Source organism: Nipponia nippon, unplaced genomic scaffold, assembly GCF_047370975.1.
Source record: "Nipponia nippon isolate SJK-2023a ecotype South Korea unplaced genomic scaffold, ASM4737097v1 scaffold_2, whole genome shotgun sequence".
In the NCBI taxonomy this organism is placed as follows: Eukaryota; Metazoa; Chordata; class Aves; order Pelecaniformes; family Threskiornithidae; genus Nipponia; species Nipponia nippon.
The window spans coordinates 110452108-110740465 of NW_028262336.1; the positions used below are offsets into that span (position 1 = coordinate 110452108).

Consider the following 288358-nt stretch of genomic DNA (forward strand, 5'->3'; position numbering starts at 1 on the left):
CTCACTCATTATTTATATTCAAATTTTACACTATATAATATGATGTGCAAGATAAACCTCCAACCTAAAATCAGCCAATGCCCTTAAGGCCGTGATACAAATGCTTCTATTTGTATAGTAATCGATTAGCTATTATATTCATCTTGTTTCATAGTTTAGATTTCTGTAATGAAAATGAGTGGCTGTACTGGCAATTAACAATACAGAAACTAGTGAGGAAAAAAAGGATTAGTGTAGTTGCAAATACAGCGAAACAGAGGCAAATTATTAGTACAGACTGTTTTATATTTGCCATTTGGATTCCTGTTCCTTTTTGTTTATTTGAGGATATTTTTGTGCATGAACAGAATTAATGTTTTCTACACAGATGCAACTATTTAAGGAGATACATATTTAATTGCATAAAGATGGATTTGTCTTAATTATTATTTTCATTTTTATTTTTGGAGACAATTGTGTCACCTTGTATGACAATGATTTTTTACTTGAAAGTTGTAACGCTTTGTGGAAAAAATCATTACATAGTGATGTAGCAATCATGATATTCTACTTCTCCGCTGCTGTTTGAAGAATGTAATTTATTATACTTTTGGGCAAAACTGATATTAATTTCAAAGTATTTAGATATGTATATACTTATTTTTGCCAGACTTACTAGTTGAAGGCACATTCATCAGCCATAAATTAGGGACTTTAGCATAATATAGATGCTGTATGTTAGCTGAAGGAAATAACTATGGTCTGTTCATTTAGTGAAAGACGAAAAATTGTCACATGCCTTTGTGCATGTACGTGTGTGTGTGTGCACATATGTGTATGGTAACCTGGTACCCGTTGTTTGCATCTTCTTTTATAAGTGCCTCATTGCTTCAGTTGTAATAAAGCCTTTCTGAATGCAGAGCCAAATGGGCTTTATTAGGGTAGCAGACAAGGTGTTTCCCAAAGTTAAAGACTCTAATGCTGTATTTTGTATGTATTCCAGATCTTCATTTATCATCATGAAAGGAACTCATGCCCTGTATGCCCTTTACATATGGTAAGTGATCACGGAGGTTTCATCTGACCCTGGCCAGCACAGACTTCACTTCTTGTTTGCTTGCTGAGAAAACAAATGACATATTGAGTATACGCTACACAAGCCACCAAGTCAGACCATTCGCGGGTAGAAAAGACTTTATACTTTAGATGGCCACAGAGTCCTTCTATTTACAGCATTAAAACGCACCGTGTTTTGTCCTCTTTCTTTCTGGCCTAGTAAGTATTACGCTTTGAAAGCAATACTCACATATTAACTGGGAGGCTACTACCAGTTGAAACAGTCAGGGCTCCTGTATTCAAAAGGGTGCTGAGATGTATTGTCTAAATGAATAAACATCAGTTCGCATTGTGGAATGGGTGGTAGGCCAAGTCAATCAATAATTTAATTACCAGTGACCCATTTTGCTTACTTCCAGCTGAAGGGGAATTTCTGCATTCTTGCATAAGTTATAATTTATTCAACTTCTCACAGTCAGATGATGCTTTTCCTGCCTTGAGGATGAGATGAACTTAATCCAATATTATAAATGAAAAACAGGTGTCCAGATAGACATTCTTTTCCTCAGAGCTTGCATTGTATTTATTTACCTAAAATAATTTCTAACTCAAAATTTGCTGCCAAAAGTTTAACTTACCTTCTCTTAAGGTGAGTGTGGCTGTGGATGCGATCGCTGCAGCAACAGAAAATGACTGTCAGCAATGTTTTTTTAAAGCTGCAAGCCCTTGTGAGAAGGCCAATGTTCACATGTTGTAGTTATTATTATTATTCATTTTTATTGGGAAGGCTGCTGGCTGAAGCTCCAGAAATAGAACAGGTTTAAAGTGAAGCAGAAATTCTCATTTGTCTCTAAAACCAGGTCATCTTCCAGTATGGAATTTGAAACTGCCAGTTTTTATGCTTTTGAATTCCCAAGTTATTCCTGTTGGATTTGTCTTCATACAATTTTAATATGAACCCTTTGAAATAGGATGCTGGCTGAAGTGTTTCTTTGGCTTGAAAGTCTGCATTTCACTTGCAATTGTTTTAGTTAAAAAAAGAAAAGAAGCTGGATGAGAACAGGTGGTGCGACATACTTTTTTTTATAAGTATTCTGGATTTATGTGGTGTGTGGCATTGTAGTCATCACCACAGTCAGGTGTGTAGCAGAGAAGCATGCATTACATATTCTTGAGAGATTAAACTTCTATTTTATCTGCTCTTTTGATTTCTGATAGTATGATATGCTCCATATAGATGCCCTAACACTTTGCAACAAATTATTGTGCATATATTAATTATAATACTGGCTAGAGATCTAAACAGAAATCAGAATATTCATGTCTTAACTCTCAACAAGGAAGTCAGGAGACCATTCTTACTCCAAACTGATAGCAAGCAACATGGACAGCACAATGGCAGCATTAATACCTCCACCATGCAGATGAGAAACCTATGTGCAGGAAAACGTAAATTATTGTACCAGAAGCACTAAGCCTATGTCTAGACACCATAACCTGGGAAACATCTGAGTTTCTGACTTGGGATGTGCACAAAGGCCATGTCTGGATCACATTTTGGGGTGAAACCCATGTGCATGCCAGCCATCCCTCCCCAGATCCCTGGTTTCCAGAGGAAGGCCGCCTGGGGATGTGAGCTAGGCTGGAGCTACAGTGAACCCCAAGAGATGTCCAGCCTGGCCAGTCAGGGAGCTGGATGTAGATGATGGAGCACCTTGGCAGTCAGGTGTGCTTCAGGCAGAGCCACAAAAAATAAAAATAAAAATAAAAAACTCCAACCTTTACAATGCTAACTCCAGTGCTTAGGTGCAGATCTGTCCTCTATGGGCCCAAATATTTAGCAGGATTAAAATGTTCAAATCATTCTCAATGTGCGGGAACAGTTTTTAAATAGGGTGATGGGGAAATGGTTGGAATAGTTCCACTATTGTCCAGAGCCATTTGCTGGATCCTGGGAACAGCACTTCTGTGCAGCCCCCCTTTTCAATATGCAGAGGCACAGAATAGATTCATTAGGCATTTTGGAATGTGCGATGCTTATTTTAAAAAATAAAATGTCTGCTACATCATGGTGGGTTACTGATGAACTGCTAGATGTTTTAAAACTTCTTGAGTGTATTAAAGAAGAAAATGAAGGGACACTTCAAACTGAGAATCCTGCCTGTAAGCAATGTCTTCCTTTAGTGCTACAGTAGCAGTCACCATTTAAGGACATAAGCAAGATAAAGTTTATGAATAGAGATAATATGGCCTATATTATCCAAATATGGTCTTTATTACCTCTTCCTACAAATACTGTCTTTATGTATTTATTTCTCGTCTGTACTACTTTTAGCATAATGGTCTGTAGCTTTTCCTAAAAGTTTTTATGATAAAGCTACTGCCTGATGTAGAATATTTTATGAAAAGTCTCGTGAGCATTTGAAGCCAAAGCTTTACTGTTATTTGCACCTCAGACTTCAGTATAGCTGTAGGATTTATGCCTACTCAACTAATCACATCTTCAGAGAGCACATTACTTTAATTTAAAAATGTGCCTTGAAATGCATAAATTCACAGATGTTAATGATTACGCACATGTTTTCCCTTATTGCTTCAAAGCCAGCAAAGGCCAAATTCTGCTGTAATTTGTACTGCAGTGATGAGATTTGGATTAATATCAACAGAATGAAAAAAACATATTCAGGGACTTGTTGCTTTTTGCAGATAATGGGGCATTTCTGGACACATCTGTTTTGGAGAAGGAAGTCCTACACTTGAGGCGATAAGGCAGCAGGAGGGTCACTCCCAAATGTAAAGTCAAAGGTGTGCAGAAGGTGAAGAGAGAGGACAGAAGGTACCTTCTGTGCCCCGTGGCAGCACCTGGGTGTTAGCACACTGTCTACGTGTTATGGAAGAGAAGGAAAAAAAGAGCAAATAAAGTGGCGGGTGAAAAACACATTGATACCCAAACGCAACAGCAGTGGTGATGTTTGTATACTACACACATTCTGCTACTGAGACTTCAGCCGTGCTCTCTGTATCTATTTACATCGTTTCATGTGTTTCCATGCATGAATTTTTGCTGTTATATACATTCTAAACAATACAGTTTCCCCATTTCTATAGTAATTCTGGTACCAACCATCATAAGGTAAGACACTGAAATGTGAAAAAAATATGAAAAAGCCCCTCTACACAAATATGTGTGATCATAAATAGTTTAATAACAAGTAGAAATGTGTGCCCTATGAAGAAAGTTTTCATATGCTTTTCTGTCTTCGAAGCTGATGTAAACATATGGGTTTGTTCAAGTTATTTCCTGAACATTTGAAATTGAAACAATTGAAATTGAAAATTGCTAAGATTTTTTGAAAAGGCTGGGCTTCAGAACCCCAATTTGTGGTTGAATATAAGGCCTCTGCTGCACTTTTCATTCACATTAGAAAGACCACTAGACACTAACAATTTTCAAAACTTTAAATTAAGTGTTTAATTACAAAGCAGCCAGATTCAAGGCATCTGCTTCTGAAATTTTTGCTCTAATCTCTGCAATAGCTCTTTTTAAGGGTCAGTTTCTATTTTCTATAAGTGGAATTTAATGTGTGTAGGAATACACATGCACACAAATATTTTTTCTGTCTCTTGGACATCAAAACAAAAAGCCGGTGCCATGGTTAAAGGAACTACTCTAAGGCATCAAGCTGGCACTTCATACAGTCTATAAATTACTGCGTGACTGAGCTCCAACATGAGTCCATGCAACCGGCATGCTAGTGCCGTTTGGGAAGGGCACTCCTCACCCACTCCTCCGTGGTGACAGTTACGCGACGAGCAGGACTCCTGGCTCACCACACCGTAGTTTTGCAGTGATGGCCACAGTCCAAATGCCTGATATACTTAGCATCAGAAAGTAATTCAAATTCTTTTAGTTCATGTCTTTGGTCTGGAAATTTATTCCCCTCTTCAGTCGCTCTTTAATGACAGGATAACATTTTTCCCTTCTAATCAGCCACTTACAAGGTTACTTCATTTCCCCCCTAGGTCATCTAGTGCTAAAGCAGAAGCGTTTATGACTAGCTGCATGCAAATACATGCACTCTGCTTTGTGTATTGCAGTACATCGCTGAGGTACGTTACTGAGGCATCGTACATTCATATTCAGGCTAATTCAGCAGTTTCACTTGGTAACAACGCTATATAGTTACAGAACATTTTCTACCTGGGAATTAAGCAAGATTTTTAAGAAGCTTAGGAAAACAAACATTTAAGTCTACTGACTGTATTTCTCACAGTGTCCTAACCAGAAGTCACTTTACAGAATTTCGGAGGCTGTAAGTAAATAGGGCATTTTGTCACGACAAGGCACCATGTAAGTTTTATGCAAGCTGAAGCTGTTCCCCTGATGCAGCAATGATCTTGAATTAACAGGCTGAAGTTGTTTTGCCATAGTTTGAGACTCAGTTTGATGGGGGAAGAATGCAACAGGAGCCCGGATTCATCCCTGCCGTTGGTGCAAACAGGCTTTAGGAGGCTTGGGCTACAGAGACTCTCTACAGCTTTGACATCTGCCTAAGTGGAGCTCACAGCAGGACTGGGCCCAAAATGACCTGCTTTTCACATTATGCAGTATCACTGCAGGCAAAGGAAGCTGAGGAACCAGATTTTCAGACACTACAAAGGGCACTATTGTGTGAACACTCCAAGGGTATTGAAGGGAGAGGTCCGATCCTGTACGGCATTTTTACAGGTGCTTAATTTCAAACATGAGAATAACCATACTGATGTCAATGAATTGCTTATGAACTTAAAATTAAACACATGCTTTGTTGGATTAAGGCTAGGGCACAGTCTTGCCAAATTTAGCCCCTGGTTCTTTCTAACTGTACAACTAGGCCAACCTGTTCCTCGCCGTTCCCTTCTCCAATGGTGATTAATGTGCAGCGAGTTGGCCTCTCACATGACTTTTAAAATGTAAAAAAAAAAGATGTGTGACAACTGTTGAGATGCTGCATTGCCCAAAACTAACAGGGAGGCTAATATGCTGCCACCTGCACCGTCCTTTCACGTTGATGAATATTGCACAGATACGTGTCGCTTTCACTGCCGTGAATCATTATTCATATTAATAAATTGGCTGGAGCACACCCATGCCTGAAGTCATCTGGATGCCGACCAAAATGCAGCTCACAATATGCTTCAGTGAAAGCACGTGGCAAGCACTGCGTGCAGAGAAGGTATAATGCGTGTCTCTTTGCTCGGGGCTCCCGCTGGCACCCAGAAATTTGCACTTCCATTATAATTCTAAAAGTTACTTTGGAGGGAAGTGACAGTAATTGGGTTTATTTGAGGTCTCATCAGAGAAGGATATTTTTTCTGAATTATTCTGAATATTTGGTCAATGCCATTTTTTCTAGTTCTGGTTTTGTTATTTTTTTTAACTTACTCTCTATTAAAAGAACAACATTCATAACTTCAGTCTTTGAGACGCAGGGACATATAAGCACACACATGAGACAAGAAGGCAGGACTTTGCAAATACCATTATTTTAAATACCTTCTCACATAAAGGAACTCCAAACACAATCACACACTTTGGTGGACAAGCTATGAGCAGACTCTGCTCTCTGCTGGATGTTACCCTGCAGCCTGTTCTTATTCCCGACGGAATTCATTTCAGGGGAAAAAAAAAAAAAAAAAAAAATCAAGTCTCATAGTTAGGTGCTTAATTTTAGACACCCAGGTTTGACTAAGTGGCGTGCTGAAGATGAGACGGGCTGCTGTGGCTGGTGTGCTGCCAGGCTCCAGCGGCAGCCCTGCCGTGCGGGGCTGGGGGGACCTCTCCTGGTGGAAATCGAGGGAGCAACCCTGGGTCCTGCTCGCCCTGGCACCGGCAGCAACGCTCTGCCCGCTGGTGAAGCCGAGTGGAAATGGAAAAAGCGAAGACAAGTGCGAATGAACGAGAAGAAATTAAACGATGCCGTGACTATTAGTTGATGTCGGTGCTGGTTTAAACTCGGGTACCTGGCTGTATTTTAAAAACATATTGCGTGAGAATCCATACTTTTCTGAGTAATTGGTGTCTCTATTCATCATATACATATAATTTTCAGTCCTTCTGGTGACGCTGGAACAGGTTGCCCAGCAAGGTGGTAGATGCCCCATCCTTGGAAACATTCAAGGCCAGGCTGGATGGGGCTCTGAGCAACCTAATCTGGTTGAAGATGCCCCTGCCAATTGCAGGGGGGTTGGACTAGATGGCCTTTAAAGGTGCCTTCCATCCCAGGGCATTCTGTGTGACTGTGTGTGTGACACACACAGTCCCAACAGAAGAGATTTTCCATCTCTGTTTGAGGGACTTGCTCTTTCATCCTTCCTCAGGCAGTAATGCTGCAATTCTGTATCTCTTCCTGTAACACTAGTTTTGTGGAGTTAAAAAAATAATGTGGTTTTATGCTTATATAATTTAACATTTCTTGGTTTCTTTGCTGCATTCTGGATGTTTTTTTCCCTCAAAAATACCTAAACTATGAGTTTGAAGAACAACACCTGAAGTACTTAGAAACGAATAGGTCAGTTGGAAGGGACCTACAATGATCATCTAGTCCAACTGCCAATGACTTGATTCTAGTTTTTTAAAAAATTATGAACAATGCATTTGGTCTGGGAATAAAACTCTTTAGCCATGACAGAACTATCCTTGAGGCAATCTGAGAACAATATCACATACAAATGTACATTCACATACTACTCATAGAGTTTGTTATTATCTTCTAGGATATCTTATGGAAAAGTGAGTCTTCAAGGCAGATAGCCCAGATTCCCATTTGAGCTTCCCAATGGAGAGATAAAGGGGCTCTCATCATTCTTTTTTGGCCTGTTTGTTTATGCGAAAGTAAGATAAAGGAGCAGTGGTTTTGATTGTTTTTAATCAAGAACTACTCATAATGAGGGACGAAGAAGCTTCTCCTACTCAGCTTCCAAAGAAATCTGTTTCAGCCATCTTGCCCAAGCACAGCTGCAATGCTAAGGCTGGACCGCAGGCGGGTACAAGGTACAGCAGGAGGTGGCTCTGCATGCATGGCGGGAGGGAAATGAAGCCATTGCTGTGATGTCTGCCCAGAATTTTAATGGACTGGAGGGACACATTTTCAAGAGGATGGACATGGAGGATCATGGGATCTCAGGACTGCAGGGGCAGGCTGCAGGAGGCCTCTGGTCCAACTTCTTCTCACAGCAGGGTCAGCTCTGAGGTCAGACCAGGCTGATCAGGGCTTCATCCAGTCAGGGCTTGAAAACCTCCAACAACAGAAAGTGCATCACCTGCGTGGGCAACCTGTGCCTCTGCTTGGGTGTTCTCATGGGGAAAGAACTTCTATCTAGTTGTCGTGATTTAACCTTGGCTGGCAACTAAGCACCACACAGTCGCTCGCTCATTCCTCCCCAGTGGGATGGGGGGAAGAATCTGAAGGGTAAAAGTGAGAAAGAAACTCGTGGGTTGAGATAAAAGCAGTTTAATAATTAAAAAGAAATAAAAAAAAAATGTAAGGAAAAAACCCCATCAAAACAACAAAGAGAGAGGAAAATAAAATCCAAGTAAAAAAACAAGTGATGCAAATGAAAACAATTATTCACCACCAACCGACTGATGCCCAGCCAGTCCCCGAGCAGTGGACCCCGCTTCAACCTCCATCCTCGGCTTTATTGCTGAGCATGGCATTATATGGTGTGGAACATCCCTTTGGTCAGTTGGGGTCAGCTGTCCTAGCTGTGCCCCCTCCCAACTTCTTGTGCACCCCCAGCACACTCGCTGGTGGGGTGGGGTGAGAAGCAGAAAAGGCCTTGACTCTGTGTAAGCACTGCTCAGCAATAATGAAAACATCCCTGTGTTATCAACACTGCTTTCAGTACAAATCCAAAACATAGCCCCATACTAGCTACTATGAATAAATTTAGCTCTATCCCAGTCAAAACCAGTACAACAGTATTAACCTCTCTTGTTTCAATGTATACCTGCTGTCTGTCATCCTCCTGTCCTGCACTGTTGTGAAAAGCCTGGCTCTTTCTCCTCAAGCGATCTCCCTGCCGGCACTGGGAGTTGCTGTTATGTCCCCTGAAGCTATCTCTGCCCAGGCTGAACAAGCCCACTCCCCCAGCCTCTCCTCATAGGGCCAGTGCTCCAGCCCCCACCACCTTGGTGGCCTCTGCTGAACTTGATCCAGTTAGTCAATATTTCTCCTGTATTTGGGGCCCCAAATTTGGATGCAGTAATCTAGATGTGGTCTAATGAGTGCTGAGTAGAGGGGGATAATCAACTCCCTTGGTCGCTGGCTCTGCCCCTGTTCACACAGCCCAATATACTGTTGGCCTTTGTTGCTGGCAGGGTCACTGTTGGCTCATGCTCAGCTTGCTGCCCACCAGCCCACAGGGCCTTCTCCATAGAGCTGCCCAGCCAGGCAGAATCAGCCTGTGCTGGTGCCAGAGGCTCTTCTGTTCCAGGAGCAGGACTTTGCATTTGTCCTTGAATTTTATAAGGTTGGACTGTTCCTCCAGCCTGTCTAGGCCTCTCTGAATGGCCTGCTCTCAAGTGTATTCACTAATCCCCCCAAATTGGTGTCATCTGCAAAATTTAATTAGAAATAGATCCATGCATGTAGGCAATGGATATGGCTACAAGATTTTTTAAAGACCAACATGAGCTCACTCTTTCCCTGCTCCAAGTGTTTATGTGGCATCCAGCCTAAGTTAATATACTTTGCCTCTCAGCAAAGCTTAATAGCTTGGGATCAGGACTGTGCTAATCGCAGCTAAATAGCTTTTGGTTCAGAGCACAGGAAAATTGAGCTGTGTCTGCTCCAATGTCCCGTGTGAGTGTAATACATAAGTCCCCCAAAATGCATGTTCCATTAGCTCTGGCAGAGCTCCTGAATGAGGAACTGGAAAGCCTGAAAGATGCGGTGTTGTGATAAAGTGGATCAAACCCAGTGATGGCGAGAAAACTGAAAGTGAGTGTATTAATTAATCTGAATTCACTTACAAGAACGCTGAAAAGAAGTCATTATCTATCACCAAAACTGAGGACATGTTATCCTAGTTGTCTGATAGAACAGCATCACTGTTTGTGATTTCCAGCATGATTTCTGCCATATTGAATAATACACCTCCAAGCCACTCAGCAACAACTCCCCTAGCTTTTGGCAGGCTTTGGGCTGTGTGAGTGCTTATGGGCATCGACAGAGCTGTGCACGGAAGACCTTCCAAGTGCGCTGGCATTGCAGCTGATGGCAGCCCTGCTTCAGGAAGGAATATGCCAAGGAAAGGCCTGTCAGGCTCCTGATACCAGCCTGCAGTAACCTAAACAGATGTTGCAAGTGCAATGTTGGGAGTCAGATGTTACTCAGGGCGGAGAGAATCTGAGGCTTAGGTGAATTGATACTCCCTGAAGAGATGCCTGGTGGCTTCCAGAGGACTCCAGTTAGACCCAGAAAAGTAGGGTGGCTAACAAAATGCACAGACATGAAGGGAATCCATATACATAGGGATGACCAGGTTAACGATATAACTTCTGCTCACCCTTACCTTGCAACCACAGCAGTTTATAATAAAGAGTGGGCATTATCAAAAAGTCAGTAGCTTATGTTGTAAACAGTCAAAAATCTAAACAAATAAAGCAAGCATCAGCCTTAAAGTTTCATGTTATTATGGAGTAGCTAGAAACACAGTGCAGTGCTGCTAGACGAGACCTAGAAACAAGTCTGGTACAAACCCATCAGGCAATCACTGCCTGAGAGACACAGGAGTGAGAAGTACTTTTGAAGGAAAGAAAATATCAGAGCACCTCTTAGAGATGGTGACCCATGAAATCAGTTTTTTCTTGTACACCTGTCTTAGGAAACTAACAGAGAGGAAGATTTTGGGTCTGATGTTTTTGGTGGGATGGGTCTGCTAGGCTCACTTTGGGTCAAATCACAGGCTGTTAGGAAACATCATGAAGCAGCTGTAGAGTGCACCTGAGTACAGTGCTACCATTGAGCCTGAGGGCTGTGACAGCATCAGAGGTAGGTGTGCCACTATGGTCATTATGTTGTTTATCGTTTTATTTATTATGGTATTATTTATTTATTTTATTTGAGAACTCCATCTAACATCTAATCCTTTAAGAGAGTCCACACTTCCTGGTAAATAAAAATATTCCTTGACAATGAAAAGAAGACAGATAGCATCACTATAAGATCATCATGGAAAATTGTTCCCTAATCAGAATCCTCCCCTTACATCTGTGAATGTTTTGACATGCGCTGCAGCCGGTTCCTGCCTGTTTGTGGGTACGTGCCTGGGTGGCAGACTGAACGCCGTGTAGGTGCAGAGGCACCTGGGGCAGCTCCGTTTCGGGAGCAGCAATACCATGGCCAGGCTGGGCTCTGTGTACTCCTGGCAGAGGTCAGCACGACTTCAGGGCTCTCTGTGGCCCATGGCCATTGTGGCCATTGACCGTTTCTTTCTGTTTTGCCTCCTACTTTTTTATGCAGCCAGATGATAGGTAGAAGAAGAGAAAAATCAAGGCCACTTAGCAGCGAAATCCTAAGAGAAATCCTGCTTAGGGCTGAGACATTTCGGCAGATCATGGAGAAATCTGGTCTTCACCCACCTTGGGAACGACCTCCTGAAATGATTGCTTTGGACCCTTTAACTGATTTCAGGGGAAGGGAGAAGGGAAGATGGAGGAGGAAAGGTGGGAGAAGAGCTCCATTTATACTTAACTAGTATGAAACACTAGAGGTCAGAAATAAAAGGCCACTGAGTTGTAGGCAGAGACTAAACACAATAAAACATGAGAGAAACTAAAAAATGACAGGGAGTAGCTCTTGAGCCAGACAAAAAGCAGATAAGGGAAGATGAACAAGATTTTCCCCATGAGTGAGTTGTCTGATAGCAAGACCAATACACTGGTGCATGACAGAGATGAAACAGGAGGTAAAAGGCAAAGCTGGTTATCAAGAAGGTTGTGAAAACTGATTTAGGAAGGTTGTTTGAGAAGGAAATACTTCTTAACTTTATGCTCAAGGATCAATTTCTGCTGAAAAATGTGAAAATGAAATGTGGAATAGCCACACTAAAAAGGAAAAAATGCATGAAAAAAAATGAGTAGAGCATTTCCGAACAAGAAATTAATACTGTCCAGTAGCTTAAAAATATCTTCTGCTTCATGGCTATCCATAGGTATTGCTGATGATCAGTCATATTTTTTCTTCACCTTCCTTTGATAAACAAATCAAGCAGGTTTAATCTCTTCTTTAAAGGTGAATGTCGTTTTTCTAACTGTATTGCTAGGGATTCTCTGAATCTGTTCTCTGCATCTTCTTGGCATCCTGCTTAACTAGGATTAAATCAAAATCACATAGAATCTTGCAAATAGCTCTCACTAATAACTTCCCATTTTCTGTCTCCTGTAGATCACACTTTCCTTCTTCATGGCTCTACCACACCATCAGATAATGGTTATCAACAACCTTTATGATAATGGTTATGATTATCGAATTATTTTATAGCTTTTTGAAAGAAACATATTTATAAATAAAATATATAAAATTACATTCTATATGTTTAGATATAGAATATATACATAATAAATATGCATGGTTTAGATGTGATTTTATTCTTATTTATTATAATAATTAATAATATTTTCTCTGACTGCAGGATGGAGGCAGGGGGCAGGCTTGTTGACACTGCAGTCTGACTCATGCTACCCGTCTGTCTTAAAACCCCAGTTTAACACCCCTCATTTCACACAGCCGCTCTTCTGTTCTGTCACGTTCCCTGGTAAGCAGGTACAAGAGAGAAAGATGAGAGATCCCTGAAATGTTTTCCATACCTTTACTTATATCTGTTGAGGTGTCTGGAAATTGTTACATATGGGTCTTTTCATCTTTCTCTCCTGAGCGTATTTCTTTGGCATGTAAATCATGGCAAATAATGTGTTAAACATGACTCTGTTGAACATAATGATTAATGCTAGCTTATGCCTATCTTACACTCCGTGCAATATCATGTTTAAGAAGGTATTAGCTACCATTGCTTAGGTGAAATATCTTCTCACGTAGGAAAATATCCTTTCATAAATAAACCAAGACTGGAAGTCACACAGGTCTGAGCTGATTACTGAGGAACAACCTGCAAAAGCACAAAACTAATTCTACATAGTTTTTCAAACACTTCCCATAAAGCCCTTCCATGGTAAACAAAGAAAATAAGTCCATAGCAGGAAAAGCTGAATCAGTTATTTGCATCTGTGTTCACCACAACAGAGCGCAGGGAAAGCTCAATACTGGCATCCTTCCAGATGGAAACTACACAGAGTAGCTGCCTTGAAGTGAAGTATGTGTAGAACAGTAGATAAAATGAAGAGTAACAAATTACCAGGGCCAGATGTTTCACCTAGACATTTTAAAAAAGAAGTTCATTTAAGAACTCAGGAATGAAATACCTGAATGACTGTCCATGCTTGTAATTTTTGCTTCAAACACCTTCGGTTCCCACAGGGCTGGAAAGCGACTGACGAGACCATTTTTCAGAAAGGGCTCCAAGAGGGAGCTGCGGAACTACAGATTGGTACGTTCAATATCTGTATAGGACAATTTCACAAGATTTCTAATAAAGAATAAAATTAGAGGACACATGAATAACTACGACATTGGGCAAAAGTCAACAGGACTTTTGTAAGTGCAAATTATACTTCACATACCTACTTGAATTGAGAGAATGAGCATATAGGGATATTGGAAATCCTGTCTACCTAGATTTCCAAAGGCATTTGAGTTCACTGCCGAAGGTTTTTAAGGCATTTTAAGTGGTCACGGGATAAGACCGCATGGCTATCTGTATAGTTGGTTAAAAGACAAGAAATAAAAAGTAGCAGTAAATGGTCAATATGCATATATGAATATATATATGGTACATAGTGTATATATATGTATATATATGAACCCTATACTGTTCCTAAGAAGCAGCGTACATGCAATTCTGAGTTTTACACCGTCGGTCTGAGCACTACAGCCCAACTACCTGCTATGACATGGCTTCAGCCTCCTGTAAGTATCTGCTTCTACAAAGCTGGTTCTTCACGGTCCCACCTCGCTGGGGAGCCTGAGTTGTGGTCTCTGCCAGTGCATCTTCCGTGGCCTTTTTGCCCCTAATGTAGAGTTCTGCCCTTCCATCGGTGTTGACAGAATTAATCATAGAAAAAGCCCATCTCCTGAATTTGAACCCTTGGTGTCAAAGCCAGCTCTTCACATCAGCTGTTCCCCACCTGCCTCAAGGAAGCAGAGAGGGCTGCAGTGCACCACAGTAGTTAATACATCTACTGCCCTGGCCAAATGGGGTCAGTCAGGCTGCACAGCTCTGGCCGGGCTGCATGCCATGGACTGGCAGAGCTGGCATTTACATTGTAGTTAGAGGGTGAATACATCTCATCATTGTTTTTATTTCCCTGCTTGGAATTCTTACTTGATAATTCAGTCCTTTCATGACTCCTCCTACCCAGACGATATGGTAAATTTTGCATTATCACGACAGTACAAATGCACCAAAACATATTTTTCTTATGATTCCATGAATATTTGAAATATGCATATATATGTTTCAATGATGAAAAGTGTAGTTAATCAAAAAGCAGCATGTCAAGCTAATCTGAGCCTAAATTAAATTCTCAAAGGACTACAAAATTCCACACCATTGGTGGTTTTAACACTAATAGCCTAGGCTGGCAACATACTAATCACTCTGGCTCTAGAAGACCAGGCTGGTATTTTAATCACCCGGACACTAATAGCCTGGCCTTGCTGGCATTATAATTGTTATGGCACTAATAGCCTGGCCAAGATGGTATTTTAATCATCCTGGATCACAGCCTAGAAATGTTAATTTTTACCATTTCTGTCTTTTTATCAAGGTTAACAAGAGGTCTATCGCAGATATGATCAATTACAAAATCACTTTTTAACTTTAAAAAGAACCAAACTTAGGAGTCTTGGCACTCACAGTACTGGACACTTTTCAGTTAGATCACCTCTTTCGCGTCTTTCTTCTTTTTTTTAAACTTCTTTTTCCTGCAGCGCCTTTAAACCACATGTGAGTCACTCGGGACAGCTGAAGCGGGCTGTTCTAAGTATTACAATGATCTTACCACAATATCCAACTAAGGCAGTCCCAGATATTTAACCTCATACCTCTCACTATTGTTGATATTTTAAGAGATTAATTCAGATTGTCAACTATTCGGCTTATCTTTAAATGTCACTAATTAGTTATCTGTTGAACATTCATTGACTTCAAAGGGCCCTCTTAATCTTTGCTCTTACATAGTCCAGGTCACTAACAGATGGATTTTGCAGGAAGGTTTTATGGCCAAGCTTCATTTTTATCCCCTTTAATTTGAGGTTGGGAATGCCGGGGGCTGGGGAGAGTGATTAAACAGGAAATTGCTGGTTTTCCTCCAACAGCTGAGGAGTGCGACCTTGCAATGCCTGCAAAAATTTAATCAAATTGTTGAGGACTTAGAGCTCTCTCTGCGAAAATTAACTGTGGTTAAGATTTTGAATTTTGTTTTATATTTCTCATAATGGCTGGGTCACCTTTTCTGAGATTTTCCACAAAGTTAAAGCAGTCAAAGCTCCCTTATAATTTCTGAACTGGGTCCATTACCTAAATGCAATACATTGACATTTGAGGAAGATTTCAGCTCCCCTCATTATCATAGAATTGTTAAGGTTGGAAAAGACCCTTAAGATCATCGAGTCCAACCATTAACTTATCACTACCAAGTCCACCACTATACCATGTCCTCGATTATGGTGATGGCTGTGGGCTGCATGTGGATGATGAAACCATTTGCTTGGCCTGGAGCGCTGCAGTGGCATGGGGTTGCAGGGGTGAGTGATGGCGCGTGTTTTTGGCTGCCCCCAGCCTGGCACTGCCTGGTGGGAGCCCAGCTCTCCCCATCCTGCCACATCCACTGCACTGCATGGTGGTGATCGCCCGAGGGGCGGCTGGGGATGTGTTTTTGTGCCTCTCCCTCTGTGGGCATCGTGCAGAGGCTGCTGACACCGGGAGTGTTGTGTGAGAAGAGGGGTCCCATCTGGGGAGGAGGGAGGTGAAATAAAAGAGGCAGAGAAGTGAAAAGAAAGGTTCTGGCTGAGGGAGTGGGCGGGTCAACTTTATAAGGCATCAGCCTTGGGGGTGACCCATTTGAGTAGCTGGCTGCACTTCACCCATTGCAGAGCCAATAAAAGTCATACCAAACTCAGCAGCAGCGATGAGCCTTCTAATTTTACTTGATTTTTCACAGATGGGATGGTGAATTCATCAATCAAATACTTATTTTTGCCTTTGTTTTAAAATGTCCCTGGAGGGGAAATTTGCCCTTCACCTGCTTCCCACACGGGAAGCCCAGCTGCTCTTTCAGGCTCAGTTTCCAGATACAGGGCTCCCCTCAGCTGACAGTCTTCCATAAGAAGATTGCTAATAATGCTAGCAGTTCCCAATCTATTTTTTCACTCTAGGAAGGGAATTTCAAAGGAGGACTCTTCATGCCTGCTACTTAAAAAGGATTTGAGCACTTTCTGAGAGAATACTTTTAAAGTATTTAAAAGACTCTTTTCAATGTCCTGTCCCCCATTGCCTCCTATTGTTGCGATGCTTCCTGTGTCATCTGTGGCTTCATTCCCAGCCCCCTATATGGATTTTTTTCTGCTTTCAGGGTCTGACAGTGATAAGCAGGGCTGATGCCACCCTGCTGACCTATGTGGCCAGCATGGCCCCGGGCAGTTGCAGCAGACACGTGTGCCCTGCTTGGGAAGTGAGGTGTCGTTCTCAGCATGCCACCCTGTTGGAGGCAATGCTTTCTGCAGCTAAACTTAGGAGCAACACGACAGCTGTGTGAGATCATTGTGCTGCAGGAGCTTATCCAGTGGGGCAATGTTTTGGAGACTGGCACTGCATGTTTTCCTGGCTAAACAGTCTGCTCTGCCTGGTTACAATGTCCTTTTGTTTACTTGAACTCAGAGAGGATTTCTCACTGTGACCACGGTGAACTTTGGTAAAGCTGAGATGCGATGACCAGGAAAATGTGTTTTCCCTGATCTCTGTGCTACAAAAAGCAATACTGTAGGGCCAGTTTTGTTGCTTACTTATGCTCAGTACCTCTTGACCTTTCATGATCAGGACTCTAAATATAAGGATGTTGGCCTCCTCCAGTAAACTGCTTGTGATAACAAAAATAATTTCACTTCCTATCAGATGTACTTTAACATGAAACAGGCTTCTTTTCCTTGCAAGATTAATATATCCTTTTATACAATGCTGCAGATGCCTCTTAGTGTTTGCAGTTGTCATGGTTTAACCCCAGCCGGCAACTGAGCACCACACAGCCACTTGCTCACTCTGCCCTACTGGGATGGGGGAGAGAATCAGAAGAGTAGAAGTGAAAAAAAACCTCATGGATTGAGATAAGAACAGTTTAATAATTGAAATAAAATAATAATAAAAAAATAACAGTAATAAAGAATATACAAAGCAAGCTATGCACAATGCAATTGCTCACTACCCGCTGACCAATGCCCAGCCAGTACCCAAGCAGTGGCCCTCCAGCCATCTTTCCCCTAGTTTATATACTGAACATGACGCCATATGGTATGGAATATCCCTTTGGCCAGTTTGGGACAGTTGTCCTGGCTGTGCCCCCTCCCAGCTTCTTGTGCATCTCCAGCTTTCTCAGTTGGCAGAGCATGAGAAGCTGAAAAGTCCTTGACCAGTGTAAACACTGCTTAGCAACAACTAAAGCATCAGTGTGTTATCAACATTATTCTCATCCTAAATCCAAAACACAGCAGTATACCAGCTACTAGGAAGAAAATTAACTCTATCCCAGCCAAAACCAGGACAGTATCCACGCCTTATTCTATACCATCTACATCATGCCCAGGTCCCACGCTTTCCAATACATTCCAGTTAATCACCACCACTTTTCCTGTCTTTTGATATATACACACAGATACCATTCCCTTAGTCTATGAGCCATCCCTATAAAATGTTCATTGTGTTAATTTAGTCCATGACTTTGGGCTCCATCTCTCATAACAGTCCTTCAGGGCAGGAGAGATGGTGTGCGGTGTTGGATTGTTGCATGCTGAAGCCAGTTCTGGTTCTGTTATCACTGTGCTTTGCACTATTTTCAACAAAGTTTCTTCTTCATTAATCTGAGTGATTCTTACTGTAATACGATTGATATGGCATATAGCCACCGCAGAAGTAATGATATATAATGTTATATCGCAATTAACATCATACAATTTAATTTATTGGCTATTCTCACCCAAAATAAAATCCCCTTGAGGTACATACACATTGGACTTCCTCACCCTCCCGCATTACCTATCAAGTGCATCCAGGTCCTTGAGCAAAAGCAATCCCATGAATGGGTTCACCTTTGCCTGAAGCAGCAATAACCCAGATTGTCTTCACCAGCATATTTTATATGTGCACTACAGGGACTTTATCTCCTTCTACAGTACGTAAGTTTTGATGGGGCGGGGCCAGCCCGATTGGCTGATATCCTGGTGTTGACTAACCAGCTGGCTTTTGCTAAATGTGTATCCCAATGTTTAAATGTCCCACCACCCATTGCTCTCAGTGTAGTCTTGAACAGTTCATTGTATTGTTCTATTTTCCCAGAGGCTGGTGCATGATAGGGGATGTGATATACCCACTCAATGCCATGCTCTTTGGACCAGGTGTCTATGAGGTTGTTTCAGAAGTGAGTTCCGTTATCTGACTCAATTCTTTCTGGCGTGCCATGTTGCCATAAGACTTGCTTTTCAAGCCACAGGATAGTGTTCTGGGCAGTGGCATGGGACACGGGATATGTTTCCAGCCATCCGGTGGTTGCTTCCACCCTTGTAAGCACGTGGAGCTTGCCTTGGCGGGTTTGTGGGAGTGTGATATAATCAATCTGCCAGGCCTCCCCGTATTTATATTTCAGTCATTGTCCTCCATACCAGAGAGGCTTTAACTGCTTGGCCTGTTTGACTGCAGTGCATTTTTCACATTCATGGATAACCTGTGCAATAGTGTTCATGGTCAAGTCCATACCTTGATCATGAGCCCATCTATATGTTGCATCTCTTCTTTGATGGCCTGAAGTTGTCATGGGCCCACCAAGCTATAAGTAATTCACCCTTATGTTGCCAGTCCAAATCCACCTGAGTTGCTTCAATCTTAGCAGCCTTATCCACCTGCTGGTTATTTTGATGTTCTTCAGTGGCCTGACTCTTTGGTACATGAGTTGCAAGGAAAAACAATCACAAAAGGGGTTCTTCCAGAAAAATTGATGCTCCAGTTTCCAGTGGGCAGTTCCCCAGACAGAGTAGAAGGGCTGATCTTACTTCTCATCTTAATGAAGCGACTTCTGACTCGTATTTACAAGAAGTGAGTAATGAATACTATGACCAGGACTATATGGGCCCTGCCTCCAGCCAGGTGGAGGAAAGGGACAACCGGGTTTACTGGACTGTGTGGATTTGATGGCCTGGCACATCAGACCCACAGGAGTATAAGGCTCTAGTGGACACTGGTGCACAGTGTACCCTAATGCCATGAAGCTATACAGAGGCAGAACCCATCTGTATTTCTGGAGTGACAGGGGGATCCCAACAGCTGACTGTATTGGAGGCTGAAGTGAGCCTAACTGGGAATGAGTGGCAAAAGGACCCCATTATGACTGGCCCAGAGGCCCTGTGCGTCCTTGGCATAGAGTACCTCAGGAGAGGGTATTTCAAGGACCCAAAAGGTAGGTGGGCTTTTGGAATAGCTGCCTTGGAGATGGAGGAAATTAAACAGCTGTCCACCTTGCCTGGTCTCTCGGAGGACCCTTCTGTTGTGGGGCTGCTGAGGGTTGAAGAACAACAGGTGCCGATTGCCACCACAACGGTGCTCCGGCAGCAATATCGCACCAACAGAGACTCCCTGATTCCCATCCATAAGCTGATTCATCAACTGGACAGCCAAGGAGTGATCAGCAAGACTCGCTCACCCTTTAACAGTGCCATATGGTCAGTGTGAAAGTCCCGTGCTGGATATGCTAGAACTTCAATATGAACTGGAGTCAAGGGCAGCCAAATGGTATGCCACAATTGATACTGCTAATGTGTTTTTCTCAATCCCTTTGGTGGCAGAGTGCAGACCACAGTTTTCTTTCACTTGGAGGGGCATCCAGTACACCTGGAATTGACTGCCCCAGGGGTGGAAACACAGCCCTACCATTTGCCATGGACTGATCCAGACTACACTGGAACAGGGTGAAGCTCTGGAACACCCGCAGTACATTGATATCATCATCCTATGGGGCAACACAGCAGAAGAAGTTTTCGAGAAAGGGAAGAAAATACTCTAAATCCTTCTGAAGGCCGGTTTTGCCATAAACCAAAGTAAGGTCAAGGGACCTACATGGGAGACCCAGTTTTTAGGAATAACATGGCAAGATGGATGTCGTCAGATCCCAATGGATGTGATCAACCACGTAACAGCTATGTCCCCACCAACTAGCAAAAAGGAAACACAAGCTTTCTTAGGCGTTGTGGTTTTTTGGAGAATGCATATTCCAAACTACAGTCTGATTGTAAGCCCTCTCTATCAAGTGACCTGATTTCAAATGGGGCCCTGAGCAACAACAAGCCTTTGAACAAATTAAACAGGAGATAGTTCATGCAGTAGCCCTTGGGCCAGTCCGGGCAGGACAAGATGCTCTGCACCGCAGCTGGGGAGAATGGAGGGCTCCACCACTACCTGGAGCCTCTGGCAGAAAGCACCAGGGGAGACACGAGGTCAACCCTTAGGGTTTTGGAGTTGGAGATACAGAGGATCTGAGGACCGCTATACTCCAACTGAAAAAAGAGATATTGGCAGCATATGAAGGGGTTCAAGCTGCTTCGGAAGTGGTTGGTACTGAAGCACAGCTCCTCCTGGCACCCTGACTGCCAGCGCTGGGCTGGACGTTCAAAGGGAAGATCCCCTGTACACATCATGCAACTGATGCTACATGGAGTAAGTGGGTTGCACTGATCACACAATGGGCTCAAATAGGAAGCCCCAGTTGCCCAGGAGTCTTGGAAGTGATCATGGACTGGCCAGAAGGCAAAGATTTCGGAATATCGCCAGAGGAGGAGGTGACGCATGCTGAAGAGGCCCCACTGTATAATAAACTACCAGAAAATGAGAGAAGTCAGCCTCAGCTCCTTGGCAGGAAAACACGGATTTTTTTAACCAAAAGCAGCAGAGTCATAGCAAAGTCCAGGAGTTCTCTAAGGAGGCGTCCTCTGTACAAAGCTGCAATACTACTGTGTTTTCTTCCTAACAGTATTTGTTTTCTCTGCCTCTGCAGGTGTAACCCTGTAGACAAGCTATTTCTAGTGCATCTTCTGTGCAGCCAAGGACTGCAGAGGGAAAAGAGAGCTCCAGACTCCCTAGAAATCCCTAATCTCACACTTTCAGCCATTCCTGAAGCTCTCGTGAAGCGCTATGTTAGTATAGCATTTTAAATGAAGACTGACGGGGGTTGGAAGGACATGTTTCTGGCTGTGGGTTGCCGGACCATGGGGAGGGACGGCACTCTGCACTGACACGTGGAATTCAAAGCAGCAGGACTGGCAAGATTAGAAGAGTTTTCAAAGGAAAGTTTCTTGGTTTTCCTTTGAGGACAACCTGATAGGTTAACATGGGTGACTAAGGTGAGAGAATTAAAAATCTTAGAAACGCGTTAAATGGTCCAGTCTTTGTTTCTGTTAAAGGCTGTATCTGAGATCCCCGATTCTTCTGAGGTCTGCTTTATGCAGAGTTGATCACATGAATAGGAATATGAATGTGAAGTACATAAGAAGCTAAATTTTAAAATGTGTCAGTGCTAACAGCTACCCGTGCCAACTTGGAAAAGAAACCAAACTCAGGATACTACTGGTAGCACATGGACTTCTGAGTCTTGATGTAATCAGCACTGACAAAATTAATACAAGGCAGTCCTAAAGAGCGCGAGCATAGCACACTGTTGGTAAAGGAGAGAGGCAGAAGCAGAACAGTAAGGGTATTTACTAAAGCTGCTATACAGACAGAAGTTTTCAGAGGGGACTTCTTCAAATAATGAACATTTAAAATGTAAACATTATTTGACACAACAGGATAGCTCAAGCATGAAATAAATAGGTAGAAAATCTATTTCTATTGTATAAGCTGAAAGAAATGCAAAAAGTGAAGAAATAATGCAGCAAAATGTCAGGAAGTAAATTTGAATTATACAGAACAAACCACAAAATTGGATCTGTTACAGGAAATACTTAGTTTAAATACATGTTATGCCTTGAGTAGCATCTCTTAAAAATGTGTTATTTTGGCCTTCTCTCTTGGTATCCTTCTCTGTCCAATGACTACGCTGCGCCTGCAGTTTGTATTGTGCTCCTGAAACCTAGGGTTAGTCAGGACCATATCTCTTTAAAAAAAAAACACACACAAAGAAAGAAAAAACCCACGCTGAGAAGGGGGAGCTAAAGCCTCTGCTGCATTGGGCTGTCTGGATACATCGGGCTGCAGCAGTGGTCACGCAGCCCTCTGCAGCCTGCTGATTTTGCAAAAGAGGAGGAAGAGGATCGTTTTGCGGTCCAGATGCTGTCAAACACAAGCAACCAATGGAAGAAATGGCACAATGAGCAGACAAGCATGTGGAAGCAGTTTATGAAGAAATAGTTAAATACCGAGCTTTGTCCCGCCGATGCTGTAAGTATGAGCTCAATAGCAGATCCCTTGGTCGCTGCAGTTGTTTGTGGGAGATGTTTTACGGGTATCCCGATGCTTTTAGCAGTTGTAGGTGGGGAAAACATTGACTGTGACACATTTAATAGTGTATTTAGGCAAATAACTGTATTATCTGTGTCTCTACAGGGTTTTTGGGGGACTCGGGAGCTGCAGTGCGCTGGCAGGGTGGGTGAAGCATAGGACTTTGCACATGAGCTTGTTCTCCTTCCCTGATGGCTTGTCTGGGCTCCGCTCTATAGATGTGCTAGCAGATTGCTGCAGTACCACCCTCCCTGTGAGAAGGCCTCTCTCTGAATTTCAGCGCTGCCTTCCAGCACTGGGATACACAATACATTTTTTCATGCTACAATGGCTGACTTTAGTTTAAAAAAATCCTAGGATTATTTGTTACACAAACTTACTTCATGCTCTATTCTTAATTTTTCTTATGTATGCAATTGTAGAAAGCTTATGAAATTCCAAAAGCTTTGTGTGTTACCATTGGGAGATTGGTTCTTAACATAGCTCTCCCAAAGAGAGTGCCAAGTATGATTTATTACTCAAAGGAATGAACGTTTTCCTATCTTTGGTCTGTTTCTAGCTGAAGTAGATGTATGTATTTTTAAATGTAAACATTTGTTCTTATGGAAATCCAATGTCTTGTTCTTTGGCAAATGATTTGATGCTTTTTATTCTGCTTATGACCTAATGATCTAGTACAGCTTTAAAAACAAGTAAAAAAGCAGAGCTAGAGCAAGTTTACTGCACTGTGTTTCTTGGCAAATTTTTTTGGTAATCAGGCAAAATGTTTTATTGTAGCTAAAACTATGCATGTCAGCAGAGTAAAAAACTAAGTAATGAGTATTTTCCTTGTTATTTTATGAGAATATTAATTTTGCTTTCATCTGTCTAAGTACTGCATAAGGCCACGGTGATTTGCTCTAAACCAAAGAATATCATCTATTTGATGGCCTCTGCGGTTGTACCTTGGTACTTACCCAGCTGCTGCAGAAACCGCTGGGAGATCTCACTCCAGTAGCAGGGGAAGTAACAGCGGAGTAGCTGTGATGAGCAGCCTGTGCTGGCGTGTTAAGGAGGATGAGTAGTTGATGCAAGGAGGAGTCTTCTTTTGTGCATCTCCTTTGGGACCTGGCAGAACTGCAGCTCCTGATGCTGATGGCTGCAAGTAACTACACACTTCTGCCCCCATCACGCCGATCACCTCAGTGGGGACGTAAGGCAGAGCCTCCCTTACGCTGAGGAACCCACAGGGAAGTTTTCCCATCATTGATTCTGGAATTGCCCTCACCTTGTATTCTCAGAGGTATTACAGCTCCGTCAGCTGTTTATTTGCACAACGACTTATTATTGTTTGCTACCAGCAACTGAATTATAAGAGGCCCAATTTAGCCCTTAATGAGCTTATAACAAAGTACTGTTACCTAGGGAGTGCTCCAGCAGTGAATGTGAAGGCTGAGGCTGTGGTATTGTCAGTGTTCATTCATGTCCCTTCCTGTCCTGTGTCAGGACTGTCACCCTCCCAACACCAAGCAGCATCTCTGGTTGGAAACAGGATTTCCAAAGACTGAGAGAGTAATCATTTACATTGTCATGTGAGCATTATAAGAATACAAAAAGAATACAAAACCTCAATCCCACACAGAGAATTTCTGTTCCCATGCTGAAAATGTGCAGGACCATCACATAATTTAATTAGATAAAATTGTTTTATAGGCTGCTTACTGTCGTGTGAAGACAGTGGGAAAAGTTCAGCTCCTGTGTACTTCCATTGTTTTCAGCAGCATTACACTGGGGTGAATTTGGCATTTTTGGGGCCAACTCAAAAACCTTTTCTTTCTCCATCCCTCTTTGTTAATTGTTTTCCTGTTTCTCAGACATGATTTTTTATGGCCTCCAGGGCAACCGGCCCAGATTCATAAAAAAATAATATGGAGGATCTAAGATGCCCAAGTTAGGACCATGCTTGCCTAAGGCTCCCTGTAAAGTCAATGGAAGCACAGGAGCACTTTGGGGAAAACTTATATACCACACACCTAAAATTAGCCAGTTGTCATTGTGCTTCACGATGTTTGGGGCTGCTTGGACCCTACTCTCAAAAGCACAGTTTCTAAAATACTGGATGAGTTTTTATGTTAAAATATACAAAAGTGTAGGTTTTTATAATCCAAAAGAGCATTTTAAGAGTTTAAATGGTCTCTAGCTGCCCAGTTTGTATGAACACTTGGAATTGAAAAAATGCATGTCAGATTTTGAAGTATTTGATCTTTTGGAAGATTTAATCTTTTTAGAAATAAGTGTTAATTTGTTCAGCAATATTTTTTGTTATACACACAATTATTCAGCAATTGTTTCTGCCTCAGCTAAGAAATATAACAAGTCACACATCAGTTTGGTACAGTAGATTTTCTCTGTAGATCCTATTCAGATTTTTCTTGTTTAATGTATTTAATCGATATATTTGCATTTTAGCAGTCTTGAATTAAATCTTTAAATGGGGTCATCTAGTTTATTAACATTTTTCATCTTCTTTTTGATCAGCTCAACAGAAGACGGTCATTGTTTGGAATTTTTAGCAACTATGTTGTTGGTTGTGATGGAGGTAGACCAGAGCTGTGTGCGAAGGAAGGTTTCACACTGCCCGTGAAGACCTACACGTGTTTACGCACAAAGAAATGTGCAGCCGTGAAGGTCACACTAGAAATAAATGAGGTTTAGTTGTCTTCCCTAAACTTACCAGTAGAAATTTTCTCCACCCAGGTGAAACGAAAATAAGGCAGCATTTCTGTACAGGCGATGATTACACTCAGGACACGATGGGGCAGGTGTTTTGAGCACCTCTGGTGACCTCTCAGGAGGGCATGAATGTGCCCCAGGCTCCTCTCAGTGGTAAGGTTTGGCTTCTTTTTTCTTACAGGAGAATGATACAGCTGGTTACATATCCCAGTCACCACCTATTTGAGATAAGACAGCTGGTGGAAAATAGTAAAGGTCAGAGCTTTAACGCTCTGGTCTCCCATGAAGAAGGAAATAACAATGTTAGTATTTAAATTATCAGTTTTAGTTAAAGCTTCAGTGAAGGAAAAGGAACAGCTTGTACCTTGTTTTAGGACAGGCTAATTTACCTGGCTGTCTCTTCGTTAGTTGTATATGGTGCACTGTGGAGCTCTCCAGCATTAACAGAAAAAATATTGTCAGGATTTAACTAATGTAAGCTGAGATCCTAGAGAACATGATAGTAGCTTCAGAGTGGCCTGATGTGCTTTACAGGCAGGCACCAGCTGTCACCGAGTCCTGTTCCATAAAATCATTTGCACTATGAAAGATATTGCTAATGTCAGGAGATGTCTGGAGACCTGTTGGGAGAGAAGGTGAATTGCAGTACTGTGCTCTCAGTCCTTGCTTATGCTACCTGCGCTTTCTCCATAAACTGCCCCCTGTAAATCTTCCCTTCTCAAATTTCTCCATCCATATTGTTCTTTTTCTTCATCCCAGGCCAATTCCTACATGAATTACCACTTCTGATCAACTCTCATGAGGTTTTTTGTAACAGCAGTGTCCCCATTCTGCCCCAATCCTCCAGCAGCATCTCACATTTCTCCTACTCCCCAAGGGTGAATTTGGAGGCCCTGGCCATATCTCTGCTGGTAAGTAAGAGAGCTAGGGCAGAAAAATCTGCTCAGGTCCCTAGCTCTCTCCTTTGTGCTCAGAGGTGCAGCCAAGCTCATGCCTGCATGGGACCAGCACAAGCATGTGCTGAGCCAGGCTCTCTGTCTAGAGCAGTCCACGGATGAGACATGGAGCAAGCTGTGCACTGGAGGGTGATTTTTGCACTGTAGAGTGATGTGGAGTCTCTTTCCAGGCACTAACAAGTAATTTTCACCTCAGTACCTTCAAATTCATATTGGACTGGCATTGAAAACACTTCCCTGGCTGTTGGCATAGGCTCGTGTTACCCCAGCAGTCCTGTGCCATGCAGTATCTCAGCCTAACAGTGTTAATCCACCACAGCAAATTAGATTTAAGAGCTGAAGAACTTAAAGTGCTTTCTGGTTTGCTTTGGTTACTTCTGCAAATGCCAAACACATCTCTCTAAATCACACTGGTTGGTTGATGTTTATACAATGTACGTATATGTACATGGGGACTTCCCTCAAACAGCAGTAGTGGTGTGGAAAGCTCATCACTTTGGGACATATACAATTATATACAATAAATTATTTTGTTGTATATGTTAGAGAGCACTCCTCTACTGCAGAAAAACGGATCATTAGACCTGAAAGAGCTTTTTCATCTCTTCTGTGATGCCACAAAAACGGATTTATTTCAGTTTCTCATTAGCTGTGACAAGGATGACGTCAGACCAGTTGTGCATGCCCTGTCTTATAAATAATAAATTAGAAGGATCATGTCTCCACTTTCTCTAATGAATCAATGTTACAGCTGGATGGAAAAGGCTTGCTTTATGGAACATAATGGAGTAACAAAATTGCTCAGACTCTGTTGAGTGTATTGATCCCAGGCGCTCCTGCTTGCCCCTTTATCTTGACCTCTGGCATCTCTCTCATCATGTTGTAAAATACTACTTTGATTAAGAGGAATAACAATAAGCTCTTAAAGTTTCATAAAAAACCTAGAAATAATAGAACAAAGTGCATGTTCTTTTTGGTCAGCCTAAACTCTATGATATAAAAATCTTCCAAATACCCTTTCAGCAGAGCTTCAATTATTAATTATTAATTTAGCAACTCCAATCTGAAATATGCTTCTCATTTCTTTCTTTCTATTGCAGTGCTTGCAGAGAGAGCTTTGTTGTTATAAGCTTCTCATTAATCATAATTTTCACTAATAAGGTGCTGTTTAATCAAGTAGTTCAAAACACTCTGCAAACACTCATGAATGCAGCTTTATGATACCCCTGTTGCTTAGTATAGTTGTTTGTGAATAATGTTATTTCTGTTTCACATGCTGAAATGCCCATATTCAGTCCCTTGGTCATTTTCTTTCACTGTTAGGCCACCTTTTTAGCATTTTTAATTAGGAAAAAAAGAGCATTAAAATATCTGTGTAGAAAGTAATACCCAGAATTCGGTATGTTGTGAAGCAATAGAAGAAAAGGAAGAGATGTCAAATCACGGGCACACAAAAGCTTGTCAGACTTCTTCTAAGAATATTTTTTCAACAACAGTTGCTGTCGTGAGTGGCACCTGCTAAATAAACAGGCTACCTTTCAGTGCTTTCACACTGGTTTTCAGCATCAGCAAAGGAGTTAAGTATTCTCAGCTTTTAAAAGATTTTCTCCCCTCTGTCTTGGTGTGCTGTATCGAGCCAAATCTCTGTGTTAATCTCCTTGCTTCTGCAACATTTGGCATTCCTAGATGAAAATTTTCAGCATAGTGTGTCCCAATTTAGAGACAAGCCCTCCTACTTATGAAGAAGAAATTGATACAGATAAATTCCCTGCTTAAAAGCATACTAGACATAGACAGAAAATGCCATACCATTTGTCATCAATTTTGGCTGACAAATGGCATAGAGATGAAAATACTTCTGGTCACGTCTGTCAAACTCTATCCATACTTGTATAAGTATGTAGTGATCATAAGAGCCTCTTCCTGCTGCTTTTATAAAAAAACTAGGCTTGGAGGAACAGAAGATAAAAAGAAAAAAATTTTTTTAATTAATATCAGTAACTGAAAATAAAATTTGGCCTTGCAACAAACACTTCAGAAGTATTTATCTGTTGGTCTGAACAACATCCTTTGCCAGGTAGACAAACAGCACTCGTCAGAGATCATCTCACTTTTGACTCTGTTTCTGAAACAGCTCCCTATACTTTGCAGGAAAATTTGACTGGCTGCTATGTGGAATTGTTCTGGAGGAAGAAGATAGCCTGCAAGATATTCCCCACTTCTTGCTCATGGACCTGCCTCTCTCCTTGACATGAGTTATGGAGGCACGCAGGATTAAGCCTGTGATAGTAAATTTATGCTATAAAAGTATTATTTTTACACAACCTAACCATCATTACTTCAGGCCCTTTGACCTAAAACGAATCCTACTGTTTCCTCAAAACTCCCGCAAATCTGCCAAGATCACAGGGATGTCACATGGGGCACAGAGACCTAGGAGCAGGGGTACACACTGGGTGTGTGGCCCAGATCAAGCCTGGTTCTGACCTTGAGCATATGTGAGTCACTACGTATCCAAAATGCCGGATTTTGCTAGGACGGAGTAATGCCGGGCATGAGTATAAATTGGGAGTGGAGAAGCTGGAGAGCAGCACTGCAGAAAGGGACCTGGGGGTGCTGGTCAGCAGCAGGCTCAATAGGAATCAGCAGTGTGCCCTGGCAGCCAAGAGGGCAAACCGCATCCTGGGGTGCATCAAACACAGCGTCACCAGCCGCTCAAAAGAGGTGGTTGTGCCGCTGTATTCAGCGTTGGTGCGGCCTCGCCTTGAGTACTGTGTGCAGCTCTGGGCCCCACAAGTTAAGAAGGACGCGAAGGTCCTTGAATGTGTCCAGAGGGCAACAAAGCTGGTGAAAGGGCTGGAAGGCATGTCCTATCAGGAGCGGCTAAGGACTTTGGGCTTGTCAAGTTTGGAGAAAAGGAGGCTGAGGGGCGACCTCATTGCTCTCTGCAGCTTCCTGTGGAGGGGAAGTGGAAAAGGAGGTGCTGAGCTCTTCTCCCTGGTATCCAGTGATAGGACATGTGGGAATGGTTCAAGCTGTGCCAGGGGAGGTTTAGACTGGACATTAGGAAGCATTTCTTTACAAGAGGGTGATCAAACATTGGAACAGGCTTCCTAGAGAGGTGGTCGATGCCCCAAGCCTGTCAGTGTTTAAGAGGCATTTGGACAATGCCCTTAAAAACATGCTTTAAGTTTTGGTCAGCCCTGAATTGGCCAGGCAGTTGGACTAGATGGTTGTTGTAGGTCCCTTCCAATGGAAATAGTCTATTCTATTCTATTCTATTCTATTCTATTCTATTCTATTCTATTCTATTCTATTCTATTCTATTCTATTCTATTCTATTTAGACTGGGGACCAAGTTCTGGTTTTGGGGCAGAGGGCTGTGGTAGCGCAGACACAGTCTAAGCGCTGTATATGTTTCCAAGATGGAAAGACAGACAGCATCCAGCTGGTCTAAAGGCTATATACATTTCTGTAAGTGTAAATGGTCTTTTATGGGCAGGATTGGAACTCTTCTTAACCCTTCTGCTCTGCCATATGGCTGCCTCTGACTTTATCTTTTTGCATAAAGTGAATTTTCTGTCTATCCTGGATCTTAAATATTGCGGCCTCCTCTTCTGTGCTTTTGTAGTTACAGTCTTGCCCTGCTGATACTGACCCAGATGCTGCTGTGCAAATGATTTTCCTGACTTGCCACTAGAGTAAGGCTGCCCTGCTCTATGCTTTTCTTGATTCCTCTCTTTTCCTAAGCATCAACCATGAGCTACCTGTCTTTGCTTTCAAAGCCTTTGCAGCCCTCATGCATGCTCTTCTCCAGTACTGTGAAGCTGATGTCCCTTTTTGGTTGGCTAATAATGACAGTCTCTAATGTTCCCATGTTATTTTTTCAACTGAACCTCTCAGTATTTTCTCCCACCAAAGTTCAGAGGTTGCCACATGCTCAATCAAGTGAGGATGATGAGGAGGCACCGTGCAGCTTGTGTCTGAAACCACATCACATAACGCGGCCATATGTCCCTACTAGCTGGTGCTAATGGGAAGGAAGGAAATTGTAGTTGCCTTTATCTCCTCCCTGCCTTTCATTACTGTCCTCTTCCAAAAATAACTTAAAGAACTCTAGTTTGGTAATGAAATATTAAAAATGGACAATCTTTCAGCTACTTCAGTCTTATGGCAACACCATGTCCTGCTAACAGGTACTGAGGCTCTGTTTCTAGGACTGTGATTCTGGGATTGGTACTGGGGTGTTGCGACTGTCATTATTAGGGGACTGGGAACTGCTGTGAAGAGAATTTTCTGAGACACCAGGCAAGTCTCCACACTTCAAGAAAGCCATTTTTATTCAAGTACTGTAACAACTAAACATCAAGTATTAATCACACATGCCAATCAAGCCCTAGGTATAAGATACTGTAAATCTGATGCTGCCTGGTTGACCCTGATGGCCACAATCTTTGATGGTTTAACCTCTGAGGCTGAGATGACTGGACTCGAGAGCTCTTCAAAGACAGAAGCCGGAACTGAAGAGGGCTTCTTCTGTCTTCCCAAATGCCACTGGGTATTGCTGGAGTTTATATACACTTTTCCATAGGTCAGGACCAGTCTGGTTCAAAGTCATACTTCCTCTTCTCTCCTCTCCTCGCAGGTCTGGTCTCTTCGTTCAGGTGGCTGTTATGTATCTGCAGGCTGGTTCCTGATTATGTGATTCCTTCTAATAGTTGCAGATTGAGTACCTTTATTCTAGATTTGATACTATTATGCAACTATACCAAACAAATAGCTATTACAAAATATTTTGCTCCCTGCCCTAAATCAGATAGTCCTGTGGTAAGTCTGGGTGCAAGGCAAAATGAATGTGTTTCGCTTTTCTACGTCACATTGGGCAGTCTTGTGGTATGCCTGGGTGCAAGCAAACAGAACAAAATCATCAACATCAACACTGAAATTCCCTCTGGGCTGACTGAACAACAGAGTGAGCTTCTGTTTTAGGAGACTACACTAAAATAATTTTTGACTTAACATATCCATTCATTTTTGGTTTAGACCCATACATTTAGCAAATCTGAGATGCATGAGTGAGCTTTCTTTAAAATAAAGCTTTGTTGACACTATGTTGACAACAGAAAAGTATTCCCAAACCATACATACATGATCATTTCATTCTATCCAGTACCGTTGGAGAAATTAGGAGTGAATACAGTGATCTGGTAACATGCCCCACAGGCCCGTGAACTCAGTTGCTCTCAGGTAAGAGGGTAGATGTGAATTTCAGAGTTGAGAGCTTCTCCCCACCCCTCCCCAGCTGCCATTTTCCAGGTACACAAATTTAGACACTGTCAGCTTAGATGTCCCAAGTGATTCCCAGGGCTTGGCTGTGCACAGAGGAGCTCTGTGGGGTTGGAAGGGATCTCCTGGAAGAGAGCAGTGCTCTGATGTCATAGGCTGTGAGAGCCTTTTTTGGAAGAAAGCCGATCAGTCTCCAAAGCTGACAGTTTTCTCTGCTTGCATCTTCTGTTGGAGGCCTGCCTGAGAACCTCATTGCTTTTATGATTAATTTTTCCCCAAGCTAGGCTCAATTTATTCCGGGATAATTTAAACCTTTCTATTTTTGTGCCCATAGGATCTAATACGTTAAATAGGACTTCTTTTCCTCTGCTCACTCATCTAATAGATTTACAAAGAATAATCTCACCTTTTCTTTGCTATCTTTTCTTTTATTCTCCTTGGCTAAAGAGGCCAGTTTCTCTTAGTCTCTGGTTAGAGGACAGGCTGTTGATTCCCTTGGCTGTCCCTGTGGTTTCAAGCCATGTCTTTGGGGAACTCTCATTAGCTTCTTACTATCATCTGCCATAGAGCTGGTTCTGTATCTACCATTATTGTAATATTTTCCATCTTTTCTTGCTTAACTGACAGTTTTCAATGTGGTCAATATTTCTAAATTTCATGAGATGAGATTTATGCCATTTCCTTTCTCTGGAAGATAATTTTTCAATGGAAGATATTAGGTTGACTGCATATTTTGTTGTATTTTAACTAATTTTGCATTTGCTTTCACGTCTTTAATTAGTCCTTCCTTTCTGAAGCCTTGCACACTACTGATGTTGCACAAAGGATCTGTAGTTGCCCAGATCACTTTTTCCCAGTCATATAGTACTAACATCTGTTTGATTTATTAAAAATATTTCCTACTAAAACTGCAATTTTGTGTTCCAGAGTTCTTGGACAGAGGTAATCTAGTTTCTTCCAGCTAGAGTGAGTTAACTTTAACTCCTACCTCAGTTATGGAATTTCAGTTTCTGCATGTATTTTTCTACTAGCCATGTCATCTTGGTCCCCATATTGAATGCTAAAAATAAATGGGAATGCTACTTGCCTCTGTTACGTTATCTCTGTTATAAGTTGGGCATGAGGCTTTCTAAGTAAAAAGGCCATATCTCAAATTGTGCCCAGAAATCATTTGGAAGCTGTTGCAGAGTAGGAGATACATCATTCGGTGAAGTGGTACACTGAATACAATCTGCAGTCCACAACTGCTGTGAAGGTCCTTGACATGGTGAATCGGAGCACAGTTTTGTCAGATGCGGTTACGTGAACAATACACCTTGTCTCACCTGGAGATCCCTCAAACCAGGGCTGCCTGCATATCTCATACCTCCTGAAGGAGAGAATGACTTGGCAGGCTCACGATGTTATCAAAATTATCTCATCATAAGCTTTCCAGGAATACAACATGAAAAAAGGTTCTTTGCAATAGTAATTGAGGACAGGATAAGTATTAGGAGAAGTACTGGCTTCTTGAATGCTCCTTTGAGAGCTGCTAATACCTTCCCCTCCATGAAAGTATTGGGAATATTCTGTAACTGTAGACTTGAAATTTCCTTGTCAGGCTTTTGTCAGTCAAATGCAGATTTCTGAGTTGTAGGTCTGAGAATTTCAATCTACCTCAAACCTTAAAGAAGGAGATACTGCAAAACACATTCATATAATAAATAAATAAATAAATAAATCACATTTATGTAGATCTGATACAGGTTAGTGTTTTGTGGCTATCAATCTTGCCTGAATCCAAATATGTGTAAACAAAAGGGGGCACTTCCATATAATAATAAATACTCATTTAATGAGAGAAAAGAAATGAATTCAGCACTTGAAACAGCTTTGCTTCTCAGGACCTTCCAACTACTGTGATAAGCAATTCTTTCCAATCTTCATTGCAATCATAAGAATAATAATGAAGATGACCCTTGAGCTGTCCTTAGAAGACAGAAAGTCCAACTAAGAACACAACTGCTCCTAACAGCAGGCTAGCATCCTTCCTTCCTGGCCATCTGTGCTGCAAGGTGACCAAAGAGGGAGATGCTAGGCTGGAGAATGCAGCGAGGCCAGCTATCATATTGATAGCTGAAGTTACACAGTGTTCAGGGAATGGTAATGCCTAAACCAAACATCTATTCATTTTACTGATTGAAGACAATTTTTTTAAAGATCTGAACCCATCTGCTCTTAATTTAAATGTTGAAGTATGATCAGTAGGAAGATTTATATAGCCAAGCCCTCCACTTGAAGGTAAAATACCAATTATTTTAAAAACATCGTGTGAAAGGGTAACTTTCCATGTATATTTATTACTTATGATAATTATTTGGAGTTTGATTTAATTAATAGGTAAGAAATTTTCCTAAGTATATTTTTTTTTTGCTTTAGACATTTGAAGTAGACAAAGACTTAATTATTTGTGATCACCTAAAACAAATAACACAAGTTGTATTCTGATTCAGTATACTTAAGCCTGAACTGCCTGTTAGTAGTTTACAAGGTAGGAGGCAAAACAGATAAAGAATAAAGCTGGCTGCACACGGCTTGGATGGGTGCACTCTATGCTGGGTTAAAAACTGGCTGGACGGCTGAGCCCACAGAGTGGTGGTGAATGGAGTCAAATCCAGTTGGCGGCCGGTCATGAGTGGTGTTCCCCAGGGCTCAGTACTGGGGCCGGTCCTGTTCAACATCTTCATTGATGATCTGGATGAGGGGATTGAGTGCACCCTCAGTAAGTTTGCAGATGACACCAAGTTGGGTGGAAGCGTCAATCTGCTGGAGGGTAGGAAGGCCTGGACAGGCTGGATTGTTGGGCCGGGGCCAACTGCATGAGATTCAACAAGGCTCAGTGCCAGGTCCTGCACTTGGGTCACAACAACCCCATGCAACGCTACAGGTTTGGGGAAGAGTGGCTGGAGAGCTGTCTGGCGGAAAAGGACCTGGGGGTGTTGGTTGACAGCCGCCTGAACATGAGCCAGCAGTGTGCTCAGGTGGCCAAGAAGGCCAATGGGATCCTGGCTTGTATCAGAAATAGTGTGGCCAGCAGGAGCAGGGAGGTGACAGTGCCCCTGTACTCGGCACTGGTGAGGCCGCACCTCGAGTACTGTGTTAAGTTTTGGGCCCCCCACTACAAGAAGGACATTGAGGTGCTGGAGCGTGTCCAGAGGAGGGCAACGAAGCTGGTGAAGGGTCTGGAGCACAAGTCTTATGAGGAGCGGCTGAGGGAACTGGGGTTGTTTAGCCTGGAGAAGAGGAGACTGAGGGGAGACCTTATTGCTCTCTACAGCTACCAGAAAGGAGGTTGTAGCCAGGTGGGGGTTGGCCTCTTCTCCCTAGTAACGAGTGATAGGACGAGAGGAAACGGCCTCAAGCTGCGCCAGGGAAGGTTTAGGTTAGACATTAGGAAAAACTTCTTCACCGAAAGGATGGTCAAGCATTGGACCAGGCTGCCCAGGGAAGTGGTTGAGTCTCCATCCCTGGAGGTATTTAAAGGACGGATAGATGTGGTGCTCGAGGACATGGTATAGATGGACTTGGCAGTGACAGGTTAACGGTTGGACTCGATGATCTTAAGGGTCTTTTCCAACCTTGACGATTCTATGATTCCATGATTCTATGAATTCAGATACCAAGATTAGGTATTCAGAATTTAGAGCATAACTGACTTTATGGTAAATAAATATTCTTCCTAAGTTAATCTTTAAAATAAGTTCATTTACTGTTTCATCTTAAGTGCATCTCTGCAAAGTGCACTTCAGGTGCACTCTTAGACTTTGTGTATCTGTTATACTGGTCTTCTGCACTGTAAAATGCCTTTATGTAACCACGAAGGGTATTTGGTTTCCCTTGTATTTCAGCCACTAGTAATGTTGCAAAACAATAATCAAGGTGTGAGTTTTTGATGTTACTCTTGAAGAAAAGTGCTAGAGGGAGATATTTTTGTAGCTAAAAGAATCATTTTAGCAATCCAAACAAAGTCTAATTAAAACAAAAACAAAGAGAAGGAAATCTGTAAAAGTACTCACACACACACCCCCCCAGGGCATCGTATTTTCAGAACACTTGACCAACTACTTTTCCTTCCAGCTGTGTATCACTTACAGAGACTGACTTCAACAAAAACTACTGCTGGCATAATTATTCTGAAATTTTAGTATTTTCTGTACAAGTGCTCAGATTCTCTCCTGTCCTTCATCTGGTTTCTCATCAGGGACTCATGAGACTAACATCCCACTGTTAGATAATTCATAAACTCTTGTATTGGCAAGTCTGCACAGAACAGTGTGTTGCTATGGATGGTCCAGACTAGCTCAGATACTAGAAATTATATAGCTGCATTAGTGTTCGGCTCAGACTTAGTGTACCCTGCTTTAGAGCAAGCAGAGCTTATCAATTAAGCTGGGTATCTCTAAATGGCATTGTACTGTGCAGTCAAGTCATAACCCATATTCCTGCTATATTTTTCTCTGCTTAATAGCCCCGTTGTTCATATACTTGTGACTGCAGAGCTCTTTAGGTTTCTGTATTGTGGTTCATAGACAGCCTCAATTTCCCGTTTCATTGGAAAACCCATTAAATGCTTCAGAACCAACTCTAAGTACAAATGGTTCTCCTTCTGCTTGTCTTTTTGTGTGACACTCACTGCTTTCGGTTTCAGAAGAGAGGTCTTAAAATGTCCAAGTTTCTGGAGAACAGCAGTGAGGTTTTAACCACATGGCTCTTTCCCTCAGTTTTGGAGTTTTTTTAAGCCTTTTTCTCCAGCTGCTATGTATTGTTGAGAAATCACTTTGAGACCTTTTCACTGGGTATCTAAGTTTACTTCATCAGTATTTGATGAAAGGATTCTTTATGCATAATTCAACCATGCAGTCCCAGATGGTTTAATCATTTGAGTACCACAGAATCAAACTGCTCATTAGTCATATTATTACAAATAATTTTTAGAGCTTTCATACTGTTGCATGTAGTCATACTTCCAGAGTCACCTTTTCCATAAGTGAAGTATTGCAAATTTTGTGTTAAGCACATTTACTTGTTGAGAATCGCGTTTCCTTTGTTCCTTTGAGAAAGAAACAGATGAGGTTGGCACAGGACCTATTTTTTGGTTTCAATTAACTTAGTCTTAATTCTTGAGAATAAGTATTGTACTTTTTTTGGCCCCTGAGACAGATTTCCTCTACTCCATGGCTCAGGGTAGCAGTCATCTTAGCTGATATATCCTTGCAGCATTGAGCTGCAAGGAGGTACTGGCTTCATCTTGAGAACCATAGGGCTGTCAGCTCTGCCTACTGCGGCGCTGGATTGTTACTGCTCCGCTGTTTCTTGTTTTAGGGCTAGCAGCTGCTCTGTTTGCTCAGGTAACTCTGAACTCTTTTCCAGCATGTGCCACAGATGTATCCATACCAAATCTACCACTTACCATTATCGTCTAACTTCACTGTCTGCTGCTGGAGGCTGTCATCTCTCTTTTAATAATAAAGAAGTTTTCACAATTAATACATTTCAGTGACTGTCAGATGACCTCCACACTGTGAGGCAAAGAGCAGGAGAGGGGGTTCGCTCAGCTTGAGGGAACTACGTAACCTTGCTGCAGATAACAGACCTTATCATTGCTTTGAACTTGCCCTGGACTCTGGTGTGTGTTTTGATGAGCAATGTGTCTGTGCTCTCGCCCACACTCTTGCTGGTGCAGCTTTTTTCTCTTCTAAATCTTGTGGTTTGAGTAGGTGTTATAACTGCGTAAAGGTAAACCAATTGCAATTAATTCCTAGAACACCTTCATAAATCAGACTTTTCTCAAATACCTGGTCGGGCACCTGGTTCGTGCAGTCAAGGTTAAATACATTCCCAGATTTGTGATTAGCTTGGCAATCGTCTGTGGTTTTTGCCCCCCTCACTCACCACGTGGCATATAGTCATCAGCTCAGGTTTAGCTGGGAATTTTCTTTGTTTATCAAACTTCCTGCTATGCTAGGCATCTAGGGCAATTACGGAGTTGCTGGTCAGTGATTATACTACTCTATGGGATCTAAGAGGGGTAATTGCTGGTGTAGCCTTGGAAGGGGTAGGCACAAACAACAACATTTGGTCCAAAAAACCCAATAACTACAAAATTTGTCCCATTTTTCATCTGTTAAATATTTTTATCCTTGTACATATATTTGTGGTGTTTCATCAAAAAGCAACAATGCCTACCATGCCAAATGCATCAAAATCATCACACTCTAGGAAAGAATCACTTTTGTACAGCTACTATCAATCTGTCCTCTCTATATAAATCAACAAGAGTGCAGCATTTTTATTCATCATAATATTAATAGAATTAATAATATAGTATTCATAGTATTGATACTAGCAATAGTATAAATAGTATTAAAGTGTTGGCATTTTTGAAAGCTTTTAGTTTACTTTTAATCTTAAAATTGTACGGGATAAAGCATGAAAGCTCATGTAGTGCATAACAGTATAAATGCAGAGCCATATACTTCGCTGATGACAGTGATTTATATTTGCTGATGGCTTGGACTACTCATTTCAGTTGAATTTGCTACACCAAAACTGTCTAGACAATAAACATATTAAGGACATATCTGCTTTACTTCTAGCATTTCTAGCTCGCTGGCACGTTATTATATTATATGGTATCAGGTTCATCTCAAATTTCTGCAGCACAACTATCTCTGATAAGCAACTCTGTACACTTGTGTGGTACCTGCAGTTGTGTGATGGCCTTGAATTTAATTTAACCTTTGACAGAAATGCATTTTGAACCCAGCTAGTATATGTGTGCATTGACAGGAACAATTTGTACTTAAGAAGTGTCTGTCTTCTCAAAATGTTGATACCTGGATGGCCTTTTTTTCAAGGTTTAGCTGCTTCCTCTGGACTGTGCACCAGTCCTTGTTATATTTGTAGTGAGTGTGGTCTAGGCTCATTCAGAGCTACTGCTGCTATTGCATGGAGTGTGATTTTAACTATGAGAATTAAACCTGTCATATGCTCCTGCCCAATAAATCCAGCAGAAAGCAGAATTTAGTGTAACAGCGGGGCCATTCTGTATTTATAATGGTATACAGGAGATTACAAATTAGCCCTGAGATGACCCCATGCTTCTTGAGATCAGAGATTACACCTTGGGCACATTTGGTTTCCAGCTTGTTCTGCCTGTCTTGGCACTCATTAGTCAGCCTTCAGTTTTGCCAGGTATCCTTGCTTTTTGCCCTTGAAAGGGATGTTTCTCTCACACTAACAGGTTTAGAAGAATGCAAGTTTTTAGTTTGTGTCACAAGGCGCATCTACCTGTATTTGCTGGTAAAACCATTATTGTCAAAACCAAAATGACGTCATATGCATGAGATACGAGTTGTACATTTTCATCCAATTTACACTTTAATGAGAAAGCATTCTGGGGGAAGAGTGAAATGTCCTAAACCAAAAAGTGTTTTTCCCCCATCCCATTTACACTTGGATTGTATCTGTGATACTGAAAGGAGCCATGATTAGCGTGAGGTGATTGTGCATGAAGATAAATGCTAAGTACAGCCAAGGTTACACACGAATGCAGCAGATAGATGGGGTACCTTTGGCTGTGCACATCCCACTAGTGACCCAGCCACGCTGCAGCTCTGGTCAGCTCAGCTTGCTCTCATGCAATGCTGCTCACAACTGCTCTCCTGCTTGAGGATATATACCTCCTGTTGTTGTGGTCTTGTTTATTCCAGCAGAAGTCAGCATAAACAATAATGAATTTGTGACCAAATTTTGCTTTTAAACTGTATAAAACATAAATTGAGAATTAGCTACTGCTGTGCTTTGTTCACAAATTTTCTCCTCTAAGCTTTGGACTGTGTTCAGTAATTCAGATGGTTCTTGCATGCTTCCCGTGCTGCTGGATGGAGTATTAAGAGTTCTGATTTAGTTGTTGTTATTGTTGAGGAAAGAAACTCAGCGTATGCGTAGTTTAGACTGTATGTAGTAGAATGTGAAGTTTAGACTGATCCCAGTATTAAAAGGATGGTTGAGGAGTGACCAGATAGATAGTCAGATAACCACTAATGGTTTTCACACCAGAAATTTCTGCAACGGGATCAATATATTCAGACTGGATATAAGGAAGAATTTTTTTACAATGAGAATGGTGAAACACTGGAATAGGTTGCCCAGAGAGGTGGTAGATGCCCCATCCTTGGAAATATTCAAGGCCAGGCTGGATGGGGCTCTGAGCAATGTGATCTAGTTGTAGGTGTCCCTGCCCATTGCAGGGGGGATGGACTAGATGGCCTTTAAAGGTCCCTTCCATCCCAAAGAATTCTATGATTCTATTCTATGATTCTATATATGTACCTACCTGATTTGCAGGCAAAATTAGGTATTTGCCTAGCTATGCCTATGGCTTCATACCTACAACTAATCACAAGCATCTACAAAACTGATGATTGCTTTTACAGATTGACTACTAAACCTCCTCCACCAAAATTCAGTTAGACAGACATAAAATCTTCCAACAAAGGTGTTTCCTTTTAAAAATGAATAAATCCCACAGTAGAAAGTTGGCATAGGCAATGGTTGTAGCTGTTTTTTTCCCAGGAGAGATTTATGGTTATGTCTATACTAATAAATTCAATGACAGAATGTTCTCAGACACTGCAGCTCAATATCATATAAAGCTGTAAGGTAACCTGTATGGCCAACTCAGGCACTGAAGAAGTGTAAGGTCAGGAAGTGAGTGTGCCAGGGTCAGTCTGTATCTGGTATCTGGCAGCCAAGTTCGCTCTCTTTCTTACCATGGGAGACAACATAGAGATGACCGTGTCAAAATCTTTCTAGGATTGCAATGTGATCTGGTAGCAAACTGACAACACCATTTGGTCACACCCATGCTGGCAAGACGAAGCTCCTTCGAGGACTATCAGAATGATTTGCCAGTGTAGAGATGTCACTTCTTGCTGTGATATAACTTGCTCTTCTGCTAAGCAAACTATGTATTGAATTAATAATTTTTAGGCTGCTTTCAGGTACTTTGGACCTATCCATTTTCTGGACAAGGTGTCATTGTCAAAAATCCTAGAAGTTATTTTTATTTTCCTAGGGTGTGCCAGTACCAAGAGCAAGTAACATATCAATTTTTTTGAGACAAGGAACTTTTCAGTGTCCTGGGAGATATACAGCAATTACCGACTTACTAAGATAATGGATTTAGCTAGACTTGTCAGCGTGCAAGCCATGCACAGTCCTATGTGCGAAATCATGCACAAAATTGCACTGAGTTAAAAAGCTTCCCCGCAGCAACATAATAAAGGACAATCTTTGAAAGGCCAAACCTAGAAATAGAATGCAGTCTGAGAAAGTATGTCACTCACTAATTATGGAGAGGCTGTCTCTTAAAGTCATAATTAGCTTTCTATTATAAATTAATTTTTTCTTTTTCCTTCCCCAAGACAATTGAAGCTACTCAAATAACTTCAAACATTTTTCATGTGTGATTTTACTAATGATGTTTCAGGGGAAACAGTATAAGCTGTCCTGGTCTTCCAACTATAGCTGCACCATGGAGTGCCAGCACCCACTTGAGCCTGGCTTTCCACTGCAGCCAAAATGCCTTTCCTTGGTGCTCCCCTCCCAACTGCAACCCATTACGCAGCAGGGCTACAACGGTTTTACTCTCTATGGAATCATTCATACCTGGGCAAATGAGTCTGGATTTGCATAGCTGTTTGCTTAAGTCTGTATTACTTAAGTATGACTTAAGTGTGGAACTTTTCTTTGTATTACATGCTAGATATACATCTCAGCATCTGTAGAAAGAAAAAATTATATTGAAGCCATTTTGTAACACACTATGCTAAGTTAAATTCTCCGTGATGCTTTTAATGGTAAACGTGCATTCAGAATTCATCTTCAGTCTATATACTTTGATATTTTATTTGCTAACTGAGTAGGTAAATTCCTAAGTATTAAAAAAAAAAAGTATTCATGCCACAAATTCTACCCTCCTTTCTTTCATACCATTTGTATTTCAATATCATACTTACATAGTAAACTAATTCACCTTTTGCAATTTAGCCACAGTTGTTTCTCTTTCTGGGTCAGGAAAGAATGTCTCTGCATTACTGTTTGAAGAGGGACATAGGCAACTGCACATTATGAAAAGACTTGCCAACACTGTCAGAGGCTCAGACAAGGATTTACGTTTGCACAGATGCAGAACAATAATGGAATACCACTGTCGTCCTCCCAGCTCTCTCAAACATATCTTCCTTGGGTAATAATATGTATATTGAATGAAAAGTTTTCTGCTGCTTGACAGCTTGCCTCATTTATACACTATTCTGGTGCTACAAAAATTCTGTGTGTCAGCTTGAAGGAAATAGTTCCCAAAGGTATGTGCAGCATAGGGTAGATGTTGACCTATATAGCTGGGAGTGGGGATTTGCTGGGAAGACTTTGAATCCTCCCTATGGAAAGTCATTGCAAGCTAGTTAATCTCTTCCCCTAGCTGCAAGCCATTTGAATAGAAGGGCAAAATCCTTCTCCATAAATGTTCTGCCCAGCCCGTTATTTTCTTTGATGGCATAATTTTATGTCAAGGCTGTAATATATATCCTATAGCCTTTTTTTTTAAGCAAATACTGATGCAAAGGAAGAAACTGAAAACGTGCACATTTATTCAGCATACTAACAGCTACATGTATTCGTTATTGTCCTGATTGTATGATACTGTACTGCGGGAGAAGCAGGAAACCTCACTGCTCTTTTTCAGTTCTCTATGTGCTTACAAGTACTGTAATGCACAAGGCAGTTTATAATTAGTATCATGACTCACTTAATACTAGCAACTGCAACTATGCCCTCAGAGGAAATGACTTTTCCATACCCTTCAGTTCAATTCTGTTTTGTATTAACAGCCCACCCCTTTTCTCTTGTGTCTCTTCTTCCAGAACTCCTGAACTGATGTTAAGAAGTGTCTTCTAGGAGGTGTGAGGGAGAAGACAAGTCAGACTTTGGCCCTCACAAATACTCTTCCAGCTGTGCCTGCTCCCAGAAAAAAGGAAGACAAAGCAGAAACAGCAGCTTCCAGAATTCCTCTCCTTCTCCAGAAGATAAATATAAATCAATTGCACAAGAACATAGCCTGAATTCAGTTAAAGAAACTAAACAAGACCTCCTTGCTTTCTGAGACCTGTCCTATTAAGTCTGTTCCTGATTATAAGAGAATGAACTTCTGTGAACAATTACGCAAGTGGCTTTAAAAGAAAACTGGAGAAGTAGCAGATGGTGAGGCACACAGACATCTTTGGGAGTTCAGGGATGGAGTGAACACTGAGTTGAGTTTCACATGCTTGGGCTTTCTAGTGTGATGAAGAGATGATAAGCCACTAAGCAAAGAAGATTAAAAAATAATTTGCTAATTTATAAATCCAATATCTGCTTCATGTTCCCATCGGGAAGATATCAAAGAAAAAGAGACAATGGAGATCGAGGATAAGAACAGGTAAAAAAAAATTAACTAACTCCTGAAAGAATCTTCTGTTAGGCTGACATGTTCTTGCTCAGACCCCCATGGTCAGTAAGTTAAAGACCAAGTCTGAAACTTGGCTAGTGTTTGTGCAAAATTGATACTTTTAAAGGTGAAATTAATTTCTTAAGTTACAAAATCATACGTAGGTGCCAGGTTCTGCTGCATTTAATTACGAATTGTCTCTGTGAAATTAATGGGAAGTGCTTGAAAAAATTAATCACTCCTGTGAGTAATGGATTCATAGTCTAACTTTCAATTTATGTGTAGTCTACATTCACTACAGCATTTTTTGAAAACAAGTGAAAGTTTTCTTCCTGCACTTGCCTAACTTTGAATTCAACATATTGTTTTACTGGGAAGAATGTATAATCTCGGTAACAGCTAAAAAGCAAAGCAAGTTCCTTGTGTGAACAGTGTCTAAACAAATCTTTTGAGATAAATGCTTCTTTGGTTGTTAAGCTGTAATTAGAATTGCTCTTATTTGCTATCAATGGGCCTGCAGGAAGACGACAGCCTCCACCCTCAGCCTTGCAATCTGCAGAATCCCCACTGATGTGCAAGTCTATAACGTACAGCCTCTGCTTTTTCCTGTGTGTTAAGAAGGTGGGCTTTGTGTTGTGTTAGAAAGTTGTTGTTAGCAACAGCTGACTATTATTTCAGGGCCTCTTCCACTGGCTTCCTGCGTAATCTTGTGAAAATTCGTGAAATCTACGTATTTCTATTGCAAGGTGACAGTGGGATAGAAAATTTGGGGGTTTGAATATCTTTTTTTTCTGGATTAGTTAACTAGGCCCTTCTGATGAAAATTTTGTACATCTGAAAATCTTGGAGGTTTAGACATTGCACAAATTATCCGTGCAGCAAGCTCTTCTATAATCCGGTAAGACATGAAGGTCTCTTGTAAAGACCTAGTCTGATGGCCAATTTGGTTGGCATGAAGGACTGAAATGGGACCAGAGATGAAACTACAGAACTGCCAGGGACAAGAGCTGGAAAGTATGGATTGTCCTAGATTGAGCTGCAGGGACGATATTCAAGCTGGAGACTTTGCATTGGACAGAGCTGGGACTGAATAAATCAGGCTTCAGAGTTGTAGCCAGGGAGAGGCAAGCAGACTTGACTTGACACACACTTGACTTTTACATGTGAATGGCTCAATCTGTTCTGCTAAAAGCGGATTTCTTGCAGTGAGCATTATTCATGCTGCCAACAATTTAAAATTCTATATTTCAATATTGACATTCTTGGATACTATTAAATGATGGGCTTTGTTCCACCAAGATCATAAATGACAAATATGCTGTCACGTCAGTTACGTAGTGATTTTTTGCTCATTTGGTTCCATGCAGTTTATGGTTTTTATGCAAGTCTTTTAGTTAAATTGAGTTTCCATTAGACTATGTAGTGATATTTCAGAATCCCCACTGGATTTTTTTTATTTCATTATCAGTCAATTATAAAAAATTACAGATCTCAAAGATTTTGGTACAGTATTTTACCTGAAATTCAACTTTAATATTGATATCGTACCTAGCTATTTTTAATGGTAGTCAAGTGTCAGTTTTCAAATCAATGTGCAAAATTAGGGCTTTAGATGCCTAATTTGAAGCTTAGCTTTAGCAGACCCTTGTGCCCTTGTGATGTTGCATGAAATTAGTTTGCTGCTCAAATTTTTGTGTATGCCCTTCCTCCAGCATATCTTTAGTCCACTGCAAATAGATGCTTTTTGGGGCAGAGCCAAGCTTTTGTGCTTTTTATTTCTTTGTACAGTGTCTATAATAACAAGACTGTGCTCCCAGTTGGAGCTTCATGGAATTTGTGCAATATATATAAAGACAGTAGGTAAAATACAGATGTCCAGTCCAGGTTTTGCTTTGAAGTTTTAGAACTTTTCATTATATATATTTGGTACTATTACGTTAATTAATGGTAATAGGGGTGCAATTCCCTTAACTTCCTATTCTCATTCTTTTTTCTATCAACACACAGATGCACTACAAATATTCAAAAAAAGCTTTTCTAGCTAATTAAAAAAACCCTTCTTTTCCAGGAAGGCTTCACTGATTATTTTGTAGATGGATTTTGCTGCAATGTTAGTTTGTGTTAAGCACATGTTGCCATTAATCTGGTTACGATGCATCCACAAAAATCTTTGGGTACTGAAGTGCTTTAAACTGGTCCAAGACCGGAGAGAGGGAGCGAGTGCACTGCAGCTCTTGCAATGCTGATGCTGAGGTGGGATACAGTCACACTACAGCTTTTGTTACCACAACCCATCAGCTGCTAATCCAGTCTTCACTGACTGTGAAACCCTTTACTGCTGCCATTTTTTTTTCAGTGTGGCTACTTCTGTTCAAGATAGGCACGAGCAGGCTAATTGAACAGAATTTAACACAGGCTTAGTCAACTTTGCACTTAAAGTCATACCCATATTTCAATAGAGATTTTACATAGATTATAATAATAATTGTATCTAATCAACTCTTTCCATAAGTGTGTATGTGTATATATGAATACATATGCATAATAAATAAGCATACAGTCTGTTGTACATTTAAAAATCTGCTCTGTAGCCTCTGTAAGTGTCCTGTTCCCCACCTCACTTTCTTTAACCTTTGTAGAAAACTCCCTTGACTTCTACATTTCCTGCTTCTCTTGTGTCCAAATATACAGCGGTATGCCAAGAGGCATACTGTATCTGTTTGGTCACACTGACAGAGATGTAAACAAGAATGATGACATTTTCAAAAGTACCCTGCCCCCAAGTAGTGGAAGTTTTACCATCCACTTCACTGCAAGTAGTTAGGATGTCTTTATGTCTTATCCTTGCTGAAGCTACAGGCTAGCACACCCTCCATGCTGCAGATATCATAGCTGCCTTGTGCTTTGTGTCTCAGCTCCGTCAAAATGAGTCAAATTAGCTCAAACAATTCAAATAGTGAGAATTTGTTAAATTGGGTAATACTAGGGCAAGCGGCAGTTATATAAGAAGTTCCACCAGTAAACTGGAAAGAAGAGTGAAACACAGTGGGGGTGTAGGAGGCTGGAAGTACTTGATGTCTTACCCCATGCTACTTTATGTAGGACAGGACATGGAAACACGGCCTCTGATTCCCAGTGAACGATCCTGCAACTCTTGTGTATGAGCTAGTGTTTGGAGCAGTATTTACTTGCAGCTATTACAGTTGTGTGACTGGGCTTGTCACGCAACCCAGGAATCCCTTTCACTTCTTCTCTGTGCTTTCCCAGAAGAGGATGCCCTGTGTTGTTTCTTCCTGTTTTCCTCCCTTCCTCTCACTAGGCCTTACATATGGCTCATGGTTCTTCCTCTGTGCCGCTCATCCTTCTGTTGTCTGAAGGATAAATTGTTGCTTGCATTTCTGTATGAAACCCTGCTATGAAGGAGACAGAACTGATACAGAGCTGGTAAAGAGCTAGCATTGTCTGAAAGGATATTACTAGGTATCATCTACTATCTGATGTACAGATACTTGCAGAGGTGTTTGAAGTTGTGGCTTTTCATCATTTAAGAAAATTACAGACCTTGTATTTCCTTCTGTTTGATATTCTAATTTTCTTCATATACATAGGGCTCTGTTTACTGATGTCTACAAAATATTATGAAACTGTGGAGCTTGATTACATGCAGTATTCAGAAGCAATAGGGATGGAGAAATACTTCTTAAAATGTTTAATGTATGTGTAATCTGGGGCCGCTGATCTCATTTTAGTTATTGAGTGGACTTTCCTCATGTATGGAGAAAGACAGTAGCTTCATTAAGTATTCTGGAATGAAAATAAGAAAAATGTCTTAAGACAGTGTGGAAAAAAATACCTTTGATAAGCTGATTACCGTGTGTCCTAAATGGAGGCAAAAAACCTAGGCCTGGATTCATTATGGTATTTAGGAACCTACATTAGGGACTGAAATAAATTTGAAAATACAGGCTCTGCTTTTTTGATGTTTCAAGGTTAAAGTGGGTGTTCTAAATCTGGCCCTTTTATTGGCACCAAAGGCTGTAAGAAAACACCACCAGTAATATAACATATTGCTTATGAAAAAATGTATGCCAACAGCAGTTCTTGCAACACTGTAGTCCCTCCTAATGCAATTCTCTAACGAGCAATTAAGGTGTTTATTTTTATCACTATTTTGGTTTAATCTTTTGCATAGTTTGAAATGCCAAGCATTTTGTACTGGTATTTTGTTATTTGTACCATCTGGAATAGAAAACCCTGTGACTCTCAGTGATTCAAATTTGTGGAGTAATGGTTAATGTACTATACTTAAGAGTAAGGTTAGGTCCTCTCTTTGAGGACTTCATTTAAAGTAGTCTTTTCCCAGAAGTAGATCTAAAAGGAAATTTTACTTTGGTATTTGAGAAGATTTTGAAATTTTATCATTTATTTATGCCTTCTTGCTGTGCTTTTTATTTGCAAAGAATAAACTGAAACAAGTTTTATAGGTCTTTTAAGTACTTTCCATTAGCATTTGTTTAGTGCCATCAAGGAACTGGCCTGAACATTAAAGCAAATAGCTGAGAGATCAAAATCTTAGATGGAAATAAATGGCTGTTCCTGGCCTCTATGCCCCTAAATCTTTTGTTTGTTTTTAGCAGTTGTCAGTTTAACCTCAGCTGGCAACTAAGCACCACCCAGCCGCTCGCTCACTCCCCTCCAGTGGCCGACGGGAGAGAGAATAGGAAGGGTAAAAGTGAGAAAACTTGTGGGTTGAGACAAAGACAGTTTAACAGGTAAAGCAAAAGCTGGGCATGCAAGCAAAGCAAAACAAGGAATTCATTCATCACTTCCCATCATCGGGCAGGTGTTCAGCCATCTGCAGGAAAGCAGGGCTCCATCACACTTAACGGTGACTTGGGAAGACAAACGCCATAACTTCAAACGTCCCCCCCCTTCCTTCTTCTTCCCCCAGCTTTATACGCTGTGCATCATGTCATATGGTATGGAACATCCCTTTGGTCAGTTGGGGTCAGCTGTCCCAGCTGTGTCCCCTCCCAACTTCTTGTGCACCCCCAGCACACTCGCTGGTGGGGTGGGATGGGGTGAGAAGCAGAAAAGGCCTTGACTCTGTGTAAGCACTGCTCAGCAATAACGAAAACATCTCTGTATTATCAACACTGTTTTCAGCACAAATTCAAAACATAGCCTCATACTAGCTACTATGAAGAAAATTAACTGTAGCCCAGCCAAAACCAGCACAGCAGTATTTCAAAAGTATCCTGTTCTTTTGATATTTGACACTTAGAAACACATCAGTTTGCACAAGGAATAAGATAATACTTTCCTCCAGTTCATTAATATTTCACTAAGCCACAATTATATAGATATTTTGCTTAGAAGCTGCCTATAATGGTTTCACATGAGGAGTGCAGGGTAGGAGAATTGATTTAAACTCACTGCACCAATCTATAATAAAATAGTTTCAGCAAATTACTTAAGTTGTGTAACAGATTTTAGGGCAAAACTAGATATTTTGTTTGAATCAAATGCTTCACAGGCCAGAGGGGTTTTTTAGTCATTTGTACTAGATAGGACTATAGCCATTTCAGTGATTTGTTTTAAGAAAAAAATTACTTGTTTTCTGTTAATGGAGCTATTCAAATAACATAGAAACTTTCCAGTAAGGGGTGGCTTTCCAATGAGCAGCACATGTGTCATCAGCAAATGGTAGGTTTATTCTCATACTTCTTGCAAAGGCATTAGTAAGCAAGGATAAAGCAAGCTCCTGGCAGTGACTACAGACCAATGCAAGCTGTCATCTCCGGCTAATGCGAAATATATACAATGTAATGTTTAAAACATCTGTTAGAAACACTTAAGGAGTTGATTTAAGAATGAAGGTAAGTGCTTACTGTGTCGTAGAAAGTTTTGGGTTTATGTTTGGTGTGCACTGTCTCAAATCTAGATGTAGTTGTTGAGTCACTGCTACTTGCCTGCCAGCACTGCAGAATGTCATTTGCTGCACTGGAAGCTACTGTACTGCAGTGGGTTTCCTCGTGCATTAGTGACCTAATTGTGTTTGTTTCTTATCACACCACACACTCCTTTTACAGACTCCATTCCTTCTTTCTAAGCACAGTGATAAGGAAGGAAGGGGCTTGCATCCATCTCTTTCTGCTCCTGCACACTGATTTTAAATTATTGGAAATATGAGGTCATTCCACAACACAGAATTTTCTGTTTTCAAGGAAATGTCACTATGAAAACGATTTTCATTTCATTTTATAAAAATACTTTAATGTTGCAGAGACTCTTTCCATTTTTTTTTTATTGCATGTCCCTTCTTGTAGGGGTTATATGACCTCATTCTGAACCAAACAGAACTCTTGTTTATAGCCACAGGAGAATTTTCTGTATGTATTTTTAAATCTAAATGCTGTTCTGCTTGGAAAAGCGGTTATGAAAATGTTATCATAGGAATTTCTATATGTAGTATTTAAAAATTCTCAAATCAGTCCCAATCATTTCAGATTTAAAAGATACTTTTTTCTAACTGCCGTGGCTACAAAATTCCCACCTGGTCGGGTCAAATGGATTTTTTTACATTCTCATGTACAATCATTAACAGTAGTTCTGCATAACAAATATGTATGTGATACCTTTAATTTCACTACGGTTACACAGCTTCCATAGTTCTGTTTTCCAAAGGGATAAGCAAGACTAAAAATAAAAAAAGGTTGGGTTTTTTTGTTGCAAAAATCTGCAGACTGGAACATGTACTCCCTGTCGGTCAGACAGTATAACTTCTACATAGTCACTTTTCTAGGATATTTTTATTTGGATATCAGGAAAAAAGAATAAGGTTTACAAACGTCACTGTCATAAGTTGTAAAAAAGAGTTTGATGATGGATAACAGGATATGTATAAATCACTTTGTAATAAAAAGGAGATTTATATTCTACATTCCTTGCCAGATGAATGGCCAGGATGTTGCTGAGTGAAATCAGCATTATAATTTATGCTGTAGGAGTGACTTTAAATTCCAATTAAGTTTTTGCAAATAGGTTTCTACTGAAACTGTACTTGGAATACTTCTACTCTTTGCTTTTTTTGTAGAGTTTGAGAAGAGCTCATTTTTCCCCATTCTTTGGATCTGCTGTCAGAATCAGTGTTCATTTTTCCTTGTCTTTGTTACTTAAATCAGTGCCTTCTCTTGTTAGGAGCCTATGCCAAAAAATCAGTAATTTGAAATTTTGGCATCACTGAAATTGGTGGGAGTCTTGCTTATTAGCATCAATAGCAACATCTATCCAATAAACAAACAGGGACAGTGCCCTTGGGAAGGGGCCAGAACTCTAAGGGTAAGTGGCACAGCACACCTTGGATTTAAAAAACTCAACAGTCTTTGGCCCTAAAACCAAATGTCCTTGTCCCTTCTGCCTGTGTTTAGTTGTCCTTAGTTTATGAATTGTGCCTGATCATCATTCTGAAGACTGGTGATGGCTATGGGTTAAAATTGTGCTAAGAAGCATGCCAACAGTTAAACAGTGTGGATGATCAAAGGGCTACGCTGGAACACATGCCCTAGCCATCTATTAATACAGATGTACTAAGAGGATGAACATCTTGCTTCTATCCGGATGGACAGAAAAAAGAATCCAAAGGCAGAAATTATGAAAAGGGAAAAACATAGTAGAAAATACATGATAAAGGAGAAGCAAATGAAAGGTGTCCCACAGTAAATAGAAATGGAGAGAAAAGTGTCCTGCCAGTATGAAAAAGTCTCCCCTGTGACAAGAAGATCAGATTTATGAGGGGAACAGGTATGGCTAATTTCAAGGAGCTCAGGATTCCTACTTCTTTGTCCAGAACTTTGCACCCTTCCAGTTCTGTATCACCGGTTCTTCCCAACTCCTCCCCCTCTACTGCAGAGGTCACATACTAGAGAGAATCTGTGGTACCTGGAGATTTTTCCTCCAGTACTAACACTGAATCATCACGGGACATAATTTGGGAGTGTTGTCTTGTCATGTGATGTGACATGGGTTGGGGAACTTCAGCCAGTTATCAACAGGAGGATTGTTTGTGCCCCTGAATGAGCCCTACCATTTGAGATGGTCATCACGAAGAGGTGGCTGTGAGTTGAGATAGCTCTGTTTCTCTCCAGGGTCCTGTTCAAACAATCGTGCATGCTTCATAAAACGCTAAATCACTCCTGTGATCCCAGCTGGAGAAGAAGAATTAGATTTTGCCAATGTGGCTTGGTGGTTCAACTGGTCTGGAGACTTTTTAGTAGCTGATATGGATGGGACTGCATCAGGTTTCCCTCCCTCCATCTTGTCCAGTCATTCGCATTTGTGACCCCTCATGCCACACCCTTCTGCAGGTAGTATATTCCCTTGGTATTAAGACATAAAAAGATAAACATAAGAGACTGGAAGGCAGCCTTCTCATTCCTTTGGACATATTATGAAAAATATCACGATGACAGAAACTGTGAAACGGGTGAAACAAAGTGGAAAATTAAAAAGATGAAAGGATAGAAAAATGAACAAAGACCTAAACTAAAAGCAAAGGGTTAGATTAATCTTGTTTAAGTTGAAATAGATTTTTCTAAATTTTTTTTATAGTTATTTATAGTGTGAAATCAGGATCAGACCCACAAAGTTTCTAACATTTTTCTATATAATCCTGTAGTATTCAATATACAAACATTGCTGATGAATGAAATAAGATGTTGCAGCACTGGGAAAGCTCTGTCTACCTAGATACTGGGTGGGATCCTGATCCCCCTGACCTCTGTGGTTTTTAGGCTTCCTTCCATTTTACTGGCCTTATCTTTTCTTAGCTTGATATATTTTCTGGAAAAGGGTTCATTGTGTCTTTTCCCCCTTTCACAGAAACTCTGCTATGTGTTGCTCCCAAGTTGCAGTTTTAATTCCCTGTCACTGAGTAAAGTTATTAATATTTTAGTTTATAGTTGAGGACTGGAATTGAGGACCTGTTGGAATAAAATGGAATTGTTGGCTGGAGATCTCTAGTCCATTTTCCTGCTCAAAGCAGGAGGATCACCAATACTGGATCAGGTCAGTCATGGCTAAGCCTTGGTCAGATCAGTCTGGCTAAGCCTTGAGAATACTCCAATATGAAGCATGCCTCTTGACAACCCATGCCACTACTGCACTACTCTCCTAGTGACAGTTTTTTCCCACTGTCCAGTGTCAACCTCCCAGGCTGCAGTTTGCGGCCACTGCCCCTTGTTACAGTCTTGCATACTAAGAAGAGCTCAGTTCCAGCCCCTTTGTAACTGCCCTTCAGGTAGTTGCAGGATGTTACTATATTGCACCTTAGTCTCCTCTTCATCAGACTAAACAAGTCCAGCTCCCCATCTTCTCCTTGTAGATGACATGCTTGGGGCCTCTGAATGTGTTAGTAGTCCTCTGCTGGGATGTGGAAGTGAGGAAACTCAAAACATCATGTTCTGGACACAATATCCGAAATCCAGCTTCATCAGCACTGAGCAGAGACTCACTTCCCCTAATCTACTGGTCATCCTCCTTCTAGAGTGAGCATGCTGGTGCCTCGTATTCAGCCTGGCATCCCCCAGCTCCTTTGAAGTAGGGCTGCTATTCAGCCTGTCACTTTCCAGGCTATGCTGATGCATGGCCCATGGTCCCAGGCGCAGAACTTTGCACACAATGAACCTTGGGGGGTTTCTGTTGGCCACCTCCACAAGTTTCTTAAGGTCCCCTTAGCTCATTGGGATCACAGATAGGCTAAAGCCCTGGAGCTTGAAGACTGATTTGCCCAGCCTGCCCGTTTAATTGACTGATGAGAACCACAGGGATCATTGATCTTCACTACCCTTTACTGCATAAAAAACTATTCCAACTAGTTATTGGTAATCTTATTGCTAATGTTATGGTTATATGCAAACAATATCTAACCTAATAATTACAACAATATACACGTTCATACAAACACACACCAACCTGGCTCGCTCATACACTAATTGAGCCACTGTTGCAGTACTGCCACCTTACTAGCCACCAGCAGCTCAACATGGCTATAGCAGAGAAGCCGTGCTCCCACGTGCCACCCAGCTGGTGACTGAGGGAGGGTACCCACACTGATGATGGGGGGCAGCTATCACTGATCTATGGGTGCTACCACCAACCTGGACCAGCATTCACATGTGAGGCTTCTCTGCCTCAGGCATGCAGCAAAGGCAAGGTCCTCCTCCTCTCTGATCAGCAGCTATGTCCCCAAATGGGATCTACTCTGAGGTTTCAGAACAGCTTTCCCAAGCTTGATTTGTCACAGCTTTTGCTTATGTTGGTGATCTCTCAGATAGGCATCACATGCGTCACCCAATCAGATACTTCCTGATTTATCTTGCCATGATATTATCCAATCATCATAAATCTTTAGCAGACTGTACCTTTCTACTGTTAGTTTTGACAAATCACCTTCAAGGACAATTAATTTACTGTTTTATTTTATCAGTCACCTTACAACATAACAGTTACTTCATTTCTGTACCAGCCATATTAAAGCCTGTCTCTGATAGACTTCAGGCATCAACAGAAAGCTCTTAACACTTGTACACAAGTGCCTTCTGCAAATTTGCTTCGAGTGCTTTGTCATCATCTAGGTCGCTGATGAAGATGTTGAACAGTACGAGGCCTACCCAACGCGTGTGCTTAGAGTACTCTGTTTTTTGCCAGCTCAGTGTTGAACTACTTAATGCAACTTCTTGATCTCAGTGGTGCAATAAACTTTCAACCCACCTAACTTCCAGCCCATACTTCCTCACCTTCTGAATGTAATGATCTAGGAGAAAGCATCAAAAGCCATACTAAAAGTCAAGGTGTATTTCATCCAGTACTTTTCATTAATCTACATACGTGGTCATCTCAGTACAGAAGACGATTAAGTTGATTAAACCCTTGTCAATTCACATTTACTTTTCCTGATCATCTTTTTGTCCTTCAAGTATTTGGAAGTGGATTCCAAGTGGATGTTCTCCATGATACCTCTTGGGACCAACGTGAGATTTACTGGCCTTTAGTTTCTTTCCGCTTCTGTTTAGCTTTTCATGATGATGGGCTTTTTTCTAGCCACGAAACTATCCCAATCATTGTTCTTGATGGCAGATTTCCTAGATGACCTTGTGGTCACGTTGGCCTGCATTTTGAACACCCTCAGTGGAATCCCATCTGGTCATATAGACCTGAATACATACGACTTCTCTATGTAGCTCTTAATTGTTGCTCAGTTCTCATCCTTGGTTGCTCCTCTGCTTTTCAAAATGTGCCAGAGAGTGGGAGCAGGCCTTGCCTTTGAAGACTAATGCACCAAGTACTTCAATATTTTCCATATTGATGGTCATTAAGTTGTTTCCTCCATCCGTCAGCATCCATCTCAATTTTACAGAACTTCCTTTGCAACTAGCCCATCGGAAATCACTAAGCTTTTGCAGAGGCTGGGTTAGAACAATTGCAACCACTATGTGCTTTGCCTCTGACTAAACCTTGGGAGACGGGAATAAGTTTTTCTTGCCTATTTTCAGGAGAGGGAGCACTTTCTGTAAGTCTTGAATGGCATGAGGACTTACCATATGTGAGATAAAGTAGAAGATCAACACTAATAAATACTCATGATCAATGGAATGACCCTCAAAGAGCACAAAAATGAGGTTTCCTTCTGCGTTGTGAATCCTTGAGAAACATGCAGTTCATCAGCCGTAACCTTGTGTGCTCCATGTGGTGGTGCCTGAATGCTGGGAATGATGTGAAACGCCAGGCTGCCTCCCTGTCCTGCCGAAGAAGGAATTTGCATGCGGTAACGTCTCTGGAGCTCAGCGTTAGTCACGGCTCTGGCAGCCTCCTGTCACACATGCTCCGCTGGCCAGGCGAGGCTACCTCCTTCCCCTCGCCCGAGGCGACCGGGCTCGCTCACCCGAGGGCCCCGGCAGGCAGCGGGAGCGACGAGCCCCACACACCGGGCACAGGGCCGCGGGAAGCCTCCCCCAGCGCCGCGGAGCCGCGAAACCCCATCCGCGGGGCCGCCCTGCGCGAAGGCAGAGCTGGCGACGGCAGACGGCCCAGGCCGCCACCCGCCGCGGGGACTCACTGAGGGGTCGGGCCGAGCCGGGCGCGCCTCACCCCCACAGCCGCTGCTGCTGCTTTTAGGGCGCCTTCTTCACCCGCTTCCCTCCTCCCTCTTCCTCCACGGCGCAGACCTCAGGGCGAGCCCCTCCCGCTCGCCGCCGTGCGCAGCCCCGCCCCTTCCCCGTGCGGGGAGCGGCCGCGGCGGCCGCGGCAGCAGCAGCAGCAGCTAACGGTCCTTTGTGTGCAGCGGCGGGCATGTGAGTGGCGGCGGGGCGGGACGGGACGGGAGGGGAGGCCGCGGGCGTGCGTTGCTGCGGTGGCTCCGCTCGCAGGCCTGGTGGCTCCTTCCCCCGCCGGAGAGGGGGGGGCAGGCAACCGCCTGCCCATCCCTGTACTCTAGCGGGCTCCGGCGCCCGTCCCGGGCCTCGGGGGTGCCCGAGGGGGAGGGCGGGCAAGCGGCGGGTGGGCGCCGGGGCAGGGCGCCGCGCGTCTCTCCTCAGCTGGTGTCTGTCGTGTTGTCGCAGGCTGGCCCGGGTGACCGTCCTCCATGACTGCCTGGGCTGCAGGACCTTCGAGCTGCCGCCTTCCGCGGCTGTGGGGGACGTGAAGGCGCGGATTGACGCGGAAGCCGGCTTCCCCCCCGCCGAGCAGCGGCTGTGGCACGGCGGGAGAGAGGTGAGGGGGCGCGGCGGGGCGGGCGGAGGGGGCGGCGGGGGCACCTGCGTTCTCTGGTGACCTCTCACACCGCCCTGGAGCTGGAAGTCCCCACCAGGCTGCTTTTTGCATCTTGTCAGGTCTTCTGGTGCGTGGGCAGCACAGTGTGTGCCTGTCCTTACGCCTGGGTCTCTCACGGGAAGCAAGGAGGTCGCTTGGACAAGCATCTGACCCTCATACTCCTCTTGGTGGTGCCAGCTTTTATCATTCGAGTGTTTGTGTCTTTTTCTGACATAATCCACGCGCTTTATCCTTATTTCTTTGGGGGGGATGACGACACAGAAGGCTCACCTGAGAGTGCTGGTGAGTTTGTTCTGGCTTCCTTTGGATCTTTAATTGGTTTTCTACTTGCTTGCCAGCAGAGTTGACATCACCATGACAAGAAGCTCTTACAAGTTAAAAATTGAGGTCTGGGTACAGGAGAGAGAATCGAATGAATGACCTTGTTCTGTTGAAGGCATCAGCGTGGGGTCACCGTTTCAGTACTGCTTGGCATGCTTCTAGCCATGCTCTTGGGAAGTGGGAACCTGGAGATATTGGTGGGATGGGATGAGTAGAGGCAAGAAGGGGAGAGAAAAAAGATTGGAAATTAGGGTTAAATAGGGCAAGGAGACTTGCAAATGCATAAAGGAGAAGAGAAGGCTCTGGGGAGACCTTATTGCAGCCTTTCAGTGTATAAAGGGGACTTACAAGAAAGATGGAGGGAGACTGTGTACCAAGGCATGTAGTGATAGGAGAAGGGGCAATGGTTTTAATCTGAATGAGGGTAGGTTTAGATTGGACATAAGGAAGAAATATTTTATGATTAGGATGGTGAGACACTGGAACAGGTTGCCCAGAGAAGCTGTGGGTGCCCCATCTTTGGAAGTGTTCAAGGTCAGGTCAGATGGAGCTTTCAGCAGCCTGATGTAGTGAAAGATGTCCCTGCCAGTGGCAGGGGTGTTGGACTAGCTGATCTTTAAAGGTCCCTTCTAACCCAAACCATTCTATGATGCTAGGAAAGAACTAGATGTTAGTAGTTGTATTGCTCAAGAAGCTTTTAAAACCTAGATGGGGAACACAAGTAATCTTTGAGCGCTCAGGTTTGAAACAAACTACCTGCGTAGTTTATCTTTTGTTTTCTTGCCTGGTTTTGTGCGTCCTTGATTTTGTTCTCTCCAGGCCTTCCTGTTTTGGGAGGAAGGAGATCTGTATATCACTTTCTAAAATTCATCTGGAAGCGAAGATCTGAGCAGAGCTCTGTCTGGCACAGAAAACTATCTTTTGGCAGGGAACAGTCAGTAAGCAGACTGTAATAGCTATTCTTATTTTTTTTTTTAATATTAAACTAAAATACATATGGGAATATTTGTATTGTAGCAATTTTGAAAATCCTTTATAAACTTTTGAACTCCTTTTTACTGGGATCAAATTATTTTTTAATTTACTGAGGTAGTAGAATATTCATCAGTAAGTCTTTTTTACCATTAAAGCTGCTATGTGCAATTTACAGATGTTAAGTAAAATGCAATATCTCTTTCTCTCATCGTTCCTTACAGTGTTAAACTATTAATTTAAATCTGTTCATTTTCCAAGTTTCTGCTGGTGTTTTGCTACAAAAATCCTACCTGAGAAAATTTGGTTATTCTATCCCTTTAATACTTGGTGACAGGTTACAGCATTCTGTGGATTCTTTTTTATTTTAGTGAGTCCTGAGTGGGTGGTATACCCAATTTAAGCTATTTTACATTTTGAGACAAGATCATCTCATGTATTACATTTCTGTAGGAACTTAGAATAAACGCAGTGTTGTTGTAAGTACTATTTAAAATTGGTTTAACTAAAAAGGAATACAGTTTTTTTTATTAATGTTTTTAAATTATGACTACATACTGTGGACTAGGACTGTCTTTTGCTTATTAAATGTAGTTAGATTGTAAGCATCTACATCTGTGTAAGCACCAGCTTCTTTCTAGTGATTTGTTTTTACCCATCAAAGTGAGGAAGTAGTCCTGAACTTTGCTATAAACTGAGACTAATATAATAATATAATTTCTCATAATACAATTTTAATATAGTTTACTATAAATGGAAACTCATTTGAATTGGTTAAGTTTCTAATTAGCACAGTGCAACTTCTAATTCTACATTTGTTATCATGGTATGCAGGATAACATCACATCATATGTGACTATTTTAGCATCACATTGTATATGACTGGGACACGCATATAATACAAAACTAGAATTGCAACAAAACCATTGTGTCCTATGATTACTAAATAGTTTTCCCAACGGCTGCTAAGGAATTTATCGCTTAGTTTGCCCTGGTTTCTCTGTGATGTTCCCAGTGAGTCTGCATGTAGAGGTAATGGGGAGATGAGGCTGTTGAATTCTTCAGGGGTGTTTCTGTGACATACTTTTGTCTCTACACATTCTGTATTACAAGCTTTGAGCTGATAACTGCTTAGTTTAAAACTCCTATGAAATTGCATAGCTATATGTACTTTCTACAGTACATAGACCATGTACTTCCTGTGTATGTTTTTTTTTTTTTTATGGGCATGCACCTTAGAACAATAACTGCTTTAGTTGTATGCTTCCAGAAGTTCCCAGAACATGGAACTTTTCAAACCTAAAAGCAGGAGGCCATGGCTTGCTCTTAGTATGCTTCTGTAGGCATTTTTTCCACCTGATTTGTTTGCAGCCATTTTTTTGGTCGTGTTACTAACAAACTGGTGCTTCATCTGAGGGGTATCATTGGGCAAAGGAGGCCATCCTAGACCTTAGGGACTGAAAGTGCTGCTCAAACTGAATACTGGATGTTTCAGAGTATTTGTGTACTTTTAGGTAAAACCAGACTTCATAGAATAAATATGTAGGAAATGAAGCTACAGTAAATTATTTATACTGCAGAATGTTCTGATCAAGATCTGTCTTATTTTTTATTTCAGGTATCTGATGGTATCAAGATTGTGGATCTTCAGAAGTCTCAAAATCAAGTTTTTCTGAAGCTTCAGTCAAAAGGATTGAAAGGAGGAGGTACGAAAAATACTTGTCTCTGTTTATAAACTGCAAGACCAAAGCATTTCCTAATGCAATCTGAAGTTAGTTGAAATTATTCTTTTCTTTAAATAGGAAGCGATTATTTTCCCTTCGCTTGTTTTTTTCATTCTACACGAAGAAAATTAAACTTCTCTTTTTAAGTGCCTTGGTGTTTAATTTTTCTTTGTAATTTCATGTGTAAAAATTAGAATATTTCTGTCCTTTGGAATCAATAAAACTTGCCTTGCAGTAGTGTTAATAGCTGCCTTGTCTCATATAAAATAAACTGAATACTTGTAAGCAATTCAGATACTGAAAGGGTATCTTTTCAGTAACCACTGTAGAAAACTATACCACTTGTAAAAAGCTTTTGATTTCTTCTTTTTTTTATTATTTGTTTGTTTTTCTTTTGATTCTGTATGTTTAGTTACATTTTTATTACAAACATTGCAGGTATATCTGTTTGTATGGTATCTTGAATTAGCTTGTGATACCTGAATATCTTCAGAAATGCTTTAATTAAAACCCATGATGATTATGTTACTTGGTTGCTAGCATTAATATTCTTTCAGCAATAACTTTATTGTAAGGGAATGGAGTACACGCTAATGGGATGGTAGGATGAAAAAGGAAACCCTTCTTTTCATGCAGATATTTTATTTGGTGTCACAAAATGTTGTATTTCTTAGCCTATGTAAGCCATGAGTGTACTGGATTATGGTTTTCTAGTGACAGAGGGAAGTGAAACATTTGTATATTAGCCAGAAGTTAATGTTCACATTCTCGAGAACCTGCAATGGATAGAAATGAAAATGGACCCCATGGTTCTGTGGCATCAAATTTTTTTTTTTTTTTCTCATTGTTGACTGTTTGCTCTGATAATTTTTTGCTGTATGTAGGCTGTGATAGACTAAATACAAAGAGTTTTTTTTTCTTCTCCGAGCGTTTTTTTTTGCCATGCAAGTATATGGTGAAGATAGTGTAGTAGCCCTAAGAAATCTTTCATGGGAAAGAAAAACTGTTGCTGTTTTTTGTGCCCAGGGATAGAATACTTGGCTGTGAGATTCTCTAGAGATACCGCTCTAAGCAGTCCATGTCTAAATAAAGCACTTCAGTTTTTCTGGCCCACAACTCTGATGTAAGTCAATCTAAAAGATCTGAAGGCTTTAGTACCAGCCTTTTGTGTTGCTTCTGGAGTCTTTCAGTTGTGAGATTTTTTTCCTTACAGCAGATGAATCAAGGAAGGCCCTGAATTTCTAACTTTGGGAAGTGATGGTCAATAGAACCAAGCACATTGGTTGCTGAAGTACTCTGAAGATCACCCATGTCACCTCTGTGTTGATTCATCACTCGTGTCTATCAAATAATGCATAACCCTTTCATGCGATCACAGAATAAATTCATGTTGGAAGGGACATCAGGAGGTCTCTACTCCAACCTTCTGCTCGAAGCAAGGTCAGCTCTGAGGTCAGACCAGGTTGCTCAAGGGTTGATCTGGTTGAGTTTGGAAAGCCTTCAAAGATGGAGACTGCACAGGCTCTCTGGGCTCCTGTACCAATGCTTGACTGTCCTTATTGTGGAAAAAGTTTCTCCTTCAGATTTGTGGAACCAGTTTTGTGTTAAATATGACCAGCTCTAATACTCAAGAAAAATCAGTTCAGCCTTTGACAGGATGCTGTAAGTCATGATCTCAAGATAGAGTAATTTTTGTGACATACATAGAGCAGCTCTGCTCTTAGATGTAAAGAGTTAGAATAATGTCTATCTTCAGTCCTATCACTTAAAAGTTACTTGTCTGTTTTTGTGGTTCCCATAGTGAAATGTGTTGTTTAAACACCTCCGCCTGCCTGCCCGAATTAGAGATCGGTTTCTTGATTTTAGAGAATTTTTCCTAAGAAAAGGAAACACCCAAACTTTCCTGCTGTCGATCAGTTCACCTTGTTTTGGAAGTTTGCATATTGCATGTTGACTTTCATATACTTATGTATACTGTAAAAATAATGAGAGAAGTTATAAAATACTTTCCACACTTTCAGCTGTGAGTTGTAATTTCTTGGTTTTTGTTTTTTTTTTTTTTTTATTGATGCTATTAAGTTACCTTAAATAAAGAGTCATACAAACATTTCCTAAAGTCAAGAAGATGTTTGATGTTTTTACTTGATGTTTTCTCAGCAAATCGATCTCTCTTATCTATCCCACTTTTCCCCCATTGCTGAGGATTCTGTAGTTTGGTTTTTTTGTCTAATGTTTTGTTCTGTAGTGTATATAATGTGTGTGTGTTTGAATCTGTGCTTCAAAAATACACATATATGCAGATGGGGGAGAGAGAATAATTACTTTATTAATAACTTTAAAGGGAAGTGATAAATGGGGCATCAGTAGAGACTGTTTTCCTTGTGGAGACTGCATCATTAATATTTGCTTGAACCGTATGTTTTAGAAGTTTGGATTTAGGGAGCTGCTCTTTAGTCTCAGACTGGAGTTTGAATTGAAGAGTATCGATCCTTTCATTCTGTGATAGACTCTCTTAGAGCAGGGGCTGACCTTGAGGTTAGTGGAGTCTATATCCACCAGAACTTCATAACGCTTAGTCGTACCTTTCTGAGACTCTTTTCCTTGCTGTGCTAAGGCCAGGTAACACCAAAGCTAGCACTAGGCCCAGCACCACGATATGCCAGAATGGGAAGTGTGCACTAGAGTCAAAGTGCATTGTACCTGTGTGAGGCTGTCAGTAGAGTTCATCACTGGCTATAAAAAACGTTAGAGCCACTGCTGCCCTAGGATTCTGTCCTGCTGCTTAAAAAGTAGTAGTCCTTCAGAAGTTGCTATATTTGAACATCCAGTCATTGGAGTTGAGGTATAACTGATGCAAAGACTTAGCCCCCAAATTTGTTTTATCCAGATATGAAACAGCATGCTGACATTAAGACTGCTACTTTAATTTTTTTAATAAAAATATTTATAATGTAGTATTTTTACGGTTGATTTTGGAAATATGAGATTTTTACAGTATCAGGCCTTGAGCTAATTTAAACGTTGTTTCAAAATTCCCAGTAATTGTTTAGTGAGTATTTTTTTTACTTGAAATTAAGTGTATGGTAGCATAATACACAGATTCTTTTTTGTTTGTTTGTTTTTTAGGTCGTTTTGGACAAACAACTCCACCACTTGTTGATTTTCTTAAGGATATTTTAAGAAGATACCCAGAAGGAGGACAGATTCTTAAGGTATACAACAAATGGTATTTTTAGCAGTCATGTAATATGTGTGACATAATACCATTAGGTTAACACTTTCCAGTGAATCTTGCAGTTGTCATCCCTCATTAGATATTCATTCTAGTACAGGAGATACATGTTTCCATTTCTGTGGACAAGGCAAAGTGAGTTATGTGGCTTTTTTTTTTTTTTGGTGTTTAACATCTCTGAGTTTGCTTGTCAAAGATGCCATTGTAATTTATAAAAAAATAGAGATAAAATGCAGTTGTTACAATTAAATCAGAGACTTCAGATGTACTTTATGTGAGTAAGCTAAAATGTTTATTTTGCTTGTTACTTTATTGTTCACCCCTCCTATAAGGTATGGAAAAACCACATAATAGTATATACAATTTTTTGGAAGGGGTTTTCTTAGTATAAGATTGGGATAAGATGGAGACTTTAAGACAAGATTTTGCTGTGGAATTTCTTGGTAGCTAAATATATTTTCTTCAGTGAACTTTGACAGTGTCACAAAGTTTCATCCTTAGATTAAGAGCACTTTTATAATCTTTAAGTGGCTTTTGGGAGACTTGCTGTAGGGTGGTAAGAATAACAAACCCACCAGTTTTGTGTGGGCTGAAAAACATTTTTAGTCTAGATGGTGGTTCTCGGAACAGAAGAATGTCACAGGATTTTCTGAACTGAGGTTAGTGTTTTTTATGATGTTTTATCATTGGTCCAGGAGACTTCAAAGTATGCAACAGTAGGGTGTGTTATGTTGTGATGCTCCACATTTGAATGTTGAATGTTACGAGTACAAGCCTGACAATGGAAATGACAACATTGATTTAAGCACTAAAAACTTTTTCAGTAACTAGGATGGTGAACTGTTAGAGTGGAATTTACCTCGCTTTACTTTAGATATGGCTGGAACACCTCTCCTGTGAAGAAAGGCTGAGAGAGGTGGGGTGGTTCAGCCTGGAGAAAAGATGGCTCTGGGGAGATCTTATTGCAGCCTTTCAGTACTTAAAGGGGGCTTATAAGAAAGATGGAGAGAGACTTTATACTAAGGCATGTAGAGACAGAAGGGGCAACAGTTTTAAATTGAAAGAGGGTAGGTTTAGACTGGACATAAGGAAGAAATATTTTATGATTAGGATGGTGAGACACTGGAACAGGTTGCCCAGAGAAGCTGTGCATGTCCCATCATTGGAAGTGTTCAAGGTCAGGTCAGATGGAGCTTTGAGCAACCTGATGTAGTGAAGGATGTCCCTGCCCATGGCAGGGGTGTTGGACTAGCTGATCTTTAAAGGTCCCTTCCAACTCAAACCATTCAATGATTCTTTGATCTGAAAAAATACGGATCATTCTGAATTCATCAAGTCCTGCAAGAGGAAAGACAGGTACTTGTAGAAGATGATTTGTCTGATTTATTGCAGCTTCCTATGCTAACGTCTGGAAGTGCCAGTTCGATTTTTTTTTTTTTTTTTTTTTTTTTGAAGAGCATCTGGGGTCATTAGTTCATATTTGGATGTTAAACTTCTCATCCAGAATGCTTCATCACATGGATGTTAGGAGATTAATTTCCTTAGTATAGGAATAGGAAATACTATTATAGGGAATACTAGGTTCTAATTAATGGGATTTGGTACAGAGATATAATATATATATATATATATATATATATATATATATATATGTAAATAAAACACACACATATATATATAAATATATATATAATAAATAAATAAATAAATAAATATAAAAAACCACGCAAATACAAATGGTGATAGAGGATGACAGTTCCTGCAGTCTCTTGGAAGGTTTTCTTTGCAACTCTGTAACTACAAGTTGATTTTTTTTAGTGTGAACGCTTAAGATAAGCATATCTTAAATTCTTTTGGCAAGCTGCATCCTGGATATGTTCTGAGCAGTGTCCATTCATAGATGGATGCTTACATTTTTACTGTTTCCCAGTACTAGTTGGATCTGTAAGATGCATTTGAATCATGAGGGGTTCAGACCTTCTTAACATTTTAAACCCAATTTCTCATTCCAACATGACAAAATAAGATAATGTCCTTAGAAATCAGATAGGTAAATCTAAAAGTAGAAATGTTCCTCTCTCCATGGTTTACAATTTAGAGTTAACAGACTGTTAGGGAGGGATTACTACCAGGAATTTTGCTGATGGGTTAAAATTGATTGCAGTGTTTGGATTCTTCAAATACAAGGCTGTTACAGCTGAATGTAGCAGATGCCCTGTGTACCACAGCATGAATGCAAGTCTCTGACTACATGGTGGTTTCCATACTTATTATTTAATATTTCTAGAGGCTTTGGCTATCTTTCTGTATCTTCTTGAATGACTGCTGTAGTTATTCTTTTAGAAGAAGAATTGCATGTTTTTTGTAATTAAATACCTCATGGAGATTCTTTAAAAATGTATTATTTATGCTGAACTGTGGGTATATTTCTTGCTACCTCATCTTGCTTCAAAGTTTTGTAGAAGTAACAATATAAAAAATATATTTTGGTTACTTGTGTGATATGCCTTATAGACTGAACATACTGTCACAAAGTGAAAAATCGAGGGGTTATAGTTTTGAAACCAGATATTAGATAACAATGAGCTTATTTTACTGTCAACAGTGTATTAGAAGGCAACGTAATCTGAGATATCTGCTGCTAGTTGATGCATTTTTTTAAGTGAAAGTTCATCTTGCTATCAAGTCTTTTATTTTTATGCATAACTGAATGAAATTTATGTCGTATGAATACATTGGATGCAATGTGATGTACCTACATAGCTTTTCAATTCAGCTGAGATACTTCCTTATGCCAAACTTAGATATACCCACGCAGACATACACACGTGTGTACGTGTGTGTATATGATGTATGAGTGTGTATCTTTGGAGCCCTGATACACTTTGATTCAGTGTAAACAGAACATTGTGTGAAGCTCTAATCCTGTAGGTATTTATAATCATGCTTATGTGTCTGCAGTGTATAATGCTATTGATGTAAATGGGACTGGATAGGCATATTTTATTAATGGTAGTGTTCACAGAACTAGTTTATTGACATTTTAGTTATTAGAGTTTTCCATAGCTCTCACCACTACTAATACTAATTAACAAATACTAAATATAAGCTTCTTTCTAGTCTATGGGCTTTGTTCAACAGGTGAGCTCTGTTGGCTCATGATTTACAGAGCTCCTGGTCATAACTGTTTTGCAGCACTTTGCTGAAAGGGTGTTAGGAGTGAGCACTGTGGCTCTTGAACAGTTGGTTCATACTGTGAAATGTTAAGAGGAATTCAGTTGATGTAAAGAAGAGTTCTGCGTATTGCCCTTTTTGACTTGTTGCCTCACTGTTGTCTTACAGCTGTTGTGTGGGCTAAACAGTTAACTTAATTTTTTTTTTTTTTTCTTCTGCCATCTTGCATTATTTTGAGACTTGTACAACTCTGATTTCGGATAATACAGTAGTAACAGTTTAGCAGCTTTAGGGTCTAGAGCACAAGTCTTAAGAGCAGCTGAAGGAACTGGTGTTGTTTAGCATGGAGAAAAGGAGGCTCAGGAGAGACAACTACCTGAAAGGAGGTTGTAGCGAGGTGGGGGTCAGTCTCTTCTCCCTAGTGACAAGCGATAGGACGAGAGGAAATTGCCTCAAGCTGCGCCAGGGGAGGTTTAGGTTGGATATTAGGGAAATTTCTTCAGTGAAAGAGTTGTCAAGCACTGGACCAGGCTGCCCAGGGAAGTGGTTAAGTCCCCATCCCTGGAGGTATTTAAAAGCCGGGTAGATGTGGTGCTTAGGGACATGGTTTAGTGGTGGACTTGGCAGTGCTGGGTTAACAGTTGGACTTTATGATCTTAAAGGTCTTTTCCAATGTAAATGATTCTATGATTCTATTCTATGATTTATTTCTAAACTTTATAATTACTGCTTGCGTGTGGTGTTTGAGCTCCGAATTCAAATCACTTTTATAGTATTTGTCTGAATATTTCTTCTATAATGATGTCTCTTTCCATTCAAGTAAACTGGATAAAATTATTTTGGTTGAAAAGTATGAAAACAATTACACTTGAGACAATTGCTTATTATTTTCTACTGTTTAAGTTGGAAAGCCATTGCCAGAATATGTACATTACTGCATTATACTTTGGTTTTGTGTGTTTTTTTGCTGTCTCAGGAACTGATACAGAATGCAGAAGATGCTGGTGCCACAGAGGTTAGGTTCTTATATGATGAAACTCAGTATGGAACAGAAACTCTATGGTCAAAGGACATGGCACAGTATCAGGGTAAATATAATTTTTATTAGTTTTGGCTATTATTCTGGTTCTGTGTTTTTCTCCTTGCTGTACGGAGATGACCATATAGGGATGGCTCTATTGCTGCTTCTACCTGACCAGGTGCATATTTCGTCTATGTTCTAATGTTGTTAATTCTTTTCCAAAGCCAGTGTTTGGTATTGAAGGCCTTACACTGTCTTCTTCCAGTTTATCAGTAGCAGCTTTCCAGCTGCTTCCAGTTAATGTTGTTTGAGAAAGTCTTTATGTTCTGCTTTATTCCAAGTTACTTCTCCCAGGATGACTGTGTATCCTCTGGTTTATTTCCCTGTGTTCACTTGGTATCCCAAAATACAAGAAAGGATTTTTAGTAGAGCAAGTAAACAATATTTAATAAGTAAGACGTAGGATAAAAGAGTGCTTGGGGTATTGGACAATCATTTTCAGATTTTTACATATTAACCTCTACCTTTTGACAGCTGTCTCCAGTTCGTAATGTAAAGATGACCCTAGGCCCTCACACTTCAACACCCTTCAGGCAGTTCTGTTTTCTTCCCCATCTCTTATTCTCTCACCCTTACACCAAACTTTGCTCCATGCTGCCTGTATATTGCAAATGTAGTTTCTTGTAACTTTAAGGTTTTTACATCATCTAATACAGCTTTGTGTGACAGAGGTCAGTTATGTATTTATCAAACAAATTAGTATGCATAATCATCCCAAAAGGCATTCAGTCGTGATTTGAAGATTTCAATGATGAATGATCCAGTACTTCTTGTTTCTAGCTTTTTTCAGTTGTTAATCAGCCTCATTATGATTTCTAATTTGAATTTGTCTGTCTTATTTTCTAGACACAGGTTACTGTTCTATCTTGCCATGTATTCCCTTCCAGTGGAGGTATTAATAGACTGTGATTAGTACATCTTTCAAACGTCTTTTTGATAGACTGAACAGATTGAGTTTAAGCCTTGCACCACAGGACACTTCTTTCAGAAGTTTTGTTGTTTTCTGCTTTCTATTCAGTTTTTCAGAATCATTCTTTTAAAATGTGGACACCAGAACTAGGTACCACATCAGACTATAAATCTCTTAAGTATCATATAAAGAGGTAAATCCATCTTCTTGCTTCTGTTTTTGCTGCTACTCTATACCGCCCTTTTGTCACCAAGCATAATTTGATGTCAGCTTGAGTCATAGCTTCCCCATTAAATTTGCACATGCATACTTTAAAGAAATACTCTCTCAGTTCTGTAAGTTCATTTCTGAGAAATTTTTAACAGTAAATAGTTTTATTCTGTCATCTTTTTAACACTTGCCTATCTATTACAGGGCCAGCATTTTACGCATACAATGATGCAATTTTCACCCCTGAGGACTGGCACGGTATACAGGAAATAGCAAGAAGCAGGAAGAAAGATGATCCCCTGAAAGTTGGAAGATTTGGAATTGGCTTTAATTCAGTTTATCATATAACAGGTACTTTCAGTAGACATTTTAAAATGAAAATGTTGAATTTTTAAATTGTTTAATTATTTTAGATATTAGGGAAAATTTCTTCAGTGAAAGGGTAGTCAGGCATTGGAACAGGCTGCCCAGGGAGGTGTTGGAGTCCCCATCCCTGGAGGTATTTAAAAGCTGGGTAGATGTGGTGCTTAGGAACATGGTTTAGTGGTGGACTTGGCAGTGCTAGGTTAATGGTTGGACTCGATGTCAAAGGTCCTTTCCAATCTAAATGATTCTATGGTTCTATGATCCTAAGCATATAATGTCAGTACTGCTTACTGTCTACATAGTAGTTATAATAGTACAGAGTAAGAGGCAAATTTTTGCTGAAATAACATTTTTAACTGGTAAAGTGAGTTTGTAAGACACAGCATGTTTTTTCACAATATTTTACCTAGTAGAGCATGAATAAAAGCCTAGTTCAGCGGTTTGATAATTCTGGGAATTTATGCTTTTAAATGTACAAGATTACTATTTGCAAGCCTTCAAGATCTGCAAAGTATGATTGTAATAGAATACATCTTCATTAAATTAAATTGGTTTTTTTCTGAAAATATTGGAAAGAAAAAAGTATAAAATTGAAAAAAAATTACACTCTTTGTTGCTCACTGTTTGCTAAAATTCAAGTAGTTGCATGAATATTTATATATTTAATTGCAGAATAGAGGTGTGCTTGTTTCTTCCTGTCAATAAGCACTGAATTATATGTTATCAGAATTACACCAGGTTCATTGCAGTTTTATAACATTTGTTTTTCTTGCTCTTTTAAAATTTGTTCCTTAAGACTGTGTTTGAAAAGTATGTTTTTTAGGCTTATTAATAGTTGTTTTTTATGTATACAGATGTCCCTAGTATTTTCAGTGGTGACCAGATTGGAATGCTTGATCCCCATCAAACCCTTTTTGGTCCTCATGAATCAGGCCAGTGTTGGAATCTAAAAGAAGATAGCAAGGAAATCAATGAACTTACAGACCAGTTTGCACCATTCATTGGTGTATTTGGCAGCACTAAGGAAACCTTTAAGAATGGAAACTTTCCTGGTACCTTTTTCCGTTTCCCACTTCGTCTGCAACCTTCCCAACTGAGCAGCAATGTTTATGACAAACAAAAGGTTTTGGAGCTGTTTGAATCCTTCAGAGCAGATGCAGACACAGTATTGCTCTTCTTGAAGAGCGTTCAAGATGTTTCAGTGCATGTTAGGGAAGCTGATGGAACGGAGAGGCTGATTTTTAGAGTGACTGCTAGTGAGAACAAGGCCTTGAAACATGAAAGACCCAATTCTATCAAAATCTTAGGAACTGCAATAAATCAGTATTGTAAGGGAGTTCCAAGCAATAGTGTAACATGTGTGACATACCATGTAAATATAGTTGTAGAAGATGAGAGTGTTAAGGACGCACAGAAAACATCTTGGTTAGTATGTAATTGTGTAGGTGGACGAGGAATGTGTACTGAACTGGATTGTTTAGCTGATGACTTGAAATTTGTTCCTACTATTGGAATAGCCATGTCTTTATCAGCTAATGGGGAGGAAAAAGGAGCTGTAGCAGATTTTTCAGGAAGAGCGTTTTGTTTTCTGCCTTTGCCTCCAGGTGAAGAAAGCAAAACTGGACTCCCAGTTCATGTTAGTGGTTTCTTTGGTCTTACAGACAATAGGAGGAGTATCAAATGGCGAGAGCTGGATCAATGGAGAGATCCAGCAGCTTTGTGGAATGATCTTCTTGTGGTAAATATAGTGCCAAAGGCATATACCACCCTTATTTTGGAAGCTATCAAACGAATGGAGACTGAGAAGAATTCGGATTTTCCGTTGTCAGTTGAAAGAATTTATAGGTTATGGCCTGATGAGAACAAAATCAGGGTACCCTGGAAACCAATTGTAGTACCACTCTTTAAAGAGCTGTTCCAGCATACAGTTATTTACTCAGTGAGTAATCAGTGGATAAAAGTGGAACAGGTGCACTTTTCTGAAATGGATGAGAGTTTGGAATACACACAGTCTGTTCTCAGCTACCTCCAGAATTCAGGGAAGCAGATTGCCAAGGTACCAGCAAATATTGCTAGTGCAGTGCATCTTACTATTTCTGCTGCTAAAGCTGTGAAAAAAGTGACTCCTGCTGTAGTACGGCAAGTACTAAGGAAATCTGGACACAGTGGACCTGCTGAAGAAAAGCTTCATCTTTTAGAATTTGTGCTTTCTGATGGAGTCTACAGTGAACTGATTGGATTGGAGCTCTTGCCATTACAGAATGGAAATTTTATTCCTTTTTCCTCATCTGTGTCAGAACAGGATGTAGTTTACATAACCTCAGAAGAATATCCCAGGTATACTTAATATTTTAAATACTGTTTTTTTTAAATTTAAATGTAAACAGAGCTTCAGACTGTTACTTGCTTATTGGCAAACAAGATGATACGCAGCAGCCTGTAACGTAATGAAATAATGCGTAGATTGAACTGTTTTCTGTATATCTGTACATGTTTGTGTGCGTATGTCTCATTTGAAAAGTTTGACAGCTACTTACCATTATAACTTTAAAAAGAATCACGTGATCTGGGCTTTAGGGGAATACCTCAGGATATATTTCAAATTAGCTTTCTTCTGAGAATTATAAATAGAAGGAGGTTAGAAACGTGCATACTAGGAAGTCCATTAAATTAGGTAGTGATAAAAACTTTTTTTTTAAACGTAAAGCTTAAGATTACTTCAGGCTTTTTTTCACACAACACTCTTACTTTCAGTGAAGCGCTTAGTACTGAACACTTACTGGTTTCAGGAAGTAAGCAGATACTACTATGGAAAGAAGTGGGTTTGTCTTCTACATCTGTTCTCCCTTTGTTCTTTCCAGTCCCTCTCCAATTAATTTTTTTTCCTTGCACATTTCCCAGCTCCATCAATGTTCCAATTTAGTTCACATTTCATCTACCAAAAAAGCTTGGACTGACACTGGGGATAGGAAAGAGCAGGCTAGCTGGAATGGGAGGGAAAGGATGACCACTGCTTTTTATGTCTGTACTGGAGTATGCATATATAAAAAATTTGTTAAATCTGGACCCTTCTCCAAGTAACCTCTTAAGAGGTACTGCTTGAAGTTGCTCAGACACACCAGATGTCTTACCTGTAGCTGTTCCTCCTTACAACGTGTTACCCGTATGTATGTTCACAACCACCCCTCCTTCTCCTTTCCTTCAGAGTTCCACTAATTTTCAGATCCTTAGCTTGAGAGTATGTGACATTTGACCTGTGCTTTGCTGTTTTTACTGCCCTATGAGTGTGCCAATATAGATATTATTAAGGTAAAAAGTGCTTCAAGTAAGGTCGTTATGTAAATTGTGGTTTGAATATATGTATAGACAACACATCTTCAAGAAAAGCCGTTGGATGCAGGTAACTGGTCACCCCATGTTGCTTGAGGGGAGTTAGCTTTTTTCAAGTCTACTGCTGTTCTTTTTCTATTAAATTCTAAACCCAGGATCTTTCTTGTTCTAGACAATTCAGGTTATTTACTAGGGGATTAACACTGCTCAGAGCCTGTGATTCTAGTGTCTTTTTTAAAAAAAATTATCTTAGCATCTGTTGTGAGATGATTTATCTTTTGCTATTCTTTCACTTTGTTTCTCCTTTGAGAAGTTAATCCAGTATACTAATACAGAAAACATGCCCATGATGACACTAACAAATTTTCCTTACAGCCCTGCTTCAGACTAGTCATAAGATACTTTTTTGGGAACTTAAAGATATCACTATATCTTATTCAGTTAATGTTCTGTTGTTAATGGACTTAGTTTGGTTAGTCTTGTAAAACTGATACAAAAGCATTTTATACCAGGCATAAATCTACTTGCTAGCTATGATAATACAGAAATTTGAAATAGTGGTGCTTTATTTTCCTCTATTCTTGCTTACAGTAATTATTTTTAATTCTGATGTTATAAATATGATAATTGACTTATGCTAGGTGTTTTAACACTTTCAACTTAAGAGTTTGGCTCTTTGTGTATTCAAATTTGGAGCCTGCTTAAAAAGCTGAAATAAGCTCTTATAAATTTCTTTCTGTTAGCACCTGTGGAAGAGCAAGAAAGATTCTTTGTTGGTTTACATGTAATTGACATACCTGCTGTCAGAATTAAACAGGATAGTTATTTTTTTATTTCAGGAAGACCAAAGCCCTAAAAAACTATTCTGTTTTATGTGCTAACATAAAGGAAGGGGAGAGAAGGGCAGGATGAGCCTGACTCTTGGCTACAATAGTCTTAACAACTGTCTGCAGATCTTTTAGAATCCAGAGATCTGTGTGAAGTCCTAGAATTACATGTTTGTATTTTTTTTTTTTTTGTATGCTTTCAAACAGAATCTTTAAGAGACAGAATAGTAGGTACTGTTTTACCCTTTTTTTGGTTAGAATACAAATAGATGAAAATAATTTTCCAATCCTGGTTTTTCTATCAAGAGAAAAATTGCTTAGACTCTTCTTTGAAAAGAAGAATAGTTGGAAAAATTAGTTTCTTGCTACTCTCTGCTTCTAAATATATGATTTTCTCATTTATAAGAAAATGCCCATTGAACGCCCAATTCTGCATATGTGAGCAATTGCTTTGCATGCGACTGTCTTACCATGCTGGTAATTTCTGTGCAGCAACATAAATCAATTAGATGCTTTGCTAAAGTGTGTGGGTGTGGTGTGTTTTGTGTTTTTTTTTTTTTTTTTTTTTTTTTATGGTGTGCTTAGATCACTCTTTCCTGGCCTGGAAGGAAGGTTACTTTCTGATCACCTGAAGCCTGAGGTTCTAGCTGCTTTGAAAGAAGCTGCCAAAAGCAGAGGTAATATGTCTTTTGTATTCTCATATAGTGAAACAGATTGCTAATGGTTGAACAGACTAGTTCTAAACCCAAGTTTAAAGCAATGCCTTTTTTTGAAATGGAGTTCACATAAATAAGTTGGTCATCTAAAAAAATATTTAAGATATGATAGACTATGTTGTTTGAATTAGAAATGACACAAATGAAAATTATAGATGAACAAGAAGGCAAAGGCAAGGGAAGAAGGATGAAAATTTACAATAAAGGAATAGATATTCCCATAGTAAAGCATGTATTCAAGGTCCAGTAATTCTGTGCAAATAGTATTCCTATACTTAAGAGTCTGAATTCTATTTTGCGTTTGTAGTATCTGCATATGCAATAGTTATGTCATGGTTTTGGTATTGTGGATCATCTCTTATCTCACAATTGCAAGTGATCACATCAGTGCGTTTTTTTTAAAACCATCTGAAACTAGCTTAAACATGTAGCTTCAAGCATACTGTAGACCGTATAATTTCATCAGTTATTCCCTGAGTCTTAATTCATAGCTTATGGTTGCGTCTGTGTGAACCTACTGAAATACTTCCAGTCTTGATCAAAAGAGTTGGTAAAGAAGTTTGCTTCATCTGTAGATAAGATGCTTCTATGTTTAACTGCCTTCACAATTAAATTTTTAGCCTCTTTTTCTACTCAAGATTGTTTGTCTATATTTACCTTTCCACTCTTGTGTTTCATTATGCATTTGATTGGTAAATTTGACGTCTGAGTCTCAGAAGTCATTTCATGTAAACACAAATTGCAAGTCACTCTTCAGCTTATTTTTAAATAGTGTAAGTATGTTGTGAGCTATTTTACTCGTCAATGTGTAGAAAATGTGCTTTTCAGAAAAAGATCCTTGTCTCTCTTCTCTCTTTTTTTTTTTTTTTTTTTAAATTGCTCAATCTATTAGAATTATAAATTTCTATTAGAATTAGAAAAGTCTGTCTAGTCTTTTTAGACTTTTAGATTATCCTTTGCAAGATTGTAGTGCTTACTTTTCTCTACATTCTACCTCCTCCTAAATTATTCTTCATTCTAAGATTCTGCATAATTGTAATGTACAACTGCAGTACCATAAAAGTTGTATGTTATTATTTATAATAAGTATTAGAGCAGGTTTTGGCAGGTTTTGAAACCTTATCTTTCATGAAATTTACTTATATATCTGTAGAAATAATATCAGAGAGGTTCCTGATACAATTACAGGAATAGAAACTTTCTTGTATTATTTCTTTGAGAAAATGGGATGCAATTTTTTTTTGTTGTGTTGTACAAAGACAACTAGGTCTTATTTTTTCTCTCCTAAAATGTATACTGTATTTTTCTAGTTAATAACTGTTTCTGTATTTAGTGTGTTAATGTGTGACTCACGAGCTGTTTTCTAAAAATGGATTTGATTATATTCTAGCCCAACAGCTTCTCTGGGGATTTTCAGGTACGATTATTAACTGAAGATCTACTGGTTTGGATTGAAGGTTGATATTTGTGTGAATTTGGTGATTAGCTATTCTCATTACCCCAGCTTTCTTGTAAACAAAACTTGCCAAATAGAGCTGCCAAAAGATAGCTACCAAAGATAATTATGAAAAGAGTTCTAAATACAGTTGAGGGGAACTGCATATTGATGAAGAAAACCTTGTAGTAACTACGTTACACAGAAGTGACCAATATTTTCATTGGTGTATTTATGCATTTTTTTTAATAAATTCCCATGCAGGAAGATTTCCAGTATTTTAAGATCACATGTATAGATTTTAAAATGGTATTTCTAAAGATCTGTGCTCAAATAATGGGATTTACCCTTAGCTTTTAAGTAGATTCTTATCTTGCTGGCCCATTGCTGCAAGTATTTCTCACTTTCACAAGGCTGCTGTGTTTACCTGTGTTTTCTGTTCAATAGAACTAACAGAATGTATAGTTCTGCAGGCATGAAGCGAAAGGAAAAAAAATTTTTCTAAAGGGTGTCTTACTACTGATTTCCAGCAGAGCAGGGACAGTATCTTTAATTGGATTGTTGCTTTTAAGGAAATGGCAGTGCTGTCTAGATGGAAGAAAGATCTGAAGTTCAAATAGATGCCTTGCTTCCATTTCTGTCATTCTTTTTGATGTCGGTGGGAATTGTAGTGGTAGTTTTATATTCTGTACTATTTTCTTACCCTCAGACATTCTGTAGTTTTTAAGTATAAGCTGTCTTAATGATAATTAAGGTATGAGCATTAACATGTATTTCTGTTAGTGAGGGCTTTGATAATAAGAATAAAAGCATATACATCTAAACTTAGTTTTAGCACTCCTTGCACAACTAAGTTTTGTTGCTTGTCTGTTTTAGTGTAAGATCATCTGCACCTGAACTGCTCTTTGCTATATCTAATAAATAATCTTTCAAATCTATTTGAATCTTCGCAGTTATAGACAAACAAATAATGGATTAGATTCTTATTTACTGCTAGTCAAATAAGTAGTGTAAAGAATCAACCAAACAAAAGGATATGTTTGAAGCTTCTGCTTTGATTATAAATCCGTAGTAGCTGTGTATGCCTGAGAACTCTTGTGTCAAACTAACAAATGCAGTAACATATTGATCATTGTGAATTTGTTTTTATCTTTATACTAATATGGAATGTATTCGCTTTTAATTAACTCCTAAAAACAAGGGGAGATGGTGTCTGCAGTTCTATTTAACAAACAGTTTTTTCCACAAAATGAAAAGGTAGGGCATGAGTTAGATGTGTTTATTTTTATATTTTCTTCCCCACCCCACCCCCCCCCCCACCCAAAAGTACTTTGTTATGTAACTGTGATTTTCACGGCTTTGCTCTTTTGCTATAATTTCAGGAAGGCCATGCACTCAGCTGCAGCTTCTGAACCCAGAAAGATTTGCCCGGCTCATTAAAGAAGTTATGAATAGCGTGTGGCCTGGCAGAGACATGGTGGTACAGTGGTATCCAGGTTTGGAAGACAAAAATCACCCATCAATTTCCTGGCTTAAGATGGTCTGGAAGAACCTATATATACATTTTTCTGATGACTTGAGTGTGTTTGATGACATGCCACTTATCCCCAAGACACTGCTGGAGGAAAACCAAACATCAGTGGAACTGGTTAGATTTAGGAATCCATCACCTATCATTCTGGAAGACGAATCTGAGGCTCAGCTCCCGGAATACTTAGCTGATATTATTCAGAAAGTTGGTGGAGTTGTACTTAAGAAGCTGGATATTTCTGTCCAACATCCACTTATAAAAAAATATGTGCATCCACCATTACCAAGCGCTGTTTTACAAATAATGGAAAAAATGTCCTTACAGAAACTATGCAGTCAGGTTGCATCATTCCCGTCAACACATAAAGATGCTCTTAGGGCATTCTTAGCTAGTTTAACTGATGCAAGTGAAAAAGAGAGAGGAATTATTCAGGAATTGCTAATATTTAAAAAAATTGAGAAATCATCTGGTGAAAGTATCCCTGTTTTTACTGGGCTAAAAGGTAGTAAGGTATTACACCACACTGCCAAAATTCCTCCTGGTCTAAGATTTTCTATTCCAATAATTGACAGCAGCGATGAAGCCACTATTCGCTTAGCTAACCTGCTGAAAATGGAACAGCTAAAGAGCACAGACTGCTTGAAGTTTGTTTTACAAGACATTAGAAGTGATTTTTATTCATACGATGAAACCACACAGATAATGCAATGGGTTCTTGAAAATCTGACTTTTCTGAAAAATGAGAATACAGATGTGATAGATTGGCTGACATCATTAAAGTTTATTAAGATTTCACAGGAAAAGATAATGTCAGCAAATGAACTCTTTGATCCTGAGGTAGAACTTCTGCAACATTTGTTTTATGCTGAGGAGGAAATTTGCTTCCCCCCTGTTATTTTTACGTCTTCAGATATTCTTCATTCTCTGAGACAAATAGGCTTAAAAAATGAGGCCAGTCTTGAGGAAAGTGATATTATGAGAGTGGCAAATAAAATTGAAAGTTTGCATGCTAGCTCTAACACCGATCATGATTTACTGTTAAGAAAAGCTAGAACTCTCTTGATGATTTTGAACAAAAACCATACACTGCTTCACTCATCTGAAACAAAAGCTGCGCTGAAAAAAATAAAATGGATTCCTGCATGTAAGGAAAGACCTCCAAATTATCCAGGATCCTTAGTTTGGAAAGGAGATCATTGTAATCTGTGCTCGCCACCAGAAATGTGTGATATATCTCACGCAATTTTAGTTGGTTCCTCAGTTCCTCTTGTGGAAAATGTGCTGTTGGATATAGAAAAAGCACTCGGCATCCCCACCAAGCCCAGCATAGAAGCAGTCTTAAAGCATTTCAAGGTGGTGGTTGACTGGCACAGTTCGAAAACCTTCAGCGATGAGGACTATTATCAATTCCAGCATATCTTGCTTGAGATTTATGGATTTATGCATGATCATCTAGAAGAAGGCAAAGAAGCTTTTAAAGCCCTGAAATTTCCCTGGGTTTGGACAGGTAAAACATTTTGTTCCCTCACACAAGCAGTAATAAAGTCAGTACCTGATCTTGATCTCCAGCCTTATCTACATTATGTGCCAAAAACTATGGCGAAGTTTCACCAGTTGTTTAAATGTTGTGGTTCAATTGAGCAGTTAACACCAGACCATGTTTCTATGGTCATTCAGAAAATATATATAAAAAGTGGGCAGTCTCTTTCGGAACAAGAGAGTAAACAAAACCTTCACATTATGTTGAGCATCATAAGATGGCTGTACAGCAATCAGATTCCTGCAAGTCTGCATACACCCATGCCACTATACAGTGGCAAACTTCCTTATAAACTTGCGATGAGGCCAATTCATGAGTGCTGTTACTGTGATATCAAAGTTGATGACTTAAATGATTTGCTTGAAGATTCTGTTGAACCAATAATTTTGGTGCATGAAGACATACCAATGAAAACCGCTGAGTGGTTAAATGTCCCATGCCTTAGCACAAGATTGATTAATCCAGAAAATATGGGATTTGAGCAATCTGGGCAAAGAGAGCCTTTGACTGTAAGAATTAAAAATATTTTGGAAGAATACCCTTCCATTTCAGATATCTTTAAAGAGCTGCTTCAAAATGCTGATGATGCTAATGCAACAGAATGTAATTTCCTGATCGACATGAGAAGAAATATGGATATAAGAGAGAATCTTCTGGATCCAGGAATGGCAGCATGTCATGGTCCAGCTTTGTGGTCGTTCAATAATTCTGAATTTTCCGACTCTGATTTCCTAAATATAACTCGATTAGGAGAGTCTTTAAAAAGGAGTGAAGTTGACAAAGTAGGGAAATTTGGACTGGGATTCAATTCGGTTTATCATATCACTGATGTTCCTATTATTTTGAGCCGTGAGTTCATGATTATGTTTGATCCAAATGTTAACCATATCAGTAAGCACATTAGAGATAAATCTAACCCTGGGATCAAAATCAACTGGAGTAAACAACAGAAGAGGCTGCGAAAATTTCCCAATCAGTTTAAGCCATTTATAGGAGTTTTTGGTTGCCATCTACCATTGACTGTAGAATCTCCTTACAGCTACAAAGGAACGCTTTTCAGGCTGTCCTTTAGAACTCAGCAGGAGGCTAAAGTGAGTGAAGTCAGCAGTGCATGTTACAATACAGCAGACATTTACTCTCTTGTGGATGAATTTAGCATTTGTGGTCATAGACTGATAATATTTGCTCAAAGTGTCAATTCAATGGTTTTGAAATACTTGAAAATTGAGGCAGATGATCCTGGGGTGGCACAAGATGTTGTCACTATCAAAAAAAATCTGTGTTCTTCCAAAGCCTTGACTGCACCAAATGTAAGTGTTTTAAAGGAAGCGGCTAAACTCATGAAGGTCTGCAGCAGCAGTAATAAAAAGCTTCCCACTGAAACACCAAAGTCCTCATGCATCTTACAGATAGTAGTAGAAGAGTTTCACCACGTATTTAGGCGGATTGCTGATTTACAGTCTCCACTTTTCAGAGGTACAGAAGATGATCCAGCTTCTTTCTTTGAAATGGCTAAATCGGGACAGATAAAAAGATCAGCTGATGAATTGCCACAGAAAACAGTAGATTCAACAACATGGCTTATATGTTCTTGCATGGACACTGGAGATGCTTTAAAGTTTTCATTACATGAAAGTGGACGAAGACTAGGTCTTGTTCCCTGTGGTGGAGTAGGAGTGTTGCTGTCTGAAACCCAGGATCAAAAGTGGATTGTGAAACCTAATTGCAATAATATGGGTGAAGTATTCTGCTATTTACCTCTACGAATAAAAACAGGCTTACCTCTTCATATAAATGGCTGCTTTGCAGTTACTTCAAATCGGAAAGAGATCTGGAAAACAGACACAAAAGGAAGATGGAATACAGTATTCATGAGGCATGTTATTGTAAAAGCCTACATAGAAGCACTTTGTGTTCTACGTGACATGGCACTCAATGGCGAGCTAGTTGACTACAGTTACTGTGCAGTGTGGCCAGATCCTGATTCAGTTCATGATGATTTTTCTGTTATTTGTCAAGGGTTTTATGAAGACATAGCTCATATGAAAAGCAAAGAAGGGATCAAAGTGTTTTCTGATGGTGTCTCTTGGGTTTCCATGAAGAATGTACGGTTTTTAGATGACTCTATACTCAAACGACCAGATGTTGGACCGTCAGCCTTTAAGATCTTTGTGAAGTACCTTAAAAAAATTGGTTCCAAAAATCTGTGTGCTGTAGATCTCCCCTCCTGGGTAAAGACAGGATTTGAAGAAGCAGGATGCAAATATATATTATTGGAGAACACCTTCTCTGAGAAACAGTTCTTTTCTGAGGTATTTTTCCCTAATGTTCAGGAGATTGATGCAGAGCTGCGTGATCCTTTGATGCGTTATGTTCTCAATGAAAAAGTTGAGGAGTTCTCAGGAATTCTTCGTGTTACTCCGTGTATTCCTTGTTCGTTGGATGGACATCCGTTAGTTACACCATCAAGACTGATCCATCCCGAAGGAAGAGTTGCAAAGTTATATGATGCTGAAGATGGAAGATTTCCTTACGGCACCACTCAGGATTATCTTAACCCAGTTATTTTGGTTAAACTTGTTCAGTTGGGAATGGCTAAAGATGATGTTTTATGGGAAGATCTGATAGAACGTGCAGAGTCAGTAGACGAAATTAACAAGATTGATCATGCTGCAGCTTGTCTCAGAAGCAGTATTATACTGAGTCTTATTGATGAAAAACTAAAATCTAGGGACCCTAGAGCTAAAGAATTTGCTGCAAAATGTCAAACCATCCCTTTCCTTCCTTTCCTTAGCAAACCAGCAGGGTTCTCACTGCACTGGAAAGGGAGTGATTTTCAGCCTGAAGCAATGTTTTCAGCAACTGATCTTTTCACTGCTGAACATCAAGATATAGTTTGCCTAATACAACCAATTCTTAATGAAAACTCCCATTCCTTTAAAGGTTGCGGTGCTTTGTCATTAGCTGTCAAAGAATTTTTGGGTTTACTGAAGAAACCAGCTGTTAATTTGGTTATAAATCAGTTAGAAGAAGTTGCAAAGGCATTTGATGGAATCACGTTATATCAAGAAAATATCACTAATGCTTGTTACAAATATCTACATGAAGCAATGTTACAGAATGAATCAACAAAAGCTATGATAATTGAACAACTGACAAACTGTAGTTTTATTCTGGTTGAGAACGTGTATGTTGATCCAACAAAAGTGTCTTTTCATTTGAATTTTGAAGCAGCACCCTATCTCTATCAGTTGCCTAATAAATATAAAAATAGTTTCCGTGAGCTATTTGAAAGTGTGGGTGTAAGACAGGCTTTTACAGTTGAAGATTTTGCTGTAGTTCTGGAATTAATAAATCAGGAAAGAGGGACCAAACAACTAACAGAAGACAACTTTCAGCTTTGCAGGAGAATAATTAGCGAAGGAATATGGGGCCTCATTAGAGAGAAGAAGCAGGAATTTTGTGAGAAAAAGTATGGTGAGATTTTGTTACCCGATACTCGTCTTGCACTTCTGCCTGCAAAATCTTTGTGTTACAATGACTGCCCATGGATTAAAGTTAAAGACACAACTGTTAAATATTGTCATGGTGATATTCCAAGAGAAGTCGCAGTCAAGCTTGGAGCAATACCAAAACGCCATAAAGCCTTAGAAAGATATGCATCCAATATCTGTTTTACTACCCTTGGAACAGAATTTGGCCAGAAAGAAAAATTGACAAGTAGAATTAAGAGCATTCTTAATGCCTACCCTTCAGAAAAAGAAATGCTGAAAGAGCTCCTTCAGAATGCAGATGATGCAAAAGCTACAGAGATCTGTTTTGTGTTTGATCCTAGACAGCATCCAGCCGATAGAATATTTGATGAGAAATGGGCACCGCTTCAAGGACCAGCACTGTGTGTTTACAACAATCAGCCTTTTACAGAAGATGATATTCGAGGAATTCAGAACCTTGGAAAAGGTACAAAAGTAGGAAATCCCTGTAAAACTGGCCAATATGGTATAGGTTTCAATTCTGTTTATCACATTACTGATTGCCCTTCTTTCATATCTGGCAATGATATACTTTGTATTTTTGATCCTCATGCTAGATATGCACCAGGTTCAACATCAACAAGTCCTGGCCGCATGTTTAGAGATTTAGATGCAGATTTCAGAACACAGTTCTCAGATGTACTGGACCTCTACTTAGGAAATCACTTTAAACTGGATAATTGCACAATGTTTAGGTTTCCTCTTCGAAATGGAGAAATGGCAAAAGTATCAGAAATTTCCTCAGTTCCATGCTCAGATAGAATGGTCCAAAATCTTTTAGATAAGCTGCGTACAGATGGAGCAGAACTCTTAATGTTTTTGAACCATATGGAAAAAATTTCTATTTGTGAGATAGAAAAAACAACAGGAGCACTGAATGTGTTGTATTCTGTACAAGGCAAAATCACTGATGGAGACAGACTGAAACGAAAGCAATTCCATGCATCTGTAATTGACAGTGTAACTAAAAAAAAGCAGCTAAGTGAAATACCTGTGCAACAGATTACTTACACAATGGATACTGAAGACTCGGAAGGAAACCTTACAACTTGGTTGATTTGTAACAGGTCAGGCTTTTCTGCCATGGAAAAGGTATCCAAAAGTGTGGTTTCAGCCCACAAGAATGAGGACATTACTCTTTTTCCACGTGGCGGGGTAGCAGCTTGCATTACTCATAATTACAAAAAACCCCACAGGGCGTTCTGTTTCTTACCATTGTCTCTAGAAACTGGATTACCATTTCATGTGAATGGACACTTTGCTCTGGATTCTGCAAGAAGAAATCTATGGCGTGACGATAATGGTGTCGGAGTAAGAAGTGACTGGAATAGTAGCCTAATGACAGCGCTGATAGCACCAGCCTATGTTGAACTGCTTATTCAACTGAAGAAACGGTATTTTCCAGGCACTGATCCTACAGTATCAGTGCTGCAAAACACACCCATTCACGTTGTGAAAGACACTTTAAAAAAATTTTTATCCTTTTTTCCAGTTAATAGACTTGATATTCAGCCAGATTGGTATTGTTTAGTGAAAGCAGTTTACAGTTGCATTTATGAAGATTTGAAGCGTCTTTTACCTGTTATGCGAGCTCCAAATATTGATGGTTCTGATTTGCATTCTGCTGTTATTATCACATGGGTTAACATGTCTACTGTGAACAAAGGCAGGCCGTTCTTTGACAATTTACTACAAGATGAATTGCAACATCTCAAGAATACAGAATACAACATCACAACGCGGAAGACAGTTGCTGAAAATGTTTACAGACTCAAGCATTTACTCTTAGAAATTGGATTTAATTTGGTATATAACTGTGATGAAACTGCAAATCTGTACCACTGTTTGGTAGATGCAGATATTCCTGTCACCTACGTTACACCTGCTGATGTCCGATTATTTTTGATGACATTTTCTTTTCCAGACTCTAATTGCCACATTGGAAAGTTACCCTGTCGTCTTCAGCAGACAAATCTGAAACTCTTCCATAGTCTCAAACTTCTGGTTGACTATTGTTTTAAAGATGCAGAAGAAAATGAAATCCAAATTGAGGGCTTGCCACTCCTTATTACTCTTGACAATGTTTTGCAAATTTTTGATTCAAAGCGGCCAAAGTTCTTAACAACATACCATGAACTGATTCCATCTCGCAAGGATCTCTTTATGAACACATTGTATTTGAGATACAGCAATATTTTACTTAGCAGTGAAGTAGCAAAAGTCTTTGATATCACAAGTTTTGCTGAATTGTTATCATCTGTGTTGCCTAGAGAATATAAAACTAGAAATTGTATGAAATGGAAGGAAAACTTTGCAAGTGAATCTTGGCTTAAAAATGCTTGGCATTTTATTAGTGAGTCTATAAATATTAAGGAAGAGCAAGAAGATACACAAGCAAAATTCAATGATGTTGTTGAAACTTTGAAGGACTGGACTTTGCTCCCAGGTGTAAGGTTTACTGTCTCAGCTAATCATCTTGTTGTGCCAGAGTGTGATGTTTTGCTGCCCCTCAGCATTATGCATATAGCTGTTTTTCCAAATGCTCAGAGTGATAAAGTCTTTCATGCTTTAATGAAAACAGGCTGTATTCAGCTGGCATTGAACAAAATTTGCTCCAAGGACAGTGCTTTAGTGCCTTTGTTGTCGGGATGCACAGCAAATATAGATAATCCTTCAAGCATTCTGAAAGCCATACAATATATGGTACAGACATCAACTTTTAGGACTGAAAAGTTAGCAGAAAGTGACTTTGAGGCTCTCTTAATGTACTTCAATTGCAATTTATGTCATTTGACATCTCAGGATGACATTAAAATTTTGAAGTCTCTTCCATGTTATAAATCGATTAGTGGCCGATATATCAGCATTTCAAAATATGGGACGTGTTACGTCCTCACGAAAAGCATCCCATCAGTGGAAGTAGACAGATGGACACAGTCGACTTCATCAGCTTTTCTTGAAGAGAAGGTTCATCTGAAAGATTTGTATACGGTGCTTGGCTGTGTGTCTGTGGATGATCTTGAAGTGTACTTGAAACATCTTTTGCCAAAAATTGAAAGTCTGTCTTATGATGCAAAATTAGAACACTTGATCTACTTAAAGAATAGGCTAACTAGCATTGAAGAAACATCAGAAATGAAAGAACAGCTGTTTGAAAAGCTTGAAAGCATTTTGATCATTCATGATGCAAGCAATAGATTAAAACCTGCAAAATATTTTTATGATAGGACTGTCAAAGTCTTTGAAGTTATGCTTCCTGAAAAATTCTTTATACCTCAAGATTTTTTTAAGAAACTAGAGCAACTTACAAAACCAAAAAATCAAGCTGCATTCCTTCCATCATGGGTAACTTTTCTACGGCATATTGGATTGAAATTCATCATTTCACAGCAACAGTTATTACAGTTTGCTAAGGAGATCAGCATGCGAGCGAACACAGAAAACTGGTCTAAAGAAACACTACAGAATACTGTCGATGTCCTCCTTCATCACATATTTCAGGAAAGAACTGACCTTTTGTCAGGAAATTTTCTGAAAGAATTGTCATTAATTCCTTTTCTGTGCCCTGAACAAGCTCCAGCAGAATTTGTTAGATTTCATCCTCAGTATCAAGAAGTTAATGGGACGCTTCCTCTTATACGGTTCAATGGGGCACAGGTAAATCCTAAATTCAAACAGACTGATGTGTTGCAGTTGCTGTGGACTTCATGTCCCATTCTTCCTGAGAAAGCAACACCTTTAAGCATCAAAGAGCAAGAGGGAAGTAGTCTTGGTGCACAAGAACAACTTGAGCAAGTTCTAACGATGCTGAATGTTAATTTGGACCCTCCCCTGGACAAAGTTATCAATAACTGCAGGAACATATGCAATATAACAACTTCGGATGAGGACATGGTGAAAACTAGGGCCAAGGTCCTAAGAAGCATTTATGAATTTCTTAGTACAGAGAAAAGGGAATTCCGCTTTCAGCTTCGAGGAGTTTCTTTTGTAATGGTGGAAGAAGGTTGGAAGCTCCTTAAGCCTGAAGAGGTGGTAATAAACCTGGAGTATGAATCTGATTTTAAACCTTATCTTTACAAGCTTCCTTTAGAACTTGGTACTTTCCATCAGTTATTTAAACATTTAGGTACTGAGGATATTATTTCAACAAAGCAGTATGTTGAAGTTCTAGGTCGCATATTCAAGAACTCGGAAGGAAAGCAATTGGATCCTAATGAAATGCGCACAGTTAAGAGAGTAGTTTCTGGCCTGTTCAAAAGTCTTCAGAATGATTCTGTCAAGGTTCGGAATGACCTTGAGAATATGAGGGATTTTGCCCTTTACCTTCCCAGTCAAGATGGTAGGTTGGTAAAGTCTAGTATCTTAGTTTTTGATGATGCACCCCACTACAAAAGCAGAATCCAAGGTAACATTGGTGTGCAAATGCTTGTTGATCTTAGCCAGTGTTACTTAGGCAAAGACCATGGTTTTCATACTAAATTGATAATGTTGTTCCCTCAGAAATTGAGGCCTCGCTTACTTAGCAGTATTCTTGAAGAACAGTTGGATGAAGAGTCTCCCAAAATTTGTCAGTTTGGAGCATTATGTTCTTTGCAGGGAAGGTTACAGTTACTGTTGTCTTCAGAACAATTCATCACAGGACTCATTAGGATTATGAAGCATGAAAATGACAACGCTTTTTTAGCTAATGAAGAGAAAGCAGTTCGACTTTGCAAAGCTTTGCGAGAAGGTTTGAAAGTTTCCTGTTTTGAGAAGTTGCAAACAACATTAAGAGTTAAAGGGTTTGCTCCTATTCCCCACAGCAAAAGTGAAACATTTGCTTTCCTGAAGAGATATGGAAATGCAGTAATATTGCTCTACATACAGCATTCTGACAGCAAAGACATAAATTTCCTGTTAGCATTGGCAATGACCTTAAAATCTGCAACTGACAACCTGATTTCTGATACCTCGTATTTAATTGCCATGCTGGGTTGTAATGATATTTACCGGATCAGTGAGAAGCTTGACAGTTTAGGAGTGAAGTATGACTCTTCTGAGCCATCAAAACTTGAACTACCAACACCTGGCACTCCTATACCAGCTGAAATTCACTATACACTTCTTATGGATCCAATGAATGTATTTTATCCTGGTGAATATGTTGGTTACCTTGTTGATGCTGAAGGTGGTGATATATATGGATCATATCAACCAACTTATACCTATGCAATCATTGTACAAGAAGTAGAAAGAGAAGATGATGAAAGTCCCAGTTTTCTAGGGAAGATTTACCAGATTGATATTGGATATAGTGAATATAAAATAGTGAGCTCTCTTGACTTGTACAAATTTTCAAGACCGGAGGAAAGTTCTCAAAGCAGGGATAGCACACCTTCTACCCCAACCAGTCCTACAGAATTTCCAGCACATGGACCGAGGACAATTCCACCTCTCTTCACTGGTAGAGAGAGCCACAAAACAATATCCTCAAAACATCACTCTCCAAAAAAGATAAAGTCCAACTTGTTGCCAGAAATATTAAGAGAAGTGACATCTGTGATTGAACAGGCTTGGAAGCTTCCAGAATCTGAAAGAAAAAAGATTATTAGGAGGTTGTATCTTAAATGGCATCCAGATAAAAATGCAGATAATCTTGATATAGCTAATGAAGTTTTCAAACACTTACAGAATGAGATTAACAGGCTAGAAAAACAGGCCTTTATGGATCAAAATATGGACAGAGCCTCAAGAAGACCATTTTCAGCCTCTGCTTCTCGATTTCAGTCAGATAAATTTTCATTTCAGAGATTTTATACTTCATGGAATCAAGAGGCAACAAGCCACAAATCTGAAAGGCAACAGTATAAAGAAAAGTGTCCATCTTCCACGGGGCCATCTAACTCACAACGCTTTTTTGTCCCACCTACATTCAGGTCCGTTGGCAATCCTGTAGAGGCACGTCGATGGCTTAGGCAGGCCCGAGCTAACTTTTCAGCTGCAAGAAATGACCTTCATAAAAATGCCAACGAGTGGGTATGCTTTAAATGCTACCTTTCTACTAAACTAGCTTTGATTGCAGCTGACTATGCTGTGAAGGGCAAATCAGACAAAGACGTAAAACCAGCAGCCCTTGCACAAAAAATAGAGGAATATAGTCAGCAGCTTGAAGGGCTTACAAATGATGTTCAGACATTGGAAGCTTATGGAGTAGATAGCTTAAAAACTAGGTATCCTGACTTACTTCCTTTTCCACAGATTCCCAATGATAGGTTTACTTCAGAAGTTGCTATGAGAGTGATGGAATGTACTGCTTGTATCATCATAAAACTTGAAAACTTTATACAACAAAAAGTATAAGAGATTTGAAGAGATTAGGGGACTGTTTTGTCAAGAGCGTAGGCATTTCATGTGACAGGATACAAATGCAGTTGTGCAGATTACTGAACATCCAAGAGGTTACACATTGCCAAGCAGTTCAGAAGCGTAGTGCACAAAGGTGGATGGTACTGAAGTACTTTGAGATTTATTTAAATGGGATTTTTTTTTAACTGAGCCTGCTGTATAAGCAAACTGTAAAACATGAATATTTTTTTAAAATTTGCAAGGAAATTGAGCTGCAAAAATTAGCTGTATGTACAATATTGTGAGTAATTGGCATATTATTGAACTGCACTTTATATAACCAAAGCTTAGCTTTCTGTTAGATGAAGCCTGTAATTATAACTCCTTATTAGATTTTATTTCATTTAATATAATGTTTCCAAAATGGTAATGTCAGTTTTCAATGTACTAATCTTAAGACTGGACATACTATGAAATGGGAGGTGGGATGGAAATTAAAATAACTTTGGAGGTATTGCTCCAAAGCATTTCTGTATTCTTTTGTGTTCTGTGGACATTCATGTCACTCATAGTAATACTCCTATCAGCTGGATCTGATTATAAATTTGCTGCAGCATCACATTGTGAACATTTAAAGGATAGTTTAGTACCTGTGAACTGGTACAGTTTTTTTAATGCTGAATAATGATACTTGATTTAACATGCAACTTCATGTCATGCATTGATTGCATTTACCTTATTGTAAGATAATTATTTAATTTACTTTCTTTTCTAGAGCCTGTCATCTTTTGTTTAATGAAAAATGCATGTGGATGGTATAAAATTGGTGAACATTATTATATGGTGTTTTATGATATTTTTTTTTGAACACCAAAACTCAGTTTTCAGATGTCTAAATGCTTGAATTTTTTTTTTCTGCGTGTGTGCCTTTGTGTGTGTACATATATATAAATATTTTTCCACAAACAAACGTTGATAATAGTACAATTCAGTAACCCATTTTTGGTGTACACTGAGCACTGGTTTTTGTTACATGTTTAAAGGTGCTGCAATGTAATGCTCTTTTTATTTTGTTGTTCACTACAGCCCTAGAGAAGCCTCATTTTTAGTTCACATTCTTTCTTTTATAGTTTGTAATACTTTTGGTAATGTCATGCAGTACGTTCAATGTTAGCTATTTGTAAAAAAAACTTAAAAAATTAAAAAATATGGAAGGGTAATGCTAAATGGAAGGATTTTTCTTTGCTGGATCAGCCACCTTTAACATAAATGTTAAACATTTTCCAGTGACATGCTATTACAACTGTTTACTTGACAGCACAATGAAACTGTAATTTAACTTACAGAATACAAAGGAAAATAAACAGCATTGAGCTTGCAGGGCTGATACAGCTGCGATAGTGTTGTAATCCAAAAATAAAAAATCATGATGAAGGCTTCTTCAGTTTTGTGCAAATTATAAAGGGCTTGTTCTCTTCTGAAAAATCTTGCAAATTGTAGTGGGAAGAAATGTGATGTTTGGAAAATGATGCTGCTTCTGATTGTGAAGCCCTATTATTATTTCTGCTATTAAATATTAAGTGCCATAATTTTAATAAAGAAAAATGCAAACATATATTTCAGTCTGATGTGTTTTGGTTCTATAAAGTAAACTAAATTTTCCTATTATTGCAAGCTTTCTTTTACATAGGTAAATACACACTCTCAATTCATTCTAAGTAATTGTACAAGTACTGAAATACTATTAAAAAGGAAAAATGCTTTTTTCTTGCAATGACAAATGTTTGCAGTTTTCTCAAAGAAATTGTACATTTTGCTGATTTTTTGCAATAAATAGCATGTAAGTAAAACACAAATCCCAGTGTGCCATGCAATAAATCAGTTTAGTTAATTCCCTGTGTTTTTTAAACAGATTCCTTTGTGGCTCTTACTGACTTGGTGCGTGAAGTTAGATGAATAGTATTCAGGGTAAGCAAAATACTAACAAAAGGAAACGGTTCTTTGGGGTTTTTTTCAGTTTAAACGGAGCTAAAACGTAAGGGAGCACGGTAGCATGAAAACGAATGACAGAGGAGCAACATGAACACTTTCCCATTTTTAGGTGAGATCTTGAGGAAGGAAATCTTTTAAGCACATAACTGTGTTTTGTAAGCAACTTATGTTGCCTTCCCAATATTATTATGAACTATTAAAATGGCTGTGCAGAACTACTAAACTATTTTGTTATATTTTTATTTTGTTTATTTTGTATATATTGTTGAGTGCTGACGCTGCAAGAAAGAAAATGGTCCCAGTTTTTAGGAAGCTAATGGTCTGAAGTAATTTTAAATATCGAGCCACGGTGAGCAAGAAAACCCGAATGACACAGAAAAATGCATTTATTCTATTATTCCTGGGTTGATACAATCAATCAGTTGCAATAAAACTTAAATATGGATGCACAGAGACAGGCAAGAGTGGCGTCTCAGTTGGAAGTCTCTTATTTTCTTTTTTTATTAGCTTAACTCACTGTAAGAGGTAGCCTAAATAAAGAGGCCTTATGAGACCAGGAAACTGTATTGTGATAGAAACTGATTTCATAGGTGCCATTTAATCCCCGTGTAAATATAAATAAATGAAATGCTTAATTCAGCTTCCTTTTGGCTCAGCTGGGAGCCTTGGGAAATGCAGAATAACGTACTTGTTCCTAAGCGTGGAAGCTCAGAACGGTTAGTATGTGATGAGTCCTTAGTAAGGGTCGGTAGAAGCAAGTGTTAGCATGTAGATTCCACAAAAATATATCTCACAAGTGATTCTGCACATTACACAAGTTCACACGAGAGAAAAGGTCTTTTCAGCCCAGTGCGTGTCCTAGTTATCTTCCACAGGTACCAGTAATGTCTCTAGGAAAAGCAGGCTCGGTAGTCTTATCTCCCGGGATTACAGTTGGGAGGTTTAGCAAGGATCAGTGGTACAGGAAACTGCTGTAGCCGCACATTTAGTAGCCTAAATCTAAGGAAGGGCAGTTGTAACAAGCCGTGGGCAGGTTTGTTACTATTGATCTTCTTGTGGAAGCTTTAAAAGTTTTCCTCTCAAAGAATGGCATTAGCACCTATTCTAAAAAGCACCGGTCACTTGCCTCAGCAACTAGTGACATGAGGTTTTCTTTTTTTTCTTTTTTTAAGGAAATAGATTTTTGCGTAGCCAACTACCAGAAGAAATGGTTTATTGTATAAAGAAATGCAGTTTTGCAATATTTGTACTTAAATCATCATCAAATGAAGTTACTATGGTGATTGGAAAATTAGGATTTAAGAACTATATCAATTGCATTCGCTTGGTACTTGGGTTGCTTTAATAAAATCCATTGTAATCGCTGCAATTAAAGTAAAGGAGGGTAGTGCCAACTTTGAGATTTCCCATTGCTGGATCTGAGCACTTGGAGGATGGTCGGACTGCTATTGTGGAGTACGGGCAGAAGTAATAGTTTAAAATTAAACTTGACGGCCAAAGTAGATGTTTTCATTTGAAGACGATACACATTTTTTGTCACACGGAGGTGTTTGTCAATGAGTTTTTCATCAAAACTCTTTTTCTTTTCTTTGGTTTGCTTTCTGGATGATTAATTCAGTAGCGCTGGCATAATTTTTTGCTTACTTTCATCTGCTACAGATGAAGACAAAGGAATTGTAGATGTCCAGTGAACTGTAAAGCATTTTCTAAATTCTGGAAAGTATACTTTTAGTTGGGGCCAAGATTTTCATTCATATTTTTACGTAATGTACATTTCACATTCTTACAGTCTTGGGAAGATAATTTTGGTTTAAAAATTAAAACATTCATTCAAGCTGTGTTTCATTTGAACACGAAAGGAGAAGCAGACTTTTAAAAATGTATAAAGTTTATTCAAGAACTCAGTTTTCAGTTAATTCTTGCAATTTCTTTTTGCATAAAGCTATATAAAGATAGACAAATGTCAATACTGAAGGACTGTGAAATGGAAACAAAGAGGGTTGTGTTTGGGCAATCACCAATAAAGTTTTACTACCATTTTGATATTTTTACTTTTCCACTGTGTAACAATCCCAACCAGTTACAAGAACTGCTCTAAATAATTCTTTTTGAGGGAAAAAAAAATGTAAACAATACAAGTTCACTATGCTGGGTAATGTTTTGTTTTGTTTTGTTTTGTTTTGTTTTGTTTTTCTCCATTTGGGTAACATTTTTGAAAATAAACCAAAGTGCGTACTCTCACTCTCCTGTGCCATAATTTTCTGTTAATCTGTAACTATTTACTGAAGCTTGATTCAAGTAGAAACAATAATTTTGGAGTATTAAAGAGAGATGGAAAGACACCCACACAGAGATACCAGAAATGATAATTTAGTGATGTATGAACAATATTGAGATTAACAGCAATTCAGATTATAGCATCAGCTGATTACACGGTGGTAATTTTAGCATAAACTTTGTTTCTCCACTAACCACAACTAAAAGAAAAAATCCCCAAAATGTTCTTCAGTGACAAGAAGTTGCCATCCATGCTTCAAAAAACCTGCAGAATTTATATAATGCAACTCTATTTTCAATGTCAATTCTGTGGCATAATGAAAAGAAGCATGAAGTTGCAACAATGAAGAGGGGCAAGCTGGTGAGCTGGATGATGGCAGAGCTGGGGATGCAGCAGACCCATTTAGTTTTCTGTGCTACTCAGAATTCACCTGTGAATGAACGGAGGCGAGTCCAAAAGGATTACCCCCACAAGGAAGGCGGTCGTTATTGCAGTGTCTAACAGAGGCGCCATGATGCTTGGTAGCGTTGCTGGCCAGGGAACTGCACCGATTCCGCCAGCTGTATGCCACAGCTTTGTAAAAATGTTAACTACAACTGAGCAGCTTCAACGCAAGAAGTTGCGACAGAAGTGGCTTCCAAATGCCCAGCAGTCTGGGGGTTAGGTTACTCTTGTGGTACATGGAAAGCCTGGATGCCACCCCTTGCTCTGTATTAACTGCCAAATCGCATTTGAAAATGTGCCTCCAAAACAACAGCTTAAAAGGCATAACTTAAAATGCTACGTTTCCATTGCCAGCAGAATAGGCAGATTGTAACTAATTTACAGTATCTGGCCAACATTTAGGGATTAGATTAGGTGAATGAGTAGTTTGGTACCATGCGGAAGTGGGCATATGTTCCTTCATGTCAGAAACATAGGTACGATGGCAATTCAAATGCCTTTGAAACCCGATAGGGGCTGAATTCCCTAAGGACTTGAAGTCCCGGTTTTGCTCTCGTACTACATCTATAAAAGACTGTAGACATTACAGCCCTCCAGGTTACTTGTAGGAGCAGTTTTTAGGCATCTATCTGGCACATACACTGGAATTTGCTGTCCTTTATTTTAATATTCATACTTTCTATCCAATGAATAAGCTAAGTCTGCTCGTAATTTAGTTTCCAAACCTTGCACATGGAGCTGGAACCACCTAAACTGACTTTGAAGGAATGCTCAAGACAGGTTTCTGTTAAAGCCTGCCTCAGCTGAGGGCTTAGTTGTAGAGAGAGAGATAGTTGAGAGATAGAGAGTGCGATAGCTGAGACACACAGTTGTAGAGATACATATTCTCTTTAGGGCCAACAGCCCTGGACTCACTCCTGAAGGTCGATGACTAAGCACAGGAAAAGGGAATTTCAGAAATGGAAGCTGTGTGGCTTCCTACTTCTCCCTTAGGCAATAGGTTAGCAATCAGAGCACTCTCAAATAACATGGGAGACCTTGACTCACTTGCCTCCTTTGCCTGAAGCTCAGCTTAAGCAGTCTCCTACTTTTCCTGTTGAAGCTCTTCTAGTTTGCATTAATTGCTGAGGGCTCCACCCTGCTCATGCAGGGCAATTTCAGTATTGTACATTAGACTCGTGGGATAAATTACAAAGGCAGCCCTTGAGGCAGGGAATACCCAGGGCTTTACTGCAGTGATAGTGGATACTGTTAACTGGCGGCTCTTTCTCAACTGTCTTTCGTGGGTATCTGGGATCATAACTGAGTGTGAGGTTTCTTCACTTTTCCGCCAGAGCTGAAGTAGCAAGTTTAAAAAACAGCATAGTCTTAGTCATTCTTTTGTTCTGATTCTCCTGCTTTAAGGATGATGATTCTTTTCTCAAAAGGATGAACATTCTGTGGTTTAATCATGATTATGGGTTAAAATCTTTCTGCAAATAGACACCAAGGCACTATGTGATAGCAGCTCCCGCCTGGGTAATAATATCAAGTCTATACAAAACAGCATCAAAGGAGTTAAAAACCCATGAGGTTTAAACAACAGACTATTAAATACAAATCCTGCTACCCAGAGGTGTGCAAACAATTTATTTGTGTTCAGTGCAACACTATACAGGGGAATGGGTCTGCAGCTGTGTTTCTCTACAAGGTCAATAAATGGTTTGTCAACTCTGGTGAGCATTTACTTTGTATCCAAAGTCCTAATGTAAAAAATAATAAAGAGTAGTTTTACTCCCTCTGTTTGTGATGGAGTCCCACTCTGACAGGATCAGGAATACCAGTCAGCAGCTGCAGATGGAAATGAAATAGTCCTCTTAATTGAATCCTGTGGGCTGCAAAAAGGATTTTTTTTTTCCCCACCGCCCAAACAGTTCCTTGTGTCAGACAATCTGGAGCCACATTAAGGATTTTTTTCTTTTTACTAGTCCAGCTGGCAGAGCAAATTGCCTTGTTGATTAGCATGTCCTAAAATATAAAAGGGTTTAAATGAGTACAATGGTACAGGCAGTGCAACAAACTATTGCTATTATAAAATATACTAACATATTTCTCTGTTGTACAGTGAACAGATTTGAGACACAGGGAGGTGTAAATGACTCCTGGAGCTTTTTGAATTAGTTATTTTTATATGAATCTCAGTAATAAGCAAATCAGCATATGTGTTGCCAAATTAAAACAGAAAGCTATTAGCAAATTAACACCTTTTACACAGAACTTCTACAAATACCACATTTTTCATATCTTGTGTTATTGCAAGAACAAAATTGCATAGACCATTTGCTGGCACTTTCTGAATTCCCCAAATAATGCTTTGTCTTAGCAAATAGTTCAAGTAGTTCCCTCAATTTAATTTCACCCACTAATGCAGTAAGGGTTTACATGTAGTGAGAGAAAAAACCCACGGAGCTCAAAAACATTACCAATGACATAATCATCTGACTGAATAATAGTTCAGCAAGGAAACGTATTTTTTTGTATGCTCTCTGTAAGGCTGTTTTCGAAGTGTTACGGACAGAACATATAATTTGATTCAAGTCATTCTTTAAGTTGAAATGTCATTTGTGCTCTTCTTCCCCTGTCACCCTGTAGTCCAGAATTGCAGATACAGATTTGTTTCCTAAACTGAAGTAGTTCGTTTTTAAAAATTCTGCTTTTGGTGATGCTCTTTAGCAATAATATAAAACTCAGACTAGCAAGGGGGTGTGCGGCCTTTTCTGGTGCCTCACTGGCAGACACGGCTGTATTCTTGGCAAGTGGAGCCCACGCCGGCCACTGACAAGTAGAGCTTTCCGTCCGGACACACGCAGATTTCGTAAAGCCCCTGAGAAATACCGGATCCACCCCTTGTACCCTCAGGCAATTTGGGCAGTCGCACAGTTTCAGCATCAAGCAAAAGCTGCATGGGAGAAAGCAGGACAAATGGGCTCATTAGAGATAATAATGCAACAGCGTGTCATAAACCAACTTGACCTTGTCTCGGCAGTGGTTTAAGAACAGCCTTCTACCCAAAACTTGGTATATTCAAAGCTGCTCTGAGGCCTAGGCTCTTGGCAGACACTGGAACAAGGGAGAAGGATAAGCTGGTGCCCATCCTCTTCCTTAGCAGAGCCCTCATGAAGTTCAAGGCAGCCAAGTGCAGGGTCCTGCACATGGGTCGGGGAAATCCCAAGCACAAATACAGGAGAATGGATTGAGAGCAGCCCTGAGGAGAAGGACTTGGGGGTGCTGGGTGATGAGAAGCTCAACATGACCCAGCAATGTGCTCTCGCAGCCCAGAAAGCCAACCATATCCTGGGCTGCATCGAAAGAAGTGTGGCCAGCAGGTCAAAGGAGGTGATTCTGCCCCTCTACTCTGCTCTGGTGAGACCCCACCTGCAGTACTGCATCCAGCTCTGGGGCCCCCAGCATAAGAAAAACATGGACCTGTTGAAGTGGGTCCAGCAGAAGGCCACAAGAATGAGCAGAGGGCTGAAGCACCTCCCCCGTGAGGACAGGCTGAGAGAGTTGGGGTTGTTCAGCCTGGAGAAGAGAAGGCTCCGGGGAGACCTTATAGCAGCCTTCCAGTACTTAAAGGGGGCCTAGAGGAAATATGGGGAGGGACTCTTTATCAGGGATTGCAGTGATAGGATGCGGGTTAGCAGTTTTAAACTGAAAGAGGGTAGAGTGAAATTAGATATTAGGAAGAAATTCTTCACTATGAGGGTGGTGAGACACTCAACAGGTTGCCCAGAGAAGTTGTGGATGCCCCCTCCCTGAAAGTGTTCAAGGCCAGGCTGGATGAGGCTTGGAGCAATCCAGTCTAGTGGAAGGTGTCTCTGCCCATGACAAGGGTGTTGGACTAGGTGATCCTTAAAGGTCCCTTCCAACCCAAACCATTCTATGATTCTACGATTCAATGATAAGAGACGGGGCGCCCCTACCCATACACTGAATAGCAGGGCATGGGTGCTGCTGCTGCCACTGGACCCAGGTCTGCCCTGGCCTAAATGCTGAAGCCGTGTAGTCATTCCAGCTGGTTAAGAATGGACACACAGGTTGGTCTGAAGTTCCTCTGTGGAGGAACTGGCACCGTACAGCCTCGCAGAGGGGATAAATAGCCTGCTGCATGTCATGTGCTGTTGCTGACGGGGCAGCTCTTAATGATGTCTGCAGAGCTTCACTCCTTAATTTAGCAATTCTGGGGCTGAGTACCTGCCTCGGGCTAAGGACCCCGCTGGGGTGCCTGGGGATCACTGTGCTAGTGGGGAGCTGAGTGCTATTAGAATTTTATTAGAAAGCATTTCTCTAAGCTAATTCAACATTTGTCCATCGGTAGTATTATTTAATCTGACCCATAAATAAAAGTCTTACTATTGGCACCATTAATTTTAATATCCCGTCTCCTAAAATCTGAGGAATTGAATTAACAGAACTTGAAAAAAGACTTGAAGTTATTAGTTATATTCAGACAGCAAGATCAATCACAGTTATGGAAACAGAAGGGCTTGCACTCACCACACCATCACTGCTGTGTAGTTTGATATCCATCTGGGAAAGAGCTTCAATATTCCCAGCTTGTGCTTTGATATTAATTCCTCGTGGTGCATCCATGCTCAAAGATCGAGTTGGTGATTCCAGCCTGAAAGAAGGAGCAAGAAATCTGACAGTAGTACATTCTCATATGTTCCTCTATTTTTGAAAAATAAGTAAACTTTGAACAAGCCCTTGAAGGATCTCGCCTGAAGTCATATAAAAGATGCAGCTTCTTTTTTCTTCGGGCAGACTTGAAAAAGGAGGTAGCTATTTAAAAACACCAAAGTATCTCAAATGAAAAATATAGATGAATTCATAATACCAATTATTATTATTATCTCAGGGATAACTTCTGATTATTTCAGTCTAACGGTAATTTATTCTTTAAAAATGAAACCCATTTTTACATGCTTTAGTTTGAATTTCTTTTCCTTTTTGACATAATAAGATATTGAAATTAATACAATTGGTGCAGTCTGGAAGTTTTTTAAGAGTTTTGACACTGCTATCAGTCGGACTAAGATTTTTACTCAGTGTGTGTGTGTGTGTGTTGTTTAACTAGATGGCATCTGAAACTTAAAACCCAATAACTGTGTTTGAAATAAAAATTATGCAATATAACAGAAAGCTGCAAACCCAACGGTGCCACAAGATGGCAGGAAGGTACTGTATTAGCTGAATAATCACCTTGTCAGGTCAGCTGTGCAGGATTAATGATTTTTATTTTCCAGAGAGATAAGGCTTTGTTTCTTCAGAATTTTGATATAATTTCCACGATAAGTAGCAGAGATAGAAGTACTAATTAAAAATCATGAGAAGGAAAGAAAAAGCCCAAGCTCAGCAACAAGCTAGTGATTACATTGCTTCTTTCGACCATCACCTAGAACTGCTTCATCTGGAGGCACTGGGAACACTGCAGGATCAGAGTTGATACCTACTGAGTTTTGTTCCTGAATATTGGCTCACCCTTCCTGTTGACACCAGCCTGAATTTTACACTATCAATCAGGCAACATTAAACAGGTGAGTATTAAGGCTAGAGAAAATGAATCAACGGGTGGTCCCAGTTTAGTTTACATCCATGTTACCTTCTCTATTCTGTACGTTCCCTGGACATATATAAAAGAAAGTGGGCTTCATCCGTAATGCAGAACTCAGACACGCATCCCCGTTCCCAGGCCTGCATGTGCTCACTCACTGTGCCTTCCAGGAACGTAGTGGGGGCATGTGTGTATGCGTGCATGTGTGTGTGTGTGCGTGCGTACACGCACGCACTCCCAGCAAATGCTGTGTTGGCTCCATGCGTGCTCAACGGCCACCGATCTGGATGAGTGGAGGACGGTGCCCCAGGAGGTCCTTTACTAGGTATGTGTCAAATAGTGAGTCTAGTCGCTGACTGCCAATTACATGCCAAAGGAATGAAATGATTTCACACACAATCCTGATATAGCTGTCTGATGGGTTTCATTTACTCAGACTGCTTCAGTTCTTCCTTTTTTTTTTTTCAGTTACTTCATTAAAATTAGAATTTAAAAGCAGTCAGTTTGTGCTTGTGAAAAACCTCAGTTGTATCTTGGCGTTCGGAAGAAGCTCAATCCAGCTGATATCTTAAAACCTAAACCCATGACATATGAGCACAGTCAAGCACAGTCACTGAAACTTCATTTTTTTATCTCCAAATCTGAAAATAACTCAGGCAATATTGGCTTATCACTGCTGGCCAGATGTAACAGGAGTTTCTATCTTCTTTGATCTTCAAAGGTCCCTTCCAACCCAAACCATGTTTCTATGATCTGGCTCTCCCCGACATCTCCTGGGTTAGTCACCTTCAGTTAGTTTAAACTCCAGATTGATAATTCAAATTCCTGACAATGGATAACTGCATCACAGTTGCATATTAGGACCATATCCATAAAATAGCTTGATGCTTTATCCCATGACTTTGAGATGGCACAAACTTCTGTCATGATCAAGCTAAGTACCAGGGCACAAGTACGAGTCTGTTCTGCATCAGCCATCTAACATAGTGTTGGTAGTCTTTATTAAGCAATGCTTGTGATTTAACAACTTTTCTATGACTTTTTGGTTTAGATCCTTAGATTTACACTTCTATGAAATCAGAAATCAGGTTTTCCCTGAGTGATTTACATGGGAGGTCTGCTTCATGGGACTATTCTCCAATGCGTATTTGTATGCATTATACAACAAAAAATTAATCAAAGTTTGTATTTTTAATATTTAAAGTTCAAAATATTTTCATAAGTCAGTGTCAAGGTAGTTGAATACAACTGTTGCCTTTGTTTTAGCAAAAAGCTATAAACATTGACATAGCTCATGTTTCTCTGTAAAGTATTTCATCTATGTAAGTAATCTATACATAGGCATAATTTTTTATTTTTAAACTCTATTGAATATTACAAGAAGGCAGACTGCGACAGATTTTTGAAGAGCATATCAGACCTGGAGTTTGAAAAGCAATCAAACACCGGAGAAATATTTCTTTCTACCAAAATTAATGCTGGCAAGAAGCCTACAGACTTTGGAAGCATTTACAGATTTATGATATGACTTACTTACACATAATTTAAATTACATTGCAGAATTACATTTGCTATATTAATCACAATCCTAAAGTTCTGCTGTTTATACAGGTCCTATTTCTAGATTAACTAAGGGTAGATTTACCTAATTAAGTCATTGGAGCTTCCTGGCAATGGAAACTGCAGTGAAGCTTAAGCAGTGATTTTTAAAGCCTTCTGGAGCTATTATGTGTGAGATTTTAGCAAAGACAACATTCAGTAACACTAATGATATATTTCTTCATACAGCATTAAAAGGTTCAGTGCCTCAAGTCCAGATATAATAAAAGGGAAACAGGCACCTAGTGGAGAAATGACATGGCTGAGCTGAACCTTGACTTTGAACGTCCCTTCTCAGTCCCCACTTGGTCCTGAAGACACGTGATTTCCTCAGCCCCTTAGACATTCACCTTAAAGTCACCTAAAATTCTTCAGTGGTCCTGGCCCCGAGGCACTGCCAGTTTGTCGCTGGTGGGCAGGTTTGAACTTCTCCTGTATGCTTACAGTTCTGGGGACCACAGAACTGCCCTAGTAGAAGAGCTGACTGATGCAGATACTTGCGTGAACTCAGGGTGTCTTAGAAAGATATGAATAGAGCACTGCAGTTATTAACACTGGTGATGTTTTAAATAGACATTAATAAAGCAAAATGTGCTCTTTTTTATAAATCAGTGAACAGATGAAGGGAGGAAGTTGCTCTGCACTGTGAATGATTTGGTCAGTCACGAAGAAGATACATGACTGTGTGCAGATAATGGCTGATAAGAAAGTTTCAAGATCTATTCCCTAGGCAATAAAAGGAGGAAGAGAGTAGGCTGGGCTGAGCAAAATGTTGATGTGCATCTCTCAAAAGTCTTGGCAAAACAAGAATTCAGTTTGCTTGCAAATGCTGGAGGGTGCATGGACACTCAGAGGTTTTGGTCCTTTTTTTGTGTTTGTTTGAATTCAGGCAGTAGAATGATAAGGGAATATATTGTTACCAGTCACTTTCTCTTTTTTTTTAAAATTACAGGCATATAAATTACATTTAACAGAATGGAGTGAGGATCTTTATCATCTAGAGGAATTAATCTATGTAATGTGCTGTCCTAAATGAGACATCTGTCACAGCCTGCATCTCATTTGGGAAGATGGATTCTGTTCTTATGAGTAGCTTCTAGGTACTGTGGTAGCTATGCCAGGGGTCTATTAGCAAGTGGTGCAGTGCAAGAGGAATTCACTGGGACGGCACAACATTTGATCCAAGGACCTGACACCCCCATTATATGTGCTCTGAGGAGTACTCTGGACCAGCTGTTGCCTGACCCCGAAGACTGGATGCCCAGAAAGGTTGGAGCATGTTAGGCATTGTCCAGGAGAGCACAGCTTTCAGGTTAATTTAATCCAAATGTAATCCTTTTCATGTGCCACAAACAGTCCACAATGAGAACCAAGATTTGAGGAGCTCAGGCAGTTGGGAGATTTCCCTCAAAAGCACGTTCCTATTTTTAAATTAAAACACTCATGTAGATATATCCACGGAATGTGAAGCAATGGAAACCATGCCTAGGCCCACTTGCAGAGTAGGTATTTTGCCTCGTTCTCCGTCATGCTGATCCCTGCAGCCACCTGGAGGTTTGTTGGCAAAGTGCAGGAACACTGCACTGTCTCAGCTAATGGAGGGCAGGGAAGGGTGGGGGAGTAAGTGGTCTCTGCTAATATTTCATAGCTCTGTCATCTGCTGGATATTGGTCCTCCAGCAGTCCATTGCAACTCAAGCAACCAGTTACAAGGAAGACAATATTTTTATCGCTGTCTTCCTCCTTGTTGGTAAGATAGTTCCAGAAGTAGACTATACTGTCTTGGCTCGCTGCCAGGGAAATTTGGTGCTGAGGTGTGCAAAATAATTTATGAAGGACTGTGTGAAAGTCTTCTGAGGGAATCTGGACAGCATCCAGGCTCTGGATCTGAAACCATCCCAACAACCTACAGGCTTGGAGATTCCCACCCTTTCCTATAAGCATGTTGCTAACTCGTGGAGATACCAGCAATCTCCAATTGCTCAGTTGGCTGTGTTTAGGGAGGATGTGAGAGGAGTAACAACCCACTGCGGTTGTGGTGAAGCAGCAGCTGAATTGAACCCTGCCTTTGAATGTCCCTTCTCAGCCAGTGCATGCTGCAGGAATATCGATCTCTTCTTGCATCCTGTTCTGGCAGGAGATGGAAGGATACCTTGCTGATCTTGTAAGTACCACAATGCATTAGAAAGCTGGATTTAGTACCACAGTCTTCTGGAGCGCAAGTTTCCTACTGCAGTGTGGGGTTGCTTGACTCTTAGAGCAGGACAGAGGAACCAGCTTGCTCTTGTGAATTTGGGGAATAGTTTACTCCTTCCTTCCAGCCACTTTTTGTTCTTTCCATCTTATGAGTCAGTATCTCTCCTGAATTCAATGGGGACAGAATTCCTGGGTATGACTTTAGACAGAAGTTCCCCAAATGTATGCATTCCTCCCAGCACCTACCTGAGGAAGACCAGGATTACTCTAAGTGGACTGGACAGGTAGATGGACACTGCCTCTAAAATTATGGTGCACCCAACAACTGGTGTGCCTATACTATACATACATACAGCTAACTCCCTTCCTGCCCCCGCCCCCCCCCCCCTTGCCTTTTGGTTAAAATAGCCTCATCAATTTTACCATACAGAGAAGATTTTATGCAATGTAAACCTGGCACTAAAGTGTATAAGGTATGGTAAAGAATTTAGCAGTGTATAGTCCATTAAGTATTTGAGTTAAATATGTTCCTGTATAGTAAAAGAGAAACATCTGTGTATTTTAGCCCTGACTCAGCTTTACTTAAAAAAAGGGCCCTTGCACACAGGAGAAAATAAAATGTCAAATGTACTGGACTTGATTTATTTTACTTTATATCAAAACATTTCACAGCAGTATGTTTGTTTAAATCATTAATAAGATACTGGTCTGGTGTTCACCTATATGGTGGCATTTTTTTGTGAAGCCATTTTAAACACTGAAATGTTTAAACACTGGTGGGTCCAGGCGGAACCTAAATGCTAGCTAGTTCATAATGCCTTTTCATTAAAAGTTTTTCACAAAGCTTTCTGGTATTGATTTTTATGAGAGTTCATAAAATATACTAAGCCATCACTTCCACTTCTTTAATTTGCTCAGTCTTCCTCCTATAGTGCTTTAGTATAATTAAAATAAAAGGATCTGTGCAAATAAGTATCTATATTAAGGTTTGATTTAAGAAGAAAGTCATATGAGGGGACAGAAGACAGTGAAAGATCCCATGCCTCTTTCTTCCTGCCGTTTAGTCTTTGTAGGACTGAAGATGCTGCTTCACACTTGTTCCTAGACATCGATATGGGAGCACACATGGGAAATACAGTATTAGAGAAAAGACTGAAGAATACGAAGAAAAAAGAGAGATACAGAAAATGTAACTCAGAAGAGCTGAAGCTGGAATAATGGTACTTTCTCCGCTGGTGTGTATTTGCATATTGTTCTTGTTTCCCTTGAACTTTCATGAAGATGGTAAAATCAAACCAGATAAGGATGTCTCCCACTCTTCCTTTCTGAGTACACAGCTATTTGACCCACCTCTCAGTAAACAATCTCTATGACTTCTCAGAGTTAGAAAACATTTAAAAAAAAATTAATTGCTTTGACTAAACTGTTCCAAGGCCAAATAAAGTCATTACAGTGCGTTCAATAAGGTTGCCAGTTATGGCACTGAAGATCTGATCCTGCAAGCCTGCATTCCTGTGAAAGTAAGCACTGTGCAACCCTGCCTGTGCATGTGGACTTCCAAGACTAGGCTCATCTTTTCCTGAGATTATGTGTATATATATAACTTTTCATTCCTATTTTATTTCTTTCAGAGAAATACGAAGAGTTAGGAGAGCAATGGCTACAGGTCTTAGTACAGTCTATAAAGACGCAGAAGCACTGAGGTTGCATAGGGGACAGGCTGTGAAAATGGGGCATAGAGCATCAGATGCTGTTGGCACATAACCAAAACAGCTTTTTCACATTGTTAAGTAAGGAAGAAACCTTCATATGCCTCTGGTGTGCAGAAAGGAGTCTTGCCATGAACGCTTGCCCTTGAGTTCAAGTCTGACTCTGAAAAGGTCAAAGGGGACCAGAAATTAAATTAGGCGGTGATTGGAGGTCACGGAGCAGAGGAAGAACAGAAAAGGTAAGAAATGAAGGAAAAAAAAACTGTGAGGAAAAAAGGGGGAACAGGAGAATCTTTAACCTGTCAAGGAACTAATGTCTTGAAAGTCAAAAAAGCAACCTAGAGGATTCTGTGGGCTTAATTGGCCTTGGGTCTCTGTAGGTGTCTGCTTTCAGCGCTGCTCTTTGAATGCATGTTAACCTTTAAAAGGCAATAGGAGTGTATTGGCTTTTTGGTTAGTTTGAAAGCAGTCTAATTCACTGGCAATGCAGCTAGACATTATGAGAGAGTAGCCAGAGTATAGCCAGAGCATGCACCAGTTACACAGGAAAAAGATATTGTCAGCATTTATTTATGGTCCAATATACGGAATTTCAAACCATATTCTCTCTTTACGAGGAAGCTGGATTCCTGTTGACATGAGCTGAGCAAAACTAAGCTGAAGTTGTAGGGGTGGATAGAGAGCAGCAGGCACACACTAATGCCGGCTGCCAATTCCCACCCATATTCACTTATCTCCCAGCAGCTTGCTGTTTTGAGGTCAGGCATGTGGGGAGGGTGATCAGGATGTAGCAAGAAGAATATGATTACCCAAACCTATGGATCTTGGTGTTCTGCCTTGTGGCTTTTGGTTGTTTGCCAGCAGGTCCAAAGGCAAAGAAGGACAAAACAACAGGACTGAGATCTCAGTCTCGGTATAAGCCTCATTTTTGTTTTGTTTTGTGAAATTATTTTCTTTGGAATGGCTCCTAAAATTACATCTTCTTGCAAACAGGAAAGATGAGTTTCACAGCATGTTCCAACAACCATATATATCTTAAGGACATGGAAGTATTAGTATTCAACAGTAAACTCTGATAGCTCTTACTGAATGGCAAAAAATATAAAATACTAATGACTCATTAAATCTTCTTCCCTGATCAGTTTCTGCACAGTAATGGAAACATAGCAGTTACTTAGTCAAGCCTTGGCACAAAATTCTGATTTGACATAACTACTGTAAGTAAGTCTTTCAAATGCTGACTGATTTTTCTTTCAAAAATGTCCCATTTTGCATCACACATATTGAATTTCTTCATTTAAAGGTGGAATAATTGCTTCCTACCTGGATGATGCTGTCTTCCACATTTCTTCCATTCACTTTGACACTCTAAGTCTGAGCTTCATTGAGTTAAACTAAATGTACTATAATGAAAAAAAATTGACTGAAAAACAGCATCCACTTTTCCCCTGTCAAGTCCATTAGTTGGTCAATGGTTATAGAACATCATCCCAATTTTTGTAGCTTAGTTCAGAGAAACCATTTCCCAAGGGTTATTGCTCCTGGGATTTGCCTGCATTAGGACACATACTCTGTTTCAGTAAGACTAATGCCAATATCTACAGCTGCCCTACACTAAATCCCAAGTTAGTCTATTATTTATGCCACAATAAAATGTAATATGCAAACCAGTACATTTTAAATGAATCCAAATTAAATACCAATTATCTAAAATGAAAAAAGAAATTTTCTGCAGTTTCTTCAAAGTGCATCTGACTATTTCATTGCAGACAAATTAACAGGAAAACTTATAGTAGCACAAGATACAGCTTAATATTAGAACTGTACTTTCAACTTCAGGACGCCAAGGCTAATACTTCTCCAAAATAAAGTTACTGTGCCAGTAATAAAAAAGATCAGCAGCATCTTGTGAAAATACAGAAAAGTTGTCTGATAATATCAGAAGAAAATAAATAGGGTTTAGAGGCAAGTGTACATACATAGGAACTGCATTAAAAAATATTATTTGGCTGGAATGAAGCAGCTGTACATATAGCACCTATTTTTTCTAGTAATTCTGAAGATATTTTTTAAATCTTCAGTGGCACTATGTTGCAATTTAGAGACTATAAAATAATGGAGCAGTTTGTTTTGATTTGATTTTAAAGTCACTTTTTTTCTTGACTCTGTTCTGCTTATTGCTTAAGCACATTAATGAAAATGTCATTTTGGAAGGTCTATCATTTTGTCTCCAATGACTTGCGAAAGTCTCAAAATGTGCTGGGCTTTGCTGGCAGTTTGTAACATCTCTGACCTCTGAAAAATAGATACAAATGCACATTGTAATGCATTGAAACATTCAAAATACTTCAATAATAGCAGAGCTGCTCTAAAATAATTACACAAGGATGTAGTAGGCTCTGATTTTTCTGGTGGCCTTCTTTCTTGGGACAATAATGTTCCTGACATTTACATACATACATACACTGACAGTCCTAATGTGTGAAGCACTAGCAGTTGTTACAAGAGGGCTACTAATAGCAGTCCAGGACTTTTGTATGGCATGTATAATACTGCTGCAGGATTCTTTCTTTTAAAAAAATAATTCCTTTTGGAAAATAAAAATAAGATTAAGTCAATTATTTTTGTCTCCTATCAACAAGGTGTAAAGTGTTAATAATGTATGGTTACTGAGCTTAAAAAATAAACTCTCAAATCTGTAATGGATTCTGTATGATCAAGGAAATACATTTTTAAAAGCTGCTGTTACCTTTAGAGCTAGATTTTCTGGAGGGCACAAAGTTTATTAGATTCCCCTCCCAGATGTCTGTGTTGGTAAGGCTAGGAGCACTTCATTACTTGATCACTTCAGGGTTGAGTTCTCAACTCTGGAGGGGAAAAAAAGACGATTGGACCACTTTCATATTTCCCTTTCTACCAACTCTCAGGAAGGAGCTGCCATCATACATGACACAGCTGGGCTTATTGTGCTCGGCTGGAATGAAGGGGAGCCACAGTGAAACGACAAAATCCCATTGATACCAGTGGAGTCAATGTTTCATGGAAAGCCACTTGGTGGTAGAATGAAAGAACCAAAAAGTCAGATCACAAATACTCACTAGGCTCAACTAAGAATAGCTCACTTACAGGGAATGTATTTTCTAAAGCAAAAACAATCTTAGAATGACCTTATAGAATCTTGAGCCGATGCAGTAATGGATTCTTAGACTATTTGTGTGTTTCACATTAGACAATCATTGGCTAGAAATAAAATCATGATCAGATTCTATGGATAAATTCATTTGTCCATAGATAAATTTATCTATTTATCCATGTATCTATATTTACATGATTCTATCCAATCTCAAATAACTCAAATCTCAATAACTCAAACAGCTTGGATATGGAGTCAAGTCTGTTACTTGCTCTACTGCTGAATCAGAGTGCCTAAATTTTAAGTATTGCAACGTCAGAGCTGAAGGACCCAAGAAACCAGACTGGATTGTATTCCTCTGATGTCTTCTTTGTTAAGAACTCCATGAAAGAAAAGCACAAACAATATAAGGTTTTCATCCTCTTTTGTGCTTCAGCCTGTGGGCCATCTGATGATCCAAGATTAGAAGAAAAGAGAGATTGTTCTGTTTTCCTGATACAAATTTGCAGATTTGTAAGCTTTAAGAAAGAAGTAAATTACAGGAAGACACTGAAGATGAGCGGTGCAGAACAGTACAGAAAATCAGAACAATCGTCAGAACAAGAATTGCTGGAGTCAATGGAACAGCTGTAGAAGATAATAAATATATATGTAAATACAAGCATGGGAGGCTGATGCACAATTATTAAGATTAGTATAAAAAAGAAGTCTGAATTTGATGCAGAAGATACGCAGAAGGTTTTGAAGAAAGAAGAGATTCAGAAAATTGATAGCACTGAAAACATTAAGAGTGTATTTTGAAATTCTCAAAATCTTTAGCGAGTATAAGACAACTATGGATTTTTACCAACTTAGAAAGACAAGACACTTCTTTTAGGTAAATATGATGGTGTCATGACTTTCCTGAAAAGATAAAGTTCTAGCATGGCCAGGGCCTCCAAGCTAATTATTAGCTTGGAAGTACTCATTACCTCATGCCTGATATCAAACAAGAGCCAGTAATTGGCAGCATTTGCTAATCCTACTTACAAGGTTATATAAACTATGATTAACAATTTAGATCAATTTATGGAATATATGGTTACAAGTGGAAAAGCTTTACTCTGGGATTTGAACATTTCCCAGCGCAGTTCATGGCCTTGTTTCTCATGATGAATTTTCATTTCTTCAGAGCTTAACCAAACATGGCATAGTCAATAAGTGTGTGATTCCTCTAAACAAATGTAGTTGCCTGTAGTAAGGAGTACAGGTGATCCCTTGTGCACCTTTCAAAATGAATAGAGAGAAATAGGCACTGCTAGGGCATAATTAATCTGATCTGTTTTAGATGTCTCTGTTAGGATAAAATGTAACATGCCCTAACAGTACCTGTCGCCTTCCATGAAAAGGTGATGAGATCTTATGTAGGTAGCTACACTCTAAACGAGTTGAGAGCAATACCACCTGAACTATCTGCCCAAGCAGTTGTAAACCCCTGGGGCCATGCTTCAGTTATATTAGTCTCTCTGAAAATGCATCTGTGTGGGTGGTTTGTGGGAAGATCCCTTCCCACTTCAGTGAATGAGTGTTTCTGCTTGCAGAGAGGCAGCAGTTCTAAATATGGATGAGCATCTGAAATGCATCTGCTTATTCTGGGCACACAGAGGTCCTCTAGGTTTGGACTCTGTTGTACGAATGCAGCCTGAATATGTAAGGGCTGAATGGTAACCAGAGATGTGTGCTGAATTATCAGCTGAATCACACATATGAACGATGAAGAAATCATTTAGGATCAGCCAAAACGTTAGGCAGATACAGATGAGGGTTTTTTTGTTTGTTTTTGTTTTTGAACCCTACCCCACATGTATAGGAAGTGTGGTTGATTTTTAAATAAATAAGCCTATTGGAGAGTTTTTTAGCTTATCTTGTCTTATGCTAAAAATGATCAAGGATAAAGGGCAGATCCCTGAGGCACTTCCATCCTTTTGGGTGGCATTCTTAAATGTTGGGAGTATTTGCTGTTCTTGAAGATGTCAGGTGGTATGTTCTTCAGCATATTTTCTGTTCCTTTAATTTAAATAGAAAATTTCTCATCATATTTTTATTTCTTGAAATAGTCTGTATTCCAAATTTATTCTGTATTTATGTTCTAAATGAAATGAATGGCAACAGATGATTCCAGTAAAGCTCAGTTATGAGAACCTGGATTCAAGGGAATTGTTCAGCATAAGCACAGCAGGCACCAACACTGCTTATGGCTTAGGGGTGATCTCTGTGCACAAGCACAATTACAAAGCCAGATCTGAATAACACATGTTTCCAGTTCCCAAGGTTTTGGTTAACAGAACTTATTTTATGTAAGCAATATAACAGAAATGTTCGAAGTTCTAGGACAAATGCACTTACATGTTCTCTTAAAAAGAGAATAAAACAGTGCCGAATTTTAATGCTACATTGAAAAGACTATAAAAGCAATTTAAACCAACATTTATAACTTATTCAAAAAGATAGCAGATATGATTATTACAGTGTAGTTATTTGTTTACTAGTTCTCCATCCATCTTAAATATTGAGGTGTTTTAGCCTGTTTGTCCACTGTCACTCAATGAAGAGCTGTTGAAGGAATGAAGACTAAAGAGCAGAACTGAGATATGACTAAAATAAAAGCTTCTCTCAAGATGGACAGTTGTGATAAAGAGCGGTAAGCAGAGCTAATTCAAAAGAGGTCTCTGTGATGACCTCAATTTTATGATGTGCTGACTCTCCAGGTAATTAAAAATGGCCAAGGCCCCAGTGAATGTGATTGAATCTGGCACATCACAGATGTTTCCAGCATGGCTTTTTCACATGACTTTAATGATATTATAAAACAACTTATTGTATTATAAAATTTTACTCTCATATAATAACACTTTTTGCATCATTGTTGTGAAAATCTGGTTAGTATTTTCATTACGAGTCTATTTTCATAACATTATCTTCTGCGTTGAAATTTGCCATGACTTTCTTTTATATACTTCAAGCAAATTTTTCTTTAATATTGTCCTGGTTTCAGCTAGGATAGAGCTAATTTTCTTCCTAGTAGCGGGTACAGTGCTGTGTTTTGGATTTAGGATGAGAATAATGTAGATAATACATTGATGCTTTAGTTGTTGCTAAGCAGTGCTTATACTAAGTTAAGGACTTTTCAGCTTCCCGTGCTCTGCCAGGTGCACAAGAAGCTGGGAGGGGGCACAGCCAGGACAGCTGACCCAGACTGGCCCCAGGGCTATTCCATACCATATGATGCCATGCTCAGTATATAAACTGGGGGAGCTGGCTGGGAGGCAGCAACCACTGCTCAGGAACTGGCTGGGCATCGGTTGGCAGGTGGTGAGCAATTGCATTGTGCATCACTTATTTTGTATTTATTATTATTATTATTTTCTCTTCCTGTTCTGTCCTATTAAAATGTCTCAACTCATGAATTTTACTTTTTTTTCCCCCAATTCTCTCCCCCATCCCACGGCAGGGGGGAGTGAGTGAACGGTTGTGTGGTGTTTAGCTGCCTGCCAGGTTAAACAACAACAAATACGCAGAAGCATAGAAAGTTTTCAAGTAACTGGAATTCTTCAGTATGTGCTGTTCATAGTGTCCACTTGTTCTGCATGAAAAGAGAGACTCAAGTGAAGAGGTCTTTGCTGACAAGCAGGTCATACCCTTCCCCTCTTGTGATTCATTAGTACAGTGGGTGAATGTGCCAGACTCTCATCAGTCTCCACACAACTGAAGTACCATGACTGCACACACAGGCTGAGCAAGAGGGGAAAGACTGTGAGTAGTGACTGTGCACATGTACAATGTATCCTGGAAGAATTACTGTGATTAGGAAATGCTTTCCTTTCTTCTTCCAGTGTCTGCCACATGCACATCCTTATGGTGGGTGACTCCTGTTTCACGCCTCGCCCCCAGCTCCCTTGATATATGTGCAGACAGGTATGTAGGTGAAAGATAATGTAAAGGATGCTCTACCCAGCTCAACATTATGTCTTAGACCAGTGACAGCACAATCATAGACTTACAAATAGAGCTCCAGGTGGTCATCTGCAAGGTGTCTATAACTACGACAATCATTAATGAAATTTTCACGGTAGCTTGCGCTCTGGTGGAGTATGCTGTAATCACTGATGACAAGTTCACTTTAGCAATCTCAGCGAGCAGTCTGACATTGACAGGTACCCAGTTCAGCAGCGTAGGTGTAGAAATCGTTATACCTTTGCAGTACTGACATAAGCAGCTATGGAAAACAGGTAAATGGCTTTGTCCCATACAAGTGGCAGAAATAACTCTTATTGATTTTCATGTGTTAAGTGACATCTCTGAAAAACTGCAGCTTTAGGAAGAACATCAGCCACCTGACTGGCTTAAGGGAAAGTCAGTTGTGACAGTGGGCAGAAACCTGGCCTGTGTTCTCAGAGAGATCTTACCTGGCAAAAAAGCCACTAACAGGTGCATGGACTTCCTCTCCTGCTGTTACTGAGGTATCTATCACTCCCTGGTTTCAGAGGCCGGCACTCCTATGAACCAGGAAACGTGGTGTAGGTGCCCAGGAGAGCAGCTCTGAGTGCCAACACATCTGACTGCCAACACAGGCTCACTAGGAGACCGGTCACCAAACACCCCTCCTACCTCAGGAGGGAACCATCTTCTGTGAGAGCAGGACAGCGTCCCTCTGCAGGCTCAGCATTACAGAAGGCAGAATGATCTCATCAGCAGAGGCAAGTGTATCTCCTAAGGTCATACGGTCCATACATACAGTGATATATAAGCCCTGCAGGTGAAGCACTGTAGTTTGTAAGCTAAATTGTAATGAACAAGATTTTGCAAGAACATGGGTGCACACAAATAGCTAGTAACACAAGACAGAGAAACAGATTGTACTTGGAAAATTCTTTTCACTTTAAGATTAATATTTTCAAGACAAATCCCTGCTTAAAAGAAGACTAGATGTGAAGTAGTATCCAAGTCTTTGCTAATAAGGTGTTTTTAAATATCTGAGTCAGAAATGTTTCTGAAAAGTTGGTAAACATGAGGTCCTGTACCATCCAATCCTTTTAAACTATGCCTTTTCATAGATTTGAGTCCGTCAGATGTAACTCATAACTGTAGTCTTACTTTTCCGTTACAAAATTCATTCTCTTCTGATTGACTGGGCTTTTGATTTGCATAATGAATGCAAATAAAAATCGCTGTACTTCAATTAGTCAGATGGTATTTTTAGGAAATTAGCATGTAAGCATTAGTATTACAAACATGATTAAGCAATGATTTAGCAAATATTTTTACCCTGATTGGCTCCTATACATCTCTTTCTAGATTTCCTTCATAATTCTTATTCGTATGGCCATAAACCCCCACAACTTCAGTTTCCTCTCTGTCTTATTATACAGTTTACCCTAGCAAATCTATACTTTGAGTGCAAAAGGAAATCATACTATGAATGGGGAATGAAAAGGATAAAAGTATGCCCTCATAAAGACTCAGAGAGAAGCAGAAGCCATAAGAAAAGTGGAGCTATTGGATGCCACAGAACAGAAGTCAAAATTAAAGGGGACATATTTATTCTGCATATATAGATAGGGAGGTCTACCAGCAACCCATCAGTACAGTAATTTACCTTAACCAAATACCTAGAAGGTGTATAATTATGCCCTCAAACTACCAATATTCTATAACATGTAAGTTACAAGCTAGTAAATCTACATTTTGATGCTTTTCAGTGGCGGACATAGGTATTTCATTAAAATATGAAGCAATGCTTCTTAAATGATATATTTAAAATTTTGGTCAATGCCAATATTATACATTTGTTTAAAATACATCTGTTTCCCTGGGAAATACTGAAATCTTTTCAGAATATACCCATAAGCTGTTAAATAATATGTTAAATGATAACATTATATATATTTTTATAATCATAGTCTGACAAATGTTGAGTGTCTGGAACAGTGATATCGCTCCTGCTACAGAGCTTTTCAAATGCAAGAAGGGTGGAATGATGTGGGTCACTTTTGAACTTGGATGTAAACCCTCAGTTGAAGAACTGGCAAAATACCACAAACTGACTGTACTAAAAGTGATTTCCCATGGGATTTGTGCTCAGAAGGCACAGTTGCTGGCTGTCGGACATGCATTTATGGCAAATATAAGAACAAAGCTAGTATGCATCTACAAGCATTATATTCATTATGCGTAGTATACAGTTAGTTAATAAATGAAAGATGTCACTTTTGTAAGCACATTTCCATTAGTTCCAGAAATATGAGTGCTCAGTTCAGAAACATTGTTTTGAGATTCACACAGCTTTGCTGATCCATTGTTTTCCCTTAGAAAACCACAAGATGTGTAGATCACAAGACACAAACAGTATCAAAATGACAAAACTATGTACGAGTTACGTATTATTCAGGGATATGAAATACAGGAGGAATAGAACAATATGCTAAATAATAGTCTAAAGTCCTATAAAGTATCAGAACAATATGTTAGCATCAAACTAGAAAAATGTCTAAACTGAGACACTAGTTTTTCACGAAGAGATTGTTATTTGATAACTAGGGATAAAAGGGTATGTGTGCTGGCATGAAACTCTGGATAGTATCAGAAGAGGCTACTTCCAGTACCTAACATGGAACCTGGGGAGAAGCTGGCTTTTAGGGAATTGCTAAAAATGTCTCTGTCTACAGCAGCTAGTTCCATTAGTTGCTGTTATATATTTCCCACCTACATTTTTGGTCACAAGTCATGTGTCTGAACACGGACTTCTATAATTCTGTTTAAATTCCTTCTTTTGGAAAGCAAGGTACCTGGTTTCCATTAGAACTTTGCTGTGATCCAGTTAGAGGTGGCAGCTAAAGTCCATGGAAGCCCCCAGAAGACCTGATTGAGGCAAGTTCTCAACATGACAAATACACATCAAAGCACAAAGGCTATAGCCACTTTCATGGAAAACCATGGAAGAGGTAACACTTTCTATCTTTTTAAAATATTCTAAACAATATATAAAATATATACTATAATATATATAATGTTACAGTACACATAATACAATCCTATTGATTTTGCTATTCAGCAAGGAATTATGAAGCATCAGTTCAATCCCTCCTCATCTTGAGGGGAATGAAACCTGTATCTATTACCTCTATTTACCAGACTACAAAACAGCTTGGTGGGAGTACAGAGCTGGACTATGGTCATCCCTGGGCTGAATGTCAGTCTTTGCACAATCAAGTAGTCTGGCAAGAAACCGAGCAAACAAAGAGGAGATAACCTAGTGGTCAAGACATTCATCTGGTTCTTCTTCCAGGATTGCTTTTTAAATCATAACTGCAACCCCCTGGTCTCTTCCTGTTCTTGGCTGAATGCCCTAACCACCAGACGAACTTGTGCTGCCTCTTGCTTGCTCTCCTGTGGTCACATGACCACACAGAAGAGCAGGTTCAGCCAAAGGAAAGCAGATATGTCTCAACAGATAGCCACTTGCTGTCAAAGAAGCACCCCTGCACCTGGAAGCTGCGTAGGCACTTGACTACACCAGGCAACTGAATTGCAGAGACAAGTAGGAGTCCAGACATATTTCTGTTCTCACTAATTACAACTGGCTAATTTTAACCTGGTACCTCTTCAGTGGTGATTGTCTGGGGAGGATATTTCCTGGATATATCCAAATCTTCTCGTTGACTGTAACCATGACATTGAGACGTTTGTCAGACACTTCTTACATGTCACTCTGTTTTTAGGTCTCCACTGCGTCCTAAAGTCTTAACAAATTTTGTAAATGGAAACTAGGTATCTTAGGTAGAGATAAGAACTCCAGGAAAGGAATTCAAAAGTAGGCAATGTTATTTTAAACCTAGGAATACTTCAATTTTGAAATGTAGATTTTGTTACTATAATTCTTCCTACCAGTTGGAAGCAAGTGCAAGCACATCTCTTTTTCTTTACAGGTGAGTCACGAATTCAATCTATTAGACTGAAAAGGACTCTATGTGTTCCCTTCAAATTACAAGATGAAAAGACAGTTACTGACCACAGAATAATTGTATTGCTCTGTCTCCATTACTTAGCTACAAAAAGATATGTTCTAACACACTTATCTCTTTGTTTCCAGAAAAGTGGTCTATCTTGAAATTCGGCATTTGGACAGGAAAGCCAGCAGAATGTGTAATTCAGAAGGCCATTTGTGTCAGCTTTGTTTGCGATACTGCCCTAAATCTGAATGACAGAGAATGAATGCGGCCTCCGTTCGTATGACACAAGCTGAAAAGTTACAAGCATTAACAGCTTTCCAGTCAGCTCCTTGAAATATGCAACTACATTTGAACTGGATGGGTTTCCTTGAAGCAGGATGCCCTACATTTAATGCTGCATACCGTGGCACTTTATATCACATTCACCCAGCATATCACATTCACATGGCACAGCACAACCACTGAGGGCAAAACAGAGGAAAAATAGCAGAGGATTAATACATCGTGTAAGTGCGGAGATAAGGCTTGAGGAGAGCAAATAGGGTATTTGCTTATTATTACTATTTGCTTATTATTACTATTTGCTTTTATTATAAATTAGTATTATTTGCTTATTATTATTATCATCATCATCATCATCTATAACTTGATACTTCCTACCTTAATCTGGAAAGGAAGCATATTCAAATTTAAAACAGAAAAGTAATACTTAAAATTGCATCTTAAATTTTCATATTGAAGTGCTTTTCAGTAAGTAGCTTCCTGTATTTAACAGTGTGGAATGAAACAATATTTATAAAGCATTACAAAATTGCCATTCATTGGTAAACTTGTCTCAGCCCCTTCACAACAGAATGCATGAATTTTGTTTACGCTGATGTTTAAGGTTACCCTTGAAAAGAACCTTTTTCCAACATGAGCCTTGTAAATTGCTCTTCTCTGTCTATATCTTAACTTAGCATCTGCACTGCAGACAAACGCATGTGCTTCTCGATCCTCCCCAGAAGCCCTCCATGGAATCATTGCCATCTCTGCTTTCAGACTTGACACTGATTACGGGTGGTAAAGACAGAAAAAAAAAAATTAAAGGAATGAGGCATTTTGAACTGCTCTGGGTAAGCTTCAGGTCTTCAGCTGCCAGCCAGGACATGAGTGAGTGCTGTATTCATTGCACAGCTTCATGCCCTGATATTCAGCATTTTTCTTGAGGTTAAGCTAACTCGGTTTCTAGCACAGCTGTTTAGCAGCTCTGGATTTATGTCAGATATTAATGTCAGTTGCATGTGTCAGTGCTGATGTGGCCATGTAGGTACTTCCTTGACATTATAATTATTATTAGCGTAACTTCTGTAAATTCTGGAAGAATCTGTACTTCCCACTATTTTAAGTTAATTGAAGACAGAACCGAATGGGATTTTAACTATTACACTCGAGCTCTGCTAACACATAGCAACACTCTAGATCAAAACATGTGCTTATAGTTAACATGGTAAAAATCTAGACTAAAGAGATAAGCCACGAGGTAAACTCATCCATGCAGAAGAACTTCACAAACACTTTGAATTCATCTCAATGTTTTCTTTCAAATTATATCCTATTTCAAAAACAGATGAAAAATTATAATAATAGTTGTATGTAGTCTGAAACAGTGTAATTGTTTTTAAATGAAGTGCAGATAAGAACTTAAAATGTAACATAGCATAATGGCTGTAGGATAAAACTATTAGCTTTAAGCCTATTAAAATATTATTAATTGATGATGCATTTGAAGCAAAGTAACAACCACAGAAAACAATTGATATGTATCCAGTTAAAATTTGCAGAGAGCTTCTCGGTTTTGTAATTACAAAATGTCCTACTTTATCAAAACTGAGATAATCACAGGAAATGACAAATTTACAACATAATGAATCCACTCCCTCCAAAACCAGACAACGTTCACTACAGTGCAGAATCCTACGTATTGGTCAAAGTATGTCACATCCAAATTCTACCACAGTAGAAGAAACACATTTTTGAAAGTGGAGATCAACATGTAAAAACTAATGTCTTGAGCTCATTCTGTCTTCAAATGCAAGCACAAGGTGTCTTACTGTAAGTAAATCTTAAATACCAAGGAGAAAATTAAAAGAAGTATCTTAATAGTCTGCCTCTCATTTGCCATTCTCAATTTGAAAAGTCAGTCACCAAGATACAGTGTTCTTGAAAGCTTTAATTATCTTCTACTACTCTCTAATAGTTATCCCTGTTGGAAAAGAAACACTAAGAAGAGAAATTATGACAGAAAGTAGCAGACTGCCAAGGTATGAAAGGACAGAAGCATAATTGTTAGAGATCCTCTTTCATTTCAAATCTTTCTTTGAAATGGCTTATAAAATGAAACATAACATGTTCATGAACAGAACGTAAAATGAGTTTATTACCTCATCATAACCAACATGCTATAAACCGATTTGGAATACTCAAAATTACGTAGAATAATGCACAAAGAAATGCTATCCCAGAGTTAAGGAGCTCTGAAACATACAAGGTACTTTATAATGATTTTCTTACCCCAAACTGCTCTTTAGTGATGCAGAGTTTTGCACACTTCCAAATTTTTCTCATTAGCCTGTTTCCTCATAGTGATACTAGTTTCTAAAAATCGTGACTAATTATAGGTTGATGACCTACTGCAGACAAGCAACTTCTATTGGAGAAAAAGTCATACTTAAGTGTTTCAAAATTGAAAAATAGAAGTTTACAGAAAAACTTTCCACAGTATTTTATGTAGCTTTAAATATTCACCATCAGCAATAAGTCATTCATAATATATTTCAAAACTGCAGAGCAATGTATAATTTTCCTTCAAAACAATAACTTGTCACATAAAATAGAAAAAAACAGTTATTAATTAGTAGTTCTGTAAATGCTGTTGAAAATCCCTTGTTCAGGAAAATGTGAATATCTACAGCAAACAACGTTTACCTATTAGATTTATGTTTTTATGTATAAATTCTTACCTAAGTTGTTTAAAAGCTTCTGCCTTGACAAGTGGTGTTTCTACAGAGTGTTCAAAAAGTGCTCCTTCAGGCCCTGAAGAAAAAAAGAAAAATACTGTATTGTAAAAGTTCAAATGTAAAAAAAATAGCAACTTTGATATCAGAAATTAAGATACAAAAACATACATTAACAATTAATGAGACAATTAAAATATAGGTACAGTCCTACTATTACAGTATTGATTGGAACAACACAATACACAGGTAATGTAAAAGTACAGGTGTAAATTCTTCCAATGAAATCTAAAAAGTCTGAAGACAGAAATTTTAAACTACTTGGGACAACAAAATAAGTAAATAAGATTTTTACAATGTAACTCTCATTAGAGTTAACAGAGATAATTAAAATCCCACAAAACTTTGCAAATATTACAGACTTAAATAATCATATTTATTTTAGACTATTCTATACATAGCACAAATTCTGGCATGTAGCTTCATCAAAGATTTCCCCTTATTTTTAGGCAGACTTGCTGAATATAAAATGGTGTTTATGCACATAAAATGGTAATGACTATGGGATCAGGTAGTTTACCTCTTGAAATAAAGGTAGTTTCATCCCAACAGGGAAGAAACAGTGATTACCTCTGTGCGGTACACGCATACAGGTGGTGGTGGTACACATGTAGGTGGGGCAAAGCAAGTCACCAGTACGAAATAATTATTTGCGTTGTGCTGCTGCAGGCAAATACACCTTAAAGCCCGGACATCCAGAACCCAGATGAAGTGCATGGCTGCAGATTCTTGACGTGTTCATAAGATCATTCCTGTAAAAGGACTACTGTGCCTCATCACCTTAATATCAGTACCCTCCTGAAAATCAGAGTTCACGGCTTTGTTGTCACAAATCATTATTTTAATTTTTCTTTGTAGCCCACCTACTTTTAACCTTGCTCTTTCTTCTTTGCATCTAGTGTTTTTACTCTTGCAGTGTACTCTTTCTTTCTGGTTCTAAGTTAATTTGTATAAAAAATACTATGATAATAAAGAAAGTAATTTTCAAGACTCAAATTCATAGCAGTGTGCAGCATGCAATGGATGCTGGTCCCCCTCTGAGAATTTCTAGTGTGAAAAAGAAGCAAGACTGAATGCTTAGAGGATAAATCCAAATAAGGACTTACATGAATTTTAGGTCCTAGACATTTAACTTATTTAGGAATTCAGGTTGCCTATAACAGCACAACAGTTAATTTTCAACCTAGGTTCAAGGCACTGAGGTTCAAGAGAGCAATTCAGATTGTAAAAAAAATCATGGTCAGACAGTTAATGAAGTGCCTAAATATTGCATGTTTATATCACCAGTTTCCACACAATAACACCCTCCTGTTCCCCTCCAAACATAGCTGCTGGCAGAAGAGAAGGAGGTAGCAGCATCTAAGTCTTGCAGAATAACATGATGATGAGAAGAGTATCTGTCTAGAAGGCAGGAAACTTGGTTTGCAAGCCCTGTTCATTAGTGTGAATATTGACTTGATAAATGCACCTACTGCACTGAACCAGGCAGCAGACCAGGCAAATTGTTGCTGTAATGTTGCTCCCTCCTTCAGAGCCTCCTTGTTCTACGTGTGCAGAGCTGCTGTACAGAGGGGCCTCATCCCTCTGCAGGCAGGCCTTATGTAAGTGCCCTACTCTGCATCTTGCTATTTTCAGCACTAAAGATATGCCCTACCAAAAGAACTTGTCCAAAGCTCCAAACTGTTCCCACAATAGGCAGGCACCCAACCTCACCAGGATCCTCCTTGTTGGACCTGAAAGTTCTCCAAGCAGCTCTATTTCTGTTCTCCTGAGGATTAGTGTCATTGCAGTATCACCAGCTCAGTAACCATCTCCTGCCTAAGCTTCACTAGGATCAGGGAACTAGCTGCTGAAGTAGTACAAAGACCCCTCAGCTTGAGCCATCTCAAGGCTGCTCAAAAAAACAGCTAAACACAGCCAGCTGCAGCAAGGGTGGAGCCTCTCACCTGTTCATTGGCTTTGTGAAGGCAGTCATCCGAAACTGGGGAGGCCTTAGGATGAGTCATCTCCTCCAGCTTAGAGGATTCACATATCTAAGTGCTTTTCAGGTAAATATGTAGCAAGGCAATATATTTTAATAGCTAGGATATTACTCAACATGGCTTTTCTGGCTGCTCTTTGAATTAAAACAGAATGCAGTTATCCTTGGGAAAGAATTCTGGGCTGTAGAAAACCTTAAGTCAGGGCTTTGGACTCCATCTACAGAAACAAACTCTTAAGACCCCTCTTGCGCTGCAGGCTAGTGAATATGCATGTATGCATGTGCATGCTTATTTACATATTAATATTGTCATAGTTAACATATTAAATGCAAATATATGTGCAAACAAAAGAAAACTGTTTTTTTTCTGTGTTCTGTCTGGAAGACCTGATGAGATTGGGATGAAAAAGTGAAAAGTACATGTAGAATCAGGCAGAGAGAAGGAAAGACAAGGGGAAATGGATGATCAGAAAGTATGGTGTAGATGGTATAGATGTAGTATTAGATGTGGTATAAAGGGAAAAGGATCATAAAAATTAGTGGGGGCAACCACAGAGAACATGGTGAAAGGAAAAAAAGTGAAATCAAGAGATACCATTAAAAATGATACCATTAAAATTGCCGAGCCAACTGTTAGGAAGACTGTCACTTCATGGGGGCTGGGGGAAAGTTCTCAGGATGTCCTAAGAAAGCATGAAACGTGCTGCTTTTTGAAAAGAGCTCTAGCTGAAATCATGATTCCTTAGAATGAAATCTTCTCAGTTTGGGTGGAAGAGAAGTGCACAAAATATAAGAATTACCATGCTGAATCACTCCACCACTTCAAGGAAGCATGGATTTCTAAGCTTCTATTTGAATTTTATTTAGCTGTTGATATCCTCATCATCAATTTAAATAGAGGAGCTTTTCTGGAGTCTGCTAACTGGCATGAATATAACACTGGAAAAATATAAAATTCATTAATTCAGACAGGGCTTTAACCCTTCTTCATTAGCATTAATATTATTTTGCAAGACAAAACCTAATGGCTGGCCAGATGTAGTTAATTATTCTTCTGTTCTTGTATTTGTGCTGGTGGGTGTTACCTTACAAATCGGAGATGATGAAAAAAACACCCTAAGGATTAAATAAGTTTGTCAGAAAATGCTGATTTGGTACAACTAAAATATTTTGCAGGGATATGCTGATCTGCCAAAACTTCTCACTTAGTTTACTTGCCAGCTAGAGGTGGCACTGAATTCAAGTTTTTCTTTGAGCAGAGACTGCCTCAAATGTGATTCCTCTGACACTGTGGTCCTTTGAGAATATATCATGATCTCTCACTGTCCTTCATTGCACTATGTCCTACCTGACAATTCTTATCAAAGCAAGCATTTCACTGTTTTCCTCGCTCAGATTTTCATCTTGGATTACAGTGAATGAGTTGTAATTTGAGTGAAATACATACTGTCACAATACTACCTGTACTAACAAAATACTTATCTTGTCAGTAACTTTGAATGATCTCCAAACACTTGATTTATCAGGGGACATAGCTTGATCTTAATGTCTTCCAACTGTAGTTGCCATCTTTAGGTATGTCTATGTTAGGAGGTAATGTGACCTGAAAAGGGTGGATTTAAAGAGTAATAGACTTGGTGCTAAAGATGTGCTGCTCATACTATACAGATTTAGGGGATTTTACTTTGGACCAACTCTACTCTCATTCTATGGACTTAAAACATATATGCAATTTTGATTAAGTAAATGGATTCTTGGAGCTCATTTCTCAGATCAGTTTTGTCCAAAAGGAATCCACTGTATTCACTGCCTGACTCCTCCATGGTATGAACCAGTGGGACGCGAGAACTATCAGAACTATTACATCTGCACCAGAAGTGCAGTCCTGACTGAACAAGATGCTGTTGTGGATGCATATTTTGGCTTGATGACCTTGGAAGGCATTTTAAAATTTCCTTTATTTTCCCCTTCCTTTTTCTTACTCATGCATGCATCTACTATACCAACATACGTTCTATGGTGTGCTCTTCCACTTGGGTATGGTTTGGAATCCATTTCCTTTTCTGTTGGACAGTTGTTAAAATTTTTCAGCAATTCTCAGTACCAGCGTAGCTGTACTGTGTCATAGGATGAGGTATAATGAAAATACAATACAAGTGAATTCCCATTCTTAGATAAGCTGCATAGCTTCTTATAATGCCAATTGTATGAAACTGCATAGTTTGAAATTTCATGCCTTGCTATGCTGCTGCAAATCCTTACATACAATGGCCACGGTGGTAGAATTCGACTTTGTGCCAGTTTCTTGATATCTAAATTATAGTGTGGCACAGTGAGGATCTTGGTGCAGTTTCTGGATACAAGATCCATTTCCATCTCATTTTAAGGTCTGTGGGAAAAGCTGAGCATTTGATAACTGCTATTCTGGAGAGAAAGACATATCAATTATCACATGGCTTCCTCCAGTTGTCTGAAGAAGGCCTCATCTGCTTCTTCCCAATCAGGTGGTCTGCAGTACACACCCACCACAATGTTGCCCATGTTGATCTGCCCTCTAATTCTGACCCATTAGCTTTCAGCTGCCTCCACATCTGTCCCGAGGCTGAGCACCATGCATTCCCACTGCTCTTGCACATAAAGGGCAACTCCCCCCTCGCCTTTCCAGCCTGTCCTTGTTGAGAAGCCTCTATTCCAGTGATTTTCAGTAGCACATTTGCAAAACACCTTAACTGCTTGCGTGTTATAGTATGTCATTACTGTAGATACAATCCTCAGATTGAAAGCACTGAAACGGCCAGTGCATACTGGAGCAGCTCCATGGAACCTAATGGTATGACACTAGTTTACTGCTATTAAAAATCTAGTCTTATGTTTGCATTTTTATAAATTTTCCTGCTATGTCTGTGTGTAAAAAACCAATTTTTTTATTTAGTCCACTTGCTATAAACCATACAGTTTCAATTATTAGAAAGACTAGGGAAGGAAATCATCACTTCCATTAATATTTTGCAAAAGTAACATTAATGGCTATTCATAGAATCATGAAACGGCATATGTAGCCATCAGAATAATAATCAGAGTAATAAAAGGTAAGTGGAGCCTAGTAGTTTAACTACATGAACACAGTCTATTATCTGCTACCGCTGACAAAATAATAAATAATGACTTCAAAAGGAAAAGATGTGTCTCTCAAACTCAGCTGGTGAGTTTTGCCTCCACATTAGACATCACCAGCATAGGCAGACTCTGAAAAGCTCTACTCTGTGCTCTGCCTGATTTTCATATAATTCCTTTGTCATCTTTAGAAATCCATGCAATCACTCATCATTATCGATTCGTAGTTCCAAAACAAATTAAAAGTGGAATTAAAGGTTGTAAGTATTTGTACCAGTGGCTTCAGGGAAAACAATGAGAAATTCAGTTGCACTCTTTCTCACGGACACCCAGGTGAAAGTCAAGAGTATGAAAGGCAAGCACAAAATACTAAGGTCCTCTAGCAGATTAATTAAGTACCATCTTCTGTACTTCTTGCACCTTTTTTGTATGCAGTATAGCACTGGGTATGACATTATTAAATACATTTATATCTTTGAATTGTAAATGAGATGACAAGCTTGGCTGATAAAGGTAATAATATGGGTGTAATAAACTTCCATAGGCATTTACTTTGATGCCACATCACATTTTGATTAAGAGATTAGAGCAACACAAATCAGCCTGGAATGCATTATATGGATTAAAATTGACTGATAGGTCTTAAAACATAATTGCAAACAGAAAACGATGAGTGAGGGGATGTGTTACTAGTGGGGCCAAATGTGATGTAATATTTTATCATGGACTTGGAAGAAAAAAAGTAATTACTGATGATTTCAGATGACACTGGGAAAGAGGCGATAGGCATGTAAAGGACAAGTCACTAATAAAGTGATATCTCAACTATTTCGCAAATATGACTTTATCAGGTCATCCAGGTTTAGGCTTACCTCTCTAGACATGAGCTCCCTTCTCAATTATTTAGGCTCAAACTAACTTGTCTAGTAATATTTTCTGATCCTGAATGCTTTGCTTTGACAACATTCCTAAACTTTATTACTCAGAAATCTACTTCTTTTTGTAATTAAAATTCAGAATGCCCTATTGAGTCTTGAGGTCACTTTTAAAGCCATCCTCAAAACTAGATCTGCAGCCTGCTCACAAGTGGGCTGAGAGGCTGCTGGGGGCACCTCGCAGCAGGCGTGGGATGCCACATGCCAAACGTGTCCTCACAATGTCTTTCTATGGGATGTGCAGAGCTGCAAGGCACAAGGAAGAGCTCATGGCAGTGGAGGGAACTCTTCTGGCTCACAGGCTTTCCTAATTTCACTCTGGGACCTGTTTTTATACAGCCTTTTGTATTTCTCCTACAGCATCTTTCAGACGTAAGTTCACATTTGGTGACCTAAAAATGAATAGTGTTTGTTTGAATTTGAGATATAGCTTGATAAGATTATAAAAGAAATTATACGACCTACTTCTCTGTCTATGAAAGGGATGTGAGCTGATAAATCAGACGCCTGTTCTAGTCCAACTTTTACATTCCTATCAAAGTTTGGACTTTTTGCCTTAAAGATGACCAGATATGCACAGAGAGATGTCAGCAAGAGGAGCCTGGCAAAATTGATTGGAGGAGGGGAACAAACATCTATACAAAGAGAGATTTGTGAGGCCTGAGTGCAATTGTGGCTGCTGAAGCTTTGTTTGAAATAAACCAGATCCTTGTTTTTGGGATCTGTTCCTGTCCCTTGGTCTGGAATGGCTGGTTTCTTGGTCTAAGCACCACTGTGGCTCAGAAACAAGGCAGAAAGAGCAGAGAGAGACCAGAGAGACCGAACTCCCCAGAGGACTCCAATTGTATTGCTAGTTCTCAGCCTGTGCAAACCAAGAGCACTGGAGTAAGCCCTAAAACCCAGCAATTACAGCATTTTAATTAAACGTAATCTTTCCAAATGCCTTTATAAAACAGTATTGTCATTGGAGCATTCCCTCCTCACTGGAGGAGACTGAAGCCCACACTTAGCAGTGAACAACTCTGGGGATCTCACCCTCTGCTTCACTTTTTGAAGGTGAACAATGAAAGAGGAAGAAATGAGGGAGCATGTAGTCAGAGGCAGAGCTTCACTTTGCTGGCAGACATCAAGAGTGCTTGTTCCCAGCCATCCCCTCAAGCTGGGCACCTAACATTTTGTATGGCGTTACAGAGCACTGTCCTGGAAGGTGGGACTGCAGGATTGAAGTCTCCTGGGCCAAGGAGGAATTCAGCCTCAGTCTCCCACTTCCTAACACAGACACCCTGCTCTGAAAGACAGGTAAGTGCTAACAGAGATAGTATCACTTGCATGGAAATAGAGGCTAATGGAAGAAAGCCAACAGGAAACATCAGTGTTAATGTTCCAGAGGAGGGAATATAAGAGGGAATGAAAAGGCTTATTTACATATTCTAGAGCTGTCACCTCTAAGCAAGAGTAAAACCTTGCCTCCCTGTGAGAAAAATTTCTTCATCAAACAGCATTAAGTTTGAACAGTATGACATTAAAAAAAATAACCTCAGGACAAATTTTTTTTCAAAATGGCCCTAAATTGATTTCTAATATTCATTACCTACTTTATCTTTTAAAATGTAAAGAAATAACGTTAATTATGAGATGAATATTACTATATTTACTATTTTATAGACTATTGTTTATGAATATAACATAATTTAATCCTAAAACATACAAGATCAAGATATTAATTTTCTTAACGAAAGGACTGAAGTCAGCAAGTGTCATTAAAATCCCCCCCCACTATCTAGCAAGGACTATCTGCCTCTTCAAAGTCTAACAGAACATTTATTCATACCCTCAAATTGTCTCCTACTTATCTTCTCAGCAGAAAAGTTTAAATTAAACACACATCTTCACATTGCTCTTCAGTGTTAGCTACTCAAACTGAAAACCTTTCCATAGAAGAGAGCACTAGAAGATCACCGACAATACTCAGCAAATATTTTTAAGAGATTATGAAAGACAAGCAAGCAGAAGGACAAGTAGTAAACTGGAGAAAGGGTGATATAATACACTCCTCCATAAAGATACTGATCACCTCTGCCTTGCTAGCTTTTCTTTAAGAAGAGTGGAGGGTAAGCAACTGCCTTCTATTAATTTCCTATGTACTCATCACCAAAATATTATCCTATACAAGTCACAATGTATAAATTATTATTTGTACTTGTTAAAAAGTTTTTTTGTGCAGTAGTTGAGACCATTTTATAACTGCTGAATATTAATTATTTTTCTATTGTACATAATTTTATTTACTTGGGCCTATTTTCTCCCTCCTATGGACAGCCTTCCAGTTGGCAAGTTTGCAGAGCAGGCAAGGGAGTGGAAAAACAAGACTGCTACAGCTGTGGACTCTAGCCATTTGTGCCAAAGAACTTTGTTTCCAGCCAGTGTTGTGACTTCACTCCTTCTGCCATGACAATATTGTTAATTATAAAGCAATTGGTTCTTTGACAGCCAATACATGGTCACAAGGTTGGTTTCACTGACGCTAATGCCAACTGAATGTATAAAACCCTACCAGAACAAAACGCTGATGTTCAATACCTCTGTAGCAGCATAATAAATGTCTGCAAAAGATGCAGATCATTACTGAAATAATATTAGAGGATGTAATTGGAGTACATGCTCCTCCAGGTGGCATTAATTGTCATGATGGGTTAAGCTAAGCTTCAGTTTCATACACTTAAATTTAAGTGTCGACAATGTAGGTGTCACAGATGAGCTACAGGCAGAATTTAGTTGCCTAATCATATGTACCTACTGTCATCTAAAATACCCTTGTACATCCTGCCTGGCCTCCAGCTGCACCGATCGAAGGAAGTGTCTCTTGTAGGTACAGCGATACCATGTGGTGTCTCACATACCCTAAGGTGTTTCAAACACTGCTGGATGCTTATGTTTAAGCATCTGAACTCAGCCCCTGTATTCAAGGGAGCCATTGAACTCATCCTAAAGTAGACAACTGCATTTGGTCAGCAGAAGAGCTCTCTGCATGCCAGGACTAGGTGTCTCCTTCAAGGTGAGATGAATCACGCTCTTGGCTGCATTGACTGTGTTGACTGGGGGTTCAATTCAGTTGTCTGAACATAAGCATCTAGACCCATCTGTGACCTTGTGGGGTATCTGAGACACTTTGCTGATCATGGCTTTCCCCAGGCACTTGCTCTTCTAAGGAGAACAGAGAGAGTCTGCCACTATTTTGTTCTACCACATGGGACAGAAAATGTCTGAACTGCAACAGTATGAGGTCAAACATACCAAATTCTTGGAAAATGACAATTCCTGAGGTGTTGGGTTAGATTAGCTTATTCTTAGACTTTTTCATTTTTCCTGAAATACCATAAATCACAGACATTTGCACTCTGCTGTATTATATTTTAGTTGAAAACTGTCAGCTTTTCTTACAAATTGTTACTGAGCTTTTCATAATTCACATAAATAAGGAGAAGTAAAATCAAATAGTTCACTATATTGTACATAAAAAACTGCAAAATGTTCTTTGTGTGTTTTAAGCCTGACATAGTCTGTTTCTTATGGTATGAACTCTTCAAAATTTATGCCACGTTGATCTTGTTCTCTGTCTAAAATGTTTAAAAAATTATCTCAGTACGCAAAGTATTACTAATTTATCCTTCATGCTAATAGTATCATTTAAATCACAATTTTAATAAATTAATTTGAAGCAAAGTAGGCATGAAACTCCTCTCATTAATTTTACCCTGAAATAACCTCAATGACTTTAATGGATTTGCTTTTGAATTGTACTACAGTGTTAAAAAGAAACAGGCAATGTGTGTTTCTACAATATCTGCTAAAGTAAACAATTACCCTTGCAGTGTAAAGATTAATATTGGACGAGCCAGAATACATGTTTTAGCATAATAATTTCAACTCATGTATGAATGATTTTTACTTACTTTAAGCAGAGATAGACCTTTTCCAAATCAGTTAACAATTATGCAGTTTTTCATATCTTTGTTAAACATGCTTTTCTATTAAAGTTTAGCATCCCTTGGGAAAACAATAATTATTTGATATGGTTTCCTGGATAAACAAAGTTGTAATTTCAATTAGGTTAAAAAGTAAAAAACTTAAGATAAGACCCTCAGGCGTAAACAAAATTTATTAACACAGTTATTATAACTTAACTTTGGCTTTGAAACACTACTTGTATAGCTACTACCACATTTGTAGTTTTGCACAGTGAAATAATATGAATATATCCATACAAATTAAGACCTCAAGATTTCAGAGGACCAATAATTAGCAAAAGTTAAACATGATAGTTGCAATCAGGTTAAAAATTTAATTGAAAACAAGTTACAGGATAATTTCAGTATTTCCTTTGATGGACTCTTCTGCTTAAAGAGAAATCACACCTTGATGTATCTGTTTTAGTGCAACCTTACACCTGGAAAATGAAGGTTGACTTTATCAGGTCATATGAAAGGAAATAGCTTTTCAGGTGATAACTTTGACATCTTACTTTGTAAATGAGTACTTTTGTGATTTGCAGAAATAGCCTAAGACAAACTTGTCTTTTGACAGATGACATGTTAAATATACCACAAATACCATCCTGTGACATGTGCTACACACAGAGCAGAAATACAGTGGCTTTCACTTTGAAAGATAAAACCATATAAAAATATCAGAGAGAGCCTAAAAAGTTTCCACAAATAAAACTCAATACAACTCAAACCAGAATATTTAGAATTTTTTCAGCCTCAGTTAACAGTGTGCACTGGAAACATTAAATAATTCAAGAAAAAATGCACCAGTACAGTTCCAATCACTAATGGCTTTAAAACAAAATACACACATACAGAGATATATACATATTTATATATACATATTATTATTTTGCTGTTAAAAGTTCTTACTATTATTTATTGAAAAAAGTTAGAATACCTTCAGATTTCTATTTCCTAATGAGGTAAAACCAGAACTTGTGTTCACACACAATGATATATTAAAAATTGCCATTTTTATTGTGCTTTTTTTGTGGCTATTATTTGGGCATTTATTAAACTGTTACAAACCTGTGACTCGAAGTTTATCTGTGCCAATTACAACCTCATTTTCATCCACTGTAAAAAGTGGCTTGCCGTCCTTTGAGTTGATCTGAAATTGCTGACCATGGAATTCTACCATTTTAGGACCTGCAAAGCACAGCAGAATAATAGAATAATTACATCAGCTTTCTTCATTTTCCTATATAAATTCCAAATAATTTGAATTGTGGTCTTAATAATTTAGTGACTCATTCAAGCACATTAAGGATCATGAAGCACCCAGATATTCTAAGGACAGTGGCCCTCTAAGTACCGAAATTGGATAAGTCTATTTACATGATCTAATTTGTTGTTCAAAACTGTGCCTGGAGTTGTGCTTTCAAGTTGGGTTTCCATGGAATTTAGGAAATCCCTCGTGAATTGATCAAGACAAACAATCATGTTCTTGGTGTTGAAACTGCTAAGATTCTTTGATCAGTCTACCATTTTTTTTTTTTTTAAACATAGAAACTATTATCAAAGTCTTTGCAGCATCATCCCTTTTGATTAGGGAGGCTCAAATGCTTTAAAATGACAAGCATCCCATGTCAGGGCAGGACTCTCAGCTCTTCATGACAAATGCCAGTTTAGCTCCACATATCTAACAAATGTTACAGATCATGTTCTTAGAAGAGTTTCAAAAAGCTGCAAGAAGATTTGCAATTGGATCTGGAACTCCAAAAATTAAAATAATTGTGTGCAAGAGAGTCTTTACATATTTCCAGATCCTAAACTGAGTAAAACATTCTGTTCTACAGTGTTGGCTTGGTAAACGTTACCCTTTCTAACATTCTGATCAATTAAAAATTCTCATCGCATAAGTTTGAATGTCTATTCCATAGAATCATAGAATCATTTAGGTTGGAAAAGACCTTTAAGATCATCAAGTCCAACTGTTAACCTAGTGCTGCCAAGTCCACCACTAAACCATGTCCTCAAGCACCACATCTACCTGGCTTTTAAATACCTCCAGGGATGGGGACTCAACCACTTCCCTGGGCACTCACCTCCAGTGCCTGACTACCCTTTTGGTGAAGAAATTTTTCCTAATATCCACTCTAAACCTCCCCTGGTGCAACTTTAGGCCATTTCTTCTTGTCCTACCGCTTGTTACTTGGGAGAAGAGACCGACTCTATCTACCGATTTCCTATGCCGTCTACTGATTTCCTTGGTACAAAGGCAGTCAGCTTTGAAAATAAATTGCTGGGCCTGAATAGGGGCACTTCGGTTCTTTCCTTCTCAGCACCTTGGCAGACACAGAAATTTTCATTGATTATTAAGCATTGGAAAAAACAATGGATTTGAAAGAACTGGAGAAGTGTGACATGATTTGCACCAGGCCTAACTTGATCTTGTCTAGGAATACATTTATCTTCTTGATTTGCTAATTCGCTGAATCTATTTTACAAGCAATCTTGTCAAAGAAACATTTTTCATGTTTCTCATAGTAAGAACAGGAAAGAGCTACCTCAAACAGCACAAATCGATTAATTTAATTTGTACATCTGCCATATTGCCAGAAAATTGACAGGTTTTTGCTAACTGGATTGTTATGGAATGTAGATTAATTCACAGAGAGATGTGACATGACAAAAGAAAATAGTTATGAAGAGATAGGAGGTGCTTTAACTGTTTGAATTTAGGGTGAATATATACACACTAAATAGCATTTACATACCTTGGACCAAATTATTTTTCTCTCATCTAACCAAAGTAAACAAATGCATGTTGTGCAGACTGACCTTCTCAGCTGTCCTAATGCAAATTTCAGGCATGGTGTTCATACAGAATATCATACTGATACAACTGGAGATGCAATATATACCAGTTTAATTAAACTGGTCCATGTATGGACTGACCCCATTCCCACAGTGACTACAACAAGGCTGGGATTCAGCCTTTCCACTCCCAGCCAATGTTTTTTAACATTAGACCACATAAGCCCATTCTTGGGCTCTCCTCTTTTCTTCCACTCAATTAATATCTCACTATTCCAGGCAAGGCAAACACCTTTAACAGGAGAAACTGAGAGACTCCTACCCTAAAATAATGAGATAGGGGAAAAACAGAGAAACATCTCTTAGAAGAAGAACAAGAGGTATAACAGCATTTGCAGAAAAGTGCTCATCCTGGCTGAGCAGTTCTAGCAAGCTAATGAATACATCCACACCAATAAATTAGAGAAAGTCAAGTCAGAGGAGACACAAGCATTGCCAATTTCTGCTAATCTGGTAGTGTGCTCCTTGGCACCGTCTCGACCTGTGCCACACAGCAACCTCCCAGACAATGCCGCTGACCAGGGGCTGTTCCTCACAGATGGGATAGATGAAGCTCTCCAGCTCTGGAGGGAAGTGGGCTAAGCAGTTGTCCCATGCCATCTGCCCCTGGGGTAGACTGTGGGTCCTGGCCTGGTTTGGTTGCTAACGTAGACATCGTCTGTTCCTATCTGCTAAACACTTTCCTACTTTAGATACTTCTGGTCATGCACTTAGTCACTTATTAAGGTATTTAAGGATTTTTATTGCTTAAGAAAGTTTGGTGCCTATTGCTCTTAACTTTTTTTTCTGTGCGAGAGTTAGGAGAAACTAAACATTGAATTTAACCATGTAGAGGGGCAGTTAGGTAGGATCTAACAGGGGTGCATTGTGAACTACGCCCATTATATTTTAAAGCTAGACTGAAATAAGAAAAAACACTACAAGCACTGAGAGCACTCACTGCACATTATATATTTCCCGAAGTAGTCTTAACTGGTGGCTCTTGAAACTACATCTCATGGCTTTGCCCATGCTGGGCTTGCATCCAGATTTCTCTCCTGTTTGATCCTAGTCCTTGCAGACTTGAATAAATCTTTAACAAGAATCTTTAGGTCCGGAGTTTTCCCAATGTGAATGCCTCAGTGAAGTGGGACAAGAATTGTCCTATAGATAATCCTCATTATCAAAGAATGGTATGGATAATAAATGATGCATTTAAAATCTTTAGAGGGAATGCTAGGGTAAACCAAATTCAAGCATATGTTTTATTCATGCCAGAGATGAGACATCTCAGTATATGCGGAACAACTTTCAAAAGACAAAAATAGACTCCTAAAGAAATGAGGATAAATTTATGTAACCAAAAGTAGCCATTAATTTCTCCTAGTTGTATTTCACAATACACATGCACTAGCTATATTGCAATAACATTAATTGTATTGTAATCCCAGTAAGATTAATTTTCAGCTCATAAACATCATCCAAATTCAATATCTGAAACTTCAATTGCCTAATTCCTAAATGCATTTTGTTTACAACCCTAGTATATTAACTACATGTAAGTCAACTAATACTATATAATCATACTTGTTGATAAAATCCTGCAATTAAAAATGTAACGTGAGTGAATGCAGGTTATAGAGAGCATTTGAACTGTTTTCCCCTTGCTGCCAGAGGAATTCCCAGGTTAATCGGTTTTCCTTGCTAATCAGGCTGACCAATAATTGCCCATTGTTCCTTTATGCTTCTTCCCTTAATACGTGCAGTTCCGATATAGACCTTGTATGTGATCATCACGTCACATACCTCTTGACACTGAGGATGCCACTTTAAATGATGAAAAATTGTTCCAAAAACAATTGACCTATTGCCTGCAAAGGAGCACACTGCTAAACAGTATTCTTTTTTGTTTCTCCTCCTCACTCACTACTCCTCTAGGTGGTTTTCCAGGAAAGGAAAGTCCTTTGTTTAGTGAGTGCATTTCAGTGGAAAAGCATTTAAATAAATTCCCTTCTACTGCTGCCCAACCTTTGAATTCCAGGCCAATACAAATGTAGAAGGACAAGACAGCAAAGAATCAAAAATATCAAAAATAGGGCCTGCCATAAAATACATATCCACAAAGACTTAATGTCAATGAAAGTGGTAACATGTAGGTAGACTCTTCAAATCCAGTTAGTTCTGTGAAGTAACTTTTAGTGTGTCTTTAGATCTTTCAGAAGAAAAGGCTTTCCATCAACTGAAGTTATTTATTTAATTTCAGATCTTTTCTTTTCTTACTCTTCTGCTATCCATTATTTTTGATAACCTATGGCTGTCATCTACTCTGTATGCTTCACTCTTCTCCTACCACCTAGAATTATTTAAGTGTTGAATATAAGCCAAAATCCTGAGTGCTTTGGGGTATTGCTATGCAATTTCATTTCTTAGTTAATTTTTATTATATTAAAGCACCTTACTTAAAATAAGATCTCATTAAAAGTGTATTAAAAATGTAATACTCCTACAGATTCAGTTCTAGTTCCATGAGTAATACAACACCAATAAATGCAAAGTCATTACTTTCAGAAGCATAAAGTTAGTCAGATTTTCATATGGAATAGTATGGAAGTACTTGCTGGTCTTTTATTAGAACAAGCGCATTACTACAGAGATTATGCAGCACATTGCATATATACATTTTATGTCCATATCATACATCTCACATCACCTTTAAAAACATCTCTAATATATTAATAGAACACTTGCTGCTCCTGTTTCCTCTTTTTCTCTCAGTTCTCCTTTTATGTAATGGATGCAACAATTCTGCCCTCTCAGATCAAAGTAAGGACACCCTACTGTCAGCACTTCTTATACTTTGTTGTTCTCTATGGTTGAAGACAAGTCTAGAGATCTTTTAAGAACTGGTTCTGAACGATCGTTGCAGACACTGATCATGCAGACAGTGGCAACCCAACCTAGTGTTAGGTATTTAGGTGGTAGTACTTTCCCCTCTCAGAGTGATTTAGGTAACTAAATGTCTTTATCCATCTATGCATTTTCCTTATAAAATACTCTATTTAAATATAAAAAAAAAACCATTAAATATTTCGCTGTAAATTGGCTTATTGCATGTAGAAACCATGGCAGGAATAAGAGATCATGTTTCTCACACAGTGACTTGACAAAAAGGCTATGGTGTCACCTTTTCTCTCAGGCCTAATGAATCCAGAATTTGTTGTATGATGAATAACTTCAATAGGAAAAGGTGAAACACACAGTCCTCAGACAGGTAAGGTGAAAAGGAAAGTACTAAAGGAGATGAGGCATGATAATTTGAAACCCTGTATGCACAGAGGACAGCTGATCTGAGTCTCTCATCCCTCAGCGAAGACTTTAACCACTCCATCTTCTGTGTAATGGATAATTCTTCTTCCTCCAATTATTTTTTTTTTAAAAAGAAAGCCATAAGAGTATTTTCATAAGGTCAGCTCCAGCACTATGTTTCAGAAGTATTCTAAGCATGCCTACTGGATCTGGGCAGAGGACAATGTGAGAGGACCAATTAAACAGATGGGGCATGACTCAGTTGCCAACATAGCTGTCTAGTCCATTATATGTACTTTCATGTTCCCTGCTTGGCCTTCAGCTTATTTTAGATGCCCTAAAGTATCTCAGACTTCTACAGTGGGCTAGAAGGTCTGACCTGGGGTCCGTAAGTGACCTGAGCCCTTCCACAGTGTGAGCTTAAGACTGGGCAAGACAGAATCACAGAATAATGCAAGTCAGAGGTCACCTCTGGAGGTCACCTGGTCCTACCTCCTACTCACAGCAGGGTCAGCTTGGTTGGAAGTTAGATGAAGGTGCTCAGGGTCTTGGCCAGGTGGAATTTTAATACCTCTCAGGCAGGGGAGTCAACAGCCTCCCCAGGCAACCTGTTCCCATGGTTAACTGTTCTAACAGTGACGTTTTTTCCCCCCTTCTATCCAGTTGCATTTTGTCTCACTGCAGCCTATGCCCATTGCCTCTCGCCCTTTTGCTATGTACCTCTCAGAAGAGTCTGGCTTCATCTTGTCTCTAGCCCTCCCAGAAGCAGGCAGAAATCAGAAGCCCCCTTTAAGCCTTCTTTTCTGCAGGTTAAACAAACAAAACTTCTTCAGCCTCTTATACTTCATGTGCTCCCACTCCTTGACCATCTTAATGACTCCCTGTGGGAGTCTCCCCAGTTTGCTCATTGCTTTGTCATACTGGAGGGGGCTTAACACAGTATTGTGTGATGCAGGCTCCCAGGAGTGGAATAATGCAGCCCAGTATGCTATTAGCCCTCATTGCCACAAGGGTACACTGCAGATACATGTTCAAGGAGTCCACCAGGATGAGGGGTGTGTCTTCTTCTGCAGACCTGCTGCAAAAAGATAGCAATCCAGCTCCTGTTTTGGCGACTAACTGCCATCAGGAGTCTTGTTAGCTTTAAGAAGAAAGTACCGGTACACTTGAAATGACTAGAATTTTAGATGTACTTAATTATTCAAATTCTATAACAGATTATAGTCACAATAAATTTCAGCTATTTTAAGCTAACCTGTACAAATTCATCTAGCATTAACCAATGCCAATAATTCAATCGTATTACTTTCAAGGAAGTAAGTACAGGAACTGTCCTCACTTTTAGCAATAACTATTATCTTAAAATTATCATCCAATGACTTATGTTAATGTTTACTATACCATATGAACCAAAATATGTTGTTTGGGACTGCAAATCTACTGAAGACTGTGAAAGTTGAGAAGGTTATAAAGTATTTAATAATTCCTCCTTTTTTGACTTATTTTGAATTCCTTACTCCCATTGAAATAAAGAGAGAACGGGGCTACTCAGATGAGTAATTGCTCTCTGATGAGAGACAGGTATCCACTATTTGTTTTTTTTCCAAATAAAAAATGATTTTCCAAACATTAGCCTTTTTTTTCAGAGGTAAGCTCTGTAGACTTATGTGCATATTGCTTTCCTTCTTCTAGACACAGTTAGAAGAGAAGTGACAGCATAGGATTCAAATCACCTTGGCCAGGGTAAATTTCCCCTTAACTGTAATGCTGGGATATTTAAGCAAGTTGGCAATGCACACAACTACCTGATTAACTTCCAGAGGATGTTTAAAGTCTGGCTTAAGTCAGCATTGCTGACCCTGAACATTATCACATATTTCTTCATAACGATTATCATATTTGGGGACAGGGCATGTAAATCTTGCTATGGTAAGCACCTTACTATACATGGTACATAGATATCAATGGTATTTTTTTATTATTTAAATTAGGTTTTTTGTAAGTAAGTTTTCATGGTGATATGCTTAGCTAGCTTTAATTTAAATGTATATTGATCGCTACTTACTTTTTTCTGCTATTTGTTTTAATTCTTTTCAACATTATATCCATTTAAATACACAATGATCTCACAAAAGACTAATAGCATATGCATTTAATATAGAACAGAAACACATCTGCCATGGATTAAAACAGGAAATTAGAAAAGAGGATCAGTTAAAAAGTCCGTAGGATGTTTTGGCAGCCACCTGTCATTCTCTAAATTCTGCCTGATCTGAGTCAACTAAATTTTACTTTTAAATAAAACTAGCATGTATGGCTTGATATGATCAGATTCATTGGAAGCTAAAATTTTTATACTTCTGTAAGTAAAAATCCTTACTTTAATCCCATTGGAACAAATATTGTAAGTTCTTGATCACAGGAAGACTTAATCACCTCAAAAATACTTCAATGAAGTTTGCAATTTATCTTTCTATTAATTACTCCTATGTTGTATCTTTCCTTCTTATAACCCAGCTGGACAGCAATTACAGTTGTGCAAATAATTATCTTCCTGCAGTACAAAGATCTTCAAGAAATATGTTCTGGCTTTTATCTTAAAGATAAGAAAGAACTTATTTGGACAAAAAAGGAGTTTTTAATGAAAGCCTTCTGGGAAAAATGAAGAAGGAAAAGCTAAATGATTTTACAATGTCATTAATTAAGTCAAGTTTATGAAACTGGCTTCAGGGTTTTCCCTGTAAAAACACCATCAACTCTTCTTACATACATCATGCTTCATTAACATTGTTTTCTTCCTATTATGTCTCTGGTGAAAAAATACTGTCACTTGAAAATGAAATATCAAAATGCTGATAAGATAACCAGAAATTATTTGACATTGGAAAGTAGTAGTTTATAGATGGCAATTAATGCTAATGAAGAAATATATTAGGTACTGACACTTCTCTGTTTCCTTAGAATGTTGTTCCTGTTTGAAAAAAGAGGGATGGAATAGCACAAATGCTCTCATTGTAACAGCTGTTCAGAGTGATGTGATGGACAAGAAAATAGTCTCTAGGCAGAATTTTGACCGTGATTCTGTTTTCAGACTGCATAAACCATTTTGACTTTTACCATATTCCCATGCTTTCTGAGTGGTGCTGATTTCATGTTTCAAAGTGCAGAACAGCTTCTTTTGATGCAGCCCAGGATATGGTTGGCTTTCTGGGCTGCAAGCGCACATTGCCGGCTCATGTTGAGTTTCTCATCAACCAACACCCCCAAGTCCTTCTACTCAGGGCTGTTCTCAATCCATTCTTTACCCAGCCTGTATTTGTGCTTGGGATTTCCCCGACCCATGTGCAGGACCTTGCACTTGACCTTGTTGAACTTCATGAGGTTAACGTGGGCCCACCTCTCCAGCCTGTCAAAGTCCCTCTGGGCACCCCTACCCTCCAGCGTGTTGACTGCACCACACAGCTTGGTGTCATTGGCAAACTTGCTGAGGGTGCACTCAATCCCACTGCCCATGTCACCAACAAAGATCTTAAACAGCACTGGAACATCACTCGTCACTGATCTCCACTTGGACATCAAGCCATTGACAGCAACTCTTTGAGTGCAACTATCCAGCCAATTCCTTATCCACTGAGTGGTCCATCCATTGAATCCATGTCTCTCCAGTTTAGAGACAAGGATGTCATGCAGGACGGTGTCAAATGCTTTGCACAAGTCCAGGTAGACGACATTTGTTGCTCTTCCCTTACCCACCAACGCTGTAACCCCATCGTAGAAGGCCTCCAAATTTGCCAGGCACAATTTGCCCTTAGTGAAGCCATGTTGGCTGTCACCAGTCACCTCTTTATTTTCCATGTGCCTTAGCATAGTTTCCAGGAGAATCTGCTCCATGATCTTGCCAGGCACAGAGGTGAGGCTGACTGGCCTGTAGTTCCCCGGGTCTTCCCTTTTTCCCCTTTTAAAAATGGGGATTATGTTTCCCTTTTTCCAGTCAGTGGGAACTTCACCAGACTGCCATGACTTCTCAAATATGATGGATAGTGGCTTAGTAACTTCATCCGGCAGTTCTCTCAGGACCCACAGATGCGTCTCATCAGGTCCCATGGACTTGTGCACCTTCAGGTTCCTTAGATGGCCTTGAACCTGATCTTCTCCTACACTGGGCAGTTCTTCGTTCTCCCAGTCCCTGCCTTTGCCTTCTGTGACTTGGGTGGTGTGGCTAGAGCACTTGCCGGTGAAGACTGAGGCAAAAAAGTTGTTGAGTACCTCAGCCTTCTCCATTTTCCAGGTAACCAGGTCTCCTGTTTCTTTCCGGAGAGGGCCCACATTTTCCCTAGTCTTCCTTTTATCACTGACATACTTATAGAAGCTTTTTGTGTTGTCTTTGATGTCCCTTGCCAGATTTAATTCTATCAGGGCTTTAGCTTTGCTAACCTGATCCCTGGCTGCTTGGACAATTTCTTTGTATTCCCCCCAGGCTACCTGTCCTTGCTTCCACCCTCTGTAGGCTTCTTTTGCAAGTTTGAGTTTGTCCAGGAGCTCCTTGTTCATCCATGCAGGCCGCCTGGTGCTTTTGCCTGACTTTCTCTTTGTTGGGATGCGTTGCTCTTGAGCTTGGAGGAGGTGATCCTTGAATATTAACCAGCTTTCTTGGGCCCCTCTTCCCTCCAGGGCTTTACCGAGCAGATCTCTGAAGAGGTCAAAGTCTGCTATCCTGAAGTCCAAGGTAGTGAGCTTGCTGTGCGCCCTCCTCAGTGCCCTAAGGATCTTGAACTCCACCATCTCATGGTCATTGCAGCCCAGGCTGCCCTTGAGCTTCACATTCCCCACCACCCCCTCCTTGTTGGTGAGAACAAGGTCCAGCATAGCACCCCTCCTTGTTAGCTCATCTATTGCTTGTAGAAGGAATTTATCATCAATGCATTCCACGAACTTCCTGGATTGCTTATGCCCTGATGTGTTGTCCCTCTAACAGATGTTGGAGTGGTTGAAGTCCCCCATGAGGACCAGGGCTTGTGAACATGAGGCTGCTCCTATCTGTCTATAGACTCGTCTCCCCTGCCTGTCCTTCCTAAAGAGCCTCTATCCTTCCATTCCAACACTCCAGCCATAGAAGCCATCCCACCACGTCTCCGTGATGCAATAAGATCATATCCCAATCATATGATTGATAAGATCCATATCATATCATTTACTGTTTGATACCAATGTTGCTCTTAAGTATTTGATAATTGAGTATATAGTTTATATGTTTCTTTTATATATATTATGTATTTGTTATCATTCATTATTGAGAAAGTTTGATAGTTTTTTACACTAAGTTGCTTTATTAAGGCTCAGGGTATAAATCAAAGCTGCTATATTTCTTTTTTATTCTAGCATTGAATAAGGCTTTGAAGTGGTAAGAACAAGAATCTTTGAGATGATGGTTAGCAGCTGTCTTCAACTGCTTTCTTGGATTATCAAAGAAAGTTCTAGATATTTCAGTTTTGAAGGTTGATGAGCAAGCTGTGATAATGACATCTGAATCTTATTCATGACTTTAGAGACAGGAGCTGTTCTAATGAAAATAGTTACCATCTGTTCTGTAGACATCCTTGCCTTGCCTATAGGCATCTGTCTCTACGGCTTTCTTAATTCCCTCTGACTCTCAGTCCTGTACCTTCCGACATCTGTGCCTTGCTTAGATTCCTTCCTTGCTGTCTGTTGTCCAACATCCTTTTTTTAAGTCCCATTTCTCCCAGAAATATTCCAAAGCAATCACATCCCCATAATCCCTTAACTAAATGTCCCATTTCTTTTTTTGCTTTAAATAATTTTTTAAAATTTTTAATGATTTACTTGGTTTTAATATGAGTTTCTTTGGTCATATGAGAGTTTTAAATGACTTTAAAGACTAACTCAAACAAAATGGATATCTTTGCCATCCAGAGGGATACTGAAGTAAAAAAAGAGTAAAGCAAAGGATTGGTTTGTTTTTTTAGTTATCATCCCTATTATTTTGAAAGTATTCTTTTCCTGGCAAGCAGTTAAATGTATTTGTATTCAGTGAGGCTTCTGAAAGCAGCATAATTATGGAAGACAGTCCAAAACACAAGATCTACAGCATTTTTAAAGAGCTATGATGTCCAGATAACTCCTGGAAGCAGTATGTCATGCAGGTAAACTGAGGAGCATGTAGAAACTTTAAAACAAGACTGCCCATGGCGGAAGTTGCTTGCATTTGATGTCATTTTAGTATATCTGTGATTCGTGAGGGAAACCTTTTTCATTCTTGCATAATATGTGCCTGTTATCCTCATGTGAGGAATTTCATAGGAACTCCTCAAGTAAAGATTTGTTTCACATCTCTCTTGTGAATTACTTCCATTGAAGACTGAGTATTTAAATCACTCTTAGTAACTTCTTAAAATACTTTAACGGATCATTTGAATCACAATCTTCTGTGAGTTAAAAGGTATTTTTGTTATGAACTGTTTTGTTATGAACAGTGATACTATATTATATTGTCATCTTTGGAACGATCCCAAACTTGCCTATACAGCTCCTTCACAATGGCAACTACTCATATTTATAAGATGAATAGAGTATTAAGACATAATTCCAGCATGCTGGCAACTGTGGAAGGCATTAATTCTTTAGCAAAGGCTTGTGCATATGAAGTAAATCAGCCACACACCTATTTTTCACACTTCTTATAAGGGAACATCATCTTACATGCATGCATTTTATGACTGGCTAAGGACAACGGCTAAAAATATCAAGCTACGTATATATGGTCATTTATTTTAACAGACTGTCACTTACCCAGTCACTGTTGTTTGACCACATCTTTAGTTATTTACAGAGTTCTTTACAGTATTAAGTTTTTACTGCTCTTTCAACACTTTTCTATCAGTCTAAAATTACTATGATTTAATATTAGTAATATTTCATGCTAGTATTTACAATGGTGCCAGCTACACCAGACAGCACTTAAGACCAATTAATTAATTCAATAAATAGAATTGACAGTAAAAAAGAGATTACTTAAACATCAAATATTTCAAATAATATGCAAATGCACTTCAGTATTTCCTTTTGATGTAGCTTTGATTTTCCCAGGCTCAAATCATTATTTCACCCTCTTATCTAAGTATTTCTTGTAGTAGATCTGAAAAGAGCAAGCAAAGTGTTGTCAGAACTTCCCTGCTTCAGTGTTGAATTTGAATTGCTTTTATACACTGACCACTTTTAAAATATTTGAGATGCAGGTCTCCCAGTCTAAACTTTGCTCCTTTCTACTGGTTTCCTCATGTATTGACTAAGCCAGATACAGACAGGCAACTTTTCGTCTGGACAACACCAAGTATTGGGCTTTCCCTTAGGAAAAGGTTAAAGAGCTGTGAGATCATAAGGTACGATAACACTGAACTGCACATTACTGGCAATAGAGCCAGAAGAGCCAGGTGACAAAAAGCAGAGAAACAGAATTAAACTACCAATAAGAAGAGAATATACTAAAAATGGATGGTACGTGCTGTAAATGAGTCACTACTGACAAGACAGTTTCCATCCAGCAGAACTCTCCAACCTGAACACCACAGTCCATATTCTACAACATGGGTTTGTATTGACCCTTCTCTGTTTACTGGGTCTTCAGTTTACAAGTTTTCTTCAATCTAGATGTCTCTAGCCTTACAGAGCAGATATTTTAAACTTTCTATTTATTTAAGGCAGCACATTGCATCTCAGTTTCTGTACTGCTCTTTGTTAACGCTCTCAGAAGAAGACTAAGTGGTGACTGGGAAGGGCAAAAAAAGAAAAGAAAAAATGGTCTGACATTTGTTGGTTTTTTTGCCAGGCTTCATTTTCCTAAGGTAAGATCTATACCCATTGGCTGGCACAACAACTAAAATATCTTTCCTTTCAGTAAAATATATCCTTTACACTGCTTTCAGCACTGAAGCTCTCTTTGCTAACAGGAAAGATGATACACTATAGGTGAATATCTCTATCTCAGACTGCTCATTTATGGACCTCAGTTACATTACAGTTGCCAAAGTCCAAACAAGCACTTCATCTATATCACTCTTCAATGCTGACATTTTTTCCCCAACAGAATTTCTTAATTGTTCATGCAGAAGCATCGTCTGAGAAGCAATGCACCTTCCACCTGCCAAAGGTATGTCATGTTTCCAGCTTGATACACGGAGATGCCTTATTTCCATAGGGACACAGTCCCCTAAGTGCATCATGAGTACATTAAAATATGATGACAGAATTGAGTTCAGCAGAAATCAGCTGCTTTTTTCACCTTCATGCAAAAGCAGCTATTAATGATGGGAGTCACTCACCTGACAAGTGCCTAAACTCAATACAGGACCAAATATTCATGAACACCTTTACAGCACACTTTTCCTATTAGCAGTTCTAGGTCATGCAGGCTGGACACAGCCTGTCAAACAATTCATCAGGTCTTTGAGCTACTGTCTGACATGATTTTACCTGTTTCTCAGACTTTGGCAGGGATCAGGTTGGACAAATTAGTGTGGTGGTCAATGATCTGCTCTGCAGTCTGCCCTTCCCAAAGGACCTCCTGACAACTTCTTCTCATCAGGAAGGATGGGCACATGATCACAGTGCAGATACACATCTGGTCCCATGATGGGCATCCACAAACAGTACGGAGCAGACAGAATCAACAGCATATGTGCCATGTCACAGAAATTTTGACCATGTGATGTGTTTGGTTTTGGTCATGTGGTCACGGTATAGTTAATTACTGTGCTAGAAGTACTGTACATTTCATACCCTTAATTATTATCAAAATGAAATATGAGTGCTACTGTCATGTTTTGATAAATACATAGAGGCATTTTTTTAAGAGGAATAATTCAGATCTTTATAAATAGCTTGAATTAAAAAAAAAGAGATTTGAAAACATTTAAAGGCTAAATTGTAATTAATTGTATAATTATACATTTTTAAGGGGAATAGCAGGCTCCTTTATAAGTTATACATTGTATTTTTTATTTGAAGTTTGTTTGAAAACAGTGAAGCCTGCAAAATGTTCAATGAATTGATATGACACTTCTTCAAACAGAATTGTCACAGAAGTTACACAGTTTCATCAGCATGGAAGAGTTGCTCATCAATGCTCATCTGGGTCCCAATCTAGTAAACTACTTAAGCATATCAGGTTAGTCTTACAGTTAAATAAGTAGGAATTTATGCTTTGCTGCATGAGGATCTTAGAAGAAAGAAGTTAATAAATTGTTACATTTTTCTACAAAGTCAAATAAAGGTTGAAAAATATTAACAAAACCAAGAAAAATTCTGTTGTATCTGACACATATTATTGCCATTCTTGCCTTAAGAATATGATTTAAAGAGTAAGGTCTGCTTATTCTTGCTGCCAAGATCTATCAGTCACCTCTGTCTGTCTAGATCTATTGATTTTACTCAGTAAACCAATGTATCTTACTGCTACCAAATACAGTAAAACATATACATTCCCGAGTTGTGAACTGGCATTTTTTTTAGGACATCTGCTTAAATATATTAGTCTCTGGAATACTAGGAAATGAAGAGAGACATACAGACCGCTCCAGTCATGTTCTCCTGTTGCATTTTCTTAGAAAATTATTTGCAATTATCAACAGATATTTACACAAGAAAAAGAGTAACTTCTGCAGTGACCTTTCTTGCATAACTCTGCAATAAAAAAGTGGTTCAAATATTTACAGAATTAATGCTTAAGTGAGAAATTGAAAATATACTGTTGGTACTTACTGAGTGGCAGCTGGACTATTCAAATATGCCCATAACAGTAAATAATAATCACGTGTTTAGTGCTTTATATCCTCTAGGCTCCTTGCAAATATTCTTTACAATGTTTCCAAAACAGTGAACAAGGAAAAATCACTTAGACTTACCCACATTTAATCTGCCTGTGACTTCCCCATTTGAATTGCGAGCATTCACAGTCACATTGTGAGTAGACTGGAGAAGCAGTGACGAGTCCTGAAGTATGGAGAAAAAAAAAAAAAAGTAGATTCAGCAGAATAATTAGAATTGTTGAGCAGGTGTAATTGGTATCTTCATTCATCCCTACCAACCTCACCGTGATCCAGACTAGCTATGGTAGGCAATTCAAAAGTTCATGTCATTCTTAGACTGCAGCCAGAGTGGAATTACTTCACCAAAACCAAAACATCCTCTTCCGTTAACTCATCGCTTGGTGTTGTGCTTGTTGAACTCCTCCCAGGTGATGTAATTTCCACTACTTATTCCCAGAACTTCCACTCAAACTCTCTGTACCTAGGCCTGTTGGAGCCTCCCCAAACTTCTCCTTGTCTTGAAGAGCAGATGAGTAACTGTTTTGAAAGACCTAGCTGCCCACTGTGCTCCATCAGACTAGATACATGGACAGTAATGAAACAGGTTCATGGCAAGAGACCTGGCAGGGGTCATTTGGAAGTGTCCTAAAACTTTGTGAGGAGAGCACTGAGTGGGTTCTTCTTGTGTTTTTCTTCGATTTGCTACCTGAATTGTCTTTAAATGCAGCTGATCTTCAGGGAGATCATACTGGCCACTGTCTTTACTTGATTTTAAGTATCAGAAAATTATCTGGGGACAAAAAGTCTGATCACACTCATTTGGATCAGCAAATTGTAGCCATACCAGTAGATTTAAAAAGAGTGGGGGAAGTTTTTTGCAGTACAGGTGTTTTCATACTAAAGCATACTTTGTAGCTAAAGGACAGGAGCCTAGTAACTGACAAGAGTGCCTAAGCAGATTTCCTTTGCCAAAGTATCAGGGAATATGTGATATGAAGAGGGTATTAGCAAGCTGCCTGCTTCTGACCTCAGAGGGGATACTCATTCCTAGATAAATGAGTTTCTAACTACTGGAATATTGTTAAAGATCAGCCTCTTTCACTTATATGGTTTCTGGTACTTTTTCTGGACTGAGAGAGACTATGCAGCACCTTGAAGTGCTAACCCCTGAAAATCACTCCCAAGTCACGTTCCCATCGTAATTTAATGCTTAGAGTATGAGATAACTTGAGAATTTTGAACACATTTTTACTACAAACTCTTATCTAGTAACAGTGGTAGAAGCAATACACAGTTTGGAGTCCCACTTGTACTTTTTTTTTAAAACAAGGATATCTTACAAGTAGGAAGATAGCCTATCTATCTCAAAAGAAGTCTACAGTGAGCAAAAGAAGTCTAAGTGAGCAAAATAAATGAATCTCATTTTGTAAATTATATCGAGAAAAAGTGAAAGCTAACAGAATTAACACAAATAATGAAAAGTATTAGGAAAAAAGTAAACAGTGTGTTAGAATGAACATTAATGGTAACAAGTTAGTATGAAGTGAAAAAGGAAAGTCAACAAAGATCAGGTAAATATATTACATTTAAGTACATGTGCTAAATGACCCACAAATCTGGGCATCTTTATTAGACTTATTTGACTGCCACTGGTTGATTTAAAAAATAAGTTAGTAATTTGTAATATCAAATTTAAGTGCAAATAAACTGTATTCTAGACTTGCAGCTTCCATACGTGTGGTTGACTAATTAAAAACTAGTAACATATTTATAAATGCTCATCTTTTATTTTGTCATGAATATGTATTAGTTAAGACACAACAGTGTTGCCCACAACTCTGTGTTGGACTTATAATGAAGGCATAAACTTTTAACAGGCTCCAGAGATGATGCACGGCAAGTAGATTTTCTGCTACATATTTTCTTAGCACTTTGGAGACCTCATTAGGTGTGAAAAGCTGTTAGGAGACTGCAAGGAGAAAACTATTAAGGCAAGGGAGAAAGCTGCTATGATAGCTGTGAGTGCCCCAATTCTCTAACAGACAAACTTAGAAAAAGAAATCATAACAAATAAGCAACTTTATGAGAATAAATATATAGATGGCACTCAGGAGATTAAGCTACAGGCAATTACTCCTCCAGAGAGTTCAAATATTTTAAAAAGCAAGCAAACAAATAAACAAAAAACCTCTAATGAATTATCAGTTCATAGGGGGCAGAGATATGCAGTAGCCTGAAGGCTCTAATTAATGCATGCTACTAATGATCATGATGGGTCATTAGACAGCTAAGCTTATACTAGATGCTGCCACACCTCTTTCTTCTTATACGGTACTAAATGTATTAAGAGCTGGAAGGAATATTAAAAAAGCACGAATGGTAGCTTAACATTGCATAATAATTTTTTGGGGCAGAGGGAGTTCTTAAGTATTAGCTATGCTGGTCTTAAAAAGTTACATGCCTTATTGGATAAACAATCTCAAGGGAAATTCATTTAAGGACATAAATAGTTTTCACACTGCCTATGAGGCAGAAAAGAATACAGCGTAAGAAACAAAATGGAAATACAGATTTAGCAACGGAATTTCACCGTCTAAGTAAGAGCCCTTCCAGCTGCTGGAAATACTTGTTGCAGAAAGAGAGAAAAAGAAAGGCTTAATAGACGTAAAATATGTTGGCATTGCTTAAATTTCAGTAATCGAGCATTTTAACAACCTCATCCTAAATCTTATATCAACTATGTTTTCTGATACATTTATTTACATTTTCTCTTGCTATAGTAATGCAAACAGTAACTTTTTCCCTAGTTTCAGAAAAGTCTCACAGCTGGCTATTTTTTCTAATGACTTGGCGAGGATGATTATATGTTTGAAGTAATGAAAGAGCCATATTCAGATTTTACTGTCATTGAATAGTACTTTACTCAATGAAATGTCCCATTGGTTGATGACACTGATCATAAAACATGGTTTTATTTTGTGAGAGTTCAGATTACAGGCAATAGTTCTGAAAAATATTCATTTTGTTGGCCGGAAACAGATATCATTCTACAAAAAATTCACCTGAATAAGTTTCAGAGTTCACCTGGATAATTAAAAACCAATTCAGATTCTCTCTTTCTTCCTCTCAACCCAGTACTTCAATAAAAATCCTTTGTACCATACCCATTCTCAGTGCCATTTTAAAGTCAATCTGCTTGATAAATACTTTCTTTGACCAAGTATGTTATTCCTTTTTTACCTCAATAATAACAATAAATTTTTCTGTCTATGTAAATAAGATTCAATCCTAAATCTTCCCATTTAGTGTTGTAGATTTTATACACATATGTAAAGATATCATACATTTAATATCATTGTCCTAGAAGTGACAAAACCTGAACTTATTAGAGAAACTAACTTTTCCAATAAGATCCATTAATTTTAGAGATATTTAAACTATTCCATAGTGGATGAATAAACAAAACAAGCAGTTTCACAGGGAAGCCTGCATTAAAAAATAATCTCAGTAAAAGTAACAAACAACTTTCTACACACTCTTAAAATTTTAGCATTTTTTATATACAATGACCTTTATAATTCCTTTTTGAGCTATTTCTTATCACATGCCTAAGAGAAAAATGTTTATTCTGCCATAGTATCAGAACATTGACCTAATGATCATGCGTGTAAAGTATGCAAAAATATGTGTGTATACACATATACATACACACACACACACACACACACATATATATATTTCCATGACAGGTGCCTAGACTTTGCCTAAATTCAACTGTTCATAAGTGCATTAATTTTATTTTAGTGTTACTGAAAGATTATCTGCTTACCACTCGAGAATGGATTTCTTTGGCATAAAGAGGGAATAAGAATTCCGATTCCCCTTCCAGACGAAGGCCTTCTTTCGTAACACGCAGGTGTCCCATTCCAGTCTGAGGAGAAGATGCAAGAATTATACACATTTTATTATTGTTGCTGTATTTATTTTTTGTTCTTTTCATAAAGTGGAAATTTCCAGAGCTGCCTGACTCCAGTCCATTGATAAAGATATCCATACTAATGCACCTAAAATTCTGAGAATTCCTAATTTCTTCCAGAAGTATTTTTCTTTAAGAAATTGTAGCTTTAAAAAAAGTTATTAAAGTTGGGATTTTTTTTTTTTTTGAGGAAAAAATACAATATTACAGTCATTATCTTAAAAAGAAGTGTATTTGTATTGGCTGTGCTGAAAGACTCTTTGTACTTGCCTTCTAAAAACATCATGAACAATAAACTTTTACACGAGTACTCACATAAAACAAACCTTATGTTAACATATCAAGGTTTATTTTACCAATAATGTATTTCACAAGGAATATAATACTTCTAAGCCCATTGAAGAGACAAATAGGGATCACAGAATCATAGAATGGTTTGATTTTATTTGCTTCCATTTTCAGTAATTACTTCTTTCTTTTTAATTCATTTTTTCATTCCTTGGTTTCATTTTTTTCTCCTCTAATTGTAGGTCAAGGCTCTATCTTGTACACTATTATCTTCCTTCCTCTCTATCACCTGCTTGTCAGTTTTTATACCTTCCTTACTCTTAGTCACTCCCTCCAAGTTTTTAGCCCAGCCCATATCTTATTTCATCGTTTTTATTTTCTTTCATCATTATCATGGAATTGATAATGTGAAAAATGAGTGAGGAATTACTTCAGTAAGTACATCTGAGGATTTGCAGGCTGCAAGGTATTTCACAGGTATTTAGCTAATTTGTAAAGGATTCACCCCTCCCCCTGCCATAAAAAGTTAGAGAAAACTTGGCAAAAAATGTTCAGCCTTACAGCTTGGCCACACACGAAAATATTTCAAGTCAACTGCCTCAAACTACAAGGAGTAAGTGGGAGGGCTAAATAATAAACAATAAATCAAAAAAATATTGTCACTCCAAATATTTTTTCAGTTGTTCTGCAGGTTGTTCTGTCATGAGATACATGACATGCCACTGATGATACATCAATAATCTGTTCATCTAATGAATTATGCCACATCTGTTCATCTAACAAATGTTAGATGTAACCTGCCACCTGTTCATCTAATGAATTATGCCTACTACTGAAAAAAGTTGTAACTTTAAAAGACAATAATCATTTTCAAATATGGTATGTTCTCGCCAATGAGATTATATGTATTTTCTCTCTCTCCCTCTGTCTCTGAATAATGCTAAATATCATGTCTAACCAGCCTTCAATGAAAAACGGTAGCTATTTTCTTTTAACACGCTTGAAGAGAGACAAAGAGAGAAACGAGCTTTGCTTAAATTCCATAAGGTAAGAAATATTCATGTCAGCAGTTTACTCCACTGGAGAGTACAACTGTGATTCCTCCTCAGCAAGGATTTATTTCAGGAAAGAGGCTTTCAGAATAGCTATTTATGGAATCTGTTATTCAGTGTCAAATATTTTACTGCTTTGAAATATACATAATATACTGACTTTTCTCAGTGGAAGTAGACACAATTTCTAAACTCTAAACCATTGTAAAGCTTTTAAAAAGTACCTAGTATATACTGATGCATCTCATGAGGCAAAACTAAAATAAAACCTATGATGAGCCCCCTATGGCTTTCATAATCACAATTCCTAGGCAGCACTGAGTGATTTAGAAATATGTTTTTCTAGTGAAGACTACGGACAGTTTTTTCTAACTTGTGACACAAAACAGAGATCACTTCAACACCATAAAAATACATAGGTTTTAAGACAAACACTTTTGAAAAATATGACATGAAATATCAGGATATTCTAAAGAAATACCACTAACAAATGGCTCTCATTTAATTAACTAAATTTAGGATCTCATTATTGCTCTGACCTCATGCCTTTTCTCATCAGGTGAAAGTACATTATATTAACCATCAGGTTTAAACACAGTTTGCATATTTTTGCGGAATATAAGGAACTAAATAAACAGTATATTATAGAGCAGGTATAAAAATGACATTGAAATTTAAGAAGGCAGAGGAAGAAGTAGCAATTAATTCTTGCTCTGAAGCAGACCAGGGAAAATTAACAAACTCCTGGGTGGCAATCTCTGTCCTGCCTTTGGCTTTGCCAGGGAAAAATTTTTAGTAGAGACAAAAAAAATTTATAATTGATGTTGAAAAAGAAGATTATGCAATTTACTCAGCACACTCTAATGGATTCAGATTTTTCAGTAATGATTATTCTAAAAATGCTATATAGACAAAGGAATGTCTTTGACAACAAGAATAATATGCCATGTGACAAAACTTAGCACTTTAACTTATCTATAAGTTCTTATTCTTCAGTAAATCCAGTCATATCACTCAGGATTACTTTGCATAAGTATGTCCTCAAGTATGTCCTATTTTCTTCATCAGATATTTCATTTAAGCATTGACACAAAGCTCACATTCTCACATATTTGAATGAGAGTCTCATTATCCGTTCTCATTGACCACTCTGGAAGTGCAAAAACATGGAAATCTACACTTGGGTTACCTGCATAAATGACTATCTGTGATGATGAACAGATAAACTCTGTAACATGCATGAGACCGACAAAAATGCGGATTTCATATAATGATCCTCACTTCTATTACCATTATGACTGTAAACAGTTACTATTTCCCTAGTACCACAATATCTGAGCATCTCAAGATTGTAAGAGTACTGAGTTATGCAGTACTGTGAGATGGGGAAATTCTATTATCCCCCTTTTATAACTGGCAAATTGAAGTTACATGGAATGTAAAAGAGAGGGATTTAGGATAAACAACCACCCTAATGCACTGAGATCCAATGATAAGTTCCATAAAAAGGAGGAGTATAATGTTACACATAATGTTCTCTCAACAACCCCTCTGCTTCTTACATTACCATTTAGGAGAAGCCAATTATTATTTACTGAGTATTGTGACTTCCTCAGTGATGAATAACCTTGATGCTTTCAGTTTCAAGGATTTGATTCTGTTCCTATTCAAATCATTGAATAAAAAATATTTCTATTGACTTGAGGAAAGGGTCCAAATTTCAGTTAGACATGGACTCTGAGGCAGTTATAACAATAAGCTGTTGATTAGGAAAAAAAAAGAAGTGCTTCATTAAACATAGCGGATGTATGGCAAGTCTGGATTCCTGTTACCCTGATGTTGGGGACTGTCACTGCGTGAGTGTGCTGGCCGGGAGCTGTAACACACTGTTGTGCATATGACCCTGAGGCTCATGTTTTCTAATTTGTCAAAGCCCCCAGCAAGACAGGGACTGAGCTGTATAGAAGAGGAGGATGAAATAGTATCTCTCTAGAAACTGAGCAGATTTTGCTATTGCTGCAAGGAGTTGACTGGCATGGGAACTCCTGGCAGCTGCCAAACCCTTATGCACCAAAGATGTGATTTAGCATTAGTGTTCACAAAGGTGTGACCAGTTTTACTTTCAAAACTGCTAGGCAGATTCTAACTGGAGTAACAGGATGTCTTCAACTGCAGTAGAAGCAATTGTTATCAGCTGAAAACGCTCTTGAGGAGGTAAGTGCTTGTAGAAGCAGAGCCAAAGCCTTCTACAAGAAATTCGAGCTCTGAGTTTGTTCAAGTCTCATAAAAGTTCAACAAAAGGCTCTTTAATTCAGAAATCATGGTCTAAAGGATATTTGACAGTTATTCAGCGAATTGTCTACATAGAGATACTCTAAACCACCTGAAATGAGTAGGCACCACTACTAGAATCTTAGTTAAGATTCACTGTTCTATGGAGCATCTGGATGGGAGGACCATTGCAGATGGGTTATCGCTCTCTTAGACTCAAGACACAACGAATGCAAAATATTTTTCCTCTGAAATAATGGAAAGCAGTTCCATTCCCCACAAAGCCAGTAGAGAAGTGCAGTATGTCCACAAGCTGTGGAAAGGCCTTTAAGTTTCTTTCAGAGGACCACAGAAGGACTGAGTCCTTCATCAGGACCAAAAAGTTCCAAAAGTCATATTCACGGTCAGGTGGCATGACTGCTTTCTTCTGGCTATGAATATCTGTGTTGAGGAAAATACAGACATGACTGGGTAGAGCAAGTTTGATAGCATTGGCATGGCTAGCGCTAAAGGCCTGTCTTGTTAAAACAGGATGCAAGAACTTTCCCTCTTTCATCTGTTGTCATGGTGAAACCTGCTGCTCTGGCTCATGACCAAGAAAGTCACATGGAAACAGTTGCACATGGCACATTGCTGTGGGACTCCTAGGAGTGGAAGCAAGCAGCTGTAGCTCTAGGGCTCTTGCACTCAGTGACTTGCTCTCAGGCAGCTGAGCCTTGTGCTGTCTATGTCTTACATAGTCAAAAAAGCATCAGATGATATATTTGAGATTTATGTCCCAAGCCAACATAATAATGTAGAGGTCTGCTGCTGTAGGCATGTGGCCCTTAAAAATGAGGATGAGGAACATTCACTCAGTGTATGATGAGTATTTCTAGTCACCTAAATTCAATCAATAACTGTAAATTGCATTTTCCTTCCAACATAGAAATTGATACACACGGGGCTCACTACATCAGGCCAACGACTCTTCTTATTATATCATCACTGTTTCTGCACCTTCTCAGCATTAGACTCAATTGCAGTCCTCAGACTCCTCTAAACAATGGAAATTAAACTTCTGGTCTATGTATCAGCTAGTAGCTGCACAGGTAGACGTGTATTTTCCTCTTTTGGGGAGAAATCAAATAACTAGAAAGACAGGCGTATCCATATGTTAGGATGGTTACAACAAAAAAATCTCTAAGTTGATGCAAACATTAGCTTTCACATGCACTCAATTCAAATTAAAGTAGCTCCTGTCTCAGGAGTTAATAGCATGTTTGATTTGTAATACCTTCTCTCTGAATATTCAAATTTTCCAAATATTGAAAGTCCACACATACTGTAGTTGCTGATTGGAACTGATAATGATATTAACTTCAGAGTAGGGAGGATGCAGCATTTCCATTCAGATAACCCCTCTTCTTACGTATGGGACACTTACATCCTACTTTTAGGCCAGCCTAGGGAAAGACCTTGGCAAGTTCAGACCAAGACATCATTTGCTGTGCCCTAAAGCTAGTTCAATTAATGGCTTTATAGATTCAGCTTTCACTGAAGTACTTCTTGCAGCAATTACTATTTAGAGAACTTGCTTTGCAAACAAGAGAGTACTGTTTTCTTGAGATAATAGGGCTGTGGGTAGAGATTGTTAAAGAGCAATCAGCAAAACAGGATTGGTAATGAATCTGATGAAACTCTCTGTTTGACTTACAATATCTATTTTGGAGCTAAGTACGTGCTTGGTATAATAACATTACTGATGCCTCATCTCACTTTCTGTTGCAAGGACTCTATTTCCAGGGCTTGAAGAAGGTTATCCGACTCCTCTTCTTAGATGACAGTGGAGTCTTTTCTGTCAAAGACATTGGTCAAATCAGAGCCCTCAGCAACAGCAAGCACTCCTGGTATAGAAGTTAGTCTCACCTGGCTTTAGGGCTGGACACAGACTAAAACACCCTTTGCAGATATGGCTAAAAAGTGGGCAGGCAATATTCCATGATCTAGAAAAGCAGATGGCCACTTTGAACTCAACAGTTTTGTAAGGAAATGGCTATGAAAGATGCAAATTCGTCACACCATTGACATGTACTTAGTTTTGATAAGATTTCTTTCATAAAACAGGATTAATATTTAAGATGCATACTTTCAAGATATTTTCAGGTCGTCTTTGTCCTGATATATAGAATAACAGACTTTCTTAAGTAAAGAGAGGTATTAATTACAACAGGTATTACTCAAGAGGAAAAAATAGCTTCTCAAAAGAGGTTCAGTTCCAGTTTCATTTCCTTGTTCGGCAAGGAGCAAATTCTGTCTCTGGTTGTGTACTGCACAGACATGTCAAAGCTGGACACTACTCGGCTAATAAAAATGCCATTACATCTCCTGTGGTTGATTTACTCAACATTAGAAAAACAGACTGCTACTCCCACTGCTACATATATTTATTCAGGAATTGAGTTTTTATAAGTTGGCTAATTCATTTTATTATATTAACATTTGTAATTATGCAACTTAGCTAAAGAAATGCAATCAAATCTTTTTCTTTGATTTGTAAAGGTTGTGAAAAGGATTTTCTTCAGAACAACAGTGCATGATATTAATTTCTTCAATTCCTCTGAGGAATCAGGGACATTTGCATGGTGTATATGATTACACAGATTATGTATTGATTCAATATTGTAAATCCTGTCATTTGTACTAGGGGACATTTCATCTTATGGTCTCAGTGCTCTACGCCTTGTGTAAGCACACAGTGACAAGCATCTCCACCCTGACAGAATTTGCTGTCTAAATAGTCAAGATGACAAAAATGTGAGATGAAAAAAGGACAAAGAGATGTTGCATCCCTCACAAAGCACTGCCGAGGAAGTTTACGGCTCTGTGTGAAAAGAATGAATTAAATATTTTACCTTATGTTTTGTCTTGCAGCTATCATGCAAATTTATTTTAAAATGATATTATCATAGTAAATAGCAACCACTGCAGTATATTGCAATTAAAAACAGATCATCTGCAATAACAACCCAACCTCATTTTGAATTACCCAGCCTTCCCTTCATCTTAATATTACTGATAAATAAAGTTTAAGAGCAGAATTCTGGTTAACTTTGCTAAATGCCATCATGACCATTTTTTTATTCAAGGTACAAAAATTTATGGTGATCACAGAGATTTTACACATAAAAATATAATCACCTACTATGATGCTTCTCTAATGACATTATTGATAAGTGCATTTTTGTAACTTTTATCAAGCAAAATGGAAAACAAATCTTTTCAATTTTCCCTATAGTGCATCACAGCAAGCTCTACTCTAGCACTGACACTAATATAATCTGTAATATAATGGCATAAATATATGCTATGTGTCAATAAAATGGTACCTTAACATGTATTTGTATAAATTAATTATACAATATACCTAAAAAATAACAGCAATGACAAAGAAATGAAATGTGAATTTGGACATGGCGAGGGCTTTTTGCAATTCCTGTTGAATTTAGAATTTTTGACAATTTCCAATCCATGCCCTACTCCATAGCTAGGTCCTGATCATATATTTTCAATTTTTTTATTTGGTTAAAGATGAAACAAGAAAATTCTGAAATACAAAACAAAACTCTTTTGCGCTCATGAAATAAATTTTTTAACGTAAAAAGTCAGGAGAAAGTTTTAGGGCAACTCATGTATTTCCCAGCAGAGGTAATAAGGAGTTTTTAATTCAATTACATTTTCATTCTATATTATTTAATTATTATTACACTTAATTTAGTTACATTTTCCCCACAACTTTATGTATATAGAAATGTGTATTTGGAAAAGTTTAGTAAGCAGTCCATACAGCTATATAATAGGCAATTTAAGTATGGAGAAACATGAATTCTCATCATCGTTTTGTCTGAGCAGACATGAAGGCACAGACGAGGGTTTTAACTGGAAGACATTTTAAAAGCCAAAAGAGAAATACTTTAAAATACGTGAGACCATTGTAAGATGTACACAGAATATATACAGAGATGTCACCTGGACGCTCACTAAAAAGGAAGTAGGACAACTACTAGAGCAAAAAATGAATAGACAAGACAGGTGATGGAGGTTTTGGGTCATTAAGGAAGTAAAGGTGCGAAGATCTGATACAGAACTGTGGAAGGTCTTTGAGGAACCAAGAATATAAGGTCTTTACATTTACTTCTGTGGACAGGGCAGGTAGGTTTCTTAAATTGAAGACTAACAATGGGAAAACATATGCTAGCTAAAAAAGAATGGAAGAAATCGTAGGAGTGGTCATGTGCTTCTAGAAGTTACAGGCACAAGGATTTGTAAAAACAGTAGTAAGGCTACTAGTAAGATCTTTATTACATATCTGAAAGTCTTCAAAGACCCTCAAAGAATCACAGAAACCACTGGATTTCTTGTTAGTTCACACCAAGGGAAACAAAATTGGTGTCCAGCTTAGCCATAGGCTATTGTATGATTCTTCTGAAGAATGATACATCCAATTCTGTCTCTGTCTTCTACATAAACCTGTATGGAAACAGTTTCTGTGTGGGGTAAGAGAAAGAATCAATAAAACAGCAGAACTCCAAAGGTATAATGCAATATTAATACTCCTGAAATTATCTGGCAGCCAGATCTTTACATTTTAGGAGAATGGACTTTTAACTTTGGATTAATCTTATCAAATCTTGTATCTGTTTAATGGGAAACGGCTTGTTACATTATATTTCTTGTCCTTTCCTATTGTCGTGCTCACAGGTCCCAAACTGGATGGAGGCCTTGTTGTGCCAGACATTGCAGAAACACAGAGAAGGTATTTATTAGCTGCAAGTACTAACATGACAGACAACACATGAACTGGAACATGACATACAAACAATTTAAACATATATATACATGAATGTATATGCAATTATGCGTATATGGAGTACAGAAATAAGAATTAAACCCAAGTTGTTCATTTTCTCCATCTCGTGGTTATTTCAGTAGGCTGGGCTTGACTCTGGGTACTAAATTGCAGAGTAAGTGCATGCCATAGTGTGCTCTCCATCACACGTGTCAGCACTGCTTTGGGAAAGTGGATTTTGAGCAGGAGAGGGCCTGCAGGCATCACTCCTGTAAGCACTTGGGCACCTGAAATCATGGGTGGAGCTCACACGCAGGCAAGGAGCAATCAGGGTGTGCACTTGGATCCAGGCACTGGGAAATCCCTGGATTCCACATTTTGGAAATGTCCTCAACCTCAACCATTCTGTGTCAACTTATGTTATTCAAAGATATGTTACAGTAAATTTTCACTGAGTATGTGAATCTCTGTAATAGTACTGTTGAGTAAATGATGATCTAAAGATATATAAAAAGTCTTTAGGGAGATTTAACCTCTTCTATGAAGTCAGCTGATAGCACCAGAAAAAATAGATTGTTTCATGGACAGAGACCTTTCTCAGGTCACACTTGAGCTACACAAATTGTAAATTTCACGAGCTCTATCATTCCTATTTCCTATTTCCTACTTCCTACATTAGAACAGTTCTGCTTGCTCCTGGGAGCAAAAATACATGCCAAAAAACCAGGAAAATGTGCAGTTGAACATTACTGATTGTGTCTGGGCTCAGAAAAGAAGGTGGTACATCAGACCATGAGATCAGAACATCTGGTTTTTCTTTGGCAGAGGGTTTGCCAAGAGCAGCTTCATTTAAGTTTCCCCACACAACTTAAAACTAGCAAAGAAGAATCAGGAGCTCCAGTCAAGACGTTATGAGCTCATCTGTCCACAGTTCTTAAAACTTGCATGTACACTATAGTCTCACTGTACTCAGATTTTTTAAAACTCTTTATCAATATTATAAATTATTCCAACTGTGAATTTAGATTTTTTTTTATTTCAACAAGTGTTCTTCCACACTCTTTTGCATACACATGATTTGATTCATAATATAATTCAGATTAATCAAATGCTTTACAAAAATATGTTTTATATATATATGTCACACTACTGAGAAGTCTTACTTTCTTTGATAACAGCTTTTCTGCAGTAACTATCTTAATATCTTTCTTTTCAACTATTAATCTTTGCATAAAATATTTAAATATTCACTGTCTAATAGAGACAGTGGGAATGACTGTGGCCTGGTTGGAGGCAAATTATATTTAACTTAATGGAAAAATAGAAAAATACAGCTGTTCAGGATTATTCAGAGTAGAAACTATGGAATATTGGTGTTCTGACATGAAAATATTTTAGTGAAAATTAGGATGAGAATTTCCAAATAATTAAATAAATATTTTATTTCATTTAAGTATTAAAAAATGTAACATTCTTAAAATGGCAACTAATTCCAGGGAGCATACACTGTTAATCACAAAACGCATGGAAAGTCTGTACAAGTTCATTAGTGTATGTCTTTGTAATGCAGAACTCTTGCTGTGAATGAGTGTTCTTTACCATCCATTTTTATTGCTGTCTAGTCTGGTTTTAAATGTTCCAAATGATTGGGCATCTCCGATTTAATAAGGCATGCTATTACACAGTCTAGTAAGTCTCACTGTCAGAAAGTGTTACTTGATTTTCTGTTAAAATTTAGCTTTCTTAATTCATCACATTCCTAGTTTTGTATTTTTCATATTTCCTGAAGTAATTCCCTTCCTCTTTGGTGCCTGAATTTGTCAAGTGCTTAAATAGCTGTTTACACAAGTATTTGATTATATAATCAGTTAATTTCTTTCAAAATACATACAATATTTATAGATCTAGACCAGTATAATTATCAGCCAACTAATGTATATATATAATAAGATTATATATAGTTAGATTTTCAACATTTTCTTATACAATTAAATACAAATAAATTGATATTGCCTTATAGAATACTTTGAAAAATAATTAAAAAATAACTTCTAATACTTTGATCATACTCATTATTACACTATTTGTCTATATTCATTATCACACTGTGCTTAAAATTTTTGTCAGAGAAAAGCCTGTGCTACATGCCAAACTCCACACTGGAGAAAGGCTACTTGTCATCCTGGGGAACACTCCTGTTTCATGACTGTCTGTCCTTATCAACATGAAATACAGCACAATTGCCTTGACTTTCCTTATTTCAGGAGACCATGATAACTGTGGCATCCACTAAAACCCATGGAAACATGCGTTTCTCCATCAGAGGCTAAAAAAAGTTAGGAATCATCTTTGGCACATGACTGTTCCTGGCATTACAATAATGTAGCATAACCTAAAAGATATCATAACTGAATTAATGTAGGGTTTCTGAACAAGATTTGTCAATGCATCAGAAATGGTAATCATCTCATCAGGTGCATTTTTCACACCTGAGTTTTAGAGTACTAACATGACAATCTACGAAATTCAATAGTGACCTAAAAATTTTGGTCCAAGTCTTCACTGATTACAGTGTCAACACAATGGGTCAGTATTATGGGTGAAGTTCTGCGGATGTGAGTACTAGTTCTCTATGTGATAGCAGGGTAGGACAGCTAAAGATTGTTTTAGTCAGGAGAAAATGTGAAATCAGTCTCATGAACTTATTTTTCTCTAAGGAATATAAAGATAATGGAAAGGTAAAAATGCAAAAAGAAAAAACCCTCTCTGTCGTGGTTTAACCCCATTGGGCAACTAAGTACCACACAGCCACTTACTCCCCTCCACGCTCCCTGCCCCCTGGTGGGATGGGGGGAGAATCGGGGAACAAAACAGTAAAACCTGTGGGTTGAGATAAAGACAATTTAATAGGAGAGCAAAGGAAGAGAAAATAATAATAATGATAAAAGAATATACAAAATAAGTGATGCACAATGCAATTGCTCACCACCCGCTGACCGATGCCCAGCCTGTCCCTGAGCAGCAGTCGCTGACCCCCGGCCAACTCCCCCAGTTTATACACTGAGCATGACGGCATACGGTATGGAATAGCCCTGGGGCCAGTCTGGGTCAGCTGTCCTGGCTGTGCCCCCTCCCAGCTTCTTGTGCACCTGGCAGAGCATGGGAAGCTGAAACGTCCTTGACTTAGTGTAAGCACTACTCAGCAACAACTAAAGCATCAGTGTGTTATCAACATTATTCTCATACTAAATCCAAACCACAGCACTATTATCAGCTACTAGGAAGAAAATTAACTCTATCCAAGCCAAACCCAGGACACCTTCAGAAAGCACTGAGGCAGCAATGCAAGCAAAAGATGAGAGCTGTGAAATCACATCAGTTACGTAACAAACTGAGAAGCCAAATACCTCTTGTTAATGCCTCCTACTGAGTAGCTAATCTCTATAAAGCTTTCAGATGCTTAGTGTTGTATAAAACATTGTTCTACAAATTAGCTCAACACTGTCCAACTTTTCCAAATTGTTTGCCAGTCACGCAGCTTTCTAGAGTCATGTCAATATGGAATTTATATGTTGGGCAATTAGTATGGGAGATACTTAAACAATTTAAGAATCAAATTCCAAAATATAGATCCTCAAAAGTCCTGCTCATTTGTCCAAGAGATCTAGGCATACTAATATTCTTGCAGTTAAATTATCTGATCACCATTGGATATGAACGCAATCAAAATCTCGTAAGTGACCGTCTTACGAATAAAGTCTACAAGGATAAAGAGAGACCCTGTGAAGAGGTACTGATGTCCTTTTACTTAAGAACAAGTGGTTGCAGGACTCAACTGGGTTGTTGCACTCCCAGATTAAAATTCCTCCTGTCCCTGGGAAAATCTGATCTCATATCTTCTCCCAGAGATCCTTGCTCTAACCAACAGATTATAGTACATTTGATGTTGAGAATCTTTTAGTCTCTCTTTTTCTAGTCTGTTCTACGTCATATAAATTCATTAAATATTAATTGGAGCAGAAGCTACAATAGAAGCTTCTGTCTCCAAGGTGTCATAATCATCTGACAGCTAAAGCATATGTTACCTCTGCCCGATAAAAATTTGTTTTTTCCATATAAATCAAAACAGTTTCAATCAGAAAGACTGAGAAATGCCCAGTTCTATAGTCCATACCACAATAAGGATTTGGAAAAGAACAATGAGAGTAAGAAGTATTCTTGCATTCAATATATTCAGGATTTTTCTAGTAAAATATTTTAGGATCTGATAGTGTCTAGAGGGATGAATTTTCATCTCATATGATAGTGTTTAGTCTAGTATAACTGATGGCCTTGAAATTAAAATGTTATAAGCTAAGAGTCAGTGGACCATTTGAAAATTATGCAGTCATTTTAATCAATTAAGACAACAAGGTAAAAGAGGAATATATTTTTTCCTGTGAAGCATTTATCTTCTCTTTGTCAGAAGCATAAGAAAGATTAATAATGAGTTTTTCAGAGGAAATCACTAGTGTAATATTATTTATAGAAAAAAAGATACTCTGTCTTGGCAACATCAGATGGCCACCCACAAGACAAAACTTCTTAAAAACAAAAATGATACTAAAGTTTGTCAACATCTCTGTTCTGTTGGGAGGCTCAAAACTGGAGGCTGTATTATATGCATGCTCTAATGAGTGCACTTCCCCTGGTCTCTGCCTCTGCCCCTGTTCACACAGCCCAATATACTGTTGGCCTTTGTTGCTGCCAGGGTCACTGTTGGCTCATGCTCAGCTTGCTGCTCACCAGCCCCTAGGGCCTTCTCCACAGAGCTGCCCCCAGCCAGGCAGAATCACCCTGTGCTGGTGCCAGGGGCTCTTCCTTTCCAGAAGCAGGACTTTGCATTTGTCCTTCTTGAATTTCATACGGTTGGACCATTCCTCCAGCCTGCCTAGGCTTCTCTGAATGTCAGCCTGAGCCTTGAAAGTATTGAATGGTACCCCCAAATTGGTACCATCTGCAAACTTATTGAGCAAGCTTTCTGCCACCTCTTCTAAGTCATTGATAAATTTGTTAAAAAGGACCAGTCCCAGGACAGACCCCTGCAACACTTATTAATGGCCTCCATGTAGAGTATAACACTTTAGTAACTACCTTTGGAGCCTGACCATCCAGCCCGTTTGGGTTTTTTTACTTATCTGGTTGTCCAACCTTCTTGTACCCTAACTAGAGTACAAGAATATTGCGGGAGAGTGTCAGAAGCCTTGCTAAAGTTAAGGTAAATGACATCTTGTGCCCTCCCATTGTCTATAATTCCAGACATTTTATCACAAAAGGTAATCACGTTGGTCAGGCATCATTCACCCTTGGTAAATCCATGCTGACTGTTCCCCATTACCTTATTCTCCCTCATGGGCCTTGAAATGTCTTCCAAGAGGACTTGCTCCATCATTTTCCCAGGGACTGAAGTGAGGCTGAGCAGCCCATAATTCACCAGACTGTCCCTTTGGCCTCTTTTTTTGAAGACAAGTGCAACACTTGCCCAGACATTGAGGATCTCCCCAGTCTCCATAATCTTTCAAACACGGCAGAGGGTGACTTGGCAAGAGAATCAGACAGTTGTCTCTGAACCTATGGATGCAGCCCATCTTGTTGCCCTTTGTCCCTTTTAAGTCTTAACTAAAGCTGAGCTTTGGCACAGGAAGCCTGACACATTTCCTGGCCCAGACAACGTTTCTAAATTTCTGCTATGTAGCCTGTCCTTGCTTCCAACTCTTCTATACTGCTTTTTGCATTGCAGCTCCGTCACAAGTAACCTGTCTAGCTAAGTCAGGCTACTTATCTTCCCGAATATCAGGACAGATCATTCCTGCATTTGGAGGATACTGTCCTTAAACACCAGCAAGCTTTCCTGAGTAAGTTTACCCTTCAGATCCGGCTCCCATGGGATCCATGAGTAGCAGATCCAGCTGTGTACCACCTTTAGTTGTCCTATCCAGAAGTTATCCCTGACACCCTCTAGAAATTTTCACTGCTTCCAACCTGCCATGTTTGTCCTTTCAGCAGATATCAGGTACATCAAAGACCTCTTTCAGACCTATTGGACCCTTCAGAATTGTTCACAGGGCTTCTGACATCCTCACCCTGTTGCAGCCGTAAATCCCTTAAGATTCTTAGTTTCTAAACTCTTAGGACTAGCAGTTCCCTTTAGTTTTCAGAAAGCCTTAGTATGTTGAAAACAAAATCTGGAATTTCCATTTCATGCAAAATTTTGATATATTATGTCCAGCGGAAAAAAAACAACCTCCAGTTTTCCCAAACTTTCTAATTTTCATGCAAAACTAATTCTAGTTTTTAAATTACTCTAATTCACCTTATTCACCAAGCTCAAGGAATAATTATTTGATTCTGTCTTCGCTAAAACAGCTGAATATAATGAATCCACAGGTTTCTTCTCTCACCCCCCCAAAAACCTTGAGACCCTGTCTTCCCAAATGCCAGGAGAGAAAAAGAAAAAAAGAATGAGGCATATCTGATACCTGTGAATCTATCTGCACAACCTGGGGATGTTAATATGTTATGTAATTGCAGCAGTATGAGAAAAGGAATATATTCTCTGTTCGGGTTGTTCCCTTTTAGTCTAGATTTTACGAAATGAAATGAAATGAAATGAAATGAAATGAAATGAAATGAAATGAAATTCTGTTCAATTTAGTCATGTTCATTTGATGCTGAGGACTCTCAAACAATGGAGTTTAGAAAAGTCTCCGTCTGTCATCATCCTTCCAAATTTCTACAAGGAGGTTTAAATCTATTAATCTTGCAGCATATCTATGTCTGGTTCACGTTCTCCTTTATCAGCTTAGCTTGTTTGCTAGTATTTATCACACTGTTTGGTTTTTTGGGTTGAGACAGATGTGTGCATGGACTAATTGTATGCCAGGGCTTGTTGAAGCTCTGTTCATAATTTCATTATCATTTTAATCTGGATCTATGAACAGACATAGCATGTGACTTTTGTATACTGCAAGGTATTATTTAATGGAAGATTTAAGGATGCTTTATAGAAAAAGAAAACTATTTTTATCCTATAAAAGAAACTTCGATGTCTAAATAACAATTTTGTTCAGCTTTGAGTGGGCTCACAAAAGGGCTGTGATATAGAACTATGTCAATCACTCACTAAAGCACCAACACCCCTATGCACTATACTGCAAAACTATTTTCCTAATAAAACTCCATACTACAATCATGTTATAATTTTCCTTTGAGCATAAACTCTCTTCAGAACTGTAGTATAAAAATACCTTTTTAAATGTTTATCATGTTTTTTCTAAATATGTTTATCAACCTTAGTAAGAATACAACTTGTTTCTTGTATTATTTTACAGAGAAACAGTTGTTAATATTTTATTAGCTATTGATATTCTAATATTGTTAACAGGGATAACATTTTAATGTATTTTTTTAAAACTAGGATGACACACTTTTAAAGTATTAGCTAAAAATACAATACATATTATTAATATTAAACATAAGTAGTGTAATGTCTACATAATATACCTAGAACACATAATAAATATAAAAAGTGTTATCACAGCTGACAGACTAATATTTGCCAAATAACTGATGACTGCATAGGATAATAGTTCACAATTACTTTTAAACTCTTCCCAACAATGGGAACGTTTAATTGGAGAAGTAGGATATATATGAATCAACTAATTTCCTAAATGGCAAATACTTGTCAAACTTGGAACTCAAGAATCATAAAAATCTATTTCTGAGAATATATTGTTATCTCTCTTTTTCAAACAATAACCAAAAACTTGGAGGCGTAAATGCTTAATTCCATCAGGAAAAGGGTTTGATGATAGTGTTGGTAATTTCTATGACTGTTACACTCGTTCTTTACAAACAGTATCTCCTCAGACACAGGAAAGGACTGTGATGCTTCAATTATACTTCCAGACTTTGAACATGCAGTTAACACCTATACTCTTTCTTAGACTTTTCTTAGGGACTAGCAGCGCTTCTCTGGATGATATTTCTGGTATCTTCAGAGTTACTTCTTGTCTTGACAGATATACTCTACTAAAACAATACCCAGCAAAAAATGTTCTCTGTTCTTAACGACCTCACACATACTTTTGCTGAGGATTGTGACATGCACGTGTACTTTGCACAAATGTTCTTATAGCTGATATTTAGCTGAAATATAGATATTTCCTTAAAATTATCCCAAATGAATGAAGGCATTACAGTTAAGCCACTATTTAACCGGGTGTGTCAGGAATACAGATTCTTTAACAGAGAATTAGGAAAACCCTTATAACCATGGCATTCACAGTCCACTCTGTGGAAGAATGTAAGGCTGCACTACTTGAGCTGTTATTGTTGCCAAGGCAGAAGGACACTGTCCCTCAGCAGATCGGGGCATTTGGTGCCTTCCTCACAGGTAACTAGGAGGAGATAGGAGTTCCTAGAAGTGGAGTTTCTGATGCAATTGTTTTTAGCCCTGACTGATAGTAGAGAAGAAATATCCAGTTTCATAATAAGAAACCAAACCAAGAGAAAATAATTTTTAAAACTCCTTAAAAATATAAACCTGAGCCACACAGAAAACAATTTTAAGTTATTCAGGTTCTCTGTGATTCATGATGTGCAGTCACTAAGTGCGCATCTTCCATGTGAACTGCTTAACAGAAAAATTATATGTGATCTAAGATGTTCTGTATGACAGTAATAGTGCTGAAAAGAATTTATGTGGGGGAAGAAACTTGACGGGAATTCAAGTGCTAGGAACTATATTAGTAAGTAGGACTTAAAATTAACCTACTTTCTTTATAGTAAGAAAAAAATAGAATATAGAAATGCTTCCATGAAGATAAAATGGTCTTCATTCAGTGACAGAGGCGTAATACTGATACATAATGGGAACTTTAATATAACACTTTCTTCAGTAGCAGGGGCAGAGATGTAGCAATTTACTATTATTGTTTTTCTTACAACAAGCCTATTTAAATCACCTGTGTGTCATGACTGCATGTTACGAACTAATTAGCTTAGCTTCAATATTCGCTGATGCATTTTATTGCATTCTGACTAAAGCTACATCTTGCAGAAAGTTACCCTTTAATCTACTACATGCAAAACGGCGTTATAAATATTAAAATATATGACAGTGGAAAGATATTAAATTTATTCCTGAATAATATAACTGCTTAGCCTCAAGCATGGAGTAGTAATAATTACTTCTGAGCTGTAATTAATTGGTAATTAATTGGGCAAACAAATTATTAAAGTTTAGATGCTGATAAATAGGAGAAGGAAGCTAAGAAAAACCAGCAACTGTCAGCAATATTTTAACACTAAGGAATTCTGTATGAGATAAAATTACAGCCAACATATTTATAGAATATAAACTAAATGGAGACTATGAGACACCAGTAAAATATATTCTCTTTGAACGGTTAGAATTCACCTCAACATAAGCTATCAACAACCTCAGTGTTTTAAAGATTATTACCAATACAGAAATTACAGATTAGGAAACATGTTCAAAGATAGGTATTTCTTATATACTTTCAACCAAAGTACAAATTACAGTTGAGAAGGAAGAAAAAGGAACCATCTATTAAATACAGAGAAGCTGATGTACATGCAAAATAAGTAGTGAGGCAGGGGAGAGAAGAGAATATGAAAAGAATGGAAAATTAAAGAGGACACTTACTGGGGAAAACCACATCACTTTAAGAATCCAAATTGTCAAAGAAAAATTCACAACTAGGATGATAAGCAGGAGGAGAACAAACAGGTAGAGGCAACGCTTTCTCCAGCCATAAATTCCAATTTTGTAGACATATTCATTCTTCGGCCTCTCTAGGCTAGTGCCTGGTGTTGTTGTAGTGTATTGTTCACGTACCATCTGCTATGTAAAGAAAAAAAAAAGGGACTGCTTAGTTGTTTGAGTTAAACTAAACATATTTATATAAAACCCCAAGGAAAATATGAAGATATAATTGTAACAGCAAGTTAGTAGAAACTACAAACTCTTATGAAATTTTACCTGGAAAGCATTTTCATCATGTCAAATTACACTTACATCTTACTTTTTGGTACACATGATGTGATTTTTTACTATATGAACGGCATTAATTGCCATTTTCAGGAGGCTTAAATTTATTTTATCCTATATAGAATGGCAACACTTTCCTCCCATTTTTCATAATATTCTAATTTTCCCATCACAAAATATTTCATAGGATCATATCATAATCTGTGGCTCACAGAACAATATTATTTTACTGTAAAAATAGTTACAAGTAGTAACGGTACCTTGTAAGCACAGGTTTAAAAACACTTCTACATATTCTTTCCTCAATTCAGTAATAAAATGCGTTCTTTGTGTTGCAAAACTTAACTGTGTATCACTGGAATGCCAAAATATGTTAAGCTTCAGAATCTGTATATAAAGAAATAAAATGGTTCTTAATAATGAAAAGAAATAATGATTTCTCAATTTATCAGATATTAATTTTTAAAGATATATTAGCAATAAAAACATTACTTACTGGGTTTAAACAACTTCCTTCACTTTATATTATAGGTCTTAACGAAGTATTCTTTGAATTTAAAGAAATCTTACCAGATTGCACTTCCTTAAAACATGAGGATATTCACTACCACCTTTACAGCACAGAGATCACCAACAATTCAAACCATTCATTAAAGCTTCAAATTTCAGCCAGGAGAATAGAATCTCAGCAGCTGAAGCTGCTTATCTAGAACAACAGTGGGCTACATCTGTCTCTTTTTCACCAATATAAAAGGAAAAAAAAAAACCCAACTATGGATGTCAAAAAGAAAATAGGTATTGTAAGTTCAAGCACTTCCCATGAGCCAGGTATATCCACAGGCATCTTCCATCCTTTCCTACAGTATAATGTTCCCAAATGAGAGTCCCTTCAGACAGGTTTCACACAAGGTCCCCTCTCAATCTGGAATTTACTCCTGGGAATGAGATCACTGTGCTCTGCTCACACAACTTTCAAAATGCGATTAAATTACATTCTTGCCCAGCTGCTGAATTACTCTAAGTGGTTAAAGAAGCTCTTTTCACATCTCCTGCAGAGCCATCCTGTGTCTGCAACAAGCTTGTCACTCTCAGTTCTAACCCTCATCTTTAGAAAGATGTCATCTTTTGTTCCTGTAGCCTCCTATCAAACTACAAGACAGAGAATGCAACATAAATTTACAATTGAACAGAAGTTCATGCATTAGCTCTTTGCATATATGCAGTATTAATCTTATTTCTGCACTTCCATTCACAAATATTTTAATTTCTTGTTTATTTATATTAAAAAATGAGACTTGACCATCGGCAGTTCATAATGTAACTGTGCTACAGCCATTATGGCACAATATTCTAATTAATTTTTTGCTGCTATCAGTCTCAGTTGGTCATGATAGTGTGTATATAACTCTTTTAATCTGCTGAAAATACTGAAAATAGTATAATGATCTATTAGTGGAGAATCATAGATTCTATAATAACTTGGCTTAACATTACTGCAAAACATCGTAGATTTACAAGATGTTACTTAATATTCACCACATGAACTACATTTGTTTAAAACTATCAGATTATATTTTTCAGTTCTGTGTATTACTCAAGCACCTAGTACTGATTATAGGATACTGTTTATATATGAGTTACTACTATTTTTTTGCTGTTTTCCCACTAACCATTGTATAACAAACCATATCACTCACATAGAAGTTACCCTTTATCTTAAACCTACTTTACCATGCTCTGCCAAGTAAGACAAATTGGGACATTTATACATACCATGGGTTTCATAAAATGCTTAGAAAAACCATTACCCTTACTTCCACACAGATTTCTCCTGAACACTGTAACTTACAGGATAGGATGCAGTAACTGTTATCTGGTGACACCAACAGATATACTTTGAGAAATAACCTGTGCATTTCTTGCTCAGGTATAGCACAACTCTCTAATACCCTAAGATAGGGTATCCTCCAAGTTTCTTACTGTTTCCTTCATTACACATACTTGTTAAGTGTCAGTGTAACAAGAAACAAGATAGAGGACAGCTACAGAAATTTCTGTAGTAACAGAATGCCCCTTCACAAGACAGACTGCTTCTTTTTTTTTTTTTGAGGAGACAAATAAAATCCACTTCTAAGAACACTTAAAAGGTTATTTCAACAGGGCTGTGAGAAAATAGACCATTCTTCAGAAACTGCACAGTCAGTCTCATGAAGTTAGCTGAGCCTTCAACAACAAATCTCTAGCTGTGACATCTAAGCTTTGCCTGTTCCTTCTGTTGCTGTTCGCTACGTCTTCAAGGTAAATTTTGCAGCAGAAACACCATTTGATGAAGAGTAAATTAATTCTCAGATCTTCAAGTTTTTATGTCAGCCTCATCACAGTGGTCTCTGAGGTTGGGATTCATCTCACAATATCAGACACCAACAATTTAGCCTTCAATATCTGAGCCAGTCAACCTGGACCCCCTTTATGGTCAACGGAGATAAACCTACCCCTGCTGGGAATTATCTGACTTATTTCAGATGTATATTTTAGACATCAAATGAACTGCACCTTAGATGTGTTTAACTTCTCTCCATAAAAAGAGAAATAAAGAGAGGCTGGGGTGACTTTTTCATATGTACACACCTACATGTTTTAGACATAAGCATTTGGTCAAATTAATTCCAACCAGAATGATTTCCAGAAGCATGTAAGTTAACAAGAAGACAGGATTCTTTTGATTCCTGTTCTCCTCTGTTCCATTTTTACCCTGTTGTAAAATGTTTATTGTGTGAGTTGAGGGTTTTATACATAATGTATTATGTACTGCTGTTTAATGAGGTGAGGTCAAAATCCATTATGCATTTCACCATAAAGCCTGTGAGTTTTGTGATTGTTTTCAGTCCTTCAGAAATTCCACAGGGGACATCTCCCAGCACAGCATTGTTCCCTGCACAAATTATTTTTTCCTGACAGAAAACAGTTCTGTTGTTCCTGAGTATTATTAATACTGCCAAAAATTGCTTTGGTCCTAGCAAATGGGTAATGCTGGCCTAGACAACTGACTGCTTTGAAAAGGATTAAATTTTTCTACTTAATATAATATTTCATGATTTTTAAGAGAATTAGTGGCCCAGTACCAAGCAATTACAGGGGAAATCCTTTAAGAATTGATACTGTTGGACTGTTTATTCTGAAAGAATCAACTTTCCATATTACTGGCTTATACGTTCACGAGTTGAAATCTCATAGGAGAATAATCTCAGACCTGTATGGAGAAGTCAGAGAGAAATTCTTTTTGGGCTATTGTAGGAAGCTGGGCTAAAAGGAAAGCCTTAGACAGGCAGATCTCATAGTTGTCTGGTGAATTCTGCCAAGATTCAAGAGAGACTCTTAGAAGGAAAGCAACAGATATTTAGTACTATGATGAAAAATGTGATTTGTAAATGGAATAACCATGAAATGGTAAGTTGGTTGTGCAGGAGCATACTAAACAGACACCAAGAAGGAAGTGGTTACTTAGACACCTGGGTGTACACAAGTTAGTTGGAGAAGCAAGAAGTCTGCACAATGAACAATGAGTTCGGTAATTGTTATCTTTATATTTTTTTACAAGGAGGCAGGACACAGTGACGAACTACAGAAAGAACAGTCCTGGCAATCTATAGTGCAGATAAAATGGCAATTTAGTTTCAGAATGAAAATTCTGTCATTATTCAAATGGGCCATGAAAACATGTATTATTTATTTGGATCCTGTCAGCAGTACCATAATAAAAAAATCTTCTACTTAATTAGAAGTGAAATTTCTTGCTTTTCCTACTCAAGGGCCCACGCAATCAGAAGTCAGATAGGATTAAGGTCAACTACTTGCATATTCCTTATGGATTTTCATATATGTGGCCATAATTCATGGGATCAAGCTCTATCATGGTAGTTTGCTATTTGAAAGTATTTTCCAATTGTCATAATCTGTTTTACTGGGATCCATTTTTATCCAATTACTTCTTGCTCATTTGCTGATTTAAAACAGATACTAATTACTGCCAAAAGATTTGTCATAATTTTAGATGATAGATATAACTTGTAGATTACTTGTACACTGCACATATTTTGACCATGTGAGATTTTCTCATGTGTTCAGACATTACTTGTAAGTGTTGCACATAATGCATGAAATTCATGCCTATAGGAATACACATCTGAGCTGCTGATAGAAGAGCTGTATGTTCTTTACATTGTGTTACTAAAGCTGCCCTCTAAAAATATGTAGCTATGACAGAACATTTCCTTGGATCTATTCCACCTTTTTCCATGCAAGACTTGGAGACTGGCCCCTGCGATTTGCATGATTCAGAGGTCCAGGAGATTTTTATATTAATACCTAGATATTGAAAAACTGTCCATCAAGAATGTTACTGTTGTATTTAGGTTAGTTTGGGCATCAAGTTCAAAAAGCTATTCTGATTGCTCTGGAATACTGAATTAAGACAGCTGTGTTTTGAAGAAGGAATTTGCAAACTTATCAGTAAGCCTGCTTGGGAAAGCAAGCCTGAGTAGAAGCTTGTTCATCGTATTACTTTTAGGAATTATTTATCTGTAAGAATTACTGAAGGCAGAATACTATTTCAATTAAAATAAGCAATCTCAGTTTATTTCAATTGTAAAAATGTTGTCATTGTTTTTGTTCATAAATGGCTGTGTTATTTTCTTGAACATAAATAAAATTCTCCTTAATGCACTGTTCAGAACTGTATTACTCGAGGACTTTGTCATGTTGTCATAAAGCAACTAATAATAAAGTACTAGAAAGCATAATTTAAATAGAAAACTACTTAGTTGGTTAATACTAATAACCAACTATAATTCCATTAGTAATTATATAATTATTAGCATTTTATAGTTTTGGGCTGTTTCCAGCTGTGTTGGGATTTTCAGCAAGGAGACAAAAAGCTTAGCACTCAAGAGAACCCTTTCAAATCAGGGTTAAGAAGAACTGGTGAGGTTTCATGAAGAAATTTGCACTGCTGATGGTCATACTACACACGTTCTTTTGAAAGGGAACTTTAGTCATCAGTGCTTCTACTCTTCTCTCTTTATATGAAGTATATTCATTCATATGCAAGAAAATTCACAGTATGTGTGGGAATGAAAGAGGCGACAGTACTAAACTAGAACAGTTCAGTAGAAAGACCATTTTAATCATTTAAACTAAATTCTTGTGCCATTATAAACAAACTGTAAACTGAAATAAAACAATCTGTCAACTCAGGCAAGTGAGAACTACTTTTACAATCTGCATACGGTATCTTCATGGAACATTATGTTCATTAATGTTGTTTTTATATAATGAATTGGGCTAGATGGATATTATTATATAGTATGAACATCAGAAGTACATTAAGACTTCACACTTTGGTGGCATTGAGGCCTGCACACTTTTGTCTTTGTGGAGGACAGAAGCAGTCCACTGATGAACCAACAGGAAATAGGTGCTGCTGGAGTATTGTCCTGACAGAGGAAAAACAGTTGAAGCAAACCTGGTGTTCAAAGAAAAAAAAACAGAAAAGAAGGGAAACTTTTGGAATCCATATGGAAAAGCTTTCAAGACAAAATCAGAAAGGCAGGGAAAATTCAAACTCTCATGACCAGATGAAAATTTTCTAATTCCTTTCAACCCTCCCTCGTTCCAACATATTGTATTTAATCTTGCCCAACCTTGCTTTCCTGAGATTTGTGTATTATACAGTATATTACAGTTTGAATTGGAAACTAGGGTCATCAGCTAAAAAGAGCTGGATCCCTGCAGTGTAATTTGTGGAAACCAACAAAGAAAATCATATGGCCTAGTTAACTGTTTGCATACCCCGCAGTGCAAATTTACATAATAACGATGACATGGCGACAATTAACAGCTTTGCAAATTTTAAGTACCACTGCAATAGCTGAAAGGTAGTCACTGACAGCATAGGATGAAGTGCTATATTAAAAATGAGTATTTGTCTAATATCTGTGTACTTTTGAATCTCATTTACTATAAAAATGTTTTTAAAACTTTGTTTTCAATCTTTCAACTTGATTTATTTTTCCTCGTAACAAACTCTACAAACATTAATCGGATCAGAAAAAAGTAATTTTCATGATACTTCCTTCAGAATCAAAAGGCCAAGCAAAAATACCAGACAGACGTTTTTTGTAAATTATTTCTAATTTTTGCGTGCCTTACTAACATTTTAAGAAGTAACTCGCTTCTGGTATGAGTAATCCCATATCTTTCATGTAAAATGCCTTAAAATGCTTTAATTAAAAAAAAATGCGAACCTTCTCTCTCTGAAATTCAGTCACCGTTACAGCTAAGTTTCCTTGAGCGACCTTAAGTACTGTAGCATGGGAAAAATAATTTAAAATCTCACAATTATTTACTTTCCTGAGATTTCCAACATATATGTTACTCTGTCTTGGTAGACAACAAGAATCTTTTCAAGAACACAAAAAACTTAGAATAACTGATGTAGAAGTGATTGGATGATGATGTGGGTGAGACACCCACATCTAGATGAGTGTCTCATCCACAAGGCTACTGGCTAGACCTCATGGAGCTCTCATTACTATTACAGATTTTAGAAATAAGTGTTTCAGAAGAGAGGAAAGAGAAGTCTGTACAGCCGTTGTTTTCACCCAACAATGAAAGACCAAGATCCAATAATGGTGTCGAGATCATTTAAGTGTTTACACAAAGGACTGCAAGTCCACCAGGAGAATGGAAGATACATAATGTATTGCAGTCGATATCAGAACAGAAATTATTACAGGCTCTTCTGGCTGTGAGGTTTCTCTCGCTCGCTCCCCCCTGGACTTAAAAATACTTTACATGTGAAGCAGAAGCCAGAATAGATTCATTCCACTAGATCCCTCTTTTTCTTTAATTGTGCATTTAACAAAATATAATATTTAACATACATTTATAATTCAGCTAGGTATGAACTAAATGACTCAAATTCTGAGTCATTTAAATTCTTAGTTAAGGCTTTCAACTAGTACAAACAGACCAAGTAGAAGGAGACAGCTTAATCTGCTTTTTTGTCCTCTACAGTATGACAGAAGACAGGAGTTTGTTACGGAACGATGGTATACCTGTGTTACTGCGTTCAATTGTTCATGAGGTGATGAGAGGTAGCCTTTGATTTATCATGTAACAGTTTTCCCAGAACAGAATCACAGAATCACAAAACATGGAAGTTGGAAGGGACCTCTGGAGATCATCTAGTCCTATTCCCTGCTCAAAGCAGGGTTAACTTTGACATCGGAATTGGTTACTTGTTGGAAAAAAGGTGCAACCATACATTATCAGGAATTTATTTTCTTCAATAGCCTTAGTGTCTCTGAATAGTGTTGGTAAACTTTGATTGTCTAGAGTCCCCATGGCAGCCTTACATGCAATTTGAAACAATATTTGTGGTTTTTTTCAAGTTCTTAAATATTGCTTGGACTCCTCTACTGTGTTGTCACATTTAGCCTGTTGGCATTTTGATCCTTTTTACCCTATTTGATACAACTAACATATTTTTATGAATACCTTCCTGCTTCTAACAACTTCTCTTGTCCTGCTTTTTAGCTACACTGGTTTAGCCATGTCTTTTAAATATGTATTTACCCTGAGCATCTGATATGATATTTTGAAACAGTCACATGTAAAAATTTGTTTCCTTTTCACAAGCTGCTTCCTTTTTACATAGTGCCCTTTTTTAAGTTAAGAACAATGACTAAGATTCTTCAGCTCTCGTTACTCTATCAAAGATATTTACTCTAACATCAATGTGGCTGATGTTACAATACACTCCTTGACAACAACATGAAAGAGACCTTGTGCACTGCTCAGAATTAAGTCAGGAAATTACTCTGCTTCCTGAGAAACTGCTCCCAAACCCAGTCTTTTATGGGATCTAAAAATGTAGTCTGAATGTTGGACCTAATTATGACATTTATACTACAAAGGTAAAAGAAAAAATACAGTTTCCTCTCGTAGTGTTTCTGACCCACTACAGCAAGTCACAGTCATTGTAATCATCCTGGTCAGGTCATTGGCAATATAGTCTTTAATATTATCAATCATATTGATACTGTTAATAATATTATTATTATTATTCTGTTTTGATTACACATTTCAGTCCATGAGCATGTTGATATAACTGCTGAGTTGTTGATACAACTGCTTTATCAATCTGTCTTTACAATAAACTTCTGTTAACACGTGGCACCACCTGCATGTCCTATTCTGTCTTTCCCATATGTTTGTAACATGGTGTTACCCATTGACTGTGTTCCTTCTGTTATGTTTTCAACATGACTATTCAGGTTCATTTAGTTTCTTAGCTTCCTTAAAGCTAAGCATTTTAATTTTCGTATCTTATTTTGAGGCTATAGAAACATGTATAACTTTCCTTTATTTCCCTGTCTTCTACCTCCAATTTAAGTGAGACTTTGCTTGTTCATCATATCCTGCTCCAGGTTCTTTATAATCCTGTAGCTGGGGATGTATGTTTTTTATGACTTCCCTCTTCATATCATTCCAAATGTGCTCCTCTGCACTATTCAGCTTTCCCTCAACCTTAAGTTTAAAAAGCTCTAATCTTAAAAGTGTCAGGTGCCTGGTTCCATTTCTGTTAAAATGAAGATGTCATTCCTATTATTGGTTCCCTCTAGTTCAAAAATATTCTCAGCTCCTAGTGAATTTGAGCCCCTTTCCTTACTCATGTTCTTTCCACATGCTCTTGCATGTGGCAGTAAAAATATTTCAAAGGTTGCTACCATGGAGGACCTGCTCTTCAGTTACCCGTGTCTCAGTCTAAGCTTGGCCTTCAGAACCTCTTTGCTAGTTTTCTAGCCTCTCAGTACCTTTAGTGGTTCCCTCAATTTCAAGGTTGCAGACTGGCACCCTCTCCTGGGTCTAGCTGACTGAATCAGCAATTTTCCACAAAATGCTGCTGCCTTCCTTCACCTATCAGCCAAACAGATAAAGTTTCCAAATACCAATACTAGGTATAAATTATCACTAGTGTTAGTCAACTTAAATCCAAGTTACTTGCTGAACAGCAGGTGCAACTACTTCTGATACAGCTTCCCCTGCCTTGCATACAGTGATGGAATTACTGGTGCTATAACTACATTCAGAGTCAAGAAATGTGCTGCTTTCTGCCATCTTTGTTAAAATTCTAGATATATGGCTCCTGCAGATCTGAAATCCAGCTGCAGTATCCGGATTTGGTAAGAAAGGAAGGAAAAAAGATAAATTAGCCAGCTACGTATGGAGCAGAGTTTAAAATGTGGTTCTGTTGCAGTCACAGAGGGATATTTTATTCCTATTTGCTTGACTAAAATTCTATGCTTAATGAGAAGTTCTGCTTCCAGCATAAAAATATACTACATTTCATAGACCTGCAGAAAATTCCATTCTACTTAAATGTTACTAACATATATACTGATGAGAAAATGGTGATTTCCATTTTAGTGTACCAACTTAAATTTTCTTCAATATGACATTCACTCTCCTAAAATTTTCTTTCCTTCCCCCCTTTCCTCCCCCCAATGCCCAACATCGGGACTATGCTAATGAAGTTTGTTCTCTGTCCCAAGACACTGCTTAATTTAACTACCATATTTGATGATATTCTTGCCAAAGTTGCCTTTTTGCAGGGATGCAATGCACTTCTTTGAACATTGACCCCAGTAGCTGCCTGTCTAGGAAATTAAGAGGTTAGAAAAATGAATGAATCAGCCAAGATAACACATGCAGAACTTCCCTGACATTTTTTTCCTCCCCTCCTAGTAAGGGACTATTTTAATTTAAGATGCTTCTATTACCTTGCAAATTGAGCTGGGATGAGATTAAATTATTCCAGCTCTCAGTAACATTTAAGCATGCAGAAACATTACAGTGGGGACTCTGGTAACAATAATATGTGTTAAGCCTTGCAGGACTCCTTAGTATAATTTCCACTTCCTCTTAAATGGAGGAGAAGGAAACCAGGGATCTACTTGTTCACTTCCCAGCTACAGAACATGCTATACACTGGCACTACCTCCAAGTCAGGAATTCTCCACCTGTGCAGCTTTCAGTGATCTATGCTCTTTTGTAAGTTGTCTGCTACTCCATGATTCCTTTTAATAATATTTTAGGGAAATATTGCTTATAGTTCACCCACCTCAAAGAAGGTCAAGCTAGATGTCATCAGGGGAGCAAATTTTAGAAAACTGAAATTAAGAATTCTTATCTTAAAGTATTTGCTGAGGACGGAAGAAACCCAAGGGACTCTGGTGTAGTCCACTGAGACAACAGGAGTAAAATTCAGGATAACAGTCAAGCCCAGATCCTAAAAAGCTCCTTAGCTCAGGATCCAGCAACAGCTCAACTGAAGTGTGAATTCCAGTGAACTCCCAAGCTTGAAATTGCTTTCAGATTTTCTAGTCTAGGGTAGTTACATACAACGGGTTCAGAAGTCATGCAAATGCTGATAGTGGTGAGCACATAAAGACTGTCAGTTCCACTGCCGTAACTTTCATCCTTCGCTCCCTGACTTGGTGCATTTTCTTCCCTCCTCTACTCATCGTGATGAACAAGTCAAGAAGGAAAGAAGAAGAAGGAAGGATGGTGCAAGGATGGTGCAACACAGCCTGCAGGGTAAGAAGGAAAGGCAACTCCCATTGCTCATGCTGGGAAGAGATGCCTGAAGCACACTGAAGATATTCCCTTACTCAGGAATACCTACTCCACAAATTGAGGCCTGAAAGTTAAACACAGCAATTCACATCCATTTATTATTTTACATGATAAGAATTGTACAGTTCTGCACCTTAGCAGTGCCTTCTAAATACTAGAATGAATCATAGGGAGATGATTATCCATTCCTTTTTCATTCCTTTTTCCCATGTACAAGTAGAAATAAGAATGAGGGGAAATAAGAATGAAATATGAATGCAGAAAATGCTACTGTTTAAAAAAGTCTTTCTTGGTAGTGCTAATAAGCCTGTTTGCTGTAATTATAACCTCAAATGTATTCCTGAACGATAAATAATACATCATAGACTCTTAAAAAATTCCACAATAATAAATACCCTTCTTAATCAATAAACAATGTATTTTGACATGGAATTTACAAAATAAAAACAATGAAAGAAAACTGAATGGACTGGAAGAATAAGTGAGTAGCACCGTAGTTAAATCCAACTCTACTGTTAAGAGGAACTGTTTAACTGCCTGCGTTTATATGGACAAGTCTTTAAATTAGCTTGAGTTCTGCAGCACCTGTCTTGACATAGGTGGAAGAAAGGAACAATTTTAGGCAAGGAATGCTGACAGCTATCTTGTCCTTATGGAAAGGCTAGCAGAATCACCCTTCTTCCTCTCCTTAAAATGTAATAAAAATCCTGTCTTTATGGAACATAAGAAGAGTGTGCATTTGTCTACTGTGTAAAGGGCTTTCTCACTAAAAAGGACAAACCAAAATTAAACACACAGAGATGGCTTGAGGATCTAATAAGTTTCCCATCTATAAATTACAAAATTACAGTCTTTACAGGATTCTAAATTACACTGAGAGTTGAATACCACATCATCTCTTATTCTGATCATTTGATCCTTCCAGGTATCAAAGGGCTTTTCTTCAGGTGAAAGTGGAAGGTTTCCCTTTGGGTTGTCATTCTTTGCATGTAATACAGCTTTAGAATGCAGTCTAGGTATTATCTGACACTCCAAGATGAGAAATGCAAAGATGGCTGGCAAATTTACAGAACTTTTACTATAATCTACCAGCGGTAGTTTTTGTTCACTAGGACTTTAGTTCTTTTATTCAGTGACAGCTAAATGATTCCCTTATTCAGAACAGACATGCACATTACATTGAATGCAGATAAGACCTTTCTATTCAGTCCTTATTATAGTAATTTACTCAAAAAATCTGGCATTGAATTCTTAAGGCAGTTCACAAGTAATGATGGACAAAATTCTGAACAAAATATCAAATAATAGAATTTTGTACAATTTTGGATATGTAAAATCAAACAACTGTTTTAGTTACCTGTCAAGACTGTGGTAGTTACCTTTTACAGTACATAAATTATGTTCTTAGAATCTGTGATCCCAGACATCCAATTTAAAATTGTTTAAAAAAAAAAATAAAATTCAATCAGGTAACACAAGAATCAGTTGAAATCAGAAGTTAAACATGACAATTAAAAACAGATATTTAGTCAAACCAAGATTTAGCAACATATTGCTGTATATCTAACTACCCAAGTCAGCCAATAACGCAAATTAGTAATAGTACCAGCAGCTGTAAACACAACTTGATATAAAAAGTTGATTAATTTCAGTACTTACCAACATCTTTGAAAGTATTCTGAATTTTTAACAATTATAGGGATTTAAAATTCAAGGAAAATATTTTTAACTGGTTAACATCCATGGCAATAGAGGGAAAAAAAGGAGAAATAATTCAGCATCAACTAAGAACTAGAACATGCTTTTAACTAAAAGATATTTCTTGAGATACAGTTGTATCATTACAGTCTTGTAAATTGTTAAAGTATTATATAAAAATTAGTGATATTTTTATTTATTGATCTGCTTCTTCATACACTAATAATATTTCTAATATTGATGTTCAAACTGTTCTGAACTCTAAGATCTATTACTTTTGTAGTTCCACAGTACTTGATAGAGAAATTGTTTACTAAATGAGTGAATGCAATTTCTTACAAGTCAGCTCTTCAAGCACGTAAATATAGAAGGAACAATTTAAGTATTTCTTCTGTAACAGGACACGCTAAACCCCAGAAAACTAGCACTGAAGCAAATGGGAATGTTTTCTCAGTTTCTGAACTAGACACGATGATACATACTATGCAAAGAACACAAATTAGCTCACAAGTCAGTCCTCCTCTCTCCTAAGAAAACTGACATTCAAAAACAGATGATGTAATTACAAATCTACAGAGAAAAGGAGACAGGAACAGTTCTTTTCTTTGCCAGCCTGCTGATCCCAGCTTGATGCCATCCAACATAGAATGTACATGGGCTGGAAAGGCTGGATTTTCGTCAATATTCTTATCAGACATTTAACATCGTCATTGCTTTATTATAATTAATAAGTGATAGTATGGTTGTAATTACTCTTTTTTAAAGAATAAGAGAGTTTAATAGTATGGATGCCAGTCACTGTTCCTGTTGGACTCTTCCACAGGCCCATTTGAATTAGCAGTACAGATCTAGCTCTTATTTTATAATCTTTAACTTTTAAGTACTCGATTTTGCTACCTTTAGAATGCTCTAAAGTCTTTCAATTTCTGTTTCATATAACTTCCTAGATTAAAAAAAACCCAAACAAACACAAAAGAACAAAAAAAGAAAATACGGCATACTATTCACATTGAACTGACTCATCTGCAGAGTCCTCATCTTTAGATTTAGGTCACAGATCTTGGTAAAACTGGTTGCAGCAGTAGATGTTAGTCCTCTCTACGGACCAGCACTAGGAAAGAATCAGATATCGTGGCAGCACATTTCCCACTTATTTTTTTACCATGGGACAGTGATAATACTAAGGAACCGTGGATTCCCTTCTGAGCATTGGGTGGAAGAGTCTTTTTTCTGTCCATCTGTCCCAGAAACTGGATTGTCTCTTCCCATATAAAACTACCCTAATCTCTGTTCTTTGTTTTCCCCTTCTTCATGCAGTAAAGCCTCAATTTCTTATTTATTTTAGCCAGACCTAGTCTTCTTTCCTATCAGCTGCACTTCTCCCAGGTTTTTTTTAATCTCTTTTTTCTTCCCTGCTTTCTTACAGTCTCAATATCTTTCTTTCACCCCTCATACAATCTCAGTCTTCCTTCTCATCTCTTCTCCATCTCCCTTGCAGAAACCAGCAGACGCACAGGAAAACGTCTCACTGAGAGCAGAGATTCTTACGGGAGACGGGATCTCATCACTCATTTCCAATTTCCAGATCCAAAACTATTGCAGGGAAAATTGTGCTTCATCTCTCTATTCCTAACAGTAATATAACGAGTCGTTCTGTGGTGATGGCACATTAATCTGGTCTGGAGAAAAGTTGCAAGAAACTAAAGTACGAGCAGAAACTTGTAAGACTGGCTGAAAGATTTCTCTCAGGGACGCCAAACTAACTGTGATTTTTAGGATTTAAAAATTAGTTACGTTTGGACAGATTTTTACAGAGTCATAAAATGCATACTTTGTCTGGTACACACCATCCTTGATTTGCTGACCCAGGCCATTTTTTTGCTAAGAAATTTCCTGCCTGGCATCTAGTATAGTAAACTAAGCAGGGTCAAGACATGTGCTGTGAACATCCGTGCTGTTTCACTGACAGCATGCATTCTGGAATAGCTCGTCACTCTGCCAGACATGGCCATAGCCGCTTTATGGTCTAGAGACAGCATAGAGGAGGGCTCCCAAAAGGGCGCTGTTTTGCTGGGGATGAGAATTACTTATACATATGCAAGCTGTGTCATGCCATTTGCTGAGGATTAGCCTTTGCTAGCACATATGTGGCTTACTCAAAAAAAAAAAAAAGAGAAAAAATCAGAAAAAAAGATTCAGCTCTGTTCAAGTGAACATTACCCCATTATCCTCATTTTCCACTTAAGCAAACTATTTCTCCTCCATTGGTTTGTGGTAATAAGAGCTTGTGATACCACTTAAGTGGTCTCAATTAAATATATTGAACAGAATAGCAACGAGTTCTAAAATAGTAAGCAACAATCATTTTCCTATATAGATTAAATTTAATGGACATTTCACTACCTTTCTTTTGAGGAGATTACCAAGATTATAAAATCCCTGTGTTGTGAACAAGAATGCCATCTGTTACACAGTTTCAAACCTACTTCTCAGAAAAATGTTCTTGCTTTCATAAAAGGGAATAATTCCTCATTTGAAATAGAAAAAGTTCTATCAACTTGTGACAGTCCAGAGGAAGCCAACTGTTTTGCATCACGCGGTAGCTCCATCGGGCTACATAATATAACTACAATTTATGTTTTTACTTAAATTTGCATGTAGGCACAAAAGATGTCATTCTGACAAAAATTCTGGAATATGCTCTGATATTTATAGGGTCATTTTTCTTTCTTCCCTGCTACAGCCTTTTCAATAACTACTCCAAATTGTAAATTATTTGAAACTTCTACCAAAGGTAAAACATACTTGTACTCTTTAAAGATATATTTCTGTTTTGTATTAGAAATTGGAAGCCTGGCAAACAATTTGACATTTCAGACATTTCATGAAATTAAAATTCTTACTCTTGATACCATATTTTTAGACCACAACCTGTTGTACCTGCAAAAGCAATACTTTCAGACCTGGAAGAAAGTGCCAGACAAAAAATAAGGACATGTGAGTCTGTCATTAATTTCCAGACTGCTCTTACAGAACTATTCCTGTATTCTCAAGTATACATTAAAACCTCTACTGTCCTCCAGAGAAAATCTCTTTCACTTGGATTTACAGTATCATTGGCAAGTCCAGAAAACTACAGCACTTGTGAGACAATCACAGAAAATATTTGTTTTTAAGACTTTGTTCTTTAAGTAGAACTGCTTCATATTGCATTACAATGGACTAGGAAGATGTCCGCAATACCTTTGGAAGCCTAAGTTTATGGAACCTTATCCTCCTATTCAAGGCTTGTAACTTAAAACATTCTTCCCCAATTGCTTGCAAACATCTGATGGTCTCTCTTTGCCTACTTTACATTTTACTTATTCATAAGACACTCTTCCTTTAAAATCCCTTTATAACCATTCATAAACAGAATGAAGGTCACATTTTGGCTTAAACTCACATTATTGCTCTTGTATTTGTTCAAAATATCAAGATAGAGATAATCTGCCTGGGGGTATTCTACCCACTCTGACAATGCTGAAATTCTCTCTGTTTGCATACAAAAATTAATAGGAATTGCATATTTGAAGATTTATTTGTGTTTCTCATCACTATTCTACTCCCTACTCCAGCTCTTGGAAGAATGGACAGTGGGAATGTATTGTTGAAGCAAAGCTAGAATCATGCAGTTAGCAATACCTAAATATATCAGAAGTTCTTGGGGCAGAAAATTAAGATGAAGCCATGTTTGATGCTATCTTGCTTCTTTTACCAGAAAGGCACACAAAGAACCTTATTCCTTCTGAACATGGGTGAATACCATCTGGGCCTGATGACAGAATAATTATTAATTTTATTGATTTGTCCCAAAAAAACGTCTACTGATATTTTCATTTGGGACATTTCTTCAGAGTCATCCTCCAGAAAGAACGGGCACATACAGAAATTATCCAGACCTCCTCAGTGGGGAATATTGATGTTAACTCCTTTAGGATTTTTTTTTTTTTATCTCTGTTCAGGCACATAAAATATAAATCTTCAGTGTATACCAAGTACCCAAATGTATATTATTAATATACACAAATAAATACAAGCCAACAGAAAAAAAACCACAAAGGAACGGAATGCATACCGTGGACTGCATGAACACACCTCAAAAGGCTCCTGTGAAGTATCAGGTTAGCTACTTGCAGCATTAATCACCAAAAACATTATCCCCAGTATCTGATAATTTTTAACATCAATGACAACTGATAGAAGGTATCTAACCCTGCACATCTTCTGCTGAAGAAGCTATTCAGGCCTACCTTCACTGCCCATTTTGCTAAAATGCATGGAGAAAAAAAAAAAAAAAATCACTGTCAAGACAGTGATTCAGATGTGGCAAGGTACATATAAAGTTGTTTAGGAAGTACCACAAAGCAGAGTTTCTGTCTCGATGGTCCCCTGATCAACCAATATTAATTCAACACCTACCAAAGCTGACTCGCGATATCCCAGAGTGATCCAACACAGGAATTCTTAGATGTTGCAAACAGCCACAAGACCTGAAAGACCAGCCCTCACCACCTCTGATCATGAAGCAGTTAAGACATGGTATTTGAACAGACAGTACATCTTTTATGATCACAGCAATAATATTCTGAAACAAACTCAGAATTTGTGTTAGCAGGTAAGTGTTTCATCTAGGACGAGCGCTGGGAAACAGCAAACTAGGAAGCCTAGTTTATGCTTATCACTTATATCAGCAGCAAAGATGAAACTGAAATTAATGACAGTGTACAAAGGGAACAAAAGAGAATAGAGGGCCTGGGTATTTTTGCTGTTGCTTTCAGTTGTGCCTAAAAATCCTTTAAAAACAGCAAAGAAACAGTGAAAGCTTAATTAACAATTTGTACTATAAACAGAAGAAGTAATGAGCCTTAGTTGTATACAGATTTATATCTTTCGTTCTTCAAGTATCCACATCAATGCAGTAACCTTGTTACTTTTGCTCTCTCCAAGTCCTTTATAAAAATTTCCTGGGCAAAAGATAATACACCCCAGTACTAGCTAGCTTAAATTATGTGTTCTGACCCAGTAGATACTATTCACGTGCCAACAGAATGTACCAGGACAGTTCTCCTTTAATGAGGGCATTACCTCACAAGAAACTTCCACTAAACTTGAAAAAACTTCATTACCCTGAAAACCTCTATGTCTTCATTTTATCATACTCAAATTTGTCTGCAAAATCAAAAAAGACAGGGAGGGTAGCAACTTTGAGGTGAACAAACAGTAAGTAGAATTCCATCAGCTTCACTTATTAAAAAAAAAAAAAATTAAAACCAGAATTAAATACTGATAGACAGAAACAATTAAGAGGGTAATATTTTACATAGCTTTTACAAACAGGTTTTATTTTAAAACACATACTTTTCATGCAAGAACAGAACATGTGATAAATAATAAATATTCAGAAAATATTAGGAAACCTAATGACTGATGTAATTAAAATAAATTTTCAGAAATATTTTTTCTATTTTGTTTCAGCTGCTTTGTGTTACTATATCCTATTCCATCAGTAGATCCCATTTGATAACAACAAATTGACCCACACAAATAAACAAAGAACATTTCTTACGTTTATTATCTTATCTATCCCCTCATGTGCAAAACTTCGTATCTACCTAGACTGAATTTTATCTGCCATTTTTGTTTCCCATCATTCAGTCTTGAAATGCCCTTCAGCGAAGTAAAAAAAGATGGAGAGTGGCAACCTGCATAGGCAGCTGGTATGTGATAGTCACTGGAGACTTCCATTAGCAGGAGACAGAGGTACCCATCTGCTGACCTGACTTTGATGTCTTGGGAGTTCTGCTGCTTGCTGAGCGATCAGATACAGGATGTTGCAAAGACTTTTGAGGCTTATCCAGCCCTTGCTGCTCATCACGTGGGCAGCAATGATACTCCTAAGGGTGAGCACATGAAGAGTGACTATGGAGCTCTGGGGGAGGGGTAAAGGGTGTAAGGGCCAGCTGGTTTTCTCCTCAATCCTTCCCGTGAAAGAGAAAGGTTCACATATGAGCGGACGTATCTGGCATGTTAACACCTTACTGCTTAGCTGGTGTCAGAGGCAGAGCTTTGGCTTTTATGACCACAGGAGCCCCTTTAAGGAGTGAGAACTATTGAGAAGAGATGGAATCCATCTGACCAAGCTGGGCAAGAGCATCTTTGCTAACTTAGTGAGGAAAGCTTTAAACTAGGTATGTCAGGAGAGAGTTGCTATAGCCTTAAGAGAAGTGAATGCATGGGGGGCAGCAAAGAAGCATCCAGGGGACAGCATGATGGAGAAGGCTCTTTCCTTTTCCTTATAAAAGCAGCATGACTGGGGTCCATCTCCAGCATCTGTACATGAATGAACACAGCATGGGAAACAAAGAAGAGCAATTAACGCACAGCTGCAGAGCAATGATCCCACTGCAATTACAGGAATACATTGGATAGCCTGCATGACTGCAGTGCTGTAATGAATGGATACAAGCACTCAGGAAAGAAAGGCTGGGAAGGCAAGGAGGAAGACAGTTGCACTGTGTGCAAAAAGCTGAGTCAAATGCATACAGTTTTACTTTGAAACAGAAACGGAGACATTCAGGAGGTTATGAGAAAGGTCAAAGGACAAGTGATGTTCTGCTACGAGTCTGCTACAGACTCCCTGATCAAGTACAGCAGGAGGATGGACTACATGATTTCCAGAGGCCTCTTCCAATCTAAACTAATCTAGGATTCTGCAGTCTTCAGAGCTGGCCTTTTATCACCATTAGTAGTTCACTTACTTTATTCTTGAGTTCTTTCAGAGGTCTTTGGTGAATATCTTCTGATTTTGAATATTACTATATATTTTATCTACATGTCCCCTACAGATAAGCTTTTTCTATAGTCCTTTTATTCTGAAATGGATCCTTTGATGAGTACCCCATAAAGTGGGGTTCTAGCACAGAAAGTGCTCCAGTTTCTTCCACAAATAACGGAAACACAAATAATTCATTTTGCGTATTTCTTATATCCTTCCCTTCTCTGACAACTCTTTTTAGAGCCTGATTATCCATTTACCATACAAACTACCTGGCAGGTTTTGGTGGTTGTCATGTTTGAAGAAAGATTTATCGTCACTTACGATGTTCATTGTTCCTTAAACATTTTTGCTCAGCTGTATTGTTTTTAGATTTAACCTGCCAGAGTTCATGATTTGTTCATTTGCACACAAATTCAGATTTGGGAAATAAGACTTCTTGCTTCTCATTATTTCCCTTAATCTGCTGATTTGCCATGCTGAGTTACTTTTGCCCTCTCTCAAACTTTTTTTGATAGAAAGCATATATCCAATCTGTCCTTCCAATACCATGCTCTTAAATATTTTCTGGGATGCTTTCAGCTTTCTTTTTGGCAAGCACCTTCATCCTTATGCAGTTATTTTTGAAGCTGAGCACAAGTCGGGTGTGGATTTTTGACTTGAAATATACACACTGAGTACATTTTACATATTTGACGTGCATAATGAAATATCTTATTCGGTGCTGGAAAGAGGGTGAACCTAAGTTAAATCTTCGATTAAGTTTTGCCAATATAAAATATCGATACTTTTGTATTGCAATAACATCTTTCCATGAAGAAGAGGTAATCTGTATTATGTGTAATTTCACAAAAATTATTTTGCCTATAAACTTCAGTTTACCTATTTGTCCAAAAGACAAACAGAATTTGCTATGTGTTTTTGACTGCAATTTAAAGTGTTTCAAAGGATCTAACCTGTTTCTAATATGCACCATTGCACCAAGTATTTCTGATAGCAGTTAAAAAATACCTGTCTTCTCTAGATAAACACAGTAAAATCATACTAATTTGAATTGAAGTAATATTCCTTCACAAAAAGAGAAATAAAAACTGACACAATTTTAAGAAATAGGAAATCTGGATGAATAGTTCAAAGAATAATCTTAATACACTCCTTTTGCACTACTAGTTATACAGTTTTTTTGTTTATTTCAAGAGTACTTATTTAGCATACTGCTTACTTGGAAACAACATCTAAGAACTCCCCTTAAGTCATCACATTCAAACTTTTATTATTTCAGGCCAGCAGTAATACTCCTAACCGGAGTGATTAAATAGAATTCTGGCTACTTTAGATTGGTTTGTACATCTCTGGGTATCATGGACATTAAGAGAAGTTTATTTGAGTAGTTGACAAAATGGATACATCCCATGCTGTTTGTATTGCTATAGAAATTGCTGCTCTCAATTACTTTTTTTTTTTTTACTGTATTGTTTGGATGTTCTCAATTACTTTCAACTTCTCCTTTATCATCAATGTGCAGTACCTAAAGAAAAGAAAAACCACGAAGTTTTACTTTAACACATAGTAAAGTTAAACTTTGCAGACAGGATCTGGTAGTTTGTCGCTTTGAATTGCAGTGAATATCAGGTTTCTGTGTACAAAATTTCATTTCTTAAGGACAGTTAAATGCAAATAAGAATTATTTTTGTGGCCTTCAATTTTCCTTCACTGGAGACAACACCGGGAATCTCAAAACACTGGTAGGCATAAACTTTTTAAAAACTTTTTTGTCTTTTGTCATTTGTCATGCTTTTTCTGGTTATTGATATAGTTAGGGGAAGCGTGACACGTGCCACAATTGCAAAGCTAACTCAGGGGGAGGAATGGGGAAATAATCTTCATTGGGGTCTGTGCTGGTTTTGGCTGGCATAGAGTTAATTTTCTTCATAGTAGTTAGTATGGGGTTATGTTTTGGATTTGTGCTGAAAACAGTGTTGATAATACAAGGATGTTTTAGTTACTGATGAGCAGTGCTTACACAGAGTCAAGGCCTCTTCTGCTTCTCACCCCACCCCACCAGTGAGTGTGCTGGGGGTGCACAAGAAGTTGGGAGGGGACATGGCTGGGACAGCTGACCCCAGCTGACCAAAGGGATGTTCCACACCATATGATGTCATGCTCAGCATATAAAGCGGGGGGAAGGAGAAGGAAGGGGGGGACATTTGGAGTGATGGCATTTGTCTTCCCAAGTAACCGTTACACGTGATGAAGCCCTGCTTTCCTGGAGATGGCTGAACACCTGCCTGCTGATGGGAAGTAGTGAATGAATTCCTTGCTTTGCTTTGCTTGTGTGTGTGGCTTTTGCTTTACTTATTAAACTGTCTTTATCTCAGCCCACAAGTTTTCTCACTTTTATCCTTCCGATTCTCTTCCACCATCCCACTGTGGGGAAGTGAGCGAGCGGCTGGGTGGTGCTTAGTTGCCAGCTGGGGTTAAACCACGACAGGGTTGTTGAACATACTGAAAGGTCTGAAGTTCTTTATAGATGTGAAGGAAATGAAAGCAATCCCTCTGATGGAGACAAATCATGAAAGAATCTCTGCTATCATAATCTTGTGTGGATGTCTACCAGACAAAGAATAATTTTAGATACTTTAAAAAAATACTTTTTAAAAAAAGCAATTACATCTATTTCTATTTAAACATACTTTTTGTGAAAAAGATATCTTTTTATGTTCTAGGTGTGTGATAGTGGATCCTTTCTATCATACAACAATGATTACCAGCAAGGCCAAAATGTATCTCATAGAAATACTGTTCCTAATGCAAGTCCTGCTTGGAGAGAGCTTTTAGCAGAAGTCCTTTAACATTATCCTCAATGTTGTTCTCAGGAAAAGTATTTTATGATCTCAGTGCTGGGAGGAGGTACTCTGTGAGAGCAAAAAGAAACAGCTCTATTTAAGCACATAAGGACATATGCATTGGCATAACCTTTTCTCTTTTTCCTGTTCTTGCTGCTGCTTTTATGAAAGTGCTACTTCCAGGTAGCATGCTGTTATCTCCTTAGAGGCATACTTCCCGTTCATACAGTAGACTTCAGCACAATTACAAAACAGAGAACTTAACTCCTTTCTGGGTGCTCTCCTGTGTTGGTTGCGGACCTTGAAAAGCTGTTTATTTAGCCTTGCTAAATGATTTCACACAGTAAATGGAGTTATACTGCTATTCTGTGAAGATTTTTTTGAATAGTGAAGTGAAAATACACCAAAGAAAAAAGGAATGGAACTAGATGCAGAAGCTAGAGATGAAAATTAATCATCGTGTCTTCCCTCCCTAATTCAAGCGATTGATCACAGATATGTTTTAAAAAACATGAAAGAAGAACAATTTGACCTTGCATCTAGAAAGTCACAATTGTACCTTTTTTGAAAAGTCACACGAAACTAAACTAAAAATTCAAAATCCACTTTTCAGTAGCAAGAGAAGCAAAATGCTTTCCTATGTATACTATGTCTCGTTATATATTTTAAATCTCTGCCCTCCTCTGATGAATTTTAAATGTCAATGAACACAAACCGATGTGCTTCTGTTGCATTGTGGTCGTGGTCATAACAGCTTTATTACTCATTTTTACTTACACAGGGGAAAACCAGATTAATTTAAATGTGTATTAGACACATAAGGAAATCATCAAAAGAGATACTACAGAAGCCTTTTTTGGTGATGTTGACTTCAACTGTTTAGGCAGCAACCGACCAAGTTTCTTCAGCAACTGTGACAAAGCAGTAATACAATGCAAGAAATACAGAAGATGAAGAACATGGCAAAATGTATAAATACTGTTTTTGATCAGTATGCCACTTCTTGGATTAAAACCAATAGGAAAGACATAGCTAATCTTTCAATTAGCTGTAAAAACAAACAAAACATAAACAAAACCCAGAAGTACATGTTAAGTATGTATGCATTCCAAAATAAACTAAAAGTAAAATCTCTCATTTGCCATAACATATATACTCCTTGTATCTCAAAGTAGAATTTTTCATAGAAAGTACTTAATCAGAAATAGAAATGAGCAGTTATTATTAAAATTCTTAACTTTCAATTAAAGTTGATTTACTGATGTAAATCAAGTACTGTAGTCTGAAAAGTAAGACTTATTTTTGGCATATTTCTTCATTTTAAAGATCCTAATTTGGGTAACTGGAAAACAATTCCTATTTGGACCAGATAACAAGCACATTACCTTCTCCAGGAAGTATGTCTGTAGTTTCTAAAGTTAATTCTTTGGGCATACACAGGAAAAGACATTCACAGAGCACATGTATAACTTGCCTTTTTAAACTCAAATTAGACATTGTTTGCTCATCAAATATAGACAATAGTGCCTGACATGTCAATCAGTTTTTGTAGTCTGAGATCTTACCTGAGAACCAACCCAGAACATAAAAAAAAAAAAAGAGTATTGTAACAGGGAAGTCTAATAACAATATCAGTATGCTACTTGCTACCTCTGCAACCACTGCAATATTATTTGCAGTTTTGACCCTAAATAATGAGCAACAGACTAGCTCCAGAGCTTTGAGATTTTTAACCATAGTTTGTGAAAACAGAATTAAAGGCATTAAGACCAATTCCCTAAACTGTTCCTTGTAGGTCCAAAGAAAACTGCAGCTCATGCTGAAGTACTGGTTCTGACAAACAGTTAAGAAAAATTCTTTGTGGCTTTTGTGCATGCTCAGATCGCTTACTACCTGCACTGTAGGCTGGATTAGACCCCTATTTCAAGAGAACTTACCTCACTGTGTAGAGATCACTAATCCTGAAACCCGCTTTACAGTCTAGCAAAGCCTTTACTTGGAAAAGCAGGTTCCACAACAGCATAAATAAGAGGTCCCACATATGTTTAAAAACATCCTCATCTGATATGTTTGGCAGATAAGCTCCATTTGTGAGTCAGAGGCAGGCAGCAAAGCATTTATATTTTGATTAAAGCCCTCTGATAATTGTCCCTACAATAAACGAACATTTCACTAATCCCAGAACAGTGGTGGTGACTTCTTATGTAAGCATTTCTCCAGGAAGAGAAAGAGCTGCAAATTAGGCTTTGCTAAACTCAAATTCTGGAAAAGTATGCAAGTTTCTAATGGCAAAATAAAGATAAATGATGCTAGATCTTAGTTTCTGCAGGTTCACCTATTCCGGGTTTGCAGCAGGTTTGGACTGTTCTCTACCATCTGGGCAACTAAATTCTGCCTAGGATAGATTTTGATTCCTTAATTGGCAGTTGAAGAACAACCTTACACACATTTCTGGAAGGTAACCATGCATCAGAAAGGCTTTAGTTCAATGTAAGGACAACTGAGAGATTTTTATTAGCCTCTAGTGTACAAAAGTAAAGAGTGTCCTCATGGCTTTAAAATCTATTACTTCAATCTAAAAGAAGAAGTTAAATGAAGTTCAGCTGAAATTTAAAATCATCTAGCACAATGTTGAAATCTATTTCAGGATGGGAAAATTGTCTTGTAAATGTTCTCATTTCTTTTTAGCTGTGAATTAACAAAATATGAAATCTATACCTATCTGTACCTGTAATTTAGGTACAGTAAATTAAATACTGTGAGTAGACACTTGGGGATAAGAGAAAAAGTAGTAGGTACACTCAGGAAACGAACATGAGAGACATAAGTGGAGATTGTAAAATATGGGGAGAAAGTGCCCAGGAAATGCTGAAGAAAGTCACAAAGAGAAGGGAAAGGTAGCAAAGCATGGAATCTTCTGATAAAGCAAAGGAAGAGAGAATAATTTTTCTTTCTGCTGCCTTTGTTTTCATTATTTTACATCCTAGCCATTTATATGCTTCACTTACTAAACAATCCTAAATCAAAGCTTATTTCTAGATAAGTTTTTGAATGCTATTTTTGAATTTTTTCCTGAGTTGCAGTCATACATCACTAGGTACTTGAGGATTTCTGATACAGGAAGACAGTCATTTTAATGTTCTTAATTTAAATAGCATTTTAGATGTTTTCAATATGGCTAAGGGGACACGGCTTTGTCTTCCATAATTATAAAAATCAGTTAAAACAAATCACCAAGTGTGAACCACAACACTATCAGTTCAATAGTTGTTTAACTAAAAGCAAATTTAATAAAATAATGAATCTAAATATAAAAAAGTAAGTACTTTCAGAGATCACAAAAGTTGTTACCAACAGAATTTCAACGAAATATACAATTCAAAAAGAATGTGGGGTATTCAGATAAACACAAACAGTGGTTTTATCAAATATAGCTTATAACCACTTTCTTCTCTGTTATGACAATACATTAATAGTCTTATACAGCTTCATGAATATAAGACCTGCATTTCTGTTTGAAAGCATTATCTTCACACATGCATCGAACGTAACTATTAAATGACTCATGAAATCATGCAGAATGAAATATACTATTTCATAATGCAGTTCTGTGTTTAAGCAAGATAACTGTTTTCAGAATCCTTCTTCAGTATTTTCATTAAATGGAAAATACCTACCATAACACCACAAAACTAAAAGTAGAATGTTACAGGGAAGAAAAAAAATTTTGTGACTAAAAGAAATATCTTCTATTATACCAAATAGTAGGACTGAAAAAGTAGACAGGTTTTTTGGCATATAGGCCCTTCATCAGGTCTATTTGAGCATTTGAGACTAGACAAATAGCCTGAAAAGTAGCATGGGCGGCATAGGACTACCATCTCCTATCCTGGTCTTGCTGCCCATGCTACAGAAAGTTTGGCTCCATCTACATAAAACTCTATACTACATACATTCATACTACATAAAACTTGGCTCTGGCTGCCCTCTGGGTAAACTTTCACCTCTTTAGACCTCAAAAATGACTGTCTTTTTGTAGAACCAGAATATATGCTAGAAGCCTTGGGGTATAATATGAAGGTACAAAGCTTACCAGGATACTATTACAGGAATGTGGAGTGAACCAAACCTGATGCAGACTCGTCTGCCTCATCCATGCTGACTACTGGCAATGTTCACCATGCTCTCTCTCTCGTTTGGCATTCAGGCCAAACCCCAATCAACCCCTTCCTCTTCCACATACTGAAATCTATCTTACAATTTTCTTATCCCTACTATGAAAACTTTCACTTAGACAAACAATAACTACAACCTTTTCTGCCAGTCTCCCAAATATCCTCCTGTGACTTTTCAGCTCACAGGGAATGCTGATATTAAAATAGTCCTCACTGTTACTTTTTTGGCTTTAAAATCTGAATCCATCCATTTCCTTCCTTGTTTTCCTCATAAAATTCAAGTCCAATATTACAGTCAATTCTTACTGATTTATAGAAAGTTTACAGAGGCCCAACAGGGACTTGAGAATACTGCTAGCCACCAATCTCCCATGACACATCTTACTTGGTAAACTGCAATGCCCTCCCCATACTGAAAGTAGACATGAAATCTGAAACATTGCAGATTGGATCAACTATTAAGACAACCGGGGAGTAATCAAGACCAGTAGGTAAATAATAACAATAAAGGGAATATTCAGGAAAATCTTCCTGAACAAATTCTGAGAATCCCAGAAAAAAATTAGGCTGCAATGGACCTCTGCAGCTCATCTGTTCCAGTTCAATGCTGGACTGGAACGGACCTTTGGATGCAGCTTCCCATCTACAGCCTCACTTATAATGCAACCCAGCCTGCAGTTAGTGTCCATAGCCAGAGCTGGGCTCTGCTGACTCAGCTTCATTCCAGAGCATTTATTTTTTAAGAACAACTTCCATTTTATTCTGCTTTCAGCAGTCCGGAGTCACCATAACATGGTTTTTATTTACTTATTACTTCCCCTCACTTCATTCTCCTTTTCCTCAAAACTGATGAAACTGGGTGCAGTGGAACTTTGCAGAGATGTCTCCTTCCATCAGCAGCCATCACTAACAGAGACCGCACGCTTCTCATAGCCAGGTCTAACAGCTTTGAAATTTGAAGTATGACCTCCATGAAACTTAACCTTGAAACAGAGACTGATGTACACTACACAGCCAGCCTTTTCTGAAAGCCAATAGTATCCAGAACTGATAAGCCAATGATGCAAAAAGTCTGTATAAAGTTCAGTATCTGCCACTTGCACTACTGGAAAAAGCTCAGGTGAAGAAAAGGTACTGAGACTTCTTTTGTTCCTCAGAGCAGTGACCACACAGCAAATAAACAAGGAGGAACTGAAGAGTTTTAACAGGCCTTACTACAAGATGATTCCACCTCTACATCCCATTCTTGAAAATACATATATATGTGATTCTTACACGCAACCTTCAGAAGAGACATATGCACACACACAAATAAAAAAACATATTATACATCTTAGTGAAAACCACGTGTTTTATGGCTAATACCAGCAATATCCAACACTTAGTACATACCGTACTCCATTTTTAAAAATACTGATGTACTTTAGTTTATATTCCTCTTCACATTCTCATACAGAAGAAGTACTTCATCCACCACAGAAACATAACCAACCATGGCATGAAACGCAGCAGCTGTTTAACAGCTCTTGGCAGATATACAGAAAGGTTTAATGAGAAGACTGGCCCAGGTAGCCAAAGTTACAGATGAATTAAATAGTGAGAATATTGCTACCCAAGCTGAAAATTTGAGCAGGATATTGAATTAACCTGTTATCCAAACTGGTATGATGCTTTTAGCCTGATTTAATAAATAAAAAACCAACCACACTCTATGTCACTGTCTAAATACTCTGTCTCCCATTCGTTTCCCTCCCTCCTACAATAGCTTTTGAGCTTCTTGGCCAATTTTAACCAAATTCAACAGATAAGCAGAGGTCTCAGAAATATTACATTACTATAAACTTTCTGAAAATGATACAGAAGAGAGAAGAAACCCCATTTAAGTCTCCACTGAGAGACTGCAACGGGCAAGACCTTATTAGATATCAGAAAACTTGTATGAGAGAAAGACCTTGCAAATGTCTCTGTTATGGAAAATCTTCAGTCACTGCTCGTTAAACATCTAAGACAATCAACTCTAAGAAATAAGTCCACCAGAAATTCAGCTTGCTTAATTCCAAGCCATGAAAATAATTAAAAACTGTAAGAAGTCAGGACCTGGGATTTGTATCTCATGTAAAAGGCATTACTTTTCACAGGAAGGAATAAATTTCACAAGGCTATTCAATCAAGAGGATCTTGCCCAGACAACTTTTCTGTGTCTTTTGACAAAGGCTTGGGTTTGTATGGTATAATATATCCATTTCTTTCTCTCAACTGTTCCTTCAAAACTCTTTTTCCATACTTTAAAATATATATTTTTGCATTAATATTCTCAACATTAAGTATAGTCACACATATCTGTATAATTACAAACCTGTTACAGTAAGGCTGAATATTGCATCTTCATATTGCTAACAAAGCCTTATGATTATGCATAAAAACTAAAATATAACCTGCTTTTAACCACTGAGTTTTCAACAAGCAAAAAACTGCATGTTAAAGGTTTAGAAAAGAGATTTCAAATGGCTCCCTCTAATGCTGGGCTTAATTTAGATCCTTTTATTTTTAATTTAACTCCACGCAGTGGTTCTTACCCTTTGGTGGTATTCTAGGACCATTTGTTCTTCATTACGTAATGGAAAGGATGTCTGTATCTAATATGTGAATATCACATTTGTTTAGAAGATAAACGGACACTCAGCCAAAGTGGCATCAGTTGTGACTACGCATCACAACCAAAACTTTCAAAATCTTAATTGACTGCAAACTTTCAGAACTCTATGGCGCAAAGTTACTATAGTTCACTCGTGGATTACTCATTTGGATGCAGCTACGCAAGCTGGAATTCATCTCACCAAACACAGATAACATCAGCCATACTTACCTAGGCCCCCTCCACAGACAATGGAGAGATGCAGACACTTCCAGGACATGATTCATCTCCTCCTCAAGTAGGAGAAGATTTAAGATAGATATGGTGAAAGCACCCATATCTCTATAAAAGGAGCCTAGTTGACTGGTGTTGATGCAGTCAAATTACATTCCTACACTTTGGCAATATCCTGTTGTAGGAACTTACGTGCTCATTCTGGTGCATGATTAAATATGCAGCGTGAGCATCTGCTGGTGGAGAGACACCAAGTATCATCCAATAAATCATTTGATAATGAGTCAGTAACCCACTGATAACCTAGTTAGTAATTTTCTTTCAGTCAGTTAAATTATCCAAGAGAAAATATATTTGAATTCAAGGAGACTACAAACTTGTAAAAGGAGTTCTGAATACACATAGTTGGACGCCCCATATTAACTCAAGTATGCTTCAAAGAAGTTAGAATTGATTTTCGTAACAGTTCCTTAGATGGAAGGTTATTATCACACTGTCAAGCCAAAAAGAAGCGTTCAGCAGAGGCATGGATCCATTCTTGACTAAATTTAGCTTTCAGTATGTGATAGATAAACTGAGAAAAATTTAAAGCTACAAACACCAGAGGTTTACTACTGCAAATCAGATATTTATATAAGTACAGTAATACCTCTGTATAGTCATATGATATTGTAAAAGATTTAAAAAATACTAAAAGTTAGCTTTTTAATATTACAGAAGTGCAAGTTTAAACTATGCAACTTAATACTCTATTTAATTATAAAAACAAGAATATTAAAACTAGCAGAATCTAAAATAATAATTGTATATAAAAATGAACACTTAATAAAATAAATGACACAAGCAGCAACATGATCCTTAAATGAGGACAGAATGAACCTGAAATGTTGCACAGAAAATCAGATGGGGGAGAAGCTCAATACATCCAATAAGTAAAGAACAAACAAAAACCAACTCAATTATTAATATGCTAATATTTTAATATGGATATAAAGAGAAATTTAAAAAATTGTTCCTTACCTTAGAGATCTGAAACAATGTGGATTTCTGAATAAAATACAATCAGTTTCTTCCCGAGAGAGAATTGTCTAACTTTTCCACTACTTTCAAATCTGAAGTGGAAGATATTTTAGGCCTGGCCAAGTATCACTGGAAGAAAATTCGTTCACATGTTTGGCTGCGTTTTGCATTCCATCCTGTTGCTCTGGCATACAGACGCAGCTAATTATAATCTGTGACATAAGCGGCTAATTCTACTGCTAAAATGGTTGTGTACTGACTCCAGAAACGAACTGCCCCAATGTAAGACATAACCAATCCATAATACGTACTAAAATGGCCCAACCTGTCACATAACGCCAAATGCTTTATTAAAATCTGAGAATATGCAGCACTTCATAGAGTCTGCATGTAAAAACCATTAACATAGTTAGCTAACAGCACACAATGCAAAATTAGAAACAAAAAAGACTTCTGCTTTCTTTTCTGAATCCATATGTAACATCCATCTGAATTTTAATAGTCATTTTTCTGAAAACTTTTAATTGTAATGCTAATATTATTTTAACTATAATCTGTACTGGCTGATATATAAAATCTCTTTATAAAAAGGAACTACAGATATTATAATGTGACTATGATAGCACATATGACTTTTATACAATAACTACACTAACAATTACCAACCTTTCCAAAAAGTTAAGCCATTCTTGATATTTAAGAAAGATGCATAGAAATACCAAGAGCTATATAAAAAAAAAAAGTTGCATATATTACTTATTTTAAGATGATATTATAGAAGTTATGAGACATCTTTTTTTCAGTGCCATTTAAGCTTTGAGTTCTCAAATGCAGAAACAAGAATTCCAGCCCGGCACTGCTTACATTAGACTGACTATACAAACAATGACCAACAGACTTTCTGTTCAACTTACAATATTTTAGAATCTGTGCTGGTAGCTGTCTGCAATTTAGAAAGTATTAAAATGTACGTTTGTAAGATTTACAGAATAAAAGTGTTGTGCTATGTGAAGCATTGCAATCATCATCCATATGTTTGGACAATTTCATTTCTCAAAGCACAATGTATCCTTTTTTCTAGCCATGCACTCACACTGTTACCATGCTTTAGAAGATGAAGCTCCTATCAGACATTTAACAGCTGCAGATCATAAATTTCGTACTGACACAAATCCAACTGATCACAGGCTTACAAGATACTTTTTTCTGTTTATGAATTCTGTGGCCATTAATCCTTTACCAGACTCTGTTTACATACACAAATGAAGAAATTATTTTCTACGCAAAGGAATTAATTCACCGGTATCTGACAAAAATGACAAATATTTTTCATTAATAAAATATTTATCAATATGTTTACAACAACTTTTATATTTAATCTCATGGATTTATGAAAGAGAAACTGGGACGAAAGCATTTGAATATTGTGTTAACACCAAAGCTTTTCTTTAATTGAAATTCCCTGTAAGTATTACAGGAGTAAACCTATAAGCGCCAGATAGTTTTGAAGGGTTCATTATTTAGTCACTATTTAGGTGATAGCGTATTCATGTCCAAGGATTTCCTGCAAAAGTTTTTGTCCATTATTGGAGAAAAGCAGAGGATCCGATAAAACTGGATAGAAGACCCCAAAGAAGCAACATTTTAACTTCATTTTAATATATTTCATTTTGGCATATTTGTAATTATTTGATTTCTCAATTTATAAAAAAAGATTGACTAACATAGTGCCCAGCTATAGAAAGAGATCACGTTAGATTAGATTAGAGCATTGGGCTATGATTAACGGGATGAAATTTAACAAGTTGAAATGCTGGATTCTGCACCTAGGATGGACTAATGCCAGGCACAAGTACAAATGGGGAGAGGAGTGGCTGGAGAGCAGCCCTGCAGAAAGGGATCTGGGGGTGCTGGTCAGCAGCAGGCTCAGTAGGAATCAGCAGTGTGCCCTGGCAGCCAAGAGGGCAAACCGCATCCTGGGGTGCATCAAACACAGCGTCACCAGCCGGTCAAAAGAGGTGATTGTCGCGCTGTGTTCAGCGTTGGTGTGGCCTCACCTTGAGTACTGTGTGCAGCTCTGGGCCCCACAAGTTAAGAAGGACGCAAAGGTCCTTGAATGTGTCCAGAGGAGGGCAACAAAGCTGGTGAAAGGGCTGGAAGGCATGTCCTATGAGTAGCGGCTACGGACTTCAGGTTTGTCTAGTTTGGAGACAAGGAGGCTGAGGGGCAACCTCATTGCTCTCTACAGTTTCCTGAGGAGGGGAAGTGGAGAGGGAGGTGCTGAGCTCTTCTCCCTGGTATCCAGTGATAGGATGCGTGGGAATGGTTCAAAGCTGCGCCAGGGGAGGTTTAGACTGGACATTAGGAAGCATTTCTTCACCGAGAGGGTGGTCAAACACTGGAACAGGCTTCTTAGAGAGGTGGTCAATGCCCCAAGCCCATCAGTGTTTAAGAGGCATTTGGACAATGCCCTTAAAAACATGCTTTAAGTTTTGGTCAGCCCTGAACTGGCCAGGCAATTGGACTAGACGGTTGTTGTAGGTCCCTTCCAACTGAAATAGTCTAGTCTAGTCTAGTCTAGTCTATATCACCCAGTAGCTCTCTTTATGGACAGAACTTTTGTGTTATTTTCCATGTATGATTACTCTTCTTGGTCTAGATTCATGATGTCTTTTGTCTGCTCTTCTACCTAACATCTGCAAAGTAGAAATTCTAAAAATGAAAAGAACCAATAAATACCTCAGTTAGTATCTTCTGAAGTTCTCATGAAGTAGGACTGAAGCAAGAGCAACTGTCAACGAGTTCTGTATCATCTGAAGGCAGCTGTCTTCCTATATAAATGCAAAGAATGGAAAGAGAAAGGAAAAATTTTCATGAGTATGGAGAAAGAACAATATATATTCCTGAACTGCCCTCCTGACTACTTTAACTGACAACATCTTACAAGTGATGGACGAAAATCCACTGAGATTAAAATTGTGGAACACAAAGGAAACACTGGACACCCAATGCTTGTTTGGACTGCAAATGTTCATGAGAGCACAGTTTACAGTAAATGAGAAATAAATATTAGTCCAAAATCTATATGCAAAATAATAAAAAATATTTCTGTCACAATGTTAAAATTCCATCTAGCGTTAGAATGCATTAGTGCAATGAACAATGACTTCAGTTATGGGATTTCATGCACCTGTAGAAAAACTAAGTCTCTCAGTCAAGTAATTGTCTTCACAGTTCAAGAATGCTGATGTCCCATTCCTCACCAAAAACTGCCAACCTCCTTTTCATTTGGATTTTGAAAGTCAATGACATGACTTAGTCCTGGAAAAGCAACTAAGCAAACATACTTATCTTCCATATTGAGTATGAGTCTGCTCAAACCAGCACTTGAATAACTAGAAGTACTTGCAAACTTATGCCATGAAAAAACAATGGAAAATGATATGTAAATTGTGGTTTGAATATTCTGCCATTAAAAGATGTTACTTTTTTTTTTAAAGCAAAAAATTAGAATTTTGACAAAAATTCTGTGTATACCTACAAGATTTCAAGAACATCTGCTTATCCCTCAAAGTACAAGACAACACAGTGGTGGAGACGACTGTGATGTATCAGTTTAACTAACTCATCTAACTAAAGCAGACATAGAAGCCATTTGGTCCTATCTGTATCAACTTCTCTAACTTATTCAGATAATTTTCAAGTCTGTGACATGTTTAAAGAGTGTAATAAGGATTTGTTAAGCAAAGCGCATTTAGGGCAAAAGAAGGATATTCTAGCCTATATGGAAAACAGAGTTTATCTTAGAAATAAAATACTACACAAGAATTTTACAGTTAATAAGAAATTTTAGCTTTATTTTAATTGCCCATGTTAGATTTTCTCCGATTATTTGTCAAAAGTCAGTATGTGTCCATAGAGGCTGAGGTACTGCAGTCAGGAAATAGATCATCTGTGCAGTCGAAAGAGTATCTGGCTAGTACTGGAATCATGCTCTTCATCTGGAGTATCTTTGTGGCTTAAAGTTAGTCAGTGTCAGTCACACTACCCCCTCAGAAAAAAAAAAAAAAAAAACAAGATACCCCAAGCCTCTTGTATCCCCAAAATTGCATTGCAAGAGATAGTCAATAATGAAGTTAACTAAGAATAGAAGTCCTCTACTGCTGAAAACTGTGGCACATACTGTGCCACATTATGTGGCAAACAGTAAATATAGCTAAAATTAGGATGTATAACTCCAGATGAAACAGAAGTTTTGCCATATGAAATATTAAAAGATACCTTGATAAAGGTTCAGAAAGGTCAAACAGTACAGCAAAAGCAATTTACATTAATGATAAAATGGCACATACTTTGGAAAAAAAGTAAAATTCACATGAAAATAGCTAGCTATTAGAATTACATGCAAATCTTTATCTATTAGATTCACTGACTGCAAAACCCAAAATCAACCAAATTCTCAAGCAATTAAAGTGGTGGGTAATTTTATTAATGGTCAGAAAATATAAAAAGTAATTAGCTACTAGTCACCTCTGGACTTCCAAGAACTGAGGGAAAATGTCAAAGTCTTCTCAGTTCTCATTCTTGTCCATGTTAGTCACTTGTGACCTTGAATAATGATGCAACAGAAAGATCACCTTTTCAAAAAAGATTTTTTTCCAGTTCTCCTGACTTCCCACTGCTGTTAGAGGCTCTAATATGATATGAAACAAGAACTGTTTCATAACAGAAAAACAATTTTTTCAATTTCTCCAAAGCATTTTGAGTTGGCTATGTTTGATGTGCTTTTTAAATTTGTATGGGACAGGACAGCAGACCGTTTATTGATAGATTGAGACCTTGCCCCTTCCTAAGAATAGGGCTATGGTGAATACCTAGAATGGGTTGTCATCTTCTAAACCTGAGCAAAACAGTGAGCCAAAGGAGGACTTAATCTTTCACATATAAATAGAAAGAAACTTTTGAAATTTACTGTTGTGCCTATTAAAGCTATAAAAATGTAATTGTTTTAAATAGTTACTTAAACAAGGTAGAAATAGTTACTTAAACAAGGTGGAAAATAATCCAATAGGAACCCTTTGGAATATAAACACAGGACCCCCAAATATCCAAGGATTTAAAGGAGATCGGCCTAGACCATTTCATTACATGATATCTGTAAGGAGGTTCAAAACAGCTTTGAAACTCAGAATATTTAGGTTTTATTAAAGTATGAACAAGAATAAACTAAACTAGAAAAATCTGAAAATGACTATGCAAGACAAGATAAAAATAAAAGGACTTATACTGCCCAGTGAGTCAGTGCACAGCAGGTCCTTGTGTCTGTCTGGTTTCTAGGAATTTCTTCCATCTGTGAGCACGAACAGCTGGCTGTGGGTCTATTGCCTAATCATCCTAGCAGTATTTCAATCTCTACTTCAGCTGCTATCTCCCAGTTCCTTGCTGCCACACTCCTCTATCCCTTTTTTTGCCACATTCTGTCACCTGGACTCTCCTCCCCAGTATATTCAGTGGCTCCAGAACAAGAACCTTTTTCACCTTTTTTACCTCCTCTTCACCTGCTCTACTCGCTCTCTTTTCATAGTAACATAGGCACAAAATGAATTCATATAAAAGAGATTCAAACTGTCATAGAGGGCTAGTTAGGTTTTTTTGGGGGTGTTAAGTGGTATCTTCTGCTTGGATTTCATCTTCACACAAATTGATTAAAAACTATTTAATTTTTGTGGGTTTAATTCTGTATGATCCTTTAAAGAGGTTAAGTAGTGAGGCAGCAAGTGAAAAGCTGCATGTGTACTTTGTGCTCACTGCTGTACTCCGTCTGAAAATGAGCCTGACAGGTAAAGTGGAACAGATGTCAGACAGGACAAATTGCTTTTCTAAAAGTAAACAAGCAAGCTCAGCTCTGTAGACCCTTTCAAAGAGTCAAGTTGAGGAAGGAAAGACAAATTTGGAGTCTGCAGCTTGTGTGCAGACTCGAAGACACAATGGAGAGTCCTTGCTACAGTAGTATCTTAAAGGCAGAAGATGTTGCCTAACTTAATACTGGGGAAGAAAAAACCCATCAAACATTAAATGTCCAAGCAGATGATTTTGTCCTATTGCGTGGCTGGTGCAATTCAAGCATTCTCCTAAGTATGACATTCAACTACTGGTGGCTTGAGGAAGTTAATTGTTAGCTTTTTTTCAGGAAGAAACCCAGAAATGTGTACCTTGCTTTATATGAAACTCTACAATATTCTGGACAGGAAAGTGGAGTAAAGCACTTTTTAATAGGTTCATGATTTTGTGCATTGGGATTTTTATTTTAGGATATGATTCACTGTGCATCTACTCACAGCTCCATCTGCAAGCACTCTGTGACAGGCAGAAGAGTATATTTACAGTTGTATTCTGTACAATATGTCAAATCACTTCTACAACAGATGTCGACAGCACTGACAATCAACAGAGAACCATGTTTCATGTTCTTTGGTCATAAAGTTTCCTTTTACATCACTTGTCCTTTACTAGAAACAAAAGCAAAAACCCCAAATCCACTAAGCGTCCGGAGCAGGATAGTCTAGTCTTCTGCCTTGGGATATCTGAACTCTCAAGAATTCAGGCGAAACACATGGCTGTCACCCAGTATAGGTGGCTGTATAAAACAGAAAACTGAATGACTGTCCCTCCATGGTAGAATAGGTTTAATAGGTCTTGGAAGCTCTGCATCTGTACCCATATTCTCATATTGCATAAAGGTTTGTACAGATACAAACCCTAATGAATACGATGAGTTTACCACTCTCTTTTGCTTTCTTCCTATCTCCTTTCATTTTCCTTTTTTCCTTCCCTACTCACAGATATATCAGAAGTATAGCTGATCAAGATACAAAAGACCCCCATTTTCTTCTATCATTAAATGTTATTTTTCAGTAACATAATATATATTTAATTCTAACATAATAAAGCAGGTGTTATCTAATCTGCATTTGAAATATAAGCATATAAAACCACCTAAAACTCTGTTTAAATCCTGTGATTCAGTGTCTACTTCATTAGTTAGAATAGTTTTTTCATTCAGTACCAGCATGCATCTTCCAAGAAAAAAAGGAAGCATGAGAGCAAAAAACAAGATTTAAGGCACACAAGAAAAATGTTTCCTTTTCCAAAAGATTCAGAAGAAGAGAAGTGGAAATATGAAAATTACAGTGCTCTAGCCAGAACACTCCAACAGGAACCAACCAGAGCTCATTCCCTGACAGACTCAATGCCCAGAAAGTTTTAGTGGATTGCAATTTTACATTTGGAGCAACTGACTATTAAATTATTTCCCTACGAGGAACCTGCATTTAATTTTCTTAAAACTGCAGCCATAAATAACAGTGATAAAAAGATGGAACACTAGTTAAATACTTAAGAGAAAAGACATAGTGTTAATATAGTGCTTCTTCCCTGTTAAACAACTGGAAAGAGTTATTGTGGGATGGTCACAATACAGACCAGCATGTATGCCCAAAAAGAGAGAATGAGTAAAATTGGCTGTTTAGCTAGTATAAATTAAATGCAATACATTCTTAATAATTTGTTATGAGTCCTAAAGAGAACTTCTTTAATTTCTTTTGTTGCACAACTGAAGGAGTTAACTTAAAGATATGTTTTAGCTAATATGTAAAACGTGGTCATTTACCTAACTAAATCTTGCTCCAAGAGAAATGAGGATGTTAGTATAAATCAGTAAGTGAGCAAAACAAGCATATACAGAATCTACATCCTAAATTTTATTTAACAATAATCTAGACAAAAAGAAGTTTTAAATATTTTCATTTTATATGATTGCTTGTGTTCACATGTTCTGATGAATATTCAGTGTAAAAGACAAACAGGAATAATGAAGGTTTCAGCTGTATTAGAAAGTTACATGAGTTTACACGATCTATTTCTAAACAATTTGTCTTTATATTTACACATATAAAACAGAACTTTGAAGTGGATCTGCTTAAAACTTTTCCTTACAGTGAGGTCCTCAAAATAAACCAGATTTTTTTTAATCTCAAATACACTATAAAATATAACTTTTTTTTTTTTTAATAGAGAACCTGGAAGCAGCCAGGTGAGGCAGAATATAAATAGAAGACAGCTTATAAACAAGTAATTTCCTACCCACTTCCTTCATTCAAAGAGAATCCTTGCTTTCAGACCTGACGGCTGTCCCCTCAGTGATTTTATGACTTGCAGAAAACTCTGAAGTTTCCTCCAGAATCAAGGAGGTTTCCATTTTATCACCTGTGAAATCTGACTTGCAGCTCTGTGGCCTTTCCAGCAATTTCTCCTCTTGACTGTTCCTCGGGAGCTGCAGGCTCCTAGACCCCTGCCGTGTTTCTCTCTGCCCTTTTTATTCCTTGGTAAACTTGTGTTTTCTGAAATCACCTTTTCTGGAGTATTTTTCCATGTCTTTAAGCAATGAACAACCTTCTCTGATTCCATGAGGTCTTACTCGATTCAGTCACTCTTATTAATGGAACACAGCATGTAAGAAGAACAAAAAGCCCCCAAGTTAGGCAATCTGCCATACCCACCTATGTTTACATTAGCATCACATGCAGTAGGATGAATTAGGTAATGGGCAAAAGGATACACTTTTCTTCAACTGTCTGCACAGTATACACCACATTATAACCAAATTATGTGTTCTCTGAATGAGACATACTTCCACTGTTAGTGAATGAAATAATTTCTTGCAGACAGTGTAGGAAGAGCTTTTATCCAATACTGATTATCTCCTGTGTTTTTTTGGTAGCCAAGCTCCCAAAGTATTTTACTTTTCCTTTAAAACTATGCTATAAAACATTGAATGATTAATGACTTTCCATTTTACAAGTTGCCATTATAAAACGGTTCTGAAGTAGATTACTCTTGATTTTGCACTCAAAATCATACTCCACCCTATGACTCACTAAAAGAATGTCAGGGAAAAAAGCCTTAGCATTCTAAAATACCAAAAAAGGGGGAGAAGTGTGAGAAAAGGCACAATAAAAAGCATTTTTAGTGCTATAAAGTAAAGCAGCCTAAAACACCTATATATTAGCTATTATTTTGGAAAGTAGAAGTATACAGCATTTTGTAGCATTTCTATTTTTCACTCTGGAACTGAGTCCGAGTTCCTCACTTCTAAACTGCTAAGGTCAGTTTAGACCTGTACCCTACAGGTACAGAGTCAACCCAGCAAAACAGTTCACAGAAAGAATTCCTCATCTTGAAGGTCTGGGCAATCTTTGGTTAACAAAATGCAGCTACATTTAAAAATATAATTTAAATTTATGATTTCCTGAGATCACTCCATGGAGACTCTGTACTGAACCCTATTTAAGAATGCCAGACTGATGTTACTTAATCCAGAGTCACTTTTCTGGATCAAGATGATCATCCTCAACAAGCAGAAAACAGAAGCTCAGCATTTAGCCGAGATCCTCAGGAGTTTTTATCCCTTCTGATGGTCTAGGAAGACAAAAAGAAGGCCAATGGAAAGGAAGCAGAAAAAGAACAACCAACTTTTCTCACCAACCACCATAATAAAATAGCAATGTCTGCTCTGACCTTCTGTGGAAGAAACTCAAACAGCCTTTAAAGAGCAAGAGTAGAAATGTACAGCAAATAATTTTTAAGAATCCAGTCTGAAGTTCTGAACTTGTATACAAGTAGAGCCTTAGTACCAAAGGTTAAGTCACAGCCATTGATCCATCATATCTTTTTTTGAGCTACCATTCACTACAAAGACTGTAAAAATAACAATCATTAACGTTAATAATACACCCAAACAATCTGTTGGGCCTACTGAGATTTTAGCTTTGCCAAAATGCAAGCAGAAAAATTAGGCACATGAGAAGTGTATTTAATTAGGAACTTGCCATCTGGCAAAAGCAAGTAAATTAAGAGCAGCCTTTTAATATAGAAGTGTAGCCTTTTAATATAGAAGAAACTATAATCAACCAGGGAATAGACCATAAGCTATTTCTTGTTTGATTGAAATGTGTAAATTAGGTATGGGAATAGCGTAATATTCTAGTATTTTGAAGGGTGATCCATGAGGCCGAGCTGTGGGCAGCCACAGCAAGCAGAGTAACCATAGTAAAACTGTTGACTTAAAATTGACAGATATAAATCAATAATTTTGGCAGCCTTTGAGAATCTGACACCTTACCTTATTTGAGCAAAGTTAGAATATACTTGGAAAATAAATAGCTGAATTAGTTTAAACAAGAAATAAAAGCATGCCTAACATTCTTTCTGGAGCAATGTTTATTATAACTGAGCATCTCATTCTGACAGGCTATTTTGGAAAAAAAAAAAACACCAAAAAACAAAAGCCAAGTACAGAAACAGGCAACAAAATGAAGTAGGCTCTCAGCTGTTCTCATTGTGCAAAACAGAGGACAATTGGTTTGATTTTAGTAATAATCATCAACAAATGCCTAAGTTTCTCCTTTAGTGAACTTATGATTCATAATAGTTTCAGAATTACTCGTCAAAGTAACAGAAGTTACAGTTAAAAGTCCTTTTCCCTGTTATTTAGTCAAAACATTTTACTTTACATCGTTACTCCTCACACTTAGTTGGCTTTGCATCAGCTAAAGTGAGAACAGCTGCGTCCTACTTTGTCTGATCATCTCATTTACTGTCTGGGTAACTATACTACCTAGGCAGGCTGCTTCATTTTTAGCTGTGCAGTCAAACACCCAGTCCATCAGCTGTTAGCAAACGGCTGCAGTACCAAACAAAGCCAAGTCACAGACCAGTCCCTCCAGCAGGAAACAACTTCCAGAAATTCACTGACCGTTTCCTAAGATAAAGGTGTCTGGCAGCCTCTGACCTACTCTGCTAACGTTCTTTTAATCCCTCAGAGCAGATAAGCACAAATCAATGTAAAGTTGTCCTGGTCACCTACTGTACAAAACAGAATGGACCCTTTTATTCACAGTACAATTACCTGCATAGCCAGTTTAACCATGACATACAGCTATCTGTACTGCTTGTAGCATTTTCTAAAGAAGTATCCTTGATGTTTCCTGCAACATTGACAGGAAGAAGCCTTAAAGGATGACCAGTAACATAAAAGTAGTCAGTGCCAAGCCTTTCAGGTTTTCAGAACGTGTACATATCTTTGGGGCTCTTTTTCTTTAATTGTGGTTGTTAGACTTTATAATTAACTGATTTTACCTGCCTTATAGGATCCTTAAAATTTGCTTCCGGCCTTGGCAAAAACATCAATACCAGATCACTTAATTTTTATATTCTCAAAGAAGCTCTAGTAGATACTTAATGTACTTCTCTTTCCTGATTAACTATGCTTGATGTGCTTGGATTTTAAGCTTTTTCTGAAGTCAAGGTCGTATTGGTTTACCATCAATAGCTATTAGTTCTTATTTCTTATACAATTTAATATGCCTTGGCTGCCTTCTATATTATCACCCCAAGAGAAGAAAAAAAAGGAACAAAGCTGCATTTTAAAAACAGACATATAGCCCGATACATACCTGGGTGCATCTGACAATATATATAGATATCTCCCCAAAATTCCCCCACAAGTCTCTACTGGTTGCCACAGGGCAGAAAAAAACCAAAAAGGACGGTGTTTTTTTAGGCTACTGAAACCGTTCAGGAAGAAAAGATCTGGCCAATACTATACTCGGATTTTCTCCAGAGAAGGGTACAGGAAGAAAAGCAATATTTTTGGATCCTTGTGTTCTCCTTAAATCTTTAAGACTGAATCAAGAGGGGATTGGCATTTTGACACCCAGGGCTAGAGAGAAGTTGTCTCCAGCCATACCAATTTTCATGACGGGAGTCCCTGAATATGTCATTAGCTGAAGACTAGGAAGTCAGGGAAGACAGAAACTGAGCGTTGCATTTGTAATATTCAGCATCCAGCAGCACACAGGAATATTCTTCCTGCAGTGACATGGATGGCCAAGTGACTGCGAAAAAGTGAAGACAATGACTTACCTTCAGGTTACATATTCAGAAACCGTTTGGAAGGAGTTGAATGAAAATGTGTTTGGACTATTGCTGGGGAAGTTGTTCAATCCTTGGGGCAGATTGTAATGATGCTTCATGTGAAGGCCATACATTGAGAGACCAGGACAAGAGCAGGTGATGAAGTACTGTAGGAAAGTTTGACCTTATTCTGAGATCAACTAATGGAGGCAATCTCACTGCCGTAAGAGAGAGACCCTGAACAAAGAAGGAGCATTCTGAGGCTGCTGTTTTAGTACTCAATCTGCTAGAGGCAGATACCACTTCTGCTCTTGATGTTTAACATGGAAGTTACAGGTTAAGAAGAATGGCCGTTAAGATTTGGAAGACTACCTCTGTGAGCAACAAATCTGTACACACTGAACATTTTCCAGTTAAACTGTTCCCTGAGATGACACAGGAGATCAGTACACCCATTTAATCATACAATGTAACCTTTACATGAAAGGCCAACAGATAAAAAGAGAGTCTTCTACATTTAATTGTATCTTTTTGCTCAAGTAGCATTTTATATCCTCATGTACTGCAAGGATCTTGTATCGTTCCCTTGTCTTTCACTCCAAGAGAAGAGATTTCATACACCTCTCATTGCCAGTCAGTGGTTCTCTGGCAAGTACCAGATGTTTTCTTTTAATGAAATTGGTGGTGGTGGTGTTGTTTCTTCACTCATGTTCAAATAATCTGAGATACCTATGTGAGCAGTCTTGGGTAGATACTTGACTAATCCTCAAACCATGGCTTAGGATGGACAAATCATATAAGGATCTATATATTACATGTATATATTTTAATCAAACAGACATGGATAGGGATACAGAGATATATATGAAATAGTCTGCACTAAGCATTATATGCAGGCATTGTGATATGGACGTTAAAGAAATATGCAATCAATTTCTGATTAGCTAGGCTATACTCACTTTGTTTCAATAAAAAGAATGAAATAAAGAAAACGTCTAATTTATGCCCTCTAAAATTTGAAGTATTCTGCTAGATTTCTCTAAATAACACAAACAAGTCTGTCTATTCATACTGCACGTTGGTACTTTACACTCTAGGCCAGACAAAACACCATATAAGATACACCTTAAGTTTTAAACAGTTTTAATATTCACAGATGCATTAAATAATTTTAAAACTAATTAGAAAGCTTTAGTTGTTACACGGTTTTACTCCCAATTGCACACAGTGACAAAGTTGGTTTCTCAAGCCACAGTCTTGCAGAGATACACACATGAATTAGGCTATATATTTTTTGTACTTCCTAGACTACAGTGAGATCACTGGCAAAGAAAAGTGTAAGCATAAATTTAAATTTTCATATAACTGCAGTCCATTTAATTACCTGTTTGGTCCATATCTGGCAAGACAATTTTCAAAAAGATACACCAAATATATTAGTATGGATTACATCAGTGGGTTTTGTTTGTTTTGTACTATTATTCTATTTGTGGCATATTCTTAAAGTAAGCCTATACCTTAGATAGCTTGCTTTCTTTTCAAGTAATCAACATTTGGAACAATGATTTGCATATATTGTCTATACGTTCTCAAACAGCTCCACTTTAAATCTTCTTCTTATACTAGTAAAGATAAGCAAGTAATTTGCATTTGTTAAATATTTTACGGTTTACCAAAAATATGGAGGAAATATGTCAATGTAATTCATATTTACTTACAGCATGAGTGTTATACACCCATTTATAATAAAAAAATCAACATAATTAACAGAAAATATTTTGGGTTATATAATTTTTTAAATGGCTTATTAAGAAAATAAATATGACAAGCAAAGACAGATTCATAATCCCACTTCCATGCTTAGTAAACAGTGAAATTAACATGCATACTTAGATTCATCTATGAAAAATATAACTACCTTAAAATCATTTTTTCAAATGCTTTTACTGGAAATGCCACAAAATCAACTGCTTGTTCTGTGTAGGCCCAGGGAATAAATGCAGAGGAGGGCAAAGAACCCAATTAGCAAGATGAGCTAAAAAATAGCAAGACAAACAGATGGACACATATGGCAGCTAGTAGTGTGTCAATTTCTTATGAACTAAAGGTAAAAAAAAAACCAAACCCTTATACTTATTTTGCAGTCCCAAAAGATAATTAAGCATAAGTGAGCTGTGGGTATTTTTTTTGGTCTTATTGAAATAGTAATTTTCAATTATCAATGCAGTGAAGGTTCTGTGTCGCTCCCTCAGAACCAATAATCATTTCAAACTTTGAGATGTATATTTAATGTGTTTGGTGCAGAACAAGCACTACTGATAACTGGCTACCTCTGAAGGATGCCTCCCTGTATTCAGTAAATTGCAATACAGCATCTGTAACAATGTCAAGTGATAACAAATCTCACATCTCATCCCTAAGCCAATCCCATGCGATTAATTACAGTTCTTGGTTTCACCTGCTTTAATAAGGATCCATAAATATCATCCTTGTGAGAAAACATTCAATTCCCCAAATTAATGCTCTCCTGAATGTGAATAGTGTAAGTTTTTGAGGGAGTTGGGTTCATCTCAATTATCACAGACCTGGTGACCTGCCTTTGAAGATATCTGTAACTTTTCTTTTATTACAGACAGATGCCTTAGTCATCTTGCTTCTTTTTAGCCACTGTGAAACTAATGTTCAATCTTAAGAGAAAAGACAGAGATTGAATTCAAGGCAGAATGTTTGCAGTCATTAGAAAATCTTGACTTCTACAAAACTGTTAAGATAATTCTTATCACAAATAACTCTAATAATAAAAATGAAAAGTATAACTTTGTGAGTGAAATTACCAAAAGTCTGCTTAGTCCATTTGTGTTAGTCTGGGCTAATAATCAGAAACAGTAGTCTTTTGTATAAATTATGTAAAAAATTCAATGTTTCACTTAATAAATTAAATAATAATTAAAAGAAGGATTACATTGATTTCATAAGGAAGGAAGCTTATGAAGCCACTGAAAATTTACACTAAAAAAATCTCCCCAAAAAAAGTTTTACAAACTATCATGCTTTGAAAAATTTACAGACTTCAAAGCAGTTAAAGCTAAAAAATTTCATAAATTACTCAAACTATAGCAACGCAGAGAATTTTGCTGCTATAGACCATCTGCCATGTTTTCCATTTTCTTTATACCACTTGCGAAATCAAGATGAAAGCAGAAAAGGACTTTATGACTGTGAGGCAGTCACAGAATCTCACATGAACAGCCTTAAAGAAACAGAAATGGCCTAAACAGAGAAAACTGTGGATGTGGCACGTGTTCCACCTGGAAAGAGGAACTGCAATCAACCTATAAAGTAGAAGCAGGTAACTACAGAAGTCCTAGACAAGTTTAGGGCACAAAAAATGAAGTCCCGGTGTACCACATCAATCCTCCTGCCAGAGTTCTCTCACTGTCTTAATAGCTACTCATCATGCAGCAAGAATCTAGGTCCCAATATAGGACAATTAAAGAAACACCAAGACCCTACATAGCTACAATATGACAATAACATTTTTTTTTAAATAACCAGAAAACAAGCAGTCTCCTTAGAAAGGTATTTAAGTTCTTGAAAAGCTTTTTTAAAAAGAAAGTTAATTAAAGTTTCCCAAATGGTAAATAGTATAGTAACTTCCACTGTCTATACACTAAATTTTACTTTCCATGTTAAAACTGATGTGATGAATAGCTATTGAACCCCATTTGAGATAAAATTTCCTCACGTCATATTTACTTTTCAACTGCTTCAACTAATTTACAAAAATATGCAAAAAATGTAGCATAAAACAAAAATATTCACTATCTACCATGCATCTGTCACTAAAGGAGATGATTTTACACCTTTTTACCAAAGGGCTTAATTCAAGACAGAAAAATAAATTCTCTTTTCATCAAGCTCCCGTCTGTGAAACTCTAATTCAGCATTACATATGGGAATTCTCCTATCGGCATTCATAAACACAGCACATTGTAGCTAGGTAGAGAAACAAAGCTTATCTCCAATGTTTTTTTTACCCTCATCCAACATCTTCCATAGCTTCTCAACTGAAAGGGCTGTTATATCTTCAATCCCTTCTTTATCCTGATAGTCTTGCTTAGTTGCATTTTTGAAGCTCCTTCTTGTGATTGTAGCTTTCAAAACCAAGGGGGAAAACTCTCCTTACCAGTAATGGTGTTCCTTCCTTGGATAATTCACAAGTGCATTTTAACAAAGGGCGTATTTATCCTAATCACAACAGACTGGAGTCTTCCCTTGCAGTGGCCAGAGGAGGAATGCTCTAATCCCTGCCCCACAAACACTGCATGAGACAGAACATACCCACTGCCATTTTTGTACCACTGCCACTTTCAATCAGTTCCTTTCAGATGCAGACATACGTAGAAAAGACTTGTCTTTTCTATCTAATGTATGTATAGACTAGAAACCATTTTCTTTGCAGGGCTCGCCTAAGTATTCTAACAACAGCTGATAGCATGCACTACCCAACCATCAATTCCACAGTGGTGGTTTGAAAAGTTCCATTATAAAAGCGACTGTAGACTTTGAGAATGGCGCAGTGCTTGATATGTGACTTTACGGCAAGATGTCCGAGGTGAGATGTTAAAGAACACAGCTACTGAGGTCACTCAAGTACCAGTAAAATGATGGTATCATAACAGGTTGAAACACAACACCCCATATGTTAGGAAGAATTGCTACACTGAAACAACAGAACCCACTTCCCACAGTGGAAATGAAGAGTCTGGGAAACTTTCTGTAAGGCTTACACATGCAAAGGTAAAGGACGAACACCTTTTTATGTTGAGTATTTAACAATACAGAACTAGCTCGAGAAGCATAAGGCCAACCAAGAACACAAGGAGGTGATTCTCCTAGATTAATTTAATGGTATTTTGATGCAATGAAGAAAGCAACATACTGAGGGACTTTCTGTCTTTCCAAAGGGCAACATGGCAGTTTGACTAGACGATTGTGGCAGGTTCCTTCCAACTGAACTATTCTGTTCTATTCTGTTCTAACATACCTTACATTTCTCTAACCTGGATTTCATTTGCCATTCTACTGTCTCATCACTCAGCATCAGAAGGTCCTTCTGAAGCTATTCAATTGATCCAAATTGTTACTTCTTTTGAAATATCAGACCTTCAAACGCATGCACAGCCCTTTTTCCAGGTCTTTTCTATGATAGTACAAGTCATGTGCATTGTGCAAGACCTGTGTTACGTGAACAGGTCTCAGCACAGACTGTTGCAGATCTCCAAAGACAATGTTCCTCCACTGCAAAAATTTAGCATATATTCTTCCTACTCTCTGATTTTTAAGTTTTAGCCATCTGTTTATCCTTTCAGTACCCTACTACTTGTGCTATGGCTGCTTAGTTTCTTAAACTTCTGGCTAGGGAATCTCTTGAAAGCTTTCTGAAACTCTGAGGAACTTATAATCAACGAGATCGTTTTTACTGATGTAATTTTCCATGTGCAAGGAAACATGATGTCATAGATCTACAATGAAACTTAAACTGGAAGTGCTGAAAAGGCTAATCTAAAGTTTGAAAACAAAAATATCTAGCCAGATTCCAAGTCAAAAGTATACAATCATTTGCTTTATCTGGTTCTTTTCATGGCTGCTTTGCCTTCGTGACACATACTTCAGAAACTTAAGAATTTATCTCATTTTTTACTTCTCAGGCTACAACAAAATCGATGTCAAAAAGCTGCATCTAAAACTTTCAGATGAATCAAAGAACAGAAATTACACATGACAATGCTGAAGACTGACAGAATGCAAAGAAGCTTTTATTTTAGCATCCAATTTTCTGAGAATTAAAGAACAAGTATCAAAGTGGTAGCAGTATTAAAATGAAGGTTGAAAACTGTCAACTTTTGATAGGAAGATTATTTTTAAAGTGTTAGAAACTAGTCAGATGTTCCTAAGTCAAATGAGAGCAAATTAACAGCTTAAATGTTCAGGTTTACATGGGATAGGTACACACTAAAATACAAAGGGAAAAATCTTTAAAAAGAGGCAGCTTACAGTTTACAGAAAGGCAGAAGAGGCTATTACACCAAACAAAATTCCATAGAATTTAAATAGCTTCTATTGTAATTAGAATTATTAATGTAAAGGAACATGCTACTTTATTCAGGTAGAGTTAATTTACCTATTTAATGAGCCAGTGCAAGGAATTCTGAAATGTACTGTGGCAACCTATGCATGGTGATTTAGACATGCATCATTCTTTTAGCAAACAACCTTGTGGATGATCTGCATGGCTTTAGACTCTGGAGATAAAAAGACTACAACTCTCCAAACATCTAGATTATGTGATACAACTTGGTTTCACGGGAAAACAAAGGAAAGACAAAAGAGAAAGAAAAACACAGCTTCATGAGGGTTCTGGGTAGTTCTACTGGAAATGAAAGTACTCTCAGAATTATTTAGAAGTCCTGATATACAAAAACAGAAGGAAACTATAAAGATGTATTTCAAGATGTAAAACAGTCTCTAAACATTCCTGAAAAGAGAGACTGTATGTTTTTATCAAGGAAATACATCAGGCAGTTAAAACTGTAGGTTCTTAATTTGTTGGCTATACCTTTTAACTAAACTTTCCTATCTTTCAATGTACATTTTTTTCTTATGAACCTTTTTTACCTACTGTTCAGGATTTTCTTGTACATATGATGAAAGAAATATTACTTACACGTATATTTCTTTGAAATGGGATGCTCTACTCACATTCGCACTGTGTGCGTACTTCCTGTGTGTTGGTGTCTGCATACAGATATGGGTGAAGTAGCATTTCATCTGGATGCCTTTTGCATCAGCAGAAATATGCATCACCTTACCTTATGCCATGAAATGCAAAAAAAAAAAAAAAAAAAAAAAAAAAAAAAAAAGGCAGTGATTGTCATTACATTCTCAATTCCTTCTAACCCCACATCTCCTATCAGGAGGAATTCTGAAGGAGAGGTAAACAAAGGCTAGTGAATGTGCACTTAAGCAATACATACATATAGAGGAACTTTCTCCATTTCTTTCTTTTAGGTACTTTCTAGGCGTACATTCACCATGTGAGCAAGCTCACAAAGCTCTGTGATGCTCAGTAAGTAAGTGGAAGTTGATTTTAAAATCCTCTGAGGAAATCTGCTCTGCCAAACAAATGCAGCATCAGTCCTGCATGCCTCTGTAATAACAAACGGGCTACTAAAAATGTGAATGGAATTAACAATAGCCATTCTACAAATACTTGGGTTTAGTATCTTTTTTAACAATTCCACTGATGTGGTTTGAACACAGCATAAACTCAAACTGACAGAATCACTTGGGAACCTTTTAACCATTTGGACAGCCTCTGAACAGACATGGTGATGCCCTTTTGATTTCCTGGTCACAGAAACTGCTGTGGAAAATCATCAGAAGGGTCAAGTAATCCTATCCTCCTTTTTTTTGTAAGACCAAGACAAATACTGTATAAGGAACTGTTTTCTCACCTTCCCCCCCCCAAAAAAAACCAACCAAACCACAAAACTACAAACAACCTAAACCCAAGAGAAAACAGTGAGAAAACAGACATATAAACATTCTGATTCCAATTCCATCCTGGAATTCCAATGCAGCTTTGAAACTTTGGAAGGATTCTGAGAAAATCCTGGCCAGGGAAAACTACTGAATACAAAACACGAAGCATGAGAGAGCTTACATATCTCTAACTCATCCTAATACAGATGATAACTGTAGCTAAAACAGAAGCTTGTGACATCTAGAAATTTTAAGTGTTCTAATCAGGGTATAATTATTATTAGTTTGCCTTGAACCCAAATGTATACTAAAACTACTGTAAACAAAAGCGTAAAGTAAGTGTACTGCAAAAAGTGTACTAAGACACTGTAATCAAAACCAGTGTGCAGGTATTTTGTAATACTGTGATGACACAGCCAGATACAATGCATAAATATTTTACGTAAATATGTGAGCAACATGACCACCAAAGGGACAAATGAAGATATGTGCAGACGCAGTAGGCCTCCAAGCAACAACAAATTGCCAAAGAACAAAATAAGCACAAGATATTAACAAGATAAAGGACTGCAAATAGGCAGAACATCCTGTCAAATACACAAGAAGGACAACTGGAAAGACAAAAGAAAATAAGTTAAGCAATATCAGGAGACAGCAAGACATCCCTTCCCCCTTTTTAGGGGAGAGAGGCAAAGAGGATAAAAACATGAAGAGGAAATACAGAAGCAAAAACAAGCCTGCTTCAGTTCTGGCTTCTCTCATCAAAGGGCTCTCAAATCTGATCACCTTAATCTCAATGACTGAAACGAAAGGCTATAGTCATCAGTGCTAATTGTATGGCACCATCCCTGTCGTTTTATGTATTCACAGCTAACCTGGAATACGATTGTTAAAGACTCATATTTTCATATATGTAGTGATAATGATCTAATTACTAAAAATTTGCAGTGTCGTTAATAAACGAATTTGGAAGTTTTGCTTTAAAATGTAAAACTAGCCTGATTTGTCAGTCTTCTAAACACTCCCATCCATTACAGCAATCTGCAATTCTCTGATTTTATATATGTGTGTACATACATACATCTACATATATATACACACACAAAGCGTGTATATCCATGATTATACATATATATCCATTCAGCTACAACAATAAAGACGACATATTCTCAGAGTGGTGGAATTAGTAAGTGTGAACCTTGAAGCATTCTTAACCAAGTTTCAGTTGGACATGGGATTCCCAATAGGTGGAAAAATTTAAGCAATTGTTTACACGATGTAGGTATAGTATCACTCCATTCACTCCTTTTCTGCTTTACAAGGCTGCCATAGCTCATGAGGGAGCTCCTGAATGCATGGGGTTGTAGACATAGGGGTTACAGTAGAATATCAAACTAGATTTGCTACTCACCACAATTCTAGAAGCCATGTAATTCACAGCAAATACAGCTCAGGTTTTGCAAAACCTGACATCTTCCGCTTCAAAAAAATGATGGAGAAAGAACAGAGAGAAAATGAAACAACACAGAAAGGAGGTCAACAGCCTATCTTTTTGTCGCAGACTGTGGTAGTGTATCTCTTTATAGAAGAACTTCACAGGTGGAAAGAGATTAAGCTACCATCATGGAATAGCCAAAGACCTACACTGATAAAATATTCATACACAAATGGCTGGGTTGATGATAAGCAGGTGTACTGGTTTTGCCTGGGATGGAGTTAATTTTCTTTGTAGCAGCTCATATGGTGCTATGCTTTGAATCTGAGACCAAAACAGTGGTTTGGTCTGTGTTTCAGCTATTGCTGAAGAGTGCCATGGTCTTCTCTGTTTCTCATGCTGCATCGCCAGCGAATGGGCTGGAGGTGCACAAAAACTGGGAGAGGACACAGCCAGGACAGCTGACTCCAACTGACAAAAGCGATATTTCATACTATATGACGTCGTGCTCAGGAATAACAGCTTGGGGAAAGAAGGAGGAAAAGGGGGCACATTTGGACTTAGGGCATTGGTCTTCCCAAGCAGCCATAACACATGATGAAGCCCTGCTTTCCTAGAAATGACTAAACATCCATCTGCCAATAAGAAGTAGTGAATGAATTCCTTATTTTGCTTTGCTTGCACACACAGCTTTTGCTTTACCTATTAAAGTGCCTTTATCTCAACTGACAAGTTCTCCCACTTTCACCGTTCTGATTCTCTTCCCCATCCTGCTGGGGAGAGGGAGTGAGCAGCTGTGTGGTACTTAGCTGCTTACCAGGGCTAACCCACAATGGTGGGAAAAACAGTAACTCCTGGATGTGATAGACACTCTGGACTACTTAGGACACATGGTTTTCTTTTTAGTAACCACAGCAGTACTCCTCTGTCCTGTAAATGCTCTGCCTTGTGGCTAGCAGTATCGCTCTTCCAGTAGATACTGGTGTAGTTAAGTCCCCCATAAGTAACAGGTTGTGTGATCATGTGGCTTCCTCCAGCTGTTTAAACTATGTAGAAATATAATATAATACTCGTATCTCTTTCTAGATATTGTAATTACTTGTCTGATATTTGGATTGCAAGAATACATTACTTATTTTTACATCACTAATTGTCTACTATACTACAGCTGTTAATTCTGAATTGTCAGGCAACTGAGACAGTATTGTATATCCACAGATGTGAAAATACATAAAAAGGTAGCAATGCCCAGAACTTCACAATACAAGAGTATCCAAGTGAGAAGAATGAAGGACAAGAGGGAAAGGCACGTTAAGATGGCTGAAAGCCAGCCACAAAACCTCAAGAAACATCTACTCACATTTCTATGCTCTGGTAACTTTCCCAGAGTCAGTCCCCTCTCCAGGCATGATCTGGTCCAGGGACTGATAAGTTCACACCGTTGGCACAACCAGCATTTTAGGACAGGGTGAAGGACTTTTCTGTTTAGCAAAGAGGAATGGCACTCTACTGCTCATCTCAAGGGCCTAATCTGTTTTCCAGAAGACATCTAAAACAGCACAACTTTTTGATTTACTCAAGGTAGACTACAAAACCACAAATGGCTGTTAGACCAGTGCCTCTCAGGCAGCAGACACAAACCAGTTCTTTGCTTCTCTTTTCTTCCTTCACCTGCAGGGTTTCAGGAAAAAAAAAAAAAACAAAACACCTAAAACTGACTTCTGCCATCACTCTCAGGATCCTAGATGGTCATTTACCACCAGCTGGCATGCAATCCTAGTCAAAGCAGTGTCCAAGTTATCTTATTTATATAAGTGATCTGCGATGGAATGACTCCAGCCTAGATATTCACATAGAAAACTGCAGCATTGTTCTTTCACTGTGTGTGCTTTAAGATGCTAAGCCTCAGAAACAGAGTCCAGCTACTCAGGACTGAAATGTTTGATGTTATTGCCTCCACTGACTCTGATCACATTTCAGACCACGGCTCACCAGTATCCAATCTCTATATGTTAGTCCACCTAGCAGGAAGATACTTGGCAAATGACTTTAGACTGAATTACAGTTTAACTGCCAGGGGATGGTAGAAAATTTACTGACTAAAGGAGGATTCTTTGATCAAACTCCAGGCCCAGGGCAAGGAAGAAGAAAAGGACTGGGCCTGACTTCCTGCACTGTTTTCATAGGGACTTCCTGGAGTACAAAACTAGTGAAAACATGCCACAGTACAGTACTATTTCAGAACAAAAAGTAGGCACATCAAATGCAATGATGCCTCTAGACAGTCCATACGCTAAGAATTTAGCCAGACTGAAAAACGAAGGTGGACAAATTCCTGGAAGAGAAATCTATCTAAAACTCACATACAAAGGCATGGCATCCAGCTCTGATAATTCTTGAATTATCAGATAATTCCTGCATAGAGTGCAGGAGAATATTCTGGGCAATGTCACTAAAAGCTTCATGTTTCCTGTCCTTATATTCTTTCCTAGGCACTTGTGAGCCACTGTCAAAGACAGACTACTGGGCATGATGGAGCTGTGGTATTTCCAAAATTTGTCATAAATACAGCACTGGAGATACTGGCACCTCACACACATCCTCTGTTTCATGTTATGGTGAGCAAAGGCATAATTCATTTCTACCTGCAAGAGTTCAAGACTACGCTGTTGTCCCTGTACTGGCTTCAGTTATCAAGGAATAGATGTCACTTCTAGCAGGGAGGAGGGCATGAGTGGCACCCATCATAATGCAGACTAGCATTCTGAGACTGATAAAGATGACATTTCAGGAACGGCAAAGAATGCCATCCTGTCTATGCAGGAAGGTATCCAAGTCATTAAAAGAAGTCCTACCTGTACAATGTACATTCAGCTGATAGAACCAGTCAGGGAATCCACAAGTCTTCCTTGGCAGTCCACAAATCTCTGTAGAGAACGATGCATTGCAATTGCCACAGTTAAAAACATTACATAGAGAAAGTAATATAAACAGACTCCATGTACTACCCCAAGACAGATGGGAACTCCCCTTGAACATATCCTTTATAAGCTTGGTTCTTTTCAATACGGGTGATTTGCAGATATATTTTCTACAATTGACTATGAAAAGACTCATATTTGACTCACTTAGGCTGAGGTCATTCCTCAGGTACGAGCTGGGGGCTGGCACACTCCAAAGAAAAGTATCATTCTTCTATTCAATAGGGACAGGTGCCCAGAAAATGGAAGAACAGGTGTCAGATATCCTAGGCTTCTACACAGAAAAATTCTAGACCCAATCCTGCTCTCACCTCAATAGGACGATCTAGTTCAATTTTCTCAACCAACATTCTGTGCAGTGAGGGCTGACACTTCATGAAAGCAAACAGGCAAAGAGAATCATCCTTGACAAGACAGCCGTTTCCTCCAAACTTTGCAGTACAACATGATCACACATGCCAAATCACAACATTTCATGTCAGCTCATGCTGCTGTATTCCATAAAACAGGATAACCCTAAATAAACACTCTGGGATCACAGCTTCACCAATGGTGACAATTACAGCAACAATTAGGCAATTACTGCAAACCAATGGCTTGTATAAACATACTGATGCCATCACAAGGCATTCAAGAGGTAAGCAGTTCAAAAACAAAGAAGCCTATGTAGCAAAAGTCCAAAGTGCTCTGAAGTAGCTGCTGCACCGTGGTACACTCCTGCTTATGTGCAGCAGGGATGCAACTTATCTCTCCGAAGAGTCTCAGGCTTGGGAAGAATGGACATGAGCCAGTCCCCACTAAATGTCTCAAGGAACAGGTGTAGTCAGTGAACATATTTCTCTCTGAAGTCCTTTTCTGACTATACTACAATGTTATGTTCACTGTTACTTATTCTTTGTTATATTTAAATCTTTTATTCTTTGCTGCACAATGATCCAGCATGAACAGACTGGCTTGCAAGTGAACCTATCTAATATTAACCTATAGTCTGGCTGTTTGGGCATTCTCTTGGAAGGTGAAGTAGTACGCTCCAATAGCTAGTAACTTTCTGAATTTGGCTTCCCACTTCCCTGTCCCTTTCTCTAGCCTATGATCAAACAGGTGGTCAGCTCATCAACGATACCTTTTTCCAAGTTATATTAAATAAAATTCAGTACTCTCCAGTGTAAAATAACTCCTTTGCTTCTGTTCTGGATAAAGAATTTTGGACTTCTAAAATTTATAGCTACTGCACTATATATGTCTATTTTACATTAACTGTATGAGCATTATACACCAAGTCATAAATTATTTTAAAGACCTGTTGAACTATGCATAGTAGGGCATATTTAGCATAGGCAAATGCCTCCCAAAATATTTCTAATCAGAAGTACCCTTGAAAAAAGGGATACCTTGCTAGTCATTGTGAGAAGATAAGCCCTCCTTATGAGACTGTATTTGGTTTTGTATATTTTATAAGTTTGTATACAAAAAGTTCAATGTTACAAATAGTACTTCCTTTCTTATAATCTAGTAAGAATTATATTATATTTAGCTTGTTTTCACTTAGCTTGCAGCAGGTAAAATTCTTGGTCTCTTCAGCCTGGAAAAGAGGAGACTGAGGGGAGCTCTCATCGCAGTCTACAGCTTCCTCACGAGGGAAGAAGGATGGGCAGGTGCTGATCTCTTCTCCCTGACGACCAATGATAGGACCCAAGGGAACGGCAGGAAGATATGCCAGGGGCGGTTTAGGTTGGACCTTAGGAAAAGGTTCTTCGCCCAAAGGGTAGTGGAGCACTAGAACAGGTTCCCCCGGGAGGCAGTCATGGCGCCAAGCCTGACAACATTCCATAAGCAATTGGACAATGCCCTCAGACATATGGTATGATGATTTTGGGGGTTGTCTTATGCAGGGACAGGAGCTGGACTTGATGATCTTTGTGGGTCCCTTCCAACTCAGGACATTCTATGATTCTAAATTGCAATTCTTTATGGTATTCTTATTTAAATCTTTAAAGAACTTTAAGAAACATAGCCCATAAATAGAACTTAAATTCTTAACATAAAATCCTGAAAACAGTCTGCCAAAACACATCAATATGAAGAAATTTACATTCATTTGGATGTGACCTATAATTTTTCAGGATGACAGCTTGGGCATGTGATGTATGCAAAGATCACGTATTCCGCTTTCAGAAGGCCAACTTCCATAGCATTTAACCTGTCCTTGACATCTGCTAATGTTTATTATGTCCATTATTACCTATGTATGTATCCTGTACCAAATATTTCTCATAATACTTTAAACAAGTGTGATATATTTTAAGAATATCAATATTCCAAATGTCTAATATTTACAAATATAGAAGATTTGTTACAAGACTGTGACTTCCAGTCAACTCAACAACAGATTTTGTCCTTTTACCTATGCAATGTATGTGAGATACCTGCTTTTACAATTTCTTGTAAAGGGTGCTTGCTCATTAGCAGTGTATGAGTATAATTCACTTGATACTTAGCCTTCTCTCAGCTACCCTCTCTTCCAGAGAACTTCCAGTGTCAGGCCGTAGGATGAACTAACTGTATCAGCAATACCAGGCCAATCCACTTCTGGTGTTTTCTTTCCTCAGGATCCTTGGGACAGAAACCAAGGAACAAGCACTGTACTAGACAAGCCCTTCCAGTGGTGGCACATTTTCAGTGGGCTGATTTTCAAAGGACCAAAGAGCCCACTTCCTGCCATAATGGCAAATGCAATCTCATGCCAAAGGAGAGTCCCTAAGTCTTCAGAAGAAGATAGTGGCTGGAACTAGACAGCCATCACAGAATGATCCACAGCCTTTTCCTGGTATTGTCCCACAAAGATTTTTGGGAAGAGTTCAGGAGTAGGGCTAATCAATTGGTTTTGATGGCAGAAGCTCACTCTAAACTACTCGGAGTAGTACACATGGAAGTCTACAGTGAATAAGCCTAATATTTCTGGAGTGGGACAAAAATATTTTTTAAAAATTACTCTAACATTTTACTTTCAGCTCTCCAGCAATACAAGGGAAAAATTTAGGCCTGAGAAGTTTGGTAAATGTTCTCCCCTTGGCCAGTTACTGTGACCTTGTTTGTTACTTATAAAGGAAAACGAAGATATGGTATTTTTGTTCAGTTGAAATATTTGAACTGCCTGCTAAGACTGCTGTTGATTAGTAATTACATGCAAGGTCAAGCTGCTTTGACACCACACAGTTTTGATAAGGTGCTTCCATGGTTAAGCTACAAAACCACTGTGACCTTAATGTTACTATCAACTCAAGTTTGACGTAAATGTGAAAAAGTGATTTGTGTAGCCAGGAAATATTACATATCAAAATGTATCAGCAAGTCTAGCTGAAAAGTAAATAAGTAAACAAAATATAAACAAATGTATGTGTGTGTTTTTATATATATATTAGAAATATTTTTCATATATACACATAAAAAAAAGAGGGTTGTTCCTTGAAGCTTATTCTGAGGTAATGTTTACTATATTACAGGATTCCATTCTGTCATACCTTGTGAAAGGTAAACAAGATAATAGGAAGGACTTGTGATAAAACACAACAGCTTTTATTCCAGTTATAAAAATGTTCATTCTTCCATCTATCTGCTGAAGTAAGCCTGTGAATTCTCATTACAATTTCAGCATGGCTGGTCATAAAAAAAAAGGGTAGAAAAAGTTAAAAAAAGATAATTGGATTCTTACGTGATTGAAATATAGTCTGACACTTCTAAGTAACACTATACCTTCTGCCAGTGAACAAAAAGTTACATGGCATGGCATGTCACTAAATAAGCTATGAGATTTATCCACTTGGAAAGCTGGGCCCTATTTAGTCTGTTATTTACGGAAGTTAGAACATTATGATTTTATTATAAAATTAGACACAAAACCAGACTACAACTTCTCAGTAACATATTACTATGTATTCTCTGTATTGACATTAAATCTATGTTAGATTTGCTATTAAAATGTAAGGCCAATATTCCGAGAGACACGAGGCGCTCCTAATGGCATGAAATGGTATTGTGTCTTACTCAAGTATTTACTTCTATAGACAAAAGTGAACTATTCAAGAACAGTAAGTCACCAGAGGCACAGCTTTAATTATATTTGTTTAATTCTGGAAAGAAGCACTAGTGAGTAGAATGTTCTCTTGCCTGTAAACAGACACTTCTGTAATGGAAAAAGTCCAAAGATTTCTTAGTGGGACAGACCATCATTCAATAATGATGATGGAGAAGACTTACATAAAATTTAGAACTATCAAACTCATTGAAACAAACCTCATGGTTTCTTACAACAGCTATGATGAGAAAGTCCATGTATTAATTTCATACAGTACAATAACTACACTACAGACTCCTCGGTAAGTCAAAGCTCAAGAAAACTCATATAACAAAATGTTGTACCTCTTATCTTACTTAAAACTAATCTGCGATGACCTCCTGAAACTGCTTAACAAGAAATCTTCCTCTAGGATAAGCAAAACTTCCTCTGCAGTTTCTCCTTCCAGTTACTGAAGCTCACTATGGAATTTTGCTATGAAATGAGGCCAGACAGATTTTCACTGGGCTTTCTAAATTCAATTAGCTTATGCTGAGGCAATGAATACAAAGAAAGAGTTATCTATACTAAAGAGAAGTGATAAGATTGTTTTATAAGAGGTAAGAGACATGAAGACAGGGGAACAACATGCAAAAGAGAAACCAAGAAATAGGAGGAGAGAAGCAAACAAAAGGAAGGGACTGAGAAAAGCTGGAGAAGATGGAAACCTGCAGCAGTAAAGCACACTGGCAAGGAACAACTGCAGATAATGGAAAAGGACAATATATGGAGAAATAGGCAGAAATATAACAAAAGGAAGATGAAACAGCTAGGCAGAAAGGCACATTCCCACACGCAATCTGAAATTCAACTCAAAATTCTCAAATCTTTAAGTGTTTTGTAGAATAGCTGACTGCCAGTAAATCCATTGAAAATTATGTTTCAATGGCCTAGTAATAAATAACATACATAGTGGAGAGGACAACCTGCTAATACCATCAGCATCTCCATCTACTCAAGTAATACAGGGCTGTGTTAATAGGTATGGATGATGACTGATGATAACTCACATGACAAGAAAATATAATAACATTTACAGTTTATATTTAATGAAGTTTTAAAAGTACCAAGAAAAGACATAAAAATAACAGAGAAGTCATAAAGGCAATGACAGTCATTTCACCACTACATAAGCAGAAGCTATTAAAATTTTTTATCCATGAGAGTAACAGTAGTACCCCATCAGAAAGGAGTCAGATGTCCAGTATTTCACAGGAGTAGATGGAAAGTACTTGCTATTACCAATTATTGGAAGCTTGGAGAAGTTTCCACTTTCCTTAAGAACTGAAGGGGTTTGGAACAGAAGCTTGTTCATTTACATTTGACAGTTTCCCACCATTCTCCTGGAGAAACTGGCTGCTCATGGCTTGGACACGCATACTCCTTGCCGGGTAAAAAACTGGCTGGATGGCCAGGCCCAAAGAGTGGGGGTGAAAGGAGTTAAATCCAGTTGGCGGCCGGTCACAAGTGGTGTTTCCCAGGGCTCAGTATCAGGGCCAGTTTTATTTAATATCTTTATCAATGATCTGGATGAGGGGATCGAGTGCACCCTCAGTAAGTTTGCTGACGACACCAGGTTGGGCGGGAGTGTTGATCTGCTGGAGGGTAGGAAGGCTCTACAGAGGGACCTGGACAGGCTGGATCTATAGGCCAATTGTATGAGGTTCAACAAGGCTCAGTGCCAGGTCCTGCACTTGGGTCACAACAACCCCGTGCAATGCTACAGGCTTGGGGAGGAGTGGCTGAAGAGCTGCCTGGTGGAAAAGGACCTGGGGGTGTTGGTTGACAGCCGCCTGAACATAAGCCAGCAGTGTGCTCAGGTGGCCAAGGCAGCCAATGGGATCCTGGCTTGTATCAGGAATAGTGCGGCCAGCAGGACCAGGGAGGTGATAGTGCCCCTGTACTCAGCACTGGTGAGGCTGCACCTCCAATACTGTGTTCAGTTTTGGGCCCCTCACTACAAGAAGGACATCGAGGTGCTGGAGCGTGTCCAAAGAAGGGCAACGAAGCTGGTGAAGGGTCTGGAGCACAGGTCTTATGAGGAGCGGCTGAGGGAGCTGGGGTTGTTTAGTCTGGAGAAGACGAGGCTGAGGGGAGACCTTATCGCTCTCTACAACTACCTGCAAGGAGGTTGTAGCGAGGTGGGGGTCAGTCTCTTCTCCCTAGTAACAAGCGATAGGACGAGAGGAAATGGCCTCAAGTTGCACCAGGGCAGGTTTAGACTGGATATTAGGAAAAGTTTCTTCAGTGAAAGGGCACTGGACCAGGCTGCCCAGGGAAGTGGTTGAGTCCCCATCCCTGGAGGTATTTAAAAGCCAGGTAGATGTGGTGCTTAGGGACATGGTTTAGTGGTGGACTTGGCAGTGCTAGGTTAATGGTTGGACTTGATGATCTTAAAGGTCTTTTCCAACCTAAACAATTCTATGGTTCTATGATTTTATAATGAGTAGAGACAATTACTGAAATTTCAACACTACTTAGCAAAATTTAATAGTACAACTTAAAAATTAGAAAGCTATAAGAATTGTCTTGCTTGGATAACAAGTCAACTCAGACCACCAGAACTACCACCTCAGTATCAACCTGCAGTGCCACCAAAATCGCTTCATTTTAGTTCTTGACTGAATACTGAATATTGTAAGACTCAATTACTGTGAAACAATAATTATTTTTTTGCTCAGTTTCTAGATGTGACCTCACCTGTGTCTACCTACAGGAAATGAAACTCTGCTTTTCCCTGGACACAAAAGCATTTCCACTAGTGCCACTTGAATGTTTTCTGTGGGATTAGCATCTGAGCACTTTGTAACATTTACAAGTGTCATAAATGTCATTTTCATAGGGAGTCATCATCATTGAATTAAACATTTGATCCTCACAGATTTTTTGAAACATTACTTATAATGAAAACCTAAACATAATGCAGGAAAAAAATTTAAAATGTTTCCATTTTCAGCTGCTCTACTACCAACTCAAACTCTAGTTTTACAGCCTCTTACTAAATTTTTCAAAATAACCCAAGCATTTCTCAGTACAATGCAGTTCTTCAATTTAAAGTAGTTATCAGCACAGACAGAGAATAGGTAACATAAAAGTTTAAAGTATATTGGCAAATACATATGTTCAGAAATAGTTTTATCATAGTTATTTAATTAGTTTTGTGATTTTATAAACTGTTTCAAGAGTCCCCTTTGAATAATGTCATGTTTAATAGTGTCCTGATGTAGCATGTTAAAACTATGCCAGTAACAGTAAGTAAAGATAGCGCACACATCTTCCCATGGTGTTGTGCTTGCTGCATCCAACAGACTTAGATTGGCAGCATAGTCACAGCAATTTCCACAATAGGTCCTGAAACTCAAACACCTGGATATACCTGCACATACCTCTACGCAGATGGCTAGCCGTAACTCCTAGTATGATTATCTCCAATGATACATCAGCTACTATATAATCCCACACTCTTTGGGGACATACTGTCCACTTAGTAGAGATATAAAGACATCCCTTCCATGTTAAAGGAGACTTATTTCACCTACCATAAGAGTATACCATTTCCCAGAACTGTTATCGGAAAATTATTACCATTTTAATACCTATTATGAGTAGATAAATGAAATTGCTTTGAGTATCTTTCAGACATTTTTACATACCAGCGTTGTGTTCTTCCTATTATCAACACATAGTTTCAGTTTAAGATTCTCACTTGTTCCCGTCAACTGATTCTAGAGAATAATGATATAGTGTAAGACTGTTTTACAAGAAAAAGAGATAATCTTTTCTTTCCATTAGAATCACCCTGTTTCCTTAATCTTCTGTGACTATTTAAGATATCACCAGTTGTCCCTATTTCTCATGCAGTACCAATTGCTTTCTTGTGACAAAAGCCTAGAGCGTCTCAATTTTATCATGATTTTTTTTCTCATTAAAGAACTAGATTGTGAAAAAGCATAATTCATGTACTTAATGCTAGATGAGTTTACATCTAAAACTAACAGAAGGAAAAGACATACCAGCATCTCCTTTAGTATAATGTCTGCATTAATAAGATATTCAAAAGAATGAACAGAAAGAATGAATTCATTTTCCAGAGTTACTCAGAGAAAGTCATGGCAGTCTCTCCAAATGTTATCAGCCAACTTCAATGTGATGTCTGTTGCAGCTGATTGCAGAGATATCTCGTTACTACAACCAGCTTCAGTCAATCCACTTATTGTCAGGTATGCGTTTTCTTCTTTTTACACATGACTGCAGATAAAATAGTAAAATATTCTCACTGATAGTTTTAGTTAACTTATTGCTTTCATATAGTCATTGTCTTTGGAGAATACTGTAGAATGGAACAGAATTAAGAAAGAAATGGTTACTTATTGCTTATGTACTTCTTTTTTTATTGCCATACATACATATTTTCCATTTTTAGCACTCACATTTTTATGCACCACAAAAAGACAACATGGTAATTCTGAATCAATGGCATCAACTGGGGCAGCATAGGTATTTCATGCATTTCCAGAACCTGGAGGACTTTACGGAGTAAAAACACTTTGAACCATTTCCTTCATCAATAAATTCCTGATGAATTCAGATTGCAAACTTACAAGATTACAGGTAGAAAAAAGGGGAAGAGAGGCCAAGATATGGAATATATTTGTGTTTATACACATAGATACCTTTTTACAATGCAGTCCCCAAAATCATGGCTCTTATTTGTAGTAACAACAATTTTTTACTCATCAAATTAATGTACACATGCGTATTTTGCTGTTGAAAATTTTCAAGAAGTACCATTTTGGCTTTGGGAAATCAGAGTGCAATTCACATCAAGATTGGAAAAAAAAAAAAAAAATTTAAAATCTACATGGATGTATCCACCTGTCAGCAAAGCTGCACTCTGTCAATGAAGGACTTTTTCAATTGCCTAAAAAATGTATTTCAGGCACCTTAGAGTATCTGAGGCATCTACATGGAGCTACCAAATATGGGAGACTCCTGTCCTTCTACAGCAACAACTACTGGCCAGATAGGACACCATAGGGCCCAGATGGCCATCCTTAGTCAACTGAATTGTGCCCTATTTGTCCACTTTAAAAGTAGTCTCAGAACTCTTTTCCTAAAGTTTTTATCAGCTATAAACATTATCATGGTATTTATCAAATACGCATACTGACAATTATGCTGTTCCTCTGGTAAATAAGAAGAAAGCCGACAGGAAGATTTTCTCCCAGAAAGAACACTACTGCAGATCAAGCCCAAAGACAATGTGTGTGATAGTCTTTGAACCTTTCCAAAGTTTTAGCAGGTATCAATAGGTTGAAATTGGATTCAAAATTCCTTCAGAGTAAGTTAACAATTCACAGGAAGGATCCTGTTTGTGCAGTTATACTGGTTGAGAGATACCGTGATATCTGAGATGAAGTTTCAGTAGGATCTTTATCCCTATGAAAAACCTGCATATGGGAGATGTCAAAAATATTTGTAGCTTCCTTAGCCCCTGTAAATAATATTAGTTTGACTGTTGCAACTCGTAAGAAAGAGACAGAAAAACCACACAGTAGCTCACCTGCCAAGACAAATTCAGGTTCCAATGAGTAGTCTCCTGCTAACTAATAAATCTGTATTATCTTTTTAGAACTTTTTGCCACATGAATAAAAACATAATTGCCAGGAAAAATGAATGAATTGTAGACATAGCTGTGAGGTAAGCTTGTAGTGAACTCATCCAAAGCTGTATTCCCATAGCCCCACTAGGTATTCCAAAACCTCATGGAGCTGCAATTTAAATGAAAACAGGATTTTGTATGCAGCCATAAAAATTATTTGAGTTTAGTCATTTCTGCTGTTAATTAGGATTTTCTGCACACTGTGCAAAAAGACTCTTTGAGTCCACGCTCATCATTTACACAGTAAGCTGGAAGCTGCAATACTCACAGTAAAGAGACTGACCCTGAGTCAGAGATTATACCTGAAAATGACAGTACAATCAATAAACCCTAATGATGGACTGATGAGAAGCAGATTTCACAGATGGCCTCAACTCTTGGATATTTGCATGAGGAGCTGATTTCTGGATAGGCATGGACCTTGAAATAAGCCTGCCAGCCAAGAGTGGATGCAGCAAATGTCTGCTGGAAACATGGGCTGGAAAAATGAGAAAAAATTTCTGCACTTGTTCACCAGCTTGATGATAGGACTAAAGAAAACACATGAATCAGCATGCATGTCCAAAAATTATTATCTGGCAATATATGGTCTTCAATCAGTTTTGCATTCATCACAGATAAAAGTCTGGCATGCTCAAAGACATATGTGCAGGTGCCAAGTATATAAGCAACCTGAGACAAAAATTCACTGGCATGCTTAAGCACACTTGCATTTTTTGTTGGAATGGAGGACTGAATGGATTTGTTATTAGCGTATTTTTGGACTCAGCTGAGCAAACAACAACAATAGGTGTTGGTTTTGGGTTACTGACTGAACTGGCTGCAAGTTAACCTATCATTCAGACAGAAGAAAAAAAAAGTCCTGAATACAGATCCAGGCAAAATTTGCCATAATTTACACATACTTTCAAAATACTCCAAAGAATTTGGTAAGTGTTGTGTAAGAGACATTGTATAAAGACAGTAACAATTCCAAGAAAAAGTGTTAGATACCCCCTGTGTCTTAGATAGATTAACAGAAGAAAAGATAATCCCAAAACTGAGGACAGTTTAGCAATCATTAGGTTTAACCAGAAGATAATAGAGATACACAGCACCATTCTTAAGGGCTCCCTCCTCTCTGGATGTTTTCTTTCAGTATAGATACTTCATTTGTCTCAGATTTAAGATTAACCTTCACTTATAGGAATAAGAAAGCAATGAGAGTGAAAATTCCCTTATCATCTATACATACTTCCTTTATTGCTCAAAGGCTAGTGTTTCAAAAAATGCAATCTATTCCTATTCTCATGAAAAGAGTCTCTAAGTGGAGATTAGAAAGGTAGGTGCAAGCTGGACAAAGAGCAGAATCATGCATATATCATAATCAAATAGTATTAAGAACCCAATAACCCATGTTGATGAGTTACTGCAGACACTTGAGAAGAAGTATAATGACTTCCCCTAAAAAGGCAGGTCTGATTAGACTGCTATTTTGCTCTCAGCCATCAGTCAAATTTGCTGTTAAGAAGACAGCATACGCTAACAAAAGGGTATTATTAAAGAAGAGAAAAAAGACCTTTTCCCATAAATGTATATGTTTTCCTTGAAGCCCTGTTACTTTAGTTGGCGGGCAGGAAGTTTCACTGCTGGTCTGGATAAAGTTGACTTTGCCTTTCTTTTGAGAAGTTAGAATTCAAGATTTCAGTAGCCTCAAGTTTGCTATAATCCTAAACATGCAATGTTCGATATTAACACGAAACCAACTATACTCCTTAACATGTATTTTAATTACATTTTCAATTTCTTAATGTATGCCCTTACATTAGAATCAATAAAGAGCTGTGCAATACTATAGTATTGTCATATATTTAAAAGCAATATTCAGTTGCATCAAGAACTGAAGCATGTCTACAATGCTTAACCCGAAATAATCTTTTAGAACAGGGAAAGTCCTTACTGATATCTTGGGTAAATTCTTTGCAAAACTTGACTGAAATGTCCTGGTAATTCCACCCTTGAAAAAGCAATTATGAAGGAGCCTACCTATCCCCCAAACCACAGGGGGTTTTGGCCTTTTTCAGTGGTATTTTAACCAACCAGTACCACAATTTAACATCATGACTATTGTTTTAGTTCAAAGGAGTAATAAGTGATTCAGACCACCCAAATTTTGTGCTGTAACTTCCTCCACACAGACTGAACAAGAAGAAAGCATCCAGTGTTCTTGCATTAAAACACTACATTTGACAAGATAATTTAATTAGGTTCCAGTTGAAGGCTATCTGAACACATTCCTCTGAGACAGACATCCATTTGCAGCTGAACACAGCATCCATAGCATACAGCTGAACATAATGGTGGCCCAATTTTGTGTATCAAATTACTATCTTGTTTCTGATAAAAAAGGATGCTTATGAAAAAAAGAAAAAAAAGTAAGAAACAGGTCAAGGACTGACACTTCCATCATTGGCATGTTCTTCTACCTCTCTGCACTTGAGACTGACTAAGAGAACTCCTTGCCCAGAAACTGCCTCTGGACCATCTCCACCTGATGGCTACCAGTGAGTTCACAGTCCATCAATCTGAATACTCTGCTTTGAGGTCCTTTATATGTGTGCCTGCTAAAACATCCTGTGGCACTGAGTTTGACAGCTTAATTACTTAATAATTTGTTTTATTTTATTACTGACTGATAATTTCACTGAATGTTACCACACAATGAGAAATGGTGAATAATGAGCCCATCTTCACCTTTTTTCATGCCACTCAATGTCAATGACTTCTGTCACATTACCTTTTAGCACCTCTTTTACAAGCTGAAGAGCTGTAATCTGTTTGATCATCTGTTGAAGAAGGTATAGCATCTCCTTGACATGTTTTCTGCCTTTCCCTGAATTGTTTATAAACTCATATCTTTTTTTGAGATAGAATAACTGTAACTGCCTATGGTATTTAAAATTAATAAAAATGTATCCATTTTTTCCATTATATTTTTTTTTATTGCTCTTGGTTCCTATTCTACTAATTTGTAATAGTCCATTCACTTTTCTGATTATCACTGAGCCGTGAACTCACTTTTTCAGAAAGTTATACTCAATAATTCCACTCCTCCTCTTTGAGGATCCAACAGTATTCAAAACCAGATGACTGAGGGCAAGAGCTAAGGCAAAGATCCTTTGAGAATTTACTTAGCATCTACTGAGAATGAAAGTCACATGCCCAGGAAATAATGCTGCTGTTTTAGTAGCAGCTACCTTGATTAATTCACTGTTATTCAGCTAAATCTCTCACCTTCCTACTAGCTTTCTTCTTCAAATAATTTATGAGTTCATTGAACAGTTCCAGTACCTCTTATCCCAACACTTCACTGGTAACCTGTCTCATCGAAGGAAAAAAAAAACATTTATTCCCACTCTCTCTTCCCAGGTTTTTAAGTAACTATTTGCCTTTGAAAGAATCTTCTCTCCTATAACTCAGCCTCTTTGAGAGTTTTTGGTAATAAATATTTTAATAACTTTGAAGAAATTCATTGATAGTTCTCTTGCATGTGTTCTTTATTTATGTCAGGAGATAAAACCCAAACAATTATCTCCTACGACACTATTCCAGAACTGTTTATGTCATATCATACGCCAAGGAATAGGTGGGTATGCTGAAGCTTTTGACAAATAGATTAGGAATACATATAAGCACCCTCTCATTGCTAGCAAAGGAGACCTCAGTCAGATTTGGTACAAGCAACTTGGAAAGCCTGCTCCTTTAAATTTTAAAGCAGCTCTTTAAAAGCAGACACTCATTGTAGATATGTGATGGAGGAGGAGGAAAACAGCAGCAAGAATAAAAAATATCCTTTGTAGAACAGAACTTTAAACAGAGAAAGTGGAACCAATAGACAACATGACAAAGGGCTTCTGTAGGGAATTTGTGTCTACAAATAGTGCCTTGTTAGAACGAACTGATCCTCCAAAGTGGTCAAACCACAGTGTGGAAAAGTGCACAAAGTCCAGAACACCAAAAGATCTGAATTTTCACAAACAGTAGAGGATTGGGTAGGACCTGCTAAGATTAATCTTTCACTGGGATTCAACAAGTTTTCAGGGTGTCTCCTGCTTTTTTTATTTTAAACATCCATTTTTTTGTCTATTATAGAATAACTGGAACAAAGATGCTCATCATCCTTCCTGATGCTGGTGACAATGTAAAGCAGAAAGTGAGCTTCATAAAACCAACAAATGATTCATAAATACATATGAGGTAGTTCTGCTCTGTCAGTTAAAAGTGGAACTCCCCTTAGGGCATGTATTTTTCACCTAAAAATATATAATTTATTAAAAACATTAAACAGTCTTAACAGGGGGGAGAGAGGGAGAGGGGGACAGGGAGAAGAGAAAAGGGGGGAAAGGGGGGGGGGGGGGAGAGGGGGGAAGGGGAGGGGGGAGGAATCCTCCCTCCCCTGCAGAATGTCAGAATTGCTCTTCATAACTCTTCAACTGTTTAGGAAACTGGGTGCTGAAGCCAAAGCATCAAGTGATGTGCTAAAACCAGGCATATACATTTGTATGATTGCAATGATAAAAGTTAGTTGCTATACACATCATATTAAGTGATCCATATTGCTTGCACCATTCTTCCAGGTAACAACTGAAATTATATTATTTCTCACCTTTTTTTCTCCAAATTAAGGCTTTACTGTAGACTATCATTTCCTTAAAGCAAAATTGTGAAAACATGCAAAGTAAGTAAATAATTTTTGCACAGGACAAACTGCTAAAGAAATTAACTTTTTTTTTCTTTTAGAAAAATCTTCAACTGTATTTTGAATATATTAACACTTTTTTCAAAACAACAAATTCAAATGATCTATGATCTTTCTTTATAATACTTCTTGGGATGGAGGAAAACTTCCACAATTTCCATTAGATCATTCCACTTGCAAACATACAAATATCTGCTCTTTTGAAAAGCTGTTGTATGCTCAACAACAAAATTGGTTTCATGTTTTTCTAGCCTTTTCAATTAAAATTTTTCTTTAAAATTTTAGAATTTCCTTTTTAAAGAATTAGCTTGACTGCAGACATCTAGCTATAAATATTTCCAGACTGGCTGATCTCCAATTCCTTCTATGGATGGAGTATCCAATATACCTGACAAAATATAATTTTTCCAGTTCGGCAAAAACAGTAGAAGGAAATAAAATTCTGCAAGGAAAAAAACCCTAACCAAAATAAGGTAGTTTCCAAAGAGACATGATTATTAAACAAACAAACAAACTCACTCAAAATCCTGTTGAATTCATCTGTAAGAGCTTGAGGAACTGGGTAAGCTAACTGATAAAAAGTTAATTTCACTGGTGATATAACATATCCAAAACACCACGTTTTCTTGTCAAATGAGACCCAGTTCCCCTTGCTTTTTGGTTTACATAGGACACAGTACTATCGAGAGTTTTCAGTTCTTATCAGCAATTCCTGATGTTGATGTAAGAATAATTTGCATGCATTTTGGACTTCCTGAAACTCAAAACACTGAAATGAAGCAACTGCTTCTCTGAACACCATTGATGTTGATTCAGACAAGTCCCAACCTATGCAGTAAGCATCTGTATTCTCACTGACTGGGAAAAGTGAAGCAGCATACTGTCACGAGTTTGGTTAACCCGCCAGAAAAGGGAGGGCCTGATGTCTGAAGGAATAATCACTCAATGCTCAAGCAGCTGCCTCTGACTGAATTTACTACAAAATGTTAGTTGGAGAGTATGAAGTGCCAGGAATACGTATGCTACCATACAGTACATATACCAGACACTATCATATATACCATACATACAGAAGTAATTTCCCAACCATAATGTTTTTTCCCACCAACGCCCACTGATTTCAGGCCACTACAGTGAATCTGGTGGAATCACAATATGAGTGTCTATAATTTCCTCAAAGAATTTTATAGACTGACAGGAACAGGAGAGCATTCCTCACACTGACAAGACCATTAAGGTTGTTCAATTTGACTTGTCTTGCACTGACCAAAGCAATTAAAGAACTTCCTGAGACGACCTTGCATTAGCCAGCCAGGGAACTAAGGGAAGAAGGAGACGCCACTGTCTATAAGCTTAGTGAACTCATCACATGCCTGAAAAGATCCTGAGAAGACCTTTAATCATGTAGGTAACTGGGCTTGACTTCTAGGTCCGTGAAGAACACGGGTCATCCAATGATGAATGTCCCACGAGAAGTAATAACATGACTTTGCACTTCAGACAAAAAGATGGCTCTGGCTGGTGTCAAGACACAGTGAATGGTTTTCCAAAAACTGACTGCATTAATTAATGTATGGTTTGGTTTTGTACACATTGTACAATTTCTTGCATCTTGAAACTTTTTCCTCAAAACTGTCCTATTCTAAAAGCTATCTACTTTTCTACAACACAGGGAACCATGTTTTTACCAGTAATTTTTTATGATAATAAAGAGTAATGGTGTTCACTATACAAAATCCAAATTCCATAGATCAACTCTTAGAAAACAAATAGAAGCTGTCTCTCCAGGTTTATACAGACATGATATTATGAAATTTTCAGAATAGTTTATAATAAATGTTCATCTTCAGAAGTAGCGAATGCTTAATGCACAACCACAAGTTAGTAATTAATTTGGGTATTTTTGTATGATTTACATATGTTGCAGTTTACAAAAGTAATTCTTCAATTTCAGAGGCTGATATGTGTTATGTGACTTAAATCAACAGCAATATTGACAAATATATTAATTTGGAACAACACGGTGAGTCTCTCCGCTGAAGTGGAAAAAAAGATAATTAGATGTTCAGTATCACTCTGTTAAATCTAAACCTCCACATACTAGCAGAAAGCAGGTAAATTTAACGTAAAATTTAATATAATAACAATTTGTTGAGAGACTTCAGATTGCTAAGATTTTCAGGAACATACAACCCGAACAGCAAATCAGGTTTTTTTTTAATACTACATATAGTTTTCCTCTAATGTTTTCATAGATCTGTACAAATGACCTTGCATGACCTTTAGAAATTATCTAAAACATAGTAGTTAATCAAACAGCTCAATAATTTGACATATTATTCCCCATTATTTTCTGACTAAAGTCACTTACTATGAATAATTGTCAGAAACTAAAAAGTAAAACTAGCACTTATATTACCTTGGTAATTTTCATGAGGTTTGTGGACAGCATTTTAATTACAAACAGTATGATATAACTGCAAGTTACATTGCCCAGGAGTATTTTGACCTGACATTCAGGAAAAGGTATTTGGTTGCTCAGTGAAAACTATTGTATTAAACCAAATTTCTAAACTAGAAGCCTCAAAAGCACTTTCTTTCCTTGAAAGCTGTGATGTTTTGTAACAAAACCTTTATAACAGAAATACATACTACTCCTGCTTTGGGTTTTATAATAGTTGATAACAGACAATAATACCCATATTTATGCACTCATACAGTACCTACAGACTGAAACCCATTGCATTTATCTTATTTTAAAAATAGGTTATAATACCATACTCAGAGAATCATTATTACTAATTCATGGACAAACTGGAAGACTTTCTTAAGAAGGGCTCCTCCAGTCTGTCCTGATAGATAGTATTTATCGCTTTATTAATAACTTAAATGACAGAGTATACTTGCTAAATCTGAGCATGACATTAGCCCAAGGAGAGCTAGAAGCCAGAGCTAGTCCTAGCATATAGGACTAAAATTCAGAATAATCATGCTAAACTGAAGACATGATCTAGGAGAAAAATTAAGATGCAATTCAAGATAATGAACTGAGAAAACACAGGATGAGGAAAAATAATACGTAGCTATTCTTCAGAATGGTATTTTGGTGGTTAGAGTTACCAAGAGCTAAAAGTGATCAGCAACAGAATATTCTTGCATAAAAGACAACACACTGCCTTGAAGTGTAAACTAATCTTTACAGTTTACTTGTTGGTAAGGCTACAGCTTTATTTTTTTATAGAGGGTACTCTATCTAAGGAATACAGAAGAACTGAAAGGAATTCAGTAGAAAATATTAACTACCAGAGGTGTAGAAAAGGTGACATAAAAGGAAAAATTAAAGAATTAGGAGTCTTTCAGTTGGGAAGAGACTGAGTGGAGATGTAACAGAAGACAGAAAAAACACGCAGAATAGCCATGCAAAGTAAAAGCTCACTCTGCTCATTCTGCAGGAATATTACTTGTTTGTGGCCACCAGAAGGAATCCTTTCCCAAAAGCTAGCCTTCACTTTCTACAGATTTATAGTATGTGCTCCTCAGTGCCTGGGTGTTGAACTTGTAAGTAAGATGGAATTTTCTTTAGTCAGTATTCCATTTTGTATCAGTCTCTTGCTGCTACAGAAACACTACACTCAGTTAACTAGTTTCACCATGATTTTACCTAGTCCAACCACACCAGACAGGTTTAACAATGAAGTACCAAATTTTCTATCATGGTTCAAGAGAAGGCTTTAGAGTACAGCAGTACAGGGTTTGCAAATAGAACTACAAGAAAAATGCTGTATACGCAACCATAGTTTTCAGGTAAAAGCAAATACCTCAACTGTTTGTCCAGGTATACCTTTACCCCAAATCCTTAAGGTATGCGTTATCTTCAAAAGCTGGTAACTTAGTTTTACGGCAAAAATCCATGTCAAAAAAACGCTCAATTCCTAAATTCCTTCACTTTTTTTTCCCTTTTACCAAACTTCCCACGCTTTCACACCTTAATGGCATTTTATATGCCTCCCTTGCTTCACCTGGCCATTTTCATTGCCTAAGATTTCACATGCTGTACAAGAACATTTGTTCAACACACAGTTATATTTAAGCTCCTGGCTTCTAACACGAGCTCAGCTTTTGATAGCAATAGCTACATACAATTTGGACATGTTAACAGAACAGAAAGCTTATTAGCAAACAAATCATTTTGCTTCAGTATGTTATAAAAAGGCAAAATTCCACACTCCATCTCTGCGTAGCTTAAGCACTGCTGCATCAACAGTACTTCTGTGAGTTTAACTGAGATGCTGATATGAAGAAAATTAACTCAGATACCTGTTTACAGAACTAAGCACTAAATCCATAGCCATCCAAATATTAAATCCATACTCAAAATCTTAAATTAGGCCCTACATCACTACATTAATTCCTTCTTACCTCTACAGTTACATCCTAGCAGTCATTTTACAGGCGATATATTCACTTTCACAAAAACACATTTAAAAGTTAGTCAATGACAGTTCAGAATGACACCTTCTTTTAATGCACTACACATGCTCGCTCCTCTGCAAACCAAGTTTTAACTGTCACGCTGTCAAGAAAAATGGCAATTCCCTAGTCATATCTATCTTTTTAAGGAAGTGAGAACTACAGAACATTTTACAATAGAAAATTTTTTCGTATGTTTAATGAAATCTGCCACTTGCATGAAAGCCCAAAGAGATGCTATATTTGAAGCTGACAATGAAAAAAACCCAACAAAGCCCATCACCAAAGAACAAAACGCACAAAAGTGGGAAGCATTTCAAGTTTTATACATGCCTATACTTCTCTTTCGTCAGCCCTCTGTCAGCTTAATGCAACATAAATTAATAAAAAAATTAATAAAAAACTGAGCATTCATAACGTAGTCTCCAAGCTGCACTGGGTCAGTAACTGTGATAGACCTTCTTAGGGAATATAACTGTGTGTTTATTAAGAAAAGTCCCAATCTGAAAATCACCATAAGTATAGTGCTTTACCAGTGTCCAACGAACAATCATAGGCATTACCTGCAGAAACAGATGTATGTTGCTCAATCTAGTCTGCTTTTGAACACTCCCCTGAATTTGGTTCCAAATTTGCTATATTAGTAAAAAAAAGCAAAACCAAAAAAGCTATATAGTACAGACTTTTCTGATCTAATGAAATCAAGCTTGCTGCATTTAAATTTTTCCTTTGGCTTTCACAACAAAAATTGTGGAATTACCTTGGATCTTGAAAATTTGGAAGTAAAACAAACTGCAGCTGATAATTCTTAAGGTAGATTCTCTCCGACTCAACTAAGGGAGCTAGTGCAGAGCATTCCCTATGAAAGGGACTTTGCCTTATTTGAAATCACTTAAGCCTTTTCACTCTCAGGGCAGTTTGCAATGTACAGTTCTTTGTCTGGACTGGTAAGGAAGGGGGCTTTTAAAGGTATAGAATTCTTTTTGTTTGTTTTTCTTTAAGGTGGTTCAATGTTGTTTTTCCACTTTGTAGCAAAGGTACCTAGAACCCCTGTGAGGCACTCTGTTCACTTTTTATTCCTTAAATGATTTTAGAAGAACTAAACAAAAAATACAAGTCAGACTTATTGTCCTTTATGTAAACTATGAGCAAAGGGGAAAAAAAATTGTGAAACATTTAAAGTGGGATTTAATCTCCAATAGTGTTAATGATAATCCACATATTTTATTAAAAATTTATACTTAATCCACAGATGTTCAGTTAAAAAGCCCCAGCAAAGTGTGATTCAAAAAGAACAGCACTGCATTTACAGTTACGTCATGCAACACAACATATATACTGAAGTCTCAGGTGTACAGCTATGCATTTCTTTCTGGTAAGATTTTGTCATTTGTTTTCTTTTCCTAAGCATAGCTAAGCTGACACAAGGAGGTAAGCACATTTCACAGAAGACTAAAACGTGACTTAAAGATGCCAGCATTATACCTCTACGGATACTTAATCCTACCTCTCCGTAACAAATAGCAACTGAGGACTCAAGAGTGAACAAGTTCAGGGAACTGCTGGCAGCACCACCCCCGCCACGCGAAGGGAAGCCGCAGCGCCCGCTGCCCACGGCCGCGTACACCTCCCGGCAGGACGCGGCCCCGCTCCCCACGCTCGCCTCCCGCGGCCACCCTCTCCCGCCTCTCCCTGCCCCTCACCCCCGCTAGAAACTTTCCGCCGGCCGCAGCGCCGCCGCCGCCACTGCCCGACCGCAGGCGCTGAGGCAAGGGGATCCCAGCGGCACGAAGGCTACGCTCCTCAGCCCTCCCCTGCGTCGCCCCCAGCGGGAACAGCACAGCCCCAGCGACCCGACTGAGTTTCCAGAGCACGAAGCGGGTCTTGCGTGAGGTCTGTAATAAACCGATGTGCAGCCCTACACCGAGGACTGCCTCCTCGCCTTCCTCCTCTGCCCTTCGCCCCTCGGCCAGCGGTGGGAGGATAACTTTTCCGATGACACCTGCCCTCTCCCGGCACCTGAGGCGGGTTGGGACAGGGGGAAGCGCGCACGGCTGAGGGGGAAGGCACGCAGGGCTGTTACCTGATGTCCCCGCTCGGCTCCGCCAGTCCCCGCGGTCCCCTTCATGCCCGGGCTGGCCAACCCGCCCTGAGGCACAAGTCTTCATCCAGCTTCCTCCCCGCAGGCAGCGCCTCCCTCCCTCGTCCTGCCGGGGCGGCAGCCCCGGGCGCTGGGCGGGCACCGCTCTCGCAGCCTCGCCGGTACGGCGGGGAGGGAAGGAGGAACAGGGGGAGGGAGGAGAAGAGGCCGAGCAGGGGGCGGGAAATGAGCCGTGCCCTCCCTCCCTCCTCCCCACGCCGCGGCGCGGAGTCGCAGCGGCCGGGGAGAAGCTCCTCTTCCCGCGCCGCCGGCTCCCTCCTCGCCCGGCCGCCGTGAGGGGGCGGGACGCCCTTCCCCAACGGCCACGCGGCGGCGGGTGCGGGGCCGCGCGCGTCCCGCCGCAGCTCCCGCCCTCCCCATGGCAACAGGCGCCCGGCGCGGCCCCGCCGCCCCGCTCCGTGGCTCTGACAGGGCCCGGCCCGGGGAGGTAGAGGGGGCTCCCTCCGAGCGCCGCTGCACCGCCGCCCCCCTCACCGACTCGCAGCCCTGTCTCCCCGTCTTTCGCGGGCGCAGGGTCCCTAGGGCCCGTCGCCGCCGGCGGGCAGGGCAGGGCAGGGCAGGGCAGGGAGCAGCCGGCGTCTCTGGAGGGCGCTCCCGCCCCGCCTGGCGCTCCGCAGAGTGCGGCTGCGCGGGGGCCAGCGGCCGGGCGGGCCTGGCCCCGCTGCGGCCGCCCCCTGGGCTGGGGCCTGCGCTTGGGGTCGTGGCGGGGCAGGGCGCGTTCGGGTCAGTCTGCGAGGGTTAGGTTTGGGAGGGATTTTCCTGGAAGGCTCTGAAATGTGTGGTAGGAGCCAGGGCAGGGCAGAGGCTGTGGAGGGCACAAAAGGAGCAGGGGGCGGATGCCAAGGGAGGTTGGGGGAATATGGGATTGGGAAGTTTGGGAGAAGAAAAAGGGACCTGGGAGGTAAAGAGGGAAATTGCCCATGACAGAGAAGAAGAGTGACTTGCAGATTGGGAAGAGAAATGATAAATACATTTTTTCTGACAAATTTTACAACAAGGGTGTTCAGAAAGGCAGAGAGGGGTGGATACGAATGGCATAACTGAAAAGGAGAAAGAAGTAGGGAAAGGTTGTCAGGCAGCAAAGGAGAAAATGTATCATATTAAGTGGGCAAAGGCAGGGTTTTAGATAGTGAGGAGAATGAAGAGATACAGAGTTTGGGGAAGCCAAAATTTTACACAGCTTGGGAGGAAATGCACGTGAAACCGAGATGATGGGTATGGAGGAGAAGTTTGGCTGCCTTATCATGGAGGTTAGAAAATGAGCTGCTGAGGAGGGGATTTTAATTTATGAGGGATTTTAATTAGGGGAAATATGCATGAGCAGAGGCATTGGAAAAGTAGGAAATAACGGAATCACTGCAGGAATTGTTGGACAAGAAGGGAGTTGGAGATCAAAAGCACAAGTCACAGCTTGAAAGAGCTAGCAAATCTGAGGAGAACACAAGGAAGTATTTGGTTGAAAGGAGTGGGAGTATTGGTTGTATATGGAATAGAAATTACACTGTCCATAAACATTTTCTGTAAGAATTGTGCAGTGTATCTTGCCATTTTCTGGCAAATCATCTTATCCCACATTGGTAGCAGAGAGTTGGATTCCAGCTCTCCAAACTGAACTCACCTTTACAACCAGCCTAACAAAGTAGATGCTAAACATCCAGGAGTAGCAGTAAAAGTAATATTACTGTCCTGGTTTCAGCTGGGATAGAGTTAATTTTCTTCTTAGTAGCTGGTATAGTGCTGTGTTTTGGATTTAGGATGAGAATAATGTTGATAACGCTGATGGTTTGGTTCTTGCTGAGTAGAGTTTACACTGGTCAGGGACTTTTCAGCTTCTCCTGCTCCGCCAGGTGCATAAGAAGCTGGGAGGGAGCGTAGCTAGGACAGCTGACCCAGACTGGCCAAAGGGCTATTCTATACCATATGACATCATGCTCAGTATATAAGTTGGGGGAAGAAGAAGGAAGGGGGGGACATTCGGAGTGATGGCATTTGTCTTCCCAAGTAACCGTTACGCGTGATGGAGCCCTGCTTTCCTGAGGATGGCTGAACACCTGCCTGCTGATGGGAAGTGGTGAATGAATTCCTTGCTTTGCTTTGCTTTGCGTGGTGCTTAGTTGCTGGCTGGGGTTAAACCACAACAATTGCCTACAGACTTGATGTCATCCTAGCCCTTGGAGAACTGAATTGAGTTTTAACTTTTAGCCAACCCAATTTGAAAGACATATGGACATGTAGATTCATTGCTTCTAATGTTTGCTGATGGCAAGGGAAGGTCATGCTGCTTGACTGAACTGCTGATGGCAATTCATGAATGGCTACTGTTCCTCAAATGGAAAAAGACTGAGATATGAGATGGAATAAACACTGTGATTAATGAAACTGGAGTAGGGATTACTGGTTTTACACTGAAGTGTGTCATTGAAGTATTTACTGCAGAAATGAGAGGAGGAAATGCTGAACATCAAATTCATCTCTTCATCCAGATTGTCATTTATGTATGGAATAACCTCCATTGACTTCCTGCAACTTTTTTAGCATGACCTACAACACTTTGTTTCTCTTTTTCAGTAAGTCTCATTCTGATCTCTTCCAACCCCTTGTATCTCAGCTATTCTGGGACAGCTGTAGTGAACTGTAGTGAACTTGTGTCTGGCACAAGACTTGTGTTGTATGAGTGATTTATAATAATCAAGATATTGTAGGCACAGACTAGCTGAGGTAGAGACTGGATAAAAAAAAAACAAAGCAAAGCTAGCCTGCTTTAGTATAGGACTATGTAATCCGTATCTTTCCCTTTCGTTTTCTCTCTTCGTTATTCTTCCTGCCTTGTATTGTGCAGAATCTTCCTTCTTCTTGTGGCTCATCAATCCTATCACTGTACCAATGTCTAAAAATAATTTTAAATATTTTGTATGTATAGATATTTTTACAAAAGTTGTTACCAGAGATCTAGAGGATGATACTTTAGTAGCCGTCTCTTGCATAAAAATGATGTGCCAGTCTGGACTTCCAGGTGCTGTTGTAGTATTGGTGAAAATAATAATGATTAATAATAAATATTTAGCTGGTTGTTCATAGGAGTTGGAAGGTCCCTGGGAGTTACCTGTGGAGCTACTGCTCAGGATTGGTGAAAATTCTGTATATATGAAAGAAGGAGAGATCAGCATTTTCAAGTTATTTCTGAGATTCATTATCCCTGTTTTTTTGGTGGTCATTATGAAGCAACCAAGATCTGTAGCTAATTGTGAAATCTTTTGTGAAAGGCCCCACTCAGAGGTGCTGTTTGCTACCAGTTTGTATTGTGTGTAACAAATCTCTTTTGTTCCCTTGAACTGCTATGTGTCTGAATTTGAGATAACGTACTGCAAATTATTTTCATGGATACACTAGCGAGTTAAATCAAAATCAGTGGAAAATTCAGTCATTTTCTTAAAGAAAAAAAATTAAGACTACACCAACTTTATATCATAAAAAAGTTTCTAGTGATCAAATTAAAACTTTCTTGCAGAAAAAATTGTACAGAACAAAATGACATGCTGGTAGGTGAAACTAGTTTAAGAACATTCACCTTGCTAGAACATTGCAAGTTTTGTATATATATATTTACTGTATATTTTCAGGCAAATATACCTTCATAAACTGTAGTTTCTCGTAGTTATATACAAGCATATTTTTCCTACGAGAAGCAAGTAATACTTCATTTGCTCTAGCTTGTTTCAAAAACTATGTACCTGCTAAAATACCGTAATATACATGGATTTGTACATCCGCAATATGATTTTAAAAATCGTTCATGCTAGTAAAATATTCACAATATGTTTTAATCACTGGGACAGCAGTAGAATCTGATATGTTGATCACCTAGACTTACAGGTAGTAATAACTTGCACATAAGAATCTGTTCCTTAGAAGATAAAATATCATATTATTGATAGCCACCATAAAATCCCTGAAGAAAACTCATTTATTTTGAGTGACTGTGTATTCACTTGTTTTCGAAGGCAGATTGCTTGTACAATGGAATAAGCAATGAGTGAGATATGAGTGTGAAGGCATTTGGGTTTGTAATGAACTGGCTAACATATTGATTGGTTAGGTTTTGTGGCATCTATACCATCATGTAAACAGTTGAGTTCACCTTCTGCTTCCTCACCTGTCCCCATCCCCCATCCATCAGCCGTGTTGCTTATTTCTTTTTTTGGATTCCTACTCAGCTGTAACAGAAGCTGAATGACTTTCCCAATAGAGAAACTCAAGATCAGAGTTGGGAATAGCTCATGCTGACAGCATGGATCCACCTGTACTCAGCCGGCTCATAGCAGCTTTTTCATTGTTCTCCATAGATACAGCCTTTGGGTTATTGCAGGACTTTTCACTGTGCCATCATGCACCATGTTACTGTTAAGCTGCCAACATAGCCCTGCCCTGAGTGCCCAACTTCAAAAGTATATATACTGGACTGTGAAATAGCCGTGTTGTTTCTGGGAAATCTCTCTGGCTCATGCTACATATCCAGTTTGAGCACTGAAAAAAAAAAAAAAAAATAAAAAAAGCAGTGTTCTTAATGTTTTGAGGGATTATGCCTGAGTGATCAGCTTCCCTCTGAGAAAAAGTCTTAGGTAGTTTTATAAGGCCATCTCCCTGGATACCATCCAAACTGTGTAAGTTCAAGGTCCAAAACATTCAAGGTGGTCTTTCTCAGGACTAGAGGATGCAACAGCTGTTCTGAGGCTATGTATCAACACCTGCTTCTTCTGTGAGGGCCTATACAAAACATAAAGCAGGTGCCTTCTAGCAAGACCTTGACAGCATATTAGTCCCTCCAAGAACGAGCTTTATCTGAGCTCCATGATTAGGGATCAGTAATAGCTCCCCTCTTGAAATTAGACGGTAAGATGACAAGGTGTATCTTCACATTCAGACCTAGTATCCATGAAAAGGACCCAGCCTGGGTATGAAGTCCTGAGGAGTGAAGCCCTCAGGGGACCTTTAGAAGTATACTGACTTCTGTTATAACCCAGTAGCAATTAATGTGTTACTGTGGAGGCTACCTTTCTCCACTGGTACTAAGAAGGCACAAAGATGTGTAGGCTCTGGCATGGGAACTCTTGTAATTAAATACCAGTTAGTTGGTTTCTGGATCTGGCAGAGGATGTAGGAGCTGTGGTGAAACATTTCTCAACAGCTTGGTTGGTTACTTGAACATTTTTAATCAATCACCATTTGGACACTTGGAGTGCACACAATTGTACTTGTGTTCCTGTATTTATCTGTAGGGTCTTCAGTTTCTGTCTCTCGCTTCTGCTGTTGTACTTAGATTAGAAATTCTTCAGGACAAAGACTACCCTTTTGCTCTTTGTACAGCATCTAGCACAAAGTGGTTCTGGTTTCTGTCTAGCACTCACAGTAACTATGGTAATAAAATTATAATACTGATATTAGTGACAAGGATAGCAGTATTTATACTACTAGAAAATTATATGGAAATCTAGAAGATATACAACTTTTATCATTCAAAGTTCTGTGACAAAAAAATGATAGTTTTTACTCATACTAGCAACTTGTCGCACACACATTTGTGTATTGTGATCTCTTCTAATAATTGAAAGGATGAGCATCTGAATTTATAATGAAAACATCCCTTCTTTTCCAAGCATCAATTTGGTTTTGCAGCTCAGTAGTTACTGACAAAAACAAATAAACAACAGACAGTTAAAAAAATCTAACTTGAAGTGTCTTTCAGCTTTCATTCTTTACTGTACTTGATGTTACAAACATACAAGTTTTATGAAGTCTTTCACAGAAGATTTTAAGCTGTAACGTTAAAACACTAGATCCATCCATCCTGAGCACACTTTTTGTCTAAAAAAATCTGTTTTTCATCTTAGAAAAGGAGAAGGCAGCAAAATTTTCTTATTTGTTTACATTCAAACTGTAACCACATAAGCTACAAAAAACCTGCTGTCACCTCTGAAAAAGTCTCATCATTTTAAATCCTCAGTGGACAGAGATGCCTGAGGCTCAGGCCTGAAGCAGGCACCTAAGCTCCTAAGTCATGTAGAAATTCAGACATACTCCTCTTCAGTTTTTCTGTAGCCTATTGTATTCCTCATGCAGCATCTGGAATCCATGATTGTTTCTCAAAGTTGTGTAAGCTCTTTATATAGCCTACGAAAAGCTAAGTGTATCACTTGAGCATTCTGGAGAACATTTTTGGAGATTCCTGTCTACATCTTTTGAATCTACAGGAGCTTAGGGATTCATTTGTAAGTAACTGAGGTTTGCCACTTTTTCTGGCACTGAATCCACTGAGGAGCCCCAATGTGTAGGCACTGGTTGAGTCCTAGCCTCCTTTCAGTGCAAACCAAGAAGAAACCCAGACAGGATAGTTTCCTTGGTGTTCATTCCTGGCAGGCAGTATGGATAGGGACCATTCCAAATTGCATTCCCTCTGTCTAGGAGAGTTCTTCCAAATTATCCCTTCAGACTTTGCATGCCTTCCTTGCTCCTTTTTTTCCTTCATTCCTCTTGCTTTTTTTCCCTCTTATTTTTGAACATACGCTTTCAAATATTCCCTGCTTCAATGGAATTTTACTATAATTAATTCAGACTACATATTTTGCTTGTCTTTTTATACCTTTTAGGTCTGACCAATATGAATGCACTGTTAGCAGACTGCACACAGTTTTCATTTCTACCAGTTCTGTACCAGTTTGTATTGTATTATTTTCTTCTCAGTTGCTATTTTATCTTTTTTTTTCCTCTATCTGTGGAGAAAGGGACAAACTAATTAGATTTCAAATGCCATATTGCAGTTCTAAATAAGGAATTATTCATTACAAATAACCTTTTATTATGACACATCTTGTTACAGTAGGGCACACATTGACTGTATATTAATTTTTTAAAAATTTTTAATTTTTTAACTTTTTTTTAATTCTATCTGCTTAAACAAAATCAGTGATACAGTATAGTGGGATAAGTGTTTTGGTAGTATCATGGTAAAGGTGGTTCAGAAGCATGAAAGTGTTATTGTAAAGCAATTGTAGTAGGGTGGCAGTTGCTTGAAAAAGTAATTGTTTCACAATGATATCAGTTAAATAGTGTATTATATTTAAACTGGTTAAATACAACTAAGACTTACTTGTCTTTTTTTGAAAAATGGATTTATCTCCTGAACTTATTAGAGTCTTTATTTCTGTAGTTGTACAAAGAAGATAAATCTCTGTTACGGATACTCTAGCAGTGGTTGTAAACAAGCCTTTTAATGCCCTGAAAACTGGGTTTACAACATTGTTAACAAGGTTTTTTTGTTTGGTTTTTTTTTTTTTTTTTTGCTATCTAAATTGTACTCTTGTCAAATTGCTATGGACATGCATGTAGCATAACAATTTTATTTTTAAGTCTTTACTGTCAGCCTAACAATGTCCTTCCAGGACACTATATAGGGAAATGTGAATTCCTTGGGGTCTTTATAGCGGTAATCAGTGCTTTTGAAATTTCTTTTATGCCGTTATTCAAACTTTGGCGAGAACGTCACATAGTCCTGAAGAGGAATGATTTTGTTTTGTTAACTCACTAATTCTTGTGTCATCCAGATGAATGCATGCCCACTGTATGTCTTTTAAATGTACCAAGTAATAGGTAAAAGTAATGGTAATAATGAATCTAGTGCTTCGGCTATGTTACTACATCGAACTGTTATTTTACATCATTCTTTTACTGTGTAGTAGTTGTGCTGGAATTACTTCTGCTATCATGTTATATCTGTCATAAAATTTTAAGTTTAATTTATATTGCTATGTGCATCTATGTTTCACTTACTTTTTACTTTTGAGGATATAGATAACACATGTCCCTGTAAGGAGCACAGGGAAAGTAAATAAAAGTAATGAAACCAAATATTGTTCATTACAACAATCAATACAGAGACAAATTAATACATACTAGTACTAGCATGAACATGTCATGAATTCTACCCTATTGGTAGGCTGTTAGAAATATATACAACTCACTTCAGCTGTTGTACTGAATATATTCAGTTATATACATGATTAAATATTTACAGAGTGGACCATCAGTTTATGTACAATAATGCATAGAAAGTTCCTTGATAGTACCTAAAGATAAAACCATTTAGAATAGTTCATGAGAATCAGTATAGGATTCATTACAAGTACATCAGGTCTTATGCCACAATCTCACGCATGGAATAGCGATGTGCCATCTGTCCTGTGCCGTTGTTTCTGTCCTGACTAAAACAAGAAAAATTTGGAGTGTTATGAAATCCTTATGCAATTTGGAGTCTTTCAGAATTGCTTATACCTAATTAAAGCAACTTTCACCTTTTAATCTAGAGGCTACACTAATGTTTAGAGGTGTATTCTTCCATGAGAGGTGAGTGACGCAGTATGCTCCAAATTTTCCCTTATGTGCTCATAGAAAAATTTCTACTGTATGTCCTCACAGAAGTTCAGATGCATTCCAGTGTGACAGATCACTTATGACTTGTAAGAAAATATAGTAGCTTGTGAGAGCCCTCAGTCTTGTTTTTCTGCTGTTCTGAAACACAGTGAAGAGACAGACATATTTTCCCACTGAAAAAGAAGGGATTGTAGCAAATGGCAGCCAGAACAAAATAGCTACTTTAGAATTGCAGCTACCTCTGCAAAATTAAAGCCCAGTTCCAGGAAAATAAAAGAATTTTCAGTAACAGTAATTGAGATGAGATAGTAACGAAGAAAGCCACTATTAAATCACAGGATTCTTAAACATATTTTCTCTGTTAAAAAAAAAAAGGTATCTCAGCCTTTGTTTTAATATTAAACATACATATTTTTTCTTAAACAAAAAACAGTTACAGCATCAAAAAGAACAACCAAATAGGTTTTGCTTCTGTGTAACTACTGCAAGATATAAAGTTTCTTTGCAAAATATAACTTCATTTAGGATGAATGTAATAAAAAAGGTAAGAGTTACTTATATAAGCATGAAGTGGGAAAAATGTTTCAAAATCTCCTATAAAGCCCCACTACTCCCAATTCTGCTTCAGCTTTTCAACCTTCAGTGTTATGAAGGGCATAAATGTAGTTCCTGATTAACTTGTGATTTCTAGGATCTGCATTTCCACTGTTGAGTTTGTGAGCACATTAGTTTCATTCTTTAGAACTGGTGAACAGTGAAGGAAAGAAAGGTTAGATATCCTTCTGTGGGCAGTGTTTCTTAGCTCTCTGCTTAACCTATGTGTTATTTTGGATTTCATTATGGGAATCCTATCTTTGATTGTACATTGTGTGAGACTTAGATACCTAATGCAGGTTCCTATATTTCATACTGGGAGCTAGAGTCTCCGTTAGCTATGAGGATTAACTGAAATCCTGTGCATTCTAGTGGGAATTAAGTATATGTATATCTGAAGCCGTATGCTTAAAATTACCTTCATAGAACCATAGAGTAGTTCAGATTGAAAAGGAGCTCTAGAGGTCATCTTAGTCCATTCCCTGCTCAAAGCAGGTCTAATTAGGTCAGGTTGCTCCAGGCCATGTCAAGCTGAGTCTTGAACACCTCCAAGTCTGTAGACAGCCTCTCTGGGCAACCTGTTCCATGATTGGGTAACCCTCAAGGTAATTTTTTTTCCCTAATATCTAATAAGATTTTTCTGTGTTCCAATCTGTGTCTGTTTCCTTTCATCCTACCCCAGTGCCCCCAAGAGTCTGGCTCCATCTTTCCTGTATCTGCTGATCAATTCACCTTTATTGACATAAATATATTATTGGATATATTCCTAAGTGATGAGGGAGCCAACTGTCCCCTTATTTCTATAAGATACTGGGAGAAGCAGAGCCACCACTTTTCCTCTCTGTCTTTAATAGAAGCACTCGGAGTGCTCTGTGAAGAGCTTCCATGTTGGGTCCTTTGGGTTGCTTGACCTATTTCACTTCAGCTCAGGTGGGATCTTGGCACTAAGCTGTGGAAGCCGAGTTGTTTTGAGTACATGTACATGCAGAACTGTTGGTGACTGGAGCGCTTTACATTAAATCAGGAACCCCATAAGATTAGGTGTGTCAGAGAGAAGATTTTTTTAGCCACAGTGTTGTTTCAGGCACCTAATACCCATGCAAATGTTGTTTTAAAAGTTATGTCAGTTGGCTATCTGCCCTAAGCACCCAGCTGCCACTCCAGCAGTGTGCAGCATCCCTCTATGTCCTTTGTCATTTTGCCATCCCCATATGGATTTCTTGGACAACCTAAGACATCTCAAATGACATTAGACACTTGTATGTGGGCATACGCTTATCCCCATTATTTGTTTTTTGCTCTTGTTCTAAGGGTGGGATTCAGTCTGAGATTAAGAAACCTTCATGCAAGTGCCCGTATATAGCTAACTGTAAACTAAAGGTTTAAGCTTCCATTATCGTCAGTAGGGATCTGGGACTTGATTCGGTTGCTTACACAACTAAGTGAGCATGGTGTGGTCTAGCATATCCAAGACAGCCATGGAATCTAACAGATGTGAGATAGGATTTGTGGGAGACCACTGTCCTTTTGGGGTGGCAGCTGGAGGCCAGCTAAAACACCCTACAGGATCTCAAATTGCAGTAACTGTTTCCTGTCTAGCTGAAAATTTGTTAGATGCCTATTTCTTTCTTCACTTCAGGATATATCGTGGAAACCTTTTCCCCTTTCTGCTGCTTCTACTTCACTGTGCAGTAGTATGTCACCCTGCTGTCACCATTCAATTACCACTCAATTGAAAATTGGCTTGATTATGAATTGCATGGTTTATTAAAATAAATTTAAACATAAATTGCAGTTCAATAACATACTTTGATGTCATTCAATGTTATTAGCAAAGATGCTATGCTTTTTCCATACTTTACTGATGCTTATTTCAAACCAATGAATAAATATTTCATTAAGCATTTTACAACAATGTAATGAAAAGTACAACTCCTTCCTTACACCCTGTTTTTGCAGTACATGAAATGTGCTTTGCAAACTTTTTCTCCAGTTTTGTTAGGTGCCATTGCTTCTTGTTTTCCTATCTTCCTTTTAGTCATCTTTCTTTGAAGTTGCAAATACTTATGTATAATGCATCTACTTATATATATAGCCATACATTTCTCTTTTGCAATGTATACAACAATAAATCATCTCATTAAGTAATGTTAGGGGTACGTAATGAGCATCTTTGGGATATAAACTTTATTGTATATATGAGCTGAAGTCTTCATAACTATTCTTGGAAGTCTTTTTTGACTAGTGGGATTAATTATATCTCTCACAGATGCCTGTCATGCACTCTGTTTACACTATAGGGAAATGAAATAGGATAGCTAATTTTCTTTTATTCTGTTAAAATGCCAAGGTTTAATTAAACTGCTTCAGCTTAAGTATTGCACAGCTACTTTCAGCTGTCATGAAGCATACTAGAAATTGATTTGCCATTGCCTACACGCCCAAGAAGGCATTCAGCAGGCATTGTGATTTCACTCAAAATTGTTTGTATTCATCATAGCTGCTTTCCGATTTCTAAAATTTGTGTGAGAAACAGAGTGTATTAAAATAAGTTACATCCATATGTTCAGGGAGTAAAAACAATGCAGGTGCCAAATATCTGAAATTTACATTAATTTTTTAATTAACGGCTGGGTTTTGCTTTTATATAAAATTTTTATAATACTGAAATTTCATGCATTTTTGAAGATTTTACATAATTATTTCAGTTACACAATAACAATTAGGCAGTGTCATGAATTAGCAAGACAATAGCAAAGCAATACAGCCATCATTTTTGCAATTATGAGAAATAAAAATATAGCAACAGACAATGAAAACTAACCACCTGCTTGAAGCATTACATATTTATATGTAACGTATAATAGCCACGATATACAGGATTTTAAAAAATGTTGGCAGAAGTGACATTAAGGTTGCTCACTTCAAGCACTCCACACCCAGGCTTCAGTGATCTGAGAAAAGCAACCATTCTGAACAAGAGAATGCAGCAACTACTGAATCTGCATTTCCATTAAAAAAAGCACAAAGCCAAAAGCTAGATATATAGAGAGGCCCTTAGTGCTCTCTTTAAACACTCAGGCAAAACTGGTGTTAACAGAATCCTTTTTCCTCTACCACCCATATCGTGTAGGCTGAGTTTCTAGTGAAAGCTGTAGCTGAAGCCTGTACGCAGCCTGCTTTCAGGGTGCACAGAACTGCCGGGTTTTGCAGTACCGAGTTAAGTATCGGCTTCTGCACTAATGAAAATGTAATGATTTCACATGAAATGTAATAATTTGCATAGTAATAATTGCATAATAGGAATAATAATAATGATAACTAGTACAGTCTGCATGGGGCTTACTCCCAAGTTTGGGATCATGTGTTAGGCTCATTATTGGGATTTCATTTTTGATCTAACCTTCCTGTTTTCCATTCCCCAAGGGTAGCTAAAAATTTTTCAGTTTCTGAGGCTATGATTAACATGGGATCATTTGGAAAGTTCTGTATCTTAGATGCCAGGAAAGCATAAAAATTCTGAAATTTTCAGTCAAAGTACTGATCTTGATCCTAACCTGTAGTTTAACTGTGGAGAAAGTGTTTTCCTGAGTGGGAGAGTGAGGTTCAAATACCTGATTCAAATCAGATAGAAGCTGATCTGAAGCTGTTTCCAAGCCAGTTCCCTTCAGCCCAGTTAGAGACATCGAATTCTTTTTGAAAGGCTGAGCTTGGATTCGCTTCCCTACTTGTAGTTTGTGCTGCATAACTTTGTGTCTTGCTTGTTGTGCAAGCAGACCTTTCTTCTTGACTACCCCTTTCTTCCCCAAGTATTAAACAACTAATCTGAGGACGTGGTTCACAACTAGCAATAACTTACTAATGAAGCATTGAGCTTTTATGCACCTCTCATCAGGGTATGCGCATGAGGTGAGAGCGCATACCTCTGAGAGTGATAGGAACAACTGCAAATATAATAAAAAAATTACATTATGGCAATCTTATCAAAACACGGCAACAGCACAAATTAATTGTAGCAAACTTGAATGTAGGGTTCTAGGATATAGTTAATGATATTAACTATTAAAGGAAAGTAAACTGAATCTTTAGGGACTACAGCAATAGATAATTTTATAGTATTTTAATAAGGTAAAGGGAAGTAATCTAATATATTCCATGTGTGGCCTCCACTAATTTTTTTATATACACATTGAGATATTAAAACAATCACAATTGCAGGGAAGTTGTTGTATAATACTTCTATTTGGAGAACCAAATGGAATAAGTGGTTCTAAATACCCAACATCATTTTGGGAGGTAGATCATCAGGTGTTATAAACTGGCATGGATCCTTTCCTCTTATTGAATGGGATGCTGATGAGGATCTGTGCTATAGACTTCAGACAGAGAGAGTTAAATCAGAAAGAAAACCTTTCCTTTCATGCACGCCCATCAAGCACTTTAGTGATATTCCATTTAAAATAAAAATATTCAGCTGACATAACACACCTTAAGATCTCCAAGTTAAATTCTCATCATACTTGTGTGGTTTCTGGAACAGTAGATATTCTCGCATTTTAATTTGCCAACGTTTGTCTACCTCACTTGGTTTATTTTAAAAGCACACACTGTGAAGCTGAAAATACTTTTCTGGGAGATTACCTTCACTTTTTCCCCTTGCTTCAACTGTCATCTGCCTCACATACAGTAAGTGACATTATTTCATACTCATTCATGCAGGGATGCACTTAATAGGCTCACAGGAAAAGTGATCATTAGTTGATTGACTGTAGCTTGATTGCCTGTGGATAACTCTCACAGGTGTGTTCCTGACACAGCTGGTGAGGGAGCCAACTAGGGAGGGCACCCCACTGGACCGCTTGTTTGTGAACAGAGAAGGACTTGCGGGTGATGTGATCATTGGAGGCCATCTTGGGCACAGTGATCATGAAATGATAGAGTTTTTGATTCTTGAAGTAAGGAGTCAGCAGAACTGCTACCTTGGACTTCCAGAGGGCAGGCTTTGGCCTGTTTAGGAGCCTGGTTGACAGAGTCCCTTGGGAGGCAGTCCTGAAGGGCAGAGGAGTCCAGGAAGGCTGGACATTCTTTAAGAAGGAAATCTTACAGGTGCAGGAGCAGGCCATCCCCATGTGCTGACAGACGAGCCAGCAGGGGAGCAGACTGGTCTGCCTGAACAGAGAGCTTTGGCTGGAACTCAGGAATAAAAGGAGAGTTTGTGACTTTTGGAAGAAGGGGCAGGTGACTCAGGAGGACTACAAGGATGTCGTGAGGTTATGCAGGGAGAAAATTAGAAGGGCCAAAGCCCAACTAGAACGTAATCTGGCTACTGCCGTAAGACAATAAAAAATGTTCCTATAAATACGTTGGCAACAAAAGGAGGGCTAAGGAGAATCTCCATCCTTTATTGGATGCTGGGGCAAACATAGTGACAAAGGCTGAGGAAAAAGGCTGAGGTACTTAATGCCTTCTTTGCCTCAGTCTTTAATAGTCAGACCAGTTGTTCTCGGCGTACCCAGCCCCCTGAGCTGGGAGACAGGGACAGAAAGCAGAATGAAGCCCCCATAATCCAAGGGGTACTGGTTAGTGACCTGCTACACCACTTAGACACACACAAGTCTCTGGGGCTGGATGGGATCCACCCAAGGGTTATGAGGGAGCTGGTGGAAGTGCTCACCAAGCCACTTTCCATCATTTATCAGCAGTCCTGGCTAACCGGGCAGGTCCCACTTGACTGGAAGTTAGCAAATGTGGTGCCCATCTACAAGCAGGGCCAGAAGGAGGATCTGGGGAACTACAGGCCTGTCAGTCTGACCTCGGTGCCGGGGAAGGTTGTGGAGCAGATCATCTTGAATGCCATCACTCGGCACATACGGGACAACCAGGGGATCAGGCCCAGTCAGCATGGGTTTATGACAGGCAGGTCCTGCTTGACTAACCTGGTCTCCTTCTATGGCAAGGTGACCCGCTTAGTGGATAAGGGAAAGGCTGTGGATGTTGTCTATCTGGACTTTAGTAAAGCCTTTGACACAGTTTCCCACAGCATTCTCCTGCAGAAACTGGCTGCTCACGGCTTGGACAGGCATACTCCTTGCTGGGTAAAAAAATGGCTGGATGGCCAGGCCCAAAGAGTCGGGGTGAAAGGAGTTAAATCCAGTTGGCGGCCGGTCACAAGTGCTGTTCCCCAGGGCTCAGTATCAGGGCCAATTTTGTTTAATATCTTTATCAGTGATCTGGATGAGGGGATTGAGTGCCCCCTCAGTAAGTTTGCAGATGACACCAAGGTGGGCGGGAGTGTTGATCTGCTGGAGGGTAGGAAGGCTCTACAGAGGGACCTGGACAGGCTGGATCTATAGGCCAACTGTATGAGGTTCAACAAGGCTCAGTGCCAGGTCCTGCACTTGGGTCACAACAACCCCATGCAACGCTACAGGCTTGGGGAGGAGTGGCTGGAAAGCTGCCCGGTGGAAAAGGACCTGGGGGTGTTGGTCGACAGCTGGCTGAACATGAGCCAGCAGTATGCCCAGGTAGCAAAGAGGGCCAATGGGATCCTGGCTTGTATCAGGAATAGTGTGGCCAGCAGGAGCAGGGAGGTGATAGTGCCCCTGTACTCGGCACTGGTGAGGCTGCACCTCCAATACTGTGTTCAGTTTTGGGCCCCTCACTACAAGAAGAACATTGAGGTGCTGGAGTATGTCCAAAGAAGGGCAATGAAGTTGGTGAAGGGTCTAGAGAACAAGTCTTGTGAGGAGCAGCTGAGGAAACTAGGGTTTTTTAGTCTGGTGAAAAGGAGGCTGAGGGGAGACCTTATTGCTCTCTACAGCTACCTGAAAGGAGGTTGTAGCCAGGTGGGGGTCGGTCTCTTCTCCCTAGTAACGAGTGATAGGACAAGAGGAAACAGCCTCAAGTTGTGCCAGGGGAGGTTTAGGTTGGATATTAGCAAAAATTTCTTCACTGAAAGGATAGTCAGGCATTGGAACAAGCTGCCCAGGGAAGTGGTGATGTCCCCATCCCTGGAGGTATTTAAAAGACGTGTAGATGTGGTGGATGTGCTTTAGTGCTGGACTTGGCAGCACTAGGTTAACAGTTGGACTTGATCTTAAAGGTCTTTTCCAACCTAAACAATTCTATGATTCTACGATTCTATGATTCATTTCATCAAGGAATGGAACTTGCCACACCTCAGTCTGCAGATTTATGAATACAACTTCTATTGGCATGGGGAAACACCCATGCAATAATAAACTGGCCAGTGCAAAATATTTAGCTGATAATACCTTCAATAACACATGAGTATTCATAGATCAACCCATACTTAAAATAAATAGAGAACAGACCACAGGAGGAGAAAGCATTGGACAGAGTCAGTTAGTAGTCAGCTTAGGCAATAAAGCTAGAGGTAGATCCAAAGCTGTAAGCAGGTAGTGTTTTTTTGTATTTCTTAAAGAGCTAAATGCTGTTGAAGAGAAAAAAAGTCTTTTAATTGGCGTATGCATAAGGAGGAGGGGAAAGGTGATAATTATGAGGGAAAAAAGAGTGTAAGTGCACTGAGGTAAATAAATAGAAATTACTCAAGCAAACACAAGATTTTTTTTTTGGTGGAGAAGTAAAAAATTAAAAAAAAAATCTTTTGAATGAAAGTATCACCCCCTAATAAAATGCAAGTGATTTACTTAGTATTTACTTTCTGTATTTTAATAAGTAATTCTTAAAATCATATGATAAAATAGTAAGTGGATTATATCTACATTGTTTTAACTATTTTGGAAACATTAGTAATGTTTTGTTTATATGCCTGGGGTTTTTTTAATAAATTGAAGGAATTGCACAAAAGTACTTGGTTTATCTGTTGTTGTTTTTTATTACATGCAAAAATCCTCTGATTTTTAAAAAAGTAACATTTTCCTATAATCAAGGTAGGAAAGTTTCCCGAAGTTTCCTAATAATGGTCTGTAAGATCTGTATTCTCAGTATCATTCCCATACCAAATGTCTCAGGAATGTGTGTAGTTTTGGGCGACTGTCCTAGATGTTCTAAAAGAGTGAAAAAGGTACTTTTATTTTGTCTTATGATCAATATTTTAGGAGCATAATCAAGTAGAACATGTAAACTTTCTTGTAAGAAGGGTCTATCCAGGGTGCCTGGTTTGGTGAAGAAGTAAAACATACATGTGGTAACTTAAGGTACTCACAAGATAAAACCATCTATAAAATATGAAAAATAAAACAGCTAGATCTATGAACAGTTTTAGGGAGGCTGTTTTCTGAAGATGTATTGGACAACTTGTTAGCAGGATTCAGTATTTTTTTTAGAACTTTGTTTTCAAAATTCCTTGGGAAATTTCTAAGCTTTAGGAGAGGAAGAAAGGCTTCAGAAATGCTTCTTTTCAATAAATGTTTAGCAAAAACTTGTTAAAACCTTTAACCAAGTATTAATGATTCTAGAGTGAGTGGGTAGAGGGTCACTGTTCTTAGTTTTGTGACGAGAAAAGATGCCTTGTTTTCTCAGTCTCCTTTCAGTAGTAGCAGTCCTCTGTCACACCTCTTCTTAATCAATCTATCTGCCTGTCAGCGCACCTACGTATTCATGATGACTCTCTGCCTTAACAGGACTTGTGAGTGTATTTCTAAAGAAGAGCAAATAGATTTAGTCTCACATAATAGATGTTAGGAGCTATGTATTCCCCTGTCGCTCTTTTATGAATCGGTTCTGGAAGATCCTTATGCATATTTCTGTTTATCTTTAAATTTCAATATACATTTATTATTTCCTACTGCTTTGCATAGCTCTTTTCACAAGTTAAAAGGGTGTTTTTATCAGGTTGCTGATAGAATATTGGGAATTGAAATTAATTTGAGTTGAGCAGAAAGATAACACTTGCATTTCCTTTGTGACTGAGATAGAAATGAAGTAGCAATAAAAGGGGTGAAAGCAGCACACAAGCTAGTCTGTACGTGTGTTGTGTGATGTAGTAATTTCAGAGTGAGTAGCAAACAGCCATCATTCAGAAATATAACTTTTAACAGTTTTTTACTGTGTTGTTAGCTTAAAATTTTGCTGTGACTCAGCACAATAAGTGCTTGAGAAATTAAACCAAATAGTGCATTTTTCTTAAACTGGAAGAATCAGTTGCTCCTTTGTGCAATTAATCTCTCTCTCCCTTGACTATAGAGGGCCTTGACTATGTAGAGGACTTGAATAAGGCTAGAGGAGTAAATGGGGATAAAATGAGGAAAGATGAATCCTAAGCAATACATAAAAAAAAATTAAAAGTTCTTTCTACTGACAGTATTTGAAAAAGTAAGGTCTTTTAATGCTGTGTAAAGTTTGCACATGTTAGTGTATAGCTCCATAACAAGTCCATGACGTAACTCCAGTATGTTTACTTGCAGATGTGCTCTCAGTGATGCACTGATGTTATAAGGACTACTATCACAAAAAGTAAACCAAATTACAGTATTTTGTGCTCTTCTATCATGCCCATTGCCACCAAGACAAAGTCTGAGGGGAGTAGGATTACTACCATTACAATGCTAGTGGTACAAACAGTATTGCAGTATTACTAGCTCTAGGGACACATTGCAACCCCACTAGTTTTGTCTTCCCATGATTAAACAGGAGAGCTCTTGTGCAGATAAAATTGTTCCACATATGCTTTGTTGGGTAATTTGGACATTCTGAGTAATGGTTGAAGAGAAGGGGGAGAGTACTCTGTTTCAGATCAATACAGTTATCCTGAAGAAGGTATATCATGAGGATTATCCTGACAGATGCTCCATCTCATTAACTGTAACAATCTAATTAAATGCATGCGGTAAAAACAGACTCACAGTTAAATGGTCACATATTAACTCATTTGTCTGTACAGTCTCTCTTCGGAGTTGGCTCCAAGTTAATTATGAGAGTTGTGGAGTGTTGATGTGCAGTGCAGTGCAGTTGCGTCCTGTTTTCCCAGACCACATTGTCTCTCTCTTAGTGTTAGTTTTCAGTCTGATTGTATCATTCACGTGTGTCCTCGTTTCGGCTGGGATGGAGTTAATTTTCTTCCTAGTAGTTGGTATAGTGCTGTGTTTTGGATTTAGTATGAGAATAATGTTGATAACGCACTTATGCTGTAGTTGTTGCTAAGCAGTGCTTATACTAAGTTAAGGACTTTTCAGCTTCCCATGTTCTGCCAGGTGCACAAGAAGCTGGGAGGGAGCGCAACCAGGACAGCTGACCTAGACTGGCCCCAGGGCTATTCCATACCATATGACATCATGCTCAGTATATAAACTGGGGGGAGTTGGCCGGGGGCCAGCGACTGCTGTTTGGGGCCGGGCTGGGCATCGGTCAGCGAGTGGTGAGCAATTGCATTGTACATCACTGATTTTGTATATTCTTTTATCATTATTATTATTTTCTCTTCCTTTGCTCTCCTATTAAACTGTCTTTATCTCAACCTACAGGTTTATTTTTTTTTCCCGATTCTCTCCCCCATCCCATGGGGTGGGGTGTGTGTGTGTGAGTGAGCGGCTGTGTGGTACTTAGTTGCGGACTGGGGTTAAACCACTACAATGTGTCTCACCAAAGGTCATCACAGAAGCATGCTGCCACCTGGCTGTTGTTATGAGACTAGATTAATTTTAAGATGTACTTTAATTTATTATTAAAAGTAGTATCTGACTCATCACTGAAATTCATGGTCTCAGAGATCCCTTTTTATGCACAGCTCTTCTATTGCAAGGCTTCTAATGGAACAATGAACGCTTTTCTGAGTCACAGTGCCTTCAGAGATGTTGTAATGATGCCGATCAGTGCTGACACCTTAATTCCATTTCAATTTTTCTCTGATTAATGTATGTGTAATATTTATCTTATGGCAAAGGTCTCCACGTAACTGACTTTATTTCCTTCCCTAGACTTAATGAAAATCATGTGCATGGTATGTTTTGCTGGTATCTTGTCCTTTATCATTTGGAATTCATACAGGTAATGGTGCATAATACAGCAGAACAGACTGACATATGGATCACAAAAGACTAACTGCTTATTCCCTGGAGAATATAGAGGTCATCTGGTCTTTCCATTTATACTTCAAGTAATTGAGACAATAGATTAGCCTATATTGAGGATTTGGCATGTAGTGAATGAAAAATATAAAACGAGATTAGCGGGTCACACAAATTGAATGCAACATATTTGCTTGATGAGGAGTAACATGTCTTCATGTTTTTCTTGCGCTCTTCAGCCTCTGGACTATAAAACTCCTGGTTTGAATCTTGGTTTACAGTGTGGAGGGGCCAGTTAGGAGAACAAATTCAGAACTGATGTGGTGGTTTTGACAATTTTCATGAAATGTAAGTGTGAGTAATAGAATCATAGAATCGTTTAGGTTGGAAAAGACCCTTAAGATCATCGAGTCCAACCGTTAACCCATCACTGCCAAGTCCACCACTAAATCATGTCCCTAAGCACCACATCTACCTGTCTTTTAAATGCCTCCAAGGATGGGGACTCAACCACTTCCCTTTCAGTGAAGAAACTTTTCCTAACATCCAACCTAAACCTCCCCTGGCACAGCTTGAGGCCATTTCCTTTTGTCCTGTCGCTTGTTACTTGGGAGAAGAGACTGACCCCCACCTGGCTACAACCTCCTTTTGGGTAGTTGTAGAGCGCAATAAGGTCTCCCCTCAGCCTCCTTTTCTCCAGGCTAAACAACGCCAGCTCCGTCAGCCGCTCCTCATAAGGCTTGTGCTCCAGACCCTTCACCAGCTTTGTTGCCCTTCTCTGGACACGCTCCAGCAATAGAACCTCATATTACTTGGAAAAGGGGCTATTAACTAATTCTGATGCACAGATCTGTCCTAGTTTATAAAATTGTTCTGGATTTATACAGGGTAACTGAGAACAGAGTGCGTAGATCACAGATTGCAGCCATAAGACAGAGAGCTTGCTATTTGGCAGAGATGTACTCTCTGCCTCCCAAATGACAGACACAATGATTAGGTGAAAGGAACAGGATGAATCTTGTAGGATAGGAGGCAAAGTTAGTTATCCAAAGAGCAACTGATTAATGTAAACACATTGTAAATAAATGATTGATTAATAGGCATGACTAATACATGAATTAAGTCATATTTTTCAGCTGCAAACACTATGGTCTCACATTTTAAAACTCTGTATAATTACAGTGATTATGCATGCAAATCAGATAATGACACATACAAGTAGCCACTTAGATGCGCAACTGGCCATTTGCATATAAATTTGCATGCAGTCACATTACAGGCTCATTAAATATGGAATTTTGATTAATTTTGTAGGCACTGTCATTCTCTGAATGAGGTAGATCCTCAGAGAAAAGTAATATATGACTGTATAGTTAAATAAGGCACCTAAGCACCTGAAAACAAATCTAAAGTTACACAGGCAAACCTTAATTCTAACATTTTCTAATCTCTGCATGGTTAATTTTGCAGCCTTAATGTTTTGGGGTTTTTTAACATTGCTTTTAAATTGTGTAATTAGCGTTCAGACTGAGTCATACATATAAGCATTAATTTTTATATCTAAACAGATTTTTAAGGTGAGATCACTGTCCTTGTGATTTTGAAATCTAATGTTCTTCAGGCTACCGTGACCAGGCTGAGTAAATGTTAGCTCATTTTCAAAAAGGGTGGCCTTTTCAAAAGCACATAAGTAACTTTGAAGCCTATCCCATTTTCACAAGGTGACTTAGTCATTTGGAATCTAAAAGTCCCGGAAACTGCCATTTGAATTAAGACTCTTGAATCACTTGCAAGTCTCTGGATATCCTTTCCAAATCTCTTTGTTCCTAAATGTCTGAGGAGCATATTTTAATAGTTGTATAATTACCTAAGTAATTAAGTATTTATGTGTGATCAATGAGAATTTAATGTTATTTTGTTATTTGACATATAAATTACTTATGGCTACCTCTGTCTCTATCTAAATGTCTTTGCAAATCTGGCCTTAAATCACTTTTGAAAAAATTGTGGCTTAAAATAACTTAGGTACTTTACAATGTTGACTCAATATATTAACTCTCCAGATTTTAGCATTTTTCATCAATCATCCATCAAAAAAATAAATAAAAAATTCGTTTGAAATCTTGATCTTTACTCCTCACTGTAACCACTGTAGCATGAATACCTTTGGGGGAAAATCTGGCAAACTGAGGTCTGAGTTTCTAATTGATTTTTCTTTAATCCATAAATATTCCCCATTGTCTGTGGTTGTAAAATATTTTTGTAAAATGTAAAGTGTTATTGAAGAAAAGCACTCCTTAGATTCTCAAAGATACCTGCAAGTCCCACAAACAATAATCTTTTGGTTAATCAAGTACCACGTTCACTTTTCAAGTACTTTTATGACAGATTTTATTTTCTCCCATGCTTGTGATAAAATTTTTGAGTCTACAGTTAAAGTGGAAATCTGTGAGTGGGTGCCTGGAACTATTAGTTTTAGTGTCATATCAGTTTGGAAATTCTTGCCTCAATTAACAGTTAGAAGGGGCTATTGGATCAATAGTCTTTTCAGGGTTCACAGCTGTGATATATATAATGTCTGAAACTCAGTGAACCCTAAACGCTCTTTGCCAGCTGTTGCTCTTGAACAGCCTTCAAAACAACCATCACATTTTAAAATCTGAAAAGACAGCTTTGTTACCTTTTAATGATGGAATAAGACTGAGAAGAATAGAACAAATTATTTGTGTGAACTTTAGTCTGTAAGTTTATTTCTGAACTTTTCACAAAGGAGAAATCCCCCCTTTGTTTTAGTCCATTAAATATTCAGTTAGACTGTGTAGTTTGGCTTTCTTTCAAACTTATGAGTGCTTTTGAAAGGAGGCCCAGTGTTTGCAAATATCACTAAGTCACAGAGCAGCTGAGGTTGGAAGGGACCTCTGGACATCATCTAGTCCAACAGGGGTCAGCTAGAGCAGGTTGCTCAGGTCCATCTCCAGTCAGGTTTTGAGTATCTCTAAAGATGAAGACTCCACAACCATTCTGGGCAACCTGTTCCAGTATTTGACCACATTCATAATAAAAAAGTTCATAAGTTTGAGTGGATTTTCTTGAATTTAGTTTGTGCCCACTTGTCGTGGTTTAACCCCAGTTGGCAACTAAGCACCCCACAGCAGCTCGCTCACATGCCGCCCCCCCGCCTCCCCGCCATAGGATGGGGGAAAGAATGGGGGAAAAAAAAAAAAAGTAAAACCCACAGGTTGAGATAAAGGCAGTTTAATAGGACAGCAAAGGAAGAAAAAAAATAATAATGATAAAAGAATATACAAAACAAGTGATGCACAATGCAATTGCTCACCACCCGCTGACCGATGCCTAGCCTGGCCCCGAGAAGCAATCATCCCACCCGGCCAGCTCCCCCCAGTTTATATACTGAGCATGACATCACATGGTATAGAATAGCCCTGGGGCCAGTCTAGGTCAGCTGTCCTGGCTGTGCCCCCTCCCAGCTTCTTGTGCACCTGGCAGAGCATGGGAAGCTGAAAAGTCCTTGACCAGTATAAGCACTGCTTAGCAACAACTAAAACATCAGCGTGTTATCAACATTATTCTCATACTCAGTCCAAAACATAACACTATACCAGCTGCTAGGAAGAAAAATGACTTTATATCCCAGCCGAAACCAGGACACCATTGCCTCTTGTCCTGTCACTGTACACCACTGAGAAGAATCTGGTTCTTTCCTGTTTACTACCCCCCATCAAGTTTACTACCCCCCATCTTGTTTACTACCCCCTTGTCCAAACATGGACAAGATTCCCTGTGAACATCCTCTTCTTGAGGCTAAACAGCCCCTCTCAGTCACTTGTATGTCAGATGCTTCCATCCCTTAAATCCCTTCAGTCATCTTTGTGGCTCTTCACTGGACTCACTCCAGTACGGCCATGTCTTTCTTGTACTGGAGAGCCCAGCAGTGGACACAGCACTCCAGAGCTGGCCTCACCAGTGCTAAACAGAGAGGAAGGATCACCTCCCTCAGCTTGCTGGCAATGTTCTCCCTAATGGTGGCCAGGATGCTCCTGGTCTTCTTTGATGCAAGGATGCATCGCTGGCCCATTTCTCCTGCCTGTTGAGGTCCCTTTGAATAGCAGCACAACCATCTGGTGTATCAACCTTTCCTCCCAATTTTATATCTAATGGTACGGTCTGTCCCATTGTCCAGCTCATTAATGAAGTTGTTAAACAATATTGACTCAGTACCGACCCCGGGGGTACTCCATTAGTGGCTGGCCTCCAGCTGGATTTCCTGTCACTTATCACAAGGCTTTCAGACTGGCAGTTTAGCCAGTTTTCAGTCCACCTCGTTGTCTGCTTACCTATCCTGTACTTCATCAATTTGTCCCTGAGGATGTTATGGGATACAGCATCAAAACGCTTGCTAAAGTCAAGGTAGACAACATCCAATGCTCTCCCCTTGTCCACCAAGATAGTAATTTTATGATAGAATGCTGTCAGATTGGTTAGGCGTGGTTTTCCCTTTGTAAATCCATGCTCACCACTCCCAGTCACCATCTTGCCCTTCATATGTTTGGAAATAGCTTCCAGGAGTATTTGATCCATCACTTTTCTAGGGATTTGAGGTAGGGCTGACTGGCCTGTAGTTCCTGCCCTTCTCGCCTTTCTCAAAGATAGGAGTGACATTTTCTTTCTTCCAGTCCTCAGGAGCCTCCTCCAAACACCATGACCCTTCAAAGTTGATGAGTGGCCTTGCAATCATAGCATCATAGAATAGTTTGGGTTGGAAGGGACCTCTAAAGGTCATCTAGTCCAACCCCTCCTGCCATGAGCAGGGACATCTTCAACTAGATCAGGTTGCTCAAAGCCCCATCCAGCCTGTCCTTGAATGTTTCTAGGGATGGGGCATCTACCACTTCTCTGGGCAACCTGGTCCAGTGTTTCACCACCCTCATTGTAAAAAATGTCTTCCTTATATCTAGTCTGAATCTACCCTCTTTCAGTTTAAAATGATTAGCCCTTGTCCTATTGCTACTCGTCACGTCCCATGGACCATGTGTCTGTCCAGTTTGTTTAAATGCTCCCTAACTTGATCCTCCTCTATCAAGGGTATGTCTTCCTTGCTCCAGACTTTCCCTCTGATCTCAATGGCATGGGATTCCTGAAGAAAAATCTTACCAATAAACACCAAAGTGAAGAAGGGACTAAGTACCTCAGTGTTTTCCAAGCCCTTTGTCACCAGGTCACCTGTTCCATTCAGCAGCAGGACTACATTTCCCCTAGTCTTCCTTTTGCTGCTAATATACCTGTAGAATCCTTTCTTGCCCTTCAAGTCCCTCCCCAGATTCAACTCCAGATAGGCTTTGACTTTCCTAACCCTGTCATTGTATGCTTGGACAGTGTCTCTAGGGATCCCTGGTCACCTGTTCCTACTTCCACCTCTTTTACACTTCTTTCTGATGTTTGAGTTTAGTCAGGAGCTCCTTTTTCACCCATGCAGGCCTCCTGCCACCGTTGCATGGCTTCTTGTGCACGGGGATGGACCATTCTTGAGCAGAGAGGATGTGACCCTTTAAAGTCGATCAGCTGTCCAGGACCCTTCATCTCTCTACAATGGTCTCCCATGGGATGCTTCCAAGCAAATCCCTGAGCAGACTAAAATCTGCTCTTCTGAAGTCAAGGACTGTGATCCTGGTATGTGCTTTGTTTCCTCTTCCCAGGAGGAATCCTTTTTTTAAAAAAAAAATCTCTTTTTGTTTGTTGCTTTGTTTGTTTGCTTTTAAAGGACTGTATTATATGGGTTCTAAATTTCAGTTATGCTTGTAATTATTTGTAAGTATTGGAGGAATGCTAAATGTAATAGAAATTGTCTATTCTTGAAGACACAAAATACAGTGTACTTAGTACTTAGATTGTAGTTTGGCTGATTCTCAGAAGACTTGTGATGAAATCATGTAGCAGGGATACTGAAAAAAATAGTAATAAACTAGGGGAATAGATGCTGTGTTGGAATTAAACATTATAGTTGCCAATGACTTTTAAGCTTATCATAATTCATATTATCCCCATGTGCAGTACAAGAAGGAAATATCTGAGGCTTTTAAAGGAGGCATAAAAGGTTATTTTCCTTCTCACAGATATCAGTCCTTAACCGAAAACAAATGAGAATCACTTGGTACAAAAATAAACATTTAAAATGTGTTTCATTTTGTGGTAAATAGAGCAAAGCATGTATGATAAACAAGACCCCTTCTTTTGTAAGCTCTTCAGAACAGGACTGTATATTTAAGGTGATACGAGACCTTGGATATTTTAATGGCAAAATAGAAACTAAAAATAATAGTAGTAATTAATATTAAACATTCATGTTAAAGCATGAGCCTAAGAAAATCTTGAAAACTCTACAGTGATCTCCTCCAAGCCATTTCCCTGTGCTACACAGATACTTATATGCAACCTACATTCAATATGTAAACTACATTTATTTATATCTTTTTGCTCAGTTCCAATAACATATGAAGCCCATTTTTCCTTTCATGTGTGTAGGGTACTCATACATTCCTGAAGCATTATGACGGTTTCTGAATTTATTTCAATTACAAGGTTTTATTTAAAAGTATTCATTGTATAATAAAAACTAATTTGCATTAATATAATGAGGTATTTAGTCTAAATTATTCTAGTGAGAGTAGCTATGAAAATTGTTGTGAAGGATTTATTTTCCACTTATGAATTTCTTTCTTAATGAGGATTACATCCTCAAAGGAGAACAAGTAATTGATAAAAATAGTTTTTTGCCTTTCAATAATATTTTCACTCCCATTATCTTGTTCTAGAATAAGATGTTAAATCTTTACAATTTGAGACAATGACATAATAACCATCCCTAAATCCTCACTGTAGGTCAAAGAGTTTTAAATTGTTGGCTATCCACATTATAAAACTCACCTAACATAGTTGTTCAATGTCTCACAATTTTATTTTCTGCTTTGTTCAATTGTATGGAAGCAGTTCTCATTTGATTATGTTATACAACGAAAACAAATCTCTGGATTTGCCACATGCTACTGGCTTCATTAATATTGTAATAAAGTAATTTACAACCCAGCGATGGGGCTAGACTGATGCTGAAGAGTCATAAATCTGAAGCAAATACCAAAAGCAGCCATTTTGTGAATGTATGTAATACTCCTTGGGTACATCTCTGGACAGTTTTGCCCACATCAGAGCTGGAGTGCGTACTCTAACTTGTCTGCCATCCACCTGGTACCATGATGATGATACTAACCGTAATGAACTCAGTGCCCTGGTAGCCTATGCTTAGTTGGACTCAATGGTATCATCCTTATAACCATGGACCATCACGCACTCCAACCCTACCCTTACACAAACCTGTAGAGCTGAAAATCCGCACTGGTGAAAATTACACGGGTGTATAACAGCACTTAGTTCTGAGATGAGTTTCTGTGTCCATGCTGTCCTGTTTGCTCTGCGCTCTAATCATGTCCCACAGTGGTGTTCACACAGGCTCATTATACCTGATAGAGAGATCTTGTACCTGCTCTCCTGATCCACCTCCTCTGTTCTTCAATCTTTGCAGTTGAGCTGTTTAGCTCACCAGTAAAACACTTCAGATACAGCAGTGCAAGCTGGATGCTGAACCTGGCTTCTACAGCTTTTCTACATGAATGTTTTCTGCTCTTGTAATAAAAGCTGTAACAAGAGGCAAGTTGCCGGTACCGCCCAGGAGGGCAGAGAAACAATTCTGGATAAGATCGGTGGTGCAGGCTGAGGAAAAGAAAGGAAATTATTTTCATATTTTGCTTTATTTTTTCTTCTTTAACCATAAATTATAACACTGTTTCTTTTGTCTTAGTTCAAGAGAAGGTGAAAGATAATTTGTTCAAACCTGAAATTCAGAATAAAGGCCTCCAATGAATTTGACTTAGTGCTACTTTATATCTGGTATTGTGAGGTAATTAATGATTAATGTTAGTATTTAGAGAAATAATTTATTTTGGGTCAAGCCTTCTAAAATAATGTAGTTAATTAAAGAGTACAAATAGGAAAGCTTCTTTGCCTAGATTCTGCTTTGCTTTAAGCTCCAAGACATCAAAGCAACATTTTTTTTCATTAATTGTCATCTAGTTAAAGAAAACAACAATTAAAGATAATGACCATTAGAATATATGAACTTGGCAATTTTTTTTTTTTAAATGATAACAATGTTTTCCATGTAGTTTATGAGCTACCTGTGGCTGTTTGGCCTTGGCCTATGATTTTGGCAGGTGGAGTCACACTTGGTTTATCCAGGAACCTATGTATCTGTCACGGAAAACTTATGTTCCCAAATGGGATGGTATTATTGACCCAGTAGGCAGTACTCCTTTGTCTGAACTCATAGTGTTAGAAAGTGCTGTGATGTTCAGGTTTTCAACCTATCGATTTGTTTGGAGGTGGAAGACCATCTTTAGGTAAGAAAAAAAGGTTTCATATTATTCTTGCAAGAATTCAGGTTCTAAACAGCGTAGTCTAGAAAAATATAAATTGGCTTAGTAACATCTTCCTAAGCTTTACCTTCTTATATTGACTATTCAGAATAGTGTTATGTTGCTATGTTTATTGAACTAATGTTCAATGACCTGACTGACAAAATTGGAAAAGTCTTAGTTAGTACATGGCTGAGTTAAGAGCTGGGAGACACCAACTGAACTGAGGCCAGGCCACTGTTACTCCAGGCAATCATGCCTGGCAGGTCTACTTAGAAATTTAAGTGTTGATTTTAGTTAATGAGAGGTTCATCCCACACCAAAGCTATCTCTAGCATAGTTCCAGTGCAATTACTTTTACCTCCTTTTATGGTCTGATTTATTGAATTACCAACACATTTCTGACAGAACTGGCCTCTTGCTTCCATGCTGTATGTCTGTAGATCACCTAACATATGTGACTGTGGCAAATAATAGATTATCTTTGGGATGTCTTCAGAAGCTGAGTTTGGTCGAAGTTACGCTGCTCTAGGTGATAGAGCCAGCCTAAGTACTCTTGATAGGTTTATTTTCAGTGTGATTAAGTTTTGCCTGTGGTTGTACTAACACTTGTTCCAGCACAACAGTAAGACAGAGGTGGTTAAGTGTGGCTGTGGACAGAGTAATACTGCTCAATAAGTGTAAGCTGGTGGTAGCAGCCTTGCAGACACGTGTCTAGCCAGAGCCTAAATTGGGAGTTGGAGCATTCAAAAGAATGGGCAAAGCAAGTGGGAGATGGTAAGATACTTTCTTTACCTAGATATGACTTCTGCAGCTGGCTTTTCTGTGAACAAAGCAATTCAAGTAGATGCTCCTTTTCAGGACCTTAGCTTCTTTTCTATATTCACATTACAATGTGTGGGATTTCAATACTCTGGCTGTGAACTGTTTCCCAGTATTTCCAAACAATCCAAGCTCAAGAACTGGACTCATGCTTTCAGCAAACTACAGCACTTTCAGGTAGAAGCAGCTATTTTTAAACCAATTTTTAGAGTTCCAGAGCAGGGTTAGGCTGTTCACATAAATACTGATTATTTGAACCCTACTCCCTTCTGAGTTCTGTAAGGAATTTTGTTGATAACTTCTTTTGAATGTATTAAAAAGAAAAAAAAAATAGGAGGAGGAGGTGGTGCTGCTATTTAAAACATGACTGCCCATTTGAAAAACTAATTTGTCTCTTAAGTACAATACTCTACTTTGTGCATTGTTCTGTGACTAAGCCTACCTATTTGGTAGCAGAAGTTAGGTATTGATGAACCATTCAAGAAGAAAGGGAGTGAATACACAAAAAAAAAAGGAAAGTATGATTACACTGCAGGGATGAACTCTCAGTATTATCCTGGCATTTAAAGAATTTCTTAATTTGGCTAGTCTTTTAGAGAACTTCATGCTCCCCAATTTCACAGACTCATAGAGTGGCTGAGGTTGGAAGGGACCACTGGAGGTCATCTTGTCCAACCCCTCTGCTCAAGCAGGGCCACCTAGAGCCGGTTGCCCAGGACCATGGCCAGGTGGCTTTTGAGTATCTCCAGGGTTGGAGACTTCCATGACCTCTCTGGGCAACCTGTGCCAGTGCTCAGTCACCCTCACAGTAAAAAAGTGTTTCGTGATGTTCAGAGGGAACCTCCTGTGTTTCAGTTTGTGCCTGTTGCCTCTTGGAATTGGATTTGGATTTGTATTGCTCTTTCTTAATATGTTCACTTTTTGGTTGTTGTTGTTGTTCTTTGAATTGGTGGTTGAATTTTCAAGCCCAACTTGAAAGCTGTAAAATTGAAGAGAACTTTTCAATTTGGCCTAAATGTTTCTTTCTTTAATCACAATGTTAGAGTGTTATTCAGCCAAGAAAACACCCTCCTTTTGATTAGACCTAGTGCATTTTTCTACACTCCTCGCATTAATTCTAAATCCTAACTAATCCATGTTAAAATATTTCTGGGTGAAAGTCACACTTTTACCAAAGCAGTCCTATTTTGACGATTTTAAAATGGTACGTAGGTCTTAGCTGGCCTTCAACACAAAAGACCTTTGCATTTAGAATGTGTATTTTACACATTGGTAAATTACCAAAATATCCTACCACTGAGTATATCAGTAGATTTGAAATTGGTGGTCACCTAAAATCAGTTTCAATTGGGATAAACACAAGGAATTTAAACTACATATCTGTGATTTAGTAGCATAAGTTAAACTTAAAGCATAACTTTCTGTGGGATTTAGACTTGTAATTTACAAATGTACTTTGGGAAATTTGCCAAGACCTCTATGAAGTATACTGTAGCTAGATATAATAAAGTAACTAATTATCAAGTGTAATTTTTTTCTGGAATATGAAGTATTCTGTAATAAACTACTAATCCAGTTGAAAACTGTAGTTACTAAAAACTGTTTGCTTCTTCCATCAAATTTCAAATGTCATCAAAGCCTGTCTGTGACCTTATACTTTGCTGTCTGATACTTTTTTTTTGTCACAGAATGATAGTACAGGCTTATGAAAAGCTGATTCATTTAACAAAAGGAAAATTAAATTAAAAAGTAGGACTTCATACAGTCTTGCTTCCTTAGACTTCAAAGATGAAGTGAAACTGTTTCAAAGCTTTCAAATAGCTAAATTATTCTTGCTGCAGTTTTTACTGATTCTTTATCATCTCATCTGTGAGGTTTACATTAATCATAGCTGGAGACTTAGGTTCCAAGATGTAGCCATGGTTAGGAACATGGAGTTCTGAGGCCAGTTCTTTAAACATTCAATTCAATAATTGTTTAGCCTTATTCTGTGGAGTAGAAAGGCTACAGTGGGAATCCATTCCACCTATTTTAGGCAGCTGTTGTGGGTGGAATGAAAGAATTGCCTCATGTAGTGCCTGTCCCTTCATACTGACCTAGAGGCAGTCCAGGAGACTTGTTTAGATAGGACATGTAGTTACTACGGGTTTAGCATGAGGCACTAATCCCTCACAAGTGAAATACCATGCACCTTAACATCTCCAAAGTGTCTCTGGCTATGCTTCTGCGGAGGAAACACAGCTTCTCACTTATATTTATCTCCTGTTCTGCTTGCTCTTAGTGGTATAACCTCTACTGATACCGGCTGTACTGCCTCAAGTCCACAAAAAGCAATGTGGCATTTTCATCTGCAAAAGGATCAGAAGAATCCAAGTACAAGAGAACAGCATATCTCCCTCAACCTGGCCTGTCACCTTTCTTCCTCCCTGGTTTTGTTGAGTCAAAGCCATGCTTTAGTCATCATGCTGCTTATATAGGGGTTAGAAGAATGAATACCTTTTCCTAGTCTTTAAGAAACAAAGCATGGACAAAGACAGGGTAAATAAAACACTGTATGTCCTTGTTCTCAAGGGGAAAGCGATCATTCTTTTTGCAGAAAGTAGTGGCTTAGATTGCTTGATATCATATGAAATATGTAACCTGAATCAGTACTGACTTCCATATAGCCAGTTGTGAGAATAATGCTAATTCAGTACAATTGCAAACCAAAGCAGAATGTGGCTAAGCTTGTCATTCAAATGAAACATTCTGGTATTGATAGTACCACATACTGAAAGCAGAGCAACTTGTGTAATATGAAGGGATGTATAAATAACAAAATAATTAATTGTATTTTCATATAGATTTTCCAAATATTTTAAATTGTCTGATTTAGTGAGCTGAGTACATAGTATATGTCTCTGAATATTGCAATTATTAATAATGTTTGGGTTTTCCCCACAGATTTCAATGGCAAACGAGGCAATTTTGATCACTGATCTGACTGACTGCCCAACCCAGATCATGTAGTTCTACAGCTGTACCTTGAGTCCTGCTTCAAACTGATAACTTCTCATTGGAAACACGTCCTTCCAGAAGGATCACCAACCCTGATCCCCAAAATTCAGGTCACAGAGAACCACCCAAACATCTTAGCAGACCTTTCCAAACTTGTTAATTATCTTCAGCTTCAATAACATATGACTATGGAACCGAGTCAGTACCCAGTATTCAAAGCTTTGGTCAGGTATGAGGAACAAAACCCAAAGCAAGTCAAAATGATATTTTTGCCCTACTTCAGCAAATTTCTAGCTTCTGTAAGACTGCAACATATTGGAAATGTGTTCTAGAGTTCAAAATATGGAAAAATAGTCTCCACAGAATATTGCCAGCTCATATTATCATGACACGTAGCCAGATATAATGCGAATTTATAATTACAGTTCCCAGATGACAGTTTCATGTAATAAGAGAAAGTCTGTTTTTTAAAAGATGGTGGGTTGCTCAGTAATAAACAGAAGACTGACAGCTGGAGAAGGAAAACATTGTCATAAATATCAAAGTATTTGTAAACAAAATAGGACTAATTAATTATCAAATACATACTAATACAAAGTGCTAGACTCATGTCCCTTTTCTCCCTGTATCTTTAATCACAGAATTTAATTCTTCTTTCTTCGCTAAAAAAAATCTGTCATTTTCTATCATCTTAACTGTTGCAACAGACATGGGTCCAAACTCACTGCCTTAATTAAACAAAAGAAAAATCAAAGTTCTAAAAATTCCTTACATGAATCAAGGAAGTTCTTCGTATCTGTAGTATGTACACAAGTCAAAGTAAGCTAAATCTATTTTGCTAACAAAAATTAATTTGCTGCTCACTTCAAACCCTGTGATGACTAATAACTGCAGTAAAACCATAAAATCTGTTCCTTTTTTCGTATACTGTAACTTTTTCCACCACTGCAAAACCCAGGGAGTGTTGATAACTTTCAAAGTTCTGTTAATCTTACATCTTGCAAAACTGTGATACTCTGGTAGTAGATTCTCCATATTTGGAAGAGTCCCATGAATATATAAATATTCAGCAGTCCATATTCATAGTTTAGCCTTTTTCATGTTAAGTTGTTATTCATATTATGCTTTTTTTTTCCTTCCAAAATTTAAAGTATAAAAAAAATAAAAATCAAAACTGATACACTATCCCTTCAAAATGGCAAATGAAATACAGCAACTGACCCAACCTCATCATTTTTCAGGTTTTCGGTACACTTTTTTAAATAGTCCATATTATCAAAATAACATGGGTTGGGCTCCAGTTTAACCTTTCGGGGTCTTGATCTAACAGCATGCTGTTAGAATGATAAAGTGTCAAGAAGTCCTGCAGACATCCATGGAGCTCTGTAAGGATGTAACAGTCTGTTCGCACATTATTAATTGCAGGATGGGTCTCTAAACTAGTTTATAAGGCAGGTTAACTGGCAACAGCAACCACCACAAAACCTCAATTGTCAAAACCCTTCTTTCATGTAGAGATTAAGAATAGCTGAAAATCTGAAAATTGTTTTGTATTACAAGTAGCCAAATTGGTAACTAGAGAAAAACTTACAGGTATCAGAAATGAAATTAAAAACTGCATATATTTTTAAATGGCAAAAAATTAGCGTTAGCTAGGTTGTCTATCCTACAGTCACAATCGTTTTGCTGTGAGTGAAATTTCTTATAATGAACTCATTTGAAGGTACCGATGCCTTTATATAAATCTTGTTCCTTTAGAAAGAAGAAAGAAGACTCAGAATCACCATCAGTTGTTCCCAGTTAATATTCCACACTGTACTTTTTTTATATCAATGCTGTTTCCCAAGACTCTGATGTTGAAGTGAATTAACAACTTCTTATTTTATTCCCATGTCATGCAGTGTCCCACATCTCCTGGGTTCTCACAATCAGGTCCAAAATAAAGCAGAAAGATTTTTTTAATAGAAAATGAAAGGAAAAAGTATCAGTGCAATTATCAAAGATAACTAAAGAGAGGCTAAAATGAATCAGAGAACTTGACTGAACCAGAAGAACCAGCTGGGAAGCTGGGCTGATTACATTTAAGCTGGATTGCTCATCACTTTCTGTCAAAGAAATAAACAATATTCTCACTCTGATGTGGAAAAGATTTTAAAAAAATAAAAAAGGAAGCAAGCACAGCATATTCCTACCTCTACAAGGGGAGATTTTTATCCTCCTGTTTCTGTGCTTCGTTTCTTTCTGGGCTTACTGAGAAGAAGAACCTGTGCCAGTGTCATTTTTCCTGAGTGGAGGAAGGTGACTGTGACTCAGTGCTCTTTCTGTTACACTGCCTGAAATTTGAAACAGATGCAGACATGAACAGAGATTTTCTCCTCAAGGGAGGTGGCCTTCTCCAGATCCTTTCTAGCCCCAACATGCATCCCTTTCGGGTGACACAGAAGTCCAGAAATCCATCTGTTGCCTGACAAAAACTTTGGGTTCATCTTCTTGGTTGCAGACCTAATAATCTTAACATCAGCATCTGCACAGTTTTCCTACCAGGAGCTATGGAGCACTATGCTGACTTCTCAAAAATAAAAAGTTTACTTGCCAAAGCATATGACTCAGAGTTTTAAATGGACTTAAAGTAAAAGTGACACAGAGCAGGAGGGATTCATGTGATAAAGTGCAGATGGCTACAGCTGAGCTAGTCACAGTCCTTCTTCATTGTCACAGAAGAGACATGGGCCTGTCTGAGCTGGGGTGATCTAAAAGCCTTTAGTTCTTCCTCATGATTTTAAATGATCCAAAGTGAGCAGCTCAGAAGTAAGTGCGTATGTTCTAGTCATCTAAAGTTAGGCAACGTGAATGTCACCCATTCTGTCCCACCTACATCAGCGTCCAGTCTGCTCACCACAAACTTGGGCATCTCAGCCTTTCTGAGTTGATGGCTATTGCTGTGACAGAGAAGGTCCTCAAAATCCTTCCCTTTTGTAGTTGGCATATGGGAGTTAACAGTCTTCTCCTTTGAAGCAACTTAGTAATCAAAAAAAACTATGTCCATCTGGATAGATGAGGCATTTTCTAATTAACAGATTCTCCATTTTTTCTCCAAGAACTTTTACCTGCATCATAGTTTTGTCTCCTCCTTGGTCTCTTCTACAAATCCTCTAGATGTAGCTCCATTGTAAATTTGCTAGTTTTCTACTATAAAAAGCACATGGACGGGTAATACAACTTTAATGCAAGACAATACTGAGATTTCCCACTTGGTTATCTGTGAGCCAGAAAAAATTTCATACTCGTTAGCAAATATATATTCTATTTTTGAGTGAATGGTCTATGGCATAATTAATTCTAAGCAATTTAAATTCCAAATATACCATTGTACATAACATATTTTGCTTTCTTGTCACCTTTCCAATTATCTTTTTATACTTTAGTACTAAAGAAAAATTTTTAGTGTACCTGCCTTACTGGTTCATTGCATGCATTTTCAACCACTGGGAGCAATTACTGATATTAAAATTATTAGGGAGTGTGTTGAATATGTGTTATGATTATTTCAACATTTTTACCACTTTTAAAATGAAAAAGCCAACATTGTAAACCTGTTAAATTTGCTTCTCTTTTGTATTTTTTACAAACTATTACAACCAGTTGTAATCTGTAAAATCTCCTTAGTCCTATAGTTTTTGGCCTACTTGTTGTCAACCATTTTTAATATTATGTCAGTTTATCTCATATTATTTATCTCCATTATTGAAAATAACTCTGGCAGCACCAAATAATAATTGGTAACTAGGAATATCTTTCTCATGACTTAGGACACAGAAGTCCCTTTTTAATATCTTTGCTTAGATAATAAAAGGAGAAGAGTGTTAATTTGTTTTCTCTGGTGTCCATTTGTTTGGAATTTTTCTTTATAAGTACTCCCGTGAGCAGCAGTAATGTGCACATAGCTCTCATCACCATCTTTCCTTTTTGCAAGCTTTATTTGGAGAGGCTTGTTGGAGCTGGTGCTACTCAAACCTGATGTCATGCCACTTTGCAGGGATATATATATATATATGAGCTCCATTGCCCTTGAAAGCCTGTAACTCAAGCCCTGCTTCATTCTAGCAAAATACCTCTGTGTTTTCTCCCAACCAGGGCAATGCAGAAGACATCAGAAAACATGTGCCTCTAAAGATAATACCTTTTGAGAATGCAGTGGTGGGAGAACAGAGGATCTACCTCCCTCCCAGCAGAGCTCCCTTTTCAGCTTGTGAAACTGGCCATTTGGCATAGAAATTGCTCATTAACGATGAAAAATACCTCAATATCAAGTATTCTTTTTAATCCAATATATTACTTTTATTTCTGTAGTGCTTAGGAGCTGTATCCATCAACAGACACCTGCATACACCAAGCCCTGTACAAACACTGGTTCAAAAAAAATAACAACCTCTACCTCCACCCCCAAATTTCTGCATCAGCATGAAAAGAAGGGCAACAGATGGGTACAAACAAAGGGATAGTACAGAAACATTGAGGCTCTGTTGCTCAGCAGCATAGACCTCAGCAGATGTCTAAGAGCATTGGCAGTCTAAATCATGTCAGGCACTTTTAGTGTATAAACATCACAGTTAAAGGAGGATTTGATGGAGAATAAGGAGGTAGTTTTGCAGCTTTTTACATGGAGCTCCTTCCAAGTATGGTCGGTAGAGCAGGAGAAAGCAAGACCATGTTTGACTTGCAAAAGGCTGCAGTCAGTTTAAAACATGTTGGTCAGCATAAGGCTATTCTGCCTCCGATGTTGGGTCAGTAGGGGTAGGATTTTTTCCAGCTACCTCCCTCTGACTAACATGTAGACATACGGTCTATCCTAGTCACTCAGGCTCCATCAATAATGAGGGGAAACAAGAAGGCTGCCTTTGGAGGAGATGTATCCCCTCCCAAGTCAGCCGTCTGCAATGGATGAGGGGTATCGCTTGCTCTGCAGGGGTGCCCGTCTCCTGCCCATCATGCCCTTGACAGGACTTAGCTAACAACCTTACATATCTAACTGATAAACAGATAGAGCTAGGGAGTTTGGCCTATGGATGGGATTTCTTTTGTCTTGGTTTGGCAATTTACCAATTAGGCAGTTCAACTTGCTTTTAAATGCTTAAACTTTAAAATTATTTGAACAGTCAGATGGTTGCTCTTTATACTAAGGCTTTTAGCATGCATATCTGGGAAGATGTACAAAAAGAAATCAAAGTTTTCAGAGGCTTACCTGAAAGGTCTGCCAGTTTCCATAACAGGTATTTGAACCTCAAGTTCAAAGCATATTACATAGATATAGTATACCAGTTAGAGCATATTGTTCCTGTTGGAATTATAACAACAATGAACTATTCAGTGAATTTATGCTCTAGATTTGAAATGTTTAATGCCAGGTAATAAGGGTAATCTAGAATTAAATATCTTTCAAAACAAACCAGACAGGTTTTCACATTTGGCAATATTGTATGTCTAGAGCTTTTCTAATCAGCCTGTACAATGAAATATTTTAAGTATGGTCTAACATACATAAATAGTGGCAGAGTTTGCAAAAGCATGTATAAATCAGATGTTTCAGGATAAAAGCATATTGAGGGTTTAACAGGAATTTTTCTGTTCTTGATTGGAAGGCCAAATCTATTTGAAGGGAGGTGTTTAACTGATCTGTCATTATTAAGTACCGATAGGGAGAAAGATCCCACTTGCTCTGATCCATCTGTTGATATAAACAATAGAAACCAAATTTTGTATTGTTATTTGAGAAAAGGCATGTATATTTAACTGGACCTTTTGAAAGAAGAGACGAAATACTTTTATCATGATATGTTGAGCTGACCTAGATTTTCCTCTGGGCTTGGACCACTCTGGTGTAGCGGTACTGCTGTCTGCCATTTGCACCTACTTCTTAGCAACTCAGTCCCAGAGCAGCCTACAGCTACTGGGAGGCAGCAGCTCTTTTCTCCAGCAGCAGTGGGTGACTGGGTGAAGCAGAAGCTTTTTGTGAATGTCTCTGTCCTTCTTGTCATGTCCCTGTCACGTTTCTTTCAGCACAGACAAAATGCACTTCAGAATCCACACTGAACTTTTGAGGGAGATGAGCTATTTGAATTGTGTTCTTATCTTGTGCTGCACTCATGCCTCATTTCATTGGTACTCGTCAATTTAAGATAGCATACCTGGAAAAGGGAGAAAGCCACTGAATTTCCATGCCCAGCAAGACAAAGACAGTCTTAGGCAGAGAGTAATTCTTCAGCTGCATTTTGCAACTAAACAGTGCTTCCTATGCTGCAAAGTTATATTTATGGTCTCCTCTATAATTTTTCTTAAATAACACAGAATTCGGAGAAATTTACTGATATTCCTGGACTGCCTGAAGCTACTGATGAGGAAAGATAAAATGAATGTATTTGTGTGTTTCGAAATATCTTCATCAAATCAACTCTGCAAAGATTTTGCTTCTCAGGAGCACAACACTCCAACAGAACAACTGTTCCAGGGAGAATATAATAAATTTTCACATTTTACCCTTGTTGATGTTTCAGTTCTATTATGGTGGCAGTTGCTAATTGCTAAATAATACAAGTCACTTGTCAGAAGTTTCTATTAGCCTGTTATTATCTCTGCTGAAAAAGGGAGATTAGCTTAGCCCTTCAGTTACAGGACCTAGGCAGGATTTCATACCGAAAAACATCAACATGCATAGCACAAAGTTTTCTCCTAAGGCCAGATAAGTATGGGAATTTTCATTTTGACTGTTAATATGAAGTAGCATCGAAATATAGATACAAAGTCTGCAGTGCTGAAACATTGGCTATAAAGTTATCAAATTTATGAATTACAGATATTTCTTTCCTTTTATTTCAAATTAATTTCAAGGGAGTTTTTTCTTTGCTTTTTTAAAAATGTTCACTCATGCAACAAAAGCTCTCCGTTTTCTGATATTAACTGGTTACCAGATGAGATTAATGTTTGAAATAAAATTTGTTCTCAGACTCATATTACAAAATATTATGTTAGAAGCAGCATATTATTAAGGTGTTTCCCTTAACAGTAATGAAAGATTTCACCAGTCATGAAATCATAATAAAAAACCTGTTGTCTGTGCTATTTATTTGGCAAGTATGATTTTTTTTACTCTTTTTTCCCATTTTGTAAACATTCACTTACTCTGATTGAAAAAATCTGACTGCAGCACTAGAAAGACACAGTCCTGCCCTGAAGAGTTTATAGTCTAAAAGGCAGAAGACTGTAAAAAGGATTAAAGCACACCGGTGCACACCGGTATCTGTGTGATTAAGGCTATGGTTCATGTCATTAATGATGGTGTCTTCTGTAGATTCCTAATGAGCCGTTAGTTTTTCCTATTTTATTATGTATTCTGAATCTTTTTAACTGCATCTCTCATTTACCTGTTCATTCTCTACTTCTGGCATAGACTTATTCTCCACGATGTATCCCTAGCTTTCCAACTCCCTTAACATCCATCTGCCCTACCTTGTCCTGGCTTTTGAACAAAATAAATTACAAAAAAATGCCATCAGAGAGAGACCACAAAACCAATCTTGACTCTGAATGTGGAAAATATTTTTTTTTATCTAATAATTCAAAGAAATCTCTTTTCTTCATGATAGCCATATTCCATGTAGACCACATGGCTTTGTTTTGGGGCAAAAGATATGGGAAGTAGAGAGGGGCTGTCTATAACCATGGAGATTTTTCGTAGTCCCTAGGTTATACAGTTCATTTCCCAGAGATTGAAGAATCTGAAGTTTCCTCCTGGTATGCACTTCTGCAAAAGCAGATCATAAGCTGGCCATCTGATAGTGAGATTACTGCAATGGCATGATAAACTGCTTCTGTTCCCAAGTATGAATGAGAAACAGCCCTCAGAATGGCAAATCCAGCCAGAAATCATGAGCTTCATACACAGGAGATTTTATACTTTTTATTGTCATTTTTGTCTGATCTTTATTCAATATCCAAATAAATGCAGGCTTTTATTTTTAAATTACAGACTGCTTTTTTTCATCAGCTCAGCAACCCAGCTGGAATAAATTTTCTAGATAGTTCAGCAACCAACAACTCTCATTCCCATATTCATTGACAGATAGTCAGAAGAGCTTAGCACTGAAGATAAGATCTCCTTAGTCACTGCAGCCAGTTCTCTGCCCTTGCAGGCAAACAGGACACACAAATCCCCTTCATAAATTTAGTTAATTCAATTCTAAACATGTGAAAATGTTTTGTTCCTGTTAATCTTTCTGGGAAGATGTTCCAGACAGATCTGTGGATAGATTTGTTTCAGTAGCTTCAGTGTTAAAAGGTACTCATGTCCAGTTTATTGCCCTCGATTCTTGTGCAGGCATTGTTCTTCAGCATAAACAGTTTTATTTGCTCTTAGCATTTAACCCAACATATATTTATAAGCAGCCATGTATTTTCTTAGCCTGCATTTTGCCAGGCCAAACAAGCAAAGCCTCTCACACTCAGTCTTATCTCAGCAGTGCTATTCTGCACCTTTTCCAAGTCAGAATTCACTCTTGAGCATTGGTGACACGTGCTACGTGCCATACCAAGGATGAAGTGTCATGAGCACCTTCTACAACAGCACTGGTGCTTCACTACCTGTACAGCTAATATTGCCTAGTATTGTATTTTGTTGGTTCATACTGATAGCTCGTTGTTACCTCCCCTCATGATCATTTCCATTCATTACCCTCTAACTTGCAGCACAAGTTCCTCTTAACTGTCTCCAAATCCTGGGTTCATCCCAGCCAACTAGTTTTCTTAGGGCTATGTGGTCCTTGGGTAGACCATGAAGAGATGTAAGCACTTCCAGCAGGGGTTCAGAACAGAACTGCCCTCTGAAGATGTCTCTTTCTGTCTCTTTTTATTGGCTTCTGGGCAACAGACTTCTTAAGTAGATGAAGTGAGGTGCCTGAGTTAAAGCTGATCAATACAGATCTGAGTATATGACAGCTGGTCCATTCCCTGTGATCCTTGTCCTCAGGGTCTTCAAGCTCCTCCTGTAAGTGGTGAAGACCAGCCCTCAATATCAACTGTGCCTCTTTGTTTTATATCACCAGCAAATTTCTCAGCACAAGATGTGCCAGTTTCATTCATGGAAACATTAAAAATGATAAGGCTGAGATCTAATCCACAGCAAAATCTGCAAGAAATCTGTGTGCATACTCCCTTTCAACACTTACCTACTGCAGCCTCCTCTTAACCTATCTCCTTAATGTCCTCCATTTTTTTGTCCTACAATGACCCAGATCACATTTGTCTGCCTTCTTAAGTATGGGTATTACTTTTAGTACTCTCCAGACATCTGGGACATCACTCTCCAGACAATGGATGTGGAACACCGGGCTACCTGAGTAGCACTATACAGTACCTATAATTTTGGGCAGTGGTGTAGATGTTTATTTCAGAAGGACTTTGCAGAACATCTGCTCCATGTGCCACCATGCCGGCTGAGCCAATCATCCACAGAATGATTCCTTATAACAAAGTGAAGACCTGCAGTAAAAGACAAAAAGTCGTCATTCTTTAAGTGCCACAAAACAAATCAGGGGAAACAAACTACCAATGTCCTGAGTTTTCCTTTTTGTTAAACATGGTAAACATGTTAAACAAGGTAAACAATACAGTGTTAGAAAAACCTTGCTGCAGAATCTGCAAGTTGATATGGCAGCTCTTCCAAAGGTTTGGAAGATAGCTATCTTTGATCAAAATTCACTAATGTCTTGGGGGTTTGTTTCTGCTTAAGTTGAGATAATTTCCATTCCCATTATCTGTCCTGCTTTTGCCCCCAAATTTGACATCATTATCTGTATTGACAAGTGAAGCAAGGGCTCATTTAGTTTTGAGGACCTTCCAAGATTATCTTTAATCTTAACCTTCTCAACAAATTTCTTTTTTTCTTGCTTTATTTTAATTAAAATTGTTGAGAAATGTTTGCTACTATTTCAAATAACCTTTGAAAGCTCTGGCAGAGCTTGACTTGCTGTCCTCTTGAACTCTTAAAATGTGACTGTTTATTCTAGCATTTCAGTGGGAGGTGGATGCCAACCTCTTCTGAAAATCTAGCTCCAGGAGTGAGTTCCAAGCTCATAAAAATTCTAGCCTGAATCCTTAAGCATTTTCAAAAGCATGCAAGAAATGAAGAAGGTTAATTACCAGTGACTTTCATGTAAGTCATTTAGATATTTTTGAAATTTTTATCCAGGGTATAAAGAGTTTCAGTCATGTAATCTGAATCTTTTGTAGTTAGCTCACTTTGTATACAATGACGATCTACTCATTTATACCTGTTGTATTTTCAAGTATAAAAAGGCTAAAACTTTTCAGAAACAGCTTTCCATATGTAATTTTGATCAGTCTCATTTCACTACACATGTTCCTTATTTACCATTTTGCACTTCTGTTTTGAGTTGATACAAAAATTACAACATATCAGCTTGTAACATTTTCACTTGCCGGTTTATCTAAAAATTGTCAATATTCACTTTATTACAAATTAGTAAAAATCATTGTATTTTAGAATCAAGAACGGAAAATATCAAAGCCATGTAATAAATCTTCTTGGGGTTTGCACTAACAGTTATAAGACTATTCCTCCAAACTAGTTTGAGGCATTTTTTAAAAGGAGATACTGTTTAATGATTCTACATTCTGGATTATTACTGGAGAACCAGCTGCAAATGTCCTGTCACTTTTAATACAGACAATATTTTTTACTTCTCTTTCATATATAACCACCGGCAGTAAACTGGAGATTTAAAATGCTTTTTAAAATGAGGTCTCTTGGCATTTCTCATTGAGTATATACACTATGATGATTCTGACAGCTGGATAAACACTAAATAGACTTTTTCCTAAAACACAATAACTTTATAGAAATTAGAAAGTGAGAATCTGACATACTCTCAAGGTTATATAAAGTCAGCAATTAAATACCAATACTGTGTACATAGAGGAAAGACTGCCTGTCTCTATACTTTAGACACAGCCTGCATATACCGGGATGGAGAGCACAGAGAACTATTCTGCCAGTACCAGTACACATGCAGGTGCTATGGATGCTAAAGCATTGCCCTTATGGCAGAAGCAAGTCACTGCAGTTTGGATCACTGATCCTCCATCTATTGGCGTAGAATAAGAGTGACATAGAAGAGGATTAGTTCGACAGCTTCCATCTTGTCTGGGAGCCAAACTCAGGCAGGACGGGAAGGGTTATTTTGTTAAAAAGTAGTAATTTCTGCACAAGCAAAGAAAAAAAGTTTCATGTGCAGATCTTTTTTTTATTTGGCTTTATGTGAATATGACATATGGGAAAGCTTCTCTGTGCTGCCTTTGGGAGGTGCCCTGTCATTCCCAAGCCATGGAACATGTTCTGTGTGCGTCCTTACTCCTGACACCTCAATCTGTTTGGTGAAGATATGGCATGCTTGTCTGGCACATGACAGGAGTGGTTGTCCCTGCTTTGGCTATCCAGTAGTCCTTCTGCCATGACAACATTGACTCCTTTTAAGGAGTGGTTTTAAGACCACTCCTACCCTGAGTGGTCTGCATCAGACCCTGTGTGGTGGCACTGGTGTGGTCCACGCATGGGGGAGCGAGTCTGACACAGCCAGCCCCTCACCCCTCACTGAGGTCCTTCTGCCTCTTACTGCACCTATGGGCTGGTGCCTGGGTTTGTTTTGACTGGCATTGTTTGGACCATCTGCATCTCACAGCACGTGGCAGAGATGGGCATCAACCTGCTGCTGCACCGAGCCTGGAGTCAGGGATCTCACCCCACTCCTGGAAGAAAGTTGGGATGTCCCTACCTGTGTGTTTCTCTTTACCCTCCCCAAATTCCCAGATGTCAGTCAAGGCCATGGCCATGACCTAACTCCGTTTTACCCACACAGAGATGCAGTTTTGGCAGAACGCAACCAGGTAGGTATAGGGCAACCAGGCATATCTTCTTACCCAAACCTACCCTCTTCAGTGCAAAGAGGCCACATTCCTAGATCCATGCAAATATCTGGCAATTGCCCAGCAGCACCAGAACAACTCCTTCTGAGGCCCCACTTCCTTGGGCAAGAAGGTCACGATGGCTCTGCACTGCCCAGTTGTTCTCACTGATTCATTTACTCAGATTAAGGTGAGAAAAACTCTTATTGGCTCAGATGTAACCAAGTACATGAGGCCAAATCTCTCTTTTAACTGTAATTGTAGTGTTTTGCCAAGCGCAGTAGTCTGGAGCAACAGGCAAGCAGGGATGGCAAGCAAAATACACCATGACCCAGATATCTTCCGTATTAGAGAGAGCAGCTCTGGGAGGCTCATTCTACCTTCAAATCGCCAGACGTGCCAAGCCACCAATAGCTGACAGACAGCCTGAGTTTGGTAACTCGCCGTCTGCACACGTTAAGCACAATTATCGACTCAGCAGTTCCAAATGACACAACATACCTTGATGGGGAAACCTAGCAGCAAAACAGCTTTAAATGGAAAGTGAATACTGGAGGCTTGATCCTTTGTCTTACGCATGTAGGGCGTGATGTCTTGTGTCTCAGTGGCTTTGTAGCCGGGATGCTCAAGGAACCTGAGCAAGTAGTATTATCCGATCACTGAGTCACATTTGGCTACTGACAGGACAGGAAGATGGTCCAAGTCCAGGGGGGAACTTCTGTATTGAAGATAAAATTGCCTCAGACACAACTGATCTTCCTTTGCCAAACAAACAGTTATTAATGTTTGTAAAAGAATATGAGATTTAAACACTCAGAGTGAAAAACTGTAGATTATCTCTAATGCCTATGGAATCAGTGAGATCTGATGATTTATCCTGGTTGAAAATCTAAATTCTGTTACCTACAAGTAGCCCCATGAACACCACTAAATTCAGTAGCTTCCCTCTTTTTCCTATGCCTGCATGGGAACTTGAAGTTTGGTACCAGTATAACTATTGGTCTTCTTCTTTATTTCATGATCTAAAATTCTAGACATTTACATGTAATTGAAATACATGTTATTGCCTTTATTGTCCAGTATTATGGAAGTCTCTTTCAATATTCTCATGTTATTATTTCAAAATTTTTTAGGGATGCAAAAAGCTTCCAATTTTACTCACTTTTTACTCTTTAAGAAATGTGACTAACAATTTTTGTGCTCTGAAATAACCATGAAAAGAAAGAAAACCAGCAATAGAATAAGTATTTCATTCTTTCTGGTATTTTGCTCTGAAAAACTATGAACGACTGGAAAATGTGCTAGCATCTGACCTCCCTGAATAGTAATTTACAGTGCAAATCTATGTAATTTTCCTTAGGCATAGTAAACTCAGGAAAAACAAAAAGGTACCCAGTCCTGCTCTGTAAACACATGAAGAAAATTGCGCCTGAAACTGCTAGTCAAATCTCCTTTTTCTTTAACAACTCTATTTTCATTAAGATTATATTATACTGTTGTTTTTTAATGACTGTCCTGGCAGTCTTATGTGGAGACTTTAAACAATAGTAAATATGAATAAAAAACTATTAAAATTAAGATCTCAAAAAGCAGAAAATAATTGGTTCTTTTTAACAAACCTTTAAGTCTCAGTTCAAAAGAAATACACTTATATTATCTCTCACAAGCCATAGCGAAGAATAGATATGTTAATATCTATGTTGGCAGTTGCCAAGGTGAGCAGCTCCAGTGCCGGCACGATCCTCAGCGGAGCACTCTAACTCAGTGCACAGTGGGGTTTCCCAAATGGGGGGAACCTCTGGGGGAGCCATGGCCTCTCTAAGCTCTGCACCCACCACAACTGACACAGCTTCCCAGACGGAGCTCCAATGGGAACATGCAGCCAGCCAGGTGTCAGGCTGCAGAGTATGCCTTACTCTTACGCCAGTATTGGACGGCAGCAGTGAGCACTCCTGTGGGAGGTGCGCCCAGGTAGAGGAACTCCTCTGCTTAGCGGCAGAGCTCCAGGAGATGAGTAGGTTGAGGAGTATTAGGGAGAGCAAGAGAGAGAGACTACTGGAATCGCACTATAACTTCCCTGAGATAGGCCCAGCAGGCAGACAGGATGCATGATATGGAGGATTCCCTACCCTCTCTCCACCTGGCTGAACACAGTGACTTAAGGGATAGGGGGCAATAGCGACAAGTTCCTGCCCAGCACAGCAGGCGTGTCTTCTCTGTGACTGCCCCACCTTCCCAGGTGCCCTTGCATAATAGGTATGAGGCTCTGCAAGTGGAACTGAACAGTAATGAGGACAATGGTTCATCTAGCTTGGAGGTGTCACAGAGCACAGGCAACAAACAAGAGGAGCTGGAAGCCATTGTGCAGCAGGAAAGCTGTGATACAGTTGCCATCACGGAAACACGGTGGGATGACTCGCACAACTGGAGTGCTGGAATGGATGACTATAAACTCTTCAGAAGGGACAGGCAAGGAAGGAGAGATGGTGGGGTAGCCCTGTATGTTAAGGAGTATTTTGATTGTCTAGACCTTAATGATGGTGATGATAGGGTTGGGTGTTTATGGGAGGAATCAGGAGGAAGGCCAACAAGGCAGATACCATGGTGGGAGTCTGTTAAAGACCACCCAGCCAAGATGAAGAGGCAGATGAAATATTCTATAAGCAGCTGGGAGAAGTCTCACAATCGCTAGCCCTTGTTCTTGTGGGGGACTTCAACTCACCAGATGTCTGCTGGAAATACAATACAGCAGAGAGGAAACAGTCTAGGAGGTTGCTGGAGTGTGTGGAAGCTAACTGCCTGACACAGCTGGTGAGGGAGCTAACTAGGGAAGGCGCCCCTCTGGACCTCTTGTTTGTGAACAGAGAAGGACTTGTGGGTGATGTGATCGTTGGAGGCCATCTTGGGCACAGCGATCATGAAATGATAGAGTTTTTGATTCTCAGAGAAGTAAGGAGGGGCGTCAGCAGAACTGCTACCTTG

General features: G+C 38.5%; 2 protein-coding genes across 15 annotated transcripts; one reads left to right on the top strand and one right to left on the bottom strand.

Annotated features, from left to right (window-relative positions):
- Positions 1 to 22632: 22632 nt before the first annotated feature.
- SACS (sacsin molecular chaperone) lies at positions 22633 to 89043 on the top strand. 3 transcript variants are annotated; one of them, XM_087759347.1, is made up of 11 exons: positions 22633 to 22830; positions 26362 to 26513; positions 42812 to 43365; positions 55992 to 56142; positions 59114 to 59201; positions 62346 to 62431; positions 66602 to 66713; positions 68031 to 68177; positions 69047 to 70529; positions 72935 to 73026; positions 75883 to 89043. In XM_087759347.1, the coding sequence occupies exons 3-11, from the start codon at positions 43343 to 43345 to the stop codon at positions 87441 to 87443; spliced, it is 13743 nt and encodes a 4580-aa protein (XP_087615473.1). In that variant the 5' UTR covers positions 22633 to 22830; positions 26362 to 26513; positions 42812 to 43342; the 3' UTR covers positions 87444 to 89043. The 3 variants fall into 3 exon arrangements, with proteins under 3 accessions (XP_087615473.1, XP_087615472.1, XP_087615474.1); XM_087759346.1 differs by lacking the exon at positions 26362 to 26513; XM_087759348.1 differs by lacking the exons at positions 22633 to 22830; positions 26362 to 26513; positions 42812 to 43365 and adding an exon at positions 55598 to 55724.
- A 745-nt stretch (positions 89044 to 89788) lies between these two features.
- SGCG (sarcoglycan gamma) lies at positions 89789 to 241359 on the bottom strand. 12 transcript variants are annotated; one of them, XM_087759351.1, is made up of 12 exons: positions 241018 to 241359; positions 219824 to 219895; positions 198755 to 198846; positions 196016 to 196144; positions 166153 to 166279; positions 165548 to 165745; positions 147250 to 147351; positions 143517 to 143604; positions 128524 to 128643; positions 117362 to 117434; positions 96679 to 96802; positions 89789 to 95080 (listed from the first exon to the last, which is right to left on the bottom strand). In XM_087759351.1, the coding sequence occupies exons 6-12, from the start codon at positions 165740 to 165742 to the stop codon at positions 94907 to 94909; spliced, it is 876 nt and encodes a 291-aa protein (XP_087615477.1). In that variant the 5' UTR covers positions 165743 to 165745; positions 166153 to 166279; positions 196016 to 196144; positions 198755 to 198846; positions 219824 to 219895; positions 241018 to 241359; the 3' UTR covers positions 89789 to 94906. The 12 variants fall into 12 exon arrangements, with proteins under 12 accessions (XP_087615477.1, XP_087615476.1, XP_087615479.1 ...); XM_087759350.1 differs by lacking the exon at positions 219824 to 219895; XM_087759353.1 differs by lacking the exon at positions 196016 to 196144.
- Between the last annotated feature and the right edge of the window lie 46999 nt (positions 241360 to 288358).

Excerpts from the sequence above, each read along its gene's own strand:
- SACS (XM_087759347.1), top strand. The coding sequence starts at position 43,343 with ATGGAGATCGAGGATAAGAACAG. Across the intron at positions 56,143-59,113 it reads TGTGGCACGGCGGGAGAGAG|GTATCTGATGGTATCAAGAT; the intron begins GTGAGGGGGCGC and ends TTTTTATTTCAG. Across the intron at positions 59,202-62,345 it reads AAAAGGATTGAAAGGAGGAG|GTCGTTTTGGACAAACAACT; the intron begins GTACGAAAAATA and ends TTTGTTTTTTAG.
- SGCG (XM_009476812.2), bottom strand. The coding sequence starts at position 165,742 with ATGGTACGTGAACAATACACTACAACAACACCAGGCACTAGCCTAGAG. Across the intron at positions 143,605-147,249 it reads AAGAAATCCATTCTCGAGTG|GACTCGTCACTGCTTCTCCA; the intron begins GTAAGCAGATAA and ends TCCATACTTCAG. Across the intron at positions 96,803-117,361 it reads GAAGCTTTTAAACAACTTAG|GCTGGAATCACCAACTCGAT; the intron begins GTAAGAATTTAT and ends TCCTTCTTTCAG.